At 34.5% G+C, this 288,358-nt stretch overlaps 1 pseudogene; it reads left to right on the top strand.

Annotated features, from left to right (window-relative positions):
- The first annotated feature begins 64,517 nt into the window (after nt 1–64,517).
- On the top strand, nt 64,518–233,162 carry LOC111179896 (large ribosomal subunit protein eL43 pseudogene; annotated as a pseudogene).
- Nucleotides 233,163–288,358: the final 55,196 nt, after the last annotated feature.

Genomic DNA, 288,358 nt, shown 5'->3' with positions numbered 1-288,358 from the left:
TAAAGTTGCAGATGTAGAAGATGGACTTGAGGATACAGGGAGAGGGAGGGGTAATCTGGGATGAAGTGAGAGAGTGGCATGGACATATATACACTACCAAATGTAAAATAGATAGCTAGTGGGAAGAAGCAAGATAGCACACAGAGATCAGCTCTATGATTTGTGTCCACCTAGAGGGGTGGGATAGGGAGGGTTGGAGGGAGACTCAAGAGGGAGGAGATATGGGTATATATGTATATGTATATGTATAGCTGATTCACTTTGTTATACAGCAGAAACTAGCTCAACATTGTAAAGCAATTATACTCCAATAATGATGTTAAAAGAATAATAATAAAAATTAAATAAATTAAATAAAGAAAAACCACAATGAGATACCTACCACTAACACCCATTGGGAAGGCAAAATTAAAACAGTTAAAGATGGACAATAACAAGTGTTTGTGAGCATGAGGAAAACCAAAATCTTCATACATCAATGGTGGGGATGTAAAATGGCAGCTTATTTGAAAGACAGTTGGGCAGTTACTTTAAAAGTTAGACGTGGGATTCAGCACATCCACTTCTAGGTGTATACTGATAAGAAATGAAAGCATGTATCCTTGAATAATTTATACACAAATGACCATAGAACATTATTCACAATAGCTAAAGACTGGAAACAATCCGAATGTCTATCATTCAGTGAATGGATAAGCAAAAATATGTTATATCCAAACAATAGAATATTATTCAGCTATAAAATGAATAAAGTATTTTTACATGCTACAACATGGGTAGATATTGAAAAAATTAAATGAATGAAGCCAGATATAATGGACCATATATTGTATGATTGTATTTATAATGATATCTCCAGAAAAGGCAAATTCATTAAGACATTAAGTAGGTTAGTTGTTACCAGTGGCTGGGGTAAGAGGAGAAGAGAGACTGATTACTAATGGCTATGGGGGTTCTTTTTGGTTAATAAAATGTCTTGAAATTAGATAGTGATGATTATTCCTCGTTTCTATTAAGATAAAAATTACTGAATTATGCCCTTTAAATGGGTAAATTTTATGTTATTTGAATTGTATGAGATTTGAATTATATCTCAACTAAATGTATACAAATTAATATTTATTGATACATATACATGTATATGTATATATATCAGCCCTCCTGGGTTGTAATGGGCAGAAAATTAACAAACAAATGTAAAATATCTGTTCTAGTACTTGGTTAACAGAAAGTGCTTAATAAACTGTAACTATGTTTAGTTTTCTTCTTTAAAAATTTAAATAATAAATATACAAGCAACTCAATAAAAAATAAGTAAATAGTTTAAACAGTTACTTCACCAAAGAAGTTAACAATGTTGATGGCAAATAAGCACATGAAACAATAACCAACATTATTCTTTAATATAAAAATGCAAGTTAAAAATGAAATATTTATTTGAATGACTATAATTAAAGAGTCTGACCATACCAAGTATTGGTAAGAATGTGAAGCAACTGTAAATCTCATTTACTGTTAGTGGAAATATAAAATGGGATAACTACTTTGAAAAAAATGTTTTGGAATTGTTTATATAGTTAAGGATTCAACTATTATATGACTTATCTATTTTACTTTTATGTATTTATTCAATAAAGTTAAAGCATATATAAATGATAAAGTTTGTACACAAAGATTCATAGGAGGATTATTTTTAAGAGAAAAAACCTGGAAACTATCCAAATGTGCATCAACAACTGAATGCATTTTTGTATATTTATATGATAGAATGTTTTATAGTAATAAAATGGAAAGAACAGTGGATAAACACAATAATATGGATGAATGAAATATGCTTAGGGAAAGAAGCCAAACAAAAAAGAGTATGTATTTGTGAGAAAAGGATTAACACAGCAGGTCTTGTTGCTTAGCCCTTCATGTCTCCAAGAGAACCTGGACCCAAGATTGACTTTGGTGAACCTCAGGGAATCTAGACCTCAGCAAGTCTTTTATGTTAATGATTGATGAGTTTGTTGTGCACATATGGAGCAAAGGACCATGCTGTACCAGCTTGTCAGGACTGTTTACATTTTTGATATTTAATTGGTTTCATTGTTGTGGTTCTGAGCTTCAGTTTTATAAAAACCTTGGACCCTGACTCTCAGGTGCACTTCTCTGGGGAAGGATACTGCACACATATCCCTTTAATTCATAGCCAAAGAGAAAAGCACACCCTTTGAGATCCCAGAGGGAAAAGCCTGTGTATGGCTTCCTTGGTCATCACCTAATTCATTCATTTTTCCTGTGGCTCTGGCTTTGTGTCCTTTTGCTATGTAAATTTTAACTCTGAGTTTAGTCAACTATTGAGATGTGTACTTCCTGATACAAATTGGCATTTTTGAGGCTAGTCTTAAAATCTCCAAAGTTGTAGGATTATATTCTTGTAAAATTCTAGAAAACACAGAAAGCAGATCAGTCATGGGAATAGGAGAGGCTTGAGAGGGTAATTACAAAGGTATGCAAAAAAAATTTTGGGGATAATGGCTATGTTCATAATCTTGCTTTTGGTGATGACTTCACAGGTGTACAAGTATGTCAAAATATCGAAGTATATAGTAAATAACTGTTATTTGTTGTATATAACACCCACCTTTAATGACTTCTGTATAGTCCATACATAATTTTCCTTTGAATTTCTGTGCATACTTAATTGTATTTTAAATGCATGTGTATTGTGAATAATACAATGTAAACATTTATAAGTGCAGACATAGCCATCTCCACTTAACTTTCCTATTGTCCTTGATACATTAAGACCCAAACACTCGACTTTCTATCAATCCTGCAACTTGTTCACAGAAAATTGAATTTGCTACAATAGTATTGTTCAAAACTTAAGATTTTTCTCACTTCCATGTTCCTGTAAGTGGTCATAATATTGTGAAATACATGAAATAGTTAAAACTGATTTCTTAGATTTATTTATCTTTTGTTTTATAAAATAAAACATAACAAAAAATAAGCAAAAATACTACAAAGTAGAAATAAGTGGATATACCTTAAAATGATCATAAAATGGGACTTTTTCTTAATAACATTTTTTTTTCTGTTGATGGCCTTATATGACATATTAACTGAGTCATAAGTAAATTGAGAGGGAGACTTAAGGAAGAAAATTGTGACTAATTTTAAATTTGCTCATAATTAATATCTATCCTCATTATTCCATTTCATGTAGTTTTTCTGATGAAAATCATATTACCACACTAGGAATTAACATTTCAATCTATACATTCATAGTTTTCAAAATAAGTTTTTTCTATATGAATTATCTTTTAATTTGACAAGTTGACATTTTAAGAAGAAAAAAACACCCAATGCTCTTTTTCAGTTTCCAACTAGCTCTTATTAAAAATGTATGTCAGGACTTCCCTGGTGGTGCAGTGGTTGAGAGTCTGCCTGCCAATGCAGGGGACACGGGTTCGTGCCCCAGTCTGGGAAGATCCCACATGCCATGGAGCAGCTGGGCCCATGAGTCATGGCCACTGAGCCTGCGCGTCCAGAGCCTCTGCTCCACAATGGGAGAGGCCACAACAGTTAGAGGCCTGCGTACCGAAAAAAAAAAAAAAAAATTCATGTCAGATAGATCATCCACACAGAAAATCAATAAAGAAACATAGACCTTAAATGACACATTAGACCAGATGGACTTAATTGGTATTTACAGAGCATTCCATCTGAAAGCAGCAGAATATACATACTTTTCAAGTGCACCTGCAACATTCTCCAGGATAGATCACAGGCTAAGCCACAAAGCAAGCCTCGGAAAATTTAACAAAACTGAAATCACATCAAGCATCTTTTCTGATGACAACGCTATGAGGCTAGAAGTCAACTACAAGAAAGAAACTGCAAAAAATCACAAACATGTAGCTAAACAATATGCTACTAAACAACCAATGGATCACTGAATAAATCAAAGAGGAAATCAAAAAATACCTAGAGACAAATAAGAATGAAAATACGATGACCCAAAACCAATGGGTTGCTGCAAAAGCAGTTCTAAGAGGAAAGTTTATTGTGATACAAGCTTACCTCAGGAAACAAAAAAAAAAATCTCAAATAAGCCACCTTATGCCCAAAGCAAGTAGAGAAAAAAGAACAAACAAAACCCAAAGTTAGTAGAAGGAATGAAATCTAAAGATCAGAGCAGAAATAAATGAAATAGAGACAACAAAAAAATCAGTGAAACTATAGTCTGGTTCTTTGAAAAGATAAAAAAAAAATTAATAAACCTTTAGCCAGACTCATCAAGAAAAAAAGGGAGAAGGCCCAAATCAATAAAATCAGAAATGAGGGCTTCCTTGGCAGTGCAGTGGTTAAGAATCCACCTGCCAATGCAGGGGCACGGGTTGGATCCCTGGTTTGGGAATATCCCACGTGCTGTGGAGCAACTAAGTCCGTGCACCACAACTACTGAGCCTTCACTCTAGAGCCTATGAGCCACAACTACTGAGCCCACACACCACAACTACTGAAGCCCATGCACCTATAGCCCATGCTCCGCAACAAGAGAAGCCACCGCAATGAGAAGCCTGCGCACCACAATGAAGAATAGCCCCTGCTTGCCGCAACTAGAGAAAGCCCACACACAGCAACAAAGACTTAATGCAGCCAAAAATAAATAACTAACATAAATAAATTTTTAAAAAAAGAAATGAAAAAAGAGGAGTTAGAACCAACACCACAGAAATACAACGGATCGTAAGAAACTACTACAAACAACTATATGCCAATAAAATAGACAACGTAAAAGAAATGGACAAATTCTTAGAAAAATACAATCTCCCAAGACTGAACCAGCAAGAAATAGAAAATATGAACATATTACCAGCACTCTAATTGAAATAGTAATTAAAAAATTTCCAACAAACAAAAGTCCAGTACCAGAAAGCATCAGAGATGAATTCTATCAAACATTTAGAGAAGAGTTAGCACATATCCTTCTAAAACTATTTCAAAAAATTGCAGAGGAAGGAACATTTCTGAACTCATTCTATGAGGCCATCATTGATCTGAGGCCAAAGCCAAAGACACCACAAAAAAAAGAAAATTATAGGCCAAGATCACTGATGAACATAGACACAAAAATCCTCAACAAAATACTAGCAAACCGAATCCACCAATACATTAAGAGGGTCATACACCATGATCAAGTGGGATTTATCCCAGAGATGCAAGGATTTTTCAATATCAACAAATCAATCAATGTGATACACAACATTAACAAATTGAAGAACAAAAACCATATGATCATCTCAATAGATGTAGAAAAAGCTTTTGATGAAATTCAACATCCAATTATGATAAAAACTCTCCAGAAAGTGGTCATTGAGGGAGCATACCTCAACATGATAAAGGTCACATATGACAAGCACACAACTAACATCATACTTAATGGTGGGGAGCTGAAAGCATTTCCTCTAAGATAAGGATCAAGACAAGTGTGCCCACTCTCGCCATTTTTGTTCAACATAGTTTTGGAATTCCTAGCCACAGCAATCATTGAAGAAAAACAAATAAAAGGAATCCAAATTGGAAAGGAAGAATTAAAACTGTCACTGTTCACAGATGACATGATGCTATACATAGGAAATCCTAAAGATGCTACCAGAAAATTACTAGAGTACATCAATGATTTTGGTAAAATTGCTAGATACAAAATTAATATACAGAAATCTGTTGCATTTCTATATGCTAATAATGAAATATCAGAAAGAGAAATTAAGGAAACAATCCTATTTACCACTGCATCAGAAAGGATAAAATACCTAGGAATAAACCTATCTAAGGAGGCAAAAGACCCGCACTCTGAAAATTTACACTGATGAAAGAAATCGAAGATGACACAAACAGATAGAGATATATACTGCATTCTTGGACTGGAAAAATGAATATTGTCAAAATGACCATAGTATCCAAGGCATTACAGATTCAGTGCAATCCCTGTCAAATTACCAATGGAATTTATCACAGAACTTGAATTAAAAAATTGTATGGAAACACAAAAGACTCCTAAAAGCAAAAACAATTTTGAGAAAGAAGAACAGAGCTGGAGGAATCAGGCTCTCTGACTTTAGACTATACTACAAAGCTACAGTAATCAAAACAGTATGGCACTGGCACAAAGATAGACATATGGGTCAATGGAACAGGATAGAAAGCCTAGAAATAAACCCACACATGTATGATTAATTAGTCTACAACAAAGGAGGCCATAATATGAATGGAGAAAAGACAGTCTCTTCATTAAGAGAAAACTGGACAACTGCACGTAGAAGAATGAAATTAGGACATTCTTTAACACAAGACACAAAAATAAATTCAAAATGGATTAAAGACCTAAATGTAAGACTGACCAGATATTATAAAACTCCTAGAGGAAAACACAGGCAGAACAGTCTTTGACATAAATCACAGCAATATTTTTTTGGATCAATCTACTAAAGTAATGGAAATAAAAATAAACAAATGGAACCTAATTAAACTTAAAAGCATTTGCATAGCAAAGGAAACAATATAAAACCAAAATGACAGCCTAAGGAAAAGGAGAAAATATTTGCAAATGAAACTGTCAAGGGATTAATTTCCAAAATATACAAACAGTTCATACAGCTTAATATAAAAAAAAAAAAACAAAATAAACAACCTAATAAAAAATGGGCAGAAGACCTAAATAGACATTTCTCCAAAGAAGATACACACATGGCCAACAGGTACATGCAAAGATGCTCAACATCGCTAATTGTTAGAGAAATGCAAATCAAAAGTACAATGAGATATCACCTCACACCAGTTAGAATGACCATCATAAAAAGTCTACAAATATGGGCTTCCCTGGTGGCACAGTGGTTGAGAGCCCCAGTCTGGGAAGATCCCACATGCCGCAGAGCAGCTAGGCCTGTGAGCCATGGCCTCTGAGCCTGCGCATCCGGAGCCTGTGCTCCGCAACAGGAGAGGCCACAACAGTGAGGGACCCATGTACCGCAAAAAAAAAAAAAAGTCTACAAATAATAAATGCTGGAGACAGTGTGGAGAAAAAGGAACCCTTGTACACTGTTGGTGGGAATGTAAATTGGTGAAGCTACTCTGGAAAATGGTATGGAGGTTCCTTAAGAACTAAAAATAGAATTACCATATGATCCTGCAATCCCATTCCTGGGCATACATCCAAAGAAAACCATAATTCAGAAAGATACCTTCACCACAATGTTCATTGCAGCTCTATTATATATATATATATATATATATATATATATATATATAAAATGGAATATTACTCAGCCATAAAAAAGAATGAAATAATGCTATTTGTGGCAACATGGATAGACCTAAAGATATCATATTAAGTCAAGTAAGTCAGAGAAAGAAAAATATCATATGATATCACTTATAGGTGGAATCTAAGAAAAAAATGATACAAATGAACTTATTTATAAAACAGAACTAGACTCACAGACATATAAAACAAACTTATGGTTACCAAACGGGACAGTGGGGTGGGGGGAAAGATAAATTAGGATTTGGGATTAACATATAAACACTACTATATATAAAATAAACAACAAGGACCTACTGAATAGCATAGGAAACTATATTCAATATCTTGTAACAACCTACAATGGAAAACAATCTGAATCACTATACTGTACACCTGAAGCTAACACAACATTATAAATTAACTATATTTCAATTTAAAAAATGGTTCAAAAAGATGTATGTCAAAAAAATAGAAAAGATGCATGTATACATCTCAAATATCGTCTAAAATTATTTTAAATTACTCTCATTTTGATACTTCATTATTTTGAAACCTATATTTATTGCTACACATAAAAGTATTCAATCATACCTGTAGGAAAACTTCACAATTCCAAGAAACTACAACAATGATAGACTCAGATGATAATTAATCTGTGACAATTCAAAAATCCTAGTTGCTATCATCAATCAATAAAACAAAGTCAATGTAATCAAGGTAGAGCTGCGATTAGCTTACTTATTTTTAACTCCCTCTGGCCAGCTTGATCTCAACTTGAGAGATCTAGTTGAAGCAATATTAAGTTTGCATGAAGTTATATCTCTAGTTCGGCCATCCAAAAATATGACTTTTGTTGATAATTTAAATGTTTGAGCATGTTTATCTAAAACAAATAGACTGGCAATTATTCCTTCAGCCAAAAAATGTGTTTTCTCAGAATCAGAAAAGAATTGCAACATTGGGGGGTCATTAACCACGGTGAGCCAAGTGCAAGTGTCCAGCAGAAATAAAGAGAACTCTTACAGAGCAGAGAGGGAATTTGAGAGGGCTATAGTAAACAAAGAGTCCATGGCTTTTCACTGGGTTGTGACAGTCTCTCATTGGCTAACTCTTGCTGGGAAATTGAAATTTCTGTTAATTAATTTTTACAAGCACTTGTAGGATTAACTAAGCGTCTTAAGTAACTCAAGTATATTTAGGATGCTATTATCAAATTACTGTCCCAAGTCATTTACGTTTCACTGAAAATATAATTTAGAACATAGTTTTATTTCTAATTAATGCCATTCTTTCTCATAATAATGCATGCTTATAATTTTAAATTTAATTTTATACCTGACATGAAACAGTATTGAACAATATCAAGGGAATTTAAGGCAATATATATTTCCTTTCATTATTGAAGATATTTAGAAATACTAATAATAGATAAAATAGACCAATTTACAGAAACATTAATGTTTCATGAATCCAAATTAATTTCCATCTGTTTTATAGATATTTGGGTTTAGATTCATTGGATGACATAACATTAGAAATTATTAACAACTTTTTTTGAAAGTTTATTTTTGCTTTATTTATAAACTTGTTTCTAGAATATTATACTTGGATAAAATACAAAAAACTTGAGAAACTAATGAAAGATAACTATAATTGCTAAAATTAGCAAATTTATAATAGCTAATATATTATATTATATATTCAGTATTATGTAATATATATTAAATATTATATGTATACATTTAAAAATTTTATATATATATATATGATTGGTTTCTTTTTTAATGCCTTGGAATTTTACAAACTTATATCACTTAAAATTTTTAAAAGCAGTATAATGAATCTCCACATAACCATAAAATAGCTTAAGCAACAAACATTTCAAATATAGTTTAAGTCTTTTTGTACACATTCCCAATTTTATTCTCCTCTCTCATCTTCAGAATGAAATAGTATCCTTTAATTAGTGGTTTATAGTCCAGATTCACTTATCAGTACTTTTACTGATATATAGAGATGTTTGGCATATTTTAATTCTTTATAACAATTGGTGACATATTGTATGTGTTTCCTGTCAGATTTTTTCCAAAATATGCTTGTGCAATTCATCCTTGTTACTTAAACTCTAGATTATTTTAATTGCTTCATAAATTTTGAGATTACAAAAACACCGCTAAAAATTCTTAAGTATACATCCTGTGCAATATATAAATAATTTTTACCAATTCATTTGGTAGAAAAAATAAACTATAAATTGATTCTAGATCTAGAAATAAAACTTGAGTCTATATAAACCCTGGAAGTAAAAACTATTGTGATTTTAGATTAGGCAAGGATTCTACAGATACAACTTCAAAAATATAATCCACAGAAGGAAAACAAGAAAAAGATAAATTAGACTCCTAATATAAAAGCATTTGCTATTTAAAAGACACTCTTCAGGGAATGAAACTACAAGCCTCATATTTGGAGAGAATACTTAGAAATGAAGTATCTGCTAAGTGATTATATCTAGGATATAAAAATAACTCTCTAACTCAATAACTGGAATATAGACATCCCAGTTAAAAAGTGGGCAAAATATTTGTATAGATAAATCAACAAAGAAGATATACAGATAGCAAATAATCACATGAAGAAATTCTCAATATTGTTGATTTTCAGAAAAATTTAAAATAAAACCACAATGAAATATTACTACATACCAATTAGAATAATTAAAATCAAATTTTTAAAAATCTGACAATACCAATTGCTGGTGAGAATGCTGGAAGGGTGTAGAACAGTATTGCAACTCTGATACGGTATTGGTGGGAATGTGAAGTACTTCATCCAATTTGGAAATCCTTTGATAGTGCCTCATATAGTAAAACATATTTATCATGACTCAGCAATCCTATTCACTTCTCTAAGTGAAATGAAAAATTATATTCACACAGGACCTGCATGATAACATTTATAGCATATTATTCATAATTGCTCTCTGGTGGATTGATAAACAAATTGTCTGTCATCCATAAAATGGAATACTACTCACCAATAAAATAAAATACAAACTCTTGAGACAAGCAACAACTTGGCTGAATAACAAATAATATACTATTAATGGAAAGAAGGCAGACTGAAAAGTTCACATACTGCATGATTCGATTTATATGAATTTTGGAAAAGGCAAAACTATATGGAGAAAGAACAGATCCATGAATTGCCCGGGGCTGGGATTGAGGGAAGGTTTGACTATAAATGGGCACTAGGAAAATGTGAGAAGTGATAGAACCATTCTACATTTTCATTATGGTCATTGTTATACAACTGTATACATTTGTCAAAACTTTCAGAAAAGTATATAAATTATATTGTAATAGGGTATATTTAGGAGAACCACAAAAAAAAGAGGAGATAAACATATTTTCAGATAATAAAAAGCTGAGAAAATTGATCTCTGTATTTACTACAGGAGATACTAAAGGAAGTTCTTAAGTTTGAAGAAAAAGCCCAAATATCCAGAAGGCCATGTATAATTATAGAAATGTATATATGTACCCAAATTAATACATCTTTAATTTTTATATTGTAAAATAGTAAAAAGCTTATTGACTGGTTAAGGAAAAACACCAATATATTGTATCATTTGTAAATTATGGAGATGTAAAATACATGAGGATAGGAGCACAAAATGGGAGGATATATGGAAACAGACTCTGATAAAGACATTAGAATTTTTGTAAAGTAGTATAATAGATTTTAAGGTAGATTATTTTAAGTTAATGATGCATATTTAAAGCACATTTAAATCTCACATAACTACTGGAAACTAACACAATGAGGTATAGCTAAAAAGATTAAAACATAAGATTAAATGGAATATTAAAAAATGCTTGATTAACCCAATTTAAGACAGGGAAAAGGAAACAAAAAAACAGGCAAAAGAGAAAGCAAAGGGTAAAATAATAATCTACAACCAGCAATCTCAATACTCACATTAAGTGTAATTGCATTAAGTACTCCAGTTAAAAGACAGATTGTCAGGTTCCATAATAATGCATAACCTTATAATATGCTGACTAAATAAATTGCTTTAAGTGTGAAGACACTGAAAGGTTGAAAGTTAAATGATGAAAAACAACATAACATGCAGATACTATGCATGAAAAAAAGTGATATTACTCTCTGAATTTCATAAAAAGGAAACTTCAAGAGGAGGAATACCCAAAGATAAAGACAATTAATAATGAAAAGTATGTCCATTCATTAAGTAAACTAAAATATTCTAACTGTACATAAATCTAATTTAAAAACTTCAAAATTCAGGAAGTAAAAATTAATAGAACTAAAGAGAAAATTAGATACATCCACAAAATTAACCTATAATGCTTAGTCTTACTAGTGAAGATAAGTACAATACACTTAGTGATATATTTTCTTAGTCTTTATCTTTAGTGAAAACCAGTTTTATTCTTGTTGTATTTTATAATAGTTATAATGAATGTATACATATAAACTTTTGTTCCCTTTTTATTATTTGAGTTACAATAATTTAAAATAGTTGATAATATTGTGTTTTATAAGAACATCAATTACCATTTCCTATGTTGGGTTGTATAGTTTTGATATTTGTCTAATTAAACTAACATGCAGGCTTCTTTCTTTCTTTCTTTCTTTTTTTAGCATTTCATGGTTCCACTTAATTATCATTAAAAATTCCTAGAAGTAGAATTACTGTTTATAAGTGTACTAACCTAAAGGAGTTTTCATTAAATCAAACAATAACTTTTTCAGTCCCTCCTGAAAAATAATATTTATAAAACTTTAGCCTGATTTAAATAACATTGCTATAAACTATTTTAATACTGTTACTTTTTGTTACACACACACCCATACTCTACTATTTTCTATTTGTTACTATTTATACAGGCAGTAATTTTTGGATTTACTTTAATCATTACCTTTCATGTTTGTTCACCATGCTCTCTTGCATTCTAGGTTGGCTTTCTAGAATTATTTTCTTTCTAGTTTTATTTCTTAAATTTTCTGCTAATGTTCTTCTTTAGTTTTAATTTTGTTGTTATTGTTTTAATCTGTGATTTTTTTGACTTTGGTTCCTTAACTTTAGGTATGTTGAGTATACAATTCCAATTGAATGTTTTTGTTTTGCTTTTTCCCTCCCAGATTATGCCTTCTGACCTGTGATTCTTTTCTAGGTGATCTGTCTTCTCTCCCTGCCTTTGATGTCCATAAAGCTATTTGTAGACTTCTTTATTACCTTCTGCTTGAGATACTTCTTTTCTGGACTATGGTTTCATAGTTTTCATCAGTTTTAGATGATTATTAATTTAAATATTGTATTTTTTTAATTTTTGAGGAAAAGCAACAGCCATGCTTTTCAATACTAATGTTTTTAATCTATCCTCTTGATTGAATTCCTTCTTTTATCTTCCAGAATTTGCTGTCCTTTAATATTTAGTCCTTCACTTTTCACTGGAATCTTCTCTCTTCTACTTACCATTTCTCTGCCCTAATATATTTTTAAATTTCCTCCCCTTCACCAGTTTTTCTTGATAACTCTATAATTTCAGGGGAAAAAAGTTTTGTTTTGTTTTTTTACCACCACCATACACACATATTACTTTGTAAAAGTACTCATTCACTCCACTCAATTTTTCCCCCACACTCACTAACAAAATAACCTTTTTACAAGCTCACTAGTAAACAAATCTAATGAACTTTGCTTAGTCTTCAAGTATAGAGAATGCTCTTGAAGTAGTATTTGGCAACTGTTTATGATTTTGCCTTCCAGAAACTCACTTTACCCTTGACTTTTGTTGACAGTACACTCTCTTGATTCTCTTATTTCTTTAACCACATGTGTTTTCTTTGTTAATCCTCATTATGCTGTATGTTCCCCCATCATCAGCCTGTGGATTTTTTTGCATGCCACTCCTATTCATGTTACTAGAAACGATCCTTATGCTGATGACTACAATCCAATTTCCAGATCTGAGTTGCCAACTGTATGTAGATATCTATATTTTGTGTTTCACTATCGTCTTACACTTATTCTTTCAGACTGTTTGAACTTCACTTATCTTAGCAATTTGAATCCTTTAATACAGAAAATTCCTTCTCTTATATTCATCATTTCAAATAGTCAGTTAATATGTATTGGGCTGTGTTTAGAACATTTATGATTTTACCTGACCAGTATCTTTCTTCATGTATCAAACTCCCTAGACATTCTTGCACATGGTGTAAATGATCGAGACTGGACTAACAGAAACCTTCTCTGGGATTAAAAACAATGTTGTAGGAGGGAAAGGGGCTTTTTTTTCCTTTTATTGGATGTAAGTCTATAAAGAGTTAAACTCAGAGCTTCTGGTACAAGCTAACTCACAGAGTGAAAGGCTAGGGTGATATGACAGAGAGAGAATAAAGTTTAAGTCTCTGGTTCCAGTCCTCCCTATGGCCACTAGCTGGCCTCTCCCATCTTTTGATTTGGTGAATAAAATGCATATTATCTCTTTCCAATTAGGCAACTGTGAAGAGGGCTTTTAATGCAAAGAAATAATGCTCTAAAACAATAAAAATTTCTAAATAATAAAGCTTTTATTAAGAATCTAGAGGAGATTGTCTCTCTACTCAAAAAATTTATATATATAAATACTGTTATAAATATATAATTTGTAACCACTGACTCCCAGATTTAGCCCTCTTAAATTAGAAGCCTATGCTGTCCTTCATACCAGTTATAAAATGAAATATGAAGCATTCATTTGGCGATGCCATAGAGGCTAGACCACTTTATTAACCAATGTTTATGAAGTTGCTACTTGGTACTTGTTACTATACTAGGAATAAAGCATTGATTTACATGGAGTTATAAACAAGTAAAATTTTGGCCAGCATTCCTAGGGACAGTTTGATTATCTTTTCCAGAAATTATATTGGCATTTCTATTGCTAAAACACTAAGCACTGGATTCCAGGTGTCATTCTAAATAGAAATGAATTCCTCCTGCCAGAAAGGGTTTTACAGCCTCCTTCTTCAGTGTGTTAGTTTATGAATTTTGAGCTGACTTGCTTTCCAGAGACAATGCAGCCCATGTGGTAAGTTCAGAGGGAAAGAGAGCTGCAATATCTCAAAGTCATAGCTATCACCCTGCAGAAAATATTGGAGAAAGGAAAGCTTCTCATAGAAATCAATTTATAGCTTTTTTATTCATGATAAAACTTTGTAAGAGTAGTAGAAGATCACTATGGAAAGCCATTGGTACAGTGGCTAGTACTGGGTGATACAGATTCTGGTAAAAACACAAATGTATTATTCCATCTTCATGTAGTAAAGAGTATACTTGTACAATGTTTTGTAGTATTTCATGGTATTAAAACAGTGAAGTTAAAACTAAAAAACAATTAATCTTTGAGCACATGCAGGTACAAAGACTAAGACTCATAATCAATGTCCCCAGGTAGAAAGCAGATACCACAACATAGAGCAGAACTAGTAGAAATAGGAAAAAAATGGAAAGGATACATATGTGTGTGTGTGAATTTACCTAGAGCTATGTTTTTATTTTTCTATGGAGACTGTCACATTATTTCTCAAGGGGGAAACCAGAGACATCTATTAGAGGACAAACTCTATACTCTAAAATGTACAAATGTCATGGACAGCAAATCATTTTATTTCCTTAACAAGTCTCAAGCTTAAAAATCTCACTCTAGATATTGCCTCCTCTCTGAGCCCAGGAGATCCAAATTATTAAATTGATAGTGCCTTGAATAAGAAAAATAGGTAAATAATTTCCATTTTCTATTTTAACAGGATTTTTTATTAGTGTAATAACTAGTGTTCTGAAAGCACACATACACAAAATGGAATATCTTGGCAACTGTCCCAGAGAAAGGGACTTTAAATTGCTCTTACATCTGTTTTATCATGATATATTTCAGCCTAATAAAAATGCTGTATATCAAATGTTGATGCATTTCAAAGCATTTTACAAAAAGGAAAAAAAGGGGAGAGCTAAATAGATGGTATATCCTGGCTCATTTTCAACACAAATGCAATAAACAAGATATGTGAACAATAATATCACCATCACTCGTATGGCAAAGTTAGAGATTTTTTAAAGGGGACTTGACTTTTGAACAATTTTAATAGGTTTCCTTGGAGCTTTAATTAGCTAGTTATCCAAGTAGTAGCTGACAGCTAGCAGAATCTCTTTTCTTGAGTTAAAGTCAAACTAATTAAATTCTAGAAGGAAAACATTTTCTTTCTAACATCCTTAATCGGTCATCCTTGCTTAGCAAAAAAAGAGAAAAATAAAATACAAAGTCTCTTGACCTGACAATAGTATAGACAGGAAAATTTGTAGCTGTGAAACAATGATGAACCAATTTTTGAACAAAGAAATTTTGAATTTTCCAGCCAACCACCATAAAGCATATACAATTTTGCTTAAAAAGAATCTGTTTTAGGTCAAGAATAGCTCAAGGAATTCACCAGGTTTTTGTTGTTGTTGTTAAAATTCTAGCATAATATTGGTATTTTTGCTGGGTATTTTCTGCACATATAAATTAAATACATATGTATATAATAATATAATTATCAATATGTTCTTAAGCATTAAACTTTACTACACACGTGAACATCAAATTTTCTGCAATTCTTTTAAAATACCATATCAAAGATGATGCATCACATTCATATTAGTTATAATATTCATGGAATATAACAAAGATTCAATAAAATTATATATAGCTGTCTCATGAGTCCAAGTAAAACTTCCTTAAACTGTGAAATTCAAATTTTCTCAACTAATTGCTTTAAAGAATCACTTGTTTATAAAAAGGAAATTCAATATTATTTAATACTTATAAAGATCCACTATTAAAATTGAAAAATATTATTTTGCTATGAAGTATCTTTAGCAATCATTTTCTTCATATATATATATATATATATATATATAATTTTTTTTTTTTAGAGAGAGAGACAAATGCCAATGTTCTTGTGGAATTCTGCTGTTCTACACTGCTGAGTGGGAAGCAGGATATGGGACCACACTGCTATAGCCACAGTTACACCAAGAAAACTTGCTTTTTCATAAATTAAGATTTGTAGTTCAGACAGTCTCATTGTAAACTTGAACTAGAAATTGATATCAATATAAAACTAGAGCTATGAAAGTCACATTGGGATATTGCAAGGGAAAACAAAGTCAATAACAGCAAAGTGATGTGCATAGGAATAGAATAATTATACAGGCATATGAATCAAATAGAAATTAGAGAGTGGTGGTGAGGTGAGAGATTAAAGAGTAACATTTTAATCACTATTTTTTCCAATTCTTTAGGACTGTTACTACCTTCCCTTTCTTTTTCTCTTGTTTTTTGGGGACTTTTATTCAGTACCCTATCTATCATCTAATTATATATATCTCAGTTTTTATATCCTTCTAATTTCTGCTCTGTTCAGAAAAAAATTTAGGGACACATATAGACAATGTTTTTATTGTTTCCACTCTAGTCAGACTATTTGGTCTCTTAAATATTTGTTTCCCCTATGGTCAATAATCTTTAGTATTTGAAAATAAATAACCACTGGGTACTACCATATACCAGGAATTGATTTTTAGAAAACTGGAAATACAATGGCAAATAAGATATTCTCTGCCTTTCTCAGTTTGGAGTCCCCTGATAGTAGTGCCTAACACAATGACTGGGATATAGGTAGTTTATTTGCATGATGATTTCAAAGATAGAGCAGGAAGTAGGCAGAGTGACACAGCTAATAAAGAAAAGAAAAAATAATGATACATTATTGAAATATTGCTTTAAACAGTTGGGGCTAAATTTTTTGAGGATCTTAAATATATAGAATCATTTCCACACTGTCTTTCCAAAAGGCAGAAGGCTGGGACATTCATCCACCAGCTCCTTTTGCCCATTAATTGAGGGTTAACTACAACACTGTTATTTTCCCTCATCAATTTTGGGCTTTTCTTGGGTGAGCTTGTATCCTGTGGTTTTGGAGAAGGTGCTGAGGAAAAAATTGGAAAAGTCCACAGTATTCATTTTAGTTTGGAAGAAACTGACATTACAGGACCAGCTGCCAATTACAGCTAAAATCATGGTAAGCTGAAAGGATGTGATAGGTACAGCAAAAATGCCTGCCACAATCTATGCTTCCATCAATAAATCTCTGCCATATGGGCTTTAAATTGCAGGAATCTCTCAAAGACAAACTTAACTATTGTGGTTATTGGAGCAAACTACAATCCCTATTATTGCAATTTGTCTCAAAGCCCTAATTGATACTCATCATCCCTTTCTTGGATTTTGCGTAATTTTTTCAGTACCTCAACTGCACTAAGCTGTACAGTCCAAGCTCTTAGTTACCTTGCCCATGTCAGCTCATTGTTATCATCAGGCAAAGACTAACAGAGAAATCTTGATGAATTCACTGAAATTTTAGCCTGCTCATCTTGGTCACCATTGTGTTGCGGCAAAACTAGCTCCACCCATTCAATTAACTCTTTCAGCAGAGTAATTCTTTTCTTGGTCTGCTGGTCTGTAAGTGCCAGGTAGTAGTTAATCAGTTAGGTAATAGCTTTAGGTTCACTGAAGCTTCCTGTGTCCTTACAGGCTCCCCTGAAAAATACAGCCTCTCTCAGGATCTTTAATCCAATGAGACCCATGATTTTGCAAATGAGAAGCACAAATAATAAGTTTGTTCACTGAGAGAGAGTGATGATGCAAGGAAATAATCCCGTTTCAGCCCATTTCCCCCAAACCTGTGTATTATAGTATTAGAAACACATCATATATTTGTTGTTTATTCATGTATAAACTGCATTATGAGGACTGCAGTCCAATCTCACAGAGTGTGTCATATCTAAACTGGAGCTTTACTTGGGTCTTTAATAGGCTATTTCACTATTTTATTAGAATGAGTGCTTCTGAATGAGGATGTACAAAATAATTGGATCCTGTGGTCATGCACAGTTTTGCATCTCCTTCATCATGAGATGTCTCCCTTGGTTGGTGATTTTATCATATGGTATCCCATGAATGTAAGTCAGGAATTCTCTAAGCCAGTGAATTTATAATTTGCAGAGAAATTATAGGCAGAGAACTATATCTAGAGAAAGTGTCACTTCCAATAAAGATGAATCACTGAATCATCCAGGATTGAAGGAGACAGATGTAATTAACTTTCCTCTAAATCACAGGCTGTTTTTTTGACAAGATGTTATCATATGAAGGGATTGGCATCATTCATTGCTACTGGCCAGATGAACACTCAACAGCAGCAGTAGTTAAATCAGTCTTGGTGTCAGAGAAGCCATTCTGTTGAACACTTACGTGGCCTCTATCCTTGTTACCATGCTACTCCATTTGCAGCCCCTTGCAAAACATCAGCATATCTAAGAATAGAGTTAACTGAAGGTCACTGAGAAATAAATCTCATCTACCTGGTTGTTGAGTGCTTCTTCTCCAGTGGATGCTCTCTGGTGGGATTTGATAGTGAGACGAAAAGATCCACAGAAATTTTACTCACTTCTACAGGTCAATTCACTTGTTTTTTGTCCAGAACTCTTTTTGTATGATCTGCTAGTTAGATGTCTGATCCATCAGCCAAACCATTTATTATTGCCCTTGAATTTGTCTATTTTCTTATCTCAGGCTAGTTCCTCCTCCATACAAAGTGGAAGCGCCACATACACTGCTTGTATGTATCTCTGTTCATTTGAATTATTTCCACTCCTCACTGTCCATTAGGAACACCACTGAGTGAGGCTCTAGTGTGACGATATTTCATTTTTAGCAAATACCTACATTTCGAGCAAATATATATCACTAAACCAGGACTGTTTTACTTTTTTTTTTTTTTCCCCTTCCTGCCTACTGGTCACATGAAAACTTCCACCAAGAAAAAAGCATTGAGTTGAAGGACAGGCATTGGCACAACCGAGGTAAGTAAAATGGGTGTCTGGGTCCACCTCTTTGTGTAGTTTACTTGTGCTATTTGGGATTGATTGGGACAAATGTCAAATATATTCTTACCATTGTAGAGTGATATTTTTGTATCCATTTTACCTTATGATATATTGATCCTGCAAATATCCAACTTAAGAAAGACAATTGACTTCATAGTCAGTGTCCTCTAGCCAGATGCTTAGTTTTTAATGGGTCCCAGAAGCATACCAGGAACTGCTATTTAAATAGTATTGCTTTGGATCGGGAGATGTGTTCTGTTTCCAAAACCCTGGGAGTCAGATTTGTGACTTCTATCAAGGCTTGCTGAGGACTTTACAAAAACTTCTAGCTATTATGCATTCCTCCAGTAACATTGGATCTTCTAAGTCATATAACCTGAGCAGAAGCAGCAGGGAAGCTTACATCACAGTCTAGAACAGCTGTAAAACTATTTTATTCTGGGGCTCCCTCAATCTTGCAGCCTTCTAAGTCACCCAATAAAGGAGTTGGAGGAGGATTTTCCATGATTAATTGTAGACATTTTAATCTGACTAAAAACCAGTGTACTAATCCTCTCTTCCACTGAGCCATAATTTTATTTAATTATTTTTTCCTTTTTAGATCTGTTTGGTGACCCTAATAAGTGGAGGAATTCCAATATTCAGCTGATGAGAAATAAGAAAACATTTATTTGTCTACTTTATCTTAAAGTCTAATTTATGCTGGCAGCACCAAGGAAATCTTTCTTCCTAACAGTTTAGCTTAAAGTGTATGTTGGATATAGGAATATGTTAAGGATGAATTGTCTCATATTCAGCTGACTGCTTTATAATGAGATTTATAATCATATGCTATAATTTCTGACCCCTTCTCTCAGCTAACTCATCCTTGAATTCTCTCATTCTTAAAGTATTTTCTTTTCACAAATTAACTCCCGCTCCAAATTAATATGCTTAGTATTCACCACTACTACCAACACCTCTAATTATGCATGTGAATATTTATTTATTTATTTATTTATTTATTTATTATTTCACTTTCTGGAATAAAAAAGTAATGAGGGCCAAAATAACACATTCTACAACTTTTACTTCCCCACTGTATTTAATGTAATTCCTGCTCAAATTAATAAATGAGTCAAATAGCCAAAATTAGAGATTAGAATAATTTCATCAATGCTTTGTCTAATAGTGTTATTTCATGTTTATTCTAAGCTATATGCATACACATTATTTTCCCTTTTTTTTGGGGGGGGGGTCTCGCGGGCTTCTCACTGTTGTGGCCCCTCCCATTGCGGAGCACAGGCACCAGACACGCAGGCTCAGCGGCCATGGCTCACGGGCCCAGCTGCTCCACGGCATGTGGGATCCTCCCAGACTGGGGCACGAACCCGTGTCCCCTACATCGGCAGGCGGACTCTCAACCACTGCGCCACCAGGGAAGCCCTATTTTCCCTTTTTAATAGGTCTCTTTTACTTTATATTTTTTCTCTTTTTTTTTTTTTTGGTGCTTTTTTAGCCTAGCTTATCTTTTGTCCACTGCCCCCACCACCTTTAATTTATTTTGCTCTTCTGTGTTCAATGACATCTCAATAAATGGGCCTTACATATTTAAAGAAATTCTCCCAAAATGAATGATGAGATTCATTTAGGTTACCTAGCATTTCTAGTACCAGTTTTTTTCAAGCAATTAAAGTTCCCCACATTTTCCCATTAAGTCAGGTTATTGCACAAACTTTCTAATCTAGATTTTAAAACTATGCATGTTATTTTTTCCCCTACATTCTCTACTCTATGCATTCTCTGTAATACAATGATTTATTTCTTTTTATATGAAAAATTCTTCACATCATTATGTTTTCCCTCATGCAGTGAGGAAACATGACTTATTTTCTAGTATGTGCTTTCAACACACATGTTAATTTTTACTAATTTCCAATTACTATTTTTCTCAGTTGCTCTGCCTGCTACTTCATCAATAACATTGTTGTGGTCATTATTTTGACAATTGTTGAGCAGCAGTCTAGCATAGTGTAATAGTTTTACACTACACTACAAGATATTTTATTGTGGTACAAGAAGAAAGTGTTAGACTATCTCATGATTATTTTTATCTGAAACTAAACAAATGAATATTTACGATCTGTGATGGTTCATTTTATGTGTCAACTTGACCGTGTCACAGGGTGCCCAGACACTTGGTCAAACATTATTCTGGGTATGTCCGTGAAGGTGTTTCTGGACAAGATTAACATTTGAATCAGAAGACTAAGTAAAGCAGATTGCCTTCCCTAATGTGTATGGGCCTCATCTAATCAATAGAAGACCTGAATAAAACAAAACCAAAAGGCTAAGTAAGAGAGAACTCCTCCTGCTGGGACTTGGGCTTTTATGGACTTCAGACTTAAAATGAAACATCTCTCTCCTTGGGTCACAGGCCTGTCAGATTTCAGACTGGAACTTATTTCATTGGCTCTTCTGGTTTTCAGGCCTGTGGACACAGATATCAGCTTTCTTGGGTCTCCACCTTGCTGACTACAGGTAATGGAAATTCACAGCCTCCATAACTATATGTGCCAATTCTATACATTTACACAGACACACACACCCTATTGGTTTTAGCATCTAAGATGGTTCTAGAAAAATACAGTTTCAAGGAAGAGTTTTCTGATTGGCTCTAGAGTTTCTGGAATTGGCTCTCTAATCTGATTAGATTTAAAGATGCTAATGATTCTATTTCTAGTAGTAAGGAGAAAACTGATAGTATATGACATGATCTGGCAATAGAAATATATAAAGTATCACCATAGTGTTACCCAAAAACTGGGTTCTTCTCTTGTAGGTGTCAAGTCAAAAGATACAACCAAGCTAAAGATCAGGAGAAGCAAGGATATAGTATTGTGCTTGCAACAAGTAAGGAGAACACCAGGGATCTTTCCCAAAGCACTATATCCCGAACAGCAAAATTGGGGAAGTTTTAAGCTAAGGGTACATGCATACTCATGAAGGGGCTTGGGTGGTGCATGCATATTCATGAAAGGGCTGGAGCATAGGAGAATTCAGCTTAGAATTGGGGCAAAGGTTGACAGAGTCCAAGCTTTATTTGATTGAAGTCACAAGGGTCAGAAAAGGTCAACATCGTCATCCCTTAGGTTGCTGAAAATCCAATTCAGAATCTCATTCTTGCCTGACCTAATTTCAATGAGAGTTGAACTCCCAGCCACACAGTGTGTCTACCCTTAAAGTGATCCACAGACTGGGGAGAAATGGGGTCCTGAAAGTTGGAATAGGGACATGTGGGAAGACTCTGATGAAGCTGGAGATATTGAGTCCCTAAGTTCTGATGAGTTTTCCTTACCAATGGAAGAGGCCTTCCTACCCCCCAGTGCCTCTCCACCCTCCTCTGAGAGAATTAACCCTATATTGCCTGGGGAAACAATAATGGCATTCCTTCAGGTAGATACTATACAAGACCATACTGATTGTCCTTGGGACCCACTGGCATCACTCCACTATGCTTCTAGTCTTATAATTAGACTCACATCCTAACAGTCCTCCAAAGGTGAGGTACAAAGTACACGAGGAGGTGCATTATACTACAAAAGAACTACTTGAGTTTTCTAATTTATATAGACTGAAATCCAGAGGACATGTGTAGGAATGCCTACTGAGGGTGTGGGATAATGGTGGAAAGAACACAAAGTTGGATCAGGCAAAATTTATTGACATGGCAGAGATTCTGCATTTAATGTAGCTCAGGAATTTAGAAAGGGCTCTAACAGATCTTTTTTTTTTTTTTTTTTTTTTTGCGGTATGCGGTCCTCTCACTGTTGTGGCCTCTCCCGTTGTGGAGCACAGGCTCTGGACACGCAGGCTCAGTGGCCATGGCTCACAGGTCCAGCCGCTCTGCGGCATGTGGGATCTTCCCGGACCGGGGCACGAGCCCATGTCCCGCGGACTCTCAACCACTGCGCCACCAGGGAAGCCCCTTCTAACAGATCTTTTGGTTGTTTGACTGAAATATGGACCAAAACCTGGCCCACAGTGAGCAAGTTGGAACCTTTGTTGGTTTAGTGCAGAGAAAAGGATTCAGAGGTTTAGGGAAATTAGAATATTAGGGTGGATTTGTCATTTAAGACCTACTCATCCACATTGGGTAGGTCCAGAGGACATACCTTTCACCACAACTATGAGAAATAAATTTGTGAGAGGAGCCTCATATCCTTAAAGAGTTCTGTGATTGTTCTTCACAGATCTCACAGTTGGAACTGCAGTCACTGAATTGAGAAACTTAAATGCAATGGTAGTAATTGGGTCCTAGGGTAGCAGGGGACCCTGGCTTTAAACCGCCAAAGGCAAGATGTGACTGGTTACTGCAATGGACAGCAGAGTCAAAGCAGCAATCAGAATAGTCTGACTAGTGCAGACCTATGGTGTTAGTTGATCATGGTATTCCTAGAAGTAGAATAGACAGGAAGCCTATTCAACTGTTACTTGATCTGTAGAACCAGAAAAATTTGAAGTCAAGTGAACACAAGTCTAACCTGAATCATAAAAACAGAGTCATGGTCCCTTAATTCCCAGATTTCAGCCAGTTTATAGACCCAGGAACCCTTGAATGAAGGGAAGACTGGGTCTTCTTTGAGGAAAGACCCCAGTACACTACCATAAATGTATATTAAGATTTCTTCCTTTTCCAAAGGGACCTATGGACTTTTACCAGTGGAACTGTGCATTGGGGAAAGGAAATACTCAGTTCTTTCAGGGACTACAGGACACTGGCTCTGAACGGACCTTGATTCCAGGAGACCCAAAACATCACTATAGCTCTAAAGTCAGAAGAGGTTATAGCGGTCAGGTGAACAATGGAGTTTTAGCTCAAATCTGTCTCACAGTGGCTCTGTGGGCCCCTGAATCCATCCTGTGTTATTTTCCCAGTTCCAGAATGCATAATTGGAATAGACGTACTTAGTCACTCGCAGAATCTCCACATTGGCTCCCTGACATGTAGAGTGAGGGCTATTATGTTGGGAAAGGACAAGGAGAAGCCACTAGAACTGACTCTACCTAGAAAAATAGCAAACCCATCGCAATATGACTTTTCTGGAGGGATTTCAGAAAGATTACTGTCATACTGAAGGACTTGAAATATGCAGAGGTGGTGATTCTTATTACATCCTCATTCATATTGTCTTTTGGCCTGTGCCAAAGACATATGGATCTTGGAAGAATAACAGTAGATTTTTATAAGCTTAACCAGGTGGTGACTCCAATTGCAGCTGCTATATGAGATATGATTTCATTGCTTGAGTGAATTAATACATCCCCTGGTACCTGGCATGCAACTATTATCTGGAAAATGCCTTATTTGTCATCCCTGTCAATAAAGATTTTCAGAAGCTATTTGCTTTCAGCTGGCAAAGCCAGCAATACACGTTCAGTGTCTTACCTCTGGGATATATCAACTCTCCAGCCCATTGTCAAAATTTAGTCAGGCATGCACAGCAGCCTTCCATCATAAAATGGAAGAGGTGTATATGATATCACGCCCAAGCAGGACCTAAAGGCACAAGTAAGTTACATGAAGAAGTGGTCCAAATGCCCTTGGTCCCTTCTCTTGCTACATTTCTTTCTCTCTTTCAGTTTGCACCTATGGTCTCAAGGAGAGTTCACTATGATCAGTTGACAGGAGGAAAGAAGATACAGCCCTGGTTTACTGATGGTTTTGTACAGTATGCAGGTACCGCCCAAAAGTAGACAGCTGTAGCATTATAGACACTTTCTGGATAGCCCTAAGGACTATGATGAAAGGAAATCTTCCCAGTAGGCAGAACTTTGAGCAATAAGTCTGGTTTTTCATTTTGCTTAGAACAAGAAATGGCCAGATGCACAATTATATACCAATTCATAGGCTATGGCCAATGGTTTGGCTGGATGATCAGGGACTTGTAAGGAACGTGACTGGAAAATTAGTTGCAAGGAAATTTGAGGAAGAGATATGTGGATAGACTTCTCTAAGTGAGCAAAAAAATGTGAAGATATTTGTGTCTTATGTGAATGCTCATCAAATAGTAACTTCACAGAGGAGGGATAGGATACCAGGCAACCTCTTTCCCCAGTCATCCCATCACTGCCCAAATAATCACATGAACAAAGTGGTCATGGTGGCAAGGTCATGGGCCCAGCAACATGAACTTTCTCACACCGAGGTCAACTTAACTAAGGATACTGCTGAGTGATCAATCTGTCAGCACCAAAGTTTCCATATTGCACCATTCCCCAGGGTAATCAGCCAGCTGCTTGGTGGCAGGTTGATTACATTGAACTGTTTCCATCATGAAAGAGGCAATGTTTTGTTCTTACTGCAATAGATACTCTTCATATGGATTTGCTTTCCTTGCATTCAATGCTTCTTCCAAAACTGTCATGTGGAACTTACAAAATTACTTATCCATCATCATGATACCCTACACAGCATTGTTCCTATTAAGGGACTCATTTCACAGCAAAAGAAATGCAGCAATGGGCCTATGCTCATGGAATTCACTGGTATTACTATGTTCCCCACCATCCTGATGCAGCTGGCTTGATAGAACAGTGGAATGGGCTCTTGAAGACTCAATTATAGTACCAGCTATGTGGCAATACCTTGCAGGGCTGGGGCAAGGTTCTTCAGAAGGATGTATATGCTCTTAATCAGCTTCCAATATATGGTGCTGTTTCTCCTATAGCTGGGATTCATAGGTCGAGAAATCAGAAGTGGAAGTGGGAGTAGCACCACTCACTATAACCCCTACTGCCCCACAAGCAAGATTTTGCTTCCTATTCCTGCAACCTTAAGCTCTGCTAGCCTAGAGGTCTAGCTCCAAAGGAGGAATGATTGCACCAGGAGACACAGCAATGATTCCATTGAACTAGATTTAAGACTTTGGTCCAGCCACTTTGGGGCCCTCATGCTTTTGAATCAACAGGTGAAGAAGGGAGTTGCTGTGCTGGCTCGGTGATTGATCCTGACTATGAAGGGGAATTTGGACTACTACTCCACAATGGAGTATGTCTAGTATATAGGAGATCCTTGAGGGCTTCTTTTAGTGCATTTTTTAGTTTTACTTTGCCCTATGATTAAGGTAAGTGGAAAACTACAACAACCCAATCTGGGCTTCCCTGGTGGAGCAGTGGTTAAGAATTCGCCTGCCAATGCAGGGGACACAGGTTTGAGCCCTGGTGCGGGAAGATCCCACATGCCACAGAGCAACTAAGCCCGTGCACCAAAACTACTGAGCCTGCACTCTAGAGCCCATGAACTACAACTACTGAGCCTGTGTGCCTAGAGCCCGTGCTCTACAACAAGAGAATACACCACAATGAGAAGCCCATGCACTGCACCGAAGAGTAGCCCCCACTATCCGTAACTAAAGAAAGCCCGCACGCAGCAACAAAGACTCAATGCAGCCAAAACTAAACTAAAATAAATTAATTTAAGAAAAAACCCAATCCAGGCGGACTACTAATTGCCGAGACCTTTCAGGGTGAACTTATTGGTCACCCCACCAAGTAAAGAACCACAGTGAGATGATGTACTTGCTGAAGGCAAAGAGAATACAGAATGGGTAGTGGGAGAAGCTAGAGTTATAAATACCAGCTATAACCATGTAACAAGTTATGGAAACAAGGACTATAATTGTCATGAGTATGTCCTCATTATTTTGTTATGAATATTTTGTGTGTGTGTGTGTAGGTATACAAATATATGTATATGTATGTAACATATGGCAAATATCTTTATTTTCTTTCCTCTCAATGTTTTATCATGTAACAAAAGGCATATTAACTTTACATCATAATATTTAAGTATGTGATATCAAGGAGAAGAATAATAATATTCAAGGACTTTTTTCTCCTCTTGTGGGGAAAGGATTAGTAAGTTTTCAGCTGTATACAGGATCATTATATCACGTTAGGGAGAATTATGACCTTGTTATTGTCTTTCCTTGTAGTTTAACTGGTACAAATCGTTGCCAAGTTGACATGGGTTAGGTCAGTGATGATTAATTTCATGTTTCAACTTAACTGGGCCAACAAGGTCCCCAGATATTTGGCCAAACATTATTCTGGGTGTGTCTGTGAGGATGCTTCTGAATGAGATTAACACTTGAATCAGTTGACTAATGCAGATTTTCCTCCCTAAAGTGGGGCTGTCTCAGCCATCGCTAGAAGGACTGAATAGAACAAAAAAGCTAAGTAAGAAGAAATTCCTCCTGAAGAAATTCCAACCCATCTGACTAAATGGGTTGGGACATTGGTAATTTTTTGACCTTTAGACTCAGACTGAAATATCAGCTATTCTTCAGTCTCAAACCTGCCAGTTTACAGACTAAATCTTATAACATCAGCTCTCCTGGTTCTCAAGCCTTTGGCCTTGTATTGGAACTACATATTGACATTCCTGTGTTTCCAGTTTGTGGACTGCTGATCTTAAAACTTCTCAGTCTCCATAATCAAGTGAGACAACTGCTTATAATAAATCTCAATCTCTCTCTCTCTCTCTCATATTTATATGGACAGAGACATACAACCTTAACTAACACACTTTTAAAACTAGTATTTGACATAAACAATTGCATATAATTCATGATTGAATATTGCCAGTATGTACCCTCAAATTAATTTCTAATTTTTTTAATTGAATTAATTTATTAATTTATATCCATGTTTTTAACTCTATTGGTATACTGTTTAATTTTGTAGGCTTTGGAGCTAAATTACTTGAGTTTGATTTTTGCTCCATTGCTTATTAGTCTCACAGACTTGAATATGTTTCTTGACTACTCTGTGCTTTTATTACCTCTTTTGTAAATGGGGATAAATTAGTATCTGTCTCAGGTTATTGTGATGATTATAAAAATTATTAAGTGCAAAGTTCAAAAAGTGCTTGACATGTAATAAACAATCAGTGTTATCTCTGTTATTATTTCCTCAAACCATAAGCAATATTTAAGTATTTTTTCATTCTATGTTTCTTATTGTTTTTAGTCAAAGTTTGGTTAATGTCACCAGTTATCACAATACATCAGCCAACTTCAGCAAGATTTATTTTTCAAGGACATTTTTTATCCTTTAAAATAATTATTAATTTGATTTATCTTTCCAATACTCTACCACAAGATGTCATTGTATTAATAACAATATGCAAGTTAGATTATTTTTAAGGGTAACATCCTATTAGCTCACCAATAAGAATTTTAAATACTAGCAATAAAGAAAAACTAAAAAAAAAAAAAAAGTTCTGATGAACCTAGGGGCAGGACAGGAATAAAGACGCAGAAGTAGAGAATGGACTTGAGGACATGGAGCAAGGGAAGGGTAAGCTGGGACGATTTGAGAGAGTAGTATTGACATATGTACACTACCAAATGTAAAATAGATAGCTGGTGGGAAGAACCTGCATAGCTCAGGGAGATCAGCTCAGTGCTAGAAGGGTGAGATAGGGAGGGTGGGAGGGAGATGCAAGTGGGAGGGGATATGGGGATATATGTATACATATAGCTGATTCACATTGTAAAGCAATTCTACTCCAAAAAAGATGTTAAAAAAAACCCCACAACATTGTAAAGCAACTAAACACAACATTGTAACTAATTATATAGCATTATAAAGCAATTATAACTAACACATCATTGTAAAACAATTATGTTCCATAAAGTTGTTAAAAAAATTCTTATATTCACCTTCTTATCATGTAAAAATACTGGAGGTACAGAGATAAATAAAAGATCCATGACCATAAGTATTCAACATTTTGTGGGAAAGACAAAGATATTAAAGAGATGCGTAATGTAGTACAAGTACTTTTCTTCTCCATGTCAGTATTATCAGCCATCAAGATTAAGCAAATCATTTTGTTTGCTGCTTGTCTTGACGTTTTCCTTTCTGAAGAGTTTTTCTGAATCAGGTGTCCTTTCCTGCTTCCCTAAACTCTGCTGTGTGTCAGCCTCCTTGCTCTGTCTGGACATTGGGGTGCTAATTCACATGATAGAGGGATGCCCTTTCTCAATGTGAGGCAGCAAAAAGCTGAAGTACAATACTTCAGGTCTCTCTTCTTTCTCCTTATCCCCTCATTCTTTCCTCAGGACTATCAGAACAATCCATTTATGTACATAAATATTTTCATTGAAGTTTGGAGACCATTTCAGGAGGGAATTATAGTGTAATTTCTCCTGAAGTATTGATAGACTCTGGATTCTGCATCTCAGCCTTAAGGTAGAGAATATCATCCATGGGTTTCTGTTTGTTTTATTGCCCCTTCCTGACTCAGCTTTTTGAAAGATTAGTCAACATCTATGATCCCACAGTTTACCTTTGTTGTCTTATTTTTCCTCCAACTTGGAACAATATGCTGTCTCCACCATTTGGGAGAGAGTTCTTTAGATAGTAAAGGGCTATCAATTGCATTCATATTGCCACAATATATGAACCTATAAAGCCGTGTCTTGCAGAAATTCTCTATGGTATTTGAGCTATGCCCCCTTAATTACACTCTTTCCTCATTCACTCCTTTGGCACATCTCTCTTCTTATCTCATGGTTTCTACATGATTGTTTATTCTATGACTGTTTGTAAGCTCTTTGCTTTCTTCTTGCCCATTCAAATGTAGGCTTTTCAGGAATCTACCCTTGGCTTGTTGCTTTCTTTTCTTCAACGTTCTCATTTCAGTAATTAGCTTCCCTGCTTCTACTTCTCTGCCTTTATGCTATTGATATATGAGCATATATCTTTTTCTACACTATAGAACTGAATTAATGTGTTTACATGTCTATATTTCTCACTAAAATGTAAGTTTCTTTGGGACAGTGACTTCATTATATTCTTGTTGTATACTATTTAGTATGTTGTTAGGTACATAGAAAAGGACAATAAACATTTGTTTAAGTGAATCAAGCTGAACTATTAGTAGGCATAATCCAGAGGAAAAAAACCTCAACATTGTAAACTTTCTATAGAAAAAGAAATGAATTATTTCTAAAACAAATTTTAAAAAAACAAAATATTTTGGGATACAAAAAGAGTAACAAAGTGGGAATAATCTAATTTAGCACAAACATGGGATAGAAATACATTAACCTGAATGGGCAGAATTATTTTGATTCCAGAGAGTGAAATAAAATGCTTTTCATCTTTGTTACTTTTTTTTCTTTCTAACTTTGCATTCCTCTCTTTCAAACACTCTAGTGAATTAGGAATATGAAAAAAAAAGAGTTGGGTAAACTATGAGTGTATGGAAATTTAACATGGTACAATTGCAAAGTTTCTATGCATACATTACAGGGAAAATAAAATATTGGCTTGAAGCCAAAGCATAATAGATCAGGTTGGCAATGGAAAACTATGTAGTGAATTTATACAAGCAAATTTACCCAAGTGAGATATTTTTTTGGGGGGAGGGTGGGTTGGGTGGAAATATGGGAAACTTGAGTGAAGTTTTCATTATATATCTCAGGATATTTAATATTAGTTGCACTTTAGATAAATAAGAATATTAAGATTACTCCTTTAGGCTAAGTTGAAGTAAATGAATGAATAGGCACATTTTCCCTAAGTTTTAAGTATCTTTCTGAAATTATAGAACTTGCAGATAGAAATAAATTTGAAAGACAAGGTCTCCTAGACTTCATTATGAAAGAACCAAGCAAATTAGCTGGGAACATAGAAGGGTCTTATTACCAAGGAAGAAATTAGTTCAATGTCAATTTTGGAAACTGTGAGTTCACTGGAAGGCAAAGTAAGAAATATATTTCACTGTCAAAGGGGAGCATTCATTGACTACAGTTGGTTTACTAATAATGGTCTTTCATTTCTTTCTCTCTTCTCTTTGCCACCAATTCCTAGTATTTTCCATGTAGTAGTACAAAGGGCTAAGAAGGTATGAGCCATGCAAAATCATACAGGAATTAAAATTAACTATTTTGTACTCAAGGAATAATTAACCAGTGTATGAACGGCTTAATTTATATTCCTTAACTATTCACTTTATTTACAAACCATTTCTTTTTTTTTCCAGTTTTACTATTTTTAACCCACTCTATCTAAAAGATGAATAAAGAAAAATATCTTTTGTTAAGGGGCTCATGATGCTTAGTGCAGTAGTATCCACAAATCAACTGTGAAGTTTTAAAATATAGACACTCAGTCCCATCCAAGATATACTGAATCAAAATCTCTGGGGATGTGGCTGAATGGTCATATTTTCTGAAAAAGTTCACAGTTAAATCCAGTCTTTTCCAAGGGATGAAAATGATTGGCAACTGAAGCAAACAAATACTCAATGGACTGTAAATGATTTAATAATAGTATGAAAGTGTATTTCTGACTGTAAATTTTGGGTGAAAAATTTGGGACTTGAACTGATTACTCAAACTGACTACTTGAAAACTGAATACTTGTATTATCTATAGATATCCTTGTAGCCTCCTTTCATTGAAGATGGAATAAATGAATTCCATCTTGGTAAGATGACTTTATCATATTTGTGTCTTATCAACATATCAAAAGAACTTTACATTAGAAAATACATAAAATTCTAGAAAATTCCATGAACTAATCTATGTATTTTTCTATTTTATTTACTTTATTTGTTATTGTGTGCCTGAACTTATTTTAGGTATTGGGGAAATTTAACTGTAAACAAAATAGACAAACTCTCTGACTTCCAGGAGCTGACATTTTAGTGGGGACAGAGAGAAAATAATTTTATGAACAACTGAATAAATAAGTTAATTTCAGGTCCAATAAACACTAACATGAAGATAGAGTGACTACATGACTGAGGGGAAGAAGATACTTTAGCTAAGTAAGATTGTCAGAGATTACAATTACAGTAAGTCCCCTTCATATGAACCTTTAAGTTGCGAACTTTCAAAGATGTGAACGTGTGTTTACATGTCCAATCACATAAGTTAGTTCACATGTCTAGAGTACATTGTCACTTGCATGCATCCTCTACAAGTGGTTGTGCTTTTGTGTACTTTACTGTACAACACTGTATAGAGTACAGTAGTACAATATCTTTATTTTAAGCCCAGGATGTCCAGAAGCAAGCATAAAAGCAGCGGTGATGTAGCAGGTATTGCTAAGAAGCACCAAGCGATAACGATGGAAACAAAAGTGAAAATAATTGACAGAATGGAGCAAGGTGAAAAGATGGCAGATGTTGCTTGTTCTTATAACATTGAACTCCTTACGGTGCAACATGAGGAGCTTACTAATGAATACCTGATGGAATTGGAGGCCCAGAGAAAGGATGAAGAGAGACAAGAGGAAGAAGAATTAACTAAAGAACCAAAGAGATTCATGACACAGGAAATGGCAAGGGGATTATCTTTATTTGAGGAGGCACTGTTAGCTTTTGAGGCACAGGACCCGAATGTAGAACAGTACATTAAGGTTGCAGCAGCCATTCAGAATGCAATCCAGGGCTACCGTATCATCTATGACAAGAAAAAAAGAGCTACTACCCAGACATCACTGTATCATTTTTTCAAGAGGATAGATAGAATTGAATCCAGCAAGGAACCAGAACCTGTGCCATCAACGTCAGGCATGAGTGAAATTGCAGCTTGCCCTCCATCTCCTATTGTTGACAATCCTTCAGCTCTACCATCTCCCACCTCCTCTCCCTCCTCCAGTCAGTAACTCTTCTTGCCTGTTCACTTGATGCCAGCCCCTGTATGCCAGCTGTTGTACTGTACTACTTTACTTTTCAAAGTACTGTACTGTAAGATTAAAAATGTTTTATTTTTTGTGTTTGTTTGTTTTTGTGTATTATTTGTGTGACAATACAGTACTATATAGCCGACTGTGTTATTTGGGTACCTAGGCTAACTTTGTTGAACTTACGAACAAATTGCACTCATGAACCCGCCCTCAGAACACAACTCATTTGTATGTAGGGGACTTACTATTAATCGATTCTTAACCATCAAATGGAGGCATATGTAAAGATAAATGGAAGAGTATTTCTGGCAGAAGAAAAGCAGATCTAAAGGCCTAAAAATGGAAAAGACCTTGATGTGGGTGTTCGATTAACTTAAGGTAGCAAGAGCCCTCAATCTTCAATACATATAATCTAGTTCATGTCAAAGGCATGACTGAGACACGAGTGTTATTTTAGCATAAAATGCTAACTAACCCAATTTTCTATTTAAATTGTTGGCTAACTTTTAATATAAAAATGGCACACCCTCTTTTATTTACTGTTTTAAATATGAGATGATTGTTTTTACATTGCTTTTAGCTGAAGAATACCAGTGATTAAGTTCATGTTCAATTGCAACATTTAGTCTTGCCATAGGTTCTCTGGTAGAAATATCTCACTAAATATCTATTTTGGACTAATTTAAATTATACAACCGGATATATGAATTTTTGTATTAAATATCTATGCAGCATTGATAAAGAAGTGATTGTATAAAACAAAATTCCTCAAAGGGCCTACAATGATAGCTTGCCATTTTTAGGAGACCATTTTATTGGTTTAGCCTCACACAAAGTATTTAAGTTTCAAATTTAATTTGCTATTTGTTTTTAATAATGCCATATTTAATATTTTTAAACTTTTTTGGGGAATACTGAATATACAAAGATTCAGATTTTCTAATCAGATTCATTAAAACCAGAAATCTTATCTTCTCTCAAAGTTTACTACTGACTTAAAGAATCGAAGCAATCAAGGGGCTAAGAGCAGTGAAAGATCTGGAGAACATTGAAAGCACTTTCTTTCATTACTTAAATGTTCTTCGACCCAGAATAGATGAGTTCTCTAAATGAAGTATGTAAGTTATTGTACAAAAAGTTGGCAAATTATTTATGTTATAAAAAAAATCTCTATTTTATAACCCAGAAAACTGCATAGCTGTAATAGGCAAGGATAAATCTGACTCCATATTAGATCTGTTTCTTTACTTTACCCTTTGTATTCTATTGCATTTTCCTACAACTTAATCATTAAAGGGATGTTGCCTATAGCTTAAAGTATACCTAATGGCCCATCTCCAGAGACCCTCCCCCCCATGCTTGACTGTTAACCTAAAATACCTTTGCTTAGCTCATAGGAAACATTCTGATGCAGCCCACTTGTGAATGGCTGCAGGAAGGAAGAAATTAAAACATCCCATCCAGAGTTTGACCAAAATCAGGAAATATTTGCAACAATTTATGGCCTTTTTACTTTACATCCTTACCTCTGCTCTCTTTCTTCTATAAAAGAAACTAGCATCCATATCCCAGCAAGATGGTTCTTTGGGACACTAGTCCAACATCTTCTTGGTCTTCTGGCTTTCTGAATATAGTCAGTATTCCTTGCCCCAACAACTTGTCTCTTGATTTATTGGCCTGTTGTGCAGCGAGCAGTACGAGCTTGGACTCATTAACATATCTTCTGTGACTATGGAGCCATGCATTGTAAATAAATAGATTCAGGGTTTACTTACGATACATAATCCTTAACTCAGACTCCTGGCAAATTTCAATTGTCTATTTACCCAAGGTTACCTCTCATGTCAAGAGGAGATTAGACCTTAAAGACTTAAATATAAGACATGACACCATGGTAGCAATGTTTTCTTAGATCAGCCTCCCAAGGCAATAGAAATAAAAGCAAAAATAAACAAATGGGACCTAATCAAACTTATAAGATTTTGCACAGCAAAGGAAACCATAAACAAAATGAAAAATCCTATAAACTGGGAGAAAATATTTAAAAATGATGTGACTGACAAGGTCCTAATTTCCAAAATATATGAACAGTTCATACAGCTCAACAACAAAAAAATAAATAACCCAATCCAAAAATGAGCATAAGACCTAAATAAATATTTCTCCAAAGACATACAGATTGTCAATAGGTACATAATAAGATGGTCAACATTGCAAATTATTAGAGAAATGAGAGAAATCAAAACTGCAATGAGCTATCACCTTATGTCAGAGGGCCATCATCAAAAAGTCTACAAATAATAAATGGTAGGGCTTCCCTGGTGGTGCAGTGGTTGAGAGTCTGCCTGCTGAGGCAGGGGACACGGGTTTGTGACCCGGTCCAGGAAGATCCCACATTCCACGGAGCAGCTGGGCCAGTGAGCCATGGCCACTGAGCCTGTGTGTCCAGACCCTGTGCTCTGCAACAGGAGAGGCCACAACAGTGAGAGGCCCGCGTACAGCAAAAAAAAACTAAAAAAAAAAAAAAAAATGGTAGAGGGGGTGTGGAGAAATGGGAACCCTCCTACACTGTTGGTGGGAAGGTAAGTTGGTGCAGCTACTGTGGAAAACAGTATGGAGGTTCCTTAAAAAACTAAATATAGAGTTGCCATATGATCCAGTAATCCCAATCCTAGGCATATAACTAAAAAAGATGAAAGCTCTAATTCAAAATGATACATGCACCCCAATGTTCATAGTGGCACTATTTACAATAGCCAAGATGTGGAAGCAAACTAAGTGTCCATCAAAAGAAGATGTGGTATATATATTCCATTTTATATATCTATATATAAACACACACACACACACACACAAACAATGGAACACTACTCAGCCATAAAAGGAATGAAATAATGCCATTTGCAGCAACATGGATGAACTTAGAAGTTATCATACTAATTGAAGTAAGTCAGGCAGAGAAAGACAAATAGTATATGATATCATTTATGTGTGGAATCTAAAATATAGTACAACTGAACTTATTTACAAAACAGAAACATATTCACAGACATGGAAAACAAACTTATGGTTACCAAAGGAGAAAGGTGTAGGAGGGGTAAATTGGGAGTATGAGATTAACAGATGCACACTACCATATGTAAAATAGGTAAACAACAAGGATTTACTGTATAGCACAGGGAACTATATTCAATATCTTGTAATAAAATCTAATGAAAAAGCATTAAAAAATGAGTATAGGTATATACATATTTATATGTATAACCGAGTCACTTTGCTATGTACCTGAAACTAACATGATATTGTAAATCAACTGAACTTCAATAAAAAAAATAAAATAAAAGAGAAGATTAGACCAGTGAGTATCCCTTCATCTCTCACAAAGGGAGCCTATGGACTTCTGGCCAACTGCTCTAACTACATTCTCTTTGCATACACCAAAGAGCTTAGAACAAAAGTCATCACAAAAGAACATGACAAGGGAGAATGTAGTAATTTCACATGCCATAGCTATGATTCAAATTCTAGAAGCTTGGTAATGATGCTAGCAAAGCAAAGTCTTGAAAGGTACAACATGGCCAACATACAGAACTGAAGGCATAGTCATTGCTATACTTTTGTTGAGGAAAATTCCTATCATTAAAAAATTAACTATTTTAATGTTTCAAGGAGTGTTTAAACACCAATGCTCTGATGAGGTTTACCTAATACATTCTCAATTATTAAAATAAAAAAGTTATCTCAATTGTTGTAAACAATAAAATACTGATATGGATTATGACTAAGAAAACAAACAAACACCACCACCTAGAAATCTTTTTCACACAGAGCACAGAAGTTTGCTTATTGGTTTGCTTTTGCTAGGCATCTATACACATGCAAGAGTATGGTGTTATTTGTAATTTTTTTACCTCATAGTCAGCTTTAACATACACATTTAAGTCTGAATGCTGTGATATTCTGGCTTCCTGGGTAATCATATTTTGAGGCCATAAGACACACATGCCTCCTTCCTTTACTTGCCTTATGTGCTTGGCTTTGTAATTCCATTTCTTCTTTTTCTCCCACCTTCCAGCTCTGTTTTTTTCTTCCCTCCCTTCCTTCCTTCCTACCTATTTGAATAAGAGTGTTTGTTTCTGAAAATGTCCATATCTATCCATAGCATTGATTACAGTGTACTAAAATTTGAATAAGCAAGGGACCTTATATATATCACCCATGCCACTCAACCTCTGTTTCCTCATACTAAAATGAGAGGGAAGAGTAGAGAATTCCTAAAGTTCCATCTAGCTTAAATACCCAAAAAGTTTGGGATATTTTTTCCTGTCTTAAGTGCTAATATTTTAAGAGTGGGGCTGGAAATTGAAAGTGATGGTACTTGATAAATATTTTAAAGTAAATAGATATATAGAAAATATATAAGGCCATTTGAAGAAAAATAAATGATTCGATAATCGATAGGGATATGTTGAGCCAACATTGGGAAAAAATCTAACTAGACAGTTTGTCGGTATATTAATGTCCAGTTAATTGGATGTTTTTATTCTGTCTTTCAAATTCATCTAGACTTAATGAAAGATTTTTATAAAAATTATACTTTTTGGTTGTTCAAGAAATGGGACCTATTTTATCAATATTATTTCACTATACTAATAACATTTTTATTGAACTTCCTAAGACACTGATTAACTATGTCCCAGAGTTGTTTTAATTGCTTCAGAGACATTTTCTCATCTAATTCTTATAAAGGCCCTGGGAAATACAGAGACTTTTTCATACACAGAAATTTTGAATCCATTCTAAAGTTTATCTCCATTTGGTAGCTCTAAAGGAGTGATACCTTGGTAAAGTCAGTGTATGAATGTTGCACTGAAAATTTATCTTGCTTTCATGAAAACAACTCAAGTATATGCACTCTGAATGATGGAAGTGAGTGGCTTCTGTAGTTAAAAATCATAGAAAAATATGTCCCAACATAATTATGAAACATCATAATCTAACAGCTATAGAATAGTCAATACCAGAAGATACAAACTCTGACTGAAAAAATTATGACTATTTTCATCTATAAACACACACTATGCAATTGATCCAATGAATAAATATTTCAACTTGTTTTTGTGCACAGATAAAAATAGAAGTTTAAAATATGGAAATTAAAAACTCCAGTTTCCTCCAGAGTAAATTATTCTTCTATGTCGCACTACATTTCATGATTTTTTTTTCCTTTGTAATGTTGGTATCGATTCCCAGTTATATTAGGCATATACATAATGGAATGTTCTTTTTAAAAAAATGAGTGTCAGAGTGGTTGCTTTTGTGCCTGGAGCAATATGACAATCATATGGCCAAATAAGCTGAACAAATGAAACACTAAAATGAATATGAGCACAAGTGATTTTAGAAGAGATTTCAATATATCTTAGTGAGGTACACATGATTGCAAGTATAATAAGGTTCCTAATACATAAAGTGATTATAATAATTAAAATAAAGCCCTTCCTATGTATTCTATATAATATGTGCACTACAATTGAAAAAAAAAAAAAGGTCTCTTCAAGGTCACAACTAGCCTGTAATAAACGATTGTTAAGTTTGTTGAAGTATTTACCATTGCTCTGATTTCCAAGCAAGAAAAAACTTCATTAAACTAAAGGCAACTAATTTTAAAATGCTTCAAATTTTAACTAATGAGCCTACAGGATTCATTATCAGCGAAGGTCACAGACATAACTAGAGTCCTGAATTTATCTCTATCTCCAGTTGTATGACTGACTAATGGAGTTGAGTATTGCGAAGTCTATCACACAGCAATCATGCTACCACCCAGCAAAAGGGCCGCAGCAAGGCACTCTAATCAGAAGAGCATCAGAGTTGATTCTGTGGACCATGTGCATCATGTTAAGCTCCAATTTATTTTTCAAATGATTTAACTCTAATTTTGTAAAAAAAAAAATTACTTAAATATTGAAAAGTGCCCCATGCTTCTTAACATAAGAAATACACATCTTCTATCTTGGTTAACAATTATATGTTCTTTTAAAAATCCACTGGGAATAAAATAATTTACTTAATGTGTCAAAAAAGTACCGAAAACAACTTATGATTGTGGTATTGACAGATGTGTCATATTGAAATCAGTGAAAAGTACCATGTAAACTATCTTTTGGTTGCTGAGATGGCACTGAAAAGCATTTCCTAATCATATTTTGATAGTCATTTGTTTGTTCTTTTATTAATGTCTATGTTCATTTAATTGTTCCCCCATTCATTTCTGAACAGTTAGTTAAATGACTATAGAACAGTAAATATTATATGAGGTGGTAGGAATAAGAAAACAAATATAAAAGGGGCCCTCCCTAAAGAAATTTAGACTCCAGTGAATTGAGTTAGGTACACATTCCAAGTAAAATAAAGTGTCATTAAAGTTGCTATCCAAGAAGACTTCCAGAGAACAATGGAATCACTAATGAACACTTGATCAATGTAACTCATCCTTATAAAACTGTGATTTTTAAAAATCTACCATTCATGTGCAGTAGTTTTCTGCTGAAACTTTGGTCTGCTCTGACCTACTAGGCTTTACCTGAACTTGAAAAAGATGACATATTTATAGGTACAGAGGCAAAATTTTAAAATATTCACTTGGGGAATTACCTTTTAAAGTCTTTTTTTTTTGCATTTTCTATTTGCCCATTGGACATGGCATAGAATTAAGAATCATCCAAGTTCAAATTCTAGCTACTACTTCCTAGCTGAATGACCTAGAGCAAATAAAATCTGTGAAAATGTGTTCCCTCATTTGAAAGGTTGAGACAATAATTTCTATCTTAAAGAGTCCCTGTGATAATTAAATGAGACAATGTTTGGAAAAATATTTAGAAGAATATGTGGCAAAATGAAAGGTGATTAGCAAATGTTTATTCTCCTTTTAATAGGACATACAGTTAACGTGTTTTACTTTTTCAGTGAACTGACCTTAGAATGCTAAAGGAAATACTTGCAAAAGACTTTCATTATAATGAGCTTTATTTGGTACCATATATATTTGAATTTGAAAAACAAATCCTTTCCCCTTTTAGCAACTCTCCTAGATGAATATGATGGAGCAAGAAGTTACATAAAATAATAAACATGTGTTAATTACTTATTTATTTTTCTATATTCAGTGTCTATGATGGATGGTGCAACACAAGAATGCTTTCTAAATTATACCTAAATTAATATTAGATGAAATTTTGCTGCATTAATCTTTTTCAAAAATAGCTGGTTACAGTTATCTAGTCCTCCCCCTTCCCCTTGTATTTTAGTCTTATTTAAAACAAGACTTATTTGAAGGAGAAAAACCACAGTTGTGCCTTCCTGGAAAGACTGCCAAATGATGGCAGCAAAAATAAAACTTAGTTTTCTGAATATTCCTTGTTTAAGCCACATCTATAGTGCCCTTGTGAGTTTTAGGAATACTGTCTATAAATGCTAGTTCTCCCTCACAATTTCTGGAAATAAATTATACACGAACCATGAAGTCTTTGCCCTCTCACCTGAGAGACACTTCAAAAACAAGGACAGAGAAAAAGATTCAATTATAAAAATAAATAAATAAAGGCTGAATGTTTTATCAAATTACCATATGTTTGGGAAATATATTTACCTTTACAAAATTCATTAAAATTTATATCCATCTCTAAAGTTATCATCTATATTTCTCCATCACCCTATACCTCTAGTCCCCAAATAAACAAAACCACCAACCAAACGGTTAAAAATCTTCACCTGTTTTCTTTCATTCTACATCTTGGTCAAAATATCTCTACCTAGTCACTTGCATCTTGGATTTATCCTGAATTACTTCCTTTCATCACCTCCAGTGCTAATATCTATGTCCTCAAAATAGATATTTTTTCATAATAGATATTCATAATAGATATTTTTTCATAATATTTCACAATAGATATTTATTCCATAATTACTCTGGAGGAAACTGGAGTTTTTAATTTCCATATTTTAAATGAATATTCATAATATTCATTTATTTATGAATAAATTTAACATATTTTTCTATTTTCTCTAATAATCTGATATTAGAAAACGCAGAATATTTTTCATCTGAACTACTATACCAGTTCTCTAACTGGACTCACTTCTTACAATCTTGTCTTTTACCAAATCAGTGTTCTACATCACCAGTAATATCTCCTTTCTAAAATCCTTCAATCTCTTCTCACTGATTATTAAGTAAAAGATATATTTCCTGGCATTATGGTAGGACAACCATGATCAATCTCTCCTAACCATTTCCGGACCTCAATTATTGCCATTTCTCACCTATGTACATTATACTTCAATAATATGGAACTATTAACTGTTCTCCAAGTTTGTTTTGATGTCTCCTATAACCATTCCCTTGAAATCAAGTTCAATCTCATTGAAAATTGCCTCCACTATATAAATGTTTGCTCTCCTAACTTCCCACAGAAAATTGAAATTTTCTTGAGGACAAGAATTTTCTCTTATTAGACTTTTGTTTTATTCTTCCTTTGAAACACAGTTAACATAAAAATTATTTAATTTCTGCTGAATGCATGAAATAATGGAAGTATGGATAAATAGGTTTATGAATGGATAAAAGAAAGCTAACACAAAGCTAACACTCAAGGTTGGAATAAGGTTATACTACACTATATCATATTAGATGATCACTTTAATGTTCTATATTTGCTTAGTTAAAAATTATTCTTAGCAAATGCCCTTATCAATAACTTCTCTAAAACCATAACTCATTTAATAAATATTCTGAATTTCAATCATATGTATCTATTTCTTTTTATCACCAGTATTTTCTATAGCTCCATAGGCAATAGCCTATTCCCTGTCCTTTCTTGACAGGATAGGTTTAAAAATTCCTACAGATCTTGTCAAGACAATAGCAAAACATAGTTGGCATATCTCCTGAAGTACAATATCCTATCAGATCCCAAACATTTACTTTGTGTTTCTTTAACCTTGGACTGTGCTGTATTATAATGATTATTTTCCCGTTTCTTTCTATTTCTACCTTCTCTTCCCTGTATACAACCAGCAGTGGCATATAAATGCAGTGGTATCTGAACGCTGAGGGGACATGGTGTTAGTGGAGTGGCTGGGCAGGCAAACATGTTTTAAACATGTTTAACATTTCTATACCCTCTTTAAACTGTTTGAAATATCCCAAATTATCTGGACCTACACAAACATCACGTAATAAAGAATTGTATATTACAGATAAACGGCAACGTTTAACCATTGCTTTACTACTCTAAAAGTACAACATACAAAATCTAAAATTTTGTTTATTATATTTTACTATTTTAAGATTTCTTTCCAATACTATGAAATCTATAGGTTAGAAAATAATCTCTTTCAGAAAAATGGAAGTCCAAACCCAAAATATGTAGCAGATGAGATTATTGTGCTAATTTCTACTTGGCTTATTAATATCCTTTAATTGTTTTACCCCTTCCAAAATTTATTAGCATTCCATTGCTTTGTAACTCAATCAGTATCTCCAAATAATATAATAAGATTCCACAGATATAAACAATGAGGTTGACTTGTGATTAATTTTGGAAACATAGAATATTCATGAGTTTTTCTATTACTATTCTTACACATTTAAAATTCTCTTCATAACTACTTTTGGAGAAATAATTGACTCAGTCATTCAATATGAACATGCATTTGATGGTTATTAAACTCAGACACATGTCTACAGAATTCAAATATCCAATCTCCATTAAAATTAAAACATGAAATCAACCTCTTATTCATAACATAATTGTACTGTATTTTGACAAATGTATCATCATAATCTGAGCATCGGGTTTGGATGTGCAACTATCTTTTTTCAATAGATAGGAATACATTTGTCCCTTTACCAGATAATTTGCTTATTACAAATGTTCTATGTGCCCATAATAAAAAAGTGCTCTCATAAAATCAAAGAAGTCACAAATAGTTTGATGATGTAGACTTAAAACTGAAGATGCAATATTTTTGAAACGCTTAGGGTACTCTCCATGGGTGAGACTACTGCTAGTGTATTGATTAGTGTTAGATGAAGTGACATGGGGTACAGATATGGGGCTGGTATGTTGGAAGGAATGTTAGAATAAGGGTTCTCACCTTGTAATTTACTACTTTGCTATCATGAAAGGATGAAGATGTGACAGGAAGAATGTCCTTCCACTCTTTCATTCATTATAAGACTACAAGTTGTGAGAAATTAACTTACAATGAAATAATTTACTCATTGTTCATTCATTCAAAAAATAGTTTTGAGTACCTATTATGTATAAATATAGTGTTAGATAATATGAATTCAGAAATAGATAAGTAAAAAATGATCCTCTTACAGGCTGAATTCCAAAGACAGAGACGCAAGAAATAGTTATTAAACAACTAATTACATTGTGATAAGAAAGATGAAAAAGTACAGAAAGGAAAAAAACCCTGATGCAGTCTGTGAAGTAAGGGGAGATTTCTTTGTGGTAGCCTCATTTTATCTGACATCTACATAATGATTAAATTTGGGCTATCTAAGAAATGGAAGAGAGGTAGAGAGAATTACAGGCTCAGGAACATCCCATACAAGGGCTTTGATATTGGTTGAGGTATTGGGAAAAGTGCAAAAAAAGTCTGTTTTGCTGAATCACTGAGAATTGAGGAAAGAGTAGTTGGAGATTAGGCTTTGAGAAAGGCAGAAGCCATGAAAAAGAATGAAATAATGTCATTTGCAGGAACATGGATGGACCTAGTGATTGATATACTGAGTGAAATAAATCAGACAGAGAAAGACAAATATATTGCTTATATGTGGAATCTAAAAAATCTAAAAATCTAAAAGACAAATATATTGCTTATATTGCATATATTGCTTATATGTGGAATCTAAAAAATGGTACAAATGAACTTATTTACAAAACAGAAATACAGTCATAGCTGTAGAAAACAAACTTGTGGTTAGCAAGGGGGAAAGGAGGGGAGGGATAAATTGGGAGATTGGGATTGACATATACACACTACTATATATAAAATAATAACTAATAAGGACCTACTGTATAGCACAGGAAACTCTGCTCAATACTCTGTAATGGCCTATATGGGAAAAGAATCTAAAAAATAGTAGACATATGAATATGTATAATTGATTCACTTTGCTGCACAGTAGAAACTAACACAATATTGTAAATCAAATATATTCCAATAAAAATTGATTTAAAAAAATTAAAAGTGAAAAAAATGGCAGAAGCCAAATAATGTAGGTTTATGTAGGCCACACTAAGCATTCTGAATTTTATCCTAAGAGAAATTAATAAAGTCTACCCATAGCAGAGTCGTGAAATATATATATGAAATATATGAAATATATAAGACCAGACGATCGTCTTTATTTTTTTCATTGTAGTAAATTAAGTTCTTTGCTCAGAAGCAGCATTAGTGGACTGCCAGAGCAGTGTGTATGACATTCTCCAAATGTAAGGATCGAAATCCTGCAGGGGCAGGGAAGGCAGTATAATCTAAAACAACTGTCTACAGTGGTGCAAATAAACTTCTGCCCTCTTCATGATGGAAGGATTCCTATATGATCATCTTCCACTAGGTGGATGACTGGTTCTCAAGTTTATGGTGCTGGAGAGTGAACAGTGGCAGTGACCAGGTCAGTCTTAGTAACTGATAACTATAAGGGGATGTGAGAGAAATATTTATTTCTTCGGTTAAAAATTTTAGATGGTTGAATACCCTTCCTTGAACTTTTCCAAAGTTGTGGTATTGTTTTTGATTGAGTGATCAAACACTAATATATGATTGCTATGTGGCAAACATTTTTATAAGTGTTCTATAAAATACATAGCAGTTCTATAAAATATATAATATTCAAGTACATACATAGAATTTAAAAGCCAAAATCATTAAGATATTTGTGTAAGGTCACAAAGCATTTAGTGTTAGAACTGTGATTTTAACCTGTGTTCTGATTCAAGAGTCTGTGCTCTAACTACTATTTTGGAAAATAAAGACATGTTTGTAGGAGTTTCCATTTGGACTTTCTCATAATAGACTTTACTTCTTTGGTCAAATGACAATATGTGAATTCTTATAATTGTAGAACATATTTATTCCTTAACTACAGATCTAGTAAATTTTTGAAAGAATAATGGATTAGTTTCAGAGTCAAAGTAGGCTTACCATGAGGTGAATTCCATTCAGGCCCTCATTCCTTGCTTGGTACTTTAGCCTCCACTATAATTAAGAAAAGAAGAGGATGTTCTAGTCTTCAGAATAATAGAAAATTAGAGCTACTGTTGACAAATACTCAAAAGATCTAAGGGTTTCATTTTCTGATTGTATAGTTATTTCTTTCTCTTTGGAGAAGGACAGAAAGAAGATTCTGAGGATGTATTTGTCTTATTATTCTAGGTCTTTCTGAGTCTGTGAACTAAATTGACTTAGGAATTAATTCAATAGTCATGATTCTATTATTTGAAATCCAGGTTCCATTTTCTAAGCCTAGTTTTATTTTATTATTAAAACTATTAATAATGGAATATTAGCAGGTTACCAATCATGTGATCTTAGCTACTACTCAAGACTCCTGCACATGAGTTGCTTCTAATTTTCACACTGGCCCTGTTGTTTACAGTACTCAGTTTGCCCTGGTCATTTTGCCTCTCACAGGATCCTGCCATGCCCACTAAACTCAATGAACCATTTTCAACAGAAGTGAATTTCAAGAGTGTCATTATATTAAGGGATTATGGCATACATATTAATCATCAGCCACTATTGAGAATCAGTCCCAGACAATCAACCAAGAAAACAATTAATAGTTTATTCTCATGACTGACTAGAAATGAAAGTAATCTCCAAGTAGAGATGTATGGAAATAAAGAAGTTAGAGTGGGCTTATAATCTGTAAATCACCATTTTGCATCTAAATCCCCTTATAGGACCCTTCATATGTCTATTTCACAAAAGCCTTGAGGAATTCATTAGTAAGTAATGTGTCAGAATCTTTGAAAAGTGTTTTAATAGCTTTGGAAAACATTTATTTCTATATGGGTGAAGAAGGCAATGTAGTGTAGTGATTAAGAGGACAAACTGTGAACCCTAATGGCTTGTTTCATACTGACTGCCTTTTAGTCTGACAAATTGTGTAAACACTCTATGCCTCTTTATCTTCACTTGTAAAATACGAATGACACTAATAATGACCTAACAGAATTGCTGTTAGTGTTACCTGACTAATAGAAAGTCTCCCACCTTCTGCAATCTGAGAACCTTACATGATTTCCTAAAGCCTGGCAATCGGTGAGTGCCACTCAGGGCTAATCATATAAAGTGCTCAAATTCTTCATTGTTTCTATTTTGAGATTTAATCACTAATGCTGGATTCAAGATAACTGAGCTTTGTTTTGTTTTATATTTTTTTAAAATCCAATTAGGTATTCCTTGGCCCCATGGCTCTGTTCTAAAAGTCAGAGTAGCCAATTAAGCAAATATCTAGACTTTTCATCTTTTATACTAAAAAGTGAGTTCTGTATCCTATGAAGTCTTAAGGTTGCACATTCTTTATTAGGTTCAGATGATTGGAAGATAAGAAAATGATACCTATCTGCTTTAAAGGTAGATCATACAACTAACTCTATTACAGAGTAAACTTCTGCTTATAATATTTATCTCTCGTGGTTTTATCATCCTACAAAATGAGAACTTGTTAGTCAATTCAAAATAAATATTCCAATCCATATGGCAATTAAAGATGAATGTGAAATTTTCTAATGTGACTCCATCCAAAATTGAATAATTCTGGACTGTGGTGAAATGTCAGTGGAAATACCTTTATAACAAGATAGCTTTCAAATTTTTTCTTTGGTGTCTATCTAAACTCAAAAGATACTACCCTTTCAATGTACCCAGGGAACCAATAGTTATCTATAATTTTTATAGAGCAGATATAAGCAAAATGTAGCATAGTGTACATCAATAACCCAGTAAATTCATATTAATAAAATGAATTACGTAAAATGTTTACAATTCATTTGATCAGTAAATTGTAATTCTATAATTTCTGAAAAAGAATCACATCTGCTCTTTCTTTAGTATTTTGTCTCATCTCATCATACAGCAATTGCAAAAAGTATCTGTGGTGCATAGATAAATCTACTGTCTAGAACACAGCAGTTACCTAACTGGTATCTCCATTTCAATTCTTGACTCAATCCAATCAATCCTCCATAAGCAACAAAATTAAACTTTCGAAGTGGAAATCAGATCACACTGTTTCCATTCAATGATTTTTTCCATTGACATTAGAATTGAATCCCAACGTTTTGCTATGACCCACAAGGTCCTAATAATTTACCCCTTTTTAGCTTCCATGTCTACCTGTGTCAGTTTCCCCATTTTTTACTACATACTTTTCAAATTTATTCACCATTTAGTTTTTACATTCATTAAGCATTATTTAGACTGAGACACTTGCATGTGTCACTACCTTTACTAAAAATAAATTAATATTTTTCCTATTTTTGTACATCTAGCTCCTTTTAAATGCTCAGGTAGAGATAAATATTACCTCTTCATAGAGATTTCCTTTCATCATCTTATCTTTATCCTTGACACCAGATTCTTCTAAACATTAATATTATATTAATTTGATTTAATTGTTTACTTTCTTTGTGTCTCTTTATCTAGATTTTAAGTTCTGTGAGAAGAGGTACTTTTCATGCTGTGCTCGTAATTTCATGCTGAGTATGAAGTAAAATACCTGGTGCATACAGATATATCATTTGTTGAATGAATGGAATAAATAAATAAATTAATAAATGAATAAGGGTTCATGATAAAACCCTTTTATATATGCATTAGTATGTCTTTTTTTAAAGCTAATCCAATGTTTTATTTTATTTTTTTAATTTTTTATTTTATACTGGAGTATAGTTGATTCACAATGTTGTGATAGTTTCAGGTGTACAGCAAAGTGATTCAGTTATATGTGCACATGTATCTATTCTTTTTCAAATTCTTTTCCCACTTAGGTTGTTACATGATATTAGGCAGAGTTCCCTGTGCTATACAGTAGGTCACTGTTGGTTATCCATTCTAAATACAGCAGTGTGTACATGTCAAACTCAAACTCCCTATCCCTTCCCACATTAGTATTAGTCTTATTTTAGTTGTTCGATTGTAAATAACTATATCTAGAGAGTTCACAGATGTGTTGAATAGCAGACTGAATTAACATTTTCAAAGATTTTACAAATCTGCAAGAGGGAGAACTATCCTGGAAAATTAAGTTATATTATTTGTTCAATAACAGCACATATATACTTAGAATGTATATTATGCATATATATATGATCATATAATGATATATATGGAGAGAAATATATATAGAGAGAGAGATTCAAAGTTGTTTCATAGATGAGTAGATATTTTGCATATATTTGCATATAGTGCTTGAAGGTATATTCTAAAATGTGATTTTATTAGAGTCAAAGCATTATTTTAATAGTATAAAATTTGTCATAGAAACAAAATATATAGTAAAATATGTATGGAGAATACATATAATATCTACATATATGTATATATATACACATGTGTATATATCACATATATATGTACATGCATATACATATATATGTGTGTGTGTGTGAGGATCTTGTTTCCATTTGGAAACAGTTTTTCTGTTGTTCTGCACTGTGTAGGAGAAACATACCACTGTGTGGGAGAAACAAGGAACTTTTATAATTTAATGTTACAAATGTTGTAATAGAGCTATTTAGAGAGAAAACAAAAGAGTATCAGGAAAGATTTCTTAACAGGAAAGAAAAATTGTAGCTGAGACTTGAAACATAAATATAGGTTGAATCTTTCATGAATTCGAAGACTTAATATTGTTTAAAATGTCCTTGCTACCTGCTACCTGCAGAAATCTACAGATTCAATACAATCTCCATCAAAATCCCAATGGCATTTTTTTATCATAAAAGAAAGGCAATTCTAAGTGTCAACTGGAATCATAAAAGACGCTGAATAGCTAAAGCAATCTTGAGAAAGAAAAACAAAAGTGGATACATCACACGTCCAGGTTTCAAAACACATTATAGAGCTACAGTAATTAAAACAGTATGATACTGGCATAATGACAGACATATACATCAAGGGTCTAGAATACAGAGTCCAGGAGTAAACCCATACATATATGGTAAATTGATTTTAGACAAGCGTGCCAAGAATAGACAATAGGGGAAGGATAGAGTTTTCAAGAAATGGTAGTGGGAAAAAACATCCACAAGCAGAAGAATGAAATTGGAACTTTATCTTATACCATACACAAAAATCAACCCAAAATGGATTAAAGATTTAAACATAAGGCTTGAAATTATAAAATTTCTCGAAGAATATGTACCTAGAAATCTTCGTGACATTGGTCTAGGCAATGAATTCTTGGATATGGCACCAAAAGTACAAGCAACAAAAGCAAAAATATAGAAGTAGGACAACATCAGGCTAAAAAGCTTCTCAATAAAGTACAGAATAATCAACAGAATAAAAAGGAAACATGAAGGAAAATATTTGCAAGCTATATATATGATAAGGAGTTAATATTCGAACTATATAAGGAACTCCTACAAGTCAATGACAAACAACAAAAACAACAACAAATAACCTGATTGGAAAATGGGCAAAGGACTTGAGTAGGCATTTCTCCAAAGAAGATGTACAAAAGGACAACGGGTATATGAAAAAATGTTCACCATCACTAATCATCTGGGAAATGCAAATTAAAACTACAGTGAAATATCACTTCACACATATTAGAATGGCTAGTCAAAAAAAAAAAAAAAAAAGACAAGTGTTGAGGAGGATGTGGAGAAATTGGAACCCTGTACATCATTCATGGGAATGTGAATTGGGGCAGCTTCTGTGGAAAGTAGTATAGAAGTTTCTAAAAATATTAAAAATAGAACTAACATATGATCCAGCAATCCCACTTTTGAATATATATCTAAAATAACTGAAATCAAGATCTTGAAAAGATATCTTCACACCTATATTTATTGCAGCATAATCACAAAATAGTCAAGGTATGGTATAGGCATACAATTGAGTGTTCACTCTTAAGAAAGAAATCCTGCCATATGTGAAAACTTGGATGAACCTGCAGGATATTATGCTAAGTAAAATAAACCATTCACAGAAGAACAAATACCATATGATTCCACTTGTATATAGTAGCAAAAATAGTTGGATTCATAGAACCAGATAGTAAAATATTGGCTTCTAGGGGATGAGGGGAGAGGGAAATAAGGTGCTGCTGTTCAGTGGGTATAAAGTTTCAATTATATAAATTCTAGAGGTCTGCTATACAACAATATACCTTTAGTTAACAATAATGTATTGTACACTTAAAATTTTGTTAAGAAGATAGATTCATATTAAGTATTCTTACCAAACCACATAAATAAATAAAAAGGGTTGGTCACATTAGAAAATGTAAAAAGGAATTATTCTGAGCAGTACGTGTATAGAACAAAGGCAAGGAAAAGCAAATATATTTGGAGTACACCAGATTGTTTGGCAGGATCCTAGTTACATGTAGTTGTTTACATATTATGGAGTGGACACAAATACAACATTTTTTGGTTGTACTTTAAAAGTACTTTATTTAAAATTAAATTTCTTGTATCATAATCATTATACTATTTTTTTAAACTTTCAACTATTCTCCTATTCTATCATATTTACATGTTCAAACACACTAAAAGTTAAATCGGACAGGGTACTACTCTTAGTTTACATATAAGTAAGACAAAAGTAAATATAAAATTCTCAATAAAATTTGACAGCTTGACTAACAGCTTGAATAGCATCCTTTATTACTATTTTTTAAAGTCATTCAAAAACTAAAACAATTTCTTTTAAAAACCCAGTAAAATGTTGATCTAAAGTAATTTTACATTTAAAAAAGGACAAACAAGTAAGCATTCTGTTCATTTTAAGTTTCAATACACAAACCTGAAACATATGAAGAAACATAATTTACCCTGACATAACATCATTATTTGTTAAGATAAATTAATAAACAGCACCTTTGGGTGCAACCAATCTATTCAATTGTTGTCAGTGTTGATTAGAATATCTGTCTAAACTATAATAAACTGTGAATGTATTAATATATGATAGTGTCTTTTGTTTATTTAATGTGAAGCAATTACCACTTATTCATTCCACCAATCATGATTTTCCATGAATGATTCTGCTTCTTGCTTACAGTATTCAAATGAACAGGGCCATCAGTCACATTTTATTGTTGCCCAAAGCTATTATTTACTTTGAGTTATACTGTGGTGATTTAAATAGGTAACATGCAACCTCACTAATCAGGTTTATTCAAGAGATGTACGATTAGAAATATCAGAAAGAGAAAGATACTACAAATGAAGACAATATAAATTGAACCTTAGTGTATTACATTAGCTAATTATGACAACATTCAATTCAAATCTTCTATGAATGTTTTCCTACTAAATAGTACAATGTTTCTTATTTATTAGTATTTGGTTTTATAAGAACTTCAACTTTACAAAACAGTTATGGTCAAACTAGCTGGATAAGCTTATGACATTAATTATAAAAACATTCTCTTTGTTTTCCAATAAATGATGACTTTTAATATTCATTTTCTCCCATTTCTTGTTTTGCTACTATTTGTTTATATTTTTGGAAGACAAGGTGTTTTCATGTTTATCAAATAATTATATCTACTATGACTAAATTAAACATATCTATTTTTTCATGAATTGTTTTTTTTTTCAGATTTTGGATTGACATATTCTACTTTCTTCATATATTCCATGCTATAATAATGTATTTCTTTCATTCCATAACTATAAAGTGTTTGAAATATTTCTCTAATATACGTGGACCAGTTATTAACATAGGAGGAAACATGCTACAGAGGAGTTAAAGACCTTGTTTGCTTACTGTACGTAATAGTCACAGTTTCTCCAGTTGTATTTTCTCCAATGTGTTCAGAAAACTTGGTTTGGCATTAAAATGTTTTTAACCTTTTGAGCAAAGGGATCAATCCAAATAAAGACTTTTTTGAAATATTGATATGTAAAATTTTAAATCTTTAGGTATGTAGGTATATGCCTACCAGTGACAAACCATGGTTTATACTATGGCAAAAGGTATAGCGGTCATATAAGAAATTTACTGCATTGTGTTCCAACGTATTTATTGCAAGTATTTGCTTTCTGCCTAGCATTATTAAAAACAAATGTGAGTACAATAGCTCTGCTATCAAAGCAGATGTGGAATTATCTACAGAGCACAAATTAGTGATGAATGTGAAAAGATATTCATTGAAACTACCTTATTTTGTATATTTTTTCTCTATAAATTAGAGTTAAAATGTCCCAAAACTTGGGATTTGAACATGCTGTTCATTGGGATAAAAATTCAGTAGTATATTTTGAATCCTGTCAAGAACCTTATCATATGTTATTACTCACAAAGGAAATTTAGTGTTTGTTTGTAGGTAACATTCTGTATTAAAGAGGGCTTTGAATATACAAGTCTACTGTCTGTTAATGGAACAAAAGATGAAGACCATAATGAATTATAACAAGTGCATTTCTGAAGCTGGATTTGTAAGAATATATTTGCAGTAAAATTTTTACTATGTGAGATAAATATGCACTGTCAATAATTATCATTATAATCTTCTAGGTTTTAAGTACTAATACAGTACAGTGTCAGTGCTAGTTTTTAAAAATTATTATTAGTGACAAATTTTCACCTATCTTCACACATGCACCCATGAAAATTATCATCACTGACTGTAGTATCATAGATGCATGATTTAAAGTGCTTAGTTGTGTTATGCTATCCTGAGATAGTTTATGAGTGTTTGAAAGATGGATAAATCAATTAATGGTATGCCACTAGTTCATATATATTAGATTTAAACCATAACTTGGGTTTAAAATCTTAAATTACACTTAATTGTAAAAGTAAGCATTGGTAATATTATTGATTTCTATATGCTTCACTCAATTTGTCTTAATTTTGATTGCATTATCACCAGTCTCTGAGCTTCATATTCTGTTTCTTTTTTCTTTTGCTTCCTAAAACAGAAAGTAAATTGAATAAAAGTGCACCTACAGCAAGAGTATTATGTAGATGTATGCTTGCTTTTGAAAATAATCCAGGCATGAATTACTGTATAGACAGGAAGTACTATGACCATTCCAGGCTCAGAATCAATCACATAGCCCAATAAGTCTACAATTCCCTTTTCTACAAATCTTGATTTTTAAATACCACCTAAGAATATATTAATATAAATATTATTTTAAAATAGGTATTACATATGAGTGGAGGTGTGTTTACTTTCATATCCTTTTTTAAAACATCAAAGAAAGTAAAAAAGAAAAAAAACAATATCAGACAATAGTTTCATGAAGCTATAATATGAGATTAGATTGCTAATTAAATATTTAGATCCTCAAGAAAAAACAAGGGAGTGTCCAACAGAATGCTCAAGTTTGCAACATCTTGACCACGCCATTTATTTACTCTCTGCTCTTCAGGTAATCACATCACTGAAATTCAACATATTGAAATTTTAAATTGCATATTCCACAGGGCTCTACTAAGAAAATTATATGAAATGTTGAGCAAATTTTAAAAATAATTATGATATTATAAAAGCTTGATTTAATCTGGGACTTTTAGAGCTCAGCCTTTTGGTAAGAATGCATAACTATGAACATTGACTGAATCGCCAAATAGTTGACAGAAGTCAATAGAGAGAGATTCATATGGCCCTGGTTCCATCTAGGGCCATCTGCCTACAAATCATCATCAGTGGAGAAAACATGGTTTGCTTACAGAGCTTTTCATAGTCCGATGTCACTGTCATTGCTGTCACTGAAAAGGACACCCACTTTTTCCAAGTGATAAAGCCTCTTCCCTCCTTCCTCACCACTGTACAGAAAGGTCATACCCTTGCCATACAGAGGCCATCAAGAATATTCCCAACATACTAGACATTACTGCTTACCTCTAGTCATCATAAGAAGCACAAGACTCAACTGTCATACTTTATAGTCTGATTTCTCATCCCCATACAGCCCTGTAATTCTCCTATTCTGGTTCAGGCACATATCCCACCTCACTGTAGAAACTCGTCCTCTGTGCTGCCTTGAATGCACAGTAAATTATTAACAAAATCTCCTATATGTAATTTTTCTCTGATTTGTTTTCCCATTTTCCTCTTTGCCCTGATTAAACCTTAATGGTGCCCTGAGAACATTCTTGACAGGGTTTATTCTCACGCACCTTACATATCAGAGGCTGGAGATGGAGAAGGTGTCTTCATCTGGCCTCCAGAGTACCATTCTATGTTTTTCTCCTAGGTTCTAAATTCCTCTTTGTTTACACACATTCCCTCAGTAATTTCATCTAGTACACTGACTTTAAAAGTGAAATCTGACAATTCCTAATTTTTTGTCTCCAGCCCCAATGTCTTCTTGAAGTGAAGTCCCTTAAATTCAACTGTCTCCTTAACAATTCCCTCCACATGGATATCCAATTAAGTTGTCCAAAATAAAAATATTGATTTCTCTGTTCCCCAAATTATTTGTTCTTCAATATTCCCCCATTTAATTTAATTCCACATTTCTACTTGGTCTGAATCATTTCTTTTTCTCTCACACTCCACATCCAGTCTACCACCAAATTATTTGGTGCTAAAGATTTAAATATATACATAACCTGTCATTTTGTGTGCTTTAGATAAAAAATCATTTTATCTTCTTTAGCATCACAGCTTTGAAAAAAGAATCTAAAATGATTCACCTTTGTAATTGGGATTCCCTCATATACATAGTTTGTGGTAATAATGCAATAATTTTATATGGAGTGGTATTAATTACACAGAATACACTCAGGTAGAGTAGCAGTAAATTAAAACAGCAGTAAATTAAAGATATATACACTTGTAGAAATAATAGGTTGCTTTTAAAGTCTAGGAATTTTTAAATTTTATTTTCTTTAGCCGTACTAACTGTTTATTAAAGACAGAATGCAATTTGCATAGACAGCCTGATAATGAAAACCTTTTTCTTAATTCCCGGAGTATTATAAAAAGAATGCATATTAAGTGAAATTCTCCCTCTCGTCCTCTGTCAATGATTCTCAAATTGGACATTATTTGTATTTAAGGCAGGAATCATCTTTGCTGTCATATGTGTTGATGGGTCACATGGCATCCATGACACTCAAGGAAATACCAGTAATATTTACTACAACTTTGACATCCAAAAATGTACTTAAAGAGTTTCAGAAGCCTCCAAAGCAGAGTAGAATCTTCTGGCTTACTCATCACCTAGACAGTTTCTATTTATCAATATAATGGTTACTAGCACCAACCAAAGTTTTCTACTGTGTAAAAGAAGCTAATGTACAATGAAGCAATGGGTTCCTCATCAAGTGCTATAAAAATTTAGAACATTATTCTTCATTATGAGCACCTAAGACCTAAATTATTTTTGAGTTTTTCTAGTCTGTTTGATATTACGTCTACATAGGAAATACAACTGGAAACAGTCTAAGTGTACTAGAATCTACATAGGAAATACAACTGGAAACATTCCTGAGTGTACTAGAATTGGTAGTGTACTAGAATTGCCAGCTTTCTAATTTGACAATCAGAAACAGTACTCCTGCATTGAAAGTTGGAGAGATGTAACACAGGGTAAATCAAGAATTTTTTCTTATTTAATTCAAAAAATGAACATTTAATATGTATATCATTCTTGTTTTTACTAAGTTCTATGGATAAAACTAATCAAAAGAGAGTCTATTTGCCTCATTGAGATTTCTGTATAAAAAGGAATAGAAAGAACTACAAAGCAATTATAATATAATATTAAAATGTTACATGGAGAAGGTGTATATATATATATATTTGGAAGGGTTTTTTTTAGCGTATTTACTAATACAATGTAGAGGAGTTAAGCATGTGAGGGGAGGAGCAATAGAGAATAATTATTATGCAAGGGGAGATACTATGCCATGATCCAGAGGTTAAAGAAAGTATTTCCAACTTCCAACTTACCAAACAGTGATAACAAAATTTATGAATATATACATATTTATAATTTGAATAACAAAACATGCATAATAAAATATTTTTAAACCCAGTACTATCAATTGAACCAGACAGGATGGACTTTGAACTATAAAAGTAAAGGTATTAAAATAAATGTGTTTACTCTGTTAATAACATTAACTTTTGTTATAATAATCTAACTGTAAACATCTTCCCACCATTGCCTTAGAAAAGCAAAACAAATAACTGGTGTTATAAATTTGCAAAAGTAGTGATGATTTATCTAATTTTATCATTATTTAAAGTAAGTTTTAATCTCATAATATGTATGAGTTTGACAGTTATAATCTTTATTGCTTTTTAATTTAATTGGATGGTGTTATGGACCACATCGTGTGCCCTCAAGGTTCATATTTTGAAGCCATAACCCCTAGTGTAACTGTATTTGGAGATAGGACCTATAAAGTAATAAAGGTTAAATAAGCTTCTAAATGTAGAACCTTAAACTGATAGGACTGGTGTCAATATGGGAAAATGAAGAGATACAAGAAAGCTTTCTCTCTATGCATATACATAGAAGAGACCACAGTGAGAAGGGGGCTGTCTGCAAGCTGAGAAGTAAGCTCTTATCAGAAATAGAATCTGCTGACACTTTGACCTGGGACTTCTAGCCTTCAGAACTGTGAGAAAATGAATTTCTGCTGTTTAAGTTAGCCAGTGTTTGGCATTCTGTTATTGTAGCCTTAACAGACTAATACAGATGGGATCATAGAATATTGTCTCTGTGATAATGACTCTGAAATGGTGTAAGTGCTGAATGAATTGATAAATAGACAATTTTGAAAAGATTTTATTTCTATTTCCCAAGTAATGTATACTTGAGAGGATTCTGGGAATATGAAATAGGTTGTGCACAACTTGTAGGAGCTAGGATAGGCAGAAAGGACCCTGTTCTCCAAATACTGGGAAATTTGTGCTCTGGTCAGTGATTGCTAATTCTTATCACAGAAGTGCAGACAAAGAGGGAGTGGCCATCATTGTAGTAACTTCTCCCAATGTTGCAAGCCCCTATCCCTCTGGCTAAAATAAATTCCAACGGATTTAAAAGAGTGGTCCTTTTTTTTTACCCCCTTTTCACTTTCTTTTTTTCCCCTTTTGGGAGCCAGATACTGAAGTCTAAGACATTCAAAATAAACTGGATATATGATGGAAATTAGAAAGTCACCATACATGCTCAGGAAAAGGTGCAGATTCAGAAAAGATTGAGAAGGCTCAATCAGGCTAACCCTTATAATAGAGACAACCTACAGCAATTTTAAAAAATGATCAAAAACCAAAAATAGAAAACCCTGGGGAAGGGGGACAATCTGATTGCCAGAGTTGCCACAATATTTTATTCAAATATCCATTTTTCACCAAAAAATCACAAGGCATACAAAGAAACAGGAAAATGAGACCTAGTCAAAAGAAAAAAACAGTAACAAGAGAAACTATCCATAAAAAAGACTAGATACATTAAACAAATACTTTAAAATGACTATTTAAAGTTGCTCAAAAAACTAAGAAAGACTTGGAGAACATCAGGAAAATGATGTGTAAATAAATAGAAGTATCAACTAAATAATAGAGAACCTAAAAAGAAAAACTAAAAATAAATTCTGGAGCTGAAAAGTAAAATAATTAAAATGAAAAGTTCACTTGAGAAACAAATGTAGATTTGAGCAGACAGAAGAAAGAAATCAGAAAACATGAAAATGACCAATAGAAATTATGAGTCTGATGAACAAAAAGAACACAGATTGAAGAAAAGTGAGCAGATCCTAAGCGACCTGTGGGACACCATCAAATGGACCAACATATGCATTGTTGGAGTTCCAGAGAAAGAAGAGAGACAGAAATGGGCAGAGAGAAATTTTGAATAAGTAATGGAAGGAAACTCCAAATTTCATGAGAACCATAAATAGATAACCAACACCAAGACACATTGAAAGTAAACTATCAAGGGGCTTCCCTGGTGGCGCAGTGGTTGAGAGTCCGCCTGCCGATGCAGGGGACATGGGTTTGTGCCCCGGTCCAGGAATATCCTACATGCCATGGAGCGGCTAGGCCTGTGAGCCATGACCGCCAAGCCTGCGCGTCTGGAGCCTGTGCTCCACAATGGGAGAGGCCACAACAGTGAGAGGTCCGCGTACCGCAAAAAAAAAAAAAAGAAAGTAAACTATCAAAGGCCAAAGAATGAAGATTGAAAGCAGCAAGAGAGAAAGAACTCTTCACATGTAAGTTATCCTCAAAAGACTATAAGCAGATTATTTTATCAAAAACTTCAAAAGCCAGAGGGCAGTGAGCTGACATATTCAGAGTGCTAAAAGAAAAATAACCCAAAATTCTATATCGAGCAAAACTATCCTTCAAAAGTGAAACAGAAATTAAAACATTCCCAAATAAATAAAAGTCCAGGGACTTTGTTAAACTTGACCTGCCCTGCAAGAAATCCTAAAGGGAGTTCTGCAGGTTGAAATAAAAGTACACTAGACAGAGACTTGAAGGCTTATGAAGACATAAAGTTCTTTAAAAAGTAGATATATGGAAAATTATAAATACTAGTATTATTGTAACAATGATATGTAATTCCACTTTCTGTTATCTACATGTATTGAGACACACATACTTTTTTTGAAAACAGTTATTAGTCTACAAACTATTATTGTTATAACTTTGGCTTGTAACTCCTCAATTTGCTTTCTACATAATTTGAGACTAATGCATCAAAAATTATTTATTTATGTTGTTCGACACATAATGAATACATATGTAATTTTATGATATCAACAACTGAAAATAATGAGGACAGCCTGTTAAATGAGCAGAGCTTTTTATATCAATAAAGTTAAGCTGACATAAAACAAAATGAGAGTGTCATAACTTCAGGATATCAAATATAATCCCTGTGGTAACCACAAAGAAAATTGCTTATATATATATATATATATATATATATATATATATATATATATATATATAGATTAGAAGGTAATTTAAATGCTTCACTACAGAAAAACAACTAAATGCAGAAAGAGACAGTAATGAAGGAATTGAAGGACAAACAATAAAATATAAGGGTATAGAAAATAAACAGAAAAATAGCAGAAGTAAGCCCCTTATATCAGTAACTACTTTAGTTACTCAAGTTGCTACTTTAAATGTAAATTGATTAAACTTTCTAATCAGAAGACAGAGATTTAAAGAATGAATTAAAAAAAAATAACATGATCCAATTTTATGACATCTACAAGAGACTTAGGTTGTGTCCAAATACAAAATAAGTTGAAAGTGAAGTGATGTAAAAAGATATTCCATGAAAATAGCACCCAAAAGAGAGCAGTGGTGACTATACCAATATCAGACAAAATAGAATTTATATCAAAGAAGGTTGCAAAAGGTAAAAAGACATTATATATTAATGAAAGATTCAATTCAGCAAAAAGACATAAAAATATAAATATTTACACACTAAAATAAGACTAATAAAATATATGAAGCAAAAATTGACAGAATTGAAGGGAATAATAGACACCTCTAAAATAATACTTAGAGGCATCAATACCCCATTCTCAGTAATGGATAGAACAACCAGAAATAAGTAAAGAAATAGAGTAATTGAACAATGCAATAAACAAACTGGATCTAACAGACATATACAGAAAATTCATCCCATAAACAACAGAATATACATTCTTCTCAAGTGCACTTGGTACATTTTTCAGGATAGATCATAGGTTTAGCCACAAATTAAGTCTCAATAGATTAAAAATAATATATATCATACTGAAATATCTTCTCTAACAACAATGGATGAAATTAGAAGTCAATAACAGAAGGAAATGCTGGAAAATTCATATTGTGGAATTAAACAACAGAGTCTTAAATAACCAATTGATTAAATAAGAAATAATAAGAAAACACTACAGACAAATAAAAATAAAAACACAAGTACAAAAAATTACGGGACACAACAAAATCAGTGGTAAGGGTAAAATTTATAGCTACAAACAGATTAAAAAATATAAGAAAGATCTCAAATCAGCAATTTAACTTCACAATTAAGAAACATGAAAAAGAAGAACAAACTAAACCCAAAGTTAGTAGGAGGAAGGAAATAATAAAGCTTGGAGCAGAGATAAATGAAATAGAGAACAGAAAAATAGTAGAGAAAAATCATGAAACCAAAATTTGATTCTCCATAAATATCAATAAAGTTGACAAAACTTTAACTAGATGGACCATCAGAAAAGGAGAAAAGGCTCAAATTACTAAAATCATAAAAGAAAGTGCAGACATTAATATATATTCTATGGAAATATTAAGGATTATAAGTGAGCATTGTGGACAATGGAATGCCAGAACATTGTATAACCTAGATAAACTGAACAACTTTCTAGATATACAAATCCTACCAACATAAAATGATGAAGAAATAGAAAAACTGAATAAACCTATAACTAATAAAGAGATTCAATCAGTAATCCAAAATCTCCAATGAAGAAAATTCCTGAACCAGATAGATTTACTGAAGAATTCTACCAAATATTTCAAGAACTAGCACCAACTCTTATCAAATTTAACAAAAATCTGAAGAAGGAAGATGCGCTAACTTATTTCTATGAGTCCAGTATTAATTACTCTGATACTGAAGTCAGACAAACGCACTGAAAGAAAACTACAGACCAATATCCTTTATAAACTGATGTAAAAATCCTCAACAAAATACAAGCAAACTGAATTCAGAAGCATATTAAAAGGATTATACAGCATGAAAATTAATACTGGAAGCAAGGATGGATCAACATATGAAAACTGATCAACATAATACACAAGATTAACAGAATAAAGGAATAAAAGACACATAATCATTTGAATGGATGCATAAAAAATGTGACAAAATTCAACATCTTTCATAATGAGAACACTCAAAAAAACTAGGAATAGAAGGACACCAACTCAACATAATAAAAGCATATATGAAAAGGACACAATGAACATCATATTCAATGGTGAAAGACTGAAAGCTTTTCCTCTAAGATCAGGAACAAGGTAAGGATGTCCACTTTTGCCACTTCCTTCCAACACAGTACTCAAAGTCCTAGTTAGAGCAATTAGGTAAGAAAAAGAAAACACATTCAAATTGAAAAGGAAGAACTAAAATTATTTTTCTTTACAGATGAGATGATCTTATATGTGTTGAATTCTAAAGAACCCACAAAAAACTATTAGAACTAATAAACAAATTTAGCAAAGTAGCACACACAAAATGTTAACACACAATTCTTTACATTAAAAATAAATAATCTGAAAAGGAAATTTAAAAATAAATTCCATTTACAATAGCAAAAGGAATAAAGTACTTAGGAATTAACTTAACAAAGGAAGTAAAAGACTTTAACAATAAAGACTACAAAATATCAGAAAGAAAGTTGAAAAGAAATAAATATATTCAAAGACTTCCCATGTTCATAGATTGGAAGACAATATTATTAAGATAACATACTATCCAAAGTGATCTACAGATGTATTGCAATTTCTATCAAAAGGATAATGACTATTTTTTGTGTAAATAGAAAAATTTATCTTAAATTTCATATGGAATCTCAAGGGTTCCCAAAGAGGCAAAATAATTTTGAAAAAGAACAAAGCTGATGACTCACATTTCCTGATTTCAAAACTTACCACCAAGCTGCAGTAAACCAACAGTGTGGTAATGGGATAAAGGCAACAGTCCATAAAATAAACCAAAGAGTTTAGAAAAAAACCCTTGAATATATGATTTTCAATAAGACTGACAAAATCATTCAATGGAGAAAAGATAGCCTACTCAACAAATGGTGCTAGAAAAACTGGATATCCAGATGCAAAAGTATGAAGTTGAATCCTTACCTAAAATCATACATAAAAATTAACTCAGTTTAAATATATTATCTAAATGTAAGACCTAAATTTGTAAAATTCTTGGGAAAAAACCACATGGCATTGGATTTGGCAATGATTTCTTAGATATGACATCAAAGGCACAGATAACAAATTTAATTTCATGAAAAAAAATGATCATAAAAAGACACCACCAACACAGTAGAAAGCAAACCACAGAATAGGAGAAAATATTTGCAAATTGTATACCTTAATTAATTAATATACAAAATATTCATTACTATTCAAAATACATATATACTCCAAAAATTCAACAACAGTAAAACCAGATTCAAAAATGGGCAAAGGACTTGAATAGACATTTCTCCAAAGAAGACACATAAGCAGCCAATAGGCACATGAAAAATGTTCAACTAATTATTAGGAAAATGCAAATCAGAGCCATAGTGAGATACAACCCCATACCCACTGGGATGGCCACTACCAAAAACAAACAAACAAACAAACAAAAACAGAAAGTAACAAGTGTTGACAAGGATTTGGAGAAATTGGAACCCTTGTGCACTATTAGTGGAAATACAACCTGGTACAATCACTGTGGAAAACGGTATGGCGTTTCCTCAAAATATTAAAGGTAGTATTAACATATGATCCAGCAATTCCACCTATAGGTACATACTCTAAATAATTGAAAGCAGCGACTTCAGATATTTGTACACCCATGTTCATAGCAGCATTGCTCACAATAGCTAAAATGTGGGAGCAACCCAGCTGTCCAATGATGGATGAATGAGTAAGCAAAATGTGTTATAAACACACAATAGAATATTATTCATCCTTAAAAAGGAAGGGAATTATAACATATCCTACAACATGGGTGAATTTTGAGGACATTATGTTAAGTGAATCATGTAATTATGTTGGTCATAAAAATATTGTATGATTCTACTTATATGAGGTACTTAGTCAAAATCACAGACATAAAGTAGCATGACAGTTGCCAAGAACTAAGGAAATGGAGTTATTATCTAATGGGTATAGAGTTTCAGTTTTGCAAGATAAAAAAAGTTCTGGAGTTGGATGGTGGTGATGGGTCCACAGCAATATGAATGTACTTCACAGTACTGCATTATAGGCTTTACTTTTAAGATAGTAAATTTTACACTCTTTGTATTTTACCACAATAAAAAAAATAGAAAAAGATAATATATGCTTACTACTAAGTGTTGGGTAGCTCTTATTTTTTCTTTTATATTTTTCATCTTTATTATTCTATACCGTATTCCAGATAATCTTTTCAAGTGCAAACCCTAGTTCACTTGTCCTCTTGATCTCTTTCTAATAAACTCTCCATTGACTTATTAATTCATTTATCATGTCATTTTCTGGTTGATTCTATTTAAAATTCTACTGGCAATGTTTGAATTATGGAGACTAAATTTACCTTCCCTCTTTCCACAATCAGAAACACAGAACAAATACATAAAAGTATTTTTTTGTGCTTCCCTGGTGGCACAGTGGTTGAGAGTCTGCCTGCCGATGCAGGGGACACGGGTTCATGCCCCGGTCCGGGAAGATCCCACATGCCGCGGAGTGGCTGGGTCCGTGAGCCATGGCCGCTGGGCATGTGTGTCCAGAGCCTGTGGTCCGCAACGGGAGAGGCCACAACAGTGAGAGGCCCACGTACTGCAAAAACAAACAAACAAACAAAAACAATGTTTTTCATACATTAGTCAAGAGTCAGTGAAGAACAGTGAGAGGAAGGGAAAAAATGAGTTGTGCATAGTGAGAGTCTTATCTCACTGACTGGACAGAGGTTCCAGGCCACAGGACAGGAAGCTGCAGCCGTAGTCAAACTTTGCAGTTTTGTTAATTTGAGGACAGAGTTTGGAGTACTAGGAAGACTAAGTTGTTAGAATTTCTGGAGCAGAAAACCAAATTGGAGAGAACTGAGGAGAGATTTATCAAATAAATCTTGATATTGGTCTTTTATTATCTTTTGCTGAGTAATTCTGTGTCTATATATGAGGAAATTATTAAGGGTTGGGGCGGGGTGGGGTGACACTGGAAGGATAAAAGCAGAACAATCTCTGAAACTCATAGAGGATTGGGAATCATCTATGTTTTCAGCAGAGTGAAAAATCCTTTTAATACATAGGACGTAAAACAGAGTCATCTGAAGGACATTGTTTCAAGTGGAGTTACATTAGCCCTACATTGAAAGCTCCTTTCAGCCTGCTTACAAAAAGAAAAAAAAAATTACTAGGGATGCCAAGACCCAAAAATGTATGGCCCATATACTGAAGAAAAATCAATCAATAGAAACATACCCAGATAAGAGATGAAAGAATTAGCTGACAAGAACATAAAACAAACAAACAAACAAAAAAGCTGTTACAACTACACCCTGGATATATAAGAAAGTACAACAAAGAATGAGCACGTCAAGGAGAAGTATGGAAGATATAAAGAAAGATTTATATAAAACTTATAGAGATGGAAATACATCATCTGAAAAGAAAAGTAAACAGGATGTGTTTAACTGCATAACAGTAACTGTGGAAATAAAGATTAGTGAAAGTAAAGCAGCAGTAGAAAAGATCCAAGATGAAGAAAAGGTAGAAATATAGACAACACCATGTGCTGAAAATCTTTGAAACTGCTGAAAGAAAAAATAATCAAACTAGGATTCTACATCTAGTAAAAAGTTATTTCAAAAGTAAAGGCAAAAAGACCTTTTTAGACATAAAACCTGAGATTATTGCTAGCAAAACAGCGTTAGGAGACCTGACACAAAGGACATTTTTCAGGGTGAAGGAAAATGATACTAGATGAAAATTTGAATCTAGAATAAAGAATAATATGCCATGGAAATGGTAAATATGCAGACAAATATAAAGATTGCTTCTTATTTTTTTATTATTATTATTATTTTTGGCGGTACACGGGCTTCTCACTATTGTGGCCTCTCCTTTTGCAGAGCACAGGCTCCGGACATGCAGGCTGAGCGGCCGTGGCTCACGGGCCCAGCCACTCTGTGGCATGTGGGATCTTCCCAGACTGGGGCATGAATCCGTGTCCCCTGCATCGGCAAGCGGACTCTCAACCACTGCGCCACCAGGGAAGCCCACTTCTTATTTTTTAAGTCTCTCTAAAAGATAACTGACAATGTATTGTAACATATGTAGAAGTAAACTATATGACAACAATACCACAAAGGCTGGATGGGAGAAAATGGAAGTAATTGTTATAAAGATACATTTTTCTGAAGTGATAAATGTTATTTGAAGGCATATAACATACATAAAAGATGCCAACTATAAACCATTAAAAAAGCAAAAGAAAGATGTATAGCTATTAAACCAAGTAAGAAAATTAAGTATAAATATTTATATATATGAAAGAAGACAAGAAGGAAAAGGAAACAAAGAATTGACTGGATCATTAATAAACAAGTAGCAAGATGGCAGATGCAAAACCAAACATCTTCATAATTGCATTAAATTCAAATTAAATTAAAAGTAAGAGCTTGTTGAATTGGATAAAAAGGTAAGAGTTAACTACATGTCATTCATAAGAAATCAACTTTTAATATAAGTATAAAAAGATACGTTGCCCTAACACAAATCAATAGAGCTTTGGAATAGCCATAAAATATAATTTCATGTCCATCACCTTAACCACTCGGTCACAACAAAATAAATTTGAAAACAAGGAATAAATGACATAAATAAGGCATTCCATAAGTATAAATGGATTGATTTTTCAACGGAAACTAATGATCCAAAACATTTATGTATCTAATTAATATCGTTTCAAAATGCACAACAAAATCTGAAAGAAATACAAGGAGAAATAAATTCAAAATTATAATGGGAGATTTTAGTAATCAAAATAATGAAATCATTAAGATTATAGAAATCTTGAATGACATCAATCTGCTCAACCTAGCAAACATATATAGAACAGTCTACCCCAAAACAGGAGGATAAATAGCATCTAAAGAAAACACGGAACATTTACCAAAATTGATCATATCCTGGGCTTAGGAATGGGATAAATCAAAATGGAATTAAAATGATATCAATTTTTATAAAGGTATAAATATATTGAAATTAACCAAAACACTTCCTATTAACTTACAAAGAAGAAATGTGAGAGAAATTTAAATAAAAAGAATCAACGAAAATTAAAACAAAATATATCAAGATTGCTGGGATGCAACTTAAAAGTTGTTAGTTGGAAATTTATAGCATTAAATCCTAGGAAAGGTTAATGATTAAACCAATGATAATGCTTCCACCTTATGAAATTAGAAAAAGGAACAACAAATAAAGCCCAAAGCAAAGAAAAAAGTAATACAGAGCAGAAATAAATGAAATTGAGAAATAAAACATTATAAAAAATCAACGAAACCAAGCTTGTTTTTTATATGATCAATAAAACTGATAAAACTTTACCCAGACCAAACAGGAAAGAAGGAGAAGAAACACAAATCCCCAATATCATGATGAGAGAAGACATTACTTTAGAAATTCTAGACATTTAATAGATAATAGGGAATATTTTGGACAATTATTTATCAAAACTTCTGCAACTTAGATGCAAGTAACAAATTCTCACACAAATTACCAAACATTTTTTTAAAAGATAATATTAATAGCTCTAAGTTCAGCTGTGTAGTCTTCAACAATTTATCCAAACTCTCTGTACCTTGCTTCTGCATTTATAAAATAGAGATACTAATAGTGCATAAATTAGAGGATTGTACAAAGGCTGAAAGAATTAATATGTGGAAAGTCCTCAATATGGTGTCTGTCACATAATAGTGTTGTGTGTGATAGCAAGAATGGTTATGATTATTAATTTCTTAGAATTTAACTTTTGTTTGCTTTTGACTCAGGATTTTTCCCTTGCTTTTTGTCAGCTAAGTCATCCTTTTAAAAATTTGTGTAAAGTGTTTAAGATAATTTCATTTTGTTTTTACCATAAAATGAAATCCCATTATTTCATGTATTTTTTTCAAAAACTTTAAGTTATAATATGGATTAAAGATATCACCAACTAGCTCATAGTGCTAACTTGACAAAATCTATGGTTGATTTATTGCTAAATTTTTAGACATTTAGGAAGTCTTCAATATTAAAATAATTTATCAAACTTCACTTGATGATATTTGTATTTTTAATACAATTTGAGAAAATACAATCATAGCTACTGTAAATTTAGTAACTTTAAAAACAAATTTTATTTTCTAATACAGTTTAGATACATTTGAAAAATAGCATGGAATATGCTTTCAGTTGTGCATTTCTGTTAAAATGTAAAATGCATTCACTCTACTGAAATGTGTTTTTTTGCACAGGCTTTGATAAACTTCAGCACTTTATATAACATGCACATAAAATCACACAGGCACAGAGGAAAAAGAAACCTAATTTATTGCATTAAAAGTCTACAAACAAATATCTTATTTCTTAGAAGTAAAAAATTAGGATGATTAATTTGGGAGATGAACAAATGTAGAATAAAAATTATGTATGATAGAGACCCTATCTAATAATTGTATTCATAATATTATTTTTTCACAAAGTATAGTATAATGGTAAAAATAAGTTTATTAATGAATGTGTTTAAATTGCTAAGGTGAATTAAATAATAACTAAAATCAGTGTCCTATTCTTCATTAAAAAAGTCTTTGTCCATCAGGTCATTGTCCTGCAATGTATTAACAATAAATTTATAGCATGTAAGTCAATATTCCAATATAGTTAGTGAGTCATTAGCTATTAATCATAGTAGAATCAAATCCACTGGCTTCCTTATCTAAAGGCATTATAGATCATTCCCAGCATTTTCTTTGACTTGTTAAAATATGTAGTTTTCTGTTAGAATCTACTTATTAATAATTTCTCACCCTCCTTTAAACAAAAGAAAAATTACTGTAGCATGTTGACCCTTATGCTTTAATATATGTTGCATTAACCTGGCTAACAGTGCCCTTTCCCTCTATTAAACACTGAATGCATTTAACTTTGTATTCAGTGGGAAAAAAATGCTTATATAATCCAGTCAAAAAGACAATCTATTGATCCTCTGTATATATGTTAAATCCACAGTGTGATCTGTACATGTAGATTTATGCCTTCCATTATAAATTGCTCATATGAAGTACTGATATTTAATGATGTGTAAAATGTGAACAGCATACCACTGTTGTGTCTATATTTTAAATGGCCAGAGTTTTTATCTGCTGATAAATAGTTATCCAATGAAACAGAAATATGGCTATAAGATCTCATAAATACAGTGTGTCCATTACAGGGGATATTATGAGATTTATCTTAAAAAGCACTGTATGTTAATGCTAGGGATAAACAGTAACTTATTAGGAATAGGTGTACTTGGTTATATGTAAGTAAAGCAGTTTGTTTTTTTTTTAATGGACGTTTTTGATCTTCACATGTAATGCTAGCAATAATGCTAGATATATGGCTTTAAAAAAAACATTGAACTCTTTTGGAATGTGTTATTGAATGGATAGGGTTATACATTCTAAAATGATATGCACTATCCTTTTTTTTTTTACATCTTTATTGGAGTATAATTGCTTTATAATGTTCGTTTCTGCTTTATAACAAAGTAAATCAGTTATACATATGTTCCCATATCTCTTCCCTCTTGCCTCTCCCTCCCTCCCACCTTCCCTAGCCCACCCCTCTAGGTGGTCACAAACCACCGAGCTGATCTCCCTGTGCTATGTGGCTGCTTCCCACTAGCTATCTATTTTACGTTTGGTAGTGTATATATGTCCATGCCACTCTCTCACTTTGTCACAGCTTACTCTTCTCCCTCCCCATATCCTCAAATCCATTCTCTACTAGGTCTGTGTCTTTATTCCCATCTTGCCACTAGGTTATTCATGACATTTTTTTTCTTAGATTTCATACATATGTGTTAGCATACGGTATTTGTCTTTCTCTTTCTGACTTACTTCACTCTATGACAGATTCTAGGTCCATCCTCCTCACTACAAATAACTCAACTTCGTTTCTTTTCATGGCTGAGAAATATTCCATTGTATATATGTGCCACATCTTCTTTATCCATTCACCTGATGATGGACACTTAGGTTGCTACCATCTCCTGGCTATTGTAAATAGAGCTGCAATGAATATTTTGGTGCATGACTCTTTTTGAATTATGGTTTTCTCAGGGTATATGCCCAGTAGTGGGATTGCTGGGTCATATGGTAATTCTATTTGTAGTTTTTTAAGGAATCTCCATACTGTTCTCCATAGTGGCTGTACCAATTCACATTCCCACCAGCAGTGCAAGAGTGTTCCCTTTTCTCCACACCCTCTCCAGCATTTATCGTTTCTAGATTTTTTGATGATGGCCATTCTGACCAGTGTGAGATGATGTCTCATTGTAGTATTGATTTGCATTTCTCTAATGATTAATGATATTGAGCATTCTTTCATGTGTTTGTTGGCAGCCTGTATATCTTCTTTGGAGAAATGTCTATTTAGGTCTTCTGCCCATTTTCGGATTGGGGTTGTTTGTTTTTTTGTTATTGAGCTGCTTGTGAATTTTGGAGACTAATCCTTTCTCAGTTGCTTCATTTGCAAATATTTTCTCCCATTCTGAGGGTTGTCTTTTGGTCTTGTTTATGGTTTCCTTTGCTGTGCAAAAGCTCTGAAGTTTCATTAGGTCCCATTTGTTTATTTTTGTTTTTATTTCCATTCCTCCTAGGAGGTGGGTCAAAAAGGATATTGCTGTGATTTATGTCATAGAGTGCTCTGCCTATGTTTACCTCTAAAAGTTTGATAGTTTCTGGCCTTACATTTAGGTCTTTAATCCATTTTGAGCTTATTTTTGTGTATGGTGTTAGGGAGTGTTCTAATCTCATACTTTTATATGTACCTGTCCAGTTTTCCCAGCACCACTTATTGAAGAGTCTGTCCTTTCTCCACTGTACATTACAGCCTCCTTTATCAAAGACAAGGTGACCATATGTGCGTGGGTTTATCTCTGGGCTTTCTATCCTGTTCTACTGATCTATATTTCTGTTTTTGTGCCAGTACCATACTGTCTTGATTACTGTAGCTTAGTAGTATAGTCTGAAGTCAGGGAGCCTGATTCCTCCAGTTCCGTTTTTTGTTCTCAAGATTGCTTTGGCTATTCGGGGTCTTTTGTGTTTCCATACAAATTGTGAAGTTTTTTGTTCTAGTTCTGTGAAAAATGCCAGTGGTAGTTTGATAGGGATTGCATTGAATCTGTAGATTGCTTTGGGTAGTAGAGTCATTTTCACAATGTTGATTCTTCCAACCCAAGAACATGGTATATCTCTCCATCTATTTGTATCATCTTTAATTTCTTTCATCAGTTTCTTATAATTTTCTGCATACAGCTCTTTTGTCTCCTTAGGTAGATTTATTCCTAGATATTTTATTCTTTTTGTTGCAGTGGTAAATGGGAGTGTTTCCTTAATTTCACTTTCAGATTTTTAATCATTAGTGTAGAGGAATGCCAGAGATTTCTGTGCATTAATTTTGTATCCTGCTACTTTACCAAATTCATTGATTAGTTCTAGTAGTTTTCTGGTAGCATCTTTAAGATTCTCTATGTATAGTATCATGTCATCTGCAAACAGTGAGAGCTTTACTTCTTCTTTTCCTATTTAGATTCCTTTTATTTACTTTTCTTCTCTGATTGCTGTGGCTAAAACTTCCAAAACTATGTTGAATAAGAGTGGTGAGAGTGGGCAACCTTGTCTTGTTCCTGATCTTAGTGGAAATGCTTTCAGTTTTTCACCATTTAGGATGATGTTGTCTGTGGGTTTGTCATATATGGCCTTTATTATGTTGAGGAAAGTTCCCTCTATGCCTACTTTCTGCAGGGTTTTTATCATAAATCATTGTTGAATTTTGTCAAAAGCATTCTCTGCATCTATTGAGATGATCATATGGTGTTTCTCCTTCAATTTGTTAATATGGTGTATCACATTGATTGATTTACATATATTGAAGAATCCTTGCATTCCTGGAATAAACCCCATTTGATCACGCTGTATGATCCTTTTAATGTGCTGTTGGATTCTGTTAGTATTTTGTTGAGGATTTTTGCATCCATGTTCATCAGTGATATTGGCCTGTAGTTTTCTTTCTTTGTGACATCCTTGTCTGGTTTTGGTATCAGGGTGATGGTGGCCTTGTAGAATGAGTTTGGGAGTGTTCCTCCCTCTGCTGTATTTTGGAAGAGTTTGAGAAGGATAGATGAAAGCTCTTCTCTCAATGTTTGATAGAGTTCATCTGTGAAGCCATCTAGTCCTGGGTTTTTGTTTTTTGGAAGATTTTAATTCACAGTTTCAACTTCTGTGCTTGTGATTGGTCTGTTCATATTTTCTATTTCTTCCTGATTCAGTCTTGGCAGGTTGTGTATTTCTAAGAATTTGTCCATTTCTTCCAGATTGTCCATTTTATTGGCATAGAGTTGCTTGTAGTAATCTCTCATGATCTTCTGTATTTCTGCAGTGTCAGTTGTTAATTTCCCTTTTTCATTTTTAGTTCTATTGATTTGAGTCTTCTCTTTTTTCTTAATGAGTACGGCTAATGGTTTATCAATTTTGTTTATCTTCTCAAAGAACCAGGTTTTAGTTTTATTTATCTTTGGTATCGTTTTCTCCATTTCTTTTTCATTTATTTCTGATATGATCTTTATGATTTCTTTCCTTCTGCTAACTTTGGGGTTTTTTGTTCTTCTTTCTCTACTTGCTTGAGGTGCAAGGTTAGGTTGTTTATTCGAGATGTTTCCTGTTTCTTAAGGTAGGATTGTATTGTTATAAACTTCCCTCTTAGAACTGCTTTTGCTGCATCCCATAGGTTTTGGGTCATCGTGTCTCCATTGTCATTTTTTTGTAAGTATTTTTTGATTTCCTCCTTGATTTCTTCAGTGATCACTTCGTTATTAAGTATTGTATTGCTTAGCCTCCAAGTGTTTGTATTTTTTACAGATCTTTTCCTATAATTTATATCTAGTCTCATAGCATTGTGGTCGGAAAAGATACTTGATACAATTTCAATTTTCTTAAATTTACAAGGCTTGATTTGTGACCCAAGATATGATCTATCCTGGAGAATGTTCCATGAGCACTTGAGAAAAATGTGTATTCTGTTGTGTTTGGATGGAATGTCCTATAAATATCAATTAAGTCCATCTTGTTTCATGTATCATTTGTTTGTGTTTCCTTATTTATTGTCATTTTGAATGATCTGTCCATTGGTGAAAGTGGGGTGCTAAAGTCCTCTACTATTAATGTGTTACTGTTGATTTCCCCTTTTATGGCTGTTAGCATTTGCCTTATGTATTGAAGTGCTCCTATGTTGGGTGCATAAATATTTACAATTGTTATATCTTCTTCTCGGATCGCTCCCTTGATCATTATGTAGTGTTCTTCTTTGTCTCTTCTAATAGTCTTTATTTTAAAGTCTATTTCATCTGATATGAGAATTGCTACTCCAGCTTTCTTTTGGTTTCCATTTGCATAGAATATCTTTTTCCATCCCGTTACTTTCAGTCTGTATGTGTCTCTAGGTCTGAAGTGGGTCTCCTGTAGACAGCATATATATGGGTCTTGTTTTTGTATCCATTCAGCCAATCTGTGTCTTTTGGTTGCAGCATTTACTCCATTTACATTTAAGGTAATTATTGATATGTATGTTCCTATTCCCATTTTCTAAATTGTTTTGGGTTTGTTATTGTAGGTCTTTTCCTTCTCTTGTGTTTCTTTCCTAGAGAATTTCCTTTAGCATTTGCTGTAAAGCTGGTTTGGTGGTGCTGAACTCTCTCAGCTTTTGCTTGTCTGTAAAGGTTTTAATTTCTCCATCAAATCTGAATGAGATCCTTGCTGTGTAGAGTAATCTTTGTTTCAGGTTTTTCTCCTTCATCACTTTAAATATGTCCTGCCAGTCCCTTCTGGCTTGCACAGTGTCTGCTGAAAGATCAGCTGTTAACCTTATGGGGATTCTCTTGTGTGTATTTGTTGTTTTTCCCTTGCTGCTTTTAATATGTTTTCTTTGTATTTAATTTTTGACAGTTTGATTAATATGTGTATTGGCATATTTCTCCTTGGATTTATCCTGTATGGGACTCTCTGTGCTTCCTGGACTTGATTAACTATTTTCTTTCCCATATTAGGGAAGTTTTCAACTATAATCTCTTCAAATATTTTCTCAGTCCCTTTCTTTTTCTATTCTTCTTCTGGGAACCCTATAATTTGAATGTTGGTGCGTTTAATGTTGTCCCAGAGGTCTCTGAGACTGTCCTCAGTTCTTTTCATTCTTTTTTCCTTATTGTGCTCTGCAGTAGTCATTTCCACTATTTTATCTTCCAGGTCACTTATCCGTTCTTCTGCCTCAGTTATTCTGCTATTGATCCCTTCTAGATTATTTTTAATTTAATTTTTGTTGTTCATCATTGCTTCCTTTTTAGTTCTTCTAGGTGCTTTTTAAATGTTTCTTGCATTTTCTCTATTCTATCTCCAAGATTTTGGATCATCTTTACTATCATTATTCTGAATGATTTTTCAGGTAGACTACCTATTTCCTCTTCATTTGTTAGGTCTGGTGGGTTTTTATCTTGCTCCCCCATCTGCTGTGTGTTTTTCTGTCTTCTCATTTTCCTTATCTTACTGTGTTTGGGGTCTCCTTTTTGCAGGCTGCAGGTTCGTAGTTCCCATTGTTTTTGGTGTCTCTCCCCAGTGGCTAAAGTTGTTTCAGTGGATTGTGTAGGCTTCCTAGTGGAGGGGACTAGTGCCTGTGTTGTGGTGGATGAGGCTGGATCTTGTCTTTCTGGTGGGCACGTTCTTGTCTGGTGGTGTGTTTTGGGGTGTCTGTGGCCTTATTATGATTTTAGGCAGCCTCTCTGCTAATGCGTGGGGTTGTGTTCCTGTGTTGCTAGTTGTTTGGCATAGGGTGTCCAGCACTGTAGCTTTCTGGTCGTTGAGTGAACCTGGGAGTTGGTGTTGAGATGGAGATCTCTAGGAGATTTTTGCCATTTGATATTACATGGACCTGGGATGTCTCTTGTGGACCAGTGTTCTGAAGTTGGCTCTCCCACCTCAGAGGCACAGCTCTGACGCCTAGCTGCAGCAACAAGAGCCTTTCATCTACATGGCTCAGAATAAAAGGGAGAATAATTGAAAGAAAGAAAGAAAAAGAAAGAAAGAAAGAGGATAAAATAAAATAAAATTAAGATAAAGTAAAATGAAGTTATTAAAATAAAAAATAATTATTAAGATAAAAAACAAAAAGCCAGAAATGGATGGACAGAACCCTAGGACAAATGGTGAAAGCAAAGCTATAAAGACAAAATCTCACACAGAAGCATACACATACACACTCACAAAAAGAGGAAAAGGGGAAAAAGTAATAAATCTTGCTCTCAAAGTACAGCTCCTCAATTTGGGATGATTCCTTGTCTATTCAGGTATTTCACCAATGCAGGGTACATCAGGTTGATTGTGGAGATTTCATCCGCTGCTCCTGAGGCTGCTGGGAGAAATTTTCCTTTCTTTTCTTTGTTCACACAGCTCCAGGGTCTTAGCTTTGGATGTGGCCCCACCTCTGCATGTAGGTCATCCTCTGGTGTCTGTTCTTCACTCAGACAGGATGCGGTTAAAGTAGCAGCTGATTAGGGGGCTCTGGCTCACTCAGGTCATGGGGAGGGAGGCGCACGGAGTGCAGGGCAAACCTGCGGCAGCAGAGGCCAGCGGGGTGTTGCACCAGCCTGAGGTGCACCGTGCGCTCGCCCGGGGAAGTTGTCCCAGGTTCCCAGGACCCTTGCAGTGGTGGGCTGCACAGGCTCCCCAGAAGGGTGGTGTGGATGCACTATCCGTTTCTTAGTATGTTTAGACAAAGACATTATCACTTGAATATGCAAATATTAAAATGAAACTACTTTATTCATTTTCTCTTTCCTACAGTACAAAATAAGGAGAGTTAATCAAAATAGACATTTTCAATCTAGTAAGCTCAGTATATGTGTTGTTAAAGATAAATGGTTGACGTGTTTAGAGTTAATGCTTCAAACGAAACATGCCTTCATAGACTCTGCACCAGTTTAAACAAAGACATGACCACAAATGGTGACATTTTATTCTTGTTATTCAAATACCATATCTTCAAACACCATAATGATATCCTATCATACTATAGTAATAAAACAAATAAGATAATAAATATAATTATTTTATTTTTAGCAAAACATTTCTTTTTCATATCACTTACTTTTTTACACCATGTGTGTCATCCATTAACACAGATGCCACTAATCGCATTTATTATCATCATTGCATTATTATCATCACTGCATTCCATTTTGATCAGTTTCATATTCTTCCTGCTTTGAAGGATATGTCATTTCCATATTACAGCATAACTAGCTACTTGCTTGAGAGGTGATATTGAGTAGACAGATTTTTTCTTTATAAAAAGAGATAATAAAAAAAAAAGAGATTATAACTGAAACCATTTCTACTAAGATCAGGAACAAGACTATTTTGCTCACTCTCACCACTATTATTCCACATATTTTGGAAGTTTTAGCCACAGCATTAGAGAAGAAAAAGAAATAAAATGAATCCAATTCAGATAAGAAGAAGTAAAATTCTTACTGTTTGCAGATGACATGATACTATACATAGAGAATCCCAAACATGCTAGCAGAAAACTACTAGAGCTAATCAATGAATTTGTTAAAGTAGCAGGATACAAAATTAATGCAGAGAAATCTCTTGCATTCCTATAAAGTAATGATGAAAAATCTGAAAGAGAAATTGAGGAAACACTCCCATTTACCATTGCAACAAAAAGAATAAAATACCTAGGAATAAACTTACCTAAGGATACAAAAGACCTGTATGCAGAAAATTAAAGACACTGATGAAAGAAATTAAAGATGATACAAAAAGATAGAAAGATATACCATGTTTTTGGATTGGAAGAATCAACATTGTGAAAATGACTATACTATGTAAAGCAATCTACAGATTCAGTGCAATCCCTATCAAACTACCAATGGCATTTTTCACAGAACTAGAACAAAAAACTTCACAATTTGTATGGAAACACAAAAGACCCCGAATAGCCAAAGCAATCTTGAGAAAGAAAAACATAGCTGGAGGAATCAGGCTCCCTGACTTCAGACTATACTACTAAGCTACAGTAATCAAGACAGTATGGTACTGGCACAAAAACAGAAATATAGATCAATGGAACAGGATAGAAAGCCCAAAGATAAACCCACGCACATATGGTCACCTTATCTTTGATAAAGGAGGCAGGAATGTACAGTGGAGAAAGGACAGGCTCTTCAATAAGTGGTGCTGGGAAAACTGGACAGGTAGAGACTGTTATACAGAGTGAAGTAAGTCAGTAAGAGAAAAACAAATACCGTATGCTAACACATATATATGGAATCCAAAAAAAAAAAAAGGTTCTGAAGAACGTAGGGGTGAGGCAAGAATAAAGATGCAGACAGAGAATGGAATTGAGGACATGGGGAGGCGGAAGGGTAAGCTGTGACAAAGTGAGAGAGTGGCATGGACATATATACACTACCAAATATAAAATAGATAGCTAGCAGGAAGAAGCCATATAACACAGAGATATCAGCTCGGTGCTTTGTGTCCACCTAGAGCGGTAGGATAGGGAGGGTGGGAGGGAGACGCAAGAGGGAGGAGATATGGGGATATATGTTTATGTATGCCTGATTCACTATGGTATATAGCAGAAACTAACACACAATTGTAAAGCAATTATACTTCAATAACCATGTTAAATAAATAAACAAATCTGCTATAAAAAAAGAGATATCATAAAATAAAATTATAGAACTCAAAAATATATGAACAATTTAAATGTATAGAAATATACATGTTTATATAAGTTATAGAAATATCGGAAGTTTTTTTATAATAGAACAAAAAGTAACACCCTGAAATCCCTTTTTTTCTCCTGGACCAGTGATTTAATTTGGTCGGGAACTATAAAGCACTAAATGTCAGTAGTTTCAACTAACAACCTCATTTAGTAAAACAACAATTTAATAAATGCCATAATATGGTAATCTTTTAAAATTTTCTGAAATTATTAACACATAATCTGAAACAAGGAAAACTTATGGTTAAAAATGTGGGCTGTACCTAATAAAATGTTTTGAGGTGAGAGAGGGAAAAAAAAAATATGTGTGAGTGTGTATATGTTTGTGTATGCAGACACATGTATACATACATAATACATACATATATACATGCATATGTTTGGAGTAGTTAAAATAGTATAGGAATGTTCTATTTTTTGAAAGCTTGGAAGACAAAATAATAAATTCTCATGGACACAATGCCTTTTTGAGAATTTTAACATTATATTTTAATTTCCTTTAGGTTATTAATTTATCCAGGTTTTCTAATTCTCTACTAGACACTATTTATTATATTTTTTTAGAAAATTATCTATTTCATCAAAGGTTTAATATTATTCAGTATAAAAATTAGTCATATTTTATTTTGTGATTTCAATCATATCTATAGTATGAATCATTTCACTTTACCAGTATCACCAGTTGGTTTTTGCTTCATTTTATTGTTTACAAATATCTGTTATTGGGTAGGATCTGAGTTTCTAACCTTTATCATTTTCCTTCTCTTTGAAGAATTTATTTTAATTTTTCTTGAAGGGTATGTCTGTGAGTTATAAGTTTCCTAACGCTTTGTTTATCTGACAAAGTCTTTATATCTCCTTAATTTTTAAATGATAAATTTTTTGGATATAGAATTCTAGGTGATTTTTGGTTTCTTAATTTTTTAACACTTTAAAAATTTTGCTCAACTTTCTTCTTGCTTGCTTGGTTTCTAATAAATTCACTGTAATTCATATCCATGTCCTTCTATTTTTAATTTTTTTTTTAATCCTGCTTCTTTCAAGATTTTTTCTTTGTCTTTGCTTGTCTTCTTGAATAATATATACTCATATGTAGGCATTTGGATATTAATTTTGCATTGCGTTCCCTGGATCTGTAGCTCTCTCTCCCCCTCTCTATGTACTCTTTATACCATTAGCTATTTCCTGAATCTGTCACAAAATGGGCACCACTAGAAAATGGAATTCAAGCTATTTTTATTGTCATAGATTCATATAACATTTCCATGCAAACATCTTTGTTTCTATCTATTATTCATGTCTCCGTAACTGTATATATCTTTTTAGCCACAGTAAACCTAATAATGGGACTTTTTCTCAGATTTCTTTTCACTTTAGTTGACAGTCTGACAAAATATTATAACAAGTTGCCACGTGTGACTCAAAATATGAGTTAAACAGTATCTTGACCCATCTACACCCTGTTGTAGAGACAGTTCGACTGATCATGCACTTGGATGTCATGACAATGGTAAATAACTATAACAGGTTTTAAATTCTTATTCTCAATCACTGTACATATCTTATAAGTACATTATCAGTAACAGCATTTTGCTGCCTGTATCTGGTCCCTTGTTTACACTTAGCAAAGCACTGCTCTAGAGGAATGAAAATTTCACACATTTAAATGTGTGTAACTTCTTTTAGGGAACAGATTATTCACTGCCTCACTGAGTATCAACAACATTTCAGATATGTAATAAATCAAACATTGACAGGGTTCCTGCTCAATAGTTCCATAATAAAACAGAGAGATAAGCAGGAGAAAGGATATAATTATATACATTCAACTGTGAGGCAAGTCCAAAAAAGAGGAAGATCTTCAAGTAAGGAGGTACCCTTCATTTTTCATTTTTATACCTCTCATATTAATGACTTTCAGCTAAAACTTATTTACATATGAAATGTAAACATATAAACTACCAGGCATTTTACACACAAATAATACATTGAACATATGGTTCTGAATAGTTTTCTGTTATTCCCAATAAGAGAAAATCTATACTGCCAACATCCAAAGGGATTTGTAGACATTTGAGTATTTTATAACCCTTTAATTTTTAATTGAAACCCATATTATAGAAAATACTTAGAAAATTAGCACTGTGCTATAATGATAATGTTTTATCACACAATATAATGATTAGAAGAAGCCCTTTTATTTTTGTGGTTCTATTCTTTTGGTACTGTAATTTGTCAAGTTTTACAGAATTAAAATATTTTAATGCTATCATAATATCTATTTTTCTCATAAAAACAATACATTAATTTAAATATTAAAAATGCTATGTTCAACTAAGTTAATGTTATAATCTGTAAACTGTTATTCAATAATTTCAAGTTTTGTGGGGTTTTTTAAATTTTAATGATGTAAGTCATTTCCATTCATTAATGATTTTTCCTGTATGGGTAAACTTTGTCCTTTGATAATGGATTGTTTTATTCAATAAATACAATGCATAAATTACTTACTTACAGAAATTTATTTATTATTGGTGTTCATCATATTTATAGTGACATTCATTCCCCTCACTTGGTCACACTGTGGTATTATGTTTCTATGAAAAAATATCAATGAATATGTAAGATCAATGAAGACAGGGACTCAGAAATTAGGGTAATACTTGCCATATAATATTCATTCAATGAATATTTGTTGACTGATTGATTGAATGAAACTATGGCTTTGAATACTGGCTATATTGCTAACTAGGGATAATAGTATCCATCTTGTCAGAATGCTTTAAGAAGGTCTTGATTATGTAACCCAATCTATCATTCTCCTTTGAGTCTTCTCAGTGGTTATTCCTATGAGTTGCATGTTTCTGCTGATGATTCTCTGTCCTGCCATTGTCCAGTTTCTTTGTTATATGTCATCTCTAGATTGATACTTCAAAGAGGTCTCTTTGTGTTCAGTGTTTAGTTAATGCAAGGCAGGTTCCATACATTTTAAGATCCCACATCTTACCTTCATATATACAAAAACTTTACCGACTGAGGAAAAATAAAGATTAAAGAAAACAAGGGATAGACTTAAACTCTACCCTAATCATTAATTTTGCTGTAGTTAAAACTCCCATGCAGTTATGCATCTCATGATCACAATGAGTCAAGAAGACTCAAGATTTTGCCCTGAGCAATAGGAAAATGAAATTGCTATTTATAGAGATCAGGAAGACTATAAGTTTAGCAGAGAAAGACACAAGTTTGGTTTTACATGTGTTATTTTTGAGACACTCTCTAGATACTCAGACTGAGAAAGTAGGCAAATGTATATATTAACTGTACTTAGAGAGTGCTGTGTTAAAACTATAAATTGTGTAAACATTGGGTTATACATATATTTAAATTTACAGGATTAAATGAAATCACAGAGGAGTTGTGTGTAGAAAGAGAAAGTGTTAATAACGAGAAATAACAGAACTAAAAGAGTACTTGAGGAAGTAGAAGGTGGACCAAAACAAATGACATCTAAAAGCATGTGAAGAGATTGCCATAGGAAGGAGTGGTCTTCTATCCTCTCATTTAAGAAAGGAAAAAAATCAAAAATAAGAATATTTAAAGGAAATGTCTAAGTTTATAATAGATTTAAAATTTGAACCCAATATTGCTGAAATTTGAGCAATATCGCTGATAAGTACTGAAAATTTATAATTAGATTTATCAACCTGGATATTATTGGTGACCTTGACAAGTGAAGTTTTGACAGGATGGTGGAGATGATTAAAAGGAGCTTGAGAAATAATGAAAGAAAATAGAGACACTGAAATGAGTATAGACAACTCCTTGAAGACCTTTTGTTTTATAGAATAGAGCACTGGGACAGAAGCTGGAGGGAAGTGGGGTCACTATATGAGAAATATCATGGAATAGTCCCATGTTGAGAGTAAAGATTCATTTGAGGTGGAAAAGATGTTAGTGTAGAAAATATAGTAGATAACTGCAGAATTATATATTTGATATAACATTTTATTAATAGACATTATTTTACAATCCTGTTTTAAAATATGATCAATAATTAAAGACAAAATAAAGCATGGTATCTCTGTTATCTTCTTGTTTTGAATAAAAATAAAGGGATGGGGAGAAACATCTGAGGAATAAAATGTTGTTCCTGAAACATAAATGTACTGCTGTGGTTAACGATTAACAATAAGTCTGCTCTGCTGCTGGAGAGAAGGTGCAAATGTGAACATAAAAAATTTTTACCGTAACTGTCTCTTTCTAGAAATCTTATAATCGTACTACTATGCCATAAGGTCATTTAATCTCTACAGTCTCAAATTCTAAGTATTTGCAAACAAGAATAGTTTAAATGCATCTCATACTGGAACTTTTGAAGAAATACACCCAATATGTGGAGTAAATAGTAAAGATACTCAGGGTCATAACATGAGCCAAATTGACTTTTTCGTCAATTAAAGGTTTTACAACCATGCAGTTTTCTGTTTTTAATGAACTTTGTGTCTGAGACACATATAATTCACACTTACTAGAAGTATCTGTTGGAGGAGAAAAGATGGCATTAGGTCCATCACGATTTCATATTGCAAAGTTTCTTTTAATTTCACTAATTTTATCTTGATGGGTAGAAACTAATACTGAGTCTCATTATATGCCCAGGCTCTATGCTCAGAGCTTTGAATGGATCCCCTCATTAGATCTTATTCAAGGAATGAAAAAAAAAAAATGAAGGTAAGATTATTTAAAGAAACAGTCTAGGCTTATATTTCTAGATTATAGTAGATTTGTAATTTGAACCCAAGAATCACTCTCTCCCTAAAATCTGAATATTCAATCTGTTTCTCATGAAGTAAATGATGGAAGGAAATAACTGAGGAAATTTTAAATTATGCTTAAGAGAGAAAACAAGAAGTTGTCCCTTTAAGGGTAATTCCAATTATGTACTACAAAGAAACACACAGGTATGCAGGATTATTTGATCACCTTAGACATCATTTTACTACTCAGAGTAGAAGGCATTCTTTGCATAAGAGGGAGTGGAAAAGTGCAATAGGAGATGGTGGGAGGAAAAAGTTTGGTTGAACCACCAGGAAAGCAAATATTGATGAACTAACTCTGTGAACCTGACTGGAGGCTGTACTGAGGGCAAGATTTTACACAGACTCTATCTGCCCGTATCACTAGTAACCACCTCACTTTTCATTTTTTCCCCTTGACCATCTGTCCACTTTTCAGTGTTATGTCCAAATGCTTTATTTGAATAAATGTTTATTAAGAACCTACTATATGCTGGTACTCTGCTAGACATTGGATACATAAATATGATTATGACATATATTCTACTGAAGAAAACACAACACCAACAACAAAAAGAACATTAACAAAACATAGGATTCAAGTGCAATGATAAAGATATTAATTCAAGTGCAATAGTTATAATTTGATCTTGTTTGGATGAGTGCAAATGCAATGGACCTCAGCATAAGGAAGTTCTTCTTAAAAAAAATGAGAAAAATACAAGGTATCAGATAAATAAAAAATGTTTTGATAACACAGATATTAAAGATTTCTGCTCAGAGAAGAACATCTTGGGCAAAGGTATACATAGAGTAGAATACAATAGGAGCACATAAGCCAAAAACAACAACAACAAAAAGAACCAAAACCAGATAGCCCAATAGAAAATTGGCTGTAGAATGTAATGAGGCAGTATCCAGGGAACAATTCAAGTTCTAGTAAAACTATAAAGTGACTTCTAGTTTCATCTTTATCAGGGTAATTAAAAGATGAGACAATAAGAAGTATCACTTTGGAACAATCAGAAAGACAAAATTAGGATGCTGTATAATGCAAATATCTACCTAGGATGTACATGTAGAGGAGCCCTTACACACTGCTCTTGTGAGACTTCAAGGTGCAACCATTCTGGATAGGAGGCAGTCACTGTGAATAATCAGCCAAATTAGGTACCAAAATAAAAATATGATCTGGCAATTGTGTTCCTGGGTGTTTATCTCAAAGAATTCTTAATCGTGTGGGGGCCAGTGGGGATGTTCATTTCAATGCTATTTCTGGTAATAGGAATTTGTCCAGTAATTTGGTGTCTATTGCTTAAAGAGTGAATAGGTAATATATATTAGATAAACACTCTCAAGTGCCATGAACAATTAGAAACAACATAGCAAATGTACAGATAGAAAAGATACAATTTAAAAATGTACTATCAATTGAAAAAAGAACAGAAGGATATATGTAACCAAAACATTTACATAAGTTAAAGGTAACATTAAATATATTATGGATAGAATCATTGCCTATGGTGGAGGGGAATCAAAGTGAGAAATTGGCATAAAGGAGAGTAAATAAATAAGTAAATCAGAATGATATTTATGTTCCTTGAGGTGGGGAAATATTATCAAAACCCACTGTTTTTGATGTCCTTATAAATAAAGAGAAAATAAATTGAATGGGGTGATGTGATTTGGCAGGCATGGTCTGGGTTCTTTGTAAAATGCATTGCGTGATACTACATAATGTATCTAGGGCCTCAAAAATTTAAAACTATACCCATATATTAAGACATTATCAAAGAGAGAACATCTAGTCAGTTTTCAGGGTCACACATAATCACAAGGAAAATGAATCAGCTTCAGAACACAGTCATTCCTAGACCCTCAAACATTGGCCAATGTCTGCCACAATTATCTCAAATGCCCACAATTACTAACTTACTTACAGTGATCTTTTTTTCTTTAGATCTCATTTTCCTGGATTTTGTATTATATGAAAAATGTGGACAGGCATGCACTCTTTTTTTACAATACATGTCAGTATTCAAGGGGACAAAATACTGCACCAAAAGTTGAGGTAGAGCCAGCTCAAAAAAGTGGAAATTAATTCAAGATTTCTGCTTGTAATAGGTTAAACATTTAGGAAAACTACTTTCAAATAGTAAAAATTATAAGTTCTACCATGAATCAAAGCCCATTGTGGCTGAATTGTAAGGTCATGGGTGATCCTGACCTGAGATCTCCAGGCATGCCAATTGCACATTAATTCAATGTTTTCTAATATTATAGTTATAACAGAAATGAAAGCACATAGCTAGAATACTCCCAAGGCTTATATATTATGCAGGCAGCACAGAACAATGATTATAAATCTCCTCCCAGACATAGCAAAAACCGACCTTACAAATCTGCCTTTACTTTAGGTAGCAGAGGGGTTAAGGATATAAGAAGTTTTCCTAGATAACTTCCCAATGTCTTGATAAATGATGTCATCCATCACTACTAGTGTGGACTAAGGAATAGAATTAATTATTTTGCAATCATGATCTGGTACAGAGATCAAGGTCATGTTATTACATCAGCAGAACATTGACCAGTTGTGAATTATTCTTGATGAAACATCCAATTCTTAAATCTTGAGCTGGTAGTCACTGGAGGCCTATTAGCAGTTATAGATTATAAGGCATTTTATACAATACCATTATTCACAGCTCCTACATACTACCTCTGTGAATTATCATAATGCACATGGCTTAGAAAACTAACCTCTAAAGAATATTAAGCATCTGAGTGGAAGATTTAAGGAAATTATCTGTGTGATTATTTAGATATACTCGAGTATTTAGTATTTACAGTTTTTATAATAATGCTTCTCTATATCTTGAAATACAACAGCATAGTCAGTCTATTCTCAACACTTTGTTTTTAAGTACAAACTTCAAATGATATCAGATAAAATATTTAACATTTTATCAAATGTCAAATATTAGATAAAATTAAATTTCTTATTAATTTCCAATTTATAAATGCAAAGTCACCTGGAGATGTCATTTTCTTTCATATGATCCAGTTATAAGACTTTGAGAACCTGAGCATTAAAAAAAAGCAGGCAAGACATTGGAATAAAATCTCCAAGGTGAATCGGGATTTCATGAAGTCAACCTAATATGACCTGATAATTCTAAAAGTTTTCTTTTTTCTAACTCAAAAAAATGATATCCATAAATATCCAATTATATCAATAAACTAGCAAAATATTGGTACTGTGAATTTAGTACCTAAACTGCATTCTTCTTAAAGACAAGGTTTATGTCTCTTTCCTTAGACAAGGAATTACTAGCACATATAATTGTGTCTCATGTGTAGTAGCTCTTCAGTACTTGCTTAGCAAATAGATGATTAAATTAGGATATATGGTTTTCAGTATCTCTTATATTTTATATTGAGTATGGGATCTTTCCAAGTTTTATTAGAGCAATATTCTTTCTTTATTATTTCAAATATATTATACCATAGAGCTCAGGACTGCTAAGAAATTATAAAATCTTTTGGAAAAGAATTATCATTTACATAAGTTGAAAATCATACATTTTAAATTTGTGCTACATAAAATATTAATACATATTTCAAGTAAATTGAGCAATCCTCCATGTATGATTTATAATGTATGCTCATAAGGATTTATGCTTATATTGCTAAGAACACTTTAAAGGCCTATTTTTAAGGGTCAGTATAAAATCAAGGAACATCATCAAATATATATATATATATGTATACACACATGTGCAACAATATGTATATTATAGGGAGACAGGGACACAGAGAGAGAGAGAAAGAGAGAAAATATAGCTTAATAATGCATGTTCTGAGGAGAGAGCTGAATTATCAGGAACTACATTACCAGTGTAATGAAATAAAAAAGTAAAACAAAATATCTTTTAAGTCATTAAATGTATAAAATAAATTAAAATATTGTGATGAATTAGTAGGCTAAAGTTTAAACAACAATAAACCATTATGTGACAATCTAGGAAAACTTGTCATTCAATTTTGGGGGACCAATAGAGAAAAATGATTTTGACTTATGTGTGATTGTATTCCAACAAGAAGAGGGGGAAAAAGTACTGGTATAAGTCAGATGTGATATTTGAAAACAAATACTGGCTGTAATATTTTTGATAAAAAATATCACTTTGAGCCACCAACTCAAGAACTCTATGATACCCAAGAAGTGTAAATGCAAATAAAACCACAAATAGATAAATAATACACAGGCACTTGAAAATTAAAAAGAAAACAAAAATCTTCAGATAGCAGAAAAAGTTATTATCTATGTTATTCTTTGTATATGGGAGTCTTGTCCACACTGGATGTAATTTTACTCCTGACTAAATATATCAGCATAACTCATAAATATATGCACTATGATACATGTTTAAAAATGGCCATAGAAGATTGTTACCATCAAACGAGAATTAACTTATTGTCCTTTGACAGTGAGTTGATAAATTATCAAATTATGTTAAACTAGGATACAATACATAATAAAAATGCACAGAAGAAAAATATATTGTAAAACTATATTGAGTGAAATGAGTCAAGACAGGCAGAGAAAAAAGTTGCAAAGTGAGTAACTCTATATAAAATGTATGTTTTGTGTATATGTGTGTGTTTGTGGGTGTATTGCATTTCAAAATAAAAGTTTTAAAACCTATCAACTCCCATATTAATTCTATGTTGCTGCCACAAACTTATTGACTTAAAACAACAGAAAAATATAATCTTACAGTTCTGTAGGTTCAAAATTTGACACAGGTCTTGCTGGGCTAAAATCCAGGTGTTAGCAGAGTTGTGTTTCCTTCTGGAGCTTCTCAGAAAAAGTTCATTTTCTTGCCTTTTCTATCTTCTAGGGGCCTCCCACATTCATTGGTTTGTGGCCCCCTTTCCTCCATCTTTATTGTCATCAATGTTGTTTCTTTCTGACCATTCTTCTTTAATCACATCTTCCTTTGATCGTTCTCTTCTGCCTCCCGCTTCTACTTTTAAGGATCGTTGTAGTTACATTAGTTTCACCTGGATAATGCAGGTTAACCTCCTTATGTTAAGATCTACTGATTAGCAAACTTAATTCCATCTGCAACCTAAATTCCTTCTTGCCACAAAAACTAACATATTCACAGATTCTGGGGATGAGAATATGAACATCTTTGGGGAGCCGTTATTCTATCTACAACAACTCTAAACGACTTCCCACAATATTTAAAGAGACAATGTTATTTCTGGTATATAATGATGTTGTCCAGATTCATGGTCAATAAGGAAGCCTTTTGATTTTTTCCCCAAGTCTCAAGAAGTATTTGTTACTAATGAAATGATGTGTCATAGCAGAATGAGGTTAATTTCCCCCTTTTTTCTTGACTCTTCTTAACTCTATGAAAACTAACAAAAATTTTACAAATTTTAATTTTTTGAAAAATAAATTTTAAAACATTATTTCTCACAAGATGATAGTGTTTAACCCACATATCTTCACAACTTTTTCCAAGATATGACAACTTCCTATTTGTTTGTGTTCTTTTAGTGTATTAAATTAAAAGTTTTCATGCAATATATTTTTATAAATATGTTTTTACAACACACAATACTCTTCTTTTGGCATCTAATAAGTCAAAATTTTTAGTAAATTGATCCTGACTTGAGGTTTGTACAGAATAATTTTAATTTACTTGGAAGAACAATATTTTTTAAGGTTTTTGGTATATTAATTGTTTATATTTCAATTATCTTGCTAAATATAAGTAGGCATCAGAAAATTATTAAAGCAGTTTTCAGGGCTCTACCTAGAAATTCATGTTGCTTATCAGATATTTCACATATTTGAAATTTATAAAATATTTACAAATCATTCTATAGTTCATAATCATTACTAATTTACATAGAATTGCTCCTGAATTAATTTAAATTTGATATATTGTTTTATTTTTCTATTGTCAGATATATTTATCTCTCAGAATATACTTCTCTGCAATTATTCCTTTTTCTCTCAAGCCTTTTAATTTTTATTTCCACCTCCCATCCTATGTGTCATAACCCCTCTATTTTTCTTTAATTATTGTATGTATATGGAGTTGTCTGCTTTTGGTCTACCCTTCTTTATTCTTTCATAATCAATAAAATACTACAGCTCATGGCTAGAGTCCTCTGATGCTCATCACAGTAAAATTGTATAAATGACCTCAAACAGCTCATTTCAGATGAGCATCCCAAATTTCTGGTGTTTATGCAAATTTTAGCCTAATTATCTGAAAGTTTTTAGAACAATGACCCCAGGCATATGACCCTTCTCCATAAACATCTTCCTGCACTAATAGGCTCTGGAAGCCCTCTTTCTTCTGTCCTCCCATGTAAATGGAAATTGCTGAACTCATATGCACTCTAATATTATTAAAAACCAAAACCAGTGGGGAGTCTTAGCAGAGACTGATGAAATATTTCCAAACTGTTGAATAAGGGAGAAGGTCTAGGACATCATCACCTCCATGTAGCATTTAATAGAGAATTTACCTGAGGAGAAATCGCCCATTGGCTTCAAGAGGTAGTATGTGTCCTTTATCTGACCCTTAAGAGATTCATAGAATAAGAGTCAGTTCTTAACATCATTTCAGGGAAGTTGATTATCTGGAATTTGCCTCTGTATTTCAAGAAAACAGTTATTAATAGAATATTTTAGAAATAAATATGAACATAATTAGAATATACATGTCTATAGTTTCAAAAATCAAATTTAACTTGAGAGGTTTTGTGCTTCTCAATTAAAAAAAATTAAATATATTTTACTATGCTATTGAATAGTCCACAATTATTTATGCTAAAGTATACTTGTGATGTATGCATCCTTTTGTGAAGTGGAATATTTGAAAAAGAAATATCACTAAAGCCTCACAATTGCAAATAAGAATGCAATTTCCCTAAAGGATTCTAAATTTTATTATTAATGTAGTCCTGCATATCTTTTATCATGTTTCAAATAAGATTTTATATATTTATTATTTTTTTTATCTCAGCCCTAGGCAAATTCAGTTAGAAATATAGACATGAGTTTTAAAATTTACTTAGGATTTTATTAAAGTAAAACCAAAGGCTGAAATTGTTGGCTATAGTGGATATACTTTACTGGTTTACTGTTGTATTGGAACAAAAATAGAAAACAAAACAAAAACAAATGAAGTTTGACTTTGAATACCACCTATTAAAATTAGTTAAGTTTATCAAACCTTCGAGTTGGATGATGCACCAATAACATACTAAATGATCACTACCAAAACCAAGTCTCCTGTTCACTGAATTTGAGAAGCATATAAATATCAAATAAATGTGAAGAAAGGGTCCACCTTTACTGTCAGTTAGATTATTCTTTGCCGTGTCAAAATATAACAACCATCATCTTGATTCCATCTTCATTGAATCCAAACTTTATGAATTAGCATAAAACTTTGCAGTTTTCATAGAGTTGTTTCTCTAACAGTAGATATTTTAAAACCCTCTGTGGAAGTGTAAGTTGGAAATTGCCTGTTCAAAGAAATTTATGATTTTATTACAGCTGCATATTGACTATTCCTCTAGTAACCTGCAGGCAGAAAGTAACAGTTTATTTATTCAAACTGCAAATGAAATTGGGCAAGAAAAGCAATTAGCAAGAAACAAAAAAATAATGGAAAAACATCATAAAAGCAGTTCAGAATTTATGTGGGTTGTCAGATTGTTAGAAAAATAACACTTTAATTTTAAAAAGGTAGAAAACTATATACATTTTTTTCTTCAACAAACTGCCTAAACATAGATATAAATTTTTCAAACAAAGGCAATACTGAGAAACACCGGTATCATTTCCTAACTTTTCAAATAATTTAAAATTCTTCTAAATATAATTTTAAGTATTCTGTTTAAAATAGAAACTTTATAGTAAATGATATGGTTATTTCTTTAATTAGAGACACAAGGAATGTTTGACTATTCTGCTTTTTGAAACATCAGTGATGGATTTTTTGCAACTGACAGATCTCACTAACATTTCACAAACCACCAAGATAATACATATATTTAGACAAAAAACTACAAAAATTACATCTATATTAATGGCCAGTTACCAGTTAATAGTGGTGCTATTTTCTGGGTTGCACTTATTTTGTGACATGAAAACATTTCTGAATCTGCCAGAAAACAAGTCATATATTATTGTACAGTTAATCCTTCTTAAAGTAATATTAGTCACTGAACTATCAACACAAAAAACATTTAGTTGAAAAAATACAACTAGTTTGCTTAAAGCTTAATGCTGAGTATATTATTTACTGGATGCATACATTTACAACGAAGAAAACTTAAAGATTCTCTTAAAGATTTCCAGATTACAGGCAAGAGCAATTTACAACACAGCTAGATCAGTTTATTAAGGGCTATTTTATCTTATTTCTGTTTTCCTCAAAAAATTTAATGACATTAGAAATTCCGAAGAAAGTCTTCAGGAAAATGTCAAAATGTCTTGGCCTGGGAGTCAGGTAACTTGACAATCTCCTAGTCTCAGTTTTTTCCAAAACATACTGTGTGTTACAGCCCTATTGGAAACTCAAACTTTGCTCAGATCTGTGTGAATTCTTTTTAAGATTTACCATATGTCTCACACTTAGGCATTTTTGTTCTTGATATTTTCTTTCCTCAGAAGTTCTACGTTTTGATTACCTTCTACCCGAACATCATATAAGAATTGGTCTAGGGCTTCCCTGGTGGCGCAGTGGTTGAGAGTCCGCCTGCTGATGCAGGGGACACGGGTTCGTGCCCCGGTCCGGGAGGGTCCCGCATGCCGCGGAGCAGCTGGACCCGTGAGCCGTGGCCACTGGGCCTGCGCGTCCGGAGCCTGTGCTTTGCGGCGGGAGAGGCCAGGGCGGTGAGAGGCCCGCGTACCGCAAAAAAAAAAAAAAAAAAAAAAGAATTGGCCTAGATCCCAAACTTCTGTGAAATCTTTTAGCTACTCTGGGACTCACAAATAGCTTCACCACTTATTCAATGAGCATATTGGTTACATATGTTTTCTTACATCATTGAAATAAAATAAATAAAATGAGATCTCTACCTGTACATGAGCACAGGCTAGTAGAAGTTGGTGGGAGAGGAGAGTCAGATAAAAAGTGTAAAGCATAATTAAAATGTATTAATACAGGTAATGTAATAGAAGTGTGAGCAAAATACTTTAGGATCACTTAAGAGAGAATATCTAATTGCATATGGGTGAATATGGGGACATTTGAAAATGGTTCAATGCCTGCTCATTTACCAGAAAACTTTCAAATTATCTACTCCTCAACAGACTCTCCAGCTGAAATCATTTCTTTCTCTGTGTATTCACAGGGTATAAAACATGTTTGTTGAATGAATCACAATGCATATCAGTTTACAAATTACAACACAATTTCTATGCTTCTATCACCAGAAATGTGAAACTGTCCATACATTTCTGCATTTGTGAGGTCTTTTATGCCCATCATTTGCTTCTGTCCCATGCTCTTTAGAAATCAGAACAAGCTTTAAAGGAAAAAAGAGTAGAATGTGGTACTCAGTTCATTGTCCCTTTCACTGCAACTCTATCTTAACTATCTTTCATGGATCCTTGCTATAGGTAATGGATCTGAAAATGGCCTGAAGGAAAAAGTAACTGAAGGATTTTGGTTCATTTTTTTGAGTGCTTTCCCAAACCTTTCTCCAAGATGTTATCCCCTCAAGTCATCTTTCTCATCAATTCTCCAGTGTCATGTGGTTGTTTCTTCTTTTTTCTTCATCTCTTCATTTCTTTTTTTTAAATTGAAGTATAGTTGACTTACAATATTATATTAGTTTCAGCTGTACAACCTAGTGATTCTATATTTTTATACTTTATATTCCATATAAAAGTATTATAAAGTACCAGCTACAGTCCCTGTGCTGTACATTACATCCTTGTAACATTTCTTTAATACCTAGCAGTTTGTACCTCTTAATCCCCTTCCCCTATCTTGCCCCTCTCCCCACACCTCTCCCCTCTGGTAACCATTAGTTTGTTCTCTGTATCTGTGAGTCTGTTTCTGTTTTGTTATATTCCTTCATTTGTCTTATTTTTTTAGATTCCACGTATAAGTGAAAGCATACAGTATTTGTTTTTCTCTGTCTGACTTATTTCACTAAGCATAATACATTCCAGGTCCATCCATGTTGTCACAAATGGCAAAATTTCATTCTTTTTATAGCTAGTATTTATATATATATATATATATATCATATCCTCTTTATTCGTTCATCTGTTGATGGACACTGAGGTTGCTTCCATATCTTGGCTATTATAAAATGTGCTGCAATGAACATTGAGATACATATATCTTTTCAAATTAGTGTCTTAATTTTGTTCAGATCTATACCCAGAAGTGGAATTTTTGGACCATATGTTAGTTCTATTACTAATATTTTGAGGAACTTCCAAACTGTTTTCCTATTTCTTATTTTAAATTTTTATTATTTTTATTTCTTAGTAATAATGCATTGGTCTGATTTTAACTACTCTATCAGAAATGGAATAGGAAGTCCAAAAGAGCTTTGACTTTGGAGTCAGACAGATAAGGATTCATGTTCTGTTATACTCCTTACTGGGAAAGTAACTTAATCTTTTTACAGATTTATATCCTTCATCTGTAATGTACCAAATGTAATATAAAATAAAACATGTGGCTCAGTAAAAAAAATTCCAAATAAATATCAAATTTTCTTTAGAATAAAATATTGAATAAAATACCATCAAATAATAGTTTAAAATTTTGTAGTTAAATAGGAGACAACTTTCAGGTAAAGAAATTTGATAAAATAATCTATTCTATGCACAATGCAATAAAATGGACAAGTAATTTCTTAAAAAAATACAACTTTTATAAATGCAAGTAGCTCCAAGTATCAAATGTTTGGACTAAAGGAGTGATGTAGAATTTTTTTTTTTCCTAATACCATGCTGCTATTTTCCAAATGGCAGATGAAGTACTACTAATAATAATTCAGGGAAAAGATATGAATTAAGTATAGCAGTCAAATTCCATTACTCTTCAACTTCTTCTCTGAAAATGATCTGTATTCTTATCAGTATTACTATTCTATTGAAACACCATTCACTTTTCACTGAAAATATAACCATGCTTGAATTTCATATTATTTTGATGAGAAATGAATACTAACAATATTATAATATGCCATGAAAAATCTCTTAACACATGTATGTTCATGGATCTGCTTTCTTCTTTAACTAAAATGCATTTGACAAAAGCATTGCTGGATAAGACATGATTTGATCTACTTCTGTTTATATAATAATGTCACCACTCACATGACACATACAAACATTGATATATAGCTATAAAAAGACTAATAAAAGAGACATTTGTTTTCTTTAAATTTGGGATAGAAATGTAGCATATTCTGAATCATTTCTATTTTGAATAAACATTATATAAGTTTGGCACTCTTTCATGGTGCTGACAAAGGAAATGTAATCGTTTAAATAATTGTACAATAAATAAGTAAATTAGAGAAAGAATTTAATTCATTGAAAGCTCTTGATTTTATTGAGTACTTATGAGTATTAAGCCTAAAATTTATTTTAATGTTCTTTTTCACAGTAATAGAACTAATAACAGAACATTTTATACCATCAATAAAAATCAGTTTTATTAAGTGGAAATAAAGATATTTTACACTATAATATTGATGAGGCAATTCTGAAAATGGCTTGTTTTTTATTTTTTTTCTTTATGTGTAAAAAAACATCAGAGCATGGGATTTATGACATTAAGGCACTTTCTATTAATTCATTTGAATAGTCAAATGATAATTCTTTTAGTCTATATTTGTATCTATGTACCACTACATCCCTCTTATAAATGTTTTAAATTGCATCATTTTAAATATGACTGCCCTTCATATAGTTCATAAATTCATCTATAATTGCCACATTCAAAAGTGAAGGGAGGCCACTCTATGCCATCTCATTTTCTCTGACTTCAGATTTGAACCTTTTTCCATTTTTGTGTATGATTTCCCAGAGCCATCTCCAAGTACCATTATTAAGCTGTTTTTCTAGTTAGTTTACTTACTTGTTTGTTTATTTATAGGTAAAGGAGTTACACCTCAAATGGATGCAATTCTGAGAGCCTGAACTTGAACTCAAGAGTGCCATCTCATCGCTGATCACCTGACATGTTGCTTAGCATATTCTGAGTTTTTCTTTACTTACATGGAGGGATTACTTGTGGGAATTTTTTGTCTTTATAATGACATAAATTATGATGTAATTAGCTCTTTTTATGAGATATTGTGGTCCTTTCTCAGCTATGTCACTAGTGAGGAAAAACTAAAGAATGAATATGACATAATCCTTTCTGAAATTTTCTTCTTTTATATTCATAATTCCTCAACTTCTAATTGTCCTCTAAGTTCAGGCCAATCTATAGCACAGGCTGATTAATGCATTTCTCCTCAGTTTGAGGAGAGCCACTATTCTAATGTCATAGAATTTCTAGTATCTGAAATGTCTCTCAAGTTTACATTTTAATTTTAACTGCAAATTTAATCAATAGTCACTCTATAGTTCTAGCTGTTCATGATCCCAAATATAACAAACATTGCACGTGTACAGTAACCGTTTCTGCAAGAGATTCTTGTCAGCACAATTAATACTATTCCTGTCCTACCGTAGTTTTGGTGAGGGTTCATTAGATTTACTGTTTTGATGAGAAAAGAAAACCCTTCAGAGTATGTAGTACCCAAGAGGTTCTTTCTGCTACTCCTTCTGCCATTTCCTTACCTGCACCAGGGTTCTATTTAAATCAACTTATGTGTGTTAATATAAGCTCTACAGCAGCAAGATATTCATACTGCTCAGAGCCACATCTCCAGGACCTAGAAGAGTGCCTATTTACAGCAGAAACTTAAGGAGTTGTTGCTAATGAATAATTGTAGCACTTGTGAATTGATAATTCTTTACGACAAATTTTCCATTGCTATTTCAGAGAAGATATTTTGTCTAGCACTTCAGATAACATGAAATGATTATTCACCTTCTTTACAGCTGGAATACCAAGTAACAAGGAAGAAATTAGTCACCAAAGTCAACTTTAGTGCATGAAATTATTGGCTTGTGTGTATTTAGTTTTAGAGAACCAGTGGGGTACATTTGGGTTTTCTGGTATCAAACTATATTAATTCCAAACATTGTAACAGTTCACTTCGTTTATTTCATTACACAAAAGAATTGAGCCTGTGGAGTTTTCAATTAGCTCAAGTCTCTTTCTGCAATGTGTTGGTTTGAAAACATATCAAGCAACATCTGCTGGAAAGTTTTCTCCAAGCCATTTTAGACTTTTTAGAATTCCAAGGTCACTTTTTTGAACAGTACTAAGAAAGCAAGTTGGATAACATAAAGGAAAGAGATTTCAGTGTTTCCTTTGATTTTTGTGGTTTTGAGAAAGAAAAGGGGAATGGGTCAAAGGAAAGAAGAAATGTCATCTTGAGGTGACTCTGGTTTTTAAAATGAGATAAAACTAACCATCTCCCAAGTGACATGGTCTCTTTATACTAAAATATGATCCAAGCAGCTGAGGTCAGAGAAGAGCTTAAGAAGGCAACAGACATGAGCTTTTTCTGGTGTTGCAGGTGCTACCAGATTAGGTAAGGCCACAGCAGCTGAGCTTTCAGTAGTAATTTAGACTAAAATTTTTAAAAATTAAGAGATCGTGTGCATGTGTGTGCGTTTAGTATCTCTTGCACAATATTCCAGTCTGTTGCAATGTCACAGAAGTATGTCTCTGCTTCTAAGAGGGCTAACTCTATTATTCATACTGATATATTCTCTAAACCACATAAAAAGAACCGTTGCTCCTTTAGGTAGAAAAAAAATTGCCCACTTAACTAATTCTGTCACTGTACTTTCACAATAACTTCCTTGCTTTCTTTTGTATTCACCTAGCCTATATTAGGTTTTATTTCATTCCCTTTCTTCTCTTAGGTTTCACAAATTTTTTTACTCTTATTCATGCCTTCATCATATTATTTTCTTTTCCCTTTCTTCCTTTTTTCCTGTCCATTTTATTTTCCTCTCTTTTCAACTTTTTTCCATTTTTCCCAGATTTTATCATATTCGTTTTCAAAAATTTCCACTTTGTTATTTTTTATCTCTTGCCCTTCTAAGACACTCAGGAATACCAGTTAAATAGAAGCAGAACACATTATATACATTCTCTAGAGGAGAAGCAAACTGTTGAATAAGGAAGTGGTTGAATTTAGCAGTGAAATTATGAGGGGTGCAAAAATAATGAGGTAGGCAAACACTGCATCTTTTCCTTTCCCAAGCATCTTTGCATCCCTGCCTTTCAAGCCCAGCAAAATCTTGCATTCTTTTAACTTGCTAAATGTCATTTGGCAATTGATTACCAATCTGAGGCCATATGTGTGTGTGTGTGTGTATATATATATATATATATATATATATATATATAATCTTTCATCCTAAGAATCTGGTAAACTGTATATTAATGAAGGAGTATTTATTGCTTTTGTTTTCTGTACAGACAAGTTTTGTTCTTCAAATTACCAAAATAGAACTTGAACTGGATGGACACTTCTTTAGAATATAGTTTCACTTTTCAAATGACCTTTGCAAAACAACTCTTCAAGAAAACTGCTTATCCTTTGACCTCTACCCTTCTTTGTAATCACTAACTTCCTTCATGCATCAATTATAATTATTCCTTTGTAAACACTTTTGAATACCTCTTTGTTTTCTTCCAGTTTTATTAAGATATAATTGACATACAGTACTTTATATGTTTAAGGTGTACAGCATAATGATTCTTGAATGGTCTTTCTTTTTGCTTTCTCCTTTACATTCACCTAAAGAAGAAACAACAACAGTAGCTGTGGTTAGACCCAATTATCCACTTACTCTACATACCTGCACCCATGGGGCTGAATTCATTTGGAAAAAACTTGTAGCTTTGATGACTGGATATACTTTAATGTTCTGAGCACAACTTCCAAAATAAACATAAAATTGACTTGAAATTCTATCACATTTTCTGAGTTTGTTGGCTCTCCCACTCACAAAAGTATGTTCTTCTCTCCTCAAATATCCATTAACTCTCTATAATCTCCTGATCCTCAACAAAAATGTCACCTCTCCTTAGACCCCTTCTTCCTCCATCAAATAAAGTAGGTTCCTCACCACCTGCTGCCAAGTCATAATAAATTTACATTTTAGACCAGAAATGAAGAGTCTGATATTATCTCACTCATCTATTTGCTTAATTGTAATTGCCTGTCTTCTTCTCAGGTCTTTGGCATGCTGAGTGTGTGTGTGTGTAATCTCTTTCAAGCCTCAGAATAACCATATGATCTTGAATTTATTATCCCTATTTTCCAGGTGAAGAAAAGGAACTATAAGATCACAGATAGAATTTAAACCTAGCACTGACTTTATAACATTTTATTGTACTGTAATATTTCTTCCCAAATAACCCACTAATGAATTGCAGTGTCCTAAAGTTTCTACATTGAGTAATACTAAAATATACAGCTTATACTATTAGGTAATTTTATCATCAAGTGAAATTATTAAAAAGCAGTTGATACATTACAGAGACATTATTTCTCTTTAAGGTATAAAAAATAAGCTAAACACAAAATGTCCTTGAAAAGTTCTCACAGTCTCACAAAGCTAATTCAAAATATAATAGCCCCTCTGCAGAATGTTAACAAAAAAATATTGAGAAAAAATTATATGTGGATACTTAAGAAGAGAGAACAGATATAAAGAAAGGGCCTAAATCTTAACTTTGAGAAGCTTCAACATTTAGTAAGACAATAGATGAATGAATTATGAAATAATCATCAGTACATGAGAGTTATTCTTATTTTTATGTTCTGTAGAGAATTCAAGTACAAAGATCAATAGTATCTTTAAACTGTAGTTACATACCTGATCAATTTTAGTAATTTTTCCAAAGATATTTTTCCTTTAGCAAATTCACTAAAATTAAAAAGTCATTCTATAATGCATTGCCTAAACATACGCTTTCAAAATATAGTAACAAGGCTGAGGGAAGTGTTTCAGTATTCAAGAATGGTTCAAAATCTATTTTAAAAAAAGACCTTTATTCTAATATATTAAAATAGAGAAATACCTTGTATGTATGTACAACTCAGGAATTCAGTAATTCCTCCATTCAAAAAGTAGTGGCATTAAATTTCTTTTTGATTAGAAATGAAAAAGAAGTTACAACTGACACCACAGAAATACAAAGGATCATAAAAGACTACTACAAACCACTATATGCCAATAAAATGGATAACACCAAAGAAATGGACAGATTCTTAGAAAGGTATAACCTTCTAAGACTGAACCAGGAAGAAATAGAAAATATGAACAGACCATTCATAAGTACTGAAATTGAAACAGTGATTAAAAAACTTCCAACAAACAAAAGTCCAGTGGCAGATGGCTTCACAGGCAAATTCTATGAAGAGAAGAGTTAAAACCTATCCTTTTGAAACTCTTCCAAAAAACTGCAGAGGAAAGAACACCCCCAAGCTCATTCTATGAGGCCACCATCACCCTGATACCAAACCCAGACAAAGACACCACAAAAAAAGAAAATTACCAGTATCAGTATCAGGCCAGTATCACTGATGAACATAGATGCAAAAAATACTCAGCAAAATATTAGCAAACTGAATCCAACAATACATTAACAGGATCATCCACCATAATCAAATGAGATTTATCCCAAGGATACAAGGACTCTTTACTATCTGCAAATCAATCAGTGTGATACAACACATTAATAAACTGAAGAATTAAAACCATTTGATCATCTCAATTGATGCAGAAAAAGCTTTTGACAAAATTATGATAAGAGCTCTCCGGAAAGTGGGAAAAGAGGAAACTTACCTCAACGTAATAAAGGCCATATAGGATAAACCCACAGCTAACATCATTCTTAACAGTGAAAAGTTGAAAGCATTCCCTCTAAGATCAGGAACAAGGCAAGGATGTCCACTATCACCACTTTTATTTAACATTGTTTTGGAAGGTCTAGCTACAGCAATCACAGAAGAAAAAGAAATAAAAGTGATCCAAACTGGAAAAGAAGAAGTAAAGCTGTCACTGTTTGCAGATGACATGATACTATACATAGAATATCCTAAAGAGGTTACCAGAAAACTATTATACTGGAGTTCATCAATGAATTTGGCAAAGTTGTAGGATACAACATTAATACACAGAAATCTCTTGCATTCTTACACACTAACAACAAAAGATCAGAAAGAGAAATCAAGGAAAAAATCTCATTTACCATTGCATTGAAGAGAATAAAATACCTAGGAAAAAACCTACCTAAGGACAAAAAAGAACTCTACTCTGATAACTATAAGATGCTGATGAAAGAAATCAGAGACGACACAAACAGATGGAAGGATATACTGTGTTCTTGGACTGGAAGAATCAATATTGTCAAAATGAATATACTACTCCAGGCAATCTACAGAGTCAATGCAATCCCTATCAAACTACCAATGGCATTTTCACAGAACTAGAACAAAAAATTCTAAAATTTATATGGAAACACAAAAGACCTTGAATAGACAAAGCAATCCTGAGAAAGAAAAATGGAGCTGAGGGAATCATGCTCCCTGACTTCAGACTATCCTACAAAGCTACAGTAATCAAAACAATATGGTACTGGCACTAAAACAGAAATATAGATCAATGGAACAGGATAGATAGTTCAGAAATAAACTCATTTACCTATGGTCAACTAATCTATGACAAAGGAGGTAAGAATATACAATGGAGAGAAGACAGTCTCTTCAATAGTGGTGTTGGGAAAACTGGACAGCTACATGTAAAAAAAAATGAAATTAGAATGCTCCCTAACACCATACACAAAAATAAACTCGAAATGGATCAAAGACCTAAACGTAAGGCCAGACACTATAAAAATCGGAGAGGAAAACATAGGCAGAACACTCTTTGACATAAATTGCAGAAATTCCACATGCCGCAGAGTGTCTAGGCCCATGAGCCGTGGCTGCTGAGCCTGCGCATCCGGAGCCTGTGCTCTGCAATGGGAGAGGCCACAACAGTGAGAGGCCTGTATACCACACACACACAAAAAAATTGCAGAAATATCTTTTTTAATCTACCTCATAGACTAATGAAAATAAAAACAAAAATAAACAAATGGGACCTAATTAAACTTAAAAGCTTCTGCACAGCAAAGGAAACCATAAACAAATGGAGAAAATATTTGCAAATGAAGCGACTGACAATGGATTCATTTCTAAAATATACAAACAGCTCATGCAGCTCTATGTCAAAAAAACGAACAACCCAATCAAAAAATGGGCAGAAGACCTAAATAGACATTTCTCCAAAGAAGACATACAGACGGCCAAAAGCACATAAAAAGATGCTCAGCATCACTGATTATCAGTGAATTGCAAATCAAAACTACAACGAAGTATCACCTCACACTGGTCAGAACGACCATTACCAAAATGTCTACAAACATGAATTCCAGGCTTGGGTCTCTTCCCTCCTCTGTCACTAGTCTGCCCCAGAGCCCAATGGGAGGGTGACCTCACTGAGGCTGGAGGCTCTGGAGGGACCCCACCGGCTGAAGCTGCAATCGTCCTTGGGACCACGGGCCAGTTGTTTCAACAAGTAACTTAAAATGGAAAAACAAGGAGGTTTGTGCCTGAGATCATGTTGATGTGAAACCAGGGATGGTCACCGTGGGCCAGTTCCCTGAAACCTGGATCTTAAAGGCCACCTTTGGGCTTCCCTGGTGGCGCAGTGGTTGAGAGTCCGCCTGCTGATGCAGGGGACATGGGTTTGTGCCTTGGTCCGGGAAGATCCCACATGCTGCGGAGCAGCTGGACCCGTGAGCCATGGCCACTGAGCCTGCACATCTGGACCCTGTGCTCCACAATGGGAGAGGCCACAACAGTGAGAGGCCCACGTACCACAAAAAAAAAAAAAAAAAAAAAAAAAGGTCACCTTTATTCATAAAAAGAAAGGATTTTTCCATTTGGAGGTCAACATGTCAGAGTACATTTCCTGAAATTGGAGCCGGTTCCAGGGAAGTTGACCACTGTATATCTCTCGAAGTACAGCTGTAAAGCATCTCTGTCAAACATCAGTCTATAGATGAGGAAATAGACACTGAGGCACAGAGAGGTTAAGTTGCTTGCTGAAAGTCACATAGACACCAGGTGGCTGACAGGGTCTTGGTGCTCTGGCCAGCTGTCAGGCCTGAGTCTCTGAGGTGGGAGAGCCAACTTAAGGACATTGGACCACCAGAGACCTCGAGGCCCCAAGTAATATCAATCAGCGAGAGCTCACCCAGAGATCTCCATCTCAAAGCTAAGACCCAACTCCACTCAACAACCAGCAAGCTACAGTGCTGGACACCCCATGCCAAACAACTAACAAGACAGGAACACAACCCCACTCATTAGCAGAGAGCCTGCCTAAAATCATAAGAAGTTCACAGACAACCGAAAACATATCACTGGATGCAGTCCTGCCCATCAGAAACACATGATCCATCCTCACGCACCAGAACACAGGCACCAGTCCGCTCCACCAGGAAGCCTAAACAACCCACTGATCCAACCTTAGTCACTGGGGACAGACACAAAAAACAATGGGAGCTACAAACCTGCAGCCTGTGAAAAAGAGACCCCACACAGTCAGTTAAGCAAAATGAGAAGACAGAGAAATACACAGCAGAAGAAGGAGCAAAGTAAAAACCCAACAGACCAAGCAAATGCAGAGGAAAAAGGCAGTCTACCTGAAAAAATAATTCAGAGTAGTGATAGCAAAGATATTACAAAATCTTGGAAATAGAATGAAGAAAATAAAAGAAACGTTTAACAAGGACCTAGAAGAACTAAAGAGCAAACAAACAATGATGAACAACACAATAAATGAAATTAAAAATTCTCTAGAAGGAATCAATTGCAGAATAACTGAGGCAGAGGAACGGATAAGTGACCTGGAAGAAAAAATAGTGGAAATAACTACCACAGAGCAGAATAAAGAAAAAAGAATGAGAAGAATTGAGGACAGTCTCAGAGACCTCTGGGACAACATTAAACACACCAACATTTGAATTACAGGGGTCCCACAAGAAGAGAAAAAGAAAAAAACTGAGAAAATATTTGAAGAGATTGTAGTTGAAAACTTCCTTTATGAGAAAGGAAATAGTCAGTCAAGTCCAGGAAGTGCAGAGAGTCCCATACAGGATAAATCCCAGGAGAAACACACAAAGAGACATATTAATCAAACTATCAAAAACTAAATTCAAAGAAAAAATATTAAAAGCAGCAAGGGAAAAGCAACAAATAACATACAAGGGAATCCTCATAAGGTTAACAGCTGATCTTTCAGCAGAAACTCTGCAAGCCAGAAGGCAGTGGCAGGACATATTTAAAGTGATGAAAGGGAAAAACCTACAAACAAGATTACTCTACCCAGCAAGCATCTCATTCAGATTCAGTGGAGAAATTAAAACCTTTACAGACAAGCAAAAGCTAAGAGAATTCAGCACCACTAAACCAGCTTTACAACAAATGCTAAAGGAACTTCTCCAGGCAGGAAAAAAAAGTGAAGGAAAAGACCTACAATAACAAACCCAGAACAATTAAGAAAATGGTAATAGGAACATACATATTGATAATTACCTTAAATGTAAATGCTTTAAATGATCCAGCCAAAAGACACAGACTGACTGAATGGATACAAAAACAGGACCAAATATATGCTGTCTACAAGAGACCCACTTCACACTTAGGGACGCATACAGACTGAAAGTAAGGGGATGGAAAAAGATATTCCATGCAAATGAAAATCAAAATAAAGCTGGAGTAGCAATTCTCATATCAGACAAAATAGGCTTGAAAATAAAAACTATTACAAGAGAAAGAGAAGGACACTACATAATGATCAAGGGATCAATCCAAGAAGAAGATATAACAATTGTAAAATATATGCACCTTACATAGGAGCACCTTAATACATATAGCAAATGCTAACAGCCATAAAAGGGGAAATCAACAGTAACACAACAATAGTAGGGGACTTTAATACCCCACTTTCACGAATGTACAGATCAACCAAAATGAAGATTAAGTAAACACAAACTTTAAGTGACACATTAAACAAGATAGACTTAATTGGTATTTATAGGTCATTCCAACCAAAAACAACAGAATATCCTTTCTTTTCAAGTGCTCATGGAACATTCTCCAGGATAGATTATATCTTTGATCACAAATAAAGCCTTGGTAAATTTAAGAAATTTGAAATCGTATCAAGTATCTTTTCTGACCACAACGCTATGAGACTAGATATCAATTACAGGAAAAACACTGTAAAAAATGCAAACACAAGAAGGCTAAACAATACACTACTAAATAACCAAGAAATCACTGAAGAAATCAAAGAGGAAATCGAAAAATACTTAGAAACAAGTGACAATGAAACATGACAACCCAAAACCTATGGGATGCAGCAAAAGTGATTTCAAGCAGGAAGTTTATAGCAATACAATCCTAACTCAAGAAACAAGAAAAATCTCAAATAAACAACCTAACCTTACACGTAAAGAAATTAGAGAAAGAAGAACGAAAAACCCCAAAGTTAGCAGAAGGAAAAAATTCATAAAGATCAGATCAGAAAAAAATGAAAAATAAATGAAGGAAATGATAGCAAAGATCAAGTAAACTAAAAGCTTGTTTTTTGGGAAGAAAAACAAAATTGATAAATCATTAGCCAGATTCATCAATAAAAGAAGGGAAATGACTCAAATCAACAGAACTAGAAATGAAAAAGGAGAAGTAACAACTGACACTGCAGAAATACAAAGGATCATGAGAGATTTCTACAAGCAGCTATATGCCAATAAAATAGACAACCTGGAAGAAATGGACAAATTCTTAGAAAAACACAACCTTCTGACACTGAACCAGGAAGAAATAGAAAATATAAACAGACCAATCACAAGCAGTGAAATTGAAACTGTGTTTAAAAATCTTCCATTAAACAAAAGCCCAGGGCCAGATGGCTTCATAGGTGAATTCTATCAAACATTTAGAGAAGAGCTAACACCTATCCTTCTCAAACTCTTCCAAATATAGCAGAGGGAGAAACACTCCCAAACTCATTCTACGAGGCCACCTTCACGCTGATACCCAAATCAGACAAAGATGTCACAAGAAAAAAACTATAGGCCAATATCACTGATGAACATAGAGGCAAAAATCCTCAACAAAATACTAGCAAACAGAATACAAGAGCATGTTAAAAGGATAATACACTATGATCAACTGGGGTTTATCCCAGGAATGCAAGGATTCTTTAATATATGCAAATCAATCAATGTGATACACAGTATTAACAAACTGAAGGATAAAAACCATATGATCATCTCAACAGACGCAGAAAAAGCTTCTGACAAAATTCAACACACATTTATGATAAAAACCCTCCAGAAAGTAGGCGTAGAGGGAACTTTCCTCAACATAATAAAGGCAAAATATGACAAACCCACAGTCAACATCCTTATCAATAGTGAAAAACTGAATTCATTTCCACTAAGATCAGGAGCAAGACAAGGTTGCTCACTCTCACCACTGTTATTCAACATAGTTTTGGAAGTTTTAGCCACAACAATCAGAGACAAAAAAGAAATAAAAGGAATCCAAATTTGAAAAGAAGTAGATAATCTTTCACTGTTTTCAGATGACATGATACTGTACATAGAGAATCCTGAAGATGCTACCAGAAAACTACAGAATTAATCAATGAATGTGGTAAAGTAGCAGGGTACAAAATTAATGCACAGAAATCTCTAGCATTCCTATATACTAATGATGGAAAATCTGAAAGAGAAATTAAGTACACATTGCCATTTACCATTGTAACAAAAAGACTAAAATACCTAGGAATATACCTACCTAAGGAGCCAAAGACCTGTATGCAGAAAATTATAAGACACTTATGAAAGAAATTAAAGATAATACAAACAGATGGAGGGATATACCATGTTTTTGGATTGGAAGAATCAACGTTGTGAAAATGACTATACTACCCAAAGCAATCTACAGATTCAGTGCAATCTCTATCAAACTACCAATGGCATTTTTTACAGAACTAGAACAAAAAGTTCACAATTTGTATGGAAACACAAAAGACCCCAAATAGCCAAAGCATTCTTGAGAAAGAAAAACAGCTGGAAGTATCAGGCCCCCTGCCTTCAGACTATAGTACAAATCTATAATAATCAAGACATTATGGTACTGGCACAAAAACAGAAATATAGATCAATGGAACAGGATAGAAAGCCCAGAGATAAACCCATGTACATTTGTTCACCTTATCTTTGATACCGGAGGCAAAAATATACAATGGAGAAAAGACAACCTCTTCAATAAATGGTGCTGGGAAAACTGGACAACTACATGAGAAAGAATGAAATTAGAACACTCCCTGACACCGTACACAAAAACAAACTCAAAATGGATTAAAGACCTAAATGTAAGGCCAGCCACTATAAAACGCTTAGAGGAAAACATAGGCAGAACACTCTATGACATAAATCACAGCAAGATCCTTTTTGACCCACCTCCTAGAGAAATGGAAGTAAATACAAAAATAAACAAATGGGACCTAATGAAACTTAAAAGCTTTTGCGGAGCAAAGGAAACCATAAATAAGATGAAAAAACAACCCTCAGAATGGGAGAGAATATTTGCAAATGAAGCAACTGACAAAGGATTAATCTCCAAAATATACAAGCAGCTCATGCACCTCAATATCAAAAAAACAAACAACCCAATCCAAAAATGGGCAGAAGACCTAAATAGACATTTCTCCAAGGAAGATATACAGATTGGCAAAAAAATTGAATCACAGATTTAGAAAACAAACTTATGTTTACCAGAGGGGAAAGCGGGGGGAGTGGGGGAGGGAGGGATAAGTTGGGAGATTGGGATTGACATACTGCTATATATAAAATATCAATAGATAACTAACATATAGCACTGGGAACTCTACTCAATACTCTGTAATTACCATATGGGAAAGAATCTAAAAAACAGTAGATATATGTATATATATATAACTGATACACTTTGCTGTACAGCAGAAACTAAATACAACATTGTAGATCAACTATACTCCAATAAAATTTTTTTAAATAGCAAAAAAAATAAAGTTCCTTTTGAGGAAATCAATGTTTTAACATATAATATTCTCATATATAATAATCACTCATGAACCTAATAGTTGTAGATTCATCTAAATTTATTTAAAAATTACATACTAAAACACTTGGTTTAATTTCAGATGACAAGATTTTTTATCTGGACACAGTGACTAAATATATAAGTATAAATTAGTTACTTAGTCTTTCTGGGCTTCAATTTCCTCATTGGTAATATCAAGCTAATAATACCTACTTTATAGAATTGGGAAAATTGGATGAGATAGAACTTGTGAGAACAACCAGCACAGAGTCAGACTCATATACAAAGACCAATGCCTAATATTCAGCCTGAAAGCTCTCCCTGATTAATTTCTGCCAGCTCTATATATTGTTGAAATGCATCAACATTTTTGAAATAGTTTTCTTTCCATCTGTTGATTTCTCCTGGGAAGATATGAAACATATTACTGATCATTTTACAGAATTTGCAGAATGTATTACATTTGTAATTATCTTAATAAAGCTTCGTACCTCACAAACAAATACTGCAATGGCTGGCTTCTACCCAGACTAAATGTTGTAGCTAAACAAACTAAAAACAGTGAGTAAGTTCAATATGGAAGGAAGGAAAATCAAGCCCATGGGTAGGATATTGTGTAAATACTAAACAAGTATAGAAGACAGCTGGATTTAATTAAATCTGAGCGTCCCACTTTGATCTAAAATGCCCCATACAGACTGAGCAGGCTGATTGGATCAATCATGGCTCTTACTGTTGATTAAATTTAACTTCTCTACATAGATGCAATTGAAAACAATCAATGCAGGTAAAATAGGGGACAATTAACACATAGGTGACCAAAGTTTCATGCTTATACATACAGATATACAATATTATTCACCCTGACAATAAGCTTAAGCTTACAACTTTAATTTATAGCTTGCATATTTTATATAGCAATAAAAGGAACATTCACGGCAGACATAAAGTTTATCAATAGTAGCAGCAAATCATCTGAGAAACAAACTTGAGGTCCCAAACTCCACTATGATGGACACAAATAGGATTAGCTGTCCATCACCTATTTTTAAGGACTTCTTTTCCTCTTATCTATACATTTCCTATGGATCCTCTTTGTAAGTAAAAGTTGATCTGCTACTCTCTTCCAGGGAGTGAGGAGTGGGGCGTGCATATTCTGACTCAAACTAAGCCACTCGGTGTATATTTCCTTGAATTTTTCACTGAGAAGCAGAGAGAGTTTGGTCATTCTCTCTATGTTGGCTGAGCATGGGTTTGATGGATTAGTCAGATGCTTGGTAACAAAAAAAATTCCAAATCTTATTTGACAAATTAAAGATATATGTTCACTCACATCAAAGTCATTGTTTTTAAGTGGTTGCGGCTCAGGGAGCAGGCAACTTTCCTATTGCCACATGTGGTATATGTTCCTAGAATCTTTCTTCCTTCCCAGGATCTTTCATATGTATGTTTAAGACTGCCTTGGTGGCATCTTGCTGATAACTGGAAGTATAGTCAGAAAGACTTTAAGTAGATACTCCCATCATTACCTGTCTAAGCCTTTATGTTATATCTGACTTGTGTTCATAGCCCAGTGGTGAGAATTAGCCACATGATCTTACCAAGATATAAGGGAGACTGGACAATGTTTAACAGTGAGGCGGAGAGAAGAAAAGGGTTTGCTGAATATCTAACCCATTTCTACCACAGAACATACAACTTGAATATCCTTGGTGGATATGTTTTCCCACAAGGTGTTAAATAAATAAAACTGACATACTGCAAAATCAGGGAACAGTCCAAAAAGACTGCTCTCACTTGTGATAACAATTGCAAGTTCAGGGGTACCCCGAACTATTCTTATGTTTAATAATTTTCTAGAAAGACTTGCAGTGAACACTGAAAGCTGTTATAATCATAGTTAAGGTTTCTTATGACTAAAAGATAAATGTTTCAGTCAGCCAAAGGAAGAGGCAGATAGGGCAACGTCCAGAAAAGTTCCAAATGTAGATCTTCTATGTTTGGAGTCATGGACAGTGTTAGGTCCCTGATATTAATGTATGATAATATGGACAGAATATTGCCAACTAGAGAAGCTTACCTGAATTTTGAGTCTAGAGTCTTTATTGGGACTCAATCACATAAACAAGGTAGACTTCTCAAGTGAGTAATCTCAGCCTCCAGTCCTTCAAGAGGTCAAACTCATACCATGTGAACCAAAGCCTTCACCCTAAACCATATCATTAGATTATTGCCAGTATCATTCTAAATTACCTTGTTAAAATAACGAAGTGACCCAAGCCCACAGGCAAATAAAATTACTCTAACAAGCACTTTCCAAAGGCTTAGAGATCACCTCCCAGAGCCCAAGGGCAAAGGCCAAACCACTCTTTGGGGAAAGTTAAATTCTTTACTATACACATATAAACACAGCTTTAATATTAGAGAGATTAGTGACAGTATGTAAGCTCCTGTTTCCAAACTTTCCTAAAATCCAAATTTCTATCTACAGTTTATTTCAACCATTCTTTTAAATTGGTAATGCCATACATTCCTTCATTTAGTCATGTTTGCACATCTCAAGCTAGATATTGCATGTGTCTTATCTAAGCACTTATGTTTACCAATACACTTTTGTTTCATGGTCATAAAAATAAGTGGTTTCTGTAACACCAGCTCTACCAATTCAAATAATTGGCATGACAACCACAATGATAAGAGAGAAAAAGTAATTTCCAAGGCATGGGATGTACTGAAGGAAGCAAAAACCTGATTAAGAGAAAGCCTAAATACTTCAGGTAAGGAGGGATGGAGAAAGGTTAGTAACATTTTATAAAGTACCTTCTCTATGGTAGTGGTTTTATATTAAATTATTTTATTTAAAATTCACAACAGCCACAGACTTCTAATACTTTTATTTAACAGAGAAAATATTGATATACAAGACCTTGGAAATTTGCATAGGCCATTGAATTAATTTGCAAGCAATGGTAACATATTTCAACAGTGTTCTTATTGGCTAACAAATCCTGCTATATTGCTATGTAATGTTATTTTTAAAGAAACATTTACTATCCAGCCTATAACTTCGGGATCATTTTTTCAAAATCATGAAAATAGAAAATATAGAAAAATCATTTTTAATTCCAGGTACAATTAGTAGAACACTTAAATTTGAACAAAATCAACTAAATATATTGAAAATTTGATAGTGTTTTTCTTTTTTAACAAGGGTAGCATTTATCTCTTAGGATCACCACCAATTTTTTATAATAGATTTGCTTATCACTTTAATATTGTATAAGTATGAAGTTAACTCTCTTTTCCTCAGTTTTCACATTTGCATAATGGGAATGGTAACAGTGTTATTTGGAAGATTAAATAAATTAAAATATGTAAAGCTCTTATAAGAGTTACCAGCATATAGTGAGCCTTATATTGTGCTTAATCATTATTATAACTACAATTATATTACTTTTTTCTATTTTGTATAAATATATCAAAAAAATTTCAGAGTCACTAAAGTTTCCTCTATTTTTTCATGGACATCTTGGCATTTACATTCTAAATTTGCAACTTAAGAGTATTTTCTGACAGCAATTGCTCACAAAGTGTGCAAATTCACAAAGACTATTTTGACAAAGAACTGGTGTCATATCGTAAAATCAGCAACAATAATGTTTTAAGTAATGATTTAAATTCTCTGTGATCAGTTTGACTTTACATGAAGATACAAATATAAAACTAGGGGAAATTTTTTAAAATATAATAAAATATGAAGCTAATAACAATGAAAGAAATGCCTGAAATAAATAGAACAATTAAACTGTGTAGGAAAGTCAGTAATGTTTGTCTATGTTAAGCTAAAGCTTTTTTAATAGCATATAATGGAACATTAAGAAATAAGACAGGGGCTTCCCTGGTGGCGCAGTGGTTAAGAGTCCACCTGCCAATGCAGCGGACACAGGTTTATGCCCCGGTCTGGGAAGATCCCACATGCTGCGGAGCGGCTGGGCCTGTGAGACATGGCCGCTGAGCCTGCGCGTCCGGAGCCTGTGCTCCGCAACAGGAGAGGCCACAACAGTGAGAGGCCTGCGTACCGCAAAAAAAATTTTTTTTAAAAAGAAATAAGACAAAGTTAGTTTAATAAACTTGCAAACATAAGAATAAAAGTCATTAAGATAAAGTTCAAATTGTATGACAGGAATAGACTGAATAAAATACACTTAATCATATGGTCGATTGAGATATCAGTGGAAGTTGATAGTAAGGGGCAATATAATTTGAAAGTAAATTGTTTATAATAAGAAAGTGTTAACTTTTATTTATTTATTTTTTTTTTGGCTGCGTTGGGTCTTCATTGCTGTGTGCAGACTTTCTCTCTAGTTGAAGCGAGTGGGGGCTACTCTGTTTTGGTGTGCGGGCTTCTCATTGCGGTGGCTTCTTTTGTTGAGGCACTTGGGCTCTAGGGCACACAGGTTTCAGTAGTTGTGGCTTGTGGGCTTTAGAGCATAGGCTCAGTAGTTGTGGCGCACGGGCTTAGTTGCCCCGCAGCATGTGGGATCTTCCCAGACCAGGGGTCGAACTGTGTCCCCTGCATTGGCAGGCAGATGCTTAACCACTGTACCACCAGGGAAGTCCCCAAGAAAGTGTTAACTTTTAATGAGCTGATCTCTTTGAAGGGACTAAAAATTAAGCTAGATTTGCAGAGTTTTTATCTATGGTTTTCTTTATGCTTCGAAGGTATGACTGATATTTAAACTTTTTTTATTATGTAATATATTTTGTATCTAAATAACTCAGAATACTTTAGTATATTTACATTAACCACACATTAGTCCTAAAGGGAAGTAAACAGCTGTTTGTCATAATTATTTAGAATATATTAATGCAAATTGCTTTACCTTGCAAACTTAGTTTTCAAAGAATCACATATACTTAATAGAAATTTTATATACCAAATCTGTTACTGCATTTTAACTAAGCTAACAAATAGCTTTTGAGCTCAACTCACCAGGGTATACTGGGGTAGGCCCACTGCTCAACAAAGAGCCCAGTTTGAGTCTTAGTATAGCTAATCAGGATGAAAATCATATTTCAGGGAGTACTGATTTCCTAGGGATTATAGGGCCTGTTCTTAAGAAAACAGTGACTCCAGGAAAACACTGAGAAATATAGAAAATGGGAGTTAAAAGAAATGGATTAGGAAAACTATAAACAAAGTGTCAGAAAGAACAGTCAGCTTCAAAATTATCTGAAAAAAGGGCAATTAGGCACAGTAAGATTATTTTGAACATAGAATTAATGAGTATTTTTTTTAAAAAATCACTTAGTACAGTATTGAAGAGTAGAAAAGAAAGTGTTATATATAACATACATATTCCTTTCACAACTTTAAAAATAGAAGTAATTATTGAGAATTTATTCAATATTACTGTTATTTCCATTACCTTAGGAAAGAATGTTTACCAAGAAGAGCCTTTGTCAGCTGTGCTAGAACTTGGAAGATCAAAAGGAGAATTCCAAAGGCCCACCTCTGATTTCCAGCAGAATTGTTTGGCATAACTGAACCAATCATCTTTTAGCAAGATAGTGACTTTTAAAAGACATATACATCAAATTTAAATAAGAAGAGAGGCAAGACCTCCAGGAGGAAGGAGAATATAAAAGAAGATAAGAAGTCCCTATGTATTTTATTTTAAAAAGTCAGAGTCTATCATTTATAATATTGTTAAGATTTGTCAAAGAAAATTTGCAGCAGACAAGTTAAACAGTCAAGGAAAACATTCAAGACTATTGCAAGAGGGGAGAGAGACTGAATCAACCTCACTAAAACAAACACTGGGAGAGTTTTTCAGCACTAGGTTGAAAGAGTGGAAAGTACTGGAGGACAGTAGGGGAGAGGTTGGTCAATGTGATTAGGTCATCTGTGTTTGCTAATTGACACTTCCTAGAAGTTAGGTTCCTACCTGCCCATGGAGACTGGGAGACAGAGGCATTATCTTTCTTGATGATTGCATTACAAAGGTGTGGCTTTCAGATCTTCCAGAAAGACAAGTTCTAAAGTAGAACTGGCAAGAGGCTGGGAGAAGATTTACTTCTTAAAGGAACAGGAGAAATAATTTATAATTGCAAGTTTAAATGCTCTAAGAAGAGGGAGGTCAGGGGTCTGGAAAAAACTTATCTAAAGCTTAGTCAAGCTGAGGGGAATGTCAAGGCTATCTTAGTGAGAGTTATAGGTTCTTACCTCTGTCAATATATCTCATTAAATGATCCCACTCCATTTGTATTACTCTTTTTTCTCTCTGTCATTTGGTTTTCTCTTCCCTTTGAGATATTGTAAGTGTTCTTTGTTTTCTCTTCTCAGTTCTTTCTTTTCTACTGGTGTTCAATTTTAGTGACTCCCCAAAGCCAGTCTATTTATCTAGTCACTGGTAGCTCTTCTTCTTGATATGAAACATTAATTGCTTCACTAAGAGTGCATCTAGTATTCAAGCTTTTATTCAGACAAACATAAGACAATCAAAGACATTGAAACAACATTAAAAGAAAATTAAAGACATGAAAAACAATGGCAATAAAAACAACTGATCCCAGAACACAAAATCTTTAATGAACATCATCTCCTCTTTGACTGACATTAGATATTTCATATTCTACAATATAGTTTTAATTATATGGGCTGCAGTACATAAAACTTTTCATAAGGATCCCACACAAAGATATTGTAAACATTAAAGTACTTTTAAAATATATTGCCTTTTAAGTAAAGTTTTATTTTAAGTACTTTATGAAATAGTAAATGTGTTTTATATACCCACATTCAATAATTCAAGCATTGAAGACATAAACTTAGCATGTATATTGCAATACATACCATTAATGGGTAAGTGATAGATTTGTATTTTTAAAGTGCATTACCAGTTTGATGACATAGATTTATTTAAGGTTGAATGAAAACATTACATTTCCATGGAAACTCTAATCTTAAAATCTAGATCATCTCACATAGATTATAATGTTTGAAGACCTGTTTTAAGTATTCAACACATGTTAGTTTATAAACAGTAAGTAGAGATGTTGTAATAGAATATAAAACAATCTGTGAAAAGAGAAAAAGGATATAAAGAAAATTTAAGCTTCCCATATCAATGTCTGATATATTTTTATAAAAATTGATGAAAGAAGTGATATATTAATGGTTGGGAATATCAAAACTCAACAGATAATTTTTAAGTAATTTCCTCCATACCATCCTATGCAAAAATATAAGTTAAATAATGTCACATTTATTTACACCTATTCATAGCATATGAGTAAGTTGATAGATATTATATGCACTATATTTTACATGTATAATTATAAGCACTCCATTATTAAGGCAGGCAATCTTTATACAAATAATTCCTTTGTTCCAGAAATTGTATTTATACATTGGATACACTCTGAAATAGTTGAAAACTATTTTATATCAATAATAGAAATGGTAAACTTTCTAAAGACTGCATTTTTACTTATTGAGCAATAAAGAATGGGGGCATCTTATATGGTCATGTCTTGTGAGGCATCTCACAAAGGTTACAGTCTATTTCTGTTATTGAAGTTTTGTGGAGATAAATACTTGTGCTCCTTTCAAAGTCCTAGATAGATAAGTATGTCTGTCAAGTTCTAGTCAGAATCTGGGAGAATAAAGCATGACACATTCTTTCAATGTATGCCCTCTATTTTCTTTTCTTTAAGTATTCTTTATGTGAAGCCTGGACGTAAACTGTATAGACATTCTCAATGGCTGACTATAGTCAGATTGCCAGTAACAGAACAATGCAACTATTTCTCCCTCTAACATTTGCACACATTTAGTAAAGCAAGCTCTACTTTCATAACTGTCTGATTCTAGAACAGTGGTTCTCAAAATATTGTTTATGACTAGTTATATAATAAGGAACTAAGATTAATATTAAAAATGTGGATTCTAGGCCCCCACTGGAGTCTTACTGAATCTTGAGGATAGGGCAAAGGAATTAGAATTTCTTTGTTAAGAAAAAATTGCAGAGTGTTGTTGTGTTGTTGTTATTCTATTTATTTATTTAATTTTTTAAGTTAAATTTTGATGACACACAAATTTATACACGTTCCTTAAAAATGATTTCTCCAAATCATTTATTACATGTTAACCCCTTCCTATGGCAACTTATCATAGATCCATTATATATAATGAGTAAAATACTGATTGATACTATTTGTTTCTCCTAGCTAAATGGACACTGGTTTAAAGACTTGTTTTATTAATTGCTCCAGTTGAAAGAGCTCAGATTTTGAAACCCAGAAAAAAATAAAATAAAATCTCAGTTCTTCCCATATCAATTTTGATTTGGGAAATTCACTGACTCTTTAATATTCTTATTTTTGAAGTGGAAATTATATATCATAAATTGGACTTGTAATAGCATAATAAATAAATAGCAGAGAGTGTCATACATAATAGATACATACTAATAACTCACTATTTTTATTCACTGAGGAGTGAAAATTGTCCTTGTTCTTCTAGGTTTCATGATTGATGGTAGAGTTTAGGGAAGGACACAGAGAGTTACACACCAAGCTATACTACATAAAAGAAGCTGTTCAGCTGCTGCTATAAAATTCCATGGGCTCATAGAGTGGAAGTGGAGTGAAAACAATATATTTTATGTAAGTCACATATGATATAACAATTAAATTTGATATTTGAGCCAGGCATCAGAGCCTTGATAGATATGAACAATGGAGAAGGATGAAGGTGATAAAGAACAGCATAAACTAAGCCAGAAGAGGTGAACAAATACATTATGCTTAAGAAGAAAGCTAAGTAGTTCAGTGTAACTGGAAGAAAAAGACATGTTAGGGAGTGGTAGAAAACATTAAAAAGAATATAACATCCTAGGGATTTTTAGCTTTAAAATAGTGTAGGATATATTTTTTTAATGATTTTATGCCTGGAAGCTTCCAAATCTTAGCAGTGTTTGAGAATTACAACTCTGGTGGCAGTGGGAAAGATGATATACAGTAGGAAAGACCTAAGGCAAATATGTATCCTGAAACAGAATTCTGGATACCTCCCTTACTTTTAGCCCCACACCCATATTTCAGCTGATTTTAACATTTAAATAAATCCAGCATCTTAGCAATCTATTCTTCTTCACCAGTCCTACCAAGTGAATCTAAGTCAACATAAGTCATTTGAATGTAAACCAACTGGCTATAGGCCTATTAAAATTAGACTTAAATTTAGATCAAATTTAGCCTAATTTTACGCATTAGCCTTCTAATGGATACATCTGCATCCACTCTTCCTGTCTCTAATCATTCCTGCACTGCATCTGGTTGACTATTTGTAATATAAAATAATCATATCTCACACTCATACTCACCTACACACCAACAGCCACACATCCACAATAAACATCTATTTTAAAATCACTCATCGGGTTCCCACTGCTCTTTAATTTGGTCTAAAGAAGTTTAAGTGAATTGACCCCTATGTAACTTTTCAGCCCTATCTTCTTGTCTTCAATGATCTGAAGGATTTTTCCTTCATTTCTCTCTTCTGCTTTCTCTTGAGTTATACTATCCTCTTCTCCATGCTCTAGCTTCTCCAACTTTTTCATTTCCTGAGTACCATCCATCCTTCTACAATACGGTATTTATAGCTATAATATTCCTTTTGCCAAGGACTGTTTTTCATCTCCTAACCTAATTGACTTCACTTTTATCACTCATATGTAAGCTAAACTTTCACTTTGTCAGAGAAGCCCTTGTTGCCCTCATTATGTTAAATACTTCATTATAAAATTTAATATCAACATATATCCCTTCTTTGTAGTACTTTGTTTATTGTGATTTCCCATTTGTGTATGTAATCCATCACCTATACTAAACTATAAACTGTATGAGAGTTATTTTTAATTACCTTTGTATAGCAGGACTAGCATGGTGCCTGACTCACAGTAGGTATTAATAAATAATCATTGAATTAAAGTTTGAATAGTTGATAGAAAGTAGGAAGTAAATTAGGAAATCATTTTGTGTTCCAGGACAGAAAAACATTATGATCTAAACAAGAGTTTTTCAATTAAAGTAAGTGGAAAATATGGATAAATAAAATAAAATCCATAGGTCTTAGTAGTTGACCAGATATCAAGTGTGGGCAAATTATTGTTGCCATTTCTTTTGTTTTTTTTCCTCATTTTTTTTCTTTGATTCCTACAAATTCCTAAAGTTATTGGAGACACTCACATAATGTGAATCTGGCCACTGTAAGTTCTTAATGTTAAATCACATTTAAGCTTCAGTGATGACCAACAGTTCCTCCGTATATTCCTAGTTCTATTTAACTCAGTAGATTTTCCAAACGTTTTCCTTTTTCCTCTAACTGTCTCAACACCATCTCCTTCCACTTCATGGAAACAAATGACATCAACCTTTCCATCTACCATTTTCAATAATTTTAAGTACCATCTAAACTTTATCCTACCTTTTCTTAGGGAAAAGACTATTCTCCATCCTCTAGGAGGGGAGTTTTAGTGCTTAGAGGTACAATATGGAAGAACAATGGCTGAGAACACAGTTCTGAGGAGACAGTATGATAACTGTAGGATGGCTGCAAGGTCAAGATATAAGGCAAAATGAACAGGTGGGTGGTTTTTGTACTCTTTCTGGAGTAAAGGAGGCCTGAACCAATCAAGTGCCTGAGGTAATAAAGAGAAGGAGAAGATATTAAATCCACTGAAAGAGAGAATTTATAAGGCCTGATCACAAGATCAGGTCCAAGGTATAAAAATATGGAAGTTAGGAATGACTTTGAATATGAGTTATTTTCTTTGTAAGGAGAAAATTCTGCTGCCTAATAGCCTTACCAATGGACTTTTCATAATGCTGCCCATCCCTGGTTCTATTATCTCCCCTACCAAATATGGCCCACCAATAATCTTTACTCCAGCCAGAATGAAGTATGCCACACTCTTCTGTGTGTTCAAAAATGTTATTACTTCTGCTTGTAAATCCTCCTTATTTTTCCTTACCCCCATCTCTTCCATAAACTTAATATATTATGTTATTGGGAAGATTTACCTGAATCAATTTTGATATAAATCTTATTACTCTGCTTTTTAAAAAATTAATTAATTTATTTATTTTTGGCTGCATTGGGTCTTCATTGCTGCACATGGGCTCTCTCTAGTTGTGGTGAGTGGGGCCACTCCTCATTGCAGTGCACGGGCTTCTCATTGCGATGCCTTCTCTTTGTTGCAGAGCATGGGCTCTAGGCACAGGGGCTTCAGTAGTTCTGGCACGTGGGCTCCGTAGTTGTGGCTCGCATGCTCTAGAGCGCAGGCTCAGTAGTTGTGGCACACAGGCTTAGTTGCTCTGCAGCATGTGGGATTTTCCCGGACCAGGGATTAAACCCGTGTCCCCTGCATTGGCAGGTAGATTCTTAACCACTGTACCACCAGGGAAGTCCCTATTACTCTACTTTTATAATGTCTGGTAACCACCACTACAATAGTCCTTATCACATTAAAATCTAATCACTGACAGCATTTCTCTGCTGCCATTGTAAAAGATACTTTTTTTTTTTTTTTTTTGCAGTACTTGGGCCTCTCACTGTTGTGGCCTCTCCCGCCGCGGAGCACAGGCTCCAGACGCGCAGGCTCAGCGGCCATGACTCACGGGCCCAGCCGCTCTGCGGCATGTGGGATCCTCCCAGGCCGGGGCAGGAACCCGCGTCCCCTGCATCGGCAGGCGGACTCTCAACCACTGCGCCACAAGGGAAGCCCCAAAAGATACTTTTTTAAACTTCATTTTGTCAATGTATGCCACACTGTAGGCACGTAAAAATGATTGTGAAATGGTTGAATAATCTGGAAACAATGCAATGAATATGTTTAAGAATGACTATACAAGACACAATGTATTTTTAAACACAAAGGGTTAGAAATAAAGTGTTGTTAAGCAATCAAAATTTGGAGTTAGAATACATTTATGAATAAGCCAATGGAAGCAGGTGTTGAATGTTATGAAAGCATATGGAATATGAATGTTCCTTTAAAGAAAGAGGCAAAAATTTTTAAATGGCCCATGCCTATTCTTTATGGAATATTACACAGAAGAAAGTAAAGTTAATGTTTATGTTGGAAGGTGAGTCTGGTCTCTGAGCATAGAGAGTTTTCATATTAGATATAAGGTTGGATCCTTCATTTATTAATGTGTCCATTCAATAGGTACTTGTCACATGACTGATTCTGTGCTAGGTAATGGAAAATATATTGATAAACAGAACTAGATCCAGTCCTTCTTCTTCAAGCTGCTTTCAGCATAGTGAAGAGTAAGACAGAAATCTAATAGCCACAAAAATAAATAGAAATACAGAATATGATACATGTGTGGAGCTAGAGGTATTATGATAAGTGAAATAAGTCAGACATAAAAAGACAAATAATACATGATTTCACTTATATGTGGAATCTAAAAAACAAAACAAATGAACAAACAAAACAAAACAAAAACATTCATAGATACAGAGCACAATGTGGTATTTGCCAGAGTGGAGGAGGACTGGGGGTAGGGGTGGAGAAATAGGTGAAGGGGATTAAGAGGAACAAACTTCTAGTCACATAATAAATAAGTCAAAGAAATGTAATATATAGAATAGGGGATATAGTCAATAATATTGTAGCTACTTTGTATGGTGATAGATGGTTACTAGACTTACCACGGTGATCAATTCATAATGTACGTAAATGTCAAATCACTATATTGTACACCTGAAATTAATATAATATTGAAAGTCAACTATACTTCAATAAAAAATTAAAGGAAAAATTAATAAATGACATACTTAAAAGGAAAAAACAGATAGATAAGCATTATAAATAAAGTGTATAGTGATATAAGACTATGGAAAAAGATAACACAAGGATAGGGGAGTTTTAACGGACAGTGACATAGGGTTGAGATCTTTAAAAGAATTATAAAAATCATTCTTATAAAAAAAACAGATAGGACTATAGAGAAGTGAGATGATGTCAAAAACTATAGCTTACCTTGTTTACAAAGTTCCAAATTAGACCATGGCAGCTTGTTATAGTATAATAATATTATAGTAAAAGAGATTTATGTTCCTTGATTTTTATCTTTTTTTTAAGTTGCTTAAAAATAATTTATAGCATCTTTGATCAAAAGATCATAACACTCCAAAATCAACTCCAGAACCAACTGTCAGATAATGATTCAAAGCTTAAATATGGGCTTTGCTCAAAACATCATGTGATATTCTTTCTATACAATTTCTTATAATGCTGCTTCTTATAAGAAAGTCATAGATTTACTTTCTGTATATAGTTTTATAATAAAGGTAAAAAATTCTCTTGAACTTCTCAAAAACATATCAAATTATGGAATTAATTTGTATCAGAGACTTTTAAATTCAGACTCAGTACCTTGCTATGTGGCATTCATAGGTCTCAAAAATAATACCAAATGCTGGGTTTGACTTTTTACAAGCAACCACAAAACTAGGAAAATCTCAATAATAAATTCTAGGTAAGAAAAAAGGGAAGGACACAATAAAATACTCCTTTTTTTGGTTTACTGTCAAAAAGCAATTTTCAAATTTTATTTATAAAATATCACAGTCATCCAATGAGGCACCTTTTCACTGTGCATTGGACTTGATAGCATCATGCTTCTGAAAAGAAGAAAAAGGGCAATTCTTGCACCCAAAGGTGACCTTTATTACATCTTTTTCTAAGTGACTTCTCCCAAGATTGTCAGTCCAAAAAGAAGAAATTTAGGAGGCAATACCTGGCAGAGTTGTGCTCTTTTTCTTTGTTTTCCTACACTAAATAATATTGATCTCTAACATTCATCTAATTGATTTTTTTAAATGATATGCAGAGAAAAGTAATTCTCAAGTGTTCATTCTGTCATGGTGACTAATCAGCTTTTCTGTGTCCTGTATTTTACAGCTTGGAGAAATGCTGTGTCAGTGATAATTTTCATTAGCACATTCAGCACATGTCAAATATTCCACATTAATGGCCAGATAACCCTTATAAATGGGAAGAGTTCCACTGAGTAACTTAATAAGAAACAATAATCAATGAGAAAAACAGTATATAAGTATATGTTTACTTTTGTAAAACGAGTTTCTCCTGAATAGAAAATGCAAGTGTAAATTTTTCTGATAAGAGGAACTTACCCAGTAAATTCTTAATTTTGATCCTTTGTATTTATTTATATTAGTCACTTTATGTGCTTTAAAATTTGACTATAAAATCTCAGGTTGTGACTCTATGACATAAATCACAGCAAGATCCTTTCTGACCCACCTCCTAGAGTAATGGAAATAAAAACAAAAATAAACAAATGGGACCTAATGAAACTTCAAAGCTTTTGCACAGCAAAGGAAACCATAATCAAGACCAAAAGACAACCCTCAGAATGGGAGAAAATATTTGCAAATGAAGCAACTGACAAAGGATTAATCTCCAAAATTTACAAGCAGCTCATGCAGCTCAATAACAAAAAAACAAACAACCCAATCCAAAAATGGGCAGAAGACCTAAATAGACATTTCTCCAAAGAAGATATACAGAATGCCAACAAACACATGAAAGAATGCTCAACATCATTAATCATTAGAGAAATGCAAATCAAAACTACAATGAGATATCATCTCACACCAGTCAGAATGGCCATCATCAAAAAATCTAGAAACAATAAATGCTGGAGAGGGTGTGGAGAAAAGGGAACACTCTTGCACTGCTGGTGGGAATGTGAATTGGTTCAGCCACTATGGAGAACAGTATGGAGGTTCCTTAAAAAACTACAAATAGAATTACCATATGACCCAGCAATCCCACTACTGGGCATATACCCTGAGAAAACCATAATTCAAAAAGAGTCATGTACCAAAATGTTCATTGCAGCTCTATTTACAATAGCCCAGAGATGGAAACAACCTAAGCGCCCATCATCGGATGAATGGATAAAGAAGATGTGGCACATATATACAATGGAATATTACTCAGCCTTAAAAAGAAATGAAATTGAGCTATTTGTAATGAGATGGATAGACCTAGAGTCTGTCATACAGAGTGAAGTAAGTCAGAAAGAAAAAGACAAATACCGTATGCTAACGCATATATATGGAATTTAAGGGGAAAAAAAATGTCATGAAGAACCTAGGGGTAAGACAGGAATAAAGACGCAGACCTACTGGAGAACGGACTTGAGGATATGGGGAGGGGGAAGGGTGAGCTTTGACAGGGCGAGAGAGAGTCATGGACATATACACACTAACAAACGTAGTAAGGTAGATAGCTAGGGGGAAGCAGCCGCAAGGCACAGGGATATTAGCTCGGTGCTTTGTGACAGCTTGGAGGGGTGGGATAGGGAGAGTGGGAGGGAGGGAGACGCAAGAGGGAAGACATATGGGAACATATGTATATGTATAACTGATTCACTTTATTATAAAGCAGAAACTAACACACAATTGTAAAGCAATTATACCCCAATAAAGATGTTTAAAAAAAAAAAGAATATATAGCTAAAAGAGTGGGGGAAAAGTTTTATAGAGACACATCTGGCAGTAGTTAATTTTTAAATGTCATTTTTCTAGATTTTGTGACACCTATAGTATTGATATTTGAAAGCATTTAAAAAATTGTAATTTGAAGATTTGCTACTTCCAGGTAGAATAAAATATTTTGAAGCAAAAAAAAAAAAAAAAAAAAAAAAAATCTCAGGTTGTGAAGTAACTATAACGCTTTCACTGGGTAAGAGTAATAGAGGCTTTTGTATAAGGTAGATGTAACTGGAGAAGGGGCAGTCTGAGAGTCATACTAAAAATATCCAGAGTCAGTTTAAATGTGTGATGAGTCTTTACAAAGATCATTACTTATTTTCAAATAAAATGTTTTAGGAGATAGGTGGGGCATTGGAAATTAAGTGCAGTACTCCAAGTGGGATAAATCATTTAAGCAAAAAATTCTTGAGAATTCTATCGATTGTAATTTGGTTATTTTAAATCCCAGTGTTCACAAATGAACCAGAATGTGTAGGAAAAGTAAAACTGGAAAAATGACAAATGAAAAGATTTTACATATTAAATGATATAAACTGTGTCATTAAAAATCCTCACTATACTTGTTTTAGTAATAAAGATTTGCTTTCTGCTTTATGGACTTGACTGACATCCACACACCTAAGAGTATGCTTCACTAATGAAATGCATGATGGACCATGAACCTCAGTCAAGACAGTTGTGTCAGTTCATTTTTTGCTACGCCCATTTCTCCAAACACAGATCAATAATTAATAAAATGTGAAGAAAGACATATTTACTTACACCAAGAAAAATGACCTAAATGGACCAGAAACATAAAAACAAAGCAAACTAAAATCATAGATCTTTATGGATTCAAGTCCTGGATGAGGTTAATGCTTCAGATAAGGGGAATTAAAATTCTCCCACTTAAGGCAGGGGAATCAACAGATCTTCATAATCCCAGTAATGAAAGGAATTTGAAAAGAAGCCTAGCTGCTGAATTTTAGCTAGGTTAATTCTTCCAAAATTGGAAAATTATGCAGACACTATTTGAGGAAACACAATTTGAAATTAAAAACATTTTTGTGCATGTTTTGTGATATCAAACAGAGAACATTTCACAGTAGTTTGAAACACATTTTCTACATCATAGTTCTGTGTTGGGGGTCTAGAGGCCTAGTGGAAGTAATTGTGTAAATGTTAGAATGATTTTTCAGAATAGTGAGAAGACAGAGAAACAGAGAAGATTGAAAAGTTGGATTAAAATATATAAACAATGAAGAAAACCTCTAGCAAGAAGTAACATAGTTATGGAAATATAAATTAAAGTTCAAAAGGCAACATGATAGTTTTTGCAGATTATAAGGCTTGCATTTCAAAGCCAAGATCATATACAGTCCATTATTTAAAGTCATTGATAAAAATCACAAAGTTCATGAATAATATAAATTTTTAAATGTCACTTTTAGTACTAATCACAATTACATAGAATATGTAAGAGAAAGTGTGAGTATATATATATATATATATATATATATTACTTTAAGCAAAAAATTGTCTTAAAATTAACTCAATAATAAATCTTCAGATGCATGTAACATTATATGGAGGAAATTTTAAAATAAATTTAAAAGTATAATAAAGTATTTAAAATGGAGATAGAAGTCATGTATATAACTTGGGCTAGGATGGAGTAACAGGAATAACATTTTCCCTGTCACATAAAACAACAGAAAAACTAGATAAAATATACTAAGTGATAACTTTCAAGGCATTGGGTTTTAGGCATTTTAGAACAATAATACTGAAAATGAAAAGCAAGCTGGATGAGCCCAAGACTGCTCCAGTTTACTGCCTGGCGAAATTCCAGGTAATAGTACAGAGAAGAAAGTACCCAGATAGAGCTCAGTGGACTACCTTGGTTGAGGAGATAGACCTGGGGCACAAGGTAGACTAAGGCAGATACACTTCACAGGGCATATGATGAGAGAGAAATAAGCTATAAAGAGATAGATTTCAATAGATCTACAGAAGATATCCTTGAGTTTTGTGCTAAGTAGTGATCAGTGCATGTTTGTGAGGTTGTGGAAAGAACCCTTCAAAATGATTACATGTTACATTTCTCAGGATTAGCATAGGGCCAGGAAAAGTTCCTCTTCCCAACAGCAGAGAGAGAGGGAGAGAGAAGGACACAGAGAGAGAGAGACAAAGACAGACAGAGAGAGAGAGAAAACTTGTTCACAGGACATCAAGAAGATTACTCAGAATGGTTTTGTCTCAGTGGTGGGTAAAAATTAGCCTTAAACAAAATGTTTCTCTGGTCCTGCCTAACAAAGCTTAAATAAATAAAGTAAATCAGAATGCAAAAAATATTCAGAAGTCAACAAGGTTACCAAAAAATTCATGAAGTTTGACATTTAATCAAAAATTTCCAGGAATGCAAAAAGTAGAAAAATATATACAGAGAAGAAAAGTAAATCATTACTTACCAATAAATGACACAGTTGATAGACTTATTAAACAAGGTCATTTAAAAAGTTATTATAACTGTATTTCATATAGTCAAGAAGATAGATGAAAGATTGAGCATGCAAAATTAGAGACACTGAAGATATAAAACTACCCAAAACAAACATCTAGAGATAAAATCTATAATGTCTGCACAAGGAAAATTTATGGAATGAAATTAATAGCAGAAGAGACATTGCAAAAGGAAAAATTAATGAACTTCAAGACATGGCAGTAAATACTATGAAAAGTTAAATATGTAGGGAATGTCTGAAAATAAAATGAGTAAAGCATCAGTGAGATTTGGGACAACTTCTAACAGGCTAAGATAAAAGTAATGAGAGTCTCTGAGAGAGAAATGGGGTGTGGGGAAGAAAAATATACAAATAAATAATGGTTAGTATTAACCAGTTTGATAAAAACTCTGAACCTACATCAATGCCAAAAACTAGAAATGTCATAAAAACTATACCTATACATACTATAAATAAGTGGCTTAAAATTAGTAATAAAGAGAAATTCTTAAAAGGAGGAAAATAAAAAATACACATTAGGCACAGAAGAACAAAGATAAATATGACAGCGTATTTCTCATTGGCAACAATACAAGTCAGAGAACAATGATGCAATTATCTTTAAAATACTAATGAAGAAAAAAATCTGTCAATCTAGAGTCTGCATCAACAAAAATATCATTCAAAAATAAATTAATTTTTATACAGACAATACCTGAAAAAATTCATAAGCGGGAGACCTGCACTATGAGAGTTGTTAAAGGCAGTTCTTCAGCTGGAAGAAAAATAATACACAATGGAAATATGGATTTATTTAAAGGGATAAAGGAAATAAAAGCACTGGAAATGTAAATACATGAAAAAATAATATTTTCTTATTATATAAAAGATAATGGGTCTTCCCTGGTGGCGCAGTGGTTGAGAGTCCGCCTGCCGATGCAGGGGACACGGGTTCGTGCCCCAGTCCGGGAAGATCCCACGTGCCGCGGAGTGGCTAGGCCCGTGAGCCATGGCCACTGAGCCTGCGCATCCAGAGCCTGTGCTCTGCAACGGGAGAGGCCACAACAGTGAGAGGCCCACGTACCGCAAAAAAAAAAAAAAAAAAAAAAAAAAGATAATGGACTATTTAGATTAAAAACAGTTACAATGAATTGCAGGGTTTATAAAATATATAGACAAATTACATGAACAGAGAAGGAACCAATATTTGTCTTACAAGGATCATCCTTGTAAGAATAATTTAAATACTAACAGGTCATTGAATATTTGTTGAATGAGTTGGCATTATCATCTAAGTATATCGCCTTATAGTTTCTTAATTTCCTAAAGCTAATTAATAATCCTATAAATTATTTATTTCGATAATCTCTTAATTGCATTGTTGTTCTATATTTCCTTTTACCACATTGTAGTCTTGGCTCTGGATAACTTTACACACTCTCCACTAGTCTACTGTAAATTTGCCATAACAAACCCCTTATATTGTGGTATGCTAGCACTTGCTTAGCAACCAGCTTTCTGAAAAGAAAATGCTCAAATTTAAGCCTCTGCCAATATCTGTTGGGTAAATAATCCCACCATAGCCCATTTCAAGCTACCAGTGTAAAATCACTAAATGACTTAAGAAAAGATACTAGAAAATGTCTCTTGACAGCTCCAAAATACCACTACTTTATCCATCTTGTATAATACTGCTAGACAAATTCCATCATCTCTTTCACTTGGATATATACTCTTTCTTATAACAGCATGTGGGTCTCTTGCCTGAATAATTGCTGGTCTATAGGGCAAATGGAAAACCTTGCAAATGAAAGTACTATGTTCTTCCAACAAGATGGGTCTATTTCTGAGATGTGGCAAATAGTAGACTCATCTGTAACATGCAAGACAGTGTTATGAAGCAGAATGAGCCCAGATTCTGGAGACAGGGTTAGATTTAAATTTGGATTCTCCCTCTTCTTTGAATCTGTTTCTTCATCTGGAAAATAACAACAATAATAATTCCTAACTTATAATTTTACCATAAAAGCTAGTTGTTGAAGGTAAATTTGATTTTATCTTGTATTATAAAGAGCACATGCTGAAATGATACCCATACCAGCAGATAGAACTCTGTCTTGAGATACATCTGACATTGCTAGGGACTAGTCATAATGGTCCAATCTAATTGAAAATAGAGGAGTGTGAGGGAGTTATATACTCTTTTTTTGTGGGGGGGAGTTATATGTTTTGATAGGCAGGCAGGTTATATATTGTGATATATATTGTGACAGGATCACAAGGTGATTAGAAAAAAAAATAAACAACTCAGAAATATTTTCTTTCTGCAAGTCAGCATTTGAGAGTGCTGTTAGGAGATAGACATACACATTTGCTGGGCTAGATTTCTAGAGAAGAGCTCCAGACAGAAATATACATGGACAAAATAAGACAAGTAGAATATCTGCAGAGCATGAATTATTAGATCATTTACTAAGACCAAAACTAATTTATATATACCAAACAACAAATTCATTATCAAAGCTAAAGATAACATGGGGAAGCCCAAATATCAGAAAAATAACAAAGACTTGGTGTAATAGGGAAGAACAAATCTGACTCCATATTAGATGTTTCTTTTACTTTAGCCTTTGCTTTCTGCTGCATTTGTTACAAGTTAATCACTAAAGGAAAGTTGCCTATAACAACATAATGTTGCCTATATGCATACATAATGTTGCCTACATGCATACATAATGGCCTATTTCAGGGAACCCTGCCCCCTCTGCCTGAACTTTAAACTAAAATACCTTTGTACAGCTCACAGGGAAACATCCTGACCCTGTCCACCTGTGAATGGCTGCAGGAAAGAAGAAATTAACACATCCTTCCCCAAGTGTGGCAAAACCAGGAAATAGTTGCAAAACTTAATAGCCTTTTTTACTTTACCTCCTCACCTCCTCCTCTCTCTGTTCTATAAAGAAACTAGCATCCAGACCCTGGTAAGATGGATGGCTCTCTAAGACTCTAATCCACCATTTTCTCAGACCCAGCTTTCCAAATAGAGTTGTTATTCCTTGTCCCAATACCTCGTCTCCTAATTTATTGGTCTGTTGTGCGGTGAGCAGAACGAGCTTGGAATCAATAACACTGGGACGCTTATTGTAAATTTGTCTATCAGCTAAGTTAGAAATTGTAGGCCCAGAACCCCTGCGTGTCCTTCTGCCTATCTTACAATGTAGACTCAGGCAAGACTGAGCCTGAAACCATTCAATCAAGTGGTTGCAGATTTAAGAAAAATAAGAAGAGGTGATCATAAACTTCAGTCTGTGACTTTCTAGAATTGGATTATCTATTCCAACTATATCTATCTATTTCTAGTTCCCTGTATAAATCCAGAGATAGGATTTTCCCCTCTCCTTCATCTATTCATTTCTTACTCCAAAGTCAAGGCCCAACTTAAATATCACCTTGTCCATAAAACCTGATATGTCACTGCACATTGATTTCTCCCTTCCCAAGATTTCTTTTGTGATATCTCATAGTATTGGCATGATAAATTATATTTTTTCATATGTGTTGATACTCTTCCAATCTATCTTATAATTTCATTCATAGTAATGTACATGTACATTATATTAGTTTAAACAACTACAGAGGAGAGAAAAAATGATAAATTAAATAAGTGAGTTATTTGGGGTTTTTTTTAACATCTTTATTGGAGTATAACTGCTTTACAATGGTGTGTTAGTTTCTGCTTTATAACAAAGTGAATCAGCTATACATATACATATATCTCCATATCCCCTCCCTCTTGCATCTCCCTCCCACCCTCCCTATCCCACCCCTCTAGGTGGTCACAAAGCACCAAGCTGATCTCCCTGTGCTATGCGGCTGCTTCTCACTAGCTATCTATTTTACATTTGGTAGTGTATATATGTCCATGCCACTCTCTCACTTCATCCCAGCTTACACTTCCCCCTCCCCATATCCTCAAGTCCATTCTCTACATCTGCATCTTTATTCCTGTCCTGTCCCTACGTTCTTCAGAACCTTTTCTTTTTTTTTAGATTCCATATATATGTGTTAGCATACAGTATTTATTTTTCTCTTTCTGACTTACTTCACTCTGTAGGACAGACTCTAGGTCCATCCACTTCACTACAAATAACTCAATTTCATTTCTTTTTATGGCTAAGTAATATTCCATTGTATATATGTGCCACATCTTCTTTATCCATTCATCTGTCGATGGACACTTAGGTTGCTTCCATGTCCTGCCTATTGTAAATACAGATGCAATGAACATTGAGGTACATGACTCTTTTTGAATTATGGTTTTCTCAGAGTATATGCCCAGTAGTGGGATTGCTGGGTATGGCAGTTCTATTTTTAGTTTTTAAGGAACCTCCACACTGTTCTCCATAGTGGCTGTATCAATTTACATTCCCACCAATAGTGCAAGAGTGTTCCCTTTTCTCCACACTCTCTCCAGCATTTATTGTTTGTAGATTTTTTGATGATGGCCCATTCTGACTGGTGTGAGGTGATACCTCCTTGTAGTTTTGATTTGCATTTCTCTAATGATTAGTGATGTTGAGCCTCCTTTCATGGGTTTGTTGGCAATCTGTATATCTTCTTTGGAGAAATGTCTATTTAGATCTTCTGCTCATTTTTGGATTGGGTTGTTTGTTTTTTGATATTGAGCTGCATGAGCTGCTTGTAAATTTTGGAGATTAATCCTTTGTCAGTTGCTTCATTTGCAAATATTTTCTCCCATTCTGAGTAAATAAGTGAGTTTTAATTTAAGCCCTTCCCTCTTATCCTACTTATACTATGAGGGCTTGTGATTATAATCATCTTTGTCTGGAAGATGCTTCTGGAAATATGCTATAAAAAATTAACAAGTAATATAATGTATATTCATCTGTCCTTTAAAATTTGAAATATCTATCTTTCTCTCTATCTGTCTATCTACTATGTGGGAGGGGAGCCATACTGTGTGGTAAAAATAGAAGGTATGAGCCTTAGAATTAGATTAGACTGTAGGTCCAAATCACCTACTACAATGTGTGCTAATAGTTGTGTGATACAGATATAATTCCTTACCTATAAATTAGGAGTAATTATTTTATATAAAATTCAATGTCATAAATAAACTATCTAACATACTGTTAGAAATAATTAGTGCTCACAAATACTAATTGCATAACATCAACTTTCTCCCTTTCTCTGCCTTGCTTCTCTCTTGTAATCTTTCCAAAAACCATGTAACAAACATAGATTTCATCCTTGATATAGTTGGAAAATCAAGTGGTATGAACCAAGTAGTTTCCATTAAACAAATATAGATTGTTTTTGATCTATTGTGCTTCAGCAGATACTGTTGTTTTTATAATCTCTTTAATGGTCAATTATTTCCAGAAGAGCACGAGAACTCTTCTTTGGCCAGAATTTGAAAAATATAGTCATTTACTTTATAACTAAAAAAGAGAATATGCCCTACACATAGTGTTGTTGACAAATAGTTAGCCTTTTGAATATTCAATTTCATGTATTCTTCATGTCATTTTATTGATCTTAACTGTTTTGTTTAGCAAAATGCTTTCTTCAGGTCCATTAATATTTATGATCAGACAACATAGAAGAACTGTTTCATTAAATTTAAATTAAATGCTTGGTTATGTGTGTTTAGAGCAGTGTTATTTTTAATTGTTTATGCAGACTCCATGTCATTATATCTAGTGCTGGCTCTGGGCAGTCTACCATGCTGAAACATGCAGTGGAGCTTGGTATTTTCTTTTGGAAGATAGAAAAGGAATGGTGATTCAAAATGCTAAAGATACAGAATCAGTTCTGACTCAGTAGAGGCATTTTCTCATGATGAAGACTTTGATGAACTGTGTTACAAAGTAACCAAATATTCTCAACTATCTATTAGGCCCTATATTTCTTGATACAAAACAAAATACTATTATTATCTATTCCCATTCAATCTCCTTTTTTTTCCCGTTTCAGTAGTTGACATGGCATTCAGGGTGATATTGCAAAATATTTATCATTCCTTTTCTTAAAACTGTTCACTAGCTTCCTGGTACTTCAAGGATATCCAGTGTCTGCATCTACTGCATTCAAACTCTTTCACATGATATTCTCTCTGTTTCACCCCCGATTTTATCTAGCTCCCTAACTTTAGTTCTTGTTTTAAGATAATTTATTCTAAAATGTCTTGACTTATCACAATTGAATATATTAGGTTTTCATGCTATGAACTTTGACAATAGTTCCTAATGTCTTTATTACAGAATGTATCACAGATTATTGTAATCAAATATTAGTTGTATTTATTTTCTACTAAATTATAAATGTCATGAATTCTTGGAAAAGGAAAAGAAAGAGTGTTTGCTATAAAATGTAGGTTCAAAATAAATAATAGAGACTTCTGATCCAGACAAAATGCCATGGACTTATCTCTCCCTGTTTCTCTTTGCTAAGTGTACCTATAAACCCTGGGCAATAGACAACCAAAGACAAATTCTGACAGGTGTAAGAAGGAAGGCATATAGGTTAGGAATCCCAGCACTGGGGGAAAAAAAACAAACAAAAAAAAACATAGCACAAGGTTTCTTACAATTCCCCACTCAATAAAAAAAACCTTACTGACTTTGGCATTTCCTGACTTCCAAACTAGCAACAGAAGGCAGCCCAAGTAGATTCACCTCCCACCTCCCACCAAGATCAAACAGGAACCCAACTGACAACATCAGGCAAGTCAGGAAGAACTGGCAAGTAGGATCAACAGGAGCACCATAATAATATGCCACTAGAAGAAATGTTCTTCTTTTGCCATTGGACCTGATACTTCCCTCATCCACCCAGAGACCCTGCATGGTTCAAGAGTACCTGCAAGGGGGATTTTGCTACACCAATGCACTAACCAGAAGTGCTCTTTTTTCCATGGGCTGGAGATGCCTTTCCGTCAGCTAGGAGCACCAGATAGCCCAGCTAGTGAGGGTATTCCATCCCCTCAGGCAGTACCAATAGGAAACTGTGAGCTCCACTAGTGTGAGATAAACCAAACAGACTGAATAGTATCTCAAAGACAGAAAATTAAATCATCATTGGAACAACAGTCCACAAAATTGGCCAGGACCTATATGGAAAACTTACACTATGTGACTTCCTGCTGAAAAATACTTTAAATAGGACCAAGAGTCTCTTACCATAATGACCAAAAAACTAGAACACAACAACAACAAAAAATCACCCATCTTAATAAGAACCAGGAAAATAAAAACAAGTGAGAAAAAGAAATTAACTCATACCAACACCAAGATGTTGGAATTATCTAATAAGGATTTTAAAGCAGCCATCATAACATTCAATAGGCAATTACAAATTCTCTTAAAATAAATAAAATATAGAAAATTTAAGCAAAGAAACAGATGTTATAAAAAGTGAAATATAACAGAAAACTAAAATAACAAAAAGTAAAATTTTGATGGATGAGCTCAAGAGTAGAGTGAAGAAAACTTATGAAAAAAAAATCCAGAGAATTTACCCAATCTCAATAACAGAGAGAAGAAAGAAAGAAAGAGAGAGGAAGAAAGGGAGGGAAGGAGGGAGGAAGGAAGAAGAGAGTGAGGGGGAGAGGGAGGAGGAGGAGGGAGGAAGGGAAGAAAAATCCTACCTCAGGGACCTGCAGGTCAATAATAAAAGATCAAAAATTTGAATCATCAGAGTCCAAAAACTGCAAGGAGAAAGGCAGTGGAGCTGAAAGAATATTCAAAGAATTGATAGCTTAAAACTTCTGAAAGTTGGCAAAAATTATGAACCCACAAATTAAAGAAACTGGGTTAACACCTGGTAGGGTAAACCCAAAGAAATCTATGCTAAGCTACATCATAATTTAACTTATGAATACTAATGTTCAGAAAAACCCTTGAAAAGAGCCAAAGAGAAATGAAACATTACCTCTAGGGAAACCCTGATTTAAATGAAGATTGAATTTCTCATCTGAAATCATGGATGGGATAGGAAGTGGCACATTTTTCAGCTGTTGAAAGAAAAAAACTATCCACCTTAAGTTTTACATCCAGAGCACTATTTTTCAGAAAAGATGAAGAAATAGACATTATTACCTACAGGAAAATTAACAGGACATGTCACTACACTTAAGGAATGACTGAAAGGCATTTTTCAAAAAAAGGGAAATGATAAAGAAATAATCTTGGAGTATTAAGAAAGAAAGAAAATGGAAAGAATGCAAATATGATTAAATGAAATAGATTACCCTTCTCATGTGTTTTATAAATATATGTAATAATTCAAGTAGAAATTATAACACAGACTAAAACTCCTGACAATAATATTTAAAAGTAAGGAGGATAGAGGAAGCTAAATAGAAATAAGCCTTCCTCACTTTACTTGAAGTGGTGAAGTGTTTATTCCAGTAGACTGACAGTCATATGTGTATTGAAATATTTAGAGCCACTCATAAGAAAGCTATGGAAAATGATATACTCAAACACACTTTAAATAAATCAATATGAAATAAAATTTTTAAAATATACAAGATAATGCACATGAAGGCAAGGAAAGAGAAACAGAAAAACAAATATAAAAGAAATAATACAATACAGTAGTGAGCCCTAATATAGGAATACATTTAATGTAAATGATTTAAAAATATAAGTTATGAAACAGAGGTTGAGAGTGGATAAATAATAGGTCCCAACTGTATGCCATTTTTAAAAGTACACTTGAAATTCAATGTCACACATAGGTGGAAAATAGAAAGATAGAAAAGACTATCCCAAGCAAGGAGATACTTTAAAAAGAATGAGTGGTTATACTTACAGCAGATAAAATAGCTTCAGAGCAAAGAAATTTACTGGAGACAAAGATGAACATTATATAATAATAAACAACAAAACAGGAATATATAACATTATTAAATGTGTAAACATCAAAAAACAGAGCCTCAAGTTACATGAGACAAACATTGATAGAGCTGAAAGGATAAATAAATTAACAGTTATAGCTGGGGATGTTACTAGAACTCATAGAGCTAATAGAAAGAAAATGAGGAAGGATATAGATTGAAACAAAACAGTAAACCAAAGGATCTATTTAACATATTTAGATCATCTTACTCAATGATAGCAGAATAAACACCTCTTTCAAGCACTCATTGAACATTCACCATGATAGAAAATCTTCTAGGTTATAAAACAAATGTTAACAAATTTAAAAGAGTAAAATTATACAAAATAGGTTCTCTGACACTAATGAAATCAAACTATAAATCAATTATAGAAAAAACAGGCAATTGTCAAATCACTTGGTAATTAAATAGCACATTGCTAAATAATTGATTAGTCCAAGAGGAAAACTCTAAATGGAAACAAAAGTAGATCAGAATTATAATGAAAAAACTACATAACAAAATTTTGAGATGCAGCTAAAGCAGTGCTGAGAGGAAAATTCATAGCACTAAGTGCTTACATTAAGAAAGAGGAAAGTTGTCAAATCAATGTCTAACTTCCAACCTTCAGAAACTGAAAAAGAAGAGCAAAATAAATTCAAAGCAAGCAGAAGGAAAGAAATAATCATGATAAGAGTAGAAATAAATAAAATTGAAGAAAAAAATAGAGACAATCAATGAATTGCAAAGCTGGTTCTTTAAAACAATCAATAAAATTGATAAACCTTTAGTAAGATTGAAAAATATAAAAAGAGAGAAGACACATCTCCAATATGATGAATAAAACAGGAGATCTCATAGTCATTACAAAAGTAAAAAGGAATTACATGAGCAACTGTCCATTGAAATTCAAAAGAAATAGGTCAATTTCTAAAAAAATCCACAGACTACCAAAACTCCACCAAAATGAGGACCTGGATAATACTATAACCATTAATGACATTTAATTTATAACTTGAAACTTCCCCAGAAGAAATCTCCAAATTCAGATGATTCTACTGAAGATTTTCTGGCAAATATTTAAACAAGAATTAATATCTTTCTACACAATCTGTTCCAGAAAACGGAAAGAGGCAGGAACACTCCAAAACAAACTGTCAACTAAAATTCTATACTCAGAAATAATATCATACAAAAATGGAAACAAAATAAAGAAGTTTTCTGCCAAATAAAAGCTGACAGACATCACTTCTAGCTCATCTATGCATAAGAACAGCAAACAGTTCTTAGAAGGAAGAGAAATATTACAGATCAAAACAAGATCTGAAGAAGAACAGAAGAGCATGAAAAAAAACACACACACAAGTATATGAGTAAATATAAAAAAGGGATTTAAAAATCTTCATTATATAAATGTCTGTATATACATAAAACAATTAAAAGATTGCTCAAAGCAAAATTAAAAATAATGTACATTTGGGTTCAGAACATGTGTAAAAGTTTTTTTAAAAGTAAGAATGCAAACTTTGGTAAGAATAAATAGAATTGTACTCTTGTAATGTTTTTACATTATTTGTGGAGGAGACTATAATTCAAGATATACTGTGATAACTTAAGCATGCATGTTGTAATTTCTCACGCAATTAGTAAAAAGATGTAGAGTAGGGGCTTCCCTGGTGGCGCAGTGGTTGAGAATCTGCCTGCCGATGAAGGGGACATGGGTTCAAGCCCTGGTCTGGGAAGATCCCACATGCCACAGAGCAACTAAGCCTGTGAGCCACAACTACTGAGCCTGCGTGTCCAGAGCCTGTGCTCTGCAATGGGAGAGGCCCATGACAGTGAGAGGCCTGCACACCACGATGAAGAGTGGCCCCCACTCTCCACAACTGGAGAAAACCCTCACACAGAAATGAAGACTCAACACAGCCAAAAATAAATAAATAAATGTATATATTGAAAAATAAAGATGTAGAGTAAAGCAGTTAGAGAAGATAAAACAGACTACAAAAACTAAAAGTAACTCAGTTCAGCCAAAGCAAGACAGGAAATAAGCAAGAGAGGAAAAGACAACAAATGAAGCATATAGGGAACAAATGGCAAGATGATATATGTAAAAATGGTCATATCAATGCTTACTATTAAACGTAAATGGACTAAACACTCCATGTAAAAGGGAGAGGTTGTCAGACAGGATAAAAATACACAAGACAATTGTTTATGCCAAAAACACTTAAATATGAAGGCAAAGAGAGGTTGAAAGTAAAAGCGTGGGGAAAATATCATATAATCACTAAGCATAAGAAAGATAATTAAGAGTTAAATATGGAATTATGGGAAAGTAAATATTTAAAGATGAAATTACTGGATTTATGTACTGTGATGATGTAAGAAGAATGTTGACAAGGGAAGAAAGCTTAAGAAAAAAAGTGTTGCAAAATGATATGGAGGATCTTGAAGATGGCGGAAGAGTAAGACGCGGAGATCGCCTTCCTCCCCACGGATACACCAGAAATACATCTACACGTGGAACAACTCCTACAGAACACCTACTGAAGGCTGGCAGAAGACCTCAGACCTCCCAAAAGGCAAGAAACTCCCCACGTACCTGGGTAGGGCAAAAGAAAAAAAGAAAAAACAGAGACAAAAGAATAAGGATGGCACCTGCATCAGTGGGAGGGAGCTGTGAAGGAGGAAAAGTTTCCACACACTAGGAAGCCCCTCTGTGGGTGGAGACTGCGGGAGGCAGAGGGGGGAGCTTCGGGACCACGGAGTAGTGCACAGCGACGTGTGCGGAGGGCAAAGCGGGGAGATTCCCGCACAGAGGATCGGTGCCGACCGGCACTCACCAGCCCAAGAGGCTTGTCTGCTCACCCGCCGGGGCGGGCGGGGCTGCGAGCAGAGGCTCGGGTTTCGGTTTTGGACGGAGCGCAGGGAGAGGACTGGGGTTGGCGGCTTGAACATAGCCTGAAGGGTTTAGTGCACCACGACTAGCCAGGAGGGAGTTCGGGGAAAAGCCTGCACCTGCCGAAGAGGCAAGAGACTTTTTCTTCCCTCTTTGTTTCCTGGTGCGCAAGGAGAGGGGTTTAAGAGCGCTGCTTAAAGGAACTCTAGAGACGGGCGCGAGCCGCGGCTAAAAGCGCGAACCCCAGAGACGGGCGCGAGCCGCGGCTAAAAGCGCGAACCCCAGAGACGGGCGCGAGCCGCGGCTAAAAGCGCAAACCCCAGAGACGGGCGGGAGACGCTAAGGCTGCTGCTGCCGCCACCAAGGGGCCTGTGTGCGAGCACAGGTCACTCTCCACACCCCTCTTCTGCGGAGGCTGTGCAGCCCGCCACTACCAGGTTCCCGGGATCCAGGGACAACTTCCCCGGGAGAACGCACGGCGGGCCACAGGCTGGTACAACGTCACGCCGGCCTCTGCCGCAACGTCACGCCACCTCTGACGCCGCAGGCCCGCCCTGCACGCAGTGCCCCTCCTTCCCCCCACCCCCGGCCTGAGTGAGCCAGAGCCCCCGAATCAGCGGCTCCTTTAACCCCGTCCTGTCTGAGCAAAAAACAGACGCCCTCCAGCGACCTACACGCAGAGGCAGGGCCAAATCCAAAGCTGAGCTCCTGTGAGCTGTGCGAACAAAGAAGAGAAAGGGAAATCTCTCCCAGCAGCCTCAGAAGCAGCGGATTAAAGCTCCACAATCAACTTGATATACCCTGCATCTGTGGAATACCTGAATAGACAAGGAATGATCCCAAATTGAAGAGGTGGAATTTAGGAGCGAGATCTATGATTTTTTTCCCTTTTCCTCTTTTTGTGAACATGTACGTGTATGCTTCTGTGTGAGATCTTGTCTGTATACTCTTGCTTCCACCATTTGTCCTAGGGCTCTATCCGTCCATGGTTTTTTTTTAATTTTTTTTTCTTAATAATTAATTTTAATTGTAATAACTTTATTATACTTTACCTTCTTTCTTTCTTTCTTTCTTTCCTTCCTTCCTTCCCTCCTTTAGACAACGAATCACCCCAAATTGAGGAGGTGGTCTCTGAGAGCAAGATTTATGATTTTTCCCCCTTTACCTCTTTTTGTGAAGGTGTATGTGTATGCTTCTGTGTAAGATTTTCTCTGTATAGCTTTGCTTCCAACATTTGTCCTAAGGTTCTGTCCGTCCCTTTTTTTTTTTCTAAATATTTTTTAATTCAATAATTATATTATACTTTATTTTATTTTTACTGTATCTTCTTTCTTTCTGTCTTTTTTCCTTCTTTCCCTCCCTCCTTCCTTCCTTCCTCCCTCCCTCCCTCCCTCCTTTCTTTCCTTCTTTGTTTCCTTCTTCCTTCCTTCCTTTCCTCCTTTCCTTCTTTCTTTCCTCATACTTCTACTAATTCTCTCTACTTTTTCTCCCTTTTATTCTGAGCCGTGTGGATGAAAGGCTCTTGGTGCTCCAGCCAGGAGTCAGGGCTCTGCCTCTCAGGTAGGAGAGCCAACTTCAGGACACTGATCAACAAGAGACCTCCCAGCTCCACATAATATTAAACGGCGGAAATCTCCCAGAGACCTCCATCTTAACACCAGCACCCAGCTTCACACAACGACCAGCAAGCCACAGTGCTGGACAACCTATGCCAAACAACTAGCAAAACAGGAACACAACCCCACCCATAAGCAGAGAGGCTGCCTAAAATCATAATAAGGCCACAGACACCCCAAAACACACCACCAGACGTGAACCTGCCCACTAGAGAGACAAGATCCAGCCTCATCCACCACAACACAGGCACTAGTCCCCTCTACCAGGAAGCCTACACAACCCACTGAAACAACCTTAGCCACTGGAGACAGACATCAAAAACAACGGGAACTACGAATGTGCAGCCTGCAAAAAGGAGACCCCAAACACAGTAAGATTAGCAAAATGAGAAGACAGAAAAACACACAGCAGATGAAGGAGCAAGATAAAAATGCACCAGACCTAACAAATGAAGAGGAAATAGGCAGTCTACCTGAAAAAGAATTCAGAATAATGATAGTAAGGATGATCCGAAATCTTGGAAGTAGAATGGACAAAATGCAAGAAACAGTTAACAAGGACCTAGAAGAAATAAAGATGAAACAAGCAACAATGAGCAGCGCAATAAATGAAATTAAAAGTACTCTAGATGGGATCAATAGCAGAATAACAGAGGCAGAAGAACGGATAAGTGACCTGGAAGATAAAATAGTGGAAATAACTACTGCAGAGCAGAATAAAGAAAAAAGAATGAAAAGAATGGAGGACGGTCTCAGAGACCTCTGGGACAACATTAAACGCACCAACATTCGAATTACAGGGGTTCCAGAAGAAGAAGAGAAAAAGAAAGGGGCTGAGAAAATATTTGAAGAGATTGTAGTTGAAAACTTCCCTAATATGGGAAAAGAAATAGTTAATCAAGTCCAGGAAGCACAGAGAGTCCCATACAGGATAAATACAAGGAGAAATACGCCAAGACACATATTAATCAAACTGTCAAAAATTAAATACAAAGAAAGCATATTAAAAGCAGCAAGGGAAAAACAACAAATAACACACAAGGGAATCCCCATAAGGTTAACAGCTGATCTCTCAGCAGAAACTACAAGCCAGAAGGGAGTGGCAGGACATACTGAAAGTGATGAAGGAGAAAAACCTGCAACCAAGACTACTCTACCCAGCAAGGATCTCATTCAGATTTGATGGAGAAATTAAAACCTTTACAGACAAGCAAAAGCTGAGAGAGTTCAGCACCACCAAACCAGCTTTACAACAAATGCTAAAGGAACTCCTCTAGACAAGAAACACAAGAGAAGGAAAAGACCTACAATAACAAACCCAAAACAATATAGAAAATGGGAATAGGAACATACATATTGATAATTACCTTAAATGTAAATGGACTAAATGCTCCCACCAAAAGACACAGATTGGCTGAATGGATACAAAAACAAGACCCTTATATATGCTGTCTACAAGAGACCCACTTCAGACCTAGAGACACATACAGACTGAAAGTAAGGGGATGGAAAAAGATATTCCATGCAAATGGAAACCAAAAGAAAGCTGGAGTAGCAATTTTCATATCAGACAAAATAGACTTTAAAATAAGGACTATTAAAAGAGACAAAGAAGGACACTACATAGTGATCAAGGGATCGATCCAAGAAGAAGATATAACAATTGTAAATATTTATGCACCCAACATAGGAGCACCTCAATATATAAGGCAAATACTAACAGCCATAAAAGGGGAGATCGACAGTAACACATTCATAGTAGGGGACTTTAACACCCCACTTTCACCCATGGACAGATCATCCAAAATGAAAATAAATAAGGAAGCACAAGTTTTAAATGATACATTAAACAAGATGGACTTAATTGATATTTATAGGACACTCCATCCAAAAACAACAGAATACACATTTTTCTCAAGTGCTCATGGAACATTCTCCAGGATAGATCATATCTTGGGTCACAAATCAAGCCTTGGTAAATTTAAGAAAATTGAAATTGTGTCAAGTATCTTTTCTGACCACAACGCCGTGAGACTAGATATCAATTACAGCAAAAGATCTGTAAAAAATACAAACACATGGAGGCTAAACAATACACTACTTAATAATGAAGTGATCACTGAAGAAATCAAAGAGGAAATAAAAAAATACCTAGAAACAAATGACAATGGAGACACAATAACCCAAAAGCTATGGGATGCACCAAAAGCAGTTCTAAGGGGGAAGTTTATAGCAATACAAGCCCACCTTAAGAAGCAGGAAACATCTCGAATAAACAACCTAACCTTGCACCTCAAGCAATTAGAGAAAGAAGAACAAAAAAACCCCAAAGCTAGCAGAAGGAAAGAAATCATAAAAATCAGATCAGAAATAAATGAAAAAGAAATGAAGGAAACGATAGCAAAGATCAATAAAACTAAAAGCTGGTTCTTTGAGAAGATAAACAAAATAGATAAACCACTAGCCAGACTCATCAAGAAAAAAAGGGAGAAGACTCAAATCAATAGAATTAGAAATGAAAAAGGAGAAGTAACAACTGACACTGCAGAAATAAAAAAAATCATGAGAGATTACTACAAGCAACTCTATGCCAATAAAATGGACAATCTGGAAGAAATGGACAAATTCTTAGAAATGCACGACCTGCCAAGACTGAATCAGGAAGAAATAGAAAATATGAACAGACCAATCACAAGCACTGAAATTGAAACTGTGATTAAAAATCTTCCAACAAACAAAAGCCCAGGACCAGATGGCTTCACAGGTGAATTCTATCAAACGTTTAGAGAAGAGCTAACACCTATCCTTCTCGAACTCTTCCAAAATATAGCAGAGGGAGGAACACTCCCAAATTCCTTCTACGAGGCCACCATCACCTTGATACCAAAACCAGACAAGGATGTCACAAAGAAAGAAAACTACAGGCCAATATCACTGATGAGCATAGATGCAAAAATCCTCAACAAAATACTAGCAACCAGAATCCAACAGCACATTAAAAGGATCATACACCATGATCAAGTGGGGTTTATTCCAGGAATGCAAGCATTCTTCAATATACGCAAATCTATCAATGTGATAAACCATATTAACACATTGAAGGAGAAAAACCATATCATCATCTCAATAGATGCAGAGAAAGCTTTCGACAAAATTCAACACCAATTTATGATAAAAACCCTGCAGAAAGTAGGCATAGAGGGAACTTTCCTCAACATAATAAAGGCCATATATGACAAGCCCACAGCAAACATCATCCTCAATGGTGAAAAACTGAAAGCATTTCCACTAAGATCAGGAACAAGACAAGGTTGCCCACTCTCACCACTCTTATTCAACATAGTTTTGGAAGTTTTAGCCACAGCAATCAGAGAAGAAAAGGAAATAAAAGGAATCCAAATCGGAAAAGAAGAAGTAAAGCTGTCACTGTTTGCAGATGACGTGATACTATACATAGAGAATCCTAAAGATGCTACCAGAAAACTACTAGAGCTAATCAATGAATTTGGTAAAGTAGCAGGATACAAAATTAATGCACAGAAATCTCTGGCATTCCTATATACTAATGATGAAAAATCTGAAAGTGAAATCAAGAAAACACTCCCATTTACCATTGCAACAAAAAGAATAAAATATCTAGGAATAAACCTACCTAAGGAGACGAAAGACCTGTATGCAGAAAATTATAAGACACTGATGAAAGAAATTAAAGATGATACAAATAGATGGAGAGATATACCATGTTCTTGGATGGGAAGAATCAACATTGTGAAAATGACTCTACTACCCAAAGCAATCTACAGATTCAATGCAATCCCTATCAAACTACCACTGGCATTTTTCACAGAACTAGAACAAAAAATTTTGCAATTTGTATGGAAACACAAAAGACCCCGAATAGCCAAAGCAATCTTGAGAACAGAAAAGGAGCTGGAGGAATCAGGCTTCCTGACTTCAGACTATACTACAAAGCTACAGTAATCAAGACAGTATGGTACTGGCACAAAAACAGAAAGATAGATCAATGGAACAGGATAGAAAGCCCAGAGATAAACCCACGCACATATGGACACCTTATCTTTGATAAAGGTGGCAGGAATGTACAATGGAGAAAGGACAGCCTCTTAAATAAATGGTGCTGGGAAAACTGGACAGGTACATGTAAAAGTATGAGATTAGATCACTCCCTAACACCATACACAAAAATAAGCTCAAAATGGATTAAAGACCTAAATGTAAGGCCAGAAACTATCAAACTCTTAGAGGAAAACATAGGCAGAGCACTCTATGACATAAATCACAGCAAGATCCTTTGTGACCCACCTCCTAGAGTAATGGAAATAAAAACAAAAATAAGCAAATGGGACCAAATGAAACTTCAAAGCTTTTGCACAGCAAAGGAAACCATAATCAAGACCAAAAGACAACCCTCAGAATGGGAGAAAATATTTGCAAATGAAGCAACTGACAAAGGATTAATCTCCAAAATTTACAAGCAGCTCATGCAGCTCAATAACAAAAAAACAAACAACCCAATCCAAAAATGGGCAGAAGACCTAAATAGACATTTCTCCAAAGAAGATATACAGAATGCCAACAAACACATGAAAGAATGCTCAACATCATTAATCATTAGAGAAATGCAAATCAAAACTACAATGAGATATCATCTCACACCAGTCAGAATGGCCATCATCAAAAAATCTAGAAACAATAAATGCTGGAGAGGGTGTGGAGAAAAGGGAACACTCTTGCACTGCTGGTGGGAATGTGAATTGGTTCAGCCACTATGGAGAACAGTATGGAGGTTCCTTAAAAATCTACAAATAGAATTACCACATGACCCAGCATTCCCACTACTGGGCATATACCCTGAGAAAACCAAAATTCAAAAAGAGTCATGTACCAAAATGTTCATTGCAGCTCTATTTACAATAGCCCAGAGATGGAAACAACCTATGCGCCCATCATCGGATGAATGGATAAAGAAGATGTGGCACATATATACAATGGAATATTACTCAGCCTTAAAAAGAAATGAAATTGAGCTATTTGTAATGAGATGGATAGACCTAGAGTCTGTCATACAGAGTGAAGTAAGTCAGAAAGAAAAAGACAAATACCGTATGCTAACACATATATATGGAATTTAAGAAAAAAATGTCATGAAGAACCTAGGGGTAAGACAGGAATAAAGACACAGACCTACTGGAGAACGGACTTGAGGATATGGGGAGGGGGAAGGGTGAGCTTTGACAGGGCGAGAGAGAGTCATGGACATATACACACTAACAAACCTAGTAAGGTAGATAGCTAGGGGGAAGCAGCCGCAAGGCACAGGGATATTAGCCCGGTGCTTTGTGACAGCCTGGAGGGGTGGGATAGGGAGAGTGGGAGGGAGGGAGACGCAAGAGGGAAGACATATGGGAACATATGTATATGTATAACTGATTCACTTTGTTATAAAGCAGAAACTAACACACCATTGTAAAGCAATTATACCCCAATAAAGATGTTTAAAAAAAATGATATGGAAAGCAAGACAAGCAAGAAAAGTAAGTGAGGTTCTTAAATTTGCATTATACAATTACATAATAAATATATAATATTTTATTCCATGTGTTTCTAATTTTAAAATAAAGGTCAAAATACGTATTATTTTACATATACTTACAAAATATTTTTCCACAGATATTATTACTTCTATTCTTTGACAGACTGTGATTCATAAAAAAGATCTCATATTTCTGCCCAAGACAGTGCCTGGCTCACAGAAGTTACTCTTTCTATATATCTGAGATTTTTTATGGCAATTAAAAACTTTGGAATTTATGTCATTTGAATTCTCTTTCTCATGAATCTTTTTATGATCTGATATAATAACCGCTTGACACTAAGATCATTCGTTAAAAAAGCTATATTTCAGATTTCTCTAGTTTATAATATAAATTCAATTAAAACAAACAGAAGCCATGACTTAGTGGCTCTGAAAATAATTCTGAAGTTGAAGTTAATAAATGCCAAACATAATATTTTCCCTGTTAAAAATAACACTAGAGGGCTTCCCTGGTGGTGCAGTGGTTGAGCGTCCGCCTGCCGATGCAGGGGACACGGGTTCGTGCCCCAGTCTGGGAAGATCCCACATGCCGCAAAGCGGCTGGGCCCGTCAGCCATGGCTGCAGAGCCTGCGCATCCGGAGCCTGTGCTCCGCAACAGGAGAGGCCACAACAGTGAGAGGCCTGCGTACCACAAAAAAAAATAATAAAAATAAAAAATAACACTAGAGACAGTACAAAGAATATTATAGGATGATGGTTGAATAATTTTTAAGCTTTTTAAAAGAGTCTCGGTGATGCAATTTTAGTTATATTGGAAAGTATTTTTATATGCCAGCTATTATTCCTCATGTCTAAATTGCTGGTTGAAAGAAGGAAACATTTATACATGTCTCCAAACTGGGTCATTTCTATATTTTGCAATTCTCTGTTTTAAAAACTTGCAATTAAAAGGGAAAGTCAGAAATATAAGCTGAACAGCAGGAAAGATGAAATGTTGAATGCTGTCCCCTAGAATTTGTCTCTCTGAATTGCCCCTCAAGTTCATAATTTTTACATAAGATTTTGAATGTTCATGTTTATTATTAAGCATGATTTCTGGGGACAATAATTTAATTAACATCATGAGTATAATTTTTCAATACTATTTTTTATTTCAGAATATTTTGCAAAGCATTGTTTAAAACAGTGCGTTCCAACTAAGTTTCCCACTTCCTTAGCAACTAGATACTCTCAAAATTACTTCCAAAACCCAAAATCTGCCAGTAGATATTTGCTAAAAATTAATGTTTCTCACTGAGGCTGAGACATGCACAGTTATATAATAAATAATGTATTACAATTGAGACAGATAATTCAACAGTGTTTATTAGTTATAAGTATATAATATGAATATAGCACTCTTTTAACTGGAATAAAATCAGGCTATCCTGTTATATCAGTGTTATATTCTGTAGAAATAAAATATAAAACAGCTGTAATTGAAAATGAAAAAGCAGGATCAAGAATCATGGAAGCCATGAGATCAACTGATTCCTTCCCATTTATATTAAGTTCCCACAGAGGTTTCTTTCTCTCAAGATCAACGACCATATACAATGATCTCACTGTATTTTTAATGCTTTTATAATACTAATGATTAAATATAACTGATTATGATCTAGAAGAGCATAAAGGTCCATCTAAGACTGAAATGTTACCTTTACTCATTTTATTATGATGCTGATGAATATAGAGAATTTTGGCAGAGAATTTTGTTTGTATACTTTGGGCCATTAAAAAAAACAAATGCATTTTAGAGAAATGTTTCTTGAGCAGTTATAATTTCATTCCCCAGTGCCGTCTTCATATGCAAACATAAGTAGAGATTGTTTCTGGCCTTTGGAGATGAGTAAGTGACATTTAAACCAGAGTGCATGCAGTATAATAAAGAACTAGAAGCAGTCACTCACAATGTCAACCTTCACAAAATGTTTTAATCAGCTTTTCAGGATTTTTTAACATATTAATTTTGTCTTTCTTTCCATACTGATAGCATTTCCTATTTCCTTATTGTTTCCTATAAATTTTGCAAGGTTTTAGAAAGTTTATATATCTAATTTCCATCAATGTTCTCTAAAATACTATAAAACAGGAGTATAAAAGTACATTTTATCTCCAAAATTTACAAGCAGCTCATGCAGCTCAATAACAAAAAAACAAACAACCCAATCCAAAAATGGGCAGAAGACCTAAATAGACATTTCTCCAAAGAAGATATACAGAATGCCAACAAACACATGAAAGAATGCTCAACATCATTAATCATTAGAGAAATGCAAATCAAAACTAAAATGAGATATCATCTCACACCAGTCAGAATGGCCATCATCAAAAAATCTAGAAACAATAAATGCTGGAGAGGGTGTGGAGAAAAGGGAACACTCTTGCACTGCTGGTGGGAATGTGAATTGGTTCAGCCACTATGGAGAACAGTATGGAGGTTCCTTAAAAAACTACAAATAGAACTACCATATGACCCAGCAATCCCACTACTGGGCATATACCCTGAGAAAACCAAAATTCAAAAAGAGTCATGTACCAAAATGTTCATTGCAGCTCTATTTACAATAGCCCGGAGATGGAGACAACCTAAGTGCCCATCATCGGATGAATGGATAAAGAAGATGTGGCACATATATACAATGGAATATTACTCAGCCATAAAAAGAAATGAAATTGAGCTATTTGTAATGAGGTGGATAGACCTAGAGTCTGTCATACAGAGTGAAGTAAGTCAGAAAGAAAAAGACAAATACCGTTTGCTAACACATATATATATGGAATTTAAGAAGAAAAATAAATGTCATGAAGAACCTAGGGGTAAGACAGGAATAAAGACACAGACCTACTGGAGAACGGACTTGAGGATATGGGGAGGGGGAAAGGTGAGCTGTGACAGGGCGAGAGAGAGTCATGGACATATACACACTAACAAACATAAGGTAGATAGCTAGTGGGAAGCAGCCGCATGGCACAGGGATATTGGCTCGGTGCTTTGTGACCGCCTGGAGGGGTGGGATAGGGAGGGTGGGAGGGAGGGAGACGCAAGAGGAAAGAGATATGGGAACATATGTATATGCATAACTGATTCACTTTGTTATGGGGCAGAAACTAACACACCATTGTAAAGCAATTATACCCCAATAAAGATGTTAAAAAAATAAAATAAATAAAATAAAAGTACATTTTAGCCATAATCTAAAACACACACACATACACACACACACACAGGCACAGGCACTAAAATTTTCATAGAAGAAAACTAATGAGGAAAGTTAAAGAAGTGAATATACAATCATTGTACCAAAATAACTAATTAAATGCAAATAGGAAATTGAGAAGGAGATAACTGGCATCTAATTTTTAAGGCTTCATTGAGGTATGAGTTACATACCATAAAATTGACCCATGTTAATCATACAATTCAATGATTTTTAGTAGAAGTCCAAAGTTGTGCTGCTATCCTCACAATCTGAATTTAGAACATTTCCACACACCCAAAAGAAACATGATGCCCATTGATAGTCACCTCTTATTCCCATCTCAGCCTAGGCCAACATTAGTCTTCTTTCTGTTCTATAGTCTTGTGTTTTCTGGACATTTCATATATAGGGCATGATACAATATGTGATTTTTGTGGCCAGCTTCTTTCACTTAGCATAATGTTATTAAAGTCATCCATTTTGACATGTACCAGTAATTTCACCCATTTTAGTGTCAAATATAAATCCACTGCATAAATAGGTCACATGAAATTTACCCATTAACCAGCTGGGGACATTTGGATGCTTTGCACTTTTGGCTATTATGATTGGCACTGTTATGAACATTTGCAAAGCAGTCTTTGTGGGACTATGTTTTTAATTCTCTTGGGATGTAAATGCTAAGGTCTTAAGGTAACACTTTATTTAACATATTAAACAATTGCCAAACTTTTCTCCAAAGTGGCTGCACCATTTTACACCCCTGCCAACAATGCATGAGGGTTCCAGTTTCTTCTCATTTTCACCAACACTTGTTATTGGCTGTCTTTTTTATTATAGCCATTCTGGTGGATATGTAGTGATTTTGAAAATGTAGCCAGTTGAGTCAAGAACCATTGAACTACATAATTTCAAACCACTTTATCTGTCACTAGTTCTATTCAGTAATTGTATTCGTCTTTCAGGATGCAAAATAAAGAAAAACAGTTTTTATTCAGTTTACTGCTTCCATTCTTAACTGATATATCTACTGAGGCAGATATTCAGAGATTAATGTCAGGACTTGCCTGGTGGTGCAGTGGTTAGAATCCGCCTGCCAATGCAGGGGACACGGGTTCGATCCCTGGTCTGGGAAGATCCCACATGCTGCAGAGCAACTAAGCCCGTGCGCCACAACTACTGAACCTATGCTCTAGAGCCTACGAGCCACAACTACTGAGCCCATGTGCCACAACTACTGAAGCTTGCGCACTCTAGAGCCTGTGTCACACAACTACTGAAGTACATGTGCCTAGAACCCGTGCTCCGCAACAAGAGAAGCCACTGCAATGAGAAGCCTGCACACCACAATGAAGAGTAGCCTCTGCTCACTGCAACTAGAGAAAGCCCGTGCACAGTAATGAAGACCCAATGCAGCCAAAAAAATAAATAAAATTAGAAAAGAAAAGTAACCTGGGCTCATTATGCCATATTTGTAATAAATTAGCATTGCAGTTTAAAAAAAAAAAGAGAGAGAGATTAATGTCAGAGAGTGTGCTTTGCTAGCAATACTTTGACTATTTGGCAACTACACATCAGGTCACTAATCTCTCTTATGCTGCTATAAAACCACAAAGGCTGTGTTGTGATCAAATGGCAGTACATTAGAGCGAGAAGGACAGCCCTCAAGGGGACATATGTTGTTCATAAGGAAATACAGGTAATTACATTTCTAGTGAAGTATTCTAAACAGCTAGGCTTGAGCCTCTGCTGTTTGTCCAAAATTGAAGTCCAAAGTTTCACATATCAAAACCTTAACCTTTAAAAGTCTTCTAGTAGCTATATAAAAGTTGGTTTTACTAGAGGAACTGAGCAATTTCCATACTCACTAACTGCTGGCAATGGCACTTTTTCATAGGTTATGTATGAACCCCGTATGTAAAGTTGGTTATTATTACCACCTAAGCACTTTACAGATAGTTGAGGGCAAATCTGCATCATTTACCTTTTATTTGTCTTTGGATTCTCACACCTTTAAGACCACTGTATGTATCAAAAGAGAGATGGAAACTAGTTTGTTGACATAATTATATTACTCATGCATTATCCATGCTTTCGTTATTTTTTTAAAGGAAGCAAAACAAGTTTGAATTCTTTCTCAATTCTTTTTAATATTCTAGTACTCTAAGAGAGTGTTGCATAGGTAGAACTTCAGAGTAATATTTTATTATAATTCTAGTCTCTCAACTACTTGAGTACATACTATGTGCCAGATACTCTCCTAGATACTTGGACAAAAGTACTTGTCTTCATGTTAAGCATGTTCAGATTATAGATATATTTCATACTGACCAAATGTCCTATAATTACTGAGGTTGACATTTGGGAAAAGACAAGCCAGATGTGTAGAAAGATACACAAACACACACAATAATTATATATATATATATATATATATATATATATATATGACATACAAAGACAGTTTATATAGAAAGAGACTAAGGAGCAATACTGAGTCCTACCAAGGAGGATAAGATTTAAAAATTGATACTAAAATCAGTGACAAGTTGGGAAGAGATATGCCTTCCTATAATTGAGATATTTTGAAAAAATTTAAAATTCTGAAAAGTTTCCAGGGGTCAATATATGATGTGTCTGATTTTCAAATCTTCGGTTATATTTGTAAGTCAATAATACCACAATGAAAAATCTGGTCATATGCATGCCTTAGCAATTAATTTATGATATAGTTACTTTAGAACTGTAACATTCTATTTCACTTATGACAATTAGCAAAATAGTCTGCTTTTGTACAATAAATACCAGCATCTCGCAAAAAGAGAAAAACATTCCTCTTGCAACTACTAAACTGTAAACTCCTTGAAGTTTAGCAGTATACCATATTTGTCTTTTTACCTCCAAATCTAAAATTTCTTGGCATATTTTTAAAAATTGGTGAGAACTGATTGATTTATAGAAGACTGAAGCTTCTATTTCTTTTTAACTATCCATAGTTTCATCAACCTTTTAGCACCTACCAAATACATTATTCTAATATCAAGGAAGAGAGCAAAATGATGCAACATATGAAGCCTATTTATCAACACCTCTTCAATATGTCTCAGGAAGGTATCTATATATTTGTTTTCATTTCCATTGCCATTCTAGGTCAAATAATTTCACTCTGAAAGAAATCCCAACTATTTCCTCATTCGGCGGCCCACCACTTTGTGATTTTCAGTAAGTAAAATATTTAAAAAGAAAATATACCCTTGTTGACTGAGATTCATAGACACAAATATGTATCCTAAATTTTAAAGAAAATTGATGAGGATCATACTGTAGTGCACTTTGTTTCTGACAAGAAAAACAACTTAAACATCTCAAAGAAGATGCAGGTGTCAAACATTAATGATAACCAACGTGCGTATCCGTGGTCCAGTAGTTGTTGGTACTTAATTTCAACAAAATCATGTTCCTCCTATAACCTTTCCTGTGTGGCTGTATAAATTTGACAGTAACTTTAAATCTTGTTGACAACTACTTCCCTTACAGCAATCAGTTGCTGTTCAAATGCTATCACACAGAAAGGTAATTACCAATTTTGCCCCATTCTCTAAACTCAAATGTAGTCATCTGAGATAAACCTGAAACTGGGTCAGAAATACGAAAGCTTCCCAAAAGAATATACAATTATCTAAACAAAATTTCAAACGATATGTATATATGACTTTGATAGACATATACATTTGGTTGAATCTGTAGAGATGAAATCAGTGGTCAATTTGGTCAGCTGTAAAATTAGACATAGGTTAATATGATTGTTTAAAAAGAATGGCTTTGAGTTCTGGATCTCCAATTCATGAGAGGAACAATCTTAGTTGATTCCCTTAAACATTCTGAACTTGAGATGTCTTGTCTATAAAATAAGGATAAGTATTCTCTACACTCAATTTTTTCAATTACACATAAGGGACACAGTATAGTCCAAACATACAAATCTTATGATACTGCAGTACTAACAGTTACCATTCCAAATATCTATAACTTTGCTCAAGCTGCTTCATCACCTGCATGGTATATCTTTCCCTCTCAATCTTCAATATTTTCATCAAGAACTATTTCATTTTGTGGCACTGAAATATCTTCTGGAAAAAAACATCTTCACCTCCTCTACACTTCCATCACACTCCATGGGAATCTATACTCGACTTACCATTTTACGCTGAAATTATACTGATATTAATGTGTCACACTTCAACTGGATTTGGAGAATCTTAAAATCATATAGCATGTTCCATTCACATTTTTATCTTTAGCCTTCAACACTAAAATCTAGCACACCCTAGGTGCTCAGTGTTGAAAGATCTGTATTCTAGGATTGGAAATAGGGCTAGAGTAAAAAGAAATGAGCAATTGTTTAATATTTTTTTTGGATTTATTTATTTTTCTTTTTTCCCTCTGGAACTACATTTTTAAAGAATGAGATTTGTAGAAGCACACTTAAAAACTAGATAGGTATTTACTTCGTTGATGAATTTTTAAACAAGAGATATAGCGAAGTCCAGAGAAAATGATTTAAAGAACTAGCTTTAAGTGACACAGGGATTTTGGAGCCTTGAAATAATAATTCTCTTTACTAATATTGTTTCATCCAAGCAATAAGTAGAGAGAATTTTAGGACACCATTTTATTAAGGAAAATATGTTAAATTTTTTTCTAGATTTTCCTATGTGAAAAAATGGTTTGCACCAACACTTACTTTGGGAATTGTATATATTATCTTTGTTACTTGATAGATACTTTTCAATTTTTTCTTTCCCAAAGAATCTTATGAAATAAATATAATTACCCCGGTCTACAGATGAAGATATTGTTAATTAATTTCACAAAGACATTAAATGACAGAACTAGAATGTGAATTTGGTTCCAATATTTATACTGTTTTTCCCACTATAAACTCTCAATGCACTATTTTAACCAAGGAGATTAGTATATATCATGGTGAGTAATCTTGGTATGCCAAATTCAGAAAATTATAAAAAATTACTTCCTTATGTCTCATGTGGCTTTATTCTCTCCTACCATACATTCTTATATTCTAATTATCTTGACTTGGACAAAGTGTAGAATATTTTATTACTGCTAATGATTTTTAAATAAATTATTTATTTGAGGTAATAAAATATTAACATAATGCTCCCTTGAGTTTATTATTTTATATCCTTCAAAATACACCCCAAAGACAAAAAACAAAAGTTGAATATACAACCTAGATGGCCTAGTTTCCGTTGATATTTCAGACTTGCTGAGTTTTAACATTCAGACACACTGAATAGGTTTAGGCTCTTCTCTTATAAGCTTCCTTAGAGAGGACATTTTTGTCTAAAAAAATTGTCACATTCCTAATCGATTAGCATGTCCTGGCAAAAGATTCTACTTTATATGATAAACTTTGTCATTATTCACTGAAATTTCTTAAACTAAGTCAAGAAATCAGCATTGGCAATTAGATTACTGGAATAGTTTGCTTTTTCTAAATATGATGCTGTGTAAACCAGAGGCCATCTAAAACAAACAGATGAAGCAGGTGTGAAATAGACTCAGAGTTGGAAGACTGTCAACTGATCAGCTCCATCAAGGTTTTATTATCTAACCAGAAACATGTTTTGTTGATATTTAGACTTTCTCCCCATAGATTAACTTCTGCCAACTGGATACAGTTCAGTGAACATAATGGCCATAACTATTCCAGACTTAGGTAACTAATTGGCATTATAATCTGTGCTGTACCCAAGGTTTTTCTCTGCTTGCATGCAAAGACACTGATATACCCATGCAACTTCAACCATTGCTCAGGGTCTTTATACAGACCAATCCAGAGATTTATATGTGTGCTTTCTTTACATTGGAACAGTTTAACAAATAATTGAGATAATAATCAGACAAATAAAATGTAATCAATAATTGCTTCTCCCAAATTAATGAGTCCAAACTGAGGAATTTATGAATTTAAATTCATAAAAAAAGTCATGAATTAAGAAAGAGATGAGAGGCATGGAAGGGACAAGAATTGTATCTACACAAGAAGTCATAAAAACGACATTGGCTCTGATCATTTATATCACTGAATAACATGTGATCAAAAATTTAAGCTTCCTTGGATCTGTAGCTCACTTATATTCAACAGATATATTCAAATATCCATAAATATGCTTCTTTCCAGGTCATAACAACACTTTTGCTATTTCTCATATGCAAAGATAACCCAATTTACTCACAATACTGGACATTTTGCTATGTCTTTGTATCTTCCAAGTAATAGAGATGGTACGGATTTGGTTTTGAACGATGTAGAGAAATATAAACAGTATAGAAGAAAGTAAATTTTGGCCAAGAAATAATAATAAATTTGGAAAAATATTTTTCTCATATATGGCAAATAATGGGTTGACATACCTACGGGCATTTTTAAAAACAGCTGTGTTGAGTAAAAATAACATTACATAAAAAGCACCTACTAAAAGTAGAAGGTTCTTTGAATTTTGACAAATGTATAAAACCCTGTAAATATCATTTAAACAATCTATCCTTCAAAAGTTCTTTCATGTTACTTTGCAAAAAATTTCCCCAAACACCCCTACTCCAGGCAACCACTAACATGATTTCTACTATTATCTTAGATTGTCCATGCTCCTCTAACAAAATATCATAGACTGAGTGGCTTATAAACAACAGAAATATATTTCTCACAGTTCTGGAAACAGGGAAGTCCAAGATCAAAGTGCCCGCAGATTTGGTGTCTGGTGAGAGCCCATTTCCTAGTTCATAGATGGCTACCTTTTTGGTGTGTTCTCACATGGCAGAAGGGACAAGGCAGCTTTCTAGGTCCTCTTCTATAAAGGCAGGAATCCCATTCATGAAGGGTCTACTCTCATGACCTGATCAAGCCCTAAAGACCCCACCTGCAAATACCATCACATTGGGGATTAGGTTGCAACAGGAGTTTTAAGGGGACATAAATATTGTCTACAGCAACCACTGCAGATTAGATTTCACTGTTCTACTAATTTATATATTGAAATCATAGAGAATTCACTGTTTTTTGTCTGTCCTTTTTTCACATATCATGTTTTTGAATCTCATTAATTTTGTTGCATATTATCAATAGTTTTTTCATTTATTTTGCTGACAATTATTAAAATTTGTTTATCCACTGACCTGTTGATATTCTGTTATTCTAATTCTGCTCTAACCTTTCATTTCTCTTTCTTGCCTTGTTGCACTGGCAAGGACCTCCAGCAGAATGTTAACTGGCAGTGGTAAGAGAAAATATCCTTGCTTTATTTCTGATTCAGGGAATAAATCTTTTAGTCTTTTATGATTAAGTTATTATATTAGTTTCAGTTTGTTCAGAGATATCTTTTAAGATGGTAAAGTGTTTTTCTATTTCCACTTTCCTGAGAGTTTTTCCTCAAAAATGAATGTTAAATTTTGTTTAAAACAATTCTTTTTTCTGCATCTATTGAAATAAGCATATAATTTTCATCTTTAGTTTGTTAACAAGGTAAATTATATTTATTAAATGTTAAACCAACTATACAAATAAACCCACACTAACTGTAGTGATGTATCACCTTTTCAATATATTGCTGGATTCAATTGGTTAAAATTTGGTTGAGTTTTTCATCTACATTCAAAAACTATATTAGTCTGCAATTTCCTTTTTTTTGTAACATCTGTATATAGTTTTACTATTGGAGTAATCCTGACTTTTAAAATTAATTGGAAAGTGCATCCTCTTGTTTTCTGAAAGAATTTATATGAAATTGGTGCTATTTCTTTTTTAAATATTTCATATAATTCTCCAGTGAAGCCAAGTGTGTCTAGAGTTTATCTTATGGGAAGATATTTTATACATTATTCAATTAATTAATTATCATATTGTTATTCAGATGTTTTTCATCTCATTTTCAATAACTTGTAGGTTTCATAGAGTCTGCCCACTCCCTCTAATTTTAAATTATATTGGCTTAAAATTTGTTGATGATATTTTGTTGTACTTTTCATATCTTTAGTAAATATGATGAAGTCTCCATTTTTATTCCTAATAATGGTAATTTAGAATTATTCTTCTTTTTCATGATTGGTAAAACTAAACTTTTGTCATTTTTATTGAACTTTCATAAAAAGTCACTTTTTGGTTCCATTGATTTAATTTTATCCCATTTTGTATTCCAGGTAAATATATAATGAGTCTGATGAACACACATTTTCCCTCTCACATGTAAACATAATAAATAATTCTGAAGAAATCAAAGGCCTTTCCTGCTTCTAGGGACATAAGTTTTAAGTGTCTTTCAGAGTTGCTCAGAAGATAGAAATTGAATATGCCATCCTAGTTATAATAGTCTACCTAAAATCACTCAAAGTACTGCCTGTCAAATCATCACTAGATGGTGCTGGAACAATCCTATAAGATTACCTCATCATATCTTCTGGAGTAATTGTTTCTGTGGTTTGCTAAAACTCTGTTCTTTAGTGCTCCATCTATCTAATGAACTCCATTGATCAAACACACATAAATTCTTGCTTTTACGCTTTCATGGAGGCTGTATTAGTTATGGTTTTTCAGAGAAACAGAACCAATAGGAGATATTGGTTTTATCTATTTATAATTGGCTCACATAGTTATGGAGGATATCAAGTCCAAAATCTGCAGATCCAATGTCCCAGTTCAAAGGTCATCATGCAGGATAATTTCCTCTTAGGAGAGAGTCAGCATTTTGTTCTATTCAGGCCTTCCACTGATTGGATGAGGCCCACCCACATTAAAGAAAGCAATCTTGTTTACTCAGTCTACCAATTTAAATGTTAATCTCATCAAAAAATCCTCACAGAAACACCCAAAATGTAAGTCAAATATCTGGGCATCCTGTGGCCCAGTAAAGTTAACACATAAAATTAACTGTCACAGGGACCAAAAATGGCAAATAAAAATAAAATCCCACTCTTAATTAGCTTATGTCTCTAATTCAACAAATAACAGACATTTACTCTATACTCTCCATATCTAATATTCCACCAGCCAAATACATCTGGTGAATTTTTGGTGAATAAGCACAATAAAATCTGAAGGGGTTGTACCCTGGCAACACAGCAGGGTAGTAAAAACCTGGAATTTAAAGGCAGATCCAACCAGGATTCAATTGTGTCACCAGATATGACCTCTGTGACCTAGTGTACATTATGTAAATTATCTGACTCATCTACAGACTTCTTCAATGATACCTATCTTGCAAGTATGCTGGAAGGGCTTTACAAGTGCTTGATGTAATGCCTCACATACCATAGGCCACTTGAGGATCACAGGAAGAATTTCTTTACTGGTTTTATGCATTTATCCATGCCTCTCAACAAGACATTCTCCAAAGCATAAATACAGTAGTTTTTAGAGACACACATCAGGTTACACCACTTTGATTTCATCTAGTGACTTCTATTAGAATAAAATCAAACATCTTGGCCAGGGTTGTAAAATCCAGTATTATCTGATCTTGAACTAATTCCTCAGGCTCATACTGCTTTACTCTTGTGCCTACTACATGCTAGCCCTCCTGGCCTTCTTCCTATATCTTGGAAAACCCAAGAGGTCTTTGAAATGGTTGCTGTCTCTGCTTGGCATATTCTTCACCTATCTGTGTCTGCCTCTTTCTTGTCACTCAGATCTCATCTCAAATACCATCTCCTCAAAAAGGCTTTTCTTCATCATGATTCTTAGTAACACTACCTGACGTTTTTTTCCTAATTTGTCCATCCATTTTACTGTTGTATTTCCCAGTCATTAGAATTGTGCTTGGCACAGAGGAGGCATTCAATAAATATTTTTATGGAAAGGGATGAATTATTCAGATCAACTAAAATGCCACCTCACCTTCATGCTTAACTCCTCCCTCTTTATTAATATTCATTGGTGCATGATCATAAAGTTCTATTGATTCAAATTGCTAAATAAGAGTTTCTTTTTGTAAATTTTAAAATCCCCAGACCTTAAGAATAAATTGTTGGACTTCCCTCGTGGTCCAGTGATAAAGAATCCACCTTCCAATGCAGGGGAGGCAGGTTCCATCCCTGGCTGGGGAACTAAGATCCCACATTCAGCAGGACAACTAAGCCTGGGCACCACAACTACTGATCTGTGCACCTCTCAACTAGAGAGCCTGAGTGCTGCAAACTACAGAGCCCACATACACTGGAGCCTGTGCACCACAACTAGAGAAGAGAAAGCCCGCACACCACAACGAAAGATCCCGCATGCCTCAATGAAGATCCTGCGGGCTGCAACTAAGACCCGACGCAGCCAAAAATAAATAAATAAGTCTTTAAAGAAAAAAAAAAAGAATAACTTGTAGAGCTATTGAGTCCCTTTATCTTAAGAAATTGCAACTAAATTTGCCAGTACTGTATTTTCAAATTATTGGTTTAACTACTTATGGCCATTTTGTTGAATTATAATGTTTTCTTTTCTATAGATTTTTTTTCTTTGTTCAGATGAATGGCTGAACACATGTGTACCTCTTAATTTAGGAGTCTTAGCTTTGGCCACTGTAATCAATCAACTGCAATGCACAGTTCCTTAAGTGTTTCTTTTTCTCGCCTCCATAGGTATTGAAATTTCCTATTAGAAATCACTGGGGTAAAAACTAGCAAGTATCTTAGCAATTTCAGGAGGTTACATGAATAACAATATAATATTTTAAAATGTAGAATAAAGTCAGGATAGTTAACCAAGAAGTTACTTTTTTGGTGCAAAACTTGGAACTTTGAAACTGGAAATGGAGAATAGCTTTTAAGCCAGCATTTCTATTTTTCTTGCCCACAGGAGAAAAGAGCTCAGTCCTATTTTAAATTAATTCTGTGATACAATTTCTCATGAGAATTTTTAAAGTTTGACTTTTTCTAAAATTTTTCACTCTGGTGGTTATGTTTCCCTAATCATGATGAGAAATAAAAATATATTTCTACCAGGTGCTTTAATCCATTAGCTCAGGTCCTTGACTGAGAGAGCCTTTTTACATGAACCAAAAATACTTTGTGTGGTCACCAAATGATGGTAGAATGGTTACAAAAATTCTTATGATAATTCTTTCTAATCAAATTAATCATAAAGCAACCTATATTGTAGATAAATTAGAAAATGGTAATTATTGGATTAGCATCCTGATTTAAATCCCAGTCATTAACTCATGCCTAAATTAGTACAAGGTAATATCAATGGTCATGTTAGTTTCTTCCTTTGTCCCTCTTTAGTCTATTTTTTTTAAATCACAAAGTAAATAATGTTTTAAAAGGGCAAATAATATCATGGTACTCCTGTACCAAAACCATCAAATATTTTTGTATTTCACTGAGAATGAAAACCAAAATTCCAAAATGGTCACACTCTTAATTTGATCTTTACCTTGATCCATTTAATTTAAATAAGACATTTTAAATTAAGTAAGACCTTTTCCTCAAAGCCTGCTTAAATGTCATGACTTACCATTTGGGTTCTAAAACCATTCATTTTTCTCAAACCTTACAAGACTCCAAATTCTAGATTTCTCTATGTCTTTCCATCTCTGCTTGCAAATCAACCAATTTCTTTATGGAACTCATCTCTTTCTTCAATATCTTTCCAAATGTAGGCAATGGTAACCAACACACAATACAAATCTTTTATTTTCCAACCTAGGCTTCCAATCTTCATCCTCTAGGCTGAGGAGGCACATTTTGCCACTGTATAACATGGATCTCAGGCTATTCATACTATTATATCTGTATTCTTCTCATCCATTACCCAATCACTAATCCTTTCTCATTTATTTTGTGGTTTTGTTACAATGTATTAAGTGCTCTATCCATCACTATAGGTTAAACTATGCTGCAGTAACAAATACTGAAACCACAAAGATCAAACTATCAATGATTTAACCAAATTAAAGGAAATTTCTAGCATATCAAAGTCCTACCTATGTCAGCTTCTCTTGTTGGCAGCTGTTATCCAAAAGATAACTCAGGGCATTCTCATCTAGAACAGCCTGCTATCTTATTCTGTAGCTTGTAGAAAACATATGTCATTCTATTTTGCTGTCCAATATCTGAAGCTGCTACTTGATTGAGATGTCCCCTCTTTTAGAGTGTTGGGCAGAGACAGAGTTGTGTTCCACTGCAATTTATGAAAATAGTAAATATTCATTTTCCTAGCATCCCTTAAAACTAACGTATAAGCAATCGACATACAATAATCATCGGATGTACCCACATATGAACATAAAGAATGCAAATAATATCTCTGGGGATGGTGCTAGTTGCAACAAGAAATAGTACAAAGGCAATAATAGCAGGTAGACTAGTTGCAACATTCAGGCTCTCCTACTAACAGAGTTATGTGGTTCAACAGCAAGAGCTAGTCACTGGGGGAGACCATAGCAGCTTACTGTCTGGCCCAGTTCTGAGTGTGAATCTCATCATCTTTCCTTGTCTCTATGCCTGTTCTACAGCCCTTTGTGTGACTCAATAAGCTGTCCAATATCTTTTTAATGATAAAGGATTTTTCTGCTAAATCAGAGATTTTTTTGGTTGGTTTTTATTTTTGTTTTTTGCTTTTAACTAAACTGTGGCTGACATATGGGTTTAACAAGAATTTAACCACTTTAAACTGTTTCTTACCTTAAATGTGAATAAGTGAGCACCAGAACATAAAACTCTCATGTAAAGCCAAGTGGCTGAATTGTGTTGTGATGAGACTATTGGGTTATTCCAGTGATATTTAATAAGAATTATTCTCTTCTGTTATATTCACTCATTTAAGAAAAGTTCCCTGATTTGTAAGACAAAGCAAGGAGTTGAAGGTTTTGGTAAAAGGAAAAGCTATATCCTGTGTCCTCTTTGACCTCTGTTTTGCTGTAAATGGCTTTCTATTCAAGAACATAAATCTCATGAATCTGTAACTTAATGTATTCCATGAAGGTTAGGAACGAATCATAAACTTTAGCCTATACTAGTGAATTAGCAAAGCTGGAATACATATATATTGTTTTGTAAAACGAAAACAAGATGATCTCAAACTTATGAGACACAGCAAAAGCTGTTCTAAGAGGGAAGTTTATAGTGATACAAGCTTACCTCAGGAAACAAGAAAAGTCTCAAATAAACTACCTAACCTTACACCTAAAGCAACTACAGAAAGAAGAACAAACAAAAAAATGGGAGGGGGTTCAAATCAGTAAAATTAGAAAATGAAATGGAGAAGTTACAACACACACCACAGAAATACAAAGGACCACAAGAGAGTACTACAAGCAACTCTACACCAATAGCATGGACAACCTGGAAGAAATGAACAAATTCCTAGAAAGGTACAATTTTCCAAGACTGAAACAGGAAGAAATAGAAAATATGAACAGACCAATTACAAGTACTGAAATTGAATCTGTGATTAAAAAACTCCCAACAAACAAAAAGTTCAGGACCAGATGGCTTCACAGGCAAATGCTACCAAACATTTAGAGAAGAATTAACACCTCTTCTTCTGAAACTATTCCCAAAAATTGCAGAGGAAGGAACAGAACTCATTCTATGAGGCCACAATTACCCTGATACCAAAACCAGACAAAGACATCACAAAAAAAGAAAATTACAGCCCAATATTACTGATGAACACAGACACAAAATTCCTCAACAAAATACTAGCAAATCAAACCCAGCAATACATTTAAAGTATCATACACCATGATCAAGTAGGATTTATCCCAGAGATGCAAGGATTTTTTAATATCCATAAATCAATCAGTGTGATACACCACCTTAACAAATGGAAGAATAAAAACCATATAATTGGGCTTCCTTGGTGGCACAGTGGTTGAGAGTCTGCCTGCCGATGCAGGGGACACGGGTTCGTGCCCAAATCCGGGAAGATCCCACATGCCGCGGAGCGGCTGGGCCCGTGAGCCATGGCCGCTGAGTCTGCGCGTCCGAAGCCTGTGCTCCGCAACCGGAGAGGCCACAACAGTGAGAGGCCCGTGTACCACAAAAAACAAAACAAAACAAAAAAAACATATGATTACCTCAATCGATGCAGAAAAAGCTTTTGATAAAATTCAATATCCATTTGTGAAAGTAAATATATTATTGAGCACATAGCCAATGTGTTTATCAATATCCATTTGTGAAAGTAAATATATTATTGACCACATAGCCAATGTGTTTAATTAGAACAGTATTGATATCAAAGCTTTTAGGAGTTAGTTTGAGAATGTGAATGACAATTTAAGTGGTAACATTAGAAAATAGTTATGACTTTAACTCAAGAAAATTTATGTAAAGCAAGACCCAATTTGCTGGGTAAATATACAATGTTTCCATCTAAATGAAAGCATATTTAAAGTAGAATACTTTCTGTATATTGAACAGAGCAAATGTATGTCACTAATAAAATATAATTTAAAAAATCCAGGAACAGAAGGGTAGATTTTAGTAGAAAATCATACAAAAATTTCAAAAATTATGGTTTAAAACTTAGGTCAAAAGAGTGTTTGAAGTGGACTGCACATTTGCTATATGCTTTCCCTTTAAATGGGCTTGCACACGGTATACATGGCCCAGCTAATCATCTGTGGGAGCAGTAAGAAAAAGAATGCTTGTTCCATAACATGTTTTCTCTCTACGCTTTTAAAACACCTCAATAATTTGTGGACAGGGATTGTTGCCTGCCATTAGAGTAAAGAAAAAATGTTGTGGCCATTCCAGTTGTTCAAGGATCAAGCCATCAGCCACTGCATATGTACCCCTTCCCCGCACCGTGGTGCACCCTGAGAGGAATTCAGGATGAAGAAAACCAAGAAAAACTGAAAGCATTCTGTGCTGTGGTCCTAGATAGTTAAGATGCATATCTAAGGAATAATTTCAGTTAACCCAGATTCTAGCATCTTCCTATACATAGAAAAGCACTAAAATCATTAACTTGAAATGTCTGTTTTTGGTGATTAGCAGTAATCTTTTGATGTTTGACTACATCCTTTTTTTCTTTTTCAGCAAAAAACTCCTATGTATCCTGGTTCCTCCCTTACCTCTTCGGAGCAATTTCTTAGAGCTATATTAGGCTGTCTTCCAGGCTACAGTTCTTCAGTAAGATCCTCGAATAAAACTTAATTTGCAACCTTTAGGTTGTGCACTTTTTTCAGTGGACAAATATTGTCAGTGTACACTTTTATATTTTTAAAATCTTTCTATTAATAGGTATTATAAAGGTTAGCATTGATATATCAAAATATTAGGTTTACTTTATATGAAAATGCATATATTATCCCAGTTACTTTAAACTAGCAGGAAAATAAGTTGCCCATTTTATAATCAGAAAAAATATCATCGCCTCCCACAAAATTTGGCCCAAAGCCAAATTAGGAGAGAAATTTCACAAGATATTGTCTCTCTTCCTGGATCAGAGTTAAACAGAAGTTAAATGATAAGACAACATTGTATGCTTGTCACACATCAAAGCATGTTGTTGTTTTTTGGGTTTTTTTTTTTCCCTCACAGATATAATGCCATAAATTGTGGATAATTTGTTTAAATCATCCCTGGAGATATAACCTGAAGAAACTGGTAGACACTTTTACTCCTGTACAAATGCAAAATTAATTTGGACTGTTCTCAAAATATAAGATAGTAAATCCCATTATTAATTGTAGTCTCTTTAGTTATTTGATATTTCTCCACTTTACTACCCAGAGAGAAAACAAATTTGACTACAGCTAGCATGCGAAGCCTGAACTATACTGCCATTTTCTACTATATTTGTTTTGATATGAAAATACAGATATGTATTTAACATTTAAATTCAAGCTGATGTTTATATATAGCAGAATGTTATGCAATTGTTTGGGATTGGTTTCTCTTTAAAATAGAAACATTTGAAATGTTTAGATACTATCTTTTGTGATACTAAAAGTATATTTTACAATACAGATTCTTTATAGCCACTTTGTCTTGGGTAGAATACATTTAATTTATTCAAGAATAAATTTTAAAAGGTTAATTATATTTTATTATTTATGTATTTCTAAATAGGTAAATTTATATTAAAATATGATTCTTCCTCATGGCTTTCTGGCTTCAGAAACAGAATTACCTGAGTTTGACTCTCAGCTCCATCACTTGGATTTTTAATCTAAGCACGTTATTTAGCCTTCTTTAATTTTTATGCCTGTAAAATGAAAATTTACTTACCTCATAATATTATTTTGGAAGATTAAATGAGGAAATGTAGGTACATATGAAATCCATTAATAATTACTATCTACTCTTAAGGTGCTTAGTAGTTTATGGAACACTTTTCCATCTATACTAAAATTTATTCCTAGATTAACCTTGTGCAGTAGATATTATGAACTTCACAGGTAAGAAAATGGAGACTAAAAGAGGTTAAGTGAATCAGATAATTCAGGATACAATACAATACAGTACAAGGATACAATACAAATCTTCCACTTCCCTGTTCAGTGATGTCGACTTAAAAAAAACCACACAACATGTAAAAGCTGTGAGTCAGATTTATTCTGTGTCTTACTGAGGACTACAGTCTGAGAGACAGCCTTTCAGATAGCTCTGAGAAACTGCCCCGAAAAGGTAAGGGAGAGGTCAGTATACATGTGATTTTGACAAAGGGGGTATATGCAACCAAGCACATATCTTTGTAGAAGTTTGCTGCTAGTCACAAGGAACAGATATCTTAGTTAATGGTTTTAGTGCTTTTCTAAGTATGGGAAGATGTAAGAATACAGGTTCATAAAACATTTCTCCTGAAAATATCTATCTGAAGTACTGTTCTGCCAGTTTTCCCAAAACACAGAGTGCCTCATTCCTGATCTCTGCTCTCAATTCCTTTCAGGGTGTATTAAAGGTCAGTGGCTCCTGTGGCTAATGACTCAATCCTTGTAGAGCCAGATAGCAATCAACCTTTTTTAGTTAGCAATGATGTTTCCAGAATGATGTTTAGATGAGTAGAAATAAAGTGGCATAAAAGCACAAATTCAAGGAGGGGTTATATGGAAGTTAACGTTTTTGAGATGCTATGTTTGGTTTTAAAGAAAGAGAGACAAGGATATGATCAAAGTATAAATGCCTGGGTGCTCTTAGGGTATGTGACTTTGTATCTGTTCTGCTTAAAAGACAACTGCATTATTCTATAGAGTATCTTAAGATAAATATCATGCAAAAAGAATATTAATGTTTATTAATCTGATAGTGTCATTTAGGTTAAAAATAAATTATAGACCACTAGAAGACTATCACTGTCATGTAAGTACTCAAAAATCTAATCTATATTTGTTTCTATAATCTTACATAGGAACAAGTTCTGGAATTATATATACTGAGGTGTAAACAGTAGTCATTTCTTATTTTTAACATAATGAATGTTTGAATTTTTTAAATGTTTATATATTTCTCTTATATAAAATTTTGTATTTAGAAATTTAAAGATATTTTTGTCAATTAAAAATATAACTACCTCATAATCATTATAAGTATAAAATGTATGCACACAAATATTCACTTGATCTAAAAGAAAAAATCCTTTCGTTATAACTACTAAAAGTAAAAGCAATCAATGATAATGATACAAAGTATACAAGGTATTCACAATATATAGCACTATATTTCCAGACTGATTCAGCTGAGAAGAAAATAACCACACATGTACACACATGTACAGACACACACACACACACACACACACACCCCAGAAGAGAGAGAACAGCTAATCAAAATAACAAAGCACAATTGTTCTTTATTGAATCTGATGACTGAAAATATAACACACAACAAACAAATAAACATGAATGATATTTTTACAATCTAATCACTTCATTCAACATAAAAAATTGGTTTTGAGTGTCACAATCAACTGCTCAAAATAAAATTTCAGAACATTTTTAAACCATAAGGATGCTGTATTCAAACAAAAAAAATCTAGCATTTCTGGGGAAGAAAAGTATATAAACAAAAACATTGCAAATAAAATGTCACCGGGAAAACTAAAGAAATTTAGAGTCATTTTGTTTAAACTAGAAATTCAAAATAACTGAACAGAACTCTCTTGTGCTAAATATTGTCCTTCATAATTATAAACTCAGCTGATTTGCCATCTGCAGAAATAAAGCTAGGTTATTGCAAAGGAGCATAAATATGGAGTAATTTGAATTACATATGTGGGCCAGCAGATGTCACTCTTGTTAAAAGACTGCCTAATCTTTTATGAAGGGTAATTGTCGGCTATGGTTTTGGGCAGAATTTCAACTTGGGAGGATTTAGCCCTGACCCTCTTTCCACCTTACCGCCTACTTTACTCTAATGACAACAGGATCAGTAAATTAAAAGTGTCAGCTGCCCTGCCATCAGTTTCCAAAGCTGTTTGGCCTAACTAAATTTATGGCCAATGATTATATAAACAGCATTGCCAAATCTCTGTAATTATTACAGAGATGTAACCAGGCACAGAGAATAAATGTTGCTGCAAGCTAACCAAGCCCTGACATTACTATAATTAGGCCGATGATTCATACCACTTGTTCCTCTTAGAAGATATCTTTAGTAGCCAGAAAATTAAGCTGCAATTTTTGAAATTAGGGATTTTCTCTTTGTGTGTGTGTTTGGTTTGTTTTTTTGTTTTTCCTTTATAAAACTAGAATTTGGTTATTTAAAAATGGACAAGGTCTGTTAATCCTTCACCTTTAATTACTCAAAGTGCTTGTGATATCTTAGAGTGTGACCTTCTGGAAAGGTCACTGGTGTGAGATATTTATGGGGTTAATAAATAATTTTAAAAATAAATTTCCAGAATTAAGGCAGGATATCTGGAGTGTACATTCATTTAATATTTCCAAAAATAAAATTAAAATAATTAGATGTAGTGTGTGTGTGTATGTGTGTATTCATGTGAATGTTAACCTGCTCACGTGTGGTATACTCTGTAAGAAGAAAATGTCAGATTTTTGTTATTCCTTTAGATATGGAATGCATATTAGCTGGCATGTTAGCTGGCATATAATGACTGTGTAAGACTCTATCAGAACTTTTCTGGCAAAGTTATTATTGTGATAAATGATTTCTTATATTAACAAGATTGGTCATAGCTTCTTTGGCCAAAATTATGAATAATGTTAAAAAAAAAACTTGAGAAATTCTGGATTTAAATACATCTATCTGTATTTTTTTTCACCTGAAAATAAGATAATACCAATATCTTAAATCAGTTGTGTGGGTTAAATAAAATAATATAAATAAAACAATCTCTATAGTACTTGGCTCTTTTAGGATCTCAGAGAACATAACAGCTCTCTTGCTAAGTAACTAGAATTTCCCAGTGAGACTGCTGATATGATCAAAGGTGTCACAGCCTGTTCATTAAATAAACTGTCCAGTTGGAAGGTTAGTTATTCTATTGGCCCAACCTATGTAGCTCTACTTGATAGTTTACTCCCTTTAATATTTTGAGAAAATGGAATTCACACAATACCTAAGCATATCCAACTTACTGCCTCACAAATAGCTTATTCCATTTTGACCAGATGTACCTGTATGTACTAATAATATTAACTTAAAATCTGCTTTCTAATTGCTACTTCAGTCTGGTCTCAAACCTGGACTCAGTAGATATACAAAATAAATTTTCCATATCAAAACACATTAACACTTTATGACAGATCATTTTATAGCAATAGAATTCTAGTTCTTTTAATATTTATCTACATTAATATTATGATACATTTATTTTTCTCATTTGCTTTTGGGATTTAATAAAATGTTGCTTGTAAAAGAAAATTTGCCCAGTGCCTCATATATAATAAATGTCAGAAATTTATATTATTTTTGCCATATCCATCATTTTATGTGCTAGCTCCTAAGGGTACACCACATTTCATCGCTCAGTTTCTTACAATATTTTGATGAAACCTGGCTATATTGTCTCAGATGTGGAATTATTATCCCTCATATTCTAATAGTTATTTTAATTGTTATTTTTGTTTTAGGATCATCATAATATTGACTCAAGTTGAGTTGTCTTAAATGAAAATTCTTACATACCTTAGGACTATTTTGTGTTCAATTAACAGAAAATCCAATGGCTTAAAGTATACCAGTATCATTGATTAATTTAACTAAAATGTAAAGGAATACATACATCTCAATTCTGACTCAGCATGACAGAGAAGCACCAATGATATTACCAAAATAAATGATGTTAACAAGACCTAGTCTCTCTCTCTCTTTCTCTCTCCCGGTATTCTGGTTCATCTATATGGTTCAATTATATGAAAGAATTCTCTCATTTCATTTTTTTTCTGGTAAATGTCTATTTTATAACAGAACCAAACTGAATAATCAGAATGTGAGAGAGCAACATGGAGACAGACAAAGACCATGACAGAGAGACACAGAGAGAATTATCTACATTATAGTATACCTTAAAATGCGATTGAGATTTCCAAAGCCATTATGATTCTTGATCTGTATATGAACCTAATTTTTTCCACCTTCTGGAACTTATTAATGACTTATGCATGTTTCCAGTCTTACAAAATTTCATCATAATCTATTGATCTTTCCTTGTAAATTGTCATGTGACTCAGCAGGATCTTTCAATTTGGAAAGTCATAGCCTTCAGCTGCAAAATAATTTCTTGAATTACTCCTCTGGTGATTGCTTTATTTTGATTTTTCTCTATAATTCAGACATTAGTTCTTCTGGAGTGGTCCTCTAATTTTCTTATCTTTTTTCTCCTATTTTCCCCACTTTTCTTATTTTATTGTTTGTTCTACTTTCTGGGACAATTCCTCAACTTTATTTTCTAACTCTTCCAGAGATAGGAAACAAATCACTTTAAATGGATTGTTGGGTGTGGCAGTAAGAAGGAGTTGGATAAGCGCACAGTGACTATGGAAGAGGAAACATTTCATAATGATCTCTGGTTCAAGAAATGTACACTATCTAAGGAAAAGCATCCTCATATCTAAAGGTATTTGTTTCTAGCTGGTAATGTAATTGAGTCTTCAGTAAGCTATTGCACTGATCTACCATAGAGACTAACTACTGCTTTATGATAAAGTACAATGATTTATACAACAGTAAACCCTAAGCTGCATTTCTTTTTCTGTGATTTTAGTTCCTAATCAAAATCAATATACTGTAGGATACCAGGATGGTATCTATATATGATGATGCAGGGCAGTCAAATCTATATCCCTAGGAGGTGGCTACTCCAGTGATAACAAATCATGGACCACTCCATGATGGAAGGGGTCCATTATAATCAACCTACTATCAGATGATGTCCAATCTTCCTAGTAAATAAAGCCATATTCTGACAAAACACTGGTCTGTGCTATTAATAGGCTGAAAACTCAGCAATAGTAGCAGCCAAGTCATTCTTGGTAAGGTGAATTTCATGCAGTTGAGCTTAGGCCTGGTCTTCATCACTTTATACAGATCGCCATTAAATAAGCACTATCCCTTCTCTCCTTGCTTTGTGTAACATTTCTAGCAGAGGTTGAGTCTCCTCTGTAGTTCCATTACCCACAAGACAATCCACTTCTCTAGAGACTCAGCTCCAACTAGGAAGTACTGACAATTCCAAGTGAGTTACACCAAATCCTGGGGTCTGGTCACCATATTTTCCTTCATCTTTCTAGACCAAAACATAGTGGGATCTTGCTTTTGTTTCTTATTTTTAAATTGCCATGTCTTCAACCAACCATTTATAATAAGAAATATGCTCTAAGGGAAAATATTCTAATGATTGTAATCAATCAGAAGTGAAATGCAATATGCCCAAATCTACCTCAGGACTATTTCTCTGGTCAAAAGTGACTGACCTCAGAAAACTAAAGATATTACCCTTGCGATATCTATGATATCAGATGAGATCTTCAAGCTCTGACAAAATCTGTCCCACAAGCAGGACACAATTCTGCAGGCTGAGTAGCCAAAGTACATCATCTTAGTAGCAGTCCAATTATGAACGAGATAGTTAAAGTATCATTTTTTTACATTGAGCACTATTTCAATAGAAGTCCATTATCTAAGGAAAAACGTATCCAGAAAAACTGCTTCTTCTGAAAAAATCGATTTAAGGAGAATGTTCTTCAAGAAACTTATAATTTAATTCCTATTACCTTTGCAGTTTCAACTTAAATAGTTTTATAAGAAGCTATAGATAGTGGAGTTATATTTCAAATTTCCTGTTCATCTGTAAAACATTATATCATCACTTACCTCTTGGTATATATTTTTCAAATATATATTTATTCATATATAATATGTAAATGCATAAATATGTGTATATATGCTATTTTATTTCACCTATTTTATATGACTAACATTACACCTACTACCAAAGACTGCTAAATTTTACTGAATTACATGGGTAGTCTATAGGGAATTGTCTCTATATTCCTAATGTTAAGCAAAAAGTCATTGCATATTATTCTTTAATATATTTGTGAAGTTAATCACAATAAAAATAAATCATTTGATTTACAATTATATAAATTATTTTAAATAAGTATATTATTTTAAATTTTATAACAAGATACTTATTTAGAAACTGAACTTTAATAAGAATATTTTATGTTAAACTATTTCATATAGTTATTGTTTTTTGTTTTTTTGTGGTATGCGGGCCTCTCACTGTTGTGGCCTCTCCCATTGCAGAGCACAGGCTCCAGACCCGCAGGCTCAGCGGCCATGGCTCAAGGGCCTAGCCGCTCCGTGGCATGTGGGATTCTCCCGGACCGGGGCACGAACCCATGTCCCCTGCATCGGCAGGCGGACTCCCAACCACTGCGCCACCAGGGAAGCCCCTACTTATTGTATTTTATTGTATATAATATTAATTTAACAGCATCTTAAAATAAATGCTGAAACACAGAAATGCAGGAGCAGAAGCAATCATGGTCTTAAATTTAGTTAATTTTAGTGTTTTGGGATTAGTAACCAAACTTGATGAATGAGAAGTATCATGTGATGATTTAATTTTTTTTTAATGCAAAGGACAAAAAATAAATAGAAGGCACATGTAGCAACCAACTTATTAACAGCTTCCATTTATTATCACGCCTGTCATAAGACTGATATTCTGTTGTGCATTTTCACTACCTGTTGATTATATACATAATTTTAAATTTATAGAAAGTTTTCAAGGATTATACAATCATACACTTTACCCAGATTCACCAACTGTTTACATTTTTGCCTCATTTGCTTTCTCCTGGTTCGGTTCTGTTCTGTTCTCTCCTCTCTTCTCCTCTCCCCTCATTTCTCCTCCTCCTTCCCCCCTTTTATCTCCTCTTTTCTCCTGTCCTTTCCTCTCTATATATTATATCTACATCTATCTATATAGTTAGACAAAGATAGGGAGAGAAAGAGAGACAGATATATAAAGTTGAAGACATCATTCCCTTTACTCTTTCATACTTATAAACAAGGATATAATCTTACCTGACCACACTCACAATGATCAAAATCAGAAAATTTACTACTGATCCAATACTATAATCCATACTCCATATTTACATTTTACCAATTGCTCAATAATGTCCTTTACCTTTTTTTCCCACAGTCCAGGTTTTAATCTAAAATTGTACATTTAAAAGTTGTTATATATCTTTAGTCTTCTCTATTCTGAATTGATTCTTTAGCTTTCATCTTTCTTGATTTTGACCTTTAGAAGAGTACAAACCAGCTATACTGTAGAATGTCTTCTCCCCAAACCTAGCTTAAGACAAATACTGTGGACAAAAGTGAAGAGGCTGTCAAAGAGATTACATTAAATATTTATTTCACTTTTGCATTCTGTTCTATAACATATGCATATTTGCTTAAGGTAATTTCCCTCCATAACATCTTTGGGAGGAATTCATATTTATCACATAGTTCTTTGTACAATCTACCATATGATTACCACTTTATCTATTTGAAATTTGGCTTTCCCTAATGCCTGAATCCAATATTCAACTTTATTTTTATTAGAAGATTTTTAAGAATCTTGAAGAGAGTACTATGAAAGGTTTGAACTTTGGTGACAAATCTAAACTCATACAATTGTTGCTAAATTCATATTGCTTGGAATAATACCTAAAACTCAATACTACTCCTTTGGCATACTTGGGAGAAAAGACACAACAACAAAACAAGACCATATGAATCACTGTCATTAAGGAACTATTAACAGTTCATCCATCTGAAAGTATGTTTTCCCAAATAAAGGAAAAACTGGTTCATAGAATTCATATCGTGTAGCCAGGCATGGGAGAACATTTGGACTCAGTAAGTTGTTGCTGTTTACTTTTTTATTCAAATAAATAAGCAATTTTCCTTTCAAAATATCTATTTGGAATGCATAATTCAGAAAAACACATGGGAGGGTTTTTCATTCAATGATTCTTTCAGCCAATAGTCACTTATATACACAAAGTACTATACCAGAATCTAGATATAAATGGTAAGAAAAAAATGGACCTGGTTCCTAGCCTTATTGAACCTAAATTCCAGTGAAAAAGACAGGCATCAAAAAATAATCACACAAGTTGTTATACAATTTCCAACTGTAATAATTATATAAATGGATAAGTTTATAAGAAAATGATGTTTATACTGAAATCTGAAAGAAGAAAAGGAGTTTGCCATCTAAAGAGTATGAGAAAAGCAGAATTGCATGAGTATGAGAAGAGGCAGAAGCAGAAGGCTAGTGGGACAGGTGTGTAAAAAGTAATGTCCAAAGTGGCATGAGGTGAGGCTTCAAGAGGATATACAAGGAAGGCAGAAGCAGGGTCTATTAGTCATGCAATGGAATTTTGTCTTTACTTTTTTTAATACTAAAATATTGAAGGCTTTTGATTAAGAAGGTATAATAATCACATTTATGTTTTTAAATTATTATTTTGGCTTCAGTAATGATAACTGATGGTAAGAATTAAAAAATGTTTGCAGGTAAATGAAATAAAAAGTATTGCAGAAGTCCACTTTGGATAAAGTTGATTTTAGGAAAACCAAAGCACTGTATGAATTTGAGATACATTTATGAGGCAAATAAACTATGTTGTGGTGATAGACTAAACAGGACTCTCTCTATTATTCAACTTTGTCCATAAGCCATTCAGCAACATATTATTGAATACCTTTTATGTGCCAGAACTGAACCGCAGTCCTGAATGAGATGAATTCTTGGTTTTCAAAGACATAACGGTCTAGACAGACAGAAATGGCTAGTATACTTTTAAATTCAGTTTAATCAGCTTTTTTCTTAATAGTTTTAGACTATCCCAAATTAGCAATTAATTCTGTTAACATCTAAAAATGTATATATTTATAAAGGCTAATTAAAAACAAATTCATATGTATCAAATTTAATAGCTTAGCTGTTAGGGCGCCTTATTTCCAGCAACACTCTTACCCAGGAACATTTGCTAATATTTCTCATTTAGCTAAGGTAATAAAGCATCCTTAAGCCTTGCAGGGTGAAATGTACGTAACTCCCAGAGATTGATCCAATGTTTGTAAAAATATCTTATCGCTCTCACGATGAACTCTTCCCAATAAGCAGATAAATAAGAATTCAGCAAGCAATCTAGACCCATTATCTCTTACCCCTTCTGTTTAATCAAACCTGTGTTTTGCTTCTTGGGCACTTAGCCAGAAGCTTATAAGATATCTATTACAGATAGTGCCTGGCCTCTTTATGACACTGTAAGTCAGGTCCTTAAAGTGAGAAACATTCTTGTCAGAACATTCAAAGTTGCTGTTGAGGGCAAGCAAAGTCTATCACTTTAGAAGTATTGATTGCAAGAAACAGAAAGCAATTCAGACTAACTTAAAAAGAGAATTTATCGGAAGGATTTTGGATCTCACAGTGGCCAGATCTTGTCATAGCAGGAACAAGGTGGGCTCCAGAGGGTCACAGAACAGGAAGAAAGATACAAAGTATTTGCCTATTGAGAAGGAAAGGCTCATGAACATGACATTGTTGGCAACGAGACCAACAGCACAGAAACTATGCCTCCACTAGATCTGTTCTTCAGGCAGAACTGACTAAAGCTGACAAATGTCTGCTACGCACTGGCTGCTGCTTGACAGGCCAGTTTGGGCAGAGTCCACAGGATGTCAGTATTAAGTACAGTTAGCTGAATTCTAGGGTTTGTTTTTTCACTTTACACAAATTCTAGACCTTCCTGGAAATATGACTAGGTGCATCAAAATAGCACTCGCAAACCAAATTAAGAATGATATGCCTGGGGTTGGGGGGCACTTCCTCAAGATAACATAATAATTAGGAAGTGATGGAGCTGAATTTGAACCTCAGATTGTTTGGTGACAGAGCCATTGTTACTAGACTGTGACATTTGGCATAGCTTCCAGGGTAACCCCCTGGCACATGAGATTATCTAGTCCTAATTGCTTCCCAAAGGCCCATCTACTAATTCTATCACATGGGGGTACAGGATTTCAACATATGGATTTTGGCAGGACACAAACATTCAGTCTATAACATCTTGAAATCTCAAATATTATCATTGGTAAAGTCACTGTTTGTTTTCCTTGAAGTGGCAGGATTACTTTATTCATTTTCAAGAAAATATAAGTCACACACGCAAGTCTGAATAATCACCATTTGTCAGTCATTCTTTCAAGTAAAAACAATGTTGTATGAAAAAGCCTCAAATACAGAGTTTAACTCAATTGTACAAGTGTTTTTTTAATCAAAAAATAATTTAAATTACAATACAGCATAAATGCTTTATAAGTAGTTTCCATTTTGTCAATTTTTTTTAAAAATGTGCACTTGGAAATTGAGATTGGTTAACATTGATAAGTATTACTGCTTTTTCAAGGACATTTTCAAGTGATACTGGAACACTTTTTGTTGAGAAAGCACGGCAGTGAAGAATACCACAGTATTATAGTGTTGGCGCTAGTACTGATGGAATTTGTTGCCACTGCTTTGATTCATGCTATGCCACTACTAATTTTACACATTGCTTTTGCACCGTCAGTGTAAATGTCAAGACAGTGAAAAAGGGAGATAACATCTCAGTATTATTATGGTAATTGCTTCTAATTTGCAGACTCCCTGAAAGCAAATCAGGGACCACTGGGAATCCACAGCCTGCATTTTGAGAATTACTGGCCTAATATGAGATTGTTTTCAAATTAAAGTTTTCTAGATTGTCAATAAAAAGGATCATTAGCTCAACCAAGTATGATACTTAAAGGAATTTGAAATGAAGAAGCAGAATAGGGGAAAACAGAGAGAAGACAATAAACAGAAGCTATGAGAAAGTGAAAGCCATAATATTAAGAGGAGACTAGAATGGAGAAAGTTGGCAGAAGTATGAAAGTTGGTGGAGAGAGAAAGAGGGGAAAGAACTGATTTAGTATGATGTCAGTTTACTATGGTTGCTGGGGGAACGCTGGTGCTACCTTAGTAATGATGTGGATTTCCATAAACCTGAACTATGAAACTACTAAGAAAACATCTTAGTTTCCTAATGGTCTTACAAACTTGCAGTATTTAGTTATGAAGAGTCTTACAGATCTTTATCACCTGAGGTAGCACTTACATGTTTCTATTTCTTGGAACAGAAAAAAATTAATGAAATAGTATAGCTCCCTATATCAAATTGTCATTATTCCTCCGTGTGGTATTTATCAGAAGGTAAATCTACTGTATCGAAGAGGGAATTTCATTAGGTTTCATTAATAGGAACCAAATGGGTTAAGACCATGAATTGAGAAAGATATGTACGGGTCAGCCAGGGAGAAAGAACAACACTTAGAGGTTGGTTACAGATAAATAACAGCAGCAACACCAGTAATAATAATAAATAATTCATATGAACAAAATATGTTTTCTTTCTTTTTTCTAATTAAAACCAGAATGAGGAAAAAATGAGGGCACATTTGGACACCAAAAATATAGGACAAAAATCTCAAAAAAGACCAGGAGTCACACATCTTTTCTAATTATCTTTACAGTAGGAAAACTTACCACGTATATGAGAAATACAGTAAAGAGTAATCATTGGTGAGACCAACTAGTTTCTCTTTAAGGAGAAAACTGGGAAGAAGTTCAGAAGGGAATTTCAAAGTACATGAAAAAGAAAACTTTGAGAGATTGATTTTGGGTTTTATATAAGATTAATTTTATTAGGTCTCCATACCCAGGAACTATTTATGTAACACAAAGCCTCTGGACCTCCCCCTAACATGTTCATACATAACAGTAACTGTAAGTCTGAGCATTTCAGTTGCCACTAAGTTTTATTTGTGGTTTTTATTGTGTGAAAGCAATGGCTTAGCTCAGTTTCCCAGAGAAGTAGCTTTGGAAATTGCATTTGAATTGTTCTAAGTAGCAGTAACGTAATACCTAGATGACTAAGAAAATTTAAACCCACTCAAACATGTAGGTTAATAGTAGAGTGAGTTAACAATTGCAAAATACTTGTACATCACCACTCATTACTTAAAGACATTATAGTCAATATTGATTATAAGAAAGATGGAGAGGATTTGTTTCTTTATGTTCAATTGAAATTCCAGCATATCATTTTCTTGGAAATAAAAAGGAAGTGATCTAAAGTGATCTAAACTAGAAGAATAATAAGGTGATACAAGCCAAGACAGTTCTGAAAAAGAGTAATGATAGTGGTTTACCTTCCAGATATTAAAAAAAGTATAATGTTTTGCGCTGCATATTAATTTTATGATACATTTTTGTCTCTTCTGTAAATATGAACTATTTCATAATTAAAATGAAAAGTAGATGTTACCATTAAAAGCACAAACAAATCAATAGTACCTGGGTCAAATCCAGGTATACCAAAAACTCAGTGTTGGATAAAAGTAATAGTATAATGGAAGATAGTATTATTTAATACTTGTCACTTGCACAATTGTTTCCTTAATTAAAAACTTAAGGAAAGTACTTTTCTTACTTTTCTTAATGAAAAGTAGTTACAGAAGATAGTTCAATCTTTAATATCTGAATACCTCCCACAAATTTATCAGGTAAATGAAACAAAATGGAGAAAAATGCACATAAAATCATAGAGGAATGACAAAGAACTAATAAATGTATAGTACAGTTAACTCAATTGTGAATCAAAGGAGATAAAGTTATAATAAAATATCAAATACAGTTTTTAAATTAAGTTTAAAAGTATAATACTTAATATTGGCAGTGGTATGTTCCATGGGCACTTTCATATTCCTTTATGAGAATGTAAATATTAACAAAAATGTTTGGAAAATATTACATTTCCCATTCATTTTCATTGAAAAATAAGTTTTGCCCTTCTATTCTTCAATTCCACCTTAAGTGACACAAACTGATGGAATAGTTAGAGAATTCAACAATGGTTTATGTACAAGAAGTGGCTAGATCTGAGGATCTGAGACTGGATTCCCAATAACTGCAGCTGTCTTCTACTTTCTAAGCATGATTTATGAATTTTCTTTTTATTATTGAATAATTCTTTTTTTGGGGATCAACATTTAATATTTTAATATCTTAGTTTAAAACAAAAAAACTCTGTTCTAGAGTAGAGAGTTTCAAAAAAGGGAAAACACATCTTTTATGCTTAATAATAGAAATGGTTGTGGCTAAATAAGCATCACAGAAATATATGTTAACCAGGAAGATGGGCTTACACAGTTAATGAAAAGGGAAAAAGAAAAATTCTATCACTGAATTTTTAGAAACACTGGAGCAGGTATTAGAATTTGTGAACTTGGGAAGTTGATATATGGTCAAGTTGAACTTGTTTTTTAAAATAACAGCAAAAGCAGGGAAGAGAAGAAAAATATTTGGTGAGAAACACAATGGAGGAAGTTAATGTATAGACCCTGGAATAGTCATATCTAGGTGTGGTTCAATTTTATTTCTGCTTTGCTATGATTTCTGTTATACCCAAATCATCATAAACTACTTTTAACCTTAATATTTTAACTTATTTATATTTGAGGGATTAAGAAGAGCATAAGTCCCATAAGCAACAAAAGTCTATAGAATTGGGTGACATCAGCCAGGGGTCCAATACAAATATAACATATGAGGAGTTATTTTTCCAAAGAGCACAGCATTATCTTTTAGAGATATTTAATATTGAAAAAAGAACTAAATAACAAACAAAGACAAAAAACATATGAAACCTGTAATCACTTTTTAATAACTAGAAGAAAAACTTAGGAAAAGAATTGATAAAATATAGGCCTTCCTTCCTTAATTAGCATGGAGTCTCTTATTACTGCATTTGGTCTTTAAGAGGAGTTAGTGCCCTTCCTTGGTAAAATAGAGTATGTGATGGCAGGCTTAAATGCCTGTTGCCACAACTAGGGAAAAAAGCCAGAATAATTACAAAAATTATATTATGAAAGGCATCAGGGAGCACTATGTAAACAATGAGGAGCAGATGATCAAAACTTCTGGAGTGGAGAGGATTGTTTTGACGTAAGCTGATAATATCTAGCTATTCAGGGTTTTTTTCCCCTGTGGGTATATGCCAGGTTTCCCAAAGAACATTTACTAAATTCAGGGTTTATTTGGAAGACAGAAAAACTAGGCCAAAATCTTCAGAAAGGCAGAGTAAAATTATTCACAGTCTAGTGATACTTGGAAACAAAGACCTGGTAAGGTAGGTGCCACCACTAAAACATGACAAGTATCCACCATAAAAATTGTGAAACTACATGGGACCATTGGCTAAAGGAGCTAAGGTGGAGACATATAAAGGACAGAATTAAATGTCCCCTAATCTTTCAGAGCTGAGGAGGTAACTCCCAGGCTCTGAATCAATGTCCTCCCAGGGCAAATCCTAGAAACAAGGGTCAGATAAGAAAGATAGAAATTTGATAAAACTGCAACTCAGCCCTCTGAGGACTGAGGATCTGCCTCCACACCATCTTTCTGTCAGAGGAAAGGGGGACACTTTCTGATGGAACAGAACATCATCTGGAGCCTCCACACACTATTAATATATGATAAAACATTCATTTTATGTTAACATATATTTTATATGTCTTAGCAGACAACTAAAAATTATACAAAGAGGACAGACTATATGACCAATAATCCAGAAAAAAATATGGACATAAGAAGCAAACCTAAATATTATGTAGATGTTGTAGTTAACAGACAAGGGCTTTAAAGTTACTATTCATATGTATGTTCAAGAAATAGATAAAAGAACAGCAAAATAGAAAAAAAGGATTAGGAAGTTCATCATTGAACTCTAATCTATAAAAAAATTGATAGTCATTCTAGAAATTTTTAAAAATTAAAAAATAAACATTGTATTTGAAACTAAGAAATCAATGAATTTTAACAGCATATTGACCACAGAAGAAACAAAAATTAGTGACATGGGGATGGATGAATGAAAAACATCCAAAGCAAACCACATACAAAAAAAAAATTTTTTTTTAAGATGTATGTGAGAGAAATGTGGGGCACACATGATATGTGCACTTTTTGCTATGTATATTTACGTAAAACCATTTTTTAATTAAAAGTATTTTTTTCTGGCTAGTTTTACTTCTTTAATATATAATACAAGATATTTACTTCTTTAATATATAATACATTTTACCAATATATAAGAAAATCCCACTGACTTTTAACCTAATTGAATTAGGTTTATAAATTATTTTATAGAGGACTGTCATTTTTACAAGTACCATACTGACACTAGCTATATCACACCATTTATTCATTTTTTTAAAAATATTCCTAGTTAGCTTTAACATTTTTACTGTTTTGCTTCTGGAGATTTCCTACTAAGTTTAATTTTGAACATATTTTAATAATACTTGCAATTATCTTGAATATAATATTATATATTCAGAGGGTTCTCAGGATAGTTAAGGAAGCTATTGATCACAATTTATTTTGTTTTCTTATTACTATACCTCAGGTAGAAAAGTCAGGTAATGTGCACATCTTAACAATCCATAGTCTTAATTTTCATTATTTAAATCTTCAATTTTAAATGTTGTTAAAATCACATTTGATGGAAACTAATAATTGTGTTAACCAGCACAATTGCTTTCCTCCTAGTTTATTACTAGGAATATAATCATATTAATGTAGTGATTCTTCCCAAGTGTATTCACAACACATAAGATGGGACTCTACCTGGAATAAACACAACCGGTTCCCAGTGACTAATACATAATAAAAATTCAGTAAATATTTTAAATAGATGAATGGATAGGTAAAATTGTTCCTTCATCTAGAACTTTTTACTTTAACCATTTTAAAGTTTCCTTTTCCTAAGCTTAAATAATTAAATCTTTTTTCTCATATACTATACATATCCTAGATTTTTCATCATATTATATGAATATCACAGAAAAGCATATATTGAACCATGGTACTTCCAAAGACTTTGGAAGCATCAAAATTCAAAAGCCAGTATGTGGTTACCTGTTCCTATTAAATTTGATGAATGTGGGGCCATACAGTCAACAAAAGTCAATTTGTATTTTGAGACAATGGATCTACATGTACAAAGCTTCTGTATTTAACTTTTCTACATTTCAAAGTATTAATAACAATAACAATATTGTGAAAGTAGAAATGTTTCACTCAGCTATATGTGTATATATATTGATACAAATGAATTACAATGATAATTCTACCCAAGAACTAATGTACTTTTAATTGGCTCCATTTATGTATAAGTTCCACAAAGAAACATGATTCTGTGTAAAAGGACTCTAAGACAATGATATTTATATATTATGTTATAATCTGGAATGTGCTGTTAAGCATCCACTTAAAATCCACAAGCATTTTCTTGTTTATTCCTAAGAAACTAATTGGTTCAGCTTTTCTTTTCAAGCCAGACCACATAAAAGGAACCCCAAAATTAACTGTGGTTAGAGGCACTGTGTGGTGAAACAAAACACAACAAAGGATGACTACCTACAGCTGTGCCCAGAAAGATGGGAAACAAAAATAGTATTTATAGTAAACACATATTTCATACATCAAGCTCTCTTTTAAGCATGCATACACTCACACTTACACACACACACACACACACACACACCACTATAGTACCTATATGTTGGAAATAAGGAAACTGAAGCCCAGAAAAATGATGGTGCTTCAAGATTCCATAGTATTTTGAATAATGTTGTATAGTAAGAAGTAGAGCTATGATTTAAACCACGCAGTGTATTCTCATAATCCATAATCTTAACCAATATGGGTTTTCTATGCTACCCCGTAAGTAGAAACTGAGAGTGTATAGATATCATGACCTATATCCCTAGTTCAGAATGTTTATAAAACATGTAGCACCATGCCTAACATGAACACACAACTAATGCTCCCTTTACATTTACCCTTTTCTACTGTATACAAAAACACTATTTGCTTCCTGTTTAGAGAGACTTTAACAGTACTAGGTACTCTAGACTGTCAGGCAAAAATCTTAGCAGACATATTAAACTGAGAAAGTGATTTCTGTTCTTAAGTGCAGTGGAGTAACATATAAGAGAATAATCAGCTATTTATTTGCCTGAATGTCCAAGTTTGCAACTGTTAACTTGTTATGATTATTAATAGCACCCATTTCTTGTGTCAAAAAGTATTCCAGGGCTTCCCTGGTGGCGCAGTGGTTGAGAGTCCGCCTGCCGATGCAGGGGACGCGGGTTTGTGCCCCGGTCCGGGAAGATCCCACATGCTGTGGAGCGGCTGGGCCCGTGAGCCATGGCCGCTGAGCCTGCGTGTCCGGAGCCTGTGCTCCGCAGCGGGAGAGGCCAGAACAGTGAGAGGCCCGCGTACCGCAAAAAGAAAGAAAAATTAAAAAAAAAAAAAAAAAAAGTATTCCAATTTGGAGCATAAATTTTATGGTAACCTTACATATGAACTATATACACAGCACTGTTTACTAAACTGTGTTCCCCCCAAATTCATAAGTTGAAGCCCTAACCCCCAATGTGATTGTATTTGGAGATGGAGTCTTTGGGAGGTAATTAGCTTCAGATGAGGTCATGAGAGTGGGTTTTCGTGATGGGATCAATTCCCTTGCAAGAGAGACATCAGAGAGCTGGCTATCTTCACCATGGGAGGACACAGCCAGAAAATGTGCAAGCCGGAAAGAGAGCCTTCACCAGAACCAGACCTTGCTGGTACCATGATCTCAGACTTCCAGCCTCCAGAACTCTGAGAAAATTAATCTCTGTTGTTTAAGTACACTGTATGGTATTTCGTTATGGCAGCCCATGTTGACTAGTGGAAACAGCACCAAAATACTGCCATATATATTATATTGAATAGTAATAAATTACATGCTAATTAACTTATATGTATATAACATCTACCTGCTTTATTTGACCAACTGGGAAAAAAACATAATGTTTGGCTCTAAGTTATCCTTCCTAAACTTTTATTTTAGTTAACTATAAAGTTAAAATTTCTAAACCTAAGAGAAATGTAAGAAATTTCTATTACAATAATTTTTTTGACCTTAATTTTTGCTCTTCCATTATGACAAAAATTTTTGCTTGATTTTGATTGCCATTAGTATCAGCAATTAAAGTTAATTCCAAAACATTTTTAAGATAATTCCTAAATAACTAAATAATTTGTCAGTTATTATTTAGTGAACAAAATAAGCAGATTAAATCACAGTTTTGCATAAGATACATTTTATTTTTACCATATATCAACCTCAATTCTTCCACTCTTTGAAAATGTTTATTTCCACAGTTTAAGGGAAAGAAAGGACTTGTCTAATACAAATTAGAACATTAGTTTACATCAAAATACCAAGTATACACACTAAACTCTACAGTTAATATTAACCTACACTTGAAATACTTTGCCATTCAGATCGACTAAATGTTTGCTTGTATTTGGGTCTGTTGAAAATTTAGGTCCATTGCTATTGCCAAATGTACAAAATCTAACTTCAGCTTGTTCAGGTCTCTGTGCCATATCTTTTCATATATTCTTGACTTCACTGTTCAGCATCTAACTTATTATACCATAATATATTGAGTAGACAATCATACTCACATACATATAGGCTCTTTCTTACACACTATAATGATCAGGAAAAGTGTTTGTATAATTGTGAGAAGCAAACATAAGTTTACAGGCTCTTAAGTTTGGATAAGAATTTTATATCTTTCAGAGAAAAAGGAGGTTTTATAAATCATATTTTATATTTTTATAGGTGTCCAAATGTGTCTAATTCTATATATTTCAACTACATGGCTCTTTGGTCTCCTGATAATTCCACAAATAATTGTGAATTGACCTCATACTTCAAAAATGTCATTTATGTTTAAAGAACATAAATGATTATTTTTCTCCTTTTCTCATAAATATGAGAGTGATATTGTCCCATCAACCTCTTAGACAATAAAATTAGTGAGAATATAATTTCACTTTGGTAGTTCTGCCATTTATGCTATAACTTAACTAAGACATTGGAGGAATATATACTCAAATTTATATCAGCTTCATTGATAATCCCAAGAACCAGGTATTGTGTTATCATTAGAATGAACAATATCCAAATTCATAAAATGCTTTATAAAATATTTTTATTAATATTTGTACTCCCAGAGCATCAACTTTGTATTACAAAATTTGATGTTTCATTCACTTCGTGGCATATATGTGTTTTGTTGGGCTACAAAGAAGCATAAGGGGAAAAATAACAAAATTCAAAATTTAAAAACAGAGTGGCAGTCAGATTTCACATTAAGAATTCTGATGCTAGGGCTTCCCTGGTGGCTCAGTGGTTGAGAGTCCGCCTGCCGATGCAGGGGACAGGGGTTCGTGCCCCTGTCCGGGAAGATCCCACATGCCGTGGAGCGGCTGGGCCCGTGAGCCATGGCCGCTGAGCCTGCATGTCCAGAGGCTGTGCTCCACAACGGGAGAGGCCACAGCAGTGAGAGTCCCTCAAAAAAAAAAAAAAAATTCTGATGCTAGTATCAAATGAGAGGCTCCTTGATTAGAAACCAAGTAAAGTCAACAATAACTTTATCATAGAAACATGTGGCACTGGACATAATTAATAACATTTATTTCAAAGCTCATTTTTTATAATTTGCATTTTATTGCCATTTTCAAATAAAAGCAATATTTTATTTGGATGTATTCTTCTCTGGGTTAATCTGCTGCTTGTTGCTGTTGTTAAATTCAGGAAGTAGCAGGTAAAGAAAATGAAAATAATTATAGTTAAATTTAATAAATGTTCTCTATGGGCCAGTCACAGTACTAAGTGTTTTACAGAAGGTCTTATGTCTGCAAATGATTATCTGAATATAATTTCATTTTAAAGCACATTTTAAAAATGACACCAAAATTTTCATAATAATATTTTATTATATGAAATAAAAGCCCAAGTAGTTACAAAACCAGCTAGTAGTTTATAATTATTAAATTAATATTTCTTCTATGGTCATTTGCATTGCCATATACTGTTTATTATAGTAGATATTAACATAATGGCATTTTAGTGGATTTCATAAAAATAATAATAATTAATATAACCATGTACAATATTTGGAAGACTTTTTTTCACATCTTTATTGGAGTATAAATGATTTACAATGTTGTGTTAGTTTCTGCTGTACAACAAAGTGAATCAGCTATATGTATACATATATCCCCATATCCCCTCCCTCTTGAGCCTCGCATCCACCCTCCTTATCCCATCTCTCTATGTCATCAAAAAGCAATGAGTTCATCTCTCTGTGCTATGCAGCAGCTTCCCACTAGCCATCCATTTTATATTTGGTAGTGTATGTATGTCAGTGCTACTCTCTCACATCATCCCAGCTTCCCCTTCCCTCCCGTGCACTCAAGTCCATTCTCTACGTCTGTGTCTGTATTCCTGCCCTGCCACTAGGTTCATTAGTATCACTTTTTTAAATTCCATATATATGTGTTAGCGTATGGTATTTGTTTTTCTCCTTCTGACTTACTTCACTCTGTATGACAGTCTCTAGGTGCATCCACGTCTCTACAAATGACCCAATTTCATTCCTTTTTATGGCTGATTAATATCCCATTGTATATATGTGCCACATCTTCTATATCCATTCATCTGTCAATGGACACTTAGGTTGCTTCCATGTCCTGGCTATTATAAATAGAGCTGCAATGAACATTGTGGCACATGACTCTTTTTGAATTATGGTTTTCTCAGGGTATATGCCCAGTAGTGGGATTGCTGGGTCAGATGGTAGTTTTATTTTTAGTTTTTTAAGGAACCTCCAAACTGTTCTCCATAGTGGTTGTATCCATTTACATTCCCACCAACAGTGCAGGAGGGTTCCCTTTTCTCCACACCCTCTCCAGCATTTATTGTTTGTAGATTTTTTGATGCTGACCATTCTGACCGGTGTGAGGTGATACCTCATGGTGGTTTTGGTTTGCGTTTCTCTAATGATTAGTGATGTTGAGCATCTTTTCATGCATGTGTGACCATGTGTATGTCTTCTTTGGAGAAATGTCTCTTTAGGTCTTCCACCCATTTTTGGACTAGGTTGTTTGTTTTTGTGATATTCAGCTGCATGAGTTGCTTGTATATTTTGGAGATTAATCGTTTCTCAGTTTCTTCATTTGCAAATATTTTCTCCCATTCTGAGGGTTGTCTTTTCACCTTGTTTATGGTTTCCTCTGTTGTGCAAAAGCTTTTGTTTCATTAGGTCCCATTTGTTTATTTTTGTTTTTATTTCCATTACTCTAGGAGGTGGGTCAAAAAAGATCTGCTGTAATTTATGCCATAGAGTGTTCTGCCTATGTTTTCCTCTAAGAGTTTTATAGTGTCTGGCCTTATATTTAGGTCTTTAATCCATTTTGATTTTGTGTTTGTGTATGGTGTTAGGGAGTGTTCTAATTTCATTCTTTTACATGTAGCTCTTACCCAGCACCACTTATTGAAGAGGCTGTCTTTTCTCCATTGTACATTCTTGCCTCCTTTGTCAAAGATAAGGTGATCATATGTGCATGGGTTTATCTCTGGGCTTTCTATCTTGTTCCATTGATCTATATTTCTGTTTTTGTGCCAGTACCATACTGTTTTGATTACTGTAGCTTTGTAGTATAATCTGAAGTCAGGGAGCCTTATTTCTCCACCTCCATTTTTCTTTCTCAAGATTGTTTTGGCTATTCAGGGTCTTTTGTGTTTCCATACAAATTGTGAGATTTTTTTGTTCTAGCTCTGTGAAAAATGCCCTTGGTAATTTGATAGGGATTGCATTGAACCTGTAGATTGCTTTGGGTAGTATAGTCATTTTCACAATATTGATTCTTCCAATCCAGGAGCATGGTATATCTCTCCATTTGATTATGTTATCTTTGATTTCTTTCATCAGTGCCTTATATTTTTCTGCAGAAAGGTCTTTTGCCTCTTTAGGTAGGTTTATTCCTAGGTATTTTATTCTTTTTCTTGCAATGGTAAATGGGGTTGTTTCCTTACTTTCTCTTTCTGATCTTCTATTGTTAGTGTATAGGAAGGAAAGAGTTTTCTGTGCATTAATTTTGTATCCTGCAACCTTACCAAATTCATTAGTTCTAATATTTTTCTGGTGGCATCTTTAGGATCTTCTATGTATAGTATAATGTCACCTGCAAACAGTGAGAGCTTTACTTCTCTTCCAATGTGTATTCCTTTTATTTATTTTTCTTCTCTGATTGCTATGGCTAGGACTTCCAATACTATGTTGAATAATAGTGGTGAGAGTGGACATCCTTGTCTTGTTCCTGATCTTAGAGGATATGCTTTCAGTTTTTCTCCATTGAGAATGTTGTTTGCTGTGGGTTTGTCGTATATGGCCCTTATTATGTTGAGGTAGGTTCCCTCTATGCTCACTTTCTGGAGAGTTTTTATCATAAACTGGTGTTGAATCTTCTCAAAAGCTTTTTCTGCATCTATTGAGATGATCATATGGTTTTTATTTTTTAATTTGTTAATATGGTGTATCACATTGATTGATTTGTGCATATTGAAGAATCTTTGCATCTCTGGGATAAACCCCACTTGATCATGGTGTATGATCCTTTGAATGTGCAGTTGGATTCTGTTTGCTGGTATTTTCTTGAGGACTCCTGCATCTATGTTCATGAGTGATATTGGTCTGATTTTCTTTTTTTGTGATGCCTTTGTCTGGTTTTGGTATCAGGGTGATGGTGGCCTTGTAGAATGAATTTGGGAGTGTTTCTCCCTCCACAATTTTTTGGAAGAGTTTGAGAAGGATAGGTGTTAACTCTTCTCTAAATGTTTGATAGAATTCACCTGTGAAGCCATCCGGTCCTGGACTTTTGTGTGTTGGAAGATTTTTAATTACAGTTTCAATTTCATTACCTGTTATTGGTCTGTTTATAATTTCTAATTCTTCCTGGTTCAGTCTTGGAAGGTTGTACTTTTCTAAGAATTTGTCCATTTCTTTCGGGTTGTCCATTTTATTGGCATACAGTTGCTTGTAGTAGTCTCTTATAATCTTTTGTATTTCTGTGGTGTCAGTTGTAATCTCTCCTTTTTCATTTCTAATTTTATTGATTTGAGTCCTCTCCCTCTTTTTCTTGATGAGTCTGGGTAAAGGTTTATCAATTTTGTTTATCTCAAAGAACCAGCTTTTAGTTTTATTGATCTTTGCTACTGTTTTCTTTTTTTCTATCTCATTTATTTCTGCTCTGATCTTTATGATTTCTTTCCTTCTACTACTTTTGCATTTTCTTTGTTCTTCATTTTCTAGTTGCTTTAGGTGTAAGGTTAGATTGTTTATTTGAGATTTTTCTTGTTTCTTGAGGTAAGCTTGAATTGCTATGAACTTCCCTCTTAGAAATGCTTTAGCTGTGTCCCATATGTTTTGGACCATAATGTGTTCGCTGTCATTTTTTTCTAGGTATTTCTTGATTTCCTCTTTGATTTCTTCAGTGATCTCTTGGTTATTTAGCAGCGCACAGTTTAGCCTCCATATACTTCTGTTTTTTACTGTTTTTTTTTTCCTGTAATTGATTTCTAATCTCATAGTGTTGTGGTCATAAAAGATGCTTGATATGATTTCAATTTTCTTAAATTTTTCAAGGTTTGATCTGTGACCCAAAATGTGATCTATTCTGGAGAATGTTCCGTGTGCACATAAGAAAGTGTATTCTTCCACTTTGGGGTGGAATGTCCTAAAAATATCAATTAAGTCTATCCGGTCTATTGTGTCATTTAAAGCTTGTGTTTCTTTATTTTCTGTCTGGAAGATATTTCTATTGGTGTAAGTGGGGTGTTAAAGTCCCCCACTATTATTGTGTTACTGTCAATTTCTCCTTTTATGGCTGTTAGCATTTGCCTTATGTATTGAGGTGCTCCTATCTTGGGTGCATAAATATTTATAATTGTTATGTTTCTCTTGGATTGATCCCTTGACCATTATGTGGTGTCCTTCCTTATCTCTTGTAACAGTCTTTATTTTGAAGTCTTTTTTTATCTGATATGAGCATTGCTACTCCAACTTTCTTTTGATTTCCATTTGCATGGAATATCTTTTTCCATCCCCTCACTTTCAATCTGTATGTAATCCTAGGTCTGAAGTGGGTTTCTTGTAGACAACATATATAAGGGTCTTGTTTATGTATCAATTCAGCCAGTCTGTGTCTTTTGGTTGGAGCATTTAAAACATTTACATTCAAGGTTATTATCAATATATATGTTCCTATTACCATTTTCTTAATTGATCTGGGTTTGGTTTTGTGGGTCTTTTTCTTCTCTTGCATTTCCCACTTAGAGAAGTTCCTTTAGCATTTGTTGTAAAGCTGGTTTGGTGGTGCTGAATTCTCATAGCTTTTGCTTGTCTGTAAAGCTTTTGATTTCTCCATAGAATCTGAATGAGATCCTTGCTGGGTAATCTTGGTTGTAGGTTTTTCCCTTTCATCACTTTAAATATGTCCTGCCATTCCCTTTTGACTTGCAGAGTTTCTGCTGAAAGATCAGCTGTTAACCGTATGGAGATTCCCTTGTATGTTATTTATTGCTTTTCCCTTGCTGTTTTAATATTTTTTCTTTGTATTTAATTTTTGATAGTTTGATTAATATGTGTCTTGTCATGTTTCTCTTTGGGTTCATCCTGTATGGGACTCTCTGTGCTTCCTGGACTTGATTGACTATTTCCTTTCCCATGTTAGGGAAGTTTTTGACTATAATCTCTTCAAATATTTTCTCAGTCCCTTTCTTTTTCTCAACTTCTTCTGGGACACCTATAATTCGAATGTTGGTGCCTTTAATGTTGTCCCAGAGGTCTCTGAGACTGTTCTCAATTCTTTTTATTCTTTTTTCTCTATTCTGCTCCATGGCAGTTATTTCCAGCATTTTATCTTCCAGCTCACTTATCCGTTCTTCTGCCTCAGTTATTCTGCTATTGATTCCTTCTAGAGTATTTTTAATTTCAGTTATTGTGTTGTTCATCACTCTTTGTTTGCTGTTTAGTTCTTCTGGATCCTTGTTAAATGTTTCCTGTATTTTCTCCATTCTGGTCCAAGATTTTGGATCATCTTTCCTATCATTACTCTGAATTCTTTTTCAAGTAGGTTGCCTATTTCATCTTCACTTATTTGGTCTTGTAGGTTTTTACCTTGCTCCTTCATCTGTAACATATTTTTTTGTCATTTCTTTTTTTTTTTTTTTTTGATGGGTGGGGCTGTATTCCTTTCTTACTGGTTGCATCCAGCACTGGAGTTTGCAGGTAGCTGGATAGAGCTCGGTCTTGGTGCTGAGATGAGGACCTCCAGGAGACCTCACTCTGATTAATATTCCCTGGGGTCTGAAGTTCTCTGTTAGTCCAGCAGTTTGGACTCAAAGTTCCCACCACAGGAGCTCAGGCCCAACCTCCAGTCTGGGAACCAAGATCCCTCAAGCCATTTGGCATGGCAAAAACAAATTAAAAAAAAAGAAAAGAAAAAAGGAGCAATACAATAACAAAGAATAAAAAACAAAATAAAATTAGAAAGATACAAAATATATTGGAAAAATAAAAATATAATTGAAACAACTGCAACAAGGTAAAATAAAGCCACAACAGAAAAAAGAAAAAAAGGGGGGTGGGGAGGGAACAAGCCAAAAGGAGCAGAACAATAACAAGTTATAAAAAATAAAATAGAATTAGAAAAATAAAAGATTAGAAAAAATAAAAATATCAATGAATCAACAACAATGAATCAACAAGGTAAAACAGAACCCCAATCTAAAAGAGGAAAAAAAATTAAAAAGCCTTGGCTATGGCGGGTGGAGTTTAGGCAGGGTTTAGGGTGGAGTGGGACCTACATGGGTGTGGGGTGATATTTGAGTGTGGCGCGGGGCCTAGGCTCAGGACACATGCAGCCAGAAAAGGCCTTGTGGGGGCGGGGCCTAGGTGGGGCGACGTTCAAGCATGGGGTGGGGTCTCTGCTCAGGACCTGTGCGTAAGGGGAGAGGCAGCACGTGGAAAGGAGGGCCTCTGGAGCGTGGAGTTCTTGGAGGTAAGGCCCTGGCTGAGGGTGTGTGGGTGGATTTTAGGCCCGGTGCAATTGGAAGGGGTTTCTGAGGGGGTCTCCGAGTGTAGAGGTAGGGCCCTGGGTGGGGGTGTAGGCGTGGCTTGGGCTCTGCACAGCAGGAGGGAGGCTCCAAGAGAAGAGGATTAGGTCTGGAAGTCCAATAGACTCCCCAGTGCCTACATTGACAGGGAAAGTGCTGGCTGCTTTCCCTTCCGTTCCTCCACTCCCCTCCCCCACCACCTCCCCCATGGTCTCCCTCATCCCCGCTGGACCCCTAACGTGGGTGGGTCCCGCTGGGTGTAGGAACTCCTCCCCTCCCTGAGCCACACCTCAGGGGTGCCTGTCCCAGAGGTCCAGCCTTTACTTTTGCCTCCCCTACCCTCCCACCCTCTCCCTCAGGACCCGCAGGGCTGGAGGGGGCCTCGGTGGGCAGAGGATCAGGCCCGGGATCTCAGCAGGCTGCTGGAGGCTGAAGTGGGCAGGGGAAGCCTGGCCATGCTCCCTTTTGATCCTCTGCCCTCCCAGTGGTCCCCCAATTTCCCCCTTCAGGTGTGGGATCCCTTACCCTCCCCCCAGCCGCCTATCAGGGACGCTGGTCCCATCCCGCCTCCATTTCTCCTCCCCCCTCACTCACCCCCCACACCCCACGTCCTACCCAGTCACTGGGGGTTCCTCCCGTCCCCTTAGGTGTCCATGGTCCCCCACCGGTGCCTGGTAGGTGCCCTAGTTGTGCAAGGAGGCAAATTCCATATCCTCCTAGACTGCCATCTTGACTCCACCTCCCAAAATTTGGAAGACTTAATCATCAGAATAATGTTAAATTTCATTTCGGCAATTTATATACCAGTTAAATGTGAAGAATTGTTAATGAGTAAATTTACTTGGCCCTGATACTACAGAGCACTGTTATTAGTTTTAGAAAATATCAATTTTCATACAGATTTTCAGTGAACTGAAATACACACATCAGTTTTTAATTTATTTCTCCCTGCTTCCCCTCCCTTCTTTGCTAGGGATATGACATTATGGATAAAATTGGCTAGATTCTAATGATAGACATTTACAAATATTTTAGATTTTTCTTCTTCTCTGGTTTTTCCAGGATAGTGTCTTAAAATACCACTGCTTTTTCTCCCTTCCCCATGCCTCTGAAAATAACACAGATTTCTTGATATCTAACATTTATGAAATTTGGAATCATCAAAAGTACATCTTAAATTTTCACTGGGAAGTGTCAGTTTTTTATTAGAAGTCATGAACTAACTAAAGATAAGACTGAGCCCAGAACGTTATACAATCTTATGATGCCTCTCACTCTGCCTCTTTGTTATGTATAGAGTGACCTGAGAGAGTCCTGGTTATGTCTGCTTTCACAGCATAATGATGCCCCTTTTCATTCTTAAATGTGTCCCAGTTCAGAAGGTAAATTATATGGTCACTCTATGTATATGAAATGTAATAGGGATGGGAATGGAAGCAACTCAGAGGACCCTGGAAAAAGTATTTAATATTAGACCATAGGAACTCTTTCAAAAGTATACCTCTTAGAGTTATGCTTCAACAGGTCGTACTTTGATTTCCCATGCACAGTGAAAGATGTGTAGTCAGTATTAACTACCAGGATGTTATGGGCAAAAAGAAAACTATAGTTCTTTATTATCTTATGACTCTAGAGAGTCACCCTAGAAACTTGGCTCCTGAAACAGCTACACAGGAATTTGAAATTTTTCTTTTGTACAGTCAAGTCACATTTACATTTATATATTTAAATTAAATTGAAGAATGTTGTTAGTCTACAATCACTTTAAGATAACCAATATAGGCAATATTTCAGTAACTACAAACAGGTAGATTGGCATAGTCACATATACATTAGAATCAGTGGATGAAGATGGATTCTTTCAAAAGTGGAGAGAGAACTGAGATTCTGATTTAATAGGTATAGAAGGGAGCTTCAGAATTTGTACTGAGCAGATCAAAATTTTTTTTTAATTTTCCACAGATAATGGTAAATTTTTATCAGGTTAAGAAACACCACCCTGACTACAATTCACTCTGTACTATTATTTATTTAGAACCTTTTGTACCAGAGATATTCTGCAGGACACTAGGTAGATTGGTGAACACAAATACTATTGTTATTATTTTGAAGCTCCTGGTATAGCAATAAATGAGAAGCACACTGCTAGTTATATACTGGGAAACTGATAAATGTTATCAAGGAAAAGAGCAGGAAGCTAGCTATAAAGGATAACAGGAAAAGAAGTACTTTTGACTGGTAGTAGATGGCTCAAACCTGACGGGGTTGTCATTATTATAATGCCACCTCACCAGCCACATGCATAGGCCTGTGACTTAGTGTTAGCAATTAGATTTCTATCCTTTAACAACAATTTTTTTTTCAAAAAGGAGCACATGACCTAAGGAAGAAAAATTACTACTTTGTCTGGGAAAGTTACTACTTATTGGAAGAGAGGTGACTGCCTTTACTTTGGAATCACTAGCTGAAAGGATGTGTAGGCCTAGATCTACCAGTGGGCATATTTTCCACGACATAGGAAAAGTTTTCCCAAGAAAGTTGTCAGCACATATGAGACGGAGAGACAGAGGTCTGATGACACAGTTGTTAGCATGCTTTTTCTCTCTGAATACAGCTGGACTTGAACTCAGCTTCACTCCTTGGATTTCCCAATTATGTGATTCATGAATCCTCATTTGGTTTACACTAGTTGGACAGCTGAGTTTCTCTCACTTGCAACTGAAGAATACTGATATTTTTGTGAGATATAGCAAAACAGATAACAGATTTGTGCTTAATCTCAGAAAGTAGCCCTACATTTTTTTCATTTTAAATAATTACATGTTCATATTTCCATAGTTTTAGGGTTTTGGGGAGAGATGCCTTTTTTTCCATTTGGGGACCACTTCAAAACCTGAATTCCACCTAAGAAAAGCAGCATGAATTGAATTATTTTTAAAAAAGCAAAAAACCTGTAGGTTTCTTTGTCTGAAGAACTTCTAATGATCTCTGAAATTGCACCATAGTACCGAGATAATTACTAAACCAGAAATGAAAAGGTCTCATAATTCTCAAGGAGTCAGAGTATTTCTTTGTGTGAAGGACACCTAAACTTCTTCCATGGCAAATAAAGGGCACCTATATTAGGGAACGTGGATCCCTAAATGTCCAGATGGTGAGAATAGGTTTAACTTTCAGTAAAGGACGAGTCATAGAGGGCTTCCCTGGTGGCGCAGTGGTTGAGGGTCTGCCTGCCGATGCAGGGGACACAGGTTCGTGCCCCGGTCCGGGAGGATCCCACATGCCGCGGAGCGGCTGAGCCCGTGAGCCATGGCCGCTGAGCCTGGGCATCCGGAGCCTGTGCTCCGCAATGGGAGAGGCCACAACAGTGAGATGCCTGCGTACCGCAAAAAAAAAAAAAAAAAAAAAAGGAAGAGTCATAGAATAGAAAGTTTCCAGATAGATGAGCAGGAGCCTCTGGAGTAAAAGTTATTACTGACTTAGGTTCTGATCACTTTAAAAGGAGCTCCTTCTCCATAAGTAAATAAGGGAGCTTCAAATAAACAGAACAGGAAAACATCAAGAGGTCAGTGCACACATTATTACTGGAGCTTGGGTGGTGGCATACCAATGGGGAGATGTGGGAAATGGTCTATGCAGACAGGGAGGAGTATTTCATCACTGACCAATCATGCTGAGCATTGTTGGGCATCATGATAATCAAAGTATGCTTATTTTCAGTATGTTTTATTGCTATTTTAAAAAATTCTCTTTAGACGATGCAGCCCATTTTTGCCTACACTGGAAACAGACTGCTCCAACTGTCCCACACCAATGTACACTGTCACCTTTGCTAATGTTCAGAGAACTGTGATCATTGATCAGGTGGAAAGAGATTTCCAGTCTTCACTAGTACAGAGAGCCCTAGAAAACTGGTTGCCCTGGATGACAAGGAGAGGAGATAATTGCCAACAGACGATGGCAAAACAGTTGGCCATCAGAGAGAAAGCATAACTACAAAATATCTTCATAGACTTGTGTGCAATTCCTCTCTGTTCATTACCAGAATAGCACAGGGGAAAAACAGTCCTTAACACCAAGGAATAGTAATAGACTGAGGAGTGCTTCCTGAGATACAAAGACTATGGGGGCATTGTGGCACTGTTGCTACTCCAATCTGCATATATAAATCCCTCAAATCTGCTGTCTTCATCTTGCATTCTTAAATAAGGCGTCTACACATGAGGTTCCAGGTGGAGTCTGGCTGCCTAGCACTAGAGCTTGTCTTTCAATTACAATATTTATTTGATGTTTAAAATCTTATGCTGAAGCTGTTTGCATGGTCTCTAATGGAATAGTACATTGGATTCCATAAAGCTCTTTTGCAGACTATCTCTGCAAGCTAAAGGTATGACAACAAAACTCAGGAACACAATTTTGCAGGTACAAGACTATAGGGCCCAGGTATACAGCTATTTGATCCTTTGACATAATCTAAAGGGAAGAGACAGTAAGTCTCTGGGAGTGGATTATTTATATGTTCTTCAAACAATAGTTCATAATCATTACTTCTCTCACATAGAATGAGTTCAAGAATGCATTTATGTGTCAGCTGTTTATATTTCATCTTAGCGAAATGTTAATTTTGTAACGTTTGTTTTCTTTTTAATTTATACCATTTCTTTCTAATGCCTTTATGTAATTAATTTAAATATTATGGAAGTTAACCCAGTACAAAATATCTTCAATCTTTTGCCTTTTAAATTTATTATGATAGCTGAAAATTTCCCTTTCAATTGGATCTTGCTACTTTTTAAAATCTTTTTCATCAGGGTCCTAATTAGATAGATGTATATTTTCTTTCAATACTTCTATATTTTTTGGTTTACATTTAAGTATTTATACACAGCTTGTGAGAATCTAAATTTGTCTGTCTTTTTTATGTTGCCAAAAATCTTTAAGTGAATAATTATTCTTTTCCAATGAGTTAAATTTCTGCTCAGTTTACAGGAAAGATATATCCTTCATTCACTATTATATTCCCAGCAGTTATCAGAGTCCCTGACACACAGTAGGAGCTTAACCTATTTTTGCTGATTAGATAAAGAAACTGAAGATGCCTGATTCCAGCTTCTTGTCAAATTCTGAGAACACTCAGATATTATTTCAAAACAGTTTTAAGATAATTCCTATATAACTAAATAATTTGTTATTTTATTTCAAAAATCACATTTTCCCTTCCTAGTCAGAATCACTTTCCACGTGTCAGCTTTGTTAGTGAAGAAAGCAGACAGCAAATACTTTTTTTCCACCTCTCACATATCCAGTTTTCTAATTTGGGCCAGCAGTTTGTTGTTGATAATCATTTATAAAGATTATATGTTTGCATATTTTCAACATGTATATGTGATTTTATAACCACTCATAAGTTTCTTAGATTTAATTTTATATCAAAATGGTGTTAATGCTAATTTATAAGATACATTTATAAGTATATGATTTTGACGGCTACTTTTATTTAACTTTGTTTTTCATAAACATATTTATGCAGAAATTTTCCTTGTTTTTTGTTATATCATTTCAAATTGTTCTCTTCTATGTGGGTTTTCTTTTTTTTTGCGGTATGCGGGCCTCTCACTGTTGTAGCCTCTCCCGTCGCGGAGCACAGGCTCCAGATGCGCAGGTTCAGCGGCCATGGCTCACGGGCCCAGCTGCTCCGCGGCATGTGGGATCTTCCCGGATCAGGGCATGAACCTGTGTCCCCTGCATTGGCAGGCGGACTCTCAACCACTGCGCCACCAGGGAAGCCCTTCTATGTGTTTTATTTTCTTCTTCGGATATATTAATTATCTGTATAATATCGTTGTTGTCTAGACTCAGGAGCTATCAACTCTCTGTCTTTATTTCCAATTTTTTTCAGCATCCTATAAGATTTTCTTGAGATTACTCTTTACAACCCTGATCTGATGTTTAACAGAATTAATTCTGGTTTTGGTGAATATAATTCTTATCATATTATTGTTTCCTAACACTCTTTGAAAAATTATTTTTCATCTAATTTTGTATTGGTCTATGCAAGAAATTGGTCAATCTTTTCATTTTCCACTCTCTTCCCCATATCTCAGGTAACTCACTTAACATTTCCCAAAACAAACACGTAATAGTGCCTTTCACTTTCCTAAAGAAATATTTTTTTTACCAATTACTTAAAAGCTATGGCCTTCTCAGATTATCTTTTGTTTTCCAACCCTTAGTAGAGACATGAGTATAGCCTCTTTTATAAGACATACCTCAGTGAAAGAGCTGTCATAAATGACCAGTGATAGTCACTCTTAGCATAAGGAGGCAATAAGTATGTAAATCAGAAAATTAATATTTAGTAAAAAGGACTCAAGCCTGATCCTACTTCTCAAGAGAAGAACTAAATTTACATGTGTATGTTAATTTCATAATTCTTTAGCATTTGTTCGATTTCTTTAGTAAAAAATTACAGCTTAACATTTGTCCATTGTGCCATAAATTTGTGAGCTTTCCATTAAGACACAAGTAAAGAATATTTCTATACAGTTAAGGGTATCTATAAAGGAGGATCAGGGATTGAGATTATAACTCAATATTTCTCTTATTTATAAAAGTGAACACATCCACTTTAAACACATATATAACTTTTTATTTTGGAATTGTTCAAGAGAAACATGAACCTTCTTTGTTGAGCCCTGTATGTCATCAACTATGTCCAAAATATTAACATTTAAAATTCCATTAACATAACACACTTGGATTTAATTTAGTAACCATCCTGGTTCTATAGACAGAATATTGCTGCACTTAATCACATGAAAACACCTGAAGACAGAAGTTCTATCTAAACATTCTTTGTGCTTCTATTGCATGAAGCATGGAATATTTCATTAAAAATTTGAATGCAATTTTAATGAGTATATTTGAAATATACAATTGACTATTTCCATAACATTTTATAAAATGTAGGCAAAACATTTCATTAATTTATACTTCAATAATTTTGTCAGTACACATGTATGGGTAGGCCTTCTTAGAGCTCAGATATCATGATGACTAATAGCGCTGTAATCAGATATCATGATTACTAATAGCATTGGGCACTCCTTGGAAAATGCACTCTATAAATATATAAACATCATTTTGACTAATAGGAAATTAGTTGTCATGGCAGCTCTTTAGGAAATATAGTCTTTGTCTTCAAAGCATGTTACTCACTGGGGTGTTTTTGAAATGTAGGTCACGTGAAATTGGTTATGTTAGACCTCATTATATCTACTTGCTTTTAAATAAGATTTATTTGAGGTATGGAATTCACTCAGGTATGGTGACTAATTTTGTGAGTTGAATCTCTTAAAGCCTCCATATGTGCCTTTTACTGTTAAAACCTACATTGTAAAATGTACACATCAGACTAAGAATTCTTATAATAAAAGTAGTAAATGCCCATTCTAAATAGCTTTTGAAATGACAAAAGCAATAAACTAACCACTAGATATTTGTCAGATAAGCTATGCTTTTCTCAACCTTTGGATCCAATTCAAATTTGTATGTACATAATATTTTTATTTCTATACACCAGTCAGAGATTCAACAGAGCAATAGCCATGGTTTCCTCTGATTAAAAAGTAAATCACACCTTCTACATTGACACCATAACTGGTAGTGACTACACATTAAAAATATATCAAAGACCTTTAGTTTTTCAAAGTGGCAGTTATTTCACAACTAATAATGTAGCCTTCTTACTTTGTATTTCTCTTCTATAGTTAAGGGTAGGAAGCAATTGACATATTTTTATTCAAAAATCGTCAAAGACACAAAATTGTTGCTATTTAGCATAACATATTTGCTCATTTGAAAAAAAAAAGTTATTCAGTACCTGTGTATTTGTGACAGGTACCAGGAATACAGAAAAATCATATGGTTGAATCATGGATAGATGTTATCTGGTAATGCTTCCCTGATGTAACTTGTAACTGACATAATTGAGGGATTAGAGGTATTGCTTATCGGAATTAGGGATAGAGAAAGCAGGGAGAGACATACAGCTTGTAGGGAGAAGTCATTGCAGAAAGAAGGAAGAACATGTGGAAAGGCTGAGTGGTAATGGAAGTGAGAAAAAAATAGCATATATAATGGAATGTTCATGGTACGGTTTAGCAAGTACTAGAATATTTTCTTTGTGAAAGGAGGTCAGAGGCCAAACACTGACACAGATAATAATCTTTTTATTTCCCTTGCCAAAGTATTAATTTGAAATGTCTTTATTGGTTCTGTGAATCTTTTACTTTATCTCTGGAGTTTTTGAATTATATGTTTTGATTGTAGAATGATTCCTTTGTTTCTGCTTATTTGACTCAAGTCTGACCAAAGTCCAAGTGGTGATAGTGTTCTTAGGTCTGAGACTACAGATCTAAGACAACACTGCCTTTATCATTCCATGTATGTTCTTGCCTAAAATGAGGTATTTACCTATTTGGATCACTGCGGAATATAACAGATTGAAAACAATATTGCCAGAAAGCAATGCCAAGGCAGTTAGGAAGAGAAGTATTCAACTCTTCTTTCCAAACAGAGGGTTAGGAGGGGCATACAGAAAGAGATGAAAGAAATGGGTAATTAGTGGCTGCCTATAAGAACATGGAATATTAATAGTTCCATAATGATAACCAAAAACTAAAAATGCTGACTGTAACTTGCATTAAGCCAAACATCTTTCATTTAATAGATATTTAATAATTAGACCCTGAAATAGATGTATCCAGATCAGCTTAATATTTATGATATTTGGAAGAGGGATCAGCTTTGCTCAGCAAAGTTATTGTTTACAGAGTGTTTGTGTTAATTTTAAATATGTAAAAAAATCACCTATTCTCTTTCTTCCCTTCATACCTTTTGATGTTACTGTGCCAATAATTCAATGTTATGCATATTTTGCTTACTTTATTAACTTGTTTGAAAGTGAAACGTGATAAGAATAAGCCTATATCTGTCACTGAAGGTATTGACTGTATGAGTTATTAAATTTTCCTAAATTTCAACAATTTAGAATCCTTAAAATTTGGCTATCATTTCATGTACTCCTGCTAATATCTTTGAATAACAATTATTTCTGAATATCAATGGACCCTATGCATATGATAAATAATATTTAAACTATTTTTCTGTGCTTTTAAAAATATCAAAATAATAGTGTGCATATGCTCACTAAATTTATATGAAAGTTTATATGAAATAATATTGTATTTATTTATCAAATAGATGAAAAACATTTCCATCATAAAATAAACATTTTTCTAACCATAAAATATTTCCAGATAACCAACAGAGATTGAGCACCATGTTGGAACAAAAATAGTCCAGAGCTACACTTTCAAAGTTGAGCACCTGCTGTAAAATAACCACCTGTGATTAACTGTAATTTAATTATAAATTCATTTCTTTTGTGTACACCTATGGGAAGTATCTCATAGGTCTTTCCCAGTTGGTCGACAATCAACTTTTGGCATTTTGTTAAAGAAACTTGCATATTCTCTTAATAACACCAGCTAACTCTAGCTCATAGCAAATTTTGTAAAGAGCTTCTGGGACTTTATAGTGGCATTGATAGTCAAATAAATTATTAAACCTGGAAACAAAAGCTGCATTAATTAATCATCTGCCTTAGAAAGCTTATGCCCTCAGCTTTAGGATAAGTTGTTGTTTACCTGTAAAAAGTCATATGGAAACTTTACTTACTGGAACAATTCAAGTAGCCAAATATTTGTGACCCATTTTAATATTTTATAAAGAGGATTTTTATAATTTAATTCACAACTATTTATCTAATTGTTCTCTTCTTCTGTGATAATTAGATTTTGATAAAATTAAAGGTGTTACATATTTTATCTTTGCATTGATGACTATCTGATTGCTCTCTTTATTTAAATATCATATGCACATGCTATAAAACTGATTCAATAAAATATTACTGGCTCAAAGTTTTCCATCTTTACAATAGCCATGAGGTAGAACCAACTTTCCCCTGACCCAGATTACCTTCTGGAATGGCAGAGTGAGGAATTGTGTGAACTCCCTCTAAAACTAGAAAATATGGTAAAATAACTAAAATCACCATTTCAGAAATCCTGTATTTAGCTAAAGCCACAGAACAAATAAAAGTCATCTATCAAAGAGAAACTATTGAACTTTAAGACAGCATTCTGTAACACTTTTTTTGGGCTAGTCAAATCTCTCCATCTCTAGATAATCTGAATAGATCTATAACAAGCAAAGAGATTCGATTAGTTAAAAAAGAGGGAGAGAGAGATGGAGAGAAATGCCCAGGCCCAGAGGACTTTACTGATAAATTCTTCCAAAAGTTTACAAAAGATTTAATACCAATCCTTCACAAACTCTTCCAAAAAATAGATAACACTTCCCAACTCATTCTATGAGGCCACTACTACTGTGATGCCAAAACCAAAGACACATAAGAAAAGAAAACTTCAGAGCAATTTCTCTTATGATTAGAAATGCAGCATATCCTCAGTGAAATACTGACAAACTGAATCCAGTAACATATAAGAAGGATTATACACCATGGTCAAGTGGAGTGTATCCCAGAAATGCAAGGTAGATTTAAGATTAAAAAATCAATCAATGTAATACTATATGTTAATAGCATACATGATAAAAGCCACAACATCATCCCAAAATGTGGGAAAAGCATCTGAAAAATCCTACACCCTGGGCTTCCCTGGTGGCACAGTGGTTGAGAGTCCGCCTGCTGATGCAGGGGACATGCGTTCATGCCCTGATCTGGGAAGATCCCACATGCCGTGGAGCAGCTGGGCCCGTGAGCCATGGCTGCTGAGCCTGCGCGTCCGAAGCCTGTGCTCCGCAACGGGAGAGGCCACAACAGTGAGAGGCCCGTGTACGGCAAAAAAAAAAAAAAAAAAAAAAAAAAAAAATCCTACACCCTTTCATGATAAAACTACTTAACTAGAAATAAAAGGGAATGCCCTTAGCCTGAGAAGGTGTATCCATAAAACACCCACAGCTAACATATTTAATAAAGACTGAATGTTTTCTCCTAAAATCAGAAACAAGAAAAGAATATCCATTCTTGTCACTTCTAATTAACATTGTACTGAAGATTCTAGCTACTGCTAGAATCTAAATTTTCTTATATTTACCAAGGCTTGATTTGTGACCCAAGATATGATCTATCCTGGAGAATGTACCATGAGCACTTGAGAAGAAAGTGTATTCTCTTGTTTTTGGATGGAATGTCCTATAAATATCAGTTAAGTCCATCTTGTCCAATGTGTCATTTAAAGCTTGTGTTTCCTTATTTATTTTCATTTTGGATGATCTGTCCATTGGTGAAAGTGGGATGTAAAGTCCCCTATTATGATTGTGTTACCATCAATTTCCCCTTTTATGAGTATTAGCATTTGCCTTATATATTGAGGTGCTCCTATATTGGTTGCATAAATATTTACAATTGTTATATCTTTCTGTTGGATTGATCCCTTGATCATTATGTAGTGTCCTTCTTTGTCTCTTGTAATAGTCTTTATTTTAAAGTCAATTTTTTCTGATATGGGAATTGCTACTCCAGCTTTCTTTTGATTTCCATTTGCATGAAATATGTTTTTCCATCCCCTCACTTTCAGTCTGTATGTGTCCCTAGGTCTGAAGTGGGTCTCTTGTAGACAGCATATATACGGGTCTTGTTTTTGTATCCATTCAGCCAGTCTATGTCTTTTGTTGGGAGCATTTAATCTATTTACATTTAAGGTAATTATCGATATGTATGCTCCTATTACCATTTTCTTAATTGTTTGGGGTTTGTTATTGTAGGTCTTTTCCTTCTCTTGTGTTTCCTGCCTAGAGAAGTTCCTTTAGCATTTGTTGTAAAGGTGGTTTGGTGGTGCTGAATTCTATTAGCTTTTGCTTATCTGTAAAGTTTTTATTTCTCTGTCAAATGTGAATGAGATCCTTACTGGGTAGCATAATCTTGGTGTAGGTTTTTCCCTTTCATCACTTTAAATATGTCCTGCCACTCCCTTCTGGCTTGCAGAGTTTCTGCTGAAAGATCAGCTGTTAACCTTATGGGGATTCCCTTGTATATTAATTGTTGCTTTTCCCTTGCTGTTTTAATATTTTTTCTTTGAATTTAATTTTTGATAGTTTGATTAATATGTGTCTTGGCTTGTTTCTCCTTGGATTTATCCTGTATGGGACTCTCTGTGCTTCCTGGACTTGCTTAACTATTTCCTTTTCCATATTAGGGACGTTTTCAACTGTAATCTCTTCAAATATTTTCTCAGTCCCTTTCTTTTTCTCTTCTTCTTCTGGAACCCGTATAATTCGAATGTTGGTGAATTTAATGTTGTCCCAGAAGTCTCTGAGACTGTCCTCAATTCTTTTCATTCTTTTTTCTTTATTCTGCTCTGCAGTAGTTATTTCCACTATTTTATCTTCCAGCTCACTTATCTGTTCTTCTGCCTCAGTTATTCTGCTATTGACTCCTAGAGAATTTTTAATTTCATTTATTTTGTTGTTCATCATTGTTTGCTTGTTAATTGGTTTAGGTCCTTGTTAAACATTTCTTGTATTTTCTGCATTCTATTTCCAGGATTTGGATTATCTTTACTATCATTACTCTGAATTCTTTTTCAGGTAGACTATTTCCTCTTCATTTGTTTGGTCTGGTCGGTTTTTACCTTGGTCCTTCATCTGCTGTATGATTCTCTGTCTTCTCATTTTGCTTAACTTACCGTATTTGGGGTCTCCTTTTCGTGGGCTGTAGGTTCGTAGTTCTCATTGTTTTTGGTGTCTGCCCTCAGTGGCTAAGGTTGGTTCAGTTCCTTGTGTAGGCTTCCCAGTTGAGGGGACTAGTGCCTGTGTTCTGGTGGATGAGGCTGGACCTTGTGTTTCTGGTGGGCAGGACCGCATCTGATGGTGTGTTTTGGGGTGTCTGTGAACTTATTATGATTTTAGGCAGCCTCTCTTCTAATGGGTGGGTTTGTGTTCCTGTCTTGCTAGTTGTTTGCCATAGGGTGTCCAGCACTGTAGCTTTCTGGTGTTTGAGTGGAGCTGGGTCTTAGCATTGAGATGGAGATCTCTGGGAGAGCTTTCACCATTTGATATTACATGGAGCTGGGATGTTTCTGGCGGACCAATGTCTTGAATTCGGCTCTCCCACCTTATCGGCACAGACCTGACACCTGGCCAGAGCGCCAAGACCCTGTCAGCCACCCGGCTCAGAAGAAAAGGGAGAAAAACAGAAAGAAAGAAAAAAATAAAATAAGAAAGTTATTAAAATAATAAAAATTTAAAGTAATTTAATAAAAGAAAAAAGAAAGAAAGGAGCAAGCAAACCGAAACACAAATCCACCAATGATAACAAGTGCTGAAAACTATACAAAAAAAGAAAAAAAAAAAAGGACAGACTGAAGCCTAGGAAAATGGTAAAAGCAAAGCTATACAGACAAAATCACACAAAGAAGCATACACATACACACTCACAAAAAGAGAAAAAGGAAAAAAATACATATATTGTTGCTCCCAAAGTCCACCACCTCAATTTTGGGACGATTCGTTTTCTATTCAGGTATTCCACAGATGCAGGGTACATCAAGTTGATTGTGCAGATTTAATCCACTGCTCCTGAGGCTGCTGGGAGAGATTTCCCTTTCTCTTCTTTGTTCGCACAGCTCCTGGGGTTCAGCTTTGGATTTGGCCCCGCCTCTGCGTGTAGGTCACCTGAGGGCGTCTGTTCTTTGCTCAGACAGGACGGGGTTAAAGTAACAGCTGATTAGGGGGCTCTGGCTCACTCTGGCTGGGGGAGAATGGAGGGGTACGGAATGAGGAGTGAGCCTGCGGTGCCAGAGGCCGGTGTGATGTTGCACCAGCCTGAAGCGCGCCGTGTGTTCTCCCGGGGAAGTTGTCCCTGGATCACGGGACCCTGGCAGTGGCAGGCTGCACAGGCTCCCAGGAGGGGAGGTGGGGATAGTGCCCTGTGCTTGCACACAGGATTCTTGGTGACTGCAGCAGTATCCTTAGCATTTCATGCCTGTCTCTGGGGTCTGTGCTGATAGCCATGGCTCGTGCCCATCTCTGGATCACGTTTAGTCAGTGCCCTGAATCCCCTCTCCTCGTACACCCCGAAACAATGGGCTCTTGCCTCTTGAATATAGTCAATTCACTAACAACCAATGAAGCAGCTTTAATATTTGCAATCCTACAAAAATTTAACTAAATCCCATCCAATAGTATATTTAAGAAAAGAGACGAAGATATATTTTGGAGATTAGTTAAAATTGGAAGTTGCTACTGGACCTTGCTAGAGATTGAATACTTGATCATGACACATTATATGTTCTTATGCTTTGAACTTCCCATAATGAGCTAGATACTATAGGGGCAACCAAGATATTGTGGTACATATGCAAGGTACATCATGTGGAAGTGGTGGATATTAGATAGGACTCGGAAGGTGTTGAAGGCACAGGTGTTGTGAATCAATTGCTTATATAGTGTACTTGCTCCAAGTGCATTGCTAACTCTCCCTCACCCAAGCAAGCAAGAAAAAATATTTGAACCTAGTCCCATAGATTGCAATATCATATACCATGAATGTATTGTTTCATCATTATATCTCCAATCAAAGTAACGGGAAGCTTCCTACAGGAGAAAACTTCAAATGGTATATCTAAACACCTAGTCTTATGAGAAGGAGAAATGATCTGAGGACGTTGATGCTTGCGTTCATTGTGGCCAGATGTTCAGGCATTTAGAAATAATCAAGCTGGAAGAGTGGCGAAAAGTAAATTTACCAAATAGCTCATAGGGATGAGCCTCTCGAAAAATGCTTTGAATTTAAGGAGTTTTAAATCTAAAACAAACAAAACCAAACAAAAAGCAACTAATCAAACAAACAAAAAACCTGTCATAGCATAGGATACCCTCACTACAGTATTCAGGTAAACAAGATTACTATTACATGCAACTTTTTATTGCAGCTGAAGTGCAACTGATGGCAAAGAGAATATGGAAGGATAATGGAAACTTTGTAAATACCAGCAATGATTCTGCGATAGCTATCCATGGTTTTAATATATATGCATTTTTGCCAATTTCATTTTCTCCCTCTCTGACTCCACTCTCACTTTATATAAAAGTTATGTTGGTGGTAGCTTTATAATATAGGCTTGAGATTGCAGATCACCAAAGAGGGATTGTAACTAAATGAGAAAAGAATGAACCTCATCCAGAAACAAAATTATTAGTTGATATCTTTGAAGGTCTCTCCATTTGGTAAGAGGGTGATGATAATCTTTTCATATTTAAGAGATGCATTTGCTCATATTAGTTAAAGCATGCTATTGTCTGGAAATGTATGGACAGATGTTGAGTAGTTGAACAGGTCGAATATGTTGTTTATGATGAACTGGCACTAAGCACCTGTCTAGTGGACTTTCTGCAAAGAACAGACTGGAAAGTTGGAAACTACTTCCTAACTTCCTTTTCATTGGGGTTCACTGATGAGAATTGTGTTTTGTCAATTAAATTGTCAGGTATTTCCAAGCTGGATTTCAGTTGGCTTCCCCAAATTTTGGCCAATGAAAGCCAAAGTCAGAATGTTGAACGGCATGAGGAAGAAAGAACCAGAGTATTTTTCCCTCTCTGTGCCTCAGGCTATATCTTTAGCAGCAATGCAACTTTTCCATGGCTACTACTCCAAAATGGAATGTCCACTATGCTTGCTGTTTCTTGGATAGATATAGCCTCTGGACTCTGATGATGTTTTCTCTTTATTTTCTCTTTTCTTAGGAGAAATAACAGTGGTTTCTTGCCCTTTAATCTTGGAAGTTGGGGAGGGGAATCACTATTCACCACTGGCTTCTCAAAATATAAATTTCCTTCATTAAATTCCCTCTCTTTTAGTTCTGAGATTGGTTTTTGTGTTCCTCGTAACTCTGACTGAAATATTATGGACATTTCAAGCAAGGTCCTTGAGTTATAGACAGAAGTTGCTACACTAGACACAGTGCTCAATGTCTAGGCAAAGCTTCATTTGTATCAAGAGTCCGTTGAACTAACTTAACTCAGCATTTCAGAGGTCCACTCACTGTTTTGTTGATGTTGAGCTACAGTTGTGGCAGTGGCTTCTTGATTCTAATTTTCAAATATACAGATGGCAGCTAAGGCAATATGTTCTCAAACTCACTGTTTCCAGTGGTGACCTCTGATTTTGTAAACATTTTCACTTGCTACTTAAAAAAAAAAAATTAAAGCCTAAAATGGACTGTCTCCCTGTACTGAACCCTAATTAATACAAACTGAGTGTTTAAAAATATACAGGGCTTCCCTGGTGGCGCAGTGGTTGAGAGTCCGCCTGCCGATGCAGGGGACACGGGTTAGTGCCCCGGTCCAGGAAGACCCCACATGCCGCGGAGCGGCTGGGCCCGTGAGCCATGGCCACTGAGACTGCATGTCCGGAGCCTGTGCTCCGCAACGGGAGAGGCCACAACAGTGAGAGGCCCGCGTACCGCAAAAAAAAAAATAATAATAAAATAAAATAATAAAAAAATAATAAAAATATACAATTAAGCTCAGGTTAAGATACATTTTACATTACATTTTAAAACAGTTTTTTACATTTTTATCTGATCCATTTTGAACTATAATTTTTAAGGAAACTATTGTTTAAATTTTAGAAAATTTATGAAAAATATTTTTCTTACAATATAAATTTTCTTCTCTTAAAAATAGTTTCTAGCTATTTATAGCCCTTCAAGAGTTTCATAAAGCTTGGATTGATTAAACAGATAAAAACTAAACCCTTACTTAAAAGGCAATTTCAAGCAGTTATGTTGTCATGAATTTAAAATTATATTGTTAAAACAACTTTTCTCAAGGGTATCCAATAACCTGAAATATCAAACAACATGAAGGGTTTAAAGTTTAAATAAAATCCAATTTCACTTAGAAAGTTTTTTTTCCTCCATTCTATGGGATCCCAGAATTAAAATGTTCATACATATTATTATATTTTTATTTGTATTTTAATCCAGCAAACATTTGTTTTAATCACAGTAGTGTTACCAGTAGTACTATGTGATCTGGAAAGCTGAGCTGTCTTGTTGATCTGAATTAGTAAAATTTCTTAATGCTAATTATTATTGTATCCAGCAGATTGTAAACACCACATAGTATATATTACTAACCAAAAAATAGTGAAGGACAAAGTTACAATGTGTAGAAAATAAAAATGAGACATGGTAATTTTGAAGGAGATTGATTTAGCTTCTAAGTTTCTTTATATGAACATATAAAGAAATATATAAGTATATATATGAGAGAGAAAGAGGCACTATCTACCTATCTAGAGAGAGAGGTCTATATATATAGACAGATATAGATACAAATAATAGATATATGGAGAGAGATTCTTTAGTATTCTTGAATGTGTATTTTATGTAAATTTAATAATGCAAAGCATATATTCACTCCATTGTAATAAGTCACTTGCATCTTCACAAAAATTGGTAAATTTTAATTACTATAGCAATTAAGAGGATCTTAGAAAATACTTATAATGAGCTGAAGTCATATGTTTTGTTGTCACCCTAGAGCTTTAAGGCACCTGCCATATGTTGTCTTTAATAATTGCTACAGTTGCCTTCTGTATGCAACACAAATACTTACTAAGTTATAGTGGTTTACACGATACATTCAATTGTAACTAATATATGTTTGAAAAATGCCTGTTTTTCTTTTCTCATTTTATTTACGCTCCTCTTCCCTCCAAAAAATAAGGATCAAAGGAACATTCAAAGAAAATCATATGGGAAATAATGTAAGCAAACAAAAGCAACCATACTGAAGTGAGGATCAGAAAACCTGGAAATTAAAAAGCTTGGATTGTTTCTTCCTTTAGTTCAAGTAGACTAATAGAGATGAATTCTTCTTAAATACAACATAAGCACGAGTTGTAGTGGAAAAGTGAAATGAAAAGAAGACTACATACACAAATATAAAGTATAAAATGAAATACAAGTTTAAACTTGTTCTTCTTTCAAGATAGTTTTGAAAGCAAAGTGACATTAATAAATTGCATGATGTCTCTGATGGTCAAGAGAAATACAATGAACATTTCTTGTAACAGAGTTTCAGAAGCTGTGGAGAAAAAGGATGACACATCCTATTTCTTTTGCTCTCAGATTCTTCTGCCTAGGACATACATCCTCTCTCCTTGCTTTTGCACTTATCCTAGGACCTAGATACTAACAAAAGGAAGGGGTAAGTGGTGAATTCCTTTGGAACCATTCTTGATAGAGATGAGTTTAGGGGTAACCTTTAGCTTTCTCTAGGTATTAGTGATCCTTTTATATGTGAACTGACTTGCTCAAGATCCTATTTTCTAAGATTCTCTGAATTCTGTGGGAGCAGAAGCTCCCTTCTAGTCAGGTTGAATGGAACTAAAGTTTTAAAAGAATAAAGAAGATGGAATTACATTTAAATTAATTTGAGCCATGTCCTCTAACTAACTCTCTCCCCACTGCCGCCACAACAAAGCATGAGTAAACCAGAATTTTCTTCTGAAATTTTATGCAGTTTTGTAGATTTTCTTTAAAAACTGTGAAGATGAACTGCATATTGAATTATCTCCTTTTTCTTTTCCTTAAGGCTCTTATGCATTGAAAATATCCCTCTACCTTTCAGAGGAGATTTTGATTGGCTAGTTACAATTTTTTGCATTTCCAAGGCGTATTACACATTAGCTAGGAGAGAACATACACACTGTAAGCTTGGATTACATTTCAATTTGGTTATAAATTAATTATTGGGCAAAATTTTTAAAAAGATGGTCACCTAGAGCAAAGGCAGATGCTTAGAGCCTTACTACTAATGCCCTTATCCACCAGAATTGTTATGGGGCCCATGATCTATCTGTGACACTGCACTCATAAAATAAGGATGTGCTGTGTCTAACGACTTCTTTTCTAGCTATGCCACTGCCCTATATATACTCACTACTTACATATTTCTGGGCATTGACTTTCTCATGTTTCTGAATTGTGATCAGCATCTGTATGATCATATTTTTATCTGGGGTGGAGCAGAGGAACAGAGTCTATGCTTAGAAAGTTATGTATCAGTCTGCAAAACCCCAAAATGCAGGAGAGTCTCTTTCCCCCGAGAGCACCTCCCAACTGTGAGGTACAACCTAGGCATTTTTGATGCTTAGTTTTGTCTGAAGAAGACAATCACAAAACTATTTCCCCAGAATTCAAGCCTTGGCTTTGGTGGGCAGTCTTATATTCTAGCAGTGTGGTCTATATCATAATTTATTTTTTAATAATAAGGCATCAATTATTTGATTTATATTGAAGTAAATAACTTTTCCCTGACAGGTTTTGTATTGTCTGTTCCTTTTGAACACCATCAGGGACTTAATAGGTTTTCAAAAACAACTGGTTTTAACAGTATAAAATCATACTTTTTAGATAATATAATTACCAAATTGTATTTAAAAACATTACAAATATTTTGTACATCTGAAATTAACAGTGAATTCCCATATATTATAAATTTCTAAATAGTAATTTCCTAGACAATTATCTTTCAATTTTAACAGATTATTTTTCTTTGTCTTTGATGAGAAAATTAAAGCATTTTTCCCTATGCTCATTGTTATCCAGAAGGAATATCTATATATGCCTAAATATTCTCATAAAATGCTATAATTCTCTAAGAAACTGTTTTATATACAAAACTGCTCTCATCTACTCAATTTTTTTTTAAATTATACTAACACTCATCAGAATGTATCTTTAGAAATATAATTTGATAAACCTTAATATACTTTTAAAACAGGAGCAAATCTTCACAATCTTTCTAGATAATATAATTTCATTTGATAGGGTTTATCTTAAGGAGAGTTGAGCCTTGAGGAAAGAATTTAGCTGTGACTATTTCAAGATCAATGATACATTCGTAGGAGAGAGCTATTGTTAATTTAATTTTCACTTTCAGCACTCCTCAGACGTGGCAATAGATGGTTGCCAATTATACCCATGAGGTGTATTAAACCCAAAACTAATTTAGGAAATGACCAATTAAAAAAACTTAAAGCTAACAACAATTATAGAAGTGTGACCCTGGAATAGAACTAACAGTTCAGATAAAGATTCATGCCTATACCTATTTCTAAAGTATTGAAGATGGATTGTTTAACCTGTAGAAAAGACTGGCTAACATTCTAGAAAAAAATTATAAATTTATATCCCAATTGGAATTCATGCACTGGTATTCATTCTAACTGTATTAAAATTTTTAATGTAAAAATAAAACCATAAGAGAATTAGATGTAAAATGAATATATATTAATTAATCTTGTATGGTAAATTTGTAAAAATAATATAAAAGATAAAACTCTTGAAAGTTAACAATTTTATTATTACATGGAAGTTAAATTCTAAAATCATATTTTGCCCAGTTTTGCTTAGAGTAAAATATGATTTTAGAATTTAACTTCCATACCCTGATCAAACCATAATTCAAAAACAGTCATGTACCAATATGTTCATTGCAGCTCTATTTACAATAGCCAGGACATGGAAGCAACCTAAGTGTCCATAGACAGATGAATGGATAAAGAAGATGTGGCACATATATACAATGGAATATTACTCAGCCATAAAAAGAAACGAAACTGAGTTATTTGTAATGAGGTGGATGGACTTAGAGTCTGTCATACAGAGTGAAGTTAAGTCAGAAAGAGAAAAATAAATACCGTATGCTAACACACATGTATGGAATCTAAGAAAAAAAAATGGTCATGAAGAACCTAGGGGTAAGACAGGAATAAAGACACAGACCTACTAGAGAATGGACTTGAGGATATGGGGAGGGGGAAGGGTAAGCTGTGACAAAGTGAGAGAGTGGCATGGACACATATACAGTACCAAACGTAAAATAGCTAGCTAGTGGGAAGCAGCCGCATAGCACAGGGAGATCAGCTCGATGGTTTGTGACCACCTAGAGGGGTGGGATAGTGAGGGTGGGAGGGAGGGAGATGCAAGAGGGAAGAGATATGGGAACATATGTATATGTATAACTGATTCACTTTGTTATAAAGCAGAAAGTAACACACCATTGTAAAGCAATTATACTCCAATAAAGATGTTAAAAATAAATTAATAAAATAAAATCATATTTTGCAAGACTAAAAACACTATAAATTAAAATCAAACTACAAAGCAAAAACTTTCACCATGGACTTCCCTGGTGACGCAGTGATTAAGAATCTGCCTGCCAATGCAAGGGACACGGGTTCGAGCCCTAGTCCAGGAAGATCCCACATGCTGCAGAGCAACTAAGCCCGTGCGCCACAACTACTGAGCCTGCACTCTAGAGCCCATAAACCACAAGTGCTGAGCCCACGCACCACAACTACTGAAACCCGCGGGCCTAGAGCTCATGCTCCACAGCAAGAGAAGCCACCACAATGAGAAGTCCACGTACTGCAATGAAGAGAAGCCCCCTCTCGCTGCAACTAGAGAAAGCCCACAGGCAGCAATGAAGACCCAACACAGCCAAAAATAAATAAATAATAAAATAAAAAAATAAAGAACTTTCACCACGCCCTAGAGACAAAGTTTTCATATACATATTTAACATGTAAAGATAATGGTAATATAAATTAGAAAATAAAATGTTATTGATCCAATAAAATAATATAATAATAATATAATATAATAATATAATTTCAAGGTATGAAATAAACTTTTAACATAATCTTTTATAAATTTGCCAATAATAAAACAATTGCAAATTAAAAAGCAAGAGCAAAAAGGTTCTCACTTTTCAGAAAGTGAGACAATGGTGTTTCAAGAAATCAGAACAACCAAGGAACTCTATCTTATCCTTCTTACTAGTGCTAAATACAGAAAGTCTAGAATCAGCACCTGTTTATTTCAGAGTTTATACCTTCTATTCACGCAGTGCATTAGTAAGGATACAACCTGAATGAAACTACCAGGAAAAACAATCCAGTCTATGCCTGTTAGCTCCATAGCAGGTGAGACATGCACTCTGGGTTGCAGTAGAAAGGCAGGCCAGGGCCCTCCTCCTGGGGCCAGAGGGCAGTTCTGAGGATTCCATTCCTTCCCATAACTGGGGCTAGTGTTACTGGTGCAGCCAGGTGCCCACCACCCAGCCGTGGCCTGGGGCCCAGGGGACAGGTAGGGCCCCACAGACGCCATCTTGCCCCCCAGCTCTTTTCTTCCCTGCGCTTTCACGACAGTCCCAACCTGGGCTCTGAGCCCCCATCCAGCCACCAGACAGGTCCCCCGGGGCCAGTCACATCGGTCATCCGTCGGCAGACCCTCAAGGACTACCAACGGCCGAAGACCCCTCCCCAGCCGGCAGCCATGCCCACTGACTTGTGACCTCATCCCTGATCCCTGCCTTTGTCACCGTCCCCCACGTTCAGGGGCCCTCGCTGCCCCTCCCCACAACCCCCATTTCATTTCTCTGAAGCCTCCCATTCTCCATGGTCTCAGGCTGGGTGGCACCGCCCACTCTGCCTTGCCCTGGGAGGCCCGTCCATCTGACCTTCCCGAGGGCTTCTCATCCCCTCTGCAGCCCGAGGCTCCCAGCGAGCCAGGCGTTTCCTCTACCACGCGCAGTACAGCCAAAGTGGCAGATGACCGAAAACGTTTTTTTCTACAAACCGAGCATACACATTATGTAGCGGAAAGCACTGAGGGACGTGCAAAAATGAGTGGGTAGATGGGAGCAGAGCCCTGGACTTACCTGGGACCACCTCCAGGGCACTGCTGGTGGATTGGGGTGGGGCAGGCGACACAGCACTGGGGGACGAGCCGCCTGCGCCAATACTAGAGGCCACACCGGAACTCAAACCACTGCCAACACCCTCTCCACCCCCGCGCCCCCCAGGTGGCTCTGTGCAAAGACACACAAAAGAAAAAAAAAAAGCAATCACTTCTAGAGTAGTTCACTCACAGAGCAGGACCCTGTGGGGCTCCCAGGCACAAAAGCCTTCCTGTGTCCCCCATTTCTTTGATTATAGGAAATAGGCTTCACTCAGCCTCCATGACCTTCCCTGAGTTCCAAGGGGCAGGTTCAAACAGTTGTTAATTGGGGAAGGCAGGGGATGTGAGGCAAGGGAGGAACAGTAAAGAGAAACAATAGTGCAGGCTTGGGGCAGGGTCCTGGTTTCCATCAAGGGGTACACACAGCAATATCTTTGTGCTGTTTTGCAGCTACTGAAAGCCCCACAGTTGAGAGAAGTTAATAGTTAACCACGGTGTGCTGCCCACAAGCCTCCCACAGGCACAGAGACCCCAGACCTGTTGGAACCAGAAGCCTGGTGGTACTGACTCCCCCTTACGTCACTGACTCCCCCTTACGTCACCACCAACCCGTCAGAAGAATGTCAGGAGCTGATCGCACCCTCTTCGAACCTTTACCATAAAACTTCCCGCTACCCCCTCCCAGATGGTACACACAGTCTTGAGGGCATTAGCCCGCTATGGCCCCCTTTGCCTGGCAAAGCAATAAAGCTATTGTTTTCTACTTGACCCAAAACTCTTGTCTCCAAGATTTAATTCCGTGTCAGGGTACAGAGTCCAGATTCAGCTTCAGTCATTAAAAAGAGTGTGGTAAATTCATTCCAAAAAGTCATATGCTCTCCACAAGATTCCTCTTTTAATTTTCTCTGAAAATATAGAATATTAAAATTTAATAATTGGACAGAGTAGTGATTCCCTCAGTTCTTAAGATCTTTATCACAATACTACCATGTTAATATATCCTGTTTCCTCTTCCACAGGAAATGGCAGCAGAAGCAGGATATTGTAAAACCCCAGGCAAATGAGATACATAGGGAATAGTTGGACTTCCACACATATTATGTCATGAGTGCAGTTTTGTGTATAGGCTGTATAATGGAGTAACTCAGTAGCTGCATCATTCAAACTAAACACTAAAGAGTTTTTCTAATCCACATCCTCCTTCCTAAATCAAGTATCAGAGTCATCCTAAATCAAGTGTCAGGCTTCCCTTCATCTTTTTTATTTTCTTTAAAAAAGAATCAGTCTTCACACATATAAAAATTCCCAGAAATTCACCGGGTTTTTACTCTCAGGTGCTATTTTCCTGGTGTCTCAGTTTTTAAACAAAGTTAATCTCAACTAAAAAAAAAAAAGAAGAAAAGAAAGAAGGAAATACATACATGGAATGGCAAACAAAACGTTCAAAGAAATGAGTATCCTATACAAGTATTCACATAGACACACATGTATTAGGTGCAAAAATTTCACACTTATGAAAGAATGCAGAATTTTTAGCTTCTTTATTTTATAGTGTAATTTAAATTATTCTTTTAGCCTGATATCATAAGAGACATTCCAATTCCCAAAGCTTTGACATCTGTGCTCTTTGCAAACCTTTGCCCAATGTTTTTATTAACTCAATTTAATGGAATCTTTTTTATGGTGACCTTAAGAATTTAATAACTCCTCAATGCGAGGACAATACCACCTGCAGGCTCCACTAGGATTAAACCGTGGTAGTTCAATATGTCTGCTGGAACACATTAAAGACAAAAAGGGGTGGGGGGAAGCAGCCACACAAACCAGTCATTTCCCTCTGACCGACAAGTACCGCTACTGTTCATGATGGTCAGTCCCAGACACATGTAGAAAATGTCTGTGGTTGCTAAGGGAATAGGCAGCTCACTTGCAGCTCCTTAATAATATTAATCTAACTTTGATCATGTCAGATAGGCTAGCGATCTTCAATTCCAAAGTGTCTCTCTTCCTGACAGACGCTCTGCATATCTTATCGATACGATCAATATGTTATTAGTCAACAACCTGACGCTAGCCCATGAATTAATCCCTTTCTGTCAACCTAGCAGTTTCTAGTCTTTTGTAACCTCATCCTCTCGGTATGGATGGGACCCAGCTTAAACCAATTAAGGTAAAATTAACTTTTTTCCTTGTGGTAATCTCTATCTATGTTAATTTGAATCTCTGAGGACAGCTGCTCCAAGCAAATAATTTTATGCTTGACCTTTTTATGTGCAAGATTAAAGTGGTATAGATGTATGCATGGGACGTCAATGAGCTGTCTCTATTTTCACCCTCCCTTAACATCCTAGTAGTGCTAGAAAAAAATTCGACTGAATACAGAGGATTGCTAAATGACAGTGATATATTTATTTGGGTTGCAAAAAGGACTCTGTCACTTTAGCTTTGTGTTTAGTATATGCAGTACCTTTGTCTTTTTGAAAGGTAAATTAATAATAAGTGGTGACAGTAGTATGGGCAGCACTGTAGTTTTGACAAGCAAAGGATGTTAACAGTTATAATACGCAAAACCAATCATTTATATTCCTGGTTCTTATGTGATACAGTGACACTATCTGCTAAGAAATAAAGCACTGATTGGAAAGATTAGCTTTTTCTGAGTCAAGACATTAAAGTTAGGCTTTCTCTATCGCTTGACCAATGCAAAGATTATATTAGGATAGTATAGCAAGCTTTATTCTTAAGAACCTAGCAAGCTTAGCTTTGAGCATCAGTGACTATCCTGTTTTAAAGATTGCAGATCTACTAATCCCCAGGCCAACATTTGAAAGAAGTTTGTCTCCTGGGCAATGTTGTTTCCATTTAATATCCTTTCCTTCCTCTTCTAGCACACCCCCCTCTCACCCCTTAGCTGGCTTTGGTCGCTACCTAACCTCTTTTAAGGCATTTAGGGAAATCTTGCTTTCCTTTCCAAATAAAACCTGTTCTGAGGAAAAGATAAATGACAAGTCATTTCCACTTCTGTGTGAATTTAAAAAAAAATACATTTCCTCCTCCAGCTCTGTGAGAATAAAGTCTTTGACCCTACTACCGAGAAGTGGAATATTGATAAGGAAGCAATTGAAATATTTTTACTTCAACAAACTGTGGATATTGGTTTTTGTTCACAAGTTATTATTGCATAGGAAGCAAAGAGTCTACAAATTGAAAAAAGGTCAGCTAAGACTAATGAAATAGTAATTCATTTTATATTTTCTGTCATTTGCAGAATCCAGATGTATATATATAACCTATATGTTAGTAGAAAGTGTTCTGATAAAATAGCAAACATCTATATACTTTGGCTATCTACATTTTTATAAGTGACATTTGCTTTTATTTATTCTGCTTGGAATTCATTGGGATGCCCAAATATTAAACATTTTCTCATCAGTTCTGGACTCTTCTGTCATTTTCCCTGTAAATAGAGAGTTTCCCCATCCTCTAGCTCTTTCCTTCTAAAATTCCATATAGATGTGTTGAGTAGTTTCACCCTTCTAAGCCCCTTAATTTATTTTTCACTTTTTTCTGTCTCCTTTTCCTCTAGACCCTCTGTATGTTCTTCTGCTATGTGGCAGAGGATCTCTACAAGAAAATGCACTCTGTGGTAGGGCTCAGAGACCCCAGGTTCAGCCTCTGTGGGGACCCTGTGGGGCTGAGCTACACTGAGGGAAGCAGGTCCAGGCCACCAGCTCCCCTCCTAGCTGCCCACAGAGGTGGACAATTTTTTATGACACTTTGTTTCTTTCTCATATTGTATCTTTAAAGTAACAGCTACATTGTTTCTTCAAACAAAATAAACATATTTATTTTATGTCCTGTGTCTAATAAACTGCAATATGTTAAGTATATGTGTATTTGCTGCCTACTATTTCTGCTGGCTAACATTCATTGTTCTTTGCTTCCTTGTATGCTTTGTGATTCTAGAGCTCATGGGACTATGAGATTTATTTTGGTTTTTGTGTGAAGGAATGAATCTTGTATAAAGAATTATTTTGGTTCCTCCAGAAATAAATTTTTGTTTCACCAAGTTTAGACCACAAATTCAAATGAGGGTCATAAAATTATGAATCCCCAGCGAAGACTTTCTCCCTTCCTCCAAGGGCCCAGTTGAGACACATTTTTTTTTTGTTCTTTCTTTACATATGTCCAATGTATTTCTATTTCATCCTTACAACGAGAATGTAATATGTGGGTTCCAGCTACATGTAAATTGTTTCCTATTAGATTCCCCACAAGTTTGCCTAACCCAAGACTTTACCTTCTGTCCTTTGATTCCCATAGAGTCCTCAAAAATTGTAACTTGTGTAAGTATAGAATTAATCTCAGCTAATCTGTAGCAAACTCATGCTTACTTCCAGAAGTGCCTGGAGGCTTGGTGTGACCCTAGGCCAAACTTAACTACTTTGTACCAACTAATGATTAGTGTAGTTCTGTGCTGGGATTTGAGACTAACCAGGAGGCAAGTTGCACCAGCTTATCAGCATTGTTTATAGAAAATGAACAGATTGATGACTTGCACCTCGTTTCTGTTTGTTTCTCTTGGATTTTGCTGTTACATTAACAGAGGAGTGTAAAAGCCCTCCTCCTTCAATGAAGCAAAGATGCCCCCTGAGACCTAGGTACAGTCTCCCTCCCCACCATGTAGTGAGTAACAATCTGATGACAAAGCGTGAGTTGTATAATTAACAAAGGACTCTGGGAGCTGTATATATAAGTCTTGGACCAGTCTGACGTTTGCCTGTGCTTTTCTTTCCCCTGCTGTACCATATATTTTACCTTAGTGAGTATATACCCCATGGAGTATTATGAATCCTTTCAATTATCTGACCCTGTGTAATTGCTGCTCAAGCATTTGGCAGATGCCCTCAAGGCAAAGCCACCTTCAGAACATTCTGGCCTCCTGCTCAAGTCCCAGGTTTCCTGATCTCTTTGTTTTTAGCCTCCTGGAATTTCTTATTTTCTTGCCAGAACAGCTTTCCATTTTTAAATGTTTTTAAAATATTTTACTGAGTGGTTTTAGTCGCTTTCAGTGAGAAGGTCATTTAGGATGTCTGATATGTCATACTGACTGAAATGAAAGTCAGTGAAAATTAATATAGAAAGAGAGAAACTCTAACTAAAGGAGACACCACTTAGTATTTTCTCTTCAGAATATTGAGTTGTTTATACTGAAATAAATTGCCAAATGCTCATTTTGCATATCACCATTACCATCACTACCATACACATACAAGCACACACACAAAACTACTTAGCATTATGTATGTGTGTATACAATTTATGTATAGAATAAATTAATAATTTTAAATGTTGGGGAATTTACAATGTTCCCAAAATAGTTTTTCAACTTTGTTGATGTTGCCAGATAGCCCATTATTTGTATGCTTTACTTTGGCCTTAAATATTATCCCATACAAAATGACATATTACCATAAAAGAGATTAAACCTTATGCATAATTTTCATCCTAAAGTGAATGAATATATCATCATTTTTTACTGATTAACAGGTTGTAATGAGAAAAGAAGGGGGAAATGGTGAGTTCACTGGTAAGCCAGAAGTAGTCCTATGGGAACAGAGAAGTATGCTAGTGCAGAAAAGGGGAAATAAGAAGAATCTAGGAGACCAAAGGCAAAGATGATCATATGTGTTTAGTTCTGGCCCAATATCCCCTGATAACCTGTGAAGAGTGTCATCGTTCCACCTAACACTCTTTCGTTGGCCAGGTTGTATCTATTTGGCAAAGTAAAGGGAAGAGGTACCTTGTTGCCTATGTGTGTCCTACCTGCTTGGCTTCCTTTTAATTGGCACCTGCCCCTTGTCTGAGTGGTGGGTGCCGGAGCCTCAGTGAGTGCTCTACAACTGAGCAGCTATGATGAGGCAGCCTCCTTCAAAAAGATTCTAACCTTCATTTCTGAGCTTAGGAGATTTTAGCTGGTTTCATTTGTAGAAAATCTACAAATAAACCTTTCACCTGAAAAAAGATGAAAGACATTTCACATAGAGAAATCATCCAGGGATCCAAACAAGGAGACAGCTGGAGATAGACTATTTAAAAATCTGTTCTGCTGGTTCTGATAACTTAAAAGAAGGATAAAAATGTCTGTGTAGAGCTGAGAGAGGGTGAAATAAGGCACACAGTTTAGTGACTTCTTTCCATTGGCTTTTTGCCCTTCTAGTTAGCTGAAGAGGCTATTTTGTTCTGTGAGAAATACATTGCTGTGAACTAAAAAAAATAACGATAATGATTCAAGAGCAATATTCAATCCCTAATTGAATGTCTGGTAAAATATTAAGTCTGCCAAAATATTTTGAGTGTTCAGACAAAACTAGCTAATATCTTAATTTAAAATAGAAAATAATTAACACACTTGTTTCCAGTTTAAGTTTAGTGGTAAAATGGGAATGAATGTTGTCTATCAGTGGAGATTTACAAATAACAGCTACTTTACACTATTCTTATAATCTCAGTAAAGAAGTGTCAGTAGTTATAACAATAATAGTAACTCTCTTAACCTCATTTTCTGGGCGGTGGGCAGTGGAAGGCTTAGGAGCATCAGAAGATTATTATTTCATGTTCAGATACATTCCCATTCCCCCCATAACAGTTCCATATCTCAACAAAGTGCACACTCTCTGGAGGCACTTTTCAGTGGGTGCTCAGATATCTAGAGTTCTCTCCAAGTACAAAGATACCAGGCCTATATAAATTCGACTAATTTTGAATCCCCTGGAAATCTAATATCCTGATTGCTTCATTCATGTCACTCAAGACTTCACTGATGTTAACCTTGTGGGAGATACCACTAGAAATTAAAAATGAGCGGAACTTGAAATAGCAGGGATTAGTACAACCATAGGTGACTGAGATTCATGAACAGTATTACATGTCTTAGAAGGAAAGAGTGTAGCAATCAGGCTCTTAATGGTAAAAATCAGTATGAGCTGTCAGGTTCTGACTTTTTAAAGTTGAGCTAAAATCACAATTGTAATTTGCAGGAGTTGTAGCAGGCAAATATCAAAAGGGGTCAGCAAAGAGCTGTCTGGTGAAAGCATTCAATTTGAAAAATGGAGAAAGAGGAGGAAATTAATTTAATGTGGATTAACTTACATGGAAAATGCTATTCCAAACAGGTATCAAATCACACCCAAGGTGACCTCTGACCTTTTGGATGTTATTTTGTCCTTGTTTTCTCCCTATCTCTCTGAACATTTCTCCTCAGTTTTCTTGTCTGGATCTTTTATTTCTATAGGTGCCCCTTAAATATTTCTTTTCCAGAGTTCTGGCCTTGGCCTGATTTATTCTTGCTTTTCATATTCTCCATCTCTTTATTTTAATCTATATCCTTTCATCCACTCCCACAGTGATAATTACAAACAATATGCCAACAGACCCCCTGTTAGCATATAAGACAGCTTTAGTGCCAATTAGAAAATGGTGCCATTTCTTGGCAGATGGATTTCAAATAGCTATCCCTGCCTTCAGCATAAAAAGTCTCCTTTTCCTCCAGGCTGATGCAGTCCCTAGTAGGGTTGAGAATGTCTTGGTCAAACTAATGGCTGATTTTTATTATCTTTCAACCAGACATTTCCAAGGAAAATACAGTTTCTTCTCTTTGCCATGTCTGGTGCACACTTTCCAGTCCTTACCCTGTCTTTTCAGTATTTGAAAATACTTACCTCTTCTTCATCAAAATGTTCTATGTCAGCTTTAGGGCAGTGTTCTGTCCAGTTTGTTTCTTTTACTACTTTTCAGTTCTGTGTGTGTGTGTGTGTGTGTGTGTGTGTAGTTTCAATATTCTTTCTATGATAAATAAATATTGGCATTAGGGAGGGGGTCAGTTCTCAGTCTTCCTACTTTTCTCTTTACATCCTCTACACAGATGCTGTCACATCCATGGCTTTAAAAGATTTCTATATGTTGAAGACTCCTCAAATTTGTACTTATATCCACATAGATGATGTCTTCCCTTAGAAGTCACTTGGGCACTTAAAAATAAGCATGATCAAAATATAATGTACACCTTCTTCCCTAACCATGATAATTCTTGGGCTGTATCCATAACTATAAGTAACAGAATCATCTACCCACTTACACAAGCCTGAATATTGGAACTCATTCATAATTCCTTCCTCTACCTCTCCTTCTTTCATCCCTCACAAAAAGCTAATCCCCTTCCTTCATTTATCTTCCAAAATACTAATACCTTCTCCAATCCTCCCTATTGCTGTTAGAATTACTGTCTTATTAGATCACTACAATAAAACTTATAATAATCAGTTCTACTCTACTTTTGTCTATTCCACCACAGCCTTCTACAGTGTGTCTGGTCAGTTCACTATCCTATGCATTTCTTTTTAGCTGCTCTACAGTATCTATGTAGAAATGTATAATATTCTTAAAGTCTGTTATTTGCTCTTCAGCTATTGTTCTAGCTACATCTTTAACTTCTGTCTCCCATACACTCTCTCCAGCTGTAGTAATAAAAAAAATTTCAATAAAAATAAAACCATAATAACAGCAAATATTTACTAAGCATTTACTATGTACCAAATATTGCAGTTTCCTAAATAAAGGAAACTCTCTCATCTCTTGCCTTTGTGCTGGCTACACTTTCTCTCTAGAATGACTTTGCATTCTGTTTCTTTACCAAAGCCTGTCCTTCAAACAAGGTGCCAGCTCTCCCTAAATTAGGTGCATCTTGTCTGTACTCTCAAGGTATGCTATTCATAATGTCTTAAAATCACAAAGATATACAGACAAAACCATTATATAGAATTCAAAATGGTTAAAAAAGTTTTTTAAATGTTTTTGTTTTTGAGCACACAGGATGCACATTGTAGCTTCATGTATGGTGGGAAGTGGGGAGAGTAAGTGTGGGTCCGGATGGAGGGGCAGGGAGAGATTGCGCTAGGATGCACTGAGCATTCAGGGGCAGCTCAGAGGAAGGCAGGATCAGGCTCAAGGCACCGATGCCCTGATCACTTTTCCTAGAAGAAGCCAGATCTGGAGAGAACTCGGAAGTTGTACGGACCAGCAAAGGAGTCCTGGAATGAGAAACACCTGGGTCCCCTGAGTGCCAGAGACCCCCTCAACCCAGAGGGGTAGTCTGGCTCACATCACCTATCAAACCAACCCCAATTCGATGCCTCAGTCAAGTCACAGTGCAGCAGTGCCTCACCCAGTAATCAAGCCAGGTATGGGGGATCAGGCTCTGGCCCAAGGGCTATGCAGGGGCAGGACCTCCCAAGGTCAGAAATAGTGAACTTTGCATTCTTGGGAAGGAAGTCAAACACCTTCCAGGAGGCCAAAGGCCTAGTGCAGCAACACAGGCTTTTGGAGTGGCCCCAAAGTGGGTTAAAGATTTAAAGTTAAACCATCTATTTACAATTTATGCAGTCAAAGCATTTGATATACAGAATTATATCATTCACATTTGGCACACACATTTAAAGACCTCTAAATATAATTGAGACTAAAATATCTATAGATAATTAATGAGAAATGGAAGGGTTATTTTTTGTTTCTTTGTTTTTTGTTTATTTATTTATTTATTTTTTGCCTTTAGAGACTTGTCCTTAATTATCTTTATGGTTCTTTTAGCAATGTAGTGATAAATACTATATTTAACATTTTGATAATATTAATTATGTATTCACTCTATTATCTTTGGGGAGATTACTGACATCTTGGAACCAGACATTATTGGAATCAAAATAGCAGTTTTGAGTCTATAGTTCTCCTGACTACATATTTTCGCTAAGGATTTTTAAAATGAAATGTAAATCCTAGCTTTTTCTCTAGTCAGCTCCATTTTAACTGTCAAATTATATTTAGAACAATAAGCCTAGCTCTCAAGCATGTGATTCAGATATCCTCCTAGCATCAATACCATAGGCAGATTTTCTCAGCTTCATATGGAGAAAAGATGTGACACCTTAAGATCTTGTCTTGAATTTCTATAACATTGAAACATGCAACAATCAAAGCAAAGGAGAGAAGTTATTAATCATATTCATTTTGAGGGTAAAGCTTTGAATATGGAAGAGTCTCTAACTTTTCTTTATATGGTTTAAAACTTTAATACTGTGTAACCCAATTTTGAGCAGGTGCAAGCCACTCTGGAACATGGTTTCAACATTGCTTTTCTTTTGTGGAAAGGTAATCTAAGTATCTGACTATAGTAGGACAAAGTATATCAACATTCATCCAAAGGAACTTAAAAAGAAACCCACCTTCTATTCCATCAATAGTATTTAAGTTCCTACTTCTTAAATCCTGGCTTTAGGTTTATTCTTTTTTAAACTGGATGCCTTTTCCTATGTATAATTTTGGCAGATATTTATTTGTCTGCTTTTCCTTCCATGTTTCAGTTCAACTTCCAGGTATTATCCTTGGCCTTCAGTCATACCATCTTGTGTCAAATTTCTAAGAGACCTTTTACTTATAATCCAGAAATTAAAGGAATTTGCTTTCAATCACACATACCTAAACTAGGAATAAAGACATCAACTTTGTTAACAAAATTTGTTAGGACTATATCTGCTTTTATTTTGTAAAAGATAATATTGAAAAATTTTAAATCATATTAAAAGCAAATAGATTAAATCCATTTATTCCAATAGCAAGAACTAATGAGTTACTTGAGAAGAGATTTTAAATCATCTTTCCTTTAAAAAGGAGACTTGAGTCAAGAAGAGGAGGAACTCAGAATGACCTGTGAGTCCATGAACTCAGAGTACGTGTGCAGGGAAGCCAAGCTGAGCAAAGTGGAGGGTCCTTTTTCAGAAAAACCAGAGCCAATCATGGGGCAATGCTGAAGCAAGGCCAGTTTGGTTCAGAAAAGAATTTGAGGACCCTTTACTTTCAAAACATATTTCATTTTAATTCATTTCAAATTTTATATTGAAGTTAAATGTTGAAATGACTATAACCGCCACTAGTCTACTCTACAAGCATAGGAAATATGATTTTTGGTTATTTTCAATTATTGTATCACTTATTGTATCTAGCTAATGGTTTGGCAGGTGGTAGGTTCTAAAGACAGGTTGAAGAATGAATGGTAGAGAAGAGGCATGGAAAGCATTTAGTGAGTCCAACTATGGGCAGTCTGTATTAAATAGAATATATGTCAGCCTGACAACTGAGTCAGCAAAGATTTGGCACCATGAGATTACATGACATTTAATAATCAGAGTCCTGGTTTCATCTGACATTAACCTACATAAACGGTGACAAAGACAGTTCACATTATTTTATATGTGCCTTGAAACTTTATTTGGTTTGTAATAAATTATAAAAAATCATTTTTACTGCACCACCCTGCTAAACACATAAATAAAACTTTTATGAAATTCCATACTATGATCCTTTATATATATTCTTTGATGTAGACATGAGATCATTAAAAGAAAGGAATAAGCAATAGGATTTAAAATCACCTAAATGCTAATAATAAAAAATTCCCCTATGAACTCACTGAATCTACCCCATTTGTGCACTTAGTTGACACTCCTTATTCATTTATTCACTCATTAATTCACTGATTCATTTATTCAATGAAAAGATGTTTATTATTATTATATATCATTGCAGCAATTGCATTATGTTCATTTTGGGTTGAATTATTGAAAAGGCTCATGTGATTACTGAAAAGGCTCATGTGACCACACAAAATGGCTTTTATTAAAGCCTCCAGTGAGGCTTTACTAAAGGCAATGTGTACGATAGAGCAGGAGAAACAAAACATAGGCAAACATCAAGGAGGTCCCAGACATTCAGGCAAAGATTTTCAGGGTCTTCTCGCATTCTCTCAGCACGTGCTTCATCTCAACATCACAAACCTTGAAGATATCTGTAACATATCTTGGCATCAGGGAAGCTGAGGCTAAACCTTACTGAGGGCTGTTTGTTTTGTTTTTGTTTTTGTTTTAATACTCCATTAGTCACATAGCAAAACTAGATTGCGTAACTGGTTAAATCAGTTACACATTATCGAGCTACACATTTCTATAAACAACGTTGTAATGGCTCCAGGGGAGTTTTAGAGCTTTAAAGAGCACAAAATAAATCACTAATATAACATTTCATTCCTATCTTGGTCAAGAGTTAGTAAGCTCTTTGGTGGCACAGAGCCACCACAGATCAGTTGCAAGTTAACAGTATCTTAGACACTCTTCTTTCCCTGGAAATTGGAAGTTGAATTGCACTTTTTTCTCTGCGTAAGCACCAGAGTACTGACTAGGGTAAAGGAAAAGGCTCCCCTTTGATTCCCGAGGGAAAAGAGTGCCAATAGAGTCAAGGTAAGCAGTCTGATGCATGTTACTTTTATCTGGGTAGTATGATTTTTATCCTTCCAAAGCCACTTTTTGCCATTGTCCACCCTGCTCTGTCTGCTGAAGGCTGCTCTCTGTGGACTGCAGCTCTGGGGTCCCATGGCTTCTAGTGGAGTTTGGCCAATGAGAGCCAAATCATTCCTCTCATATAGGACACTCTTCCCACACTCTTTCCATGATTTCCTTTAACCAAAATAGTTTATAATATAATAGTTTATAATTTCTTCTTAGAAATTACTTCTTCTAGGAAGCATATCCTGTCCTCCAATAATTACATGGTCTTCCTTATCTGTGTGATCACACTATACTTTATACATCCCCGTCACAATATTTAAAATATTATACATTTTTTTGTTTTTGTTTCTTGTCCTAATTCCCCATTAAACTTTTCAATGGAAGAAAATATATGTTTTATATATTTATTATTTTTTCAAAAACTTATTTCTGTGTCTAAAGCATAGTGGACACTAAATAAATATTTATTGAACTGAATAGTTAACTAAAGGATGAATAAAATTGTTAAAGACATTCATTTGAGTTCCAAGTCCACTGGCTTAAATACTTAAGGAAAACTCTAAGGGGCTGAGATATAGGAATGTATTCTCTTAGGTACTGATTATATACAAATTTGAGGCTATCACACTTTCTTTATGCTCTCCATTAGTCCATTAACATGGACTAATGTGTTTTTTACATTGCATTGTAATATGATTTAAGGTTAAGTTTTTTTCTATTCTTATTTGATTTTCTCCCAATAGTTTATCACTTCCATAACTTGAATTACCAATCACAAGCTCACTTCCACTGTTATGAGCTTCATCCTTAATACCTGCACCCTTGACTTTTCCTTTCATGTGAAGGAACTTTCAGTTGATCAATGCTTGGTCTCTTTCTGCCTAAAATAGGAGGAGTAACTTATATGATTGATGTTTTGGGAAAACAACTGGGTTTATATTGCTTCCTTCATTTTGGGATTTGTTTACTCAAAGAAGAAATACATTCTCATATCCTTTTAGCCATGTGATAAGCTTAGCGGGGTAGACATTCATGGGGGAAGCCCATGGACTTCAACTACTGACAAATAATGGGAGGCTATCTGGTTCTATTTTTTTTAATTATTATTCAAATAACCATTGTACTTGTACAATTAGTTTATATCCTTACATTTTGATATCAAAAGGTGACTCCTATTTCAACTGGTTTCAAATTTAGGCAGAAAATATAGGGTTTATTTATTCAGACTCCTAGATGCTCCAAGAATTTCCACCATTTTACCACCAGCCCAGACGTCTCTTCTGAGATTCATGCACAAACGTACAACTGAGAACTGAATAACTACATTTTGATATATCAAAGATGCATCAAACTCAACACTTTAAAAATTTTGTGCCTCTATACCTCATAGTGCATACAGAATCCATTAAAAAGAGGTTAACTGAACATTTGATATTTAAGAAAAGAAACCAACCACTGATTATTAGATCAAGTGTGGTCTTTGTGCCTGCTGATTCTCTTTCCACTACACTGAGGTACTCTGAATTATAGGTGGCAAAATTAACATCATTAGTCTGATTGGTCCTTCATTTGAACAATCTTAAAAGATAGGCAGACTTTGAATGGTTTAAAATATCCTTCATGGTCGGACTCCTTTTTCTCTCCTATGTCTCCTCTCAGCTCTTCTGCTTGCCAGTCTGCATTCCAACCACACAGGTCTTTGTGTTCCAGATGAACTGTGTCATCCACAGGACTTTGCCTCTGATATTTCCAGGTTCTTCTCCCCACTTTTATGCCTGACTAAATGCCATTTACCCATTTAGAATTATCATATTTGCTGTGCTCCTCTTGGAATCTTCCTTTATCTCTGCTTTGGTTAGGAACTGCAGCTACACCCATACATTTAATAAACTGTTTTAAACTTCTTGATGCACTAATTTTAGTAAATGTAGTTTTCCGATTTTTAGATCTGTGTCAAGATAATGATGGGGTCTATGTCTTCTTTAATATTATATTCCCAGCCCTAACATTACTTTAATCATATATAAAGGTAAATAGAGTAAGGAGTGACCAAATAATTTTTAAAAGTCTCTCTTAAATTTCCCAACATAAAGCTAATTAATAATTACCATAAAAAGTTGGAATCAAGAGACATAAATTTTATTATCCCTCTAATTATATTTTATTTTTCTTTTGGTAATTTTTTTGCTTATTCTAAAAATAAAGACCATTGATCTGGTCTCATTGAAAAACACTACTGAGTAAACAAAATAAATAACCACAACTAGTATAATTTCACACGTGACAAAATAATCTCTGTATTATCAATATAATTTAAAGGGAATATTTATATTAAGAATAATACAGAGTTGGACCTTAAATTCCTGAAGAGTGAAGAAAACACTATTTAAAACATAATATAGAGGTTATGATGCCTTCCTAGAAAAAGGATTATTAAGTTAATATATAAATGATGGAAAAAAATAAGATGCAGTGAAATATTAATCGTTGTCCAAAGAAAGTGTCAAATGATAGGAAATTTTTATCTTATTGATGGATATGGGGCATTGTAAAAGCTTAATCAAATAATTTGTGAGTAGGTATACACAATGATGGAAAATAAATATTCTCTATAGTGATATGAGTGCCCCGGTCACTTATTTTCTCATATATTAGGGATAATATAGCAGGATCAACACATGGCATAGAGAGAAAATTTCACAAGATCAACCAATTCCTCTGCTTCAGTCTCATGCTCACTGAATCCTGTGAATTACTAATTGGGTTCTTAAGCCACTAAATATTGAAGCAGATGTGGTCCAATCTGAATCTATGGAAAGAAATATATCTAACAAAATTAATCTTAATACTCAACTACCCTTCTGGGTTACAGATCAACCTGATTATTCCTAGGTGAACTGTTAAACTTGAGTCTGTGACCTACCTCCTGCTGCCTCCCCAAGAATCTGCCTGAGCTGCTGAAAACCCACTTTTACATATCAGAATTCTAACAACACTGCATATGAACAGAAATAATGTTATCTTAACTCACAATGTGCTTCAAAATACAAGCTGATAGTGTAGCTCATACTTTAATTCCTTCTTACGAGAAAGTAAAAATATGAAATTCACTTGAAATAATATGTGTTTGCAAATTTCAAATAAATGTATATTTTGAAAAACCCACAGAAAACAAATTTAGAAGACCTAATGCATATGTCCCACAAACAAAGTAAAGTAGAAAGGATATTGCATGGTAGATGCATTAGGCCATTTTTGTATTTTTAGAGCATAGTTATATACATTAAAAAAAGCATTAATTTTCTTTCTAGTGTTCTTTAGTGTAAAATATGTTGTGACCCCTTGTAGTTTTGTAACTGGAATGACTTCTCTATGAAGCAATATATATTTCTTCATTCGAATTCAACTAAAGTATTTTATGACAGCTATAAGCTGAAATAACATAATCAAAATTAATCATAGTAATGATAGAAAGTAAATGCATTGGTGGCAGTTGTTCATATGAAATAATTTTGGGTACTGGTATCTTGTAGAATATTAAGCAAAATGCAATGTTATAATAAGAAAATTTCCAGTACGTACTGAATTTCACAAAATAAAGCATTTTATATAGTTTCTATTCTGTATTTTGTACTTCTTAAATTTGGAACTTTTATAAGATGATACATCTGCTTAACCAAGTAAAATTTTTGCCACATTCCCCTTAATTTTATAGTCATAGCTCTCCTCACTATGCTTTTTCCTGTCCATCAGGAAATAACCTATTGTTCTCTATGAGCCACTAAAATGGGACTTTTGTTAGCAGGGTACAATTTCTCCATAAATAAGATCACTTTATGAGGTGAGAAGCATGTAAAATTCTGTTGGTATCTTAGTGTGGAGAGAGACTGAAATGCATAAAAACATCAGTAAAGGCGGGAACCCTTCATGTAGTACTGAAGGCCCTACTTTGTCTGCAGTAATCAAATTACTGAGATATGTGAGATAGAATATTACCTGCTTTAAGAAAACTGAAAAATTTTCCTACTCTTTCAAAGCTATATTTATTCAAGTCATATAACTGACTTCATGATACAGTTATATTCTTGTAATATAGATGCTGAAAAGTATGTGATCGTGACTGATATTTGTGTTCTAAATTCTTTCAGAACAATTTGTCCCCTAAACCTTTCTGCCCTTATAATATCTCCTATAGTTTTTGTCTCTGTCGATGTTCACAGAGGTTTGATGATGGTGAGATATTTATTTTTTAAGGTCCTTTTGACATATGAGGATGAACAAGGGAATGAGGAAGAATACTACTTTGTTCCACAAGGGACACAAGGCTGAAAGGTTCAAATTGTATTGATATTCATGAAGCAAAACAAGCAACTCTTATTTTTGAAATATTGAACGTAAATGTACAGATTGCCAACAAACACATGAAAAGATGCTCAACATCACTAATCATTAGAGAAGTGTAAATCAAAATCACAATGAGGTATCACCTCACACTGGTCAGAATGGCCATTATCAAAAAATCTACAAACAATAAATGAGGGTGTGGAGAAAAGGGAACCCTCTTGCACTGTTGGTGGGAATGTAAATTGATACAGCCACTATGGAAAACAGTGTGGAGGTCCCTTAAAAAACTAAAAATAGAACTATCAGATGACTGACCAATCCCACTACTGGGCATATACCCTGAGAAAACCATAATTCAAAGAGAGACATGTACCACAATGTTCACTGCAGCACTATTTACAATAGCCAGGACATGGAAGCAACCTAAATGTCCAACAACAGATGAATGGATAAAGAAAATTTGGCACATATATACAATGGAATATTACTCAGCCATAAAAAGGAACAAAATTGAGTTATTTGTAATGAGGTGGATGGACCTAGAGTCTGTCATACAGAGTGAAGTTAGTCAGAAAGAGAAAAACAAATACCGTATGCTAACACACATATATGGAATCTAAGAAAACGGTACTGATGAACTTAGTGGCAGGGCAGGAATAAAGACGCAGATGTACAGAACAGACTTGAGGACACAGTGGGGGGGTGGGGAGGGGAAGCTGGGACGAATTGAGAGAGTAGCACTGACATATATACACTACCAAAGGTAAATTGGATGGCTAGTGGGAAGCTGCTGCATAGCACAGAGAGATCAGCTAGGTGCTTTGCGATGACCTAGAGGGATGGGATAGGGAGGGTGAGAGGGAGGCTCAAGAGGGAGTGGATATATGTATACATATAGCTGATTCACTTTGCTGTACAACAGAAACTAACACAACATTGTAAAGCAATTATACTCCAATAAAGACATTAAAAAAAGATTTAAAAAAATGTTCCATTTTACATTTCAAAGACATTATTAGCTAAGTGATTAATTCACTAAAATGCATTCAGACTGTAGAACAATGGCCAGGAGAAGGTTGTTATTTGAGTTAAGAAAATACCTATTGGTACTTTAACATAGGCCAGTGTTGCTGAAAAAGTCAAGCTCCCTAGATGCATGTGACTTCCAGATGTCTTCTCTCGGAGGGTGTAGCAAAGCTACAGAGCTGCATAATAGGCTTTCCTTTCCCTTTGGGAGCTAATTTGATAAGAATTTTTTAAATTGTAGATGTTTGTAGTGTAATGCTCAGATAAAAATTTTTAGTCCCGTTGACACTCCAGTGTCTATACTCTCTTTTCCACATTTCAGATCATGCACAAACTACATCTATCAAATGAAATTCTTTGTGAAACAAATCTTCTGCTTTAATTCCAGTTATTTTGGACTCCTCAGCTTCATCTGTTCATCACATGATTGTTTTCTCTTCCTGAGTGTAAACTCATCCATCCCTCTTGCTTCTTTAAGTGTTCCCTGACCAGCCATCTGAATAGTGACACACTTTATCTGTGCTCCTATAGTACCTGAATATACTCTATGCATTTTAATTCTTGATTCATTTATGTCATTCTATCCCAGATTATAAATTCCTTGATAATAAAATGATCATGCATCATTGTACTTGGATTTTCTCAGGAATTAACATAATGCCTGGCATGTAGTATGTGCTCACAAAATGATTAACTCTTCAATAAAGTGCATCTACCTATCTGCTTACTCAAGTCTTATCTGTCCTACAAGAAACATATAACCACCATTACCAAGAAAAACCTTCATACAGAGTTATCTTCTTTAACTTATTCAACTCCTGAATAGATTAACATACCAAAACAGAAAATAATACTAATTATAATACTAACATTAACAAAACTATTCTAAAAGAGACAATAGCACTAACAGTAATACAATTTTTGGCATGTATTGATTAACATGTATTATACAGTGTGCTAAGTGCGAGAAAATAAGTGATCCATCCAAGGCAATACAGCTTGGGCTGAGGCGCATCAGAAAGTGAATCTGAGGACTGTTTGAACTGAAAGCCCACTGTAATTTTTGAATACTTTATGATATAGCCTTTATAAAGCATTTCATATTTGAACAATATAAATATTTCAATAAATATCAGTTATTATTTTGTTTTCAATTTTATCTTGTATTGCTCTCCAGTTGGTTTATTTTATGCAAAACTTTGGTCTCAATCAATTCCATGAAGCAGAGCACATACTTTCTCTCATAACTTTAACATATCTAAGTTAGAAGTGACATTTTAACACTTATCAAATAGCTATGGAATTGAACTGGCCCCAAAACACAACAAAGCCATAGACATCAGTCCTGGTGAAAAAGATATGGAGGCCGTAGAGCATTGAATGCTAATTATTTGTTATATTACATTAAGTCCCCTACATACAAACCTTCAAGTTGTGAACTTTCAAAGATGCGAATGTGCATTCGCATGTCCAGTCACGTAAGTTAGTTCACATGTCTGGTGTACATTGTCACGTGCGCACATCCTCTACAAGTGGTCGTGCTTTTGTGCACTTTACTATACAGTACTGTATAGAGTATGGTAGTACAGCATTTTTATTTCAAGCCCAGGATGTCCAGAAGCAAGAGTAAAAGCAGTGGGATGTAGCTGGTACTGTACTGTACTTTTCAAGGTACTGTACTGTAAGATTAAGAATGTTTTCTTTATTTTTTGTGTTTGTTTTCATGTATTATTTGTGTGAAAAGTATTATAAACCTATTACAGTACAGTACTATATAGCCAATTGTGTTAGTTGGGTACATAGGCTAACTTTGTTGGACTCACAAATGCACTCTCAGAATGGAACTCATTTGTATGTAGGGGACTTATTGTATTTTAAGATTATTATGAACCTCGATTATCTAATTAGTTAAAATGTTAAAACACAAGTTTAGACTGAATTTTTAAGCAGATACAAAATGGTATATATTCTGTAATATAATTCTCTGCAATAATTTTAAAAGTCAAAATTTGTGTCTAAAAGTTGTGAGTATTTTAATTATTTGGGGTTTAAATTTCATTATATTTCTTGCTTTTTAAAGTTTCTTGCCTAGAAACTTTGAAGATACGTGTTCTAAAAGTTATTTATAGAACCACTCCATTTAATATAAAATAAGGAAAATTATGTTTCTTCATTGACAGTAAGAATATGGCAAGTGTATATGCATTTATTTCAGTTTAGGTCTATGTTTCCAGCATTTTCCCAGTGCCTAGACGTCTAAACTTTCTCCTAGTCACACTGTAGAAATTGTCTTTTTTTTCCTGACATGGCTTTTAAATATTACCAGTTTCAACTCTTTAACCTCAAATTTAATCAAAAAGTTAGAAAAAAAGAAAACCAAAATATTTCTAGTGTGCATAATTTAGTTTATGAGTCAAAAAAACTAAAACTATAAACATGAACATATTATGAAAGTTCACCAAATTTCTGTATCTATCTTTCACTTTAGGATCAAAATCGAAGGTATTAACAATATCAATATATCAGACAATCCATTAAACCATATGCCTCTCACCTAGCAGTATATTTTGCATACATCACTGCAGCATTATCATAAGGATAATGTGGTCTTCTCTGGGTCACTCACATGGAGAATCTATTATCTTTACTTTAATGGTGCAGAATAGAGAATGATTATAAAAAGTACTGCTTATATTTTGGAAACTCCTTTAAAATGGATTCTCCATTTCTTTGGGTGTTGTTTCACCTTCTTTTCAAAAATTTAATATTTGTTGAGAGACATGATTAACACACAAAGAAGTCCGGAATTTTCAGTAAATATGGGACCCATTATAGTAACCCCCTCAGGAAAATGCTGAAGAAATCAGCCAGCATGCCAAGTACGCTTGCTCCTTCTGTGGCAAAATCAAGATGAAGAGACCAGCTGTGGGCATCTGGCGTCGTGATTCCTGCACAAAATTGTAGCTGGTGGTGCCCGGACCTATAACACCACTTCTGCTGTCACAGTAAAGTCGTCCATCAGAAGACTGAAGGAACTGAAGGACCAGTAGAAGTGCCACCATTTAAATTTTGCTAGCCTATAATAATGGGTTAATTTATGTAACAAAAAAATAATATTTGTAACACAAAAATTAAAATAAAAAAGCACTAAGAACTGGGTGATTATAGGAAAAGGTAAACTTACAAAAAAAAATTCAAACCATCCCCAAATTCACTTCTACTTAACTAATTCTGTTTAACTCTAATGTTTAACTAATATATCTGTTTCATAATCTACTCTATTTTACAGAAAGAACAAGGGTTTTATGAACCACACACAAGAAAAGAGACAAACGTAATAAGAAAAAGTAATTTAAGTACAAATTAGCTACTTGTTATTTATGAAAAAATTTTAAAATTTAAGATATTATTGTATAAGTTCAAAAATAAAAGAAGTTTCACAACAAATGTGATGTGAAAATCATATCTCATTATGAAACATTTTCAGAAACTGTAATGATTAAATATAAACATTGCATTGCTAAAACGGTAATAAGTATCACCAGTTTAAAGAACTGTGTGTCATTAAACCACATTTTGAGGTTCATTATTATTTCACCTGTAAGGAAATTGTGCTGTTTCAGAAACCATCCACTTTGTTCCTCATCATGACTTACTAGGGATGTCAAAGAAAATATCATTAATTACCAACAGTTTCATGTGTTATGCATTGAGATATCACAGAGGGTGGACTGTGAAATGTTGAATAATGGCCCATCAAAGATGTCCACATCCTAATCCCCCAAACCTTAAATACCTTACCTTCCATGGCAAAAACAACTTTCTGGATATGATAAGGTTAAGGATCTTGACATGGGAACATTGTTCTGGATTATATGAGTGAGGCCAATTTAATCACAAGGGTCTTTATAAGAAGGCAATAAGAGGGTCAGACACAGATGGCATTGTGATGACAGAAGAGTAAAGATTTGAAGATGTTATATTTCTGGCATTGAAGGTGGAGAAAGAGGCCATGAACCAAGGAATACAGGTTCCCTTTAGAGCTAGAAAAGGCAAGAAAATCAATTCTCCCCTAGACCCTTCAGAAGGAATGTAGCCCTTCTGACCGATTTTAGGACTTCTTGAGAACTGTAAAAGAACTACAAGAATAAACTTGTGTTGTTTCAAGCCACTAAGTTTATAGTAATTTGTTACAGCAGCAATAGGAAACCTGTACATCTCCCTTCTGCTAAAGACTACTTCTAACAATCTTGATGTTAAAGGCATTCCAACTATGTTCCTGATTCAAAATTAGTTTCCTAGGAAACCTGAAGATTAGCAGTGCTCTGAGGAAGCAAAATCTAACGTGGAACCTTTCCAGGAGTAACATACAACAAATGTGCATAGTGATGTTTTCCCCATTACTGCTCCAATGATAACTACAACCTTATAGTTAGTTAATTATGCACTTCAGAAAGGAGCATTTTCAAGTATTTCAAAGACATAGGATCCAACTCGACATTGATACCCATAGACACAAAGTGTTTTCAAGTCCTTTTATATAGATGGAGGATGCATAGGGACCAGGTAATTAAAGGAGACTTGGTTCAGTTAAAACTCACAGTGGGTTCACTTGAGACATAAACTCTAAATGTATAATTGGAAGAGACATATTTGATAATTATTATAACCCCTACATTGGGTCCTTGGCCAGGGGAAAAAGAGCTAGTACAATAGAAATTGGCAGGTAAAAGTTTTGCTACTGAAATTTTGACCAAGAGAATGTAATAAAACCTATTTTGTATCTGATGGGAAACAATTCTCCATAACTCTCTCATCTTTCTTTATGCCCACATATTAGCACTCAATTCTCAGGTTCATTGACATTCCAGAAGATAGAGACTGTCTCTTCCCCTCCCAGGGATCTGCTTACTTACATTACAGGATAGTAAGAATGAAGTCTCACTCTAGAAGGAAATATAGGCAGGTTTGTCAGTACCCCTCTTATAGGAATGGGTAATTTCTAAGCTCACTGTTCCTCAGCTATGACACAGTCCCGCTATGTGTGCAGCATCCACCTGGACTCCCATCCACATGGCCCCAATGGAATTTGTGCGTCAAAGGGAACCTATGTCACCTGCTACACCATGAGTAGTAAAATGTTTAAATTTATCTGACTTGTCTCCTTACTAGTTGAATCTATGGAAGTGTGACTAACCATACTAGCAACTGCTACCACACTTTTATCAGGGAATGTATGATTATTTTACAGTAGTCTAACACACATTCCAATGATGGTTTGCCTTTCTTGCCTACAAGAACTTAACCAGCACCATCAACCAAAGACTTATAGAAAGTTATATCCACTGACACAGACTCCTTCATAATATTCCCTGTTATACAAAGTCCCTCATAATGTAAAAGATCTATTTTCCAGCAAAAAAAAAAAAGGTGCCACAGTGAACACAAGAATCTGAGATTTGTTGGCTCTATCACATTCAGTGCCACCCAGAGCATTGTGCTGATAGAATGCAAAAATGATCTCTTGAAGGTTCAGCTGAGCTATCCTTTTGGAGATCATGCCATGCAAAGATAGAGTGCTATTCTCCAGGACACGGTATGCACCCTGTATTAGTGATAATGATATGATGCTGTTTCCCCAGGAAGCAGGAAGTAAGGGTTGGGGTAGGGGTGTCTCTGTTTACTATCATACTCAGTGATCCATTTCAGGGAATGTGTGCTGTATATCACCAGAACACTGAACTCTGGTGATTTAGAGAGTCCAGTCCCAGATAGAGAATTCCTCCACCAGGGGCACAGCAAGTGTCCCTCTAAATTTTAAGCTGCCATTTGATCATTTAAAGCAAGGGGAAAAAAATTACCATCCTGGCAGGCAGGCTGTTAGTACACAATAGGGGCAGGGAAAACTTTGGTACTCTGATGATGTATTGGGTTGGCTGGCCAAAAAGTTTGTTCAGTTTTTTCCATTAGATGGTTGAAAAACTCGAACGAACTTTTTGGCCAGTATTTATCTCTTGGAACTCCTTTGTCTTATTTTTATGGTAAATGGGCAAGCATTTCAGCTATGGACTGAGAAGGACCTAATGATCAGAGATTCAGAGCACTCAGGGGTGAGGTTCTGGATCATGCCATCAGGGAAGTCACCTAAACCAGCAGCAATGTTGGCCTAGGGTTTAAAGGTTTTAGAATGGATAATACAAGAGGCAAAGAATCTCAAGTGTGGCCTTGAGTACAGGTTTAGGGGCCCAGGTCTCACTAACTTTCTCCTTGTACGTTTATTCAAGAAAAGAGACTGACCAGAGCACTGGAGGCGATATTTCTAGGACTTCTTGTATGAAGCAAATGAATTCATGAATCATGAAACGTGGACTGAAGTTGATGCATTGGTGCACCACCAAGAACTTTCCTTTGGCACTGAGATATTCATTTCCCCAGCTATTGTGAGTAAGTGATGCTAACATCCTTAGCTGAATCCCTCTCCAGACACTGTCTTCAGTAGAAGAGAGCTGCTTTACTCAAGGCCACACTCCTATTTCAGAAGCTGCCACATCCAAAGACTAGTTCACGTAGCATAGAAATCTTGAGAATGATTCCTTCAGAGATGGATAAAGATGAAAGGCCATACCAGCTCTAGAACTCCCAGTGCTATCGTGAGGTCAAATCTGCCCACTTTAGTGACTCCACATGGGTTGATCCCAAGGGTACTTCCAATAGACTTTCTACATAAAAATCTCTATCTCTGGACATTCTCTAAAGAATCTGACATAAGACAAGTATGGGATAATTTGTCAGAATATCAAATGATACTTATTACAGACTCTATTGTATGTTCCCTAATACATACTCCATTGTACGTTCTCTATTTCCTAATGATGACGTATTTATATATCAGAGACTCTTGTTTGAAGCACCAGTGGTTTTCTGAATTACCCATTAGTATGACAACTACTGCCACAGACTCCACTCTTCCCCTGAGCAAATTACCTGTCCTTTTATAGCAGCAACCCAAAGAATTGAAGTGTAAAACTGACAAACCAATTTTTCACATGAATTTGCAGAGACTCCAGCCAAAAGTAAGACAGAGGTAGAAGAAATATTGTTCACACAAGAGAGAAATGGATTTTCTGCTTTGTCTGCTTACAAGAACTTGAGGTGATAAATGAACTGATAACAATAGCGTCTCTTATTTTCAGGAAAAATGTCTTTATGCTTCATTTATCTGGTTATCAAAATACAGAGAATATTTGAATAGTATTCAAGAATCCACTTGTAAAAAATTGGTAATGTTTTCTCCATCCTACCTATATTCCACAAATAATATATGATATAATAAAGAATCTCATAGATACATTTTTAGTGTTTAATTAAAGGATATTATGTTATCCTTCATTCTTGACATATTTGTATCTTTATAGGATTTTTCCTTGACATATTACCTTGATATATTTTCCTTATAGGATTACTCATTTTTATTTATCTGATTTTCATTTGCCTTTATGTTAATTGTTTGCATGTGTATTTAGTTGTTTCTAATTATAAGTTTCATAATATATTTTTTTTGTGGTATTATTACTTTAACAAAGAAGACAAGAATCTTTTAAATTGGGCCCTGGCATTTCCTTTAACACTGATGACTTGGTGGCCTGGATTATTATTATTTCCTATTTACTTCACACATCTACACAGTATTGAAGTTCTGTGCTTTTGCTCACTTACATCTTCCACTTGAAACTTTTCTTCACTAGCCCGTAAATTCATGCCTGCTTTTCTGGTAAAGTATCTTGTCAAGAACTTACTGACACATCTACGTTGTATACTTTATTATTTATAAATAAAATAAATCCTCTTTCTGCAACTTTCCACCAACATGTTTGCAATTATACATTTTTACTCTATGTAATTTTTTTCTTTAAAAAACGTAAAAAATAAATAATAAAAACAATCTGGACAAATTGTTTATATTTTTCTTAATAATTTCTATCACTTTCAGTTTTTAATACCTTCTCACCCAAACATTTGAGACATAGAGATTTTCTTTTAATTCCATTTGCTGATTTTAAAATGTAATCTTCAATCAAATTAAAATTTATTTTAAAAGGTATGAAATTGTTTAAATTAATTCATTTTTTCAAATTTCAAGCCAATATTTTCAATGTTATTTAATAAATATTATCACTCCCATTAACTTGACATTCCTACTTTATTATTTGTTAAATTCTTTTATATTTTAAAATCTGTTTGAGGGAGGTTATCTGTTCAATTCCTCTGTTTGTTCATGTTATTAAGGATTTTTAAAAATCATGTGGTTTAACTCCAAAACACCATGAGGTTGAAACTCAAATGACTTTAAGCAGCTAATTATTGGCATAAGTTTTCTCTTCTATAAAATGTGATAACAATATTTATAATTAAATCTTACTGTGAGAATGAAATGTAAGCTTATATCATGCCCACCACTAGAAACTGGAAATGATAATTCCTTACTGTTTATCCATCCATGTGTTTGTTTAACAGAATATAAATTTATTTAGCTCCTATTTTATTTCAGACACTCTGCTGAGCATCAGAATATATTAATGAAAGCAATTTTTGAAAGAAATAGCCTCTGGTCCCCAAGATGTCAGAGTGTCTTGACAGAGGAGGATAAACAGACATGTTACTGGTTGATACATGCTAAGATAGGTGGATATTCGTGTGCTAAATTAATGAAAAGGAGTCCAAATAACCCAATTTGTGGATCTCCAAAAGGGTGTGACCTGAGAGAGGTGATGCTTGAGTTGAGACATGTGTATTCTGATCAGCAGTACACTGTTAACTTAGGGGGCCTAATTCTAAGGCATACTGTTAATGCTCTGATAGTAAATCCTAGGTGCATTCATATGAAAAAAAATTGAGATTTTTTACAAGCATCCTGGTTTTTGAAACATAGTTCACAATTGTCCTTAGATCTGGTGATTAATTAACATTATCCTTCTTTACTGCCATCAGTTACTCTTCAGGACTACCATTTTTACTAAATCTTTAAACAGCATCTCAGCCATTGCACTGACACTACCTGCTAGAAATAGCTAGAATGGCCAGTATTCTGTCAGGTTTTGACAGTTTGGTAGGAAATGGTAAGAATAATTTTTTATAAATTTCTTTGCTATCTTCTCCTATTCTGTTTTCTATTTGCATTCATTAATAGTTGTTTCAAGTAAAATTAATATCCAGCATCAGGTTTTATTGAAATTACATTCATCTCTAAATAATTTAACATGAGGTGATATCTTTATAATGTTCAATCTTCTCATTCTAGAAATCTCTTTATTGCTTTACTCAAGTCTTTTATATTTTTCAGGGAACATTTGTGGATTAACTATTTGAGTACCATATATTTTATATTATAATATTTTCTAAATATTTATGATTTTCATTGTTGTTATTGTGAGCAGGTTCTGCTTCAACATAATCTACTTGCTGATGAGGGCTGGTTGTAAGTTGCAATGATACAAGAGGCTGAATTATCAGTGAAGACTCACAGAAATCATAGATCTTACCCCAAACCAAACTTTACTAATGATTAGTGAGAAATAAAAGCAAAAATCACCCACAGGTGTATAGCATCTGCTTTTGGAAGGCACCAAATTATCAGATGCAACTTCCAAAAAGCCCCTTCAATGCATTGGGACACATTTTGGTTTTGGAGTACAAGACATTCTAAGTGTAGGGCAAACTCAGAGGACATACTTAAGGTTGGGACTTCATAGTTTATATTTTTGGTTTCCAAAAAGCTCTATCCCATAAATCCACATATTCCAGGTTATTTAAGCTAAGCAACCCAAATGGATTAAATATGTCTCACTAAAAATGTTTTCTTATAAAATTTCTTATAAAAATATAAGAACTCCCTCAAGTAAATTACTGCTATCATATCACACCCAAATGTTCATGGGGGAGCCTGAAAGGGGTGTTTCTTTTTTAGTTGAATTGTTAATAAGTATATACTTTCATCACTCAGAAAATAATATAATGGATACCCATATAATAATATGGAGGAGTAAGGCAAGCTTTATTGTTAACATTTTATTTCTTTAAAACAAATATGGCAATGTTTTAGTATCGTTTAAATTTGAGGGCTGACTATATGATTATATGTTGCATTATTTTTTTTCCATACTAGCAAAATACTTTTATTATTTTATAATGATAAAACAGTAAAGTAAAGATTTCTTTTTGGTGTATACCAGAGTTAAGGGAAGTGGAAGAATAAGGGAATTAATAGGACATTTTTGTACTTTGATGACAGTAAAAAGTTAACAATACCAACTGTTTGACATAAAACTTATAGCCCCCCAAAACACAGATATAAAGGATCATAGTTTTAAAATCTATAAAAGTAAAAAATATACAGTCAGAACTTCTAATGCTTATTCCATCTTTAATATAAAGTTGTAAGCATTTATTTACACAAAGCAAGTGTGTATAACAAAAGTCCAAGCACCATTTTCTTTTGAGTCATGGCTCCTGAAAGATGGAGATTTGCACTGAAGCAAAGTTGTCTCCTTCCCTGACTACCCAAAAACCAGATTCATTAATAAAGCCACAGGCAGCTCCCTGGGGGGACTCCAAGCACCACATTTTATTGCTCTGACACTGCAGCAAGTGAGAAGCCTGCTGTCTGTCTAGGTGGCCTCAGGACTAAGGCAGGCGCAGCCCTCCCTACAAGGGGGAGGCTGAGACACCAGCGCCCGGGGATAGAGGTGAGCAGTAGCCAGAGGGAGACCAGGAGAGGAATAAGGACCCACCACTAGCCTTCGGCCCCCTATTTTTGGTAGAGAACCCACTGAAGTCACCCTTTTCCCCTTCAGATCAGGGAACTCACTAAGAGGGTGGAGTCTTCACTGGCTTTATGATTCATTCCCTTCTTTGAGAGTTATATTCAGTAACTGGGGAAGGCAGGGAGGGTGTTTAAAGGGAAAATGGCCCAAATACCACCTGTGGTGGCAAATGACTATTAGAGAAGAAGATCTGAGGGTCCAAGTACCCCCATGAAAGGCACTGCTGGTGAAAAATAGTTACCAATGTGTGTATAAGCTTTCATCCCCTCAAAGCCACTCAAGCTGGTTGTGTGAACATTTTTATTGGCTCAATTCTCTACATATGATACTCCTTGAATTATCCATTTTGAGGCTCCAGGGAAATAAAAATGGGGTTGTGGTTTTGCCAGAGACCACTCTGCATATACGCCACTCTTTTCAGTGTACTATTTTATCTCCGGCACCCCGTTTAACAGGATCTCACCTTGTGCTTGCCATTTTGATTTCGTTACATCGAAGTGCTGTGTCTTCATTTCCCACAAACAGCCCACAAGTAATACTCTGTTGTGGACTCTTAGCTTAGTCAAGACCTAAAAAGTCATAGACCTTAAAAGAGAAATCCACTTGAATCTTTAGAAAGGATGTATCAGTGTTACAAAGCAATTCTCTTTAAAAAGTGCAAGTCATCTGACGAGGGAGTGGCAGAAGTAGTAAAACAAAGTGGAATTCCTTCCTCTGGCCTGGCCTGCATCCTCCCTGCCAAACAGGGCACACCTATTTTTCTCCTTCCCACAAACCTTTGCTTTCCGGGGAGGGGATACCCAGCTCCTTACTATGCTAGGGTTCCCTAGGGAATTCTAATGACTCTTTTCCTCTCCAATCTAGTAAATCAGTGGCTTAAGGAGTTTTTGCATTTGGGCTGGAGAGAGAAAGAAGGGGAGGCAGAAAGAAAGGTTATGGGAAATGAGGACAGGGTGCAGGAAAGACATCTGTGCATTACTCAACAATGGTCACCTTCCTAACACATTAAATATGAGTTTTCAGGTAAACTGCAAAAGGCAGGAAGTTACAACAAAAGAGGACACAGGAATTCCAATTATTTCATTTCAGCATTTGGCCTGGGGGCTGCCTGGGGTCCTGCTACCAACACATGGGAGGAAGGGATTCCTCAGCCCACGTCCTCCTAAATGCCAACCTGGAAGAACAGCATTCTGGGAGGAGGAGGAGCTGCTGGAAAGACCACCTCTGTGTCATTAACTGTGCTGTCTCATGGCATCCTGTTCCTTTTTGGCACATGCAGTCACAGCCTGCACTTACGGAAATGATTTTCCAGTGAACCTCCCTTTGCCCTGAAAGCTGACAAAGAGCAGGAATAGAAAAGCTCTTAATCTAAAGGAAACCCCAAGTTTCCAATGCCACTTATCAATTTAAACCACCACCTACCCTAATCTGTTTTAAAACTTTAAAAAATATTTAAATCTTTTCTACGCTACAAATTGCAAACAGTTCTGCTATAAAGTTTCAACAAAAATTTGTCCCAAAATTGGGGCAAGTGGAGAAATCTTGGATTAAGTCAATATGATAGCACAGATTTTATAAGCCTGACATCGTGGGGTTTCACTGTTGGTTTTTTGGTCATTTGGGTAGAAAACGACCTGTAGAACCCTTTCCTGCTGTCCCAACATCAGATAACAATGCCAGCAGATGGGGTGGGGCCAGCCCAACATAGCACAACTGCTGGCTGGGAGCCCTGAGCCCCACAGAGCCTGGCAGGACCAGGCCTCAGCCTCACAGCTCTAGCTCTACCTGCCCAGCTCCCCGGGCTGTGGGCTTTTGGTCCAAAATAGTTGCTCTTTCTTGAATTTGAGAACAAAAATATAGGCTGTATGAACACTGAAAACACCACAAATCCTCCTGTTACTGAGGCCCTAGAAGGTCATCCAAATCATTCATCCACTCCTCCGAAGTTCTGTTCTTCAGCAGGGAGTCGATCAGGTCAGCATCTCCGGCCATGCTGACCAGCCTGCTGCTACCCGGCTGCCCACTGTAGGCAAAGGGCAGTTCTTGGCTTGTGGTCCGCACAGGGTAGGCTTGGGTGCAGTGTAGCCCTGCCCGGCCACCCACTGTTGGGGCGGGGCTCTGGCTGAAGGCCCCCAGCTCAGGCCCAGCAAGCCCTGCTGTGGGGCTCCCTGGGGAGGTGCTGGGGCAGAGACACTGGTCCTCTGCTGTGTGCTCACATGGACCCTGCTGCACCTGCTGAGCTCATGGGGGCCATGGGCCTGCTGGGCATCGCCTGGGAGAACTGCGGGCTGGACATTTTCAGGTAGGCCTGCTGCATGTGGAAACTGGAAGCTGCAGTGAAGGGGCTTACGGAGTTGTTCCTGGGGTCTGGCCACTCAGGTTTGGCATTCCCTGATGTTGCCATGTGGAATTCTGGCCTCCCGTGGTTGCCGATACCCTTGGGACCTGTGGCTTAGTTAAACCAGAGTTCAGGGTGCCCTAATTGTGCTGTTGGGAGAGACCAGAGTTCCCCAGAGAGTTCTGCCCATAGGCAGCTGAAACCGAGGTGTTCTGGCCCACACTGGTCTGTAGTATAATTTTTTGAGAGGTTAAAGTATATCAGTATTTACAATTCAACTAAAAGTATTTTGTTTTTCCTCTCTTGCATGATACATTATTCTAACACATTCTTATATCCTACACAATCAATTGCAAATAAGATTAGTTGAAAAATAATCTTAACAATAACCATTCCTTAGTAAAATGAAGAGCGTCATGCAAATGAAATATTCTCAACTCCTGCATAAAGTGACAAAAACAGATTGCATGCTCTCTTGGTCCCATGAATCTGGTAAAAGAATATCCTCCATTGACACTAATATAAAAACATGGTATTTCTGATAGGTATATCTTGTCCAACTCTATCTTTTACCAGATTTGGTAAATGAAGCTCTAACAGCCAAGACCAAGAAAAGATAAAACCAGAATTGTTGTACACTGTTTAGTTAACTGTAGCTAATGCTATAGAGATAAAGTCTGAGACAGCCTTCATTCGATTCTTTGCCATTGTCTTGTTTCCTCCTTCAGTGTTTATAATTTTTTTTCTTAATTTTTGTAATTTAAATTTAAAACAAATACATATGTCCATATGAGATTGCTTGCTGTTTTACATTTTCAAATCAAAGCAATCAGTGTTTTCTTTCAGCTCATGAAATTTGTCTTCTCTTATAAGTTTGCATGTTACTTCTGTTTCATTTATTCTGGTATATTCCTTAAGGACTAATTTTAATATTTGTTGCAATTTTTTCTCTATCTTTATTGATCATCGATTGTTATTCTATACAATTCTTTCTTTGTTTATAAAATGGAAATAGCACCATGTTTACATTACTCATTTTGTTTTCTATCCTTTAAATTCTACTTCTCTGCCTCCCATTTGAATTTTAATTCTTAGGTGCAATTTCTTTACAATATTTTAAAAAATGGTTTCCGTTTTTATCTTGAATGTGTTCTTATCTCCTGAACATTTGTTTTGCTTTATTTTATATATAACATTTTAGGTCTCCAGTTTGAGAATACATACTTTATATTTTCTAGAATACTTTATTTTACGTAAAATATTTGTAAAAAAAAAAAAAAAGCCTGCCTTTCCTTTCAGTTGTTCACATTAATGATCCCTTTATTTTTTTGGGGGGGGGAAGAATACAACCTCATAATTGATTTCTATCAGTTTACTAATGGTTTATTTATTTTTTTAAAAAAGCATGTATGCAGAACCAGTGTTTCCCAGACAGACTGCCGTGATTGTGCCTGTGCTCTCTCTTAATCCCTTTCATGTCCTCTAGGATGATAAGAGAGTCAGTTCCATAGGTGTCTGTCCTCAGACTATAGATGTCAGTTCCCAACATTGACAATAGGGTGTACAACACTGACATTAGCAAGTCCTGATTTCTGCTGCCATGATGGACTGAGATGGAAAGATTTCCCTGCTCCCAGCCTCTATTTTTCTGCAAATGGGGAACCTAATTTTATTTTTTTTAATCTGAGACTGTCTCTTATTTAGGGACAAAACAAAAGCAAAAAATCTTTGTTTCATTAATCATAATATATTCCACATAATGGAAAATATATAAAATAACAGTTACCATCCAGTGAAATTCAGCTCATGAAAATTGTGCCATGTTTCTTCAGATTTCTCTCTTTTAAAGGAAAAATATATTACAGATATATTAAACGCTATCCTACAATTGTTGCATGTCATTCTCAATAATAATTTTCTACTTTCCCTACTTATTTTTTGCATCTTTGTAACCATTTTTAGTGTAAAATACACCTTTTATTTGTCTTCAAAATTTTCACAAATAGCATCATACTGTGCGTTTTTTAACCTTCATAAAAAGGACACATTCAGGGCTTCTCTGGTGGCGCAGTGGTTGAGAGTCCGCCTGCCAATGCAGAAGCTTTCACCAGGCTTCTCTTGCATGCACCACATGCCTTGGAAGCCCTAAGACAACATCTAAGATATTCAGCTACCTTGAAGCCTCCCAGCAGATCCCATGTGCCGCGGAGCGGCTAGGCCCGTGAGCCATGGCCGCTGAGCCTGCGCGTCCGGAGCCTGTGCTCCGCAACGGGAGAGGCCACAACAGTGAGAGGCCCGCTTACGCAAAAAAAAAAGGACACATTCAGCTGGACTTGTTCAATCCTTTTTTAATTTATTTTAAAAATCGAAATGATAATTGGAGGTTTGGCAACAATGTTGCAATCATGAGTAAAAAAGTAAGATTCTCAGAGAAAGCAGCTTTGATAACTCTGAGGTGCTGAATCTACTCCACACTTTTGAAAGAAAAGTAAACCCCTACTTGTTTAAGACACTATTAGTCAGGTTTTCTCTTACTTTGAGCCAAAAGTAAATGCTACCTAAAATGCTCTTTACTGTATAATTCCTGGTGCATTTTAAAATTCTCCACTCGATACTTGAGTCAGGATTTCTACACCTTACGTTCAGTGTGTGTGTGTGTGTGTGTGTGTGTGTGTATTCAGCCCACTCCATAACCTTTATAATCAACATGGTTGCCATAGCTACTAAAAGCTCCAAACTTTCAGTTCCACAACACTTTGACCTTTATTTGCATTCAGTCTCAAACCAGGATCAGCAATAATTTGCATAATGTGACGATATTATATTGTATGAGCCACCTGTGTTTATTTATAATATTCAAGTAGAATATTGGTCTACTCAAAATATGTAAATGACCTGCAACAGTAAGAAGTGGCTATTGTCCTTAGAGTTAAAGGAGTAAGGGAAAATTAGTGTTAAGGAATCTAGAAAGAGCTACCTTTTTAGTAAAGAGGCCATCAAAGAACATATGGCAATAGAAGAACACAACTACTTCCAGAACAACAATCAGATAGGAAGGATCCAGGTATAAATAAATGCAGGACTTCATTCCTTTCACCGTGCTTTCCTCTTGGTGCCTCCCATGGGCAGAAACCAACTGGATGCCAACGGTAAGATGTCCCTGGTGAAGCAATCAGTAGATACCAGTCCTTCATGACAAATATCCAGGGAGAGAAGCTCTCAGTGAAGTGGAGTGCAGAGATTAATCAGTGTATCTGGCATATCTTTCTCCATATATATTGACTGCTTGTTTAGATTTTTATTTTAAACTTAATAATTTTGAACTCCACAACTCATTAGAAAATACATACATTCAGATACATCGGATGCTGTCCTTCTTCAGTGTAATCCATTATTTTTGCTGGCAAGCTTTTCCAGAATCCACAATGCTCTGAGTACTACCGCAGTGATGTTTATTTCTAGGGAGATTGACTTAGAGAGTTGTGACAGAGAAGAAGAGTCTAGGTTACAATAGAAAAAAATAGCTTTCACCAGGCTTCTCTTGCATGCACCACATGCCTTGGAAGTCCTAAGACAACATCTAAGATATTCAGCTACCTTGAAGCCTCCCAGCAGGAAAGATCATATGGAGAGACTACAGGAATTCAGTGAAAGATGCCCAGGGCACATAGCTATTCCATACCCTAGCTGGTCATGTCTTTCCTGTCCAAACATGAGACATGTGATAACAAATAACTTGGAATGGTCAACATTCCACTAAACTAAATTGCAATAGTTTGAAGGGCCGGTAACGGACTACAAGACTTGTCAAAAGTTTCACAGGTAGATCTAGGGAATTTGAGAGACATAGTCAACCTTGATAAGCTTTTATATACTCACATATCTCTGGTAGTCTGGAAAGCTGTGCACATGCAGTAGGCTATGAGTACACTCAGGAGTCTCCAAAGAAGTCAGGAACTACCTATAGTTTTTGACTGAATGAGAGACACTGTACACATAGACAGTAAAAGCCAAGAAAAAATTGTAAATTCCTGGAATTTTTAAATTCATTCCCTTTTTTCAAAAAGGTTTATTGGTAAAGGGTTGAATGCTTACTGGCTCAAGCTGTTTAAGCACAAGCTCTGGGCAATTATTGGCTGATGTGTAAACTATTTTGACCTAGGGGAAGTACTTAGAAATCTAGGCTTAGTAAACAGAAATAAATAAAAATAAAAAGATTTTTTTTAATGAGAATATCCCCAAAATACATGAAGAAAAATCTGGCATGATGGATAGGAGAAATAAGCATTTCAATAAAAATAAGAGGAAAATTCAAAGTGCCATTCATAATAACATATAGGACAACTAGACAGAAAGTCAGCAGTGATATAAAAGACTTGAACAACACTATCAACATAAAATATATCACACAACAACAGTAGCATACACATTTTGTTCTAGCATACATGAAACATTTTCTAGGATATATCATGTATTAAGCCATAAATTTAAAAGACCTTAATCCGTATAAAGAATTGTTTAAAACCCAAATAGAATCGAATTAGAAATTATCAAAAGATGAAAAAAGAGGACATTTATAAATATTCAGAAAATAAAAATACACTTCTAAATAATCCAAAGAAGAAATTGCAAGTGAATTTAGAAGATACTATGAACTAAATGAAAATGAAAACAAAACATTAAAACTTATAGATGCAGCTAAAAACTGTGCATATAAGAAAATTTATAGGGACAACTACATCTTTTGGCAAATAAAAATATATTTTGAATAAAAAACCTTAGCTTTCACCTTAAGAAATGAGAAAAAATAAAATAAATCCAAAGAAAACAGAAGGAAATCGTAAAGATGAGAAGTCAGCAAAATAGAAAAAATTAAAACAATACTGAATGTCAATAAAACCAAAAGTTAATATTTTAAAAGATAAAATCGACCAAGAATTTTTTTAGAAAAAGAAGGTACAAGTTGTCAAAATCAGCAAAGAAAAAGGGACATCACCACTGACCTCGCAGAAATTTAAAATATGCTAAAGGGATAGTGTAAACGACTTTATACAAACAAACTACACAACTTAGATAAAATGGAAAAATTCTTCAAATGAAAAAATTAAAATTGATTCAAGAAGAAATAGAAAGTTCAATTGACATAAAGAAATTGAATTAATTATTGAAAATGTTCCTATAGAGAAAATTGTAGTCGCAAGAGGCTTTATTGTTGAATTTAATTTGATATTTAAAGTAGAAATATTACCAATTCTTCATAAATTCTATAAAATAGAAGAAAAGGGTATACAAGCCCACACATTTTATGAGACTAGTAATACCTTAATGTTAAAGCCAGGTGAAGATATCATAAGAAAAGAAAACAGTAGCCAATATCTATTATAAATATAGAAGCAAATGTTGTCAACAAAAATTTGCCACTCAAATCCAACAACATATAAAAAGGATTATGAATCCTAACAAAGTGGCATTTATTCTAGGAATAAGTGCAATAAACTATATTAATAGAATAAAGATAAGAAATACATGATCAACTCAATAGATGCAAAAAAAGCATCTGATAAAATCCAACACCAATTGGTAACACAACTTGTCAAAAACCACTAATAAAAGGATGCTTCCTCAACTTGACATTTACAATAAATCTACGGGTAAATTTTACTTAATGATGAAAGAAGTTTTTCAGAACTAGGAAGTGCAATCAAGAATAAATAAATAAAGTTAGCATTATAACTGGAAAAAAGAGGAGAAAAGCTCTATTTGCCAATAACAGTATTCTGTATGTAGAAAATCATAAAGAATCTGTAAGAAAATGACTATAATAATTGAGTATAACAGGTGCAAGGTGCATGACTAAGATACAAAAGTCTATTTTATTTATATACACCAGTAAAAAAACTGAAAATAAGTTTAAGAAAACAATTTCATTTCATTGTAGATATATATATATATATATAATTTATTTATTCATTCGTTTATTTTTGGCTGCATTCGGTCTTCCTTGCTGCGTGCAAGCTCTCTCTAGTTGTGGTGAGTGGGGGTTACGCTTCGTTGTGGTGCGCGGGCTTCTCATTTCAGTGGCTTCTCTTGTTGTGGAGCACGGGCTCTAAGGTGGACAGGCTTCAGTAGTTGTGGCACGCGGGCTCAGTAGTTGTGGCTGCGGGCTCTAGAGTGCAGGCTCAATAGTTGTGGCACATGGGCTTAGTAGCTCCATAACATGTGGGATCTTCCCAGACCAGGGATTGAACCCGTGTCCCTTGCATTGGCAGGCAGATTCTTAACCATTGCGCCACCAGGGAAGTCCCCTGTGATATATTTTGAAGCCAGGGTATGTAATGCTTGCAGTTTTTTTTCTCCTTTCTCAAGACTGCTTTGGTTATTTGGGGTCTCTTGTGGTTACATATGAATTTTAAGATTATTTTTTAGTAGATAAATAAAATGTAATGTTCTATGAAATTTTAGTCAGCAATTTAAAAAAGAAACTAAATTGATACAACTATATGCTACAACATGGATGAAACTCTAAAACAATATGCTATGTGAAAGAAACCGGTCTCAAAAGACTACATATGGTATGATTTTATTTATAGAAATCTTCAGAAGAAGGAAAATCTCTAGAGACAAGGGTGTGGAGATTGACTGCAAGGAGTACAAGGGTGCTGGAAATGTTTTAGGGATGATGGAAACGTTCAAAAATAGTCTAAATTGTGTTGGTTGTGCAACTCTATAAATTAACTAAAAATATTGAATTTTACACATGAGGCAGGTGAATTATATGGTATGCAAATATATTTCAATTTAGCCCACGCTAATTTTCCCATTCTTATAGTACTCCATCCTCTATTATAGTGATTCTTTATCAGAAAATCACATAAGCATCCCTACAAAATACTTCAACAAAATTTTGGGTTGGCCAAAACATTCATTCAGTTTTTTCCGTAAGATGGAATGGAAAAATCTGAATGAGCGTTTTGACCGACCCAATATATACTGAGTCCCCATCCAATAACCAAGGCTAGCATATGGAATTTACATGATAAGAAATGTATACATTCTAGGTTTGTTTCCCATGAGCAATCCTAGACAAATAATGTAGCTTCTGAAAAGCAGTGTATAGCTAAAGATGCCCCTGTTAACAAATGGTAAGAGTGTTTGCCAGGATGTCTGTGTTTAATATATTTATGAAGCAGCTTGGACTAGTCACCTTTCTGTTTCCCAGGATAGATGCTAGTAAAGAGAGAAACTGTACTGTGGGTCCACTACAAAATCTTTCTTTTTCATTATGTACTCAGAAAAAAATTTTTTTTGTTTTTTTTATAATTTAAGGGTTGATCCCATTTGGAAAACCATGTCACCTAAGACAATATACTCCAGATACAGTTGCGCCTTGAGCATTTGCCTATTGAAATGTATATTTTTCTATTGTAAATTATTTTTTAAAAATTCTCTATTATTTTCTTCTTTGGGAATTACATTTTTATCATTTTAAAGTATCTGTGCAGAAAGTTTATATTACCATTAATTTAATTTCAAGAAAGTAAAAAGAGTGTTAGAAATTATTTGTTCTAAAAAAGAGGTGCACTGTGTCTGATATGGATGAGAACTACTTTCATCCTTCGCAAATGCTCTCTCAGTGAGCAACGCCCTTCCTATCTCTCACCCCATCCTTCATCCAGCTTTCTTGTCTGTTTTCATACATTTATGCAACTTTAAAAGGTGCTTATCCTTTAAGTGCCTCCTCTGTGAAACTTTTCATAATTTAGACCATAAGACATCGGTGCTTCTTTTCTTATGTTCTTCTGAATTTAGTAAATGCTTATACTGCTGAATTTTAACACTATACTATACTGTTTGGCTGCCCAGTTTTCCATTGGAAACCCAAGAACCCAGAGAATAAGGACAAGGCATTTTAGCCTTATTTCTTCTTGAGTATCTAATATGTACTTAGTGTGTGTCATAGTACTTAGTGGTAAGTAAATATAAGCTAAATAAACATTTGATATAAAAATATTTTGTTAAATAAGTATAAATATTCTGTGTAGTATTTATTCCACATTGGGAAATATAAATGTCTTTTTTGGTATATCAAAAAGCTCCAAAATATATTGAAACTATGTTTTCTTATATTTTTATAACAATGATTAATTATATCTAAGAAATTAGGATAAGACATCGTTACACATAAAATCAGACCTTAATCACATAATACTCCTTTTAAATATTAGTTCTTAGGTACTATAAAACTCTGGGCATGTAATAACATTCTGTGTAAAACAATTATCAAAATAATAACAAAGGGCTTGTTTTCCCCATATCCATGTACTTTTATGAATACAAATGTTATGTATTCAAGTTGAAGTAAAAATGTCATCTTTCACACACATCCAACATTTTCTAACCTGACTTTTTTATACTGATAATTTTGCATTTCATAGTTTTATGTTTTTAAAATGAGGTGCTTACATCATTACAATTATAAATATCAGTATTTCTTTCAAAAATACTCTTTATTCGTAAAACTCAGTCTTTCTATTTTTATATAAATAGTACTTAGTCTTATATTGAACAGTGATAGTGTACGTTGATAAAAATCTCACCTTTCAGAACCTACATTTCTACTTAGAGAACTAGTAAATTGTTAAAGTAGGAGCTATATAATTGATTTCATTATTATTTCTGCCTTGTAATGTCAGCAACTTAACTTGCATCAGCCCAAGAGCATCTTAATCATTATATTCAAAGACAATTGCTTGACTCTCTCACCTCTGAAGCATTCTTGGTTTCCCTCCATTTTGTTTTTTTCTAATAGTGTTAGATTTTTTTCTATACCCTCTTGGGTGAAAACCTGTAGTTAATATGCAGAGCAACTCACTCTGTAATCAGTACTTCTGAAAGGTTGTTACCAATGTTGTCTAAGGACCCTACAAATCCTGAATCAGGAGGAAGCACCATGCCAATCTAATTATTCCTTGCCCTCAGCTTCGCATCAATGACAAAATTATACACCTACTATCAGTGCAATTAGTGATAGTTTACTAAAAGAATTTATTATTTAAACTATTACAGTGGCATACATATATATAAATAAATACATATTGTATACTTTTATACACACATGTTGATATACAACACTTTAAAATAGTTATACTATGTTAAGTCCTACTTACTGGTTCAGCCATACATGTTCCTCCAGGAGATGCCGTTGTTTCATTACGCAGCCCTTCTGGGGCAGTCTATCCTTAGATATTTTTCCTCTGAAGAGTTGCAAACCTCCTAGCCTTGCATTAAGAACAAGATGCTTCATATTATTTAAAATACTGTCACAGGGAAGTACAATCTGTTCAAAATCCTTCACGTCCTATTTAAGTCATTAATTACCTTCTTTTTAAAAGGAACATTAAAATCAGAGGGGAAGGGTAGAAATACATTGACAGGGAAAATTTGTAAACTCTTAGGAATTTAGAGTTCCTTCCATTTATACTAAAAGTCCATGAGTATTATAAAAGCATAGTTACCTTACAAAAAAATTTCATAACCGACTATTTGGGAGTATAAAGACTATAAAATAATAAAAAATGCTGAAGTTTTAAGTGACATAAATTTGAGCCCAACACAGAGTGTTATGTAGGTTTAATCCGAAAGGAGAAAAATAAGCAGGAAGTGTTCCTATGTTTGTATAAATTTACAACATTCTCTGTCTCAAAAAAAAAAGAAAAGAAAAATCTAGATTCTATACAGTGGGTTATTTAATATGCTATTTTCTCCAATTCATGTTATACTGCTTTGTTGTGTCTTGTACTAGTATTTAGTAGCAGTATAGCCAAAAGTGTTTTATAAATTTTCTTATACAAGCTGATGACATTCTCTTATATTTATCATATTTTGCCAAAAAATTAGTACATAAGTAAGCACCATGATAAATCCTAAGTACTCTATACAGAGGAAAAACACACTTGAGAGGCAAAAAGACACATTATTAGTTGGGAAAGGCCAAGAGGCTAACTCAGTTCATAACAGAAACAGTGCAAGTAACCAATCATTATACCATAATTAAAGAAAACAAAGCACATATCAAACTAGAAGGGGAAAATGTATTGAAAACCTATCATGCTTGGCATTAATGGTTTCCATGGTCTCAAAGAGTATAAATCTTGCAAACTGAAAATAAGAGATGCAATTTTAAGTAAATAAATATTTAGGTGTGAAGTTGGTGTTCTTTTTCTTTTTTTGTCAAACATTCAGCTTCTTCGATTTAACAAATAAAATATGTGTTTTAAAATTATTAAATGGTATTCTTGTATTACTAAAATTATTTATAATAAGCTAATGATATTCCACATGATAAAGTAAAAATTGTTTTGGATATAATAAAACCTTCAATTACGTTGGATTTTATGGATTACTTCTTTATGAATTGATGTCTATTGGAAAATGAATTAACTTAAGATTCAGCACTTGCTTATCTCAACATGGACTTCAGAAATAATTATTCTAGACAGTGGATCTTTAGCTTAGTGTTTATGCCTTTTTCATCCTTTTCCACCATGAGTAAAACAATTTTAATGTGTCATTTTGAACTGATAAAACAAATTAGTAGAATGACCTTGGATAAACGGGTTTAGCAAAATTTTACTTTTTATTTTCTATTAGAAATATAGAAGAGAAAAATTCTAATTCATTATTTGGCTATGTTCATATTTTTATTTAAAAATAAGTATATGATCATTACACAAATAAAAATGAATTTTATATTTATTCATGTACATTCATATATATCATGATCTCAATCATCCTTTAGTAGTTCTTTTGGGAATGCCCTTGTGGGAAAGGTACTGTAGGTGGTCACTGACTTACAGACAGAAAAAAATGGAGGCCCTCAGTCTGACAGCCCAGAAGAAACACCTCTGGGAGTGTCGAAGCAGATCCTTTTTCAAATGTAGAACTGAAGAAGAGACAGCATCCTTAGCTGACACCTGGATTTCAAGCCTTGCAGTGGCCCAAGTTAAACTGTGCCTGGACTCCTGATCCACAGAAACTGTGTGATAACAAACATATGTTGCTTTAAGATGCTAGGTTTGTGGTATTATTGTTACGCAGCAATACGCCATCACTCATACCCTAACAGTGAGAGCGAATAGGATTACTAAATTCAGAAAGTGAATGGATACTCCTGAGGTAGGAGACAAGAGAAACATCTTGATTTTCACTCCCTGTTATAGGGGTGAAAAGCAGGGAAGTCCATCATAGATTGATTTTCCTCCTTCCCTACATCTCTTCTCCTTCCTTCTTTCCCTCTTTCCTTTCCTTCTTCCCTTTTCCCCTTTCTTTAATTTTCTTTTTTCTCTCTCTTTTTTTACACACTCTATGCTTTCTACACAGAACAGCTAATCTACTTTCATGATTTCAATGATCATATCACAAAATCTAATCTTAAATTCTGATATTTCTCCCAGTAACCTGATTTCTCTACTAGATTTTCAACATGAAAACTGCTAATGGTAAATGCTCCAGAAACTTTTTCCACATCTGTTAATTTTGAAAGAAAAATTTTTAAAGTTTAGAACTGGAATGTATTTAAAACCCATATTAAAACTCAGATACGACATTCATGCTGAGTTATATAAATTTTCAAGCAATTGCTTTGTGATAGGTACTGGTTTGAAGGGGTTTGCCAATCCAACTGAAACATGGGAAAAAACAACAATATGTTATTCATTCGAGAATGTGTCAGTAAGCTTTAGTGGAAAAATATTTTTTAGTTGTAGATACATAAATATTGCTTTAATATTTCCAGTACTTAATTTAATTACACTATTCAGTATTTTTATTTGCCCCAAATATTCAGAATTATGATACAGAGAATTCTTGCAATAAAATATTCTTATTGTACTGTATTATCTCAATAAATAAGTGAAGAAATTCCATGTATGATCAAAATAATAAGTATAATTATTTAATAGTTATAGTCTAAGAACTGACTATATTCTAAAATCAGAGGTCTTCTCTGATTAAAATTATTAATTTTAATCCATTATTAGAAACATGATTTTTAATGACAATATTACAGAGTGAAGACTTTGTAAAATATATTAAAGTTCTCAAATCTTACAACTAATTTGCTCCTTTATTTTGATACATGACAATGAAAGAAAAACAATCTGGTTTATTTACTCAACAGGTGAAAAGTATAATTATTATGCATGCTAACGTTAGTTCTTTTGCATACAGCCTTGGAAAATGCTTTACAACTATATCATTTATCTACCTACTAAAAAATGTGTTGTGGGTATTTCTGAGTGCTTGCCATTATGGAAGTAGTATGACAAAAAAAGTGAGACTTAAGGATCAGAGATCATATTGTATAAATTCTGTACTACGAAATGAACTGACAGATGTCTGCCATTAAGTAATACAGATCCACTAAAGCTAACATTTGTCTTAGCCACAAAAGAAGAAGGATGGAAACTTAACACATGGACTACAGTAAGCTATAACTCTTTTTAAGAAAGTGTTACTGTGAAAGCATGGACAAAAACGGAACCATACATAGGCATTCATGAGTAACTTGGGATATACTGTCAAACATGTGGCTCTGATCCTGGTTGATTTCACATTTTCAATGCCCATGCATAAACTATCTTGACTGATAGCTTAACTGATTAGTCATCACAATATTATTTTCATACCTCCCGTATCTGAAGATTGTCTTTCACAGTCTTACTGGTGATGATTTCACGAAGTTTCCACTATTAACCCACTCACCTTTTTTGTTCTAAACCAAATATTAATATAAACTACCATTGGGACTTTATATTATACACAATATTTTGTCCCACTGTTTCCTTTCCCATCTCTACAATTAATCTATACACATCTTTCAAGTGGAAGAAACGTCTTTATCATCATTGTTACCACACAGTGCCTATCAAAATGCCTTACATGATTGGAATAAAATATACCAATTAATTAAGGTTCTTAATTATGGGTCCCCATTAAGATGAATATTTAGTGTGAATAGAAATAATTTCTACTTCTTCCTTGTTTATAATTGGCAACTATAAACAAATTTGAATGCCTTTTCCACATTTATTCTCCAAACAAGAACAAGCAGACCCTTTACGTGTTAAATAATCACCATTCCAAGGGCCATATTAGCAGAAATTAGTATATTTGTAAATAATGTTATGCATTAGATGGCTTATTGAAGAAAGTTGTAATATTTGCAGAATAGTTATGCAATAGGTGAGTTTGCTTCAAAATACAAAACAGAATAGCCTATATTAAATCTGTTGAAGACAACTGGTTGTTTCTGTGGATGTTGTTGTATTCTGAATTTAGTAAATGGTCTAGATTCTGATCTCAGAATTAATATAAGAATATTAATTTGTTTATAAACTCTATAGCTAGTATGATTGTTATGAATTCACTGCTGAATTTCTATCATACTACCAAAATATGAACAATGGCTGTGACAGGCAACTAATAATATTGAAAGTGGACTTGGCTTAAAGTCAGCTAATCTGAGTCCACCCCTTAGTTCTGCTGGCACTAGTTTAGTGTAATTTTGAAATTAACTTCTTTGGGTCTCAGTTTACTCATCTACAGAATGGCAATCATAATGCAACCTCTCTTCCCTATTCATATAGAATTCCTGTGAATTTCAAATTAGATAATGCATGTGAAAACATTTAGAATAGTACATAATAGATAACAAGAATTATTGAATCTTGAATAATGAATATTTCTCTTTATTCTTAGCACATATTAAGCAGTGGAAGTGAGCATCCTTGTTGTTATGCCACAAGTAAAGACTGATAACTCCCAAACCCCTATTTATATCCCTGAGTTCTAGACCTATATATTCAACTACATGCATCTTTACCTCACTGTCCTCTAGCATTTCAAACTCAATATACCTGAACTGAATTACCTTGTATTTTCCTCCTTCTACTGGACCTTCGCTACATTCCCAATTCTGATCCTCCAGATTTGCAATCCGTCCTTCTATAAATGATGCCACCATCTATACTATTCATTTACTTGAGCCAAATAATCATTCTCAGTTCATTTCTTTTTATTACCTCCTACATCTCTATTTTATTTCTAACTTTTGATTTACCTTAATTATTGCAATACTCTTTTAATTAACTATCTTGCCTCTAATATATCTCCTTTTATACTTTCTACAAAATGTAACCAATCTTTCTTAACTTTACATATGATCATATATCCCCCTGATCAACATCTTTATGAATCCTCATTGTCTTCAAAATAAAATATAAAAGGTCAGGCACAATATACAAGAAACTTTCATGATGTTTCATGATGGCTTCCCATCAACACGGTATTGTAAGTGACTAGAATTATTTTAGTCCTCTAGGTCTATTGTACATGTTTTGCTCTAAATGGAATATTTTTTATTTTTCCCATCTTTGAAGACTTTATTACGACTCAGCTCAGGTATCTTCTTTGGAAAACATATGGTTATTCTCTCCACTTACCCTTTTCCTTTACCAGCATTTGCTTGATTAAATATCATTCCTATATGTTCCCGAAGCACTTCTGTAATTTATTTTAACTCATAATCCTCTATATTGCAACTGTTGATCTCTAGCATTAATCTGTAAGGTCTTTGATTGTATAGAGCCATATCTTATTTATATTTGCCTGTATTGTTGAATGAATAGAATAAATACATGAATAAATGTATCAAAGTGCAATGAAGTAAAAATCTGAATTTCTGTCAGACCTATGAACTAATTCAAAGGTGAGCAATCAGAGTACAGTGCTAATTTTAACACAAAATATGTTATAAACACATTTTATTGAATCAATCAATTTGCATTTTTACATGCAAACAGAGAATTTTTGAATATCTGTTTGCAGACAATTAAGAAATAGGTGCATAAATGGAGGAATCAATCCTAAGAATAATCCAACCCTGGTCTGCCTTTGAACTACACTCCACTTGTGTGTTAATAGGCAGCTCAAACTTAGCATGAACATAGAAGAATTCTAGACTTCCTCTCAAAACAAACACGTTCATGTCTTAATCTCTCTCAACTCAGAAAATGGCACCATGATTCATTTTATTGCTCAAGTAAAATGGTTAGCAGTTTTATACTACCTAGTTTCCTTTTAATCCCCATATGCAATTTCAATAAACAATTATGAATCATGAACTGTATGATTTACCTTGCTGTGGCAGGAGATTGACATAAAGATAAAATAACAATTTATATTTCAAGTTACTGGGTGAAGATAGTATTATAAGGACTTAACCGGAGAAAGGTGCCAAGTGCTCTTGAAGTGTAGAGGAAACCAAAGAATTGACATGATCAGATCAATATGTAAATCACTTTACAAGGAATACAAGCTAGAGAATATAAAATTAGTGAGGAGCTTATCATCATTTTCTAGGCATGAGAGTAAAATAATCAAACTAAGAAGGAAGGTCCTTTTCAGTAGGTTGGCTTGAGTCAAATTGAGACCTTTGTCAATGCTAAGACATATAATAGTGAAACAGAATATCAGTGTCCTTGAAGGTCCAGGTCAGGAAGATGAAAATCTGGAACTGGGCAACTCAAGTATTCTGATAATTGGAGCAATCTAGAATAAACAGAATGCTATAATTCTAAGTCTTTTGGGGGGCCCCGGGATCACCACTGAAGTCTCAGCTCTTCATGTCTCAGCACTTAAAGAGGCTTGTAGAAGGTGGTATACAAGGAGAAAAAAAAGGAAGAAAAGAAAAATAGAAGGAATGCTTACTAGTGATGATTTAGGCCCCAAGATTTTAAAGGTATTAGTTTAACTAAATTTATTGCTTTAATAAGTAGGGAAAACAGAGGTTATAGATAGATATACATATATGGGATTCTTGAATTTGCAGTGGATACACTGAAGATTTAAGATGGCAGATATTCAAGCCAGTGCTAACTTGTATGGTGAGCTATGCAATTTGAGGACAGATAACTATATTATGGAGAAATAGATTCCAATTTCAGAGAACATGAGCACAGGGAAAATATTTAACTCTTCAACTTTACAAAACACAAATTTAATTTTTAATTTCAATTTTGGCAGAATGCATTACAACTTCTTCCAATACATTGAATTCCTCATTTAAGCTATTTTATGATGCATTACAGCAACACATTCTTGCCAATAAACTGAGATTGCTAGTTGACAGAATGTCAGCTGATATACAGTTTTTGAATATGTATTTGATAATATGGGGCAAGCATTTTCTACAAAATGGAGTTATTTAGGTCTATGAACTTTTCCATATTTTTCTGATTCCATCTGTTATAATTCAGAGACTTTAATTTTGCAAATGAAAGACTAGTTGATAAAAGCATCTACTGAAAAAAGCAGACTGCTGAAAGATATTTCTCCTCTAAACATTATGATTTAGTTGTTTCCTCAACAATATGTTCTTGATTATCTCAGCTATAGAATAAGACACAATGTACTTTACTGCCATTTCCTTACTGAGCCGAATTTACCATTTGCCATCACTTAGCAAAAGGATATATATAACCAGCAAATCAATCTAATCTCTCACTAAGGCAGTTTGCATCGTGGCAACAGAAAGAAATGGTTTCATACCAATGATACAATAAGAAAGATAATTGTCACAAAACATACATAATGCAAGGAAAATGTGCTCAAAATATTATTGGAAAAGACCCAGATTATATCTCTGAGCTGCTGCCAAATTAATTTTTGCTATTTAATATAATTCCTCTGTCATAATAACTCGTTTTATCATTATCAATGTGATCAGCTCTTCAGTTGATTTGATTCCATCACTAAGCCACACAAAGCGACAGATTGATGGTTTATTTTGCAGGGTATTGTATCATCTGAACATGGCTGTGATTGTCCAAACTTCTGCTCAGGATGCTAAGGTAGAATTAATACCTAGAGATAAGATGGTAGATTTTTTAGTGAATAGTTTAAGTACTACTGAACATTTTATCTATTTATTTTATATTGTGAGATGTAAAACATCAATGTCAATATAACCTGGATTTGGGGATCAGATTGTGCTGCATACAAATCTTGATTCTATCTAATTAGAAACCATCTGTAGAATGAAGATAATAATTCCCATTTTCAGAGATATTTTAGGATAAAGTGAAATAATGTGTGAAGAGTGTTTCTTACTGAAAGAATTTCCCCAGCATCACATTCCTTATAATCACACAGACCCTACTCAAGTTGTTTGTGTGTTTTTGCCAAATGAATTGATCCCATTGAACATAAAATGGAAGTTATTCCTTCAATATCCACTGAGCACTTGTAGTGCCCTCATGGAGTTTATAATCTAGTACAGAAATAATAATACCTAACATTTAGTGATTTTTTTTAGTATTATAAGAAGCAATGCATATACAAAACTTAATAGACACAAATAATTATTTTGTACAATTGTTGGCTATTGTTGTCCATATTACATGAGAGAAACCTTAAAAGTGTGAGAATTTAAAGTGATAAAAATGGTGGAGTGGGACTTAGTGAAAGAAGATGCCTTAGAAAGGGAAGGAAATAGAAGACAAAGAAGGAGACAAGAATGGGTAGCTGGTGGTAGGGGAGGGGACTGTGATGGGTGATGTCTCTAACCCATTTGCCTAGAGCAGAGGGTCTGTGTGGGGAAGAAATGGTGGGGGAAAAAGTATAAAAAAATTGATTGCACTTTATGCAAGACATTGAGGAATTTATGCTTTATGCTCTGGGCAACAGGGATTCATAGTGCCTTCTGAAGTGAGTAATATTATTATGTGAGTAATAGGGTAAGTGGCCAATTAGATTTCATTTCCCTTTCCTTATAGGATGTGGAATTCTTTAGATCCCATGAAGGTCAAATGATTTTAGGGTATGTGGAATTCTTTAGATCCCATGAAGATCAAATGGTTTTAGGGTATGAGTATTTTAAAATGCAATGAATTAGTTCTATACCATGTTATATATTATAGTTCTGTGGTCTTCTGATATATCCCTCTTAGAGGAAAATAGCCTTGAGCAAAGTTATACCCTTTCCGCATAGTAAACTATTGTTTATTTCTCCTTGTCTCTATTTTATATTATCTGAAAATATAAAGCTGCAACTTCAGTCATTAAGTATAGAGAGTCTGTCCTTCACTTGAATATCCTTCATATGAAGTGCACTCCAGAGGAAGAATTTAACAACTATAGTAACAGACTGATGCTCTAAATGCCCCTGAAATTCTGGCATGAAGGTCATTCTACAAGGAGTTACTAGAAGCAGAGACACACAGCTCTGCTCAAAACTCAGAGTAAGCTCTTCAGTAGGTTGCTTCCAGAGGTGAATCGGATCCTTAGTTTTATTTCCTTGTCAGACAAACATCTCTCTAGTCTTATTCTGAATTTAGTACTGTTGCAAACATCAAAAGAGGGAAGTTTAAACAACCTCTGCTTCCAAGAGGAAAGATACCAAGGTTGCTGTACTGAGCTAGAAACTGGATTTCTAATTTCAACCTAGCAACTAATTTGGAAAGTTGAATCCTCTCCCTTCTATAAGTCATGTCCTTCCTCTCCAGAGTAAGTGCAAAAGAAGTACACTAACAGCTTATACAGAGGCATAGGATTACTGCCTGGTCAAAAACAAAATGTGCTATTCTGAGCTTCACTGAAGATGTAGCTATTATACTCATAATTTTATACTTTCTCCTCATTTTACTAAGAAGCAATTAGTTGCTTTGTGGTATATTTTTTTAATCTTTCTAATAATAATATGTTTAACCCATCATCTAACTCAGTTAAATAAAACGAGTATTTCCTTAGTGAAAAGAGATTAAAAAGAAATACGAGCATAATGGGAGAAAAAGAATACCAGACAAAATTAATCAGGCGAGACTAAATTTTACTGGAAAGATTAGAACACTATCCCAAGGCAGGCTGTGAATTACCTGAGGACATAGGAGCGAAAACATTAAGAAAAATAAATGTTCCTAAACTCTGCCAAAGTCAGCAACACTAAATTAATAACTCCAAGTAAATCTGCCGTTTTACTGTCTAATTCTGACTTGAAATGTTTGGATGTGTAAAGTATTGATACATCACACTCAAGCCCACAGTAAAGCAACTGTTAGATACATAGCCTCCTAAAAAATAGAATCTTTCCCAATTTGCTCTACAATGAACAGTTATTCTGTATAGAGCTGATTGAGATCTTTGAGATCTTTGAATTTTGATCCCAAGAATGCTATGTACATTTGCAGTTCTTTTATATTTAGTTCTACTTATTTATTTTATTATCACTAAATAGTACCAACCCAGTTATCACTGAACATTACTAATATGAATATATTTAGTAAATAATTTAGCATTTTTTGCATGATACATATACTACAATCCTAGTCTTCCTAGTCACTCTGTCATTAAAATAAAAGAATGTAATCCCAGAATTTCCTGTGCAGACGCTGACAATAGGGATACGTTATTAATAAAGTAAAAATGAGCTTACACATTTGTTTTCAGAGCCATTACCTGCTAGCCTTTAAGACCATAATTATTTCTTTTAGCCGTCAAGTAATGTCTGTTAAGGTTCAGGGTGTTTGTTAACACATGTAAACATGTGCTTTTCTCAAGTCTGAAGTCTGTTTATTTATGAGTTAAGCAACTAGATTTAAATTCAGATAAAATAATCTCAGTGTGATCTCTATCAAATGATTTTAACCTCCAGGAAAATGAGTCTCCTAATCTATAAGACTGAGAAATTGATATTGATCTCTTAGGGAAAATCTGGGTATGTAAATGAGATAATATGTATCAAAAGAACTATTGCATTTCCTGCTAAATAATATGTGCTTAACAAATATACATTTTCAGGAAATACATTTTTTGTGTGTCTCTGTATCACTGTAGGGATTATGATTATTATTGTAGGGATTAGGATTATCAGCTTCCTTTTTCAGTAGTGTATAGGAAGACATTTCTAGTCTTGGGAGACTATGTCCAACAAATCGTACCCATTGATCCAGCTTTATTTTTTGTTGTATTTTATAAAACATTTTATCTCTAGAGGCTTATGTAAAAGTGATTAAAAAGAGGGCTTCCCTGGTGGCGCAGTGGTTGAGAGGCCGCCTGCCGATGCAGGGGACACGGGTTCGTGCCCCAGTCCGGGAAGATCCCACATGCCGTGGAGCGGCTGGGCCCGTGAGCCATGGCCGCTGAGCCTGCGCGTCCGGAGCCTGTGCTCCACAACGGGAGAGGCCACAACAGTGAGAGGCCCACGTACCGCCAAAAAAAAAAAAAAAAAGTGATTAAAAAGAAATATAAATTCATATGTTACTCAATATTCTGTTAATAGAAGAGAAAAACGTTTCTATAACCAATAATACAATGTTTAATTACATGACATCTTAAAGTTAATTTAGAGTATAATTCTAGGCTCCCAATTTCAAAATATCTATTTATTATTATTATAGTTAAATGACCTCTATTGGTTTCTTTGGATAATGTATTCAGAGCTTATATTATAGGTTCTAAGCAAAATAATCATTAAGAATACTCCTCATTTATTTTCTTTAATAACCTATCTTGAGAGGCAGCTGGCATAGAGACTAAGAACATAACTTCTGTATCCAGACTTCCTGGTTTGAATATTGGCATGGCCAATGACTAGTTTGATGTTCTTGAGTAGTTACTTACGTTCACCTTCTTTGATTTCATCTGTGTGAAATAAGGATATTAATAGAACCTATGTCATAAAATTATTTGAATATTAAATAAGTTAAAATATCCGAAAGTGGAATGTAAACCTTTTTGAGAAGATTCCTGTCCCTGTCATGCAATTTTTTTCTGATCACTGCCACCCCCTGTTTAGGAAAAATTTTATACCCTAAAACAAACTGTATATTTTAAAAAATATAAACAAATAGCAACCTTCATCAAGAGCTATCCAAGAGCATACCTTGAAGTTTTCTTTGAAATATTGATATAGGGATTTTTGATTCAATGAATACAAGTTAAAAGCTTTGGAATTTTATTAATTAAAACTTCTCCCTGGCCACCAGTTTAAGATTAAATAGTGCAAGGCTTCTTTTTTTTGGTTTATTTATTTATTTTTTTTAACTTTTTATTTTATATTGAAGCATAGTTGATTAACAATGCTAGCATAGTTGATTAACAATGTTGTGTTAGTTTCAGGTGTATAGCAAAGTGATTCAGTTATACATATACATGTATCTATTCTTTTGCAAATTCTTTTCCCATTTAGGTCCTTACATAATATTGAGCAGAGTTCCTTGTTCTATACAGTAGGTCCTTTTTGGTTATCCATTTTAAATATAGCAGTGTGTACATGTCAATCCCAAACTCCCTAACTATTCCTTCCGCCCACCCTTCCCCCTGGTAACCATAAGTTCATTCTCTAAGTCTGTCAGTCTGTTTTTGTTTTGTAAATAATTTCATTTGTATCATTTCTTTTTAGATTCCCTGTATGATACCATATGCTATTTCTATTTCTCTGTGTAACTTACTTCGCTCAGTATAACAATCTCTAGGTCCATCCATGTTGCTGCAAATGGCATTATTTCATTCTTTTTAATGGCTGAGTAATATTCCATTCTATATATGTACCACATCTTCTTTATTCATTCCTCTGTTGATGGACATTTTGGTTGGTTCCATGTATTGGCTATTGTAAACAGTGCTGCAATGAACATTGGGGTGCATGTATCCTTTCGGACCATGTTTTTCTCTGGATATATGCCCAGGAGTGTGATTAAGGCTTCTGATTTCTATCTTGAATAGAAAAGCTAGAAAAAAAAGTGTCATTTCTAATTTAACAACAAGAACAAGTCGGATAGTATACTAAATCATGAATTCAGAGGGCTGGAGTCACAGAACAACCAGCTAGACTAAAATTAAAAGAAAGAAAAAGAATTTCAAAGGAGATATGGGATGTGAACATTAGCCAGTCTGTGGCAATAAGAGAAAGAAAAGGTCTCCACACAAGTAGACAGGAAGAAATCAGCAATTGTTTTTAATGAATTACTAAAGGCAGAGTGTGAAATAGCATGAGGATGTAGAATCTAAAAATGTAGACACGAAGGAGTTTGCACATACTCATAGGCTCTTTTCTGTAGAACACACTGGATCCTCACAAAGACTGGGACAGGGCAGTATATAAGACAGTGTTTCCCTTGGTGATGCAAGGCTGGATGAGTGCAGGGACCACAGCTACTCTACCTGGTACTTCCTTCACTAAAGAACAAAATATTAAGTTATTAGCAAATGGAAAGGCAGCAAATGCTTTTGCCCAAGAGCACATGTGAAGACCAATTTCATCTGGAAGAAAATACAAGAAAAACACCCTCTAACCCTGGAGAAGGAGAAGTTTCCTTCTCTCTTAGGCCCAGACCACTGGGGATCTCCTGCTGCTCTAATGTGTTGATGTGAGATCAATCCAAAAAGTACACATTACATTGTATCCATTGCTTGTACATCAAAGGGATCCAGAAATATTCAGTTTGACAAATTTCCTTTTCCAACATTAGGCCATTGAGCAATTTTAGAGGGAGGCTATGCCTTTTTTTTTTTTCTTCCACTGAACCCTTTATCCCACTAGTTATCCACTAGTTGAAGTCTAGATGTCAGCAATATGTAGTATGATCATTCCCATTGAGGTTAGAGAGAAAACTAGAAATAAGATCAAGTATAAATAAGATTAAACATTAGAAAAATATCGGAGTGCTATAAGTATTCAGAGATATCCATGTTTCTCCTTTAAATGCTATTTTTCCTTAAAATGTATCATTGTCTTAGAATAAATAAATTCCAAGGAGTGAGAGTTTAGGAACATTATTACCTTTATGGCAACTAGTAATATATATGTATTAACCTTACAGAAAACTCACTAGGATTTAGTGTTTTTAAAAGTCTAATATTTTCAAAGTTTGAATATAACTCTAAAGAGTTTTCTCAGAAAATTATCCAGAGTAACTATTTAAAACTAGGTTTTGTGAAGTTTTAGGGGAACAAAAAATGCCAAGATGGATTCACAGTAAGCTAGTAACATCAAACTAAACTACTTCTCTCTTTCACTGTTCATCACTCCTTTCATATTTTCTCTTCCTTGCCTACAAATATTAGATCCTACGTTGCAACACTTCCTTACACACATTATTAATACTTTTGACACTTGCTCATTAATTATATCAAGTTGATAAAGCCCTAACTTTAGTTAAAAGCTCAGTAAACTGTTTTCAAAAAGCTATATATTACCTGAAAACCTCTCAAAACAATGTTAACTGCTCTCTTTAAACTCGTAACCCTCAGCCTCACATTGGCATTTGGCACTAATAAATTATACCACTAAATATCCGTAATAAATTTGTTTTTGCACTTTCCATACCCAAACCACTTCTCAACATAGTCTCACTTCTGTCTTCTAATGATAATATCATCTTTGATGACAGAAAAATCTGGGTGATATGGAGGATTATTCCTTTATCCTTTTGGCACTTCAGTGGAGAGCTTTCTCTTCTGGGCAGCAAAGAAGGCCTTTGGCTGATGTCAGCATTCCTGGCTTTTTTCAGAGTGTGCAGAACTTGGACCTGAGTGTGCACACTCTCCAGTATTCTTTAGGTTACCTTGAAATATTTGTTACTTAAAGAAAATAGAAGTATTGTAGTCCAGTTTAGGCTAACCTATAAGTATGTAACACAGTGTAGGACAGGTATGTTCATCCTCTTGGAGTACCTTCTGGCAAAGGTCCATCTGTAGCCCACCCAGGATCGTCTCTGCTGGAACCTTGGCCTCTCTGTGTATGGAACTTCCTTGTACAGCCTGTGCTGTGGAATAATGAGAGTTCTGGGGGTTGAGTGAACTCTAACATGCTTCTGCTTATAAGATTTCCCCCAATAAATGTTAGGTTATATCTGGTCTTTAAGGTAGTGTGTTTATGATGCTCTTGGGTGACAACCTCATTTTTATTGATTAAAAATGGGAACAATCTTTTGGAAACTCATTTATCTTTTTTCAACTAAGTTGGTCAATAGAAGCAGTTTAGCCTAGTGCTTAACATGTTTTCTGGAACTCACGTGGTGGGCTTTGAATCCCAACTCCCAATCATCAACTGTGTGATATTGAGCAAGTCATTTTTCTTTCCTGTGCCTCGGTTTCCTTATCTGTAAGTAACACAGGAATAATATAACCTTGTAGGGTTGTAGTAAGGATTCAGTTAACATATATAAACTACCTAAAACAAGGTCTTACATATAATAAACCAATATTAGTGTTTGTTAAACAAATAATGCCTATCTATAACTAAAACCAAAGTCTCTGTGTTTTCTATCATTACAATGAAAGATGGAAGAAGTGGCCCTCTCAAAGGCCAACTCCATCTGTTTGTTCTGGATCAGATCCTACCTAGTTTGTAAGAACTTCATTCTTGCATGCATTCCCTTTCTCTGCTATCATCAATTTTTCTAACTCTGAATCATTCTGACTAGCATAAAAATTCTTATTGTCTCTCAAATTAATAAAAATGTTTTCTTACCCCTTATCCTCTACCAAGTCAATTATTTTCCCTCCTTGACAACAAATTCATAGAAAGAGATTAGTTGTGGCAGATTGCATTTTACAGAATTGTCCCTTGTGATATTTCTGGTTTCACTCCAGAATGTTACTGGTCTCATCAAGAGAAGAATTTTTTTCCCTTCTCCTTGAACTCAGTGGGATCTTGTTATTGCCTCTATAAATGGAATATAAGAAGTGATATTGTGTGACTTCTGAATATAGGTAATAAAAGATGATATGGTTTCACCTGACTCGCTCTCTCTTGGGATGTTTACCCTGTGGTCCAGCCACCCTGCAGTGAAGAAGCCCAGGCTATATGGAGATGCCAAGTTTAGGGGCTCTGTTCAACAGCCTCAACTAATGTAAGCCACCGGTGAGCTTCATCCTCCAAACATGTTGTGAGTAGGCAAAGCTTCAGGTGATTCTAGCCCCAAGTCTTTGAGTCATCCAGTTTGAGGTCCCACATATTATGGAGCAAAGACAAACTATCCCTGTCATGAACTGTTCAGAATCCTGAACCACAAAATCCACAAGCATAATAAATCATTGTTTTATGTCACTGAGTTATGAGGTAAGTTACTATGCAGCCATAATAACTGGAGCATTTGTTTATAATAATTAGAGTGACTATACATCAGGGCACAGCAATTTCCATTAGGAAGTGCCAAATTGATGGAGATATGGAAATTACAATAGAAAATTTAAAATAAATGAAGAAATCATCCAGAGTTTCTGAAATCCATCTAATAGAATTTCTAGGAAAAGATTATGAGAAAAGCAATGAAGAAATAAATAAAGAAGAAATCCCCTAAAAGTGAAGAAAGACTCTTCATTTTATGTGGGATGTACATCTTTCTCCGTTATTATTTTCCAAATTATCCAACCTACATAATTAGAAAATACAGTGATGGTAATTTTATTCCTGATAATTTTCTGTTTTAAAAAGTTATTTTAAACTTTCTCACAATCAGGATGAATTAAGCATATAATATAAATTAAAATAAAAATTCAAAACAAGTGTAGTAATGTTTAAAAGGGTTTATAGTAGAGTTCTACATAAAAGTTATTTTTCTTGGGGCTTCCCTGGTGGCGCAGTGGTTGAGAGTCAGCCTGCCGATGCAGGGGACACAGGTTCGTGCCCTGGTCCGGGAAGATCCCACATGCCGTGGAGCGGCTGGGCCCGTGAGCCAATGGCCGCTAAGTCTACGCGTCCAGAGCCTGTGCTCCACAACGGGAGATGCCGCAACAGTGAGAGGATTTCTAAGGATTAAAAATTGTCATGCAAGATGTAAAACAATAAACAATATGAAGTATGTGTAGGAGAGTGTTTGAATAAACTTGTAGTGCTAGAGACCTTCCTAGTATTTCCTTGCAATCATATCTTTTTTCTAGTTATACGTAAACAATCTGTTTTCTACCTGCTTAATTTCACATCTAAATGTTTCAGTTATATAATCATTATCCTTTTCAAGAAAATAATGTGAGTGACAATTCAATTCTTTTACCTGATACAGACTAAATTTGCTAATATTTTTCATTGTGGGTATTTGATATCTGGCTAGACATTTTGGTTACTGACAAAAAATATTTAATTTCCTCTGAATTTAAACCAATTAGAAAAACAAAAAGATGTTCCCTAAAACTGGGCATAAGTATACTGTGTTTTATGAATTGTTAGATACATTTGTTTCCAAAATTTTAACATTTTGGAAATCAGGATGAGTTTTTAAAATATAATGTATCATATTTTAATTAGGGGAATTGTTTTCTTTCATTATAGAAGCTTAAATGATGTGTCCTTCAATTGATTGACATATATCTTTATTTTCCATGTAAGAAAAAATCATCGGTGACCTGAAATTTGGATATTTTATAAAACATCAAGATCATCAGAAGTTATACAGAATGATGCTTTGATTTGTAGAAATTAACATTTATGAAGAAATAATTAAAGTAGATATAGAATAAACTATTAAGGCTATAAATTGCTCTTTAAGCACTGCTTTCACAGTTTTGTATGTGGTGTTTTCAATGCCATGGAATTGTTTATTTTTATTTCCATTAATTCTTCTTTAACCATAACTGAAGTATATATTAAATTTTTCAAATATATGGAAGTTTTAATATAGCTTTCTGCTATTGACTTTTAATTTGTTTTTGTTGTAAAAGAGAATGGACTATCTGTGATAATAATTCTCTAAGATTATTTACTGATTATTTAAGATTATTATTTATTGTAAGGCCATAGTTATTTTTTGTACATGTTACTCCATGTACTCTTTAGTAAACTGAATATTTTTCCATTGTTAGATGTATAACTCTCTATTCATGCATTAGCTAAAACATTGACTTTATTATTAATTTTTCAACATATTTTTTAATTGTTATCTGCTTGACCTATCAATTTCTGAAAAAGTGTATTGAAATCTCACACGAGGATGTTAGGTTTTCCAGTATTTTCCTGTAATATCCTTTATTTTTGTTTTGATTATTTTGATATAATTTTTAAATGTCTATACTTTAAAATTGTTAGAACTTTTAGATAAATTCAACTTTTGATCAAAATATTTTTACCATGTTCTCAATGATGCCTTTTTATCTAAAGCTATTAGTTTGAAAGTAAAAGTTTTATTTATATTTATTTCTTTAGCATGTATTTCAATACTGAGCTAATCATAAAAACTCAAGATATTTTTGTCAAAGGAAGATTAGACTTATTATTTATATTTAAAAGACTGATTTTTAAGTGACTCTGAACTCAATGTAAGATAATCATCTTTCAAGTCAATATAAGAATATTGCACAGCATTGAAACACTTAGCCATTGATGATTAGTCAGGATACCTTATTTCAACCTGATTTTTGGCATTTTAAGCACTATTACTTGAAAGGCTTGGATTTTGACTCCTTGCTTTATTATCAGCTTCTTCTCCCCTAGCCTTTGTAACTGGTGTTTTGAAATGTTAACTTAGTATATTTCGAGATGTTCTGTTTAAGGACCCTAGATTAACATTTTTAAGATTGCCCTCCATGAACTAATTTCATGCTCTTGGTTCAACTCTAGCCCCTTGCAGTACTTCTTGTCTAGTCTACATATACCTGTTTTGCTGGCAAATCAATGTATAGAGAGAATTTCCAATTAGTTCTTTGCTGCCACCTCTTGGATCATGAACACTATGATCAGTGTAAGTTTAAGTGATATTTTTTCTAGTTACAGACAGGTTACTCATTTGGAACCAGGAGTTTAAAGTGGACCACTATAAAATAAAAATACTGTTAAGAGCAACAGGTTTCACTAGTAATTAATACTTCTAGAAGTATTGCTAAATTATCTTGTGTGGCTAGAAATAGCCATGCGGAAAGAAAGGGTAGAGACTGTTTGTCTAAGGGTATGATATGAATGGTCACATTTCACAGGTATGCAAATTAGGTATAACTTTGTAATTGGAATAATAATAATAATAAGATATATACTAAGAAAATTGAAATAAATGGCAATTTAACCAAGTGAGCTTGGTTTGTTTATGTCTTCAGACCATTACTGTGATCTTCTCTAGGTTTATTTTAATTTGCTTTGCAGGGCAATGAGCTTTGGATAAATGCTTGCTTATTCTTAACTGATACAACTACTTTACTTGAAAAATCTTTCAAAATAATTTTCACATAGCCAATGATAGCTACCCATTATTTGTATGAATCTGTGGCTGACTTGCAATACTCTCATAAATGTAAGTATCACTTATGTCCACCATCAGTCCTCTTAGCTATACAGGCCTTTAAAAAATATTTTACTTTTTCCAGTGAATGGTTAGTAAGAAAAATACAGCTATTGAATGTGTGTTTAACAGGATGAATAGGAGAGCTGGTATTAGAGAGAGTGTAATTGAAATGTAAGTAATTGAAGGATAACAAAAATCACTGGTAAAGGCTTTTTATCATTCCAGTGAAGAGTTCAGTCTAGCCTTCAATTGCTTCCTATAATTTCTGTTTATAAGACTTCACTCGCTCGCTTTCTCATAGGAAACACTTGTGATGTCACAATTACAACCTGAGCTTATAGCACTATGACATTTTCAAGCTCTTCAAGGTTTGTCAAGCACAGTAATTATATTTCCTAGAAGTCTCTCACCTCTCATGCCCATGTACCTTAATCATACACACAGTGGAACTCTGTAAAGTGTGCAGGCCTGCAATAAAAGGACTGTGTTTAAATACTGCCTTTAAAATAAAAAGATGTCTGAGATTTTGAAAATAGGATAATCATAATTTGGTATGCTTTTAGTTTTACTATCATGAAACCTAACAAAGGGATTTTCTGCATGGATTGCTGTAGCTCAAAAAATCTATTTGAAGGCTTTAATCAGTTAAACATATTTTAACTGAGTTCTGAAAACTTTCTACATATCATTTTGAAATATTTTATGTTTTCTGTAACTGAATGGATCAGAATTATTTTTATATAGTGAAGTTAGCAATAGAGAATAACAAGTACTTCTAACTGAAATTTGTGATGCTTTCAATGCAAAAGATGTTGTCCAGAAATATTTTGAAACCAGCATTTCTGAAATTTTGCCTAAAATTATAAAATTAATTAGAAAAATAATTAATAGAATTTAATTCCTTTTTAAATTAACAACTATAATCTCTGTTTTGAATGGTGTGTATATTGGGAATATAAAAAAAAGGCAATTGGATATGGAGCTTCCATTTGTGACAAGAAACATAAGAGAATTTATAAAGCAAACAGCATCTGAGTGACCATTTGGTCACTTTGTAAACATTAGTTTCTAAAATATAATGTAAACATATACAAAGATATGCACAGATATAATTTATTATTAAAGTATTTGGGAAACTGCTTCTAAATATTTATTTTATTGTCTGTTTCATTTTTAGTAATAAAATAACCTATATAATGAAGATAAGAATACAATATAGAATTTTAATTTAAAGATGTTAATAATATAAAAGTAAACATTTTTGCTCTGTGAAAAACAGTTAAGAGAATGAAAAGACAAGCCACAGACTAAGAGAAAATATTTGTAAAACATACATGACAAAGGATCATATACAAAATATACAAAGAATGTTTAAAACTCAACAATAAAAAAATCCAGTTAAATAGTGGGCAAAACATCTGAACAGACACTTTATCAAAGAAGATATACAGATGGAAAATAGGTATACAGAAAGACTCAACATCACTTGTCATTAAAGAAATGCAGACTAAAACAACAGAGAGGTACTATCACACACCTAAAAAAAATGGTTGAAATAAAAAAAAAACTGACAGTCTCAACTACTGGTGAGGATGTAGAGCAGCCAGAACTCTCAAACAGTGATAGCTGGAATGCAAAATTGTACAACCACTTTGGGAGACAGACTGGAAGTTTCTTATAAATCTTAAACACAATCTTAACATACAGTCCAGCAATCTTGTTCCCGTATTTACCCAATAGTTTTGAAAACATGCTCACACAAAAACCTGAATGTGAATGTCTATAGCAGCTTTATTCATTATTGGCCCAAACTGGAAGCAATCAAGATGTCCTTCAAAGAGAATGGATATACAAATCGGAAACTGTGGTACATCCATACAATGGAATATTATTTTGCAATAAAAATAAATGAGCTTTCAAGGCACAAATAATGTATATTATTAAGTGAAAGCAACCAGTATGAAAAAGCTACTTACTATATGATTCGATTCATATGACATTCTAGAAAACACAAAATGACCCAGGCAATAAACAGATCATTGTTGCCCAGAGTTGCAGGAGGGGTTTGAATAGATGAAGCACAATAGAGGATATTTTAGGGCAGGAAAACTAGTCTGTATGACACCAGAATGGTGAATTAATGACACTATGCATGTCAAACGCATTGAATTTTACAGCACAAAGATTGAACCTTAATGTAAGCAAATAAAAAAATTAAGTGGTCAGGAATTTCCAAGATGGAATGCAGACTGTGACAAAATAATCTAAATGCATTATAAATGTGTGAAATAACCAAACTTAAATGGGTAGTAACTCTGTAAATGAATGAAGATGGTAAGATTAAAAATGAATGAAACTGTACGTAAGCATTATGTTGTATTTGGTAAAGTGTTTTAATATGGGGGTATGACAATTCTGAAATCATTGTACATGAATACATATTAGAATTCAATAATGAAATAAACAGATGGCAGGTGTTAGGAGCCAGGTTTTTCACTGTTGGAGTGGGTAGTTTTTGACAAGTAGGGTGAGAAAGCTAGAATGATCCACATGTTAGTAGATTAGAGTTGAAGATAGTATGAACTCATGGTTAGCTTAATGCAGACACAAATGGATACATATAGAAATATTTATTTCTATCTTGGATGGAATCCTGGCATAGAAAAAAGATATTAGGTAAAAACTAAGGATATCTGAATAATGTATGAATTTCAGTTAATAATAATGTATCAATATTAATTCATTAGCTGTGATTAATTACCATACTAATGTAATATGTTAATATTGGGAAAACTGGATATGGATTTTATAGGAAATAGTTGTACTATCATTGCAACTTTTCTGTAAAAATAAAACTACTCTAAAATAAAAGTTTATTCTTAAACTATTTAATCTCCACTTCAACCCACACATGTTATTATATACTTCCTGTTAGTAACAAATCTTCAAATTTTGGTGTATTCTTCCACTCATTTTTTTCATTTCATATAAGTTTAAGCAAACATCAATGCTTAATTCTTTTGGGAAAAATGCATTTTGTATCTACAAATATATCGACTGTGAAATCTATTTTTATATACTAAACAATCTCATATTGTTTTCTTTTTTTTTTTTTTTTGCGGTGGGCGGGCGTCTCACTGTTGTGGCCTCTCCCGTTGCGGAGCACAGGCTACGGACGCGCAAGCTCAGCGGCCATGGCCCACGGGCCCAGCCGCTCCGCGGCATGTGGGATCTTCCCGGACCGGCACACGAACCCGCGTCCCTTGCATCGGCAGGTGGACTCTCAACCACTGAGCCACCAGGGAAGCCCTTGTTTTCTTATATATGTTTAGGCATAGAGTTTTAGTGGATGCATTTCCAGCAGTCAAAACTTCATTAATTTTGATTCAAAATTCAAAAATTTTAGTAATTTGCCCTAAAAGTTACCCTGCTTCTGCATGATTTTCACTGATGCCTTGCTCATATTGGCAATTGTGCACTCACCATTTTCAAGATCTGAGATAGAGGTAACTCCCTCACTACTGCTTTATCCTCAAGAAAGTATAATTCTCCTGCATAACAGTGGGTTCTTCACCTGAGATACATTACTGAGAGTGTCAATCTATAATGACTGAGGGATCATCTACCTCCCTGATATAGTTGATACCATCATTATCTTGAAAGCAGTTTATATTTGGTGGTCAGAATATGTGATGGTATATTATAACATCATCAGCTGAAGAGAAAATCAAGGTGAAACATTTTGCTCAGTTAAATTTAAGTATTTATGTGATAATATATAGGAAAACCAAAAGTCAAAGAAATTACATAAATTTGTTATGAGAAATGAAACAGGATCATAGTCAAAGGTATGACTGATGCCTGACTCATGAGTGATAAGGAACAGTGAAATTTATAAACGTGTAAAATATGGATTATCTATATGGTATAGTGAAGCAGTTAGTACTTAAATTTTCCTTAGATAGGAAAAGAAATATTATACAAAATAAATTAAAAAATACAAACAGCCTAAATATTTTAAGAAAAAAGATAAGGGAATTCTTAGATTATTTAATCTTCAATTAGCTCTAACATGCATAAATGATTCATTTACTTATGCCCCGTTAAAGAATTTTTACCACACTCATGCTTTCCCATTGAACAAAATCTAAATTTCTTAGCCAAGTTTTTTTTTTAACACGTGATTAAAATTTTTCTCTGAAAATATTTCTCTGCTTGGATCCTGACCTTCCAGATATAGAGAAAAATATACTACAAATAGAAGATTGTACAAAGTTACATATCCCACTTTTAGGTGAATCTTCAGTCTATGGAATGAAAATGAAGAAATCATCCTCATAGATCCAAAAATCCAAGAGATACTGATAGCTTACACAATGCTTAATATATACTGATGTGTCATTTTGCCAGTATTTGCATCATTTTATTTATTTATTTTTGCCATTGTAATAGACACAGACACTGAATACATATGATTTCTAGTCCGAATTTCCTATCTTAAGTCCTGTGTTTACAGTTTTTTCCTAGTCAGTGGTTAACTGAGACTATGTTGAAAGTGGAATTTAGTTCATTAGGCTCTAAAGGGGTTTTTTGGGATGTTAAACACATTATCTTGACTGTGGTAGTAGATGACTCAATGCATACATCTGTCAGAACTAATCAGCGCATTTTTGTGTGTAAATTTACCTCAATAAAGTTAATTTAAAAATTACAGAAATAGAACAGTCATGCCATAAAGTAACAATTATCATTGGCTATCTGATAAGCAGTAAGCACTTAGTTATATGCCATATAATTGATTAAAAAAATCCCTGCTTGTAGGTGCTGATGAATTCTTTCACATGACTCTCTTAATTGTGAATTGGAGTATAATTTAAGGATAGACTAAAGCTTATAAAATAAGGGATCATCATTCATCTATTTTGTATATGTCTATTGTTTTTCTGTTTTTATTTAAAAATTTATTTTGTTGAAGTATAGTTGATTTACAATGTGTTAATTTCTACTGTACAGCAAAGTGATTCAGTTATACATATATATACATTCTTTTTCATATTCCTTTCCACTATGGTTTATCACACGGTATTGAAAATAGTTCCCTGTACTATATAGTAAGACTTTATAATAACTACATAATAGTTTGCATCTACTAATCCCAAACTCCCAATCCATCCCTCCCCTACCCCACTCCCTGCAGCCACAAGTCTGTTCTCTACTTCTGTGAGTCTGTTTATGTTTTGTAGATAAGTTCATTTGTATCCATTTTTAGATTCCACATATAAGAGATATCATATGGTATTTGTCTTTCTCTTTCTGACTTACTTCACATAGTATGATAATCTGTAGGGCCATTCACGTTGCTGCAAATGGCATTTCTTCATTCTTTTTTATGGCTGAGTAGTATTCCATTGTATATATATACCACATCTTCTTTTGTCTATTGTTAATTAATCTCTCTCTAGTTTCCAGGAATTGCCATCAATATACTTAATGAAATTCTATTGTTTTGATATTCTTTTTTCAAAATATGTCCTCTTATTAGATAAGCAGATAAAATGATGGTGACACATAGTATTGTTTTTGCTGACTTATAAAGCCAAACATATGGATGATGTATCCCACTGCCAAGTAAGTTTAGAAAATAATTGTTTAAATAATTTGCAAGAGAATTCTCTACTCTAGAACTTCTAGTCTTTAATATACTCATGTATTTCATGATTCATTAAAAGGAAAATATACTATGCAGTGTTTACCACTTTTTGAAAACCATAGATTTTTATATAATATTTTCTGGCCTTCTGTTTTATGAAATAAGTTTTGGGGAAAACTGATATGAATATTTCCATTTCCCCAAGGCACAGTCATGTTTCTATGTATTTTTCATTACTGATGAGGAATACAGTGAAATTCCCCAATGGCAATTTGTCTCTCCCACTTTAAACAGTACTCTTTGGTAAAAGAGAACAGAATGTGCTAAGTGGTTTATCAGTCTTAGAGAGCACCCACTATGGTTTAATAAATGGTAGCTTATATCAGTTAAACTAGCTTGAATGCAAAGCCCCACCCCTGCTAACTATTCTCAAAAAAGTAACTGTTATATATAATACAAATTTTCCCTATAACTGAACTTCAGCCTTTCCCAATGTATGCAAGCGATAACCCTACAGCTTTTCATTTTTCTATAGGCATGGTTATCTCCTTGTTTCCTCTGAACCAAGACACAGAAACACTTTGTTGTTTTAGTTTATCATGATCAGTAATTTTATATGCTCTTCTGGATACCTGTGTTTCTATCTAACTTTACTATATAATTATAAATACTTTCTAGAGCATTACTATTAGTAACAACTACTAATGAGGGAATTAGATATGACTAATGAGGTCTTTCTCCTTGTATTTATGCTCTTAGAGGACATTTTCCTCTTTTATGATGATATAGTTATATATTTCATTTTGGAAAATGTCTGCTTGAAATTTAGCTATGCAGGTTAACACGTTTCATGATCTTAGATGTGAAAATATGTATATATTTATTATATACATTATTCATATATAATATATTTATTTATATTATATATAATGTTATATATAATATTCATATATATTTCATTATATATTTACTCATTACATGTATATACGATGAAATGAGGAAAAGAACAAGTATTACGTATTGTAGTCATAGGAGTAGGCCATAAGCAAGAAATAACTGATTTTGATGGTGAGAGTCAAATGGTTCTATCATCTCCCTGCATTAAAAAAAAAAAAAAAAGAAAAAGAGTTCATCTTCCTGCATGGTCAGTTATCCATTACTCTCCAGGTTCCTAAACAGAATGATATTGAAAAAAGAAAGAAAAAAGCCTAACCAATGATCAGAATATAGGTGCCTCAGTTTACCATATTTTCAGTAATAAGATAAACGATGCAAAGTTGAATTTTTGTTGGGTGTTTGAGATTAATATATATGTGTACTTTGACGGTGCTGCTGGACACTTGGTAACAATATGTCTTACATTTTCAGAAAAAGAAAAAAGGTCAAAATATCTCATTGCTATTTTGGGCATATTCAGATAGTATGCAGAAAGGTATTACTGGCTTAAGTTAATATTTGTATTTCTATAAAATGAACTATGTAGAAATAAATGATACATGCCTTTTATCTGTCTCCAAAAATTAATGTAAATTGGTCCTTTATCACCACACACTTGAGACTAAAACCATTTATACCATGTTAATGTATTTTTTCAATAAGAAGCTCTTTATATGTATTGTGTAGAAATATTCTCAGAGTAATTTGTCTACTTAAATATGTTCCCATGAGCCTAAGTATAAATGTCTAGTTCTTTATTCATGAAAAGAAATGGATCTCCTTAACAGGGTTAACTAATTATGATGTGACTGCAATTCTAAAATGCACAGTGTTATATTTATACATTTATGTGTATAGACATGTTTGCCTTCAAATACCTCACCCATGAATAAGCTAAATTTTAAAATAATACTAACATACAACAATAAATTATAATGTTAATGATTTTAAATAAAAGCTTTTTAATAAAACCTTTTTCAAGGAAGGATGCAACAGGATGCAGTAAGTTAAGCAAATAAAATTTGTTCTATAAACAATACATTGTAGTATTATTTAAGACTGTATATTTTCATAATATTCTATGTGCCCATTGATATAAATATATTTGTTCTTATTTGTGTAACAATCCATCAAGATAAGTATTGTTAACATTGGTTTACAGAAGAAATGAAACTAAATTTTAAAAAGGATAAGTAGTTGTTCAAGGTTGTAAAAGTCATGTTAGTGCAAGGAGGCAAAAATGTGGGGTATAACTATACTTCAGTTTAAAAAAAAATGTGAGGTATGCCTCATTCTTAAGTGCATACAGGTTCCATTGTGTACCTTTTCATATTTTTCCTCTGTGGAATGTAGAGTGTTTCCAACATGATATAATATTAATAAATGATATAATATTCTGTAGCAGGCATGGTTCTAATTTTCTTCCATGTATTAGCTGATATAATTTCAGTAACAACCCTATGGATTAGGAACTATTATTACTTCCAATTTATGGATGAGAAAACTGATGGCTGGAGGAACTAACCTGAGTAACTTGCTTAAGTTCTTACAACAGTTAATTAATAGAATGGGGATTTTTCCCTGGCATCCTATACTTGAAAGTGAGTCTAGATAATATCACAACTCTGCTTCAGAATGATCTAGATGGGTATGAGGACTTTTGGCCCCCTTTTTTACCTGCTTCATACTACCAAGTGAGAATTTACACTTCGTGATGATTAATTTTGTTTCATCTTGGCCACATAAGGTTGCAAAAATAGTACAGATAATTACCTCAGGTCCCTTACCCAGTTACCCATTGTTAACATATTACATTGGCACAGAAGATTTGTCGAAACTGAGAAACTGAAATTGGTAAATGTTTCAGCTAGGTGGCAACTGCAAGACTTTGACAATGCCCTTCATCTATATATGCTCTAAACATGCATCCTATATATGGTACTCTTTTTCCCATAACCAGGATTTTGTGGTCAAGTAATCAAGACGCGGAAATGGGAGAAGAATCTTTCACTATACTACTTGTGATCCACTAGCAAAAATTTTCTCTCTTGTCCTTGTGACTTTATGTTCTGCTGGTCTAGAGGTCTTAGTTCCAATGGGGGCAATGCTTCCAACAGTAGACACACAATAACTGAACTGGCAATAGGGAAAGCCACCTGGCCACTTTGGGCTCCTCATGCCTCTGAACCAAGAGAAGAATGGAGTTACAAATAATGGCTTGGGTGACTGATCCTGAATACTAAAAGGAAACTGGGCTGCTATTATACAATGGAGGTAAGAAAGAGTGTACCTGGAATAAAAGGGATCACTTAGAGCATCTCTTAGTACTACCATGTCCTGTAATTAAGGCAATGGAAAACTAAGGCAACCCAATCCAGGCAGGACTACTATTGAACCAGACCCTTCAGTAATGAAGGTTTGGGTCACCCCAACAATCAAAGATCCATAACTGGCTGAGGTGCTTGTTGAAAACCAAGTGAATATGGAATGAGTAGTGGAATAAGGTAGTTATAAATACCAACTACAATGAGATGACCAATTGAGGAAATGAGGAATGTAATTCTGTAATTTTTATGAGTAGATTTTCCTTATTTCATTATGAATATGTGTGTATAATATATATTTCAAAAATTTTATTCCCTCTCTTGTCTACTTATCATTTAAATAAGATGTATTAATAATACTTAACTTTTTATCACATTATTTAAGTTACAGAATTGTAAAGAAAAGTGAACATCACCCAAGGACTTTGCATCTGCTTCTGGGGAAAGGGTTAACAAGTTTTTGGTTGTATGCAGGATAGGTATGTCATGTTAGGTGGAAGTATGACTGTTATTGTCTTCTTTTGGTGATTAAGTGTGTTTAAGGATATGTGTATGAATGCCAAGTTGACAAGGAGGGAATGGTGATGGTTAGTTTTATGTGTCAACTTGACTAACCTATAGTATCCAGTTATTCTATTAGACATTAATGTAGGTATTGTTGTGAAGGTATTTTGTGGATGTGGATACCATCTATAATCAGTTGACTTTAAGTAGATTATCTTCAATAATGGTGGGCCTCATTCAATCAGTTGAAAGTCCTTAAAGAAAAACTGAGGTTTCCCTGAGGATAAAATATAACTGATTTTCCCCATTCAAGAAATCACAGGATAAGAGTATCCTCAGCTATTAAAATTCCTGAGACCTTGGTCAGGTTTGCAGCCTTTTCCTGATAATTTGGATCGATAGGAAATGAAATGTTTTAGAGGAAAAGGAAAGGAGCATGAGTGGAAACTACAATGAGGAAACTTTAAGCTTACTCTACCTTATTCATAATCTAGGAACACACCTAATTAGCCCAGAGGTCTTTGAATATACCTTCGGAAGGTATTGGCATACATTTGGATTAAACTCAGACTTTTCAAAATAAACCCTAATTTTTAGTAAAGAATTTCTTTGTCCTCAAGACTGTAATATCAGCTCTCAGCCAAAAGTTTCCAGCCTGCCCTGTGGTTTTGGATTTGCCAACCCCTAAACCTCAACCCCTACAATCACATAAGTATACGTATGTCCCCTTCTGGCTCTGCTTCTATGACTCATTTACTCCCAGGTTGGAGACCAACACAACTAATTATGTCTCTTAGAAGAATCGTATCTTCCTTTTGACAAGTACTCAGCAAACAATAGAATGGTATGTCAATTATTATATTATTTCATGCTGAAACTGTCTAAATAGCCTCTATATTTCTTAGGGAACTAATCATATCAATAATCTCAATGAATTTTTTAAACCACAGGCTGACAATTTCTTGTATTCATGCACCTTCAAGTAAATCAAAAATTGCCAATTACACACTATAATTCTCAGTTTTATTATCTTAAAGGTTGTAACAATGTAATATGTCTCAAATTGATTGCTATTAATAGTAGTAATATTGTTTGTAAAGTGCTTTAAAAGTCCCTTCCTTATGTGAGACATTATGGATTAATCTATACCAGTTACTATCATAAAGTAAAATTATATAAACAAACATACCAATATAGTACTACACAAAATAATACTTAATTGAATATTGCTGATGAAGTGTGATACACTTGAGCTGTATTCAGCAATGATTAAAATCAAATAGTTATAATAACAATAAAAAGACAACTTTTAAGATGCTCCAAAAACTGTTTTATAAATAGAGCTTCACACTAGTAACAACTTAATTATTTAAAGCTATGCAAGTAGATTAATTAGGAAAGAATATCAGGACATAAGTTGGTGTCAAAGAGAGTGACTGGAGACATGGGCTTTGAGTTGCCAAAAGACAACTGGCTAAAACTCAAAGGACTAATTAAAATTTCAGCCCCAAATAAAAATGGTACTACAGCAGAATATTAGTCAACCATGGTGAGACACTCCACAAACAAACATAGAAATACACAAGAAAATAGCGTGCCCTTGGCCTCATTGTTCTTCACTTAACAAAGAACAAAGTGTCCCTGAGAGAAATGTATTGACTAAACATGCCCCGACCTTTTCATAACTCAATCCTCTTAAGGTGTTAATCTACCAGAAAATAAAAACATGTTTGTGCTTGTGAATGAATGTTAATGCTAATGAACATAGGGAAAATTGTAATTCCATGTGCTTTGCCTAAGCTTTCCTCTTAAAGGAGCTGTGCTTGTGGAAATAATTATTCACCAATCTGATTTGAAACTGAAAGATGGCAGATGGTCAGCTCATGGTTAATGCGATACTGACAGGTTATCTATCTGAGGAAAATGCTGTATTTCCTAATATTGTAAGACAAAATTAAATATTTTTTGAGAAGAGAATTTGAGAACAAAATTTATAGTTTTAATACACAGAATCATATAAAAATGTCCACAAACAATGGCCATGTCTTTCCATTTTATATAGCTTTCATAGTGCACATAATTCAAATGAGTACAATTCTTAAAAATAAGCAATCCACAAAATTTTTAAGAAAGATTTTGCATAAAGGGCTTAATTATGGTACAATTTGGTGCTAAAAATCCACTAAGGGATTGAACATTGTGAAACTTAAACCAATTTAATAACATTACAATTAAAAATGTGACTGGGGGTTTGGGAATCAAAAGAAAAAGGTATGATTAATGCATTTAGAGATTTTGATTATGATCAATGATCATATACCTGGTGGTTGAAGGTTATTTTCAATCAAAATATTATATGACACACAAACTTACATATAGATTTCTGATTTCATGTTCTCTGTTGAAAGATTATATCTTTTCTTCTCTGAGAGTGTTCAGTATTGTTAAAATAAGCTGGGCAAAGAAAGAATGCAGATATGGCCTGGTTAAGTAGAAGTTATATATAATGGTGATTTAGGTTTAACTTACTCTATAAAAGAAAACACATTGTCATATATCATGGAATCTGCAATATTATCTAGCTTAAGACATATTAAATTAATTAACATTAATGAAAGGAAAAAATGTAATTAGAATTGTAAATTGTCACAGATTTTTAATATCCATTATGATTTAATACAATTTTAAATGTAAAAAAAGAACACCTTAGAATTGATAAAATACAATTTTTATATCACAGATAAATTAGTTATAAATATTTATAAAGAAACATGAGTGTCATTGGGGCACATGAGCCACAGTCACCTAACTGGAATATTTGTGTTTCTTTCCCTTTTTATTTTCTCTGAGTTAATACAACTTGACTTGTGTTAATGATGCCAAAGTTCCTAAGTGTTATGGGCTGAATCGTGTCTCCCCAAAAGATGTTGAAATTCTAGATTCCCAGTACCTGAGTGTAAAATTTTCTTGAAATATCGTCTTTGTAGATGATCAAGTCAAGATGAGGTCATTAGTGTGGGCCCTAATCTAATATGACTTTTAATAAAATATTTTAATAAAAATTTAAAATAAATTTTAAATAAAAATTTTATAAAATTTATAAAATAAAAATTTCCCCTTACAAAGGGGAAATTTGGACACTTGAAACAGATGCACACAAGGAGAACTCTATGTGAAGATGAAGGCAATGATTGGAGTGATGTATCTACACATCAAAGAACGACGAAGACTCAGCAAATCACCAGAGTTAGAAAGACATGAAATAAATTCCCTCATACAGCTCTCAGAAGTAACCAACACTGCTGACACTTTGATTTCAGACTTCTATCCTCCAGAACTGTTAGACAATAATATTGTTTAGCCACCCAGTTTGTGGTGTTTTGTTATGGCTGCACTGGGAAATTAACAGACTAAGATAACTTAGAAATACTTTAGCAATATATGTTTGGTGCTATTGTTTGAATAACAGAGATAACAATTACAATTTGTTTCTTATTACTCCAGTTAGGAGAGTAACTTATTCAGAACCCAATACCTCCAGCGTTTTTATACATTGCCTGCTATTGACTGTTACTCTCCTCCTACAGCATGATTATGTATTTTAAATTATGAATAAAGGATCTGAGAAATTAATATTTACTACTACTAAGCAGGCAAATAAAAAGTAAAAATCTAAAATCATGTTTCCTTAAATTGGCTAATATTTATCATAGTGAAAGTTTCCATTAATGCCTCATGCTGCATACTGCAATAATTTTACTTATTTTAATATGTACGTGTCTCTGTGTATGCACAGAGTGTGTGTGAGTGTGTGTTTGTGTGTGTTTCTGTGTTGAGGAAGGTAGGGATTTTCAGATTTCCTTCTTCTACTGTATCTTTTTGTTTTGTTTTGTTTTGGTTTTGGTTTTCCTTTCCCTCACAGGGCCTACTCTTCAGATCTTCATTAGTTGGTATTTAAAAAAAATCACATGTTGACTAAATGAGTCAGAGTTAGTTGATTTGTGCATCTTAAAAGAACAGCGGTGGCTTAAACTTAGCTTTTATCTGTTTACACATAGAGAGTATAAGGGAGGAAAGACTTTTCTGATAGGTTCTGAAACCTCCTAGGTTCTGTAGGGGAGGAAAAATAATTTTCCTTCTAACCTTCTGAGTTTTTTGGCTGAGACCCCTGTGATAAAGACAGGTTAACAAGAGAAAAACAAACAGCAGTTTGTTAACATGTATACCTCATGTATATATGGGAGATACCCAGGGAAAATGAGTAATTCAAAGAGACAGCTTAGAGTTCCAGCTTATAAAGCATCTTCAACAAAGAATAAATTTGTGGAGAAATGACAGGACAGAAGAAAGCAGTTTTAGATCTCCAAGTGTTGAGATAGAGGCTAGTTAATAAAGTTTGTTATGTAGATTCCTCTGGTGCCTTCTCCAGGCTGACAGTGTCTGATGGGGTGATTAACTTTTGTCCTTTCTGATAGAAATGGGAAAAGGGACAGCTTTGAAAATGTATGTCCTGCTTTTAAGCAAATAGGGGAATGCAAGGAGGGTTTTTTGTTTCTGTTTTTTTTAATCTCCTCATAATAATTCCTATGTCAAAAATCACCTATTTCAGGGTGGCATATTCTACTACCTTCAATTCAATAGCTGAGTCTACAAAGTAAGCAACAAGCAAATTAACAGAATGGATATACAAATTTATTATTTTTTAATATTGCATGCACAGGGAGTATCACAGGAAAGAAAAAAATAAGTAAATGCCCAAAAAAGTGGTGACATTTGAGAGCTTATATATCATTTTAATAGGGGAAGGGAAGGGGGATATGGGAAACTTGAAAGCAAAAGAGGAGAGTAAAAGGTTTCTTTGTAAAGATAACTTGGCCCTTTCTAAGGACTTGTTTCTCTTTGTTTTGTGTTAGGGTAAAAGCTTTATAGTTTCCATCTGGGCCATGGCTTGGGCGAGGGCTCCAGAGTGGTTAAAAAGCTGCCTGGCGGCACTCAAACAGAAACCTTGACACCAGGGAAACGCAGAGGCGTGCCCCAAAGGCCACTGGGCTCTAGAGGCTCTTAATCGCTTGCTGGTGAGCCTTTGTAATAGGTGCTCCCGCCCAGCCTGGAGCCAGCAGCCTGCAGAGGTTAGTCAATTGGTCGCCCATCTTCTAGATGAGTTTCACCCTCTCACCTAGGAAGTCGTTTTCCCGGACGTCACTGAGCCTGGGGTCTGTGCGGGCAGAATCCAGGACGCTGCAGATCCAAAGGGGCCTGGTTCAGCTTCTTTTCCAGGAGCAGGGCGGCTTCCATGGCGTCAGCGTTTTACCCCGCTCATCCTGGGACGGCTTCTATACTTTCTGGAAGATATGGCCACCTCGCTGGTTTTCATTTTCGAGAGACGCTGGTGCCCTCAGGCTTTTGCTCAGCCAGCTTGGGGGAATGGCCCGCGCCCTCCAGAGCCACGGAGTCGCGGTGGAAACCGAAGCCCAGAGAGAGGTAAGCGTAGGAGGCCCACAGATGAGGGCTGAGCAGGCGGTTGGCGGCCTCCATTCGGGAAATAATTCTGAGGAATCTGGGAGCTCTTGGTTGGTTAGCACCAAAGAGCTAAGCACAAAAACGGAGCTGCCTGGTGCCTGAGGCAGAGGAGGGCCGAGAAGATTGTCTCCGAGGTCGTGATTGGAAAGGAGGTAGGAGGCTGAAAGAAAGGAAGCCCCCGGGGTCTGTTGCATCCTAACAGTGCTGAAGCAAGAGAGGCGTCCCAAATCTTAAGGACCCTCCAGGACGTTGCCTTTCTTTTTTTTTCCCCTTCAGAACAAAGAGTTGTCTTACACTGTGGGTAAACTGGAGTCTGTGGGAAGTGGGGGAGAAGGTGGAAGTGTGATGTTGGAGAACCCTGAGGGTTGCCGGGAGGATGCAGAGGATCTGCCCTGTGGGCCAGGCCAGGCTGGGTAGAGGCTCACTTTTTGGAAAAGGTGAAGAGGCAGGGGCCAGATTTGCCACTTTCCACTCCTCTCACCCACCCCCCACGGCATTAAATGAACAAAAAGCAACTCTGTACGGCACAAAATATACAAGGAGGGCCTTCCCCCAAGCCCTGGACTGTGCAGAGTGAGAGGGGCAGCTCTGGAGGACAGGGTTGGGGCCTCCAGCTTTTGACACCACCCTAGGCCCCTTCCCAACACCATGGGGCCAGAACTGGCAGCTCTGACCAGGAAACAAAATGCCAACTTCCTCTGAAATGTGTGTGGGACTCCTAGCTCAAAATTTTCCTCTTCTTCTCAGACCCCAGAGCTTTCTCAGGAACAACTGGCCTGAGCTTCTAGAATAGATGGGAGGTGTGATAGTTTTTGCTGAAGTTTGTCTGGGTGTGGTGCACATTTCTAGCCTACTGTCCTGAGATTAGTAAGTCAGTCTTCCCCAGGTGGATGAAACTCCTGAGGAGGGGATTTAGGACAATTGAGTTCCCTCTGGAGGATCTGTTTTTTAGGCAGATCAGGAGAGATTAGAGAAAGTCTCTCCGGACATTTACTGTATTTCAGATGCCTTCAGCTCAAAATGTTACCAACCAGGGTTCTTGGCCTTCCCCAATCAATAGAAATTGACTAGAGGCCAGACAAGATATTCAGGCACGGCTTTATTGGGGCCCCTGCTACAGCAGGGGGAGAACAAACAACAGGTTCCCTTGCTTGCTTGCTCCCTGAGGGGGGGCAAGCTTGTTCCTTACATGGGGTGAGGGTAGGGGTGTGTCCAGGGATCCATCGGGCCAGAGGGGCGGCTTAGGTGTTTTGCCCACCCCTTAGATGGTGGTGTGTGCAGGGGGCATGCACGGTACCCTGTTTTTGCTTCAGGCTCTTCAAAAGTGGCAGTTGGGTTTTTTGGTCTCTTTGTATCTTTTGGGTCCAGAATTTGCCCCGACTGCTGCAGGTAGTTATTTTTAGTCCCACATAGCTTCTTTGTATGTTGTTGCTGGAGGAGAGGTGTTTCCAGGTGCAAGCATTGCAGCACTGCAGCAAAGGGGCCCAGGTCCCAGCCTGTCTCAAAAATAATCAATATATCAAAGTGGCATATTTGGGGATGGCAAGTCTTGACCTGCTTCTAGGTGATATCGTTCTAGAGAAAATATCAGCGATACACTAAGTCAAAACCAACATATGAAAAATATCAAGAATGTTATGGAGGACCATTTATATAACTACTATTGTAATGCCAAGGTTTTTTAAAAAAAAATTAACATCAATATTTTCAGAACCTATACCACAAATATCAGTATTTTGTTGCAAATAATTCATTTCAGAAATAAATTTGAAGCAGTGGAAAAATCCAGTCAAATGCCCCAGTGATGAATTAAAGGATTACATTTCTAACTTTTTCCCTTGATAAGCACAATGGTATATGTTTATAATGCCTTAAACGTGTGCTATGTCAAAAATATGCTATAATTTGAGCTACATTTTTGAGCATTTAAATTTTGTTATGAAATTTAAAAACTGTTTCAAACTTTGTGGTATTTTTCAAAATTACAAATAATTAGCGTCCCATGATAAGAACTACTTTGGAGGGAGCTCTACTTCCAGAATAGCTGTGTGAGGAGCTCTGTCGTCCTCATCTCAGCAGAATAGCCATAACAGGTGAAAATTATAAGAGACATGACCATTTAAAGTTTCTGCAAATTCTCCTAAAAACATACAGAAAATTTTTTTTTTTCAAAAAAGTCTAGATCACATGGCACTTGGGGTGCAGTTCTTCTCCCAGCTCCCAGTTAAGGGCTATTATATCTCTCCGGGAGGGTCAGGCTGCCAGCATTTTTCATACTTCCCCACCAC

The sequence above is a fragment of the Delphinapterus leucas genome, chromosome 1, assembly GCF_059928025.1.
Source record: "Delphinapterus leucas isolate spDelLeu-1000000601 "Yukka" chromosome 1, BTC_Dleu_Yukka2, whole genome shotgun sequence".
In the NCBI taxonomy this organism is placed as follows: domain Eukaryota; kingdom Metazoa; phylum Chordata; class Mammalia; order Artiodactyla; family Monodontidae; genus Delphinapterus; species Delphinapterus leucas.
This window is presented reverse-complemented; position numbering and strand designations above follow the sequence as displayed.